Genomic DNA, 276,737 nt, shown 5'->3' with positions numbered 1-276,737 from the left:
TCCCAGGCTTGGCAACCCAGCCAGAGGTGCTGGAACCAGACCCCATACCAGACTCTATGACAGCGGTTGTAGATCCAGTTCCTAGGACCCAGCCAGAATGAGTCCAAGGATCGGAACGGGTGGAGCAGTCAGCACTAGAGCCCATGCTTGCAACCCTACCAGAGTCAGGGAAGCCAGCACCAAAGGGCGCCACAGAGCCCGCATCTGCAGCAGCAGATAAACTGGCACAAGAGGCTCAACCAGAGCCTTAAATACCACCTAGGGAACCAGCGGAGAGCGATTCACAGTCGATGGAGACACCCCCATCACCTGCATTGCTACCAGTGGGACCAAGCCCAAGTCTACAACCCAGCGAGGAACTAAGGTCTCCAGCATCAAGGGAGCAGTTCCAGGCAGAGCAGGAAGAGGATGAGAGCCTTAAGGGAGCTTGGATGGCAGCACAGAGCAACCCACCACCTCTCAGCTCTTCAAATAGGTCCAAGTTTGTTGTAGAAGGAGGACTCTTATACAAGGAGACACTTTCTGGTTGGCACAAGGACTGGCATCCTCAGAGACAGTTGGTAGTTCCAGCTAAGTATAGGGAAAAGCTCTTGAGCTTAGCCCACATTCACCGTAGTGGCCATGCTGGGGTGAACAGGACCAAAGACTGTTTGGGGAAGTCATTCCACTGGGAGGGAATGTGCAAGGACGTTTCTACCTATGTCCAGTCTTGTGAGGTGTGTCAGAGGGTGGGAAAGCCCCAAGACCATGTCAAGGCCCCTCTCCAGCCACTCCCCAAAATTGAGGTTCCATTTCAGCGTGTAGCTGTGGATATTCTGGGTCCTTTCCCTAAGAAGACAATCAGAGGAAAGCTGTACATACTGACCTTCATGGATTTTGCCACCTGATGACTGGAAGCAATAGCTCTAAGCAACACCAGGGCTAAAAGCGTGTCCCAAGCATTGGCAGACATTTTTGCCAGGGGAAGTTGGCCCTTTGACATCCTTTCAGATTCAGGAACTAAATTCCTGGCAGGGATCATGAAATGTCTTTGGGAAGCTCATTGGGTGAACCACTTTGTTGCCACCCCTTACCACCATCAAATGAATGGCCTAGTGGAAAAGTTTAATGGGACTTTGGGGGCCATGATACGTAAATTCGTGAATGAGCACTCCAATGATTGGGACTTAGTGTTGCAGCAGTTGCTCTTTGCCTACAGGGCTGTACCACATCCCAATTTGGGGTTTTCATCCTTTGAACTCATTAATGGCCACGAAGTTAAGGGGCCATTACAGTTGGTAAAACAGCAATGGGAGTGGGTTACATCTTCTCTAGGAACTAACATTTTGGACTTTGTAACCAACCTGCAAAACACCCTCAAAGACTCTCTAGCCCTTGCTCGAGAAAACCTACAGGATGCTCAACAAGAGCAAAAGACCTAGGATGATAAACATGCCAGAGAGTGTTCCTTCAGAGTAGGTGACCAAGTCATGGTCCTGAAAGTACTCTAGGTCAATAAGATGGAAGCATTGTGGGAGGGGCCATTTATGGTCCAAGAGTGCCTGGGAGCTGTTGATTACCTCATAGCATTCCCAGATCCTACCCTAAAACCTAAAGTATACCATGTTAATTCTCTAAATCCCTTTTATTCCCAAGAAATCAAGGTTCTCCAGTTTACAGCCCAGGAGAGAGATGACGCTGAGGGCCTGACGGAGTCTACTATGAAGGAAAAAGCAATGGTGGTGTAGAAGAGGTGAGCCTTCCCATCACCCTTGGGTGTAAGCAGCGACAGCAAATCCAGGAGCTGTGCACCAGCTTCACACCAATGTTTTCAGCCACCCCAAGACAGACAAAACGGGCATACCACTCCATTGACACAGGTGATGCTCGCCCAATTAGAGCAACCCTACCGGATGGCTCCTCAAGCCAAAACCACGATAGAAAGGGAGATCAAGGACATGTTACAGATGGGTGTAATCCACCCCTCTTGAGTGCATGGGCCTCTCCAGTGTTTCTGGTTCCCAAACCAGATGGAGAAATCCGCTTTTGCATGGACTACCATAAACTAAATGCTGTAACTCACCCAGAGAACTATCCAATGCCACACAGAGATGAGCTATTGGAGAAACTGGGATGTGCCAAGTTCATCTCCACCTTAGACTTAACTAAGGGGTACTGGCAAGTGCTGCTAGATGACCCAGCCAAGGAAAGGTCAGCCTTCATCACCCAGGTAGGGCTGTATGAATTTAACATGCTCCCTTTCAGACTGTGAAATTCATCCGCCACCTGCCAGAGACTGGCAGATAACCTTCTGGCTGGATTTGAGGAATTTGCAGTCACCTACCTTGACGATGTGGCCATATTCTCAGATTCATGGGCAGAACACCTCCAAGCTGTCTTCCAGCGCATAAGGGAGACAGGATTAACCGTTAAAGCCAAAAAGTGTCAAATAGGCCTAAACAGGGTAACGACCCTTGGACCCCAGGGTAATGTACCTTGGTCAAGGAATTATCAACCCCCTACAGGCTAAAGTAAATGCTATCCAAAATTGGCTTATCCCTAAGTCAAAGAAGCAGGTCCAATCCTTCTTGGGCTTGGCTGGGTATTACAGACGATTTGTACCACAAGATAGCCAAATTGCCACCCGACTGAGAGACCTGACCAGGAAAAAACACCCAAATGCAGTTCAGTTGGCTGAGAAGTGTCAGAAAGCCTTTAAACAGCTTAAGTACATCTGACCCTGTACTAAGGGCCCCGGACTTTGAACAATCTTTTGTCGTAACCACAGATGCATCCAAGCAAGGTGTAGGAGCAGTTTTAATGCAGAAAGGACCAGACCCACAATTCCATCCTGTCATGTTTCTCAGAAAAAAACTTTCTGAGAGGGAGAGCCACTGGTCAGTCAGTGAAAAAGAATGTTACGCCATGGTATATGCTCTGGAGAAGCTATGCCCATACATTTGGGAACGGTGTTTCCACTTGCATGCTGCACTGAAGTGGCTTCACACTGTCAAAAAGACTAACAAAAAACTTCTTCGGTGGAGTTTAGCTCTTCAAGACTTTGATTTTGAAATACAACACTCTAACAAAGTGGCTGATGCATTCTTCCAGGAAGGTTTCCCAGAATCAGCTGGGTGAAAATGTCTCTGTATTCTAAGTCATTGTAGTCCTTGAAATGTGGAAAATACAGTTTAGTTCTTTATTAATTAGTAGTCAAATTAGAGGTGCATGTATCTTATTAACTCTGTTTTCCTAAACCTCCAGGAAGAAATCCCAGCCAGTGTGGACCCAACCTGAACCAGGCTGGCTAGCACTGTCTGTGATTTGTGGGGCATGTAATAAATGAAGGGGGGGGTAGGTCCCCTTTATGGACACCCAGCCAGCCAGTAGCTATAAAATTCCTCTTAGTAGCTGTTCTCTACTTGCTTTAGTTGTAAAGGGTTAATAAGTTTCACTGCTATGCATAGGTAAAAGGAAGTGAGTGGGCACCTGACCAAAAGAGCCAGTGGAAAGGCCAGAACTTTTTAAAATTAAGAAAAAAAACTTCCTCTTTGTCTGTCTGTTGTTGCTCTCCCAGGGAGAGGGGGACAAGGCAGCAGCTCTGCTGTAAGAAGCTGGGCCAGGTATGAAAAATATCAGTATCATACCTAGAAACTGCTCATTTGAAACCCCAGATATGTAAGTAGATCAGGAAATGTCTAGGAAGATGCAATTAGGTTTATCCCTTTTATTTCTTTATGGCTTGTCGACTCCTCTGTGCTAACCCCACGTGCTTTTGTTTTGCTTGTAACCTTTAAGCTGGACCTCAAGAAAGCTATTTTTGGTGCTTAATCCTAGTAGTTGCTCTTTTACAATCTAGCAAGAGCCTGAGTTCCTAGCTGTATTTTCTTTAGTTCTTTCTTTCTTTTAATAAAATTTACCTTTTTTAAGAACAGGATTGGATTTCTGTGTCTTAAGAGTATGATACAGCATGGCCAGAGGGCAGCAGGAGAGTGTGAGAAGGGAACCTTATTCCCTGTAGAGGGAAGAAAGTTTGCTATAGATTAATTAAACCACCTGAAGCCTATTAAACCACCTGAAGCCAGTCACCTGATAAAACCCCCCTACTTCAATCAGACAAGGAAAGGAGTTGAAGTAGAGTGGATTGGTGTTGGAGCTGAGGAGAGTTTGGAGAAGTGCTGCTGTGGGCAAAGAAGACCAAGACCCTAGGTAAAGGGCCACCTGGTTGGTGCAGAGGAAGGGCAGGAAGCCCCACAAGCTGAAGGGCAGGAGAGAGAAGTAGTCCAGGGGAAGGAACTGCTAGTTCAAGCAGTTTACCGCTATCCCTAGGGCCCCTGGGCTGGAACCCAGAGTAGAGGGTGGGCCCGGGTCCCTCCCTCTCCACTCCCCTCCTCTAGGACACTGGGGGGGGGGCAGTTAATACCCCAGTTCAGGGGTGAGAAATGGTGTCCTGAACCCTTCCCGAGAAAAGAAAGTGCGAGACCCATCAAAGTAGTGCAGGCAATTTGCCACATGAGGTTTGTGCACATGTTTTTTAATTAGCTGGTGGCAACAGCTGATTTCTTTTCTTTTCTTTTTTTCTTTCTCAGCTCTTCCCTGGATAAGGGGGGGGTGAAAGGGCTTGAGGATACCCCACAGGAAAGTATTCCCAAGTGCGCCTTCCTGGGGTTTCAAAGGGGTTCTGCACTTTGGTGGTGGCAGCATCTACCAATCCAACGTCAGAGAGAAGCTGTAACCTTGGAAGTTTAATACAAGCCTGAGTGGCAAGTATTAATTTTTAGAATCCTTGCGGGCCCTCACCCTCTGCACTCCAAGTGCCAGAGTGGGGAATTAGGCTCCTTGACAGCATAGATGGATGTCTCTCCTCTGCTAGCCTGGAACAGAAGTTCACACTTTCACTCAGGCACCTCCAGAACAACAATGTCCTCCGAGTTTGCCTAAAAGCATTGTAAAACCCTGGTAACAACACCCATCATAGGAACTCCTCTCACACCTCCTGAGTAAAAAAATCATAGGGATTTATAAATGATGTTAATTGGTTTTGCGATGCGAATCTTACCATGATGTGTGTTGGCTTGTAATGCGGCTTGCAGGACCTTTGGAACTGGGCAGTGAGTTTTGTGTGAATAAAACAAAAACATTGATAAAGAGGATCATCCTTCTGATGGTGAAGTGACATGCCCCCTGGAAAATGGCTGATCTTTCTTTCTTTCTTGTGGTCAGCAGTCATGTGCTCTCTTCCATTTTCCTTGGCAGGCCCTTCCACTTCAGCTGGGCAGAGACAAAGAAACAGGAACCTGGGGGAGCAGACTCCCCACCATTATACAAGAAGGAAGACAGTGTGGGATAAAATGATGGTGGACGTTTTGGTCAAAGCCAATGAGCACGTTGGGTAACCAACAGGGAAGGCTGGAAAGAAAGTGGCTGCCCAGTGGAAGGAGAGATTGACAGCACACTTCCTGGAGCATGACCGAAACAGATTGGGGAAGGAAGACAGAGTGCAGCAGAAGATGCTTCTTGAGAGGTTGCTTGCTCTCACGGCCACCAGGCTGCAGGCTCCAGGTCCATGCACCACCATGTCCTGCAGCCTTTGGACATTCTAGGGTTGACTGGTCCATGGCCTAAGGAATGAACGCTACATGGAACAGTCAAATGTACCCTCTACATTCCCCCATGACTATTCAGTTGTGGCCAACATGTACAAAAAGGCACCAGAAGGGCCAAAGAGAACAGGAGGAGAAAGGACACACACAAACAGTGAAACTGCTATGCTGGCTGTGTACATGGTTTGACCCTTTTGCACTTTTGTTTGTTTGATTTTTTTTTTAATCGGTGCTGGTTTTGTTCACTGTTTTTTAAATCTTGATGGCAGCTGGTCTGCCTAATAGAGTTTTATAGAACCTGTTATTTAAAGGTTGTTTAAAATAAAATACTCAGTTAGCACATAAGATTACATAAGTGGGTTTTATGAAAATGGAACTTCATCACAGTAATCCAGAAAGTAGGTGAGGTACATGAAAAGTGTATTTAAAATGCATAATAAAATTTCACAAAATATAATCTTCCTGAGCTGTCCCAGCCCCAGAAATTGTGGGATGAATGTGACACAATTACAAATACTTTGTCACTTCCCTCTCATCTATGGCACCATGCAAACCCATTATGTGAATGCACAAAATATCCCTGATTTCCATGTGGATCCTGGTCCAGTAAGGATAGGTGCACTTTCTGGATGTGTGCACCATTCCAGCAGTGTTGTGGGTCCACTCCTGGCAAAATAGCCCACCTTTGGTCTTGCAAACCTCATGCAGTGCACAGCAGGCCCCACTTGTGGGGACATCATTGACAACTTTGGCATCCAGACAGTTGTAAAAGCGGCGCCAGTGGGATTTCAATCTGCCAAATGCACATCCTACCACCACCCTACAGCTACTGAGTATGTAGTTGAACCTTCTTTTGCCAAGCCCTCTGAAACCAGGGCATGGTTTCATAGGCCATGCCAAAAGGGGATATGTGGGGCCTCCTAAAATAACCGTGGGGACAGTGATTTCATTCATAACAATGCCAGTTGGTGGGAATAATATCCCAGCTTGACCATGAAGGTAAAGGCCTGATCTCAGGAAAACTGGCATCATGCACCTGGCCTGTAGATTCCATGTTTGTGTCCATGAACCTTCTTCTGTGGTGGACTAAGGCCTGCATAATGATGGAGTAGGACCCTTTTCAGTTTATGTACTCATGCTCCTTTTGGAGGACAACCTATGAGCACATCAGTGCTAGCCCCAGCGCAGGTGGGAAAGCCCAGTCTCTCAAAGCTGGCAGTTATTTCAGGAATGTTGTTTTTGCCTGCCATCTTTGGGTAAATTATAGTCCTTATCACTGCACAAAGTCCACTACCAAAGTCCACAACCCCTGTAGTTGACTTGCCAGCACTAAACTGGTTACCCAAGGACCTGTAGCAGTCTGGGGTAGCCAGCTTCCAGAAGGCTATAGCAGTTTGTATCTGGACCAGCATGGCCTCCCTTATGCATGTGCCCTGATGCTGGAGGGTTGGAGCAAGTTGATCACACAGTTCCAGGAATGTCTGCTTCTTCACGTAGAAGTTTTGGACCCACAGTTGGTCATCCTAGGTCCACAGGATGATCTGATCCCACCAGTCTGTGCTCATGGCCCTGCTTCAGAAGCAACAATCTACACAATGTTGAATCTGCAGCTATGGAAACAGGCATGAGCAGCATCAGTCACAGTTGCCGTGTCTGTATCCTATCCAAGAGGAATCTTCAATAGGACAAAAACTGCCACCACAATATGCATCTCACAGATGCGGTGCCTGATTCCCAGAACAGGAGGGAAAGCATGAGCAGGAGAAGTTTTTCCACCAGTGCTTAATCCATGTTGCTGACTCTAGGTGCAGGGAGCATGCAAACCCAAAAATGGCTTGGCCAGTTGTACTGGTGGGCTAAGAGCACTTCCAGGCAAGTGCTGTGGGCTGGACAGACAAGTGCTCCCACAATACACCATGAACCAAGACCTAAAGTAGCTACAGTTAGCAAGTGTGCTAAGAACCCTGGGATGTGCCCCCAGAACAAGCAAAGTCAGACTCATGTCTGCATAGTGCATTGTGGATGGACTGGCATGGGTATGAACCTTGCATAGCAATGTGGTGCGGGTGCTCAAGCATGAGCTTGGAAAGAACGGGTTTGCAGGTGCGGATCCCCTAAATCTGGGTTTACTATGTACTGGAGATGTACCCACTAGCTATACCCAGCCTCTAAGGGCAGTTCAGTAAGGGATTTACAGATAACCACATTATTGTAATGCCTTTGGACTGTCCCCTGGCCAGCAAATCTCAGCCCTATATTCTCCTGCTGGCCCCCTGCCAGCACAGGATGTTTCTCTGTCCACCATCCCCAGCCCCTAGGCTGCTGTCTCTGGCCTGTGGCTCCTGCACTAAACTACTAATGCAGTCTCTGAGTATCTCCAGAGCCTAATCACCTCTGACTTCATGTACTTCCCTTTCCTGTACCCTCAAAAAGAAAAGGAGTACCCGTGGCACCTTAGAGACTAACAAATTTATTAGAGCATAAGCTTTCGTGAGCTACAGCTCACTTCATCCGATGAAGTGAGCTGTAGCTCACGAAAGCTTATGCTCTAATAAATTTGTTAGTGAGCTGTAGCTCACGAAAGCTTATGCTCTAATAAATTTGTTAGTCTCTAAGGTGCCACGGGTACTCCTTTTCTTTTTGCGAATACAGACTAACACGGCTGCTACTCTGAAACCTTTCCTGTACCCTGAAGTTCATAGAGTTCTCTGCTGGCTGGATGTTGAGCTGGGACTAACACAATGCCCAGTAATAAGCCCACAGGTTTGTTACAGATGTTTTGACTGAGCACATCTGCTAGGCAGGCCTAAGGCAGGGCTACCTGGCTTGATTGTAAGGCTGCCTTCCTTAACAGAATGCCTGGGAGAGAGAGGCAGCTGTATTTCTCCTTGACCTTTTCTAAGATGAATCCTCCCTTTGTCACAGCTGCTCCTATGGACACAGTAGATGTGCAGTGTGTAGCCACTGCAGAGAATCTGGCCCACTGTATAGAGATAAAAGCTTCCATGTGTTAGATGCAGCATTGTTGTAGCTGTGTCAGCTCCAGGATATTAGAGAGAGAAGGTGGGTGAGGTAATCTCTTTTATTGAACCTACTTCTGTTGGTGAAAGAGACAAGCTTTTGAGCTTACACAGAGCTCTCCTGCAGGTCACCTGTGTAACCAGAGGACCGAGGCTGGGGAGGGCCGAATGTTGAAAGCAGCAGAGGATGATGCCTGCTGGCTCTCAAAGCCAGAGAAATAAAGTCAAAGGGCAAGAGAGAGCTGAAAGCTGGAGCACGGCGAGAGACACCAGGGGTCCTTTTGATGCATTGTTGGGGCTATGGTTGTGTAACCCACACATCTCCTGGGCGTAACGTCTTGTCCTCTCCAGTGGTACTGAGAGCACTTAGAGATTAATGAATCAGCTACAGCCTTAGCTAAGGGTCATGTGGCTTTTAGCTCATGCAGTAGAGGCTCATGCATTTAACAGCAAGTTAAGGAAGTATGGGCTGGATGAATGCACTATAAGGTGGGTAGAAAGCTGGCTAGATTGTCGGGCTCAACGGGTAGTGATCAATGGCTCCATGTCTAGTTGGCAGCCAGTGTCAAGTGGAGTGCCCCAGGGGTCGGTCCTGGGGCCCGTTTTGTTCAATATCTTCATAAATGATCTGGAGGATGGTGTGGATTGCACTCTCAGCAAATTTGCGGATGATACTAAACTGGGAGGAGTGGTAGATACGCTGGAGGGGAGGGATAGGATACAGAAGGACCTAGACAAATTGGAAGATTGGGCCAAAAGAAATCTAATGAGGTTCAATAAGGATAAGTGCAGGGTCCTGCACTTAGGATGGAAGAATCCAATGCACCGCTACAGACTAGGGACCGAATGGCTCGGCAGCAGTTCTGCGGAAAAGGACCTAGGGGTGACAGTGGACGAGAAGCTGGATATGAGTCAGCAGTGTGCCCTTGTTGCCAAGAAGGCCAATGGCATTTTGGGATGTATAAGTAGGGGCATAGCGAGCAGATCGAGGGACGTGATCGTTCCCCTCTATTCGACACTGGTGAGGCCTCATCTGGAGTACTGTGTCCAGTTTTGGGCCCCACACTACAAGAAGGATGTGGATAAATTGGAAAGAGTACAGCGAAGGGCAACAAAAATGATTAGGGGTCTAGAGCACATGACTTATGAGGAGAGGCTGAGAGAGCTGGGATTGTTTAGTCTGCAGAAGAGAAGAATGAGGGGGGATTTGATAGCTGCTTTCAACTACCTGAAAGGGGGTTTCAAAGAGGATGGCTCTAGACTGTTCTCAATGGTAGCAGATGACAGAACGAGGAGTAATGGTCTCAAGTTGCAATGGGGGAGGTTTAGATTGGATATTAGGAAAAACTTTTTCACTAAGAGGGTGGTGAAACACTGGAATGCGTTACCTAGGGAGGTGGTAGAATCTCCTTCCTTAGAGGTTTTTAAGGTCAGGCTTGACAAAGCCCTGGCTAGGATGATTTAACTGGGACTTGGTCCTGCTTTGAGCAGGGGGTTGGACTAGATGACCTTCTGGGGTCCCTTCCAACCCTGATATTCTATGATTCTATGATTCTATGATTTAGCTCCCAGGTTTGATCCCACCCACTGACACCTGGGGTCTGTCAGTCTTACAAGTGGGGGCTTGTCCAGGATCTCAACTGGGAAGTCTCTGAAGCTCAGGACATGTTTCCTGAGCTAGGGGAAGTCTGTAACCCACACACCTCCTGGGTGTGGTGTTCTGTTCCCTCTAGTGGAATGGAGACCACTTAGAGATTAATGAGTCTGCCACAGCCTTAGCTAAAGCACATGTGGCTTTTAGCTCATGCAGTAGATGGTCATGCATTTAGCTCCTGAAGTCCCAGGTTCTATCCCACCTGCCGGTGATGGGAGTCTGTTGGCGTTACAGTTATAGGACTTGGTGTTTGGACTTGTTCTCTTATGGTTTATGTGCATGGGAGTGTTGTAGTAAATTAACCCCCCAAGGACCATAGTACTCAGAAAGATTGTTTGAACTATTTCTGGGGACTCTGAAGGAAGCAAACTGAGGCAGGTCCACTTGATATGCGGCCTGCCACAGGAGGAGGCTCCAGTCAGGGCCTCCCTTTGACACCAACCCCCCCCCTCTTTTTCTATCTCCCTCATTTTCTGGCCTTTCCCCTTATTTTTCCATTTTGAAAAAGGAGGCAGGGGAGGGAGAAGAAGAGGAGGGGCAAGTAATGACTGAAAAATAAAAAAACAACTTTCCTTATTTTCAATCCAAGAAAGGAAAAGCTTGAAAAAAAAAAGAACATTTTCCACACGTTTGGATTAACAACAAAACATTTCTTTTTTCATGGGAGAACAAAGTTCTGGCTGTAAATTTGCAATCTGCTCTATGTACCATGCTAATGAGCAGCAATAAGGCGACTTCTGTACAGCAGCCCTCAGGAAGCAGCACTCTCCCTGAATTCACCACAGGACAGTGGGTGTGAATCAGATCACATGCCGAGGCTCCTGCACAGTTAAACTGCTGCTAACGGATGCCTTACAGTGTATGATTAAGGTTTGGAAAGCATCGCATGCAACCAAAGCCATGAGCCGGATACTATAATGAAGATGTACAGTAGAGATACAATGCTATGAGGCCTCTTGATCACTAAGGCCCGAATCCCGCAAACTGAACTCGGTGGAGTTTCTCATATGCATAAGTATTTGCAGCATCAGCGTTTTTTGTTCCACAGCCAAGCTAAATTCAAAAAGGCTTGGTTAAAATTACATGAAGATACTAGCATCATCAGTTCTTACTTTATCAGAAGTAGTTTATCCATCCCCAGTATACGGTATTGAATAACATGCCTAGCATGGTCAGTGATGCATAAACTTGATGGGGGTGAGGGGTGGGCGGGGGGGGGGGGGGAGATTCCCTTTGCATTCTATTCACAGACAAGTTTCAAAACAATTCAGGCTGCTGCTCAGAAACCAAATAGGCAATTTTCCAAACCTAAACGTCAGCAACAAACCAAAGTGTAAATGGAGATTTAAAAACAACAACAAAAAACTACCTATGGTTAGAACACTCCTTAGAATCCAAAAGTACAGATCTCTTTCCCTGACATTTCCTTGACCTGAAAAATAAAATTTGTGATACTGTATTTACAATGGATCAGAGCAGAAATAAGAAGAAAAACCTCATGACAATTCCAGGACCACCAGCAAGTAGTTTAGTTTACTTTAAATCTTTCAGGCAGAACCAATGCAAATTTGTAATGAAATAAAGAGATGCAAATGAGGGAACAGATGAAAACCCATGATGTGATATTGCCTGTTTTTTTCCATATACATGTAAATCTATGGCAGCATGCAAATATTTAATAATTATTACACAATACAGTTTGCAGGTGCGTTATTGAAAGGACATTCTGGGTATATTAATATATTATATGGTGGGATGTACCTAAGGCTTACATAAACTTGATGCAGAATTAAATACAATTCTTCACCAGTTCAAAGAAGCAACTCGCCCTCATACCTCAAAGACCATGCAAAAATTCTTTCATCAGTACAATGCCTTGTTCAATGACAAAGAAAAGCTTCAAAAAATAAAAACGTGGATAAGATTGCAGAATTCTCTCATCATGAGCAGGAGGCAGTGATGATATATATTGGTCAGTTCTCAGAAGTCCATGAGACATGACTATCCTTTCAGCACATTGATCATTGTGTGACAGGTGTACCAACCCTGCACTGGACCAATCATTGTGGGCCCAGGAGGCCACACCCTCTTTTCCCTCCTGTGCATGCTCCAGGTGGTAAAGCCAGATAAAATGGGCAGCCCAGCTTGTCGGGGCTGGCTGCAGAGGAGGAAGAATGTGGACTGCAGATTCCTGTAGCAGTGCAGGCGATGCTCCAGATGGCAGAGCCCGTGGACTCAGACTTCGCTGCAGATGAGTCGCTGACCGTGAAGACTGAAGGGGAAGCTAAGTCTCCATCAGCTGAGGAGGTGTCTGGGACACAATTTGTGGCAGGAATTGACTCAGGGAAGGTAGGAGAAGCTGATGTCTGAACCCCTAATGGGGAGTTCCCCGGCTTCATAGGCCCTGGATTGGAACCCGGTGGAGAGGGCGGGTCTGGATTTCCCTCCCATGGGCTACCAGGCATAGCTGCTGTCTGCTCTATGTCCCAGCCCAGAAGCTTATAGATAGGCCCAATGGCCTGTGATGGGATGTTAGATGGAGTGGGATCTGAGTTACTACAGAGACTGGGTGTCTGGCTGGTGAGTCTTGCCCACATGCTCAGGGTTTAGCTGATCACCATATTTGAGGTCGGGAAGGAATTTTCCTCCAGGACAGATTGGTAGAGGCCCTGGGAGTTTTTTGCCTTTCTCTGCAGCAATGGGCACGGGTCACTTGCTGGAGGATTCTCTGCACCTTGAAGTCTTTAAACCATGATTTGAGGACTTCAATAGCTCAGACATAAGTTAGGGGTTTGTCCCAGGTACAAACTATTTTACCTTTTGCCCTTGGACTTTATTGCTGCCACCACCAAACGTCTAACCGGTATATTACTGGGAAAGAGTCCATTTGGAAACGTCTTTCCCCCCCAAAAATCTTCCCAACCCTTACACCCCCTTTCCTGAGGAAGGCTTGATAAAAATCCTCACCAATTTGCATTGGCGAACACAGACCCAAACCTTTGGATCTTGAGATTCTGTGGCCTGTGTTGTGCCAGAGGTCAGACTAGATGATCATAATCGTCCCTTCTGACCTTAAAATCTATGATTCTATGACATGGACTGTTTGTTTGTTTTGCCCCACCCAAGGGCGATAGACTGATTACTGTATTGCTCTGCCCAGGTGGCCGATTCCCCAATTTTGCTACTGCCTGCCCCAGCCAAGAGGCTTAGGGGCCATAGACTACTTGTTTTTTTTGCCCTTCCCAGAGGCTACAGACTGATAGTTGTTCTGCCCCGTCCAGGGGGCCAGAACTCCATTTGTGGTTGTTGGTCCTAGCCCGGAGGCTGAGGGGCTACAGATTGTTTGTTTATGTGGCCCTGCCAGGGGACCAGAGCCCACATTGGTGCAACTCCCTAAACTAGCAAGAAATCCTGATGATTGGGTGACGGGGTGTTCCAACTCCAAACTGGGCCAACGGGGTGGCCCGGTTCGGCACTTGGAGCCCTCATCACAAGCTGAATAATAATATTTTTGCACATTGATCAGCTCAATGATATGTTTGCACATGTAGCACGTTTCCTCAGAAGATAACAGTACTTTATGAACAATAACTAACTCAGGGCTGGTCTAGACTGGGAACTTACATCAGCCTAGCTACGTTGCTCAGGAGTGTGAAAAATTCACACCCCGGAGCAATGTAGTTAAGCCAACCTAACCCACAGTATAGACAGTGCTAGCTACCCCTCTCGGGCAGGTGGATTGCCTGTGCCGATGGGAGAACCTCTCCCATTGGCGTAAGGTAGCGTTTACACAGAAGTGCTAAGAGGCACAGCTGCAGCTGTGCTATTGTAGCATTTCAAGCGTTGACCAGTCCTAAGCCACACAGCAACCTTGTGAGGTAAGTAAGAGATATGTCAGGATCACTCCTCCGGCCAGTGAAGTGCAACCACCTATGGGATGGAATGTTAAAAATGTTTCAAGAATACAGCAGTGGTGCAGGATAAAAAAAACGAACAAAGTTATCATAAGAAAGTTATTTAGAAAGAATGTTACTATCTGAGTTGGGATGTGATCAGGACACCAGAACTAACAATTTTACTTTTACAAAAAACATAGGAATGATGGAATTTCCAGATTGGCTCAGACTCATCGTCCATCTAGTCCAAAACCCCCGCTCTGACAGTTCAGAGAAAAGTGCAAAATATTTTCACTTTTGATAAGCATTTTCATGTTAAATGATAATATTCAAAACTAAAATATTTCAAATTCTATTGGCAAAAAGGGGAGGAGTAAAAAAGGTGGGTTTTTACCCATCAAAACTATTCTCTTTAATTTTTAAAAAAATCAAAGAATTTTGTGCACCTTTTTGAACAAAATGAAATTGTTTTCATTTATTTCTAGTTCTTTTGAGACATATGCTTTTCTTTTTTGACAGCCTTTATTTCTGTCCCATTCACTGCCTCGATTTCTGACCCACATTACAGCCATGCATCTTGGCTGCTTTTCCGACCACCGCTGTGTAATTATCTTGGGTTCATTAAACAACAAACCAGTGAATGCGAAAGGAATAAACTTTTATTTTAAAAAACCCCTAGAGAATGTCCATGGTAAACTGCTGTACACAACTACACTTTGTTTTCAGCCTCCTGCTTCTAGGGCATGTCTCAAAATTCCTATATTCAAATACTGTCCCTTATGAGAGAAGCTCTGTAAATTATAATCTTTTGCAAATCTAGCTCTACGTCTTCCTCCCTTGAAAAAGAGTCAGCTCTTATATAAACAACTATCTAATAACACATAAATTAAATTCTCTACCCAACAAGCACATTTCCGTAAACTACACTCCATATATCCAACATGTCAACTACCTAGATCTGAGATGTTGCCACCACATTACTCTGGAGCGAGCCTTTACCACTCACTTCTCCAGGCAGTTTAGCACGAGGCCATGTCTACACTAGTGAGCTTACAGCAGCACAGCTGTACTGATGCAGCTTTGCCACTGAAAGATTGCTCCTGTAGCTGCTCCATGCCGATGGGAAGGCTCTCCCATTGACATAATTAAACCACCTCCAATGAGCGGTGCTAGCTATGTAGGTGGGAGAGCATTTCCCACTGACATAAGTGCTGTCCACACTGGTGCTTCTCTCAGAGTAACTTATGTCACTCAGAGGGGGTTGTTTTTCCCCCCACACCCCTGAGAGACATAAGTTTTACTGACAAAAGTGCTAGTGTAGACATAGCCTGAGTCTTTCAGGACATTTGATCTTCCTCTTTGATTTTCACAGTATCAGCTTTTCATTAGAGTCTGTGTTATTGCTTGCCAGTTTCTCCTTTGTCTCTTGATGATAAATGATCCGTCCATTGGTAAATGCCAGAGTTCACATTTACTGTGTCAGCATTTTGGAACTTTCTGGAATTATTCTTAGATCCCTTCAATTACACTGAAATGTGTCCCCTTGTCCTATCTGGACTACATAAGATTTTGAATGCAACGGTTCTTTAATCGTACCCCTTTGTTCCCAAGCATCAGCAATGTGATTCCTCAGGCACACTCTGTCACCTGTTAAGAGAAGGGAGGTCATGGACACTTTTGGCAAAATAATTTCTGCTTCCACTTCTGATTTTCTTTCATCTTCTGTACGGTTTCATAGTCATGAGATTTCAGCAAGTTATCAGTGAGTGATAAATTAGATCTGATCCTTCTTCCCATCAATAGCTGAGCTGTAACACCATTCTCCAGAGGTGTTCTGCAGTAAACTAATAAAAATTTATGAAAATCACCCCCACTGTCAAAAGTCTTTTTCATAAGGTTCTTTACTGTCTGTATAGACCCATCCACCAGTCTATTCGAGGAGGTAATTTGGACTTGATGTTTTATATTAAAAATCCCAATCTTAATTGCCTAAAATCTGTGCTGGAAAATTGTGGCTCACTATCACTAAAGACTTCATCTGGAATTCCATGTCTGGAAAATATTCCCTTCATGATGGTTGTCACTGACTCACTACTAGCACTGTGCAATGTACAAATTTCTGAATACAGAGAATACTCATCTGTGTCTATTAAATAATCCTTTGATTGCCAGATAAATAACTCAGTACCTACCACATCATAAGGCCTTTGTGGAACTGGATGAGGTCTTAGCAGCTCTGCCTGTTGACATGGATTGTATTTCAAGCATGAAAAGTAGTTTCCTATAGTATAATTAATGTTGTGATTGATCCACGGCCAATACATCACCTCTCGTGCTTGTTGTTTGCACTTCTCAATTTCTAAATGACCATTGTGGATTTTCTATAGCATTTGTTTCTGAAGGCTGCTTGGAATTACAACACTTCTGCCCTTGAAAATCATCCCATCTATCACAGCAAGTTCAGGTCTTCAGTTCCAATAGTCTCTTATACTTGGATAGTAACTGCTTATTTCTTTATGACACCCTTTAACTATCACTTTTTTAAGGATCGCCAATGATTTGTCTTTCTCTATGTCTGCTCCTATTTGTTGCTGTTTTTTGTTCTCCACAGGAATTGACTTTACAATCAAAGCTACATAGGCTTGCATCTCTATCTCTGAGGCCTTCTCTGGTTTCATAGTGGGAGTCACCACTCTGGAACATGCATCTGCAGTAAACATGAATTTACTGGGCATGTAGGTCACAACCAAATAATATTTTTTCAGCTTTAATCATCATTCTTTGAATCCTTAAGATACAGTCATTCAGAGGTTGGCCAGATAATGCAATCAAACATTTGTGGTCTGTTTCAACATCTACTATCTGGCTGTAAATATTATTGATTGAATTGTTCACAGGCAAGCAATATTCCTAAAAGCTACTTCTCATTCTGTGTGTATCTGGTTTCCTCAAGAGTCAGTGATTTGGATGCGTACACCACTAGTTGCCAATGATTATTGTGTTTCTGTAAAATCACTGCACCTAACCCAGACTGTGAAGCATCTTCTGAAATTGTAATAGGCCTGGCTGGCGTGTAAAACTTCTGGCGCTTGCATTTGTTGTTTCAAACCCTGATTCCTCCTGTTCTGCACCCCAGTACTTTCCCTTTTTTATTTTCCAGGAGTTTCCTCAAAGCTGCTGCTTCTGTAGATAGCTCAGCCGTGAGGTCATCACAGAGTGCAAATGGCACCTTTCTACATGGTTGGTAACTTGTCTGACCTGCTTGTTTATCTGGATTGTATGTTCACCCCAATAGCAACCCAAGCCTTGAAACAGGTCATCATATTCCCAAAGAAATGCCTCATAGCCAGGTTCAGTATGATGTGGGAGTGAGAGCACCCATTTTACTAGACTGAGTTTTTCATGGGTGAGTAGGCCTAAAAGGGTGCCACCTGCTTTGGTACTATAATGAACTGGAGTCTGCACATGGTGTTTTTATATTTGATGCTAGCAATGCATCTCCCCTTCAATGGTATAGTTGTGCATCCGATGAAGTGAGCTGTAGCTCAAAAAAGCTTATGCTCAAATAAATTCGTTAATCTCTAAAGTGCCACAAGGTTAGTCTCTCAGGTGCCACTTTTCTTTTTCCAGAATAACCAGTTGCTTTTATTTTTGTTGGCCCCAGTTTTGGTCTTAGTTTCAGTCTCTCATAATCTTGTTCAGATGTTGTATCATATTAAAGAAGTTCTGTATTAAAATCACAAATGAGTTTGATTCCCAATAGTTTAAATTCCAGGGTATTACTAATTAAGAGGTCTCTTGGTTTTTGGTACTGTTTCTCTCCTTCTCTGTGTGAAACTTGCAAGCTGCTAATTGTGTTAGTACATCCTAAGACAGAGTTTGTTCTCAAAGCAATATTTTGTAACAACAGAAACAGCACATAGACTCCCCGCCCTTTTGTTGTATTTATCTCGCTTTGTTAACAATTGTGATTAAAATAGAGATAGAGGATGTATGTGGATGTATGCTTGGTGTGGATAATAACTGAATGATCAGGGAGATGCCAGCCTAAGAATCCAGTGTCCATCGGCTGAAGAAGGCATGAAGTGGAAACAACCAGAGGACCCCTGGAGGGCAGACTGGAATCCACCCAACAGTCTCAAGGATGGGAGAACCAAAGAACAAGATAACATCTGGCAGCATGGAGCCATCAGGAATGTGCCATCTGCTGATTGATTCAGCAACAGCATGATGAAGCAATTCCTACAGACTGGCATAGGAATAAATTCCTATAAAAATGGACTCTAGAAACTGAGAACTTTGGGGTCTGATTCTGCAAACCAACTTCCAGGAGCATTAGATGATCATCTGATAAGGCCCTGCTCCCTCCTCGTGTCCAGGCCACCTAGCCAGTGGCTTGGCACGAGCAACTCTAAGGCTGGTAACTGTGATAACAACCTTGCAGAACCTATGTGTGTGTGTGTGTGTTTGTGTGAATAAATATGAAATTGAATGGAATGTCATAGCTATAACTAACTGCTTACTATGATTCTTTCTGTATTCACAATAAATGTGGCATTTTGCCTTTTCCCCTTTAAGATCCTGCTGGTTTTTATTTTATTGGTATAACATTTTGGTGGAGAATGCAGGTAAGAGAGAATATTGTTAAAAAAATCTGCTTTTGTAAATATTCGTGTGCACACTGCCAGTTCTACTGAGCTCGGCATTTCTATTTGGTTAACCAGCCTTCTGGCCTCCAGGAGGCAGAGGTAAAATATACAGAGGTCATATTACTAAGCTATGATTACAGATTCCAAGTCCTATTGTCCACTGAGGTATCAGGGGCAACAAGAAGGCCTTAAAGCCAGGCAGTGCTGCTCGCGGGAAGAAGGAGTAGCAGGATCAGAGAATCTAGGCTGACCTGTGCCAGGTGTGACGAGGAAATTTCATAAGCTACGATTTCAGAATCTAGGCTGTGTCACTTGCTGAGTAATACCAGGAGTGACAAAGAGATTGAAATACCCATGTTAAGATGTTTAAAAGAAAACACGGTAAGCCAGTACCAGAGGGAGGAATGGAGTCAGAAGGAACTCCAACCTCACCTTTTGTTAAAGAAATTACACCTTTTAAACAAATCCTTTTCCCCTTTAATAAGATCCTGCTGGTTTTTATTTTATTGGTATAACACAGAGAGAATGCTGACCTGAACTCCTGTGTCCAGTTTGAACAGAATAATTGTTTCATTCACTTTCATGGGCCATATCCAGGCCCCGCTCATCAGTTTTGCTTGATTCCAGCTCATTTACCTAAAACTCCTCAAATGGGTTGTCATCAGCTAAATGCACTTGACTTTTCTGCCTTTGGGATCTGCAGCATCTTGCAAAACAATTATATTTTCTACCTTTACATTACCCAAAGGCAAACCACTGGTAGGGGCAATTCTGCAATCTACACTTTCACATAACCGTCTGTACCCAGTCTTCCGACTAGCAGTTGCTTTCATAGCAAGTGGTTCCACTTTTTGATTTGATCTTTTCTGGCTATGTTCTTTTGTACTTAGTACATGGATAACCCCTTCTGGTGAACTCAGCTCTCTGACTTGTGCGTTGATAGCTTTTTCCAAAATTAAGTCTCCTTCATGGAGAAGTCTCTCTCGTAACACATTGTCTTTAATGCAAATGATTCTATCTCTGACCAAAAAGAAAAAGGAGTACTTGTGGCACCTTAGAGACTAACAAATTTATTAGAGCATAAGCTTTCGTGAGCTACAGCTCACTTCATCGGATGCATTTGGTGGAAAAAAACAGAGGAGAGATTTATATACACACACAGAGAACATGAAACAATGGGTTTATCATATACACTGTAAGGAGAGTGATCACTTAAGATAAGCCATCACCAGCAGCGGAGGGGAAGGAGGAAAACCTTTCATGGTGACAAGCAAGGTAGGCTAATTCCAGCAGTTAACAAGAATATCAGAGGAACGGTGGGGGGTGGGGTGGGGGGGGAGAAATACCATGGGGAAATATTTCAGAGTAGCAGCCTGTTAGTCTGTATGCGCAAAAAGAAAAAGGAGTGCTTGTGGCACCTTAGAGACTAACAAATTTATTAGAGCATAAGCTTTCGTGAGCTACAGCTCACTTCATCGGATGCATTTTTACTTTGTGTAATGACTCATCCATTCCCAGTCTCGGAACCTATCCTTGCAACAAAGCCCGTTGCCAACTCTGTCCACATATCTATTCAGGGGACACCATCATAGGGCCTAATCACATCAGCCACACTATCAGAGGCTCGTTCACCTGCGCATCTACCAATGTGATATATGCCATCATGTGCCAGCAATGCCCCTCTGCCATGTACATTGGCCAAACTGGACAGTCTCTACGTAAAAGAATGAATGGACACAAATCAGACGTCAAGAATTATAACATTCAACGAGAGACTGCTGAATTGGAATTAATTTGCAAACTGGATACAATTAACTTAGGCTTGAATAGAGACTGGGAATGGATGAGTCATTACACAAAGTAAAACTATTTCCCCATGGTATTTCTCCCCCCCACCCCAGCCCCCACTGTTCCTCTGATATTCTTGTTAACTGCTGGAATTAGCCTACCTTGCTTGTCACCATGAAAGGTTTTCCTCCTTCCCCTCCGCTGCTGGTGATGGCTTATCTTAAGTGATCACTCTCCTTACAGTGTGTATGATAAACTCATTGTTTCATGTTCTCTGTGTGTGTGTATATAAATCTCCCCTCTGTTTTTTCCACCAAATGCATCCGATGAAGTGAGCTGTAGCTCACGAAAGCTTATGCTCTAATAAATTTGTTAGTCTCTAAGGTGCCACAAGTACTCCTTTTCTTTATGTAAAAATATTGTGTCTCTCACAGGTCTTATTTCTTTTTGGCATGCAATCTTCTTCTGATTTGGTCAGTATTTTACTTAACTTCATGTTTTCAGTCTTCAAACTTAAAGTTGTTATAAATATCCAATGCTTCCTCCCCAAGAATAGGCAAATAGATTGATGATTTCACTTGCTCCCCTTTCCTCTGTTTTCAGTTTCAAACACAGGAGTTACCCTCTCAATTACTGCAGCCTCTTTCTCATTTAGCACCTCTGACACCATGTAATGACCTGGGGGTTTATTAAACAACAAATCAGTGAATGAGGAAGGAATAAGTTTTTATTAAAAACAACAAAACCTAGAAAGCATCCATGATAAACTGCAATGCCCTTTGTTCTCCACACACAGCTGCTGCTTCCAGGAAATGTTTCAAACTTCTTATATTCATAATACTGTCCCATATGAGGGAGCCTCTCTAAATTGTAATCTTTCACAAACATATCTCTATACGCTGCACATTAAGCAAAGATTTCCATTAAGCTGTCCACAGTGATGCCTAGGTCTTTTTCCTGAGTGGTTTCAGGTGATTTAGAATCCAGCAATATATATGAGTAGTTCAGATTATGTCTTCCAATGTACATGACCTTGTGTTTGTCAATGGTGAATGTTATAGGAATACCAAGTGATCTTTAATGGCCACCTGTGGCCAGAACATCAGTTTGGCACCTTACCCAAACAACAAGACATCCAACATAACAGTGCCTTCTAACATCATGGTGGAACATTGGCTCAGTATTAACCCAAAGGACAGTTGTGATTACAAGATTCAAATAATCTGTTAACTTAAATAGGGTAAGTCTTTATATGAAGCCATTTTCTATGAACAAGAGCTTATGAAATGCACAATGGCAGAGTAAGGGCACCTTTGAATCTAGATATATGAATCTGAGGTCCAGAGAGGGCAGCGGATTCACTGGCAAAAACTCTCTTCTCTCATTACTACAGGTTACAGAAGGGGGCTGCCACATTTCAAAGGTGGAAGGCAAGGGCTCCCTTGAAATCAAAGGGGCTGTCCTTTACCTGACATTGGGCCAGGATCCAAGATGGTCCAATCCAGATCTGAACTTCCTTCAAGTCTGGGGTGGGAGTTGTTTGGATTGGATTCTGCTTTGATACTATCAGCTGGTGGAATAATTCAGTAGGAAAACAAAACAATTCTACATTTTCATTAATGATTTAAATAATGGCATAGAGGGTATGCCTATACAATTTGCAGAACACAATGAAATTTAATAAAGACAAGTATACTTACCTCTCTGAGTGGCTTGGTTACAGGCAGAGGATGATTGTATATTTACATATAAAGGTAAACAAAGCCATCAGGCTAAACAAGCAGGGGAGAAGACCATTCAACAACCAGTGACAAAACCTATACCCCAGGAAGCCCTCCTGGCTCTTGAGGCACAGACAATTTACTCTGAGAAATATAAGGGGAGCAAAAAGACCTTTTAGTTATCCATTAGTGATAGTGTTAGCACCCTTTGAACCTATGAAAGTTGGATCCGCTGGTCTGGAGGGGCTAGTGATGCTGGTAACTTCATGTAAATAAGAAAACAGCTTAGGCAAAGATTGTAACTTGCTAAAATTAAGTTTTAGTAACTAGAAAGCATGTTTCGTTTTGTTTGTAACCATACCTATCTCTTTTATTCTTGCTTGGGATCACTTACGTCTCTATTCTTTGTTAATAAACTTATTCTTATTTTATTACAAAACCATCTCAGTTTGCTGTATTAAAGTGAAGTGTAAGTCTTCAGCCAACCTAACAAGCTGATATGTGCTCTGTCTCTTTGGAGGCAGCTATCTTAATAATTTCTGTGGGTGCTCAGAGAGAAACACTGGACTGTGCAGGGAGATGTCTCTGGTGAACTTAGGAACATAGTTCACTGATTGTTACCTGCAAGGCCAGGGTTAGACTGGCAGAATCTTGAAGAGTTGCTGGCCAGGCAGGCAGGCTGGTGTGTCAATTTTCTGAGACACAGCTTAGCAGCTGCAGAGCTCTCACTCTTGCTAAGGCAGAGGGGTAACACAGTTCTGGGTGTTCTGAGCACAACATCACAGGCAGTTAACATCTTCTCCTCAATGTATAATACTTATAACTCTTGTTTGCTGGGGACCAAATACAGTCCCACCTCTAGAAGAACCCCCATGGTTGTCATGACAGCCTTAGCTGTAGCTTCTCACAGGTTGCTCTGCGTGAGCTGAGGACATAGAATACTGGGGCCCCAATTCCAAACTCCGAGGGAAGCAGAACTGGTCACAACTTTTTGACCAAAAAGTTTTCTTGAAAACTGAGGTTTCGTAGAAACCAATATCTTTTCATAGGGAAATATAATTTTTACTTCTATTTGAAACGAAAATGTTCATTTAGCTTTGTTATGAATTGAAATTTCTGTTTTGATTTGGTGTCCAAAACCCTGGGAGGGGGAATAAAAAAATTGGAATTTTTTCCTTTCCACCTTTCTCACTCCTCCCCACCCCCTTCCATTTTTCTTTTTTGCAACTGATAGAAATAGAATGAATGATGTCTAGGGTGTTTCCCTCTTATCTTATTTTTCCCCTTTTTCTACTATTCTTTAGGGGTCAGAGTCTGCAAACATTTATACACCTGTGTCAAGGTTCCTTCCCCACTCTGAACTCTAGGGTACAGATGTGGGGACCTGCATGAAAACCCCTGCAGCTTATTTTTACCAGCTTAGGTTAAAACTTCCCCAAGGTACAAACTATTTTACCTTTTGCCCTTGGACTTTATTGCTGCCACCACCAAGCATCTAACAAACATATAACTGGGAAAGAGCCCGCTTGGAAATGTCTTTTCCCCCAAAAATCCCCCCAAACCGTACACCCTCTTTCCTGGGGAAGGCTTGATAAAAATCCTCACCAATTTGCATAGGTGAACACAGAACCAAACCCTTGGATCTTAAGAACAATGAAAACGCAATCAGGTTCTTAAAGGAAGAATTTTAATTGAAGAAAAAAAGTAAAAGAATCACCTCTGTAAAATCAGGATGGTAAATACCTTACAGGGTAATTAGATTCAAAACATAGAGAATCCCTCTAGGAAAAACCTTAAGTTACAAAAAGACACAAAAACAGGAATATACATTCCATTCAGCACAGCTTATTTTCTCAGCCATTTTAACAAAACAGAATCTAACGCATATCTAGCTAGATTACTTACTAAGTTCTAAGACTCCATTCCTGTTCTGTCCCCAGCAAAAGCATCACTCACACTCACACTCACCCTTGTTTCTCCCTCCCTCCAGCTTTGAAAGTATCTTATCTCCTCATTGGTCATTGTGGTCAGGTGCCAGTGCTAGCTTCTTAACCCTTTACAGGTGAAAGGGTTTTTCCTCTGGCCAGGAGGGATTTAAAGGTGTTTACCCTTCCCTTTATATTTATGACAACCTGCTTAACTTTACTCTCATGAGCTGATTTCTCCCAGTAGTAAAGTTAAGCATGTGCCTACATGTTTGCAGGGTTGGGGCCTAACTTTCCAAATCATCTTCTATTTTGGAAGAAGAAATGGCAAAAGAAAAAAAATGCAGTGCTGCAATTTTTGAAAACTTCCCCAACGTTTGAAAAGTTGCCGAGGGACAAAGGTCCAGCCTTTCATTTTCCCCCCTTTTGCCACTTTTTCCAAAGCTAGAAGCACTTTGAACCATTATGGAGCAGGGAAAAAATAAACATTCATTTTGTTGCAATTCAGTTGCAAAAAGAGGGAAGGGGGATTAATGTACATATTGCAAATAAATAAAGAAGAGAGACGAGAAAAAATGGTTCCATTTCAAACCCTGCAAAACAGAAACAATTTCAAAATTTTCAACCAGCACTAAAGGCAACCCATATATGCCGGCTTAACCATCTGCACTGTATAGGACTGGAGTCAGGGGACGGTGGGGTGGGGGAGGAAGTGTGCTGAAGTGATTTTGTGCTCAGGCTATTCTGAGCTGCACAGTAGTTCCTGGATAGCCGAGTGCAGCCATTAGCTACTCTTGGGGGATGATCTGTTTTGTGTTGGAGGCTGCACCAACCCTTGGACCAGCCCAGCATCCCAGAAATGCAAAGGTGGCATAAAGCCATCTTTGCCCCCTCCTCCTATGCTGGGCCTCCTGTGAGATGCAACACAGAATCTGGCCCTGGAGCTCTGGTCTCCCTCTGTACCACACAAGTAACTGATTTCAAAAACAAGTTTACAGAAGTCTACATCACACATGCAGTTTGAATCTCATATGTAACATATCCATGCACTTCAGAGACCACGCTTTTCTTAGAGTCAGAAACTTAACATCAGCCTCATAACCAGTAGCTTTTCATAACAGCTGGAACAAGTTTTGATTTAAAACATTACATCTTAATATTTTATTTCAACAAAACCCAGCTTGCAAACCAGAAAGACTTTATAACAGCACCATGTTAGCTTGCTAAGGAAGATCCCTTATTACTAAATTAAACTGATTGAATCAGTTTCTTTTACAAAATATGTTATTGTTACTGAAACAGGGTGGATTACCAGAGGTATCATGTGACAAATCCAGCAGGGTCAGATAAAAGGAAATGAACTGAGCTAGCTGCAGCACTATAACGTAACCATTTTCTGAAAGGATCTGTTTAACACAACTTCACAGTCCACGGAGGACTATGAAGGCATTTGGAAATGATGGGGCAGATGCTCAGCTGGTGTAAATACCAGTTTACACCAGATGAAGCTCTGCCCCTGCAGGTTTACTTTATTAGACATTTACAGTGTGAAAAGCCCTGAGGTATCTATGCTTTATTGGGTTCCCACAAAAGACAATGAAACCAAAGTCGGTGCAGAAGAGATGCAAGAACAGGTAGCAACTGTTTATCAATGGCAGGCAATATGTATTTCAGTATAGATCTTAACCATGCATAGGAAGGTGGAGTGGCAGTAGCTGTGTTCTGTAGGGAATATGATTGAATACAAAGATACTTGCTCAGCAAGAAAACAAAGTTAACCTAATCAGTGTAAGTGGCTGCTAAACCCAAACAGAGACAAAAAACATCAACCAAGAAAGAGATGTCAACACAAATCTCCAGTTTAGAGAGCATTCAGTTATTGCTCTCCCCCAGATTAAGAGAAGACCAGTAACATTCTCTCCCCATCCCCCAAAAATATTTTTTTCCATAGAGAGAACTCAACACCTGCCAGCTTCATCAGCTGGGATTTTAAACCTTACCTAATGTGTAACGTCTCAGACTGCATAGGCAACCAAAATTGTGTTATGTATGGCTGGGTGGGCTTCCAGGTTGGACTGAGTCAAAAACGGATGCTGACGAATAGAGGATCCTTCTTCCTCCTGCTCTTGTCAGTCTGGCTGCAGTGCCAGGGAGAAACACACCCTGCTGCAAGTGTCACTGCCTGTTTGGATGGGCTCTCCCAGGCCTGTTACAGTCAGCAGGTGAAGCAGCCCGTCAACTGATTGTCAGGGAACTTCACCAACGAGGGAGCCGCAGGAGGAGAAACAGTAAGCCAAACAGCCAGCAGCAACAGGCAGATAGATCTTCTTGCCTTGCCCGTGAGAAAGCTCCAACGAGGGGCCAGAAGCGAGAGGCTGGATCCCAAGGCATCATGGGGAATAACCGCAGGAAACGCCCTCCTGGGACATTTGCTTCTTCTCAGGTTTCTGGAGAACCCAGCAAGGCTCATCTTAATGCGAATTGTCCGACGGGGCTGCAGCGTCCAGAGACCAGCTCATTGCATGCCCTTCCAAGCCCCAGTGCCTGTTTCGCCTGACTGAGACTCCAGATTGAAGTCACGAGTGGAAATGGCATTTCACTAGTCCCCGTCTGCTTGCATCACAAAACCATTACACATCCAGGAGTCCCTGCTCCAGCGAGATCCAGGGCGTGGGGGGGAATGGGGGGGAGGCGCTCAGGGCTGAAGTTTGTTGGCAGTACTCTGTGGACACCTGGCACTGTACCAGTGCTGGCTCAAGCGACTGCTTGAACGTTGGTTTTTACCGGTGCTAAAGACAGTCACATGCACTGAAGGGTCCTTCATCCCAATACCGAGATGGAGGTTACTTGTAAACCTACCTTACAAAGAGACCCAGATGGTTTCTACTTGGCAGATCTGATTAAATAGTGTTGGAGGGAAGGTTGGGGGAAAACCTCTAACAAATCCAAAATACAGGAAGGATCCGCCTTCCTTTTAAACTTCAGTGGGGATTTCAGAATCTCTGAGGGTCTGGGACTCATGGGAATACCATAATGCTGCTGTTACAAACACCATGGTTGGGAGTTAGGGTACAGGACTAACTGAAATACAGATCAGGAGGACTTGTGGCACTTTAGAGACTAACAAATTTATTTGAGTGTAAGCTTTCGTGGGCTGCTCAAATAAATTTGTTAGTCTCTAAGGTGCCATAAGTCCTCCTGTTCTTTTTGCGGATACAGACTAACACGGCTGCTACTCTCAAACCTGAAATATAGATGGGGGGGCAGGTGATATCCCACCAGAATAGCAAGACTGAACTAAAGACCTGGAGGGGCTGTGTGGTTAGAGTACTGGACAAGGACTTTGGTTACATGGGTACTAGTCTTGCTGCCATTTACCTGCTATGTGACTTCAGGAAAACCCCTTCACCCTGTTGCTACCCTCCCATCAGTGCTGGCCTCAGGGAAAATCACACCCTGGGCAAACTTGTATTTTGACACCCCTGGCCCCTGCTGTCACTCCATCCATCCTCCCATTGCCCCTGGCCCCTGCAGCTTCCCTGGGGTCCCCACCTCCCCCATCACCTCTGGGCCCCATTGCATCTCCTCCCATTGCCCTGAGCTCCCTTCCGTGGCCTCACACCCTAGGCCTGCCCCCTTCCTTGTTTCTTGACCATGGCAGCTGGAGAGCAGCAGCTGCTGGCTGGGTGCCCAGCTGTGAAGGCAGCACCAGCAGCAGCACAGAAGGAAGGGTGGCATGGTGTGGTATTGCCACTCTTACTATGGTATTGCCACTCTGAATACCCAGTCAGCAGCTGCAGCTCTCCAGCTGCCCAGGCCAGGCTGCACAGGGAGGAGTTTCTGAGCCCAAGGGCTCTCCTGGCCATACACCCCCTTATCACCAGGCCTGCAGGAAGTGGGGGCTCAGGGACTGGCCTGCTGGTTCTTCAGGGGTGAGCCCTGCTGCCTGTGCCAGGCTGGCAGCTCCAGGTGGCATCTCCCAACCCCTGCCTGGCTGGGCAGGGGCTCCAGCCCTGGGCTTGCCTGTACTCAACCCCACTCCGGCAGCCCTGGCCTGCCAGCTTGCAGCCCTGGTATGGTGCCTCCCTGACCATATTGCCCCGGTCAATTGTCCATGTTGCCCACCCCAAGTGCGGCCCTGCCTCCCATAGTTTGTCTGTATTAGATTATAAGATCTTCAGGGTACGTAGTTATTGTCTCTCACTATGTGTTTGTACAGTGCATGGCCCAAAGGGCCAGGTGTCAGTTGGAGCCTTTAGGCGCTGCCATAATACAGATGGGGGTTGGGTTGACACTCTTATTACATAGGGGAGGCGTCAGAACATCAGTAAGGGGACAGAGGTTGCATTTAGAATACTTGTGATTGAATGGTGTCCAATTCATGACCTTTCCTCACTTCATTCCTGAACACCTACCCCTGGTCTGACATCCAGTGTCCTCCATGCTTCTTTAAAATATGATCTTGAGGGCCAGCTACATCTCTACATTGAACTTGACTGCTTCATATCCTGGTCTCATGTAATCTGTCATGCTGTTCCAGAAGACATGACAATTCACTAGAGAAGCACCACCTTACCTTTCTGTAGGAAAGTTGTGGTGTACGGAAATGTGCAGTCAGAGAGGAAGCATCTGTTCCCTGCATTTGCAGATGATTTCCGGATGCTTACACATCCATGAAACATGTTTCTATTCTACCCACACCAAAATATGATGTTTTTCTGAAATAGTTAGTGCTCCACCTCGGAGCATTCATTGGCTCCAAGTTCTCTATAGCAATATACCTTGGTTCCAAGGATAGCACACATCTTACTTTGGCTTTGCCCCAACTCTATTCGTCATGGATTCATAGATTTTTAAAGCCAAAAGGAACCATTATGATCATCTAGTCTGACCTTCTGGATAACACAGTCTCATGGATCCACAGGATAGGAACTTTGCCCCCAGCTTTGGAGTAGTCTCTGGTGGAACCCCTTTCAATGTGCCAGCCCCCAAAGGGTCTCATTCTTCCTTCAGGATAGGCCAGGCAGCCTCACCACTGTCTGAGACTGAACCTTTGGGCTCCAGCACCTGCTTCACACTATGAGCTCTACTCAGCAAGTCCAACTGAGACGGACTCCTGGTAGAGAGTGGTACACTCTTCCGGGATTAATGCACCTCCCCAAGCATTTACAGTGATAGGCAGCGTTTTCAAAAGGGAATTTATTAGTCAACTGGATCACAACATAGCAAGTCCTTAGGTTAGTGTAGAGAAATGAAGGTTAAAGCATAATCCATTCTGGTCAATCCAGAGTTCTGCCAAGCTGTAGTGAACTCCATTTTCAGGCTCTGTTTCTGTCTGACCTCTTTATTCAGTTTCCAGGTGAGCAAGCACCCAGCTTCCTCCAGAAGCCAACACTTAATCTCAGACCTCTCCATCTTTTGTTCTTGAGCTGGAGTCTTTGCTCAGTTTACCTGCTCAGAGGTGAAGAAATCTATCAATCATTGGAGCCTACATTGTTTCCCTGGCCCCCTTGTTGATTTGGGTTGGTTTCAACTGGTTCCTTAACAACTCTGCATTCTATCCAGACAGGGAGGTGACACTCATCTAGGTATCTTAGTCTGCCCTGACAGAAAACTTAATCCCTTTTCCCCCACACTGGGTAGCAATGCAGTATATAGGGGAAACTGAGGCATGGGTAGGGGTCATAAAAATATTACAGAAAATTCCCATTTCATCACACACACACCCTATAGATTTTCCCCCAAGTGATTCTTGCCTCAAGCCCATAATTTCTGGGTGAGTTAAGGGATATCTTTTAGAAAGACATCCAACCTTGATGTAAAGATTTCCACTGATGAGGAATTCATCATATCCCTAAAAATAGTCAGACACACACACTTCTGTGCATCCACCCCCCCCATACCCTTTTTTAGTTTGCAAATTTGAAGATTATCTAAATGGACTTATTTGTGAATTGTACACTGGATTAGTATCCAAACAAAGAGGAGTATTTTAGCTTGGGGACAGAATTTGAAGGCAGGTTTTGTTGCCAGCTGATACATTTTTGAAAGCACATGTCATTCAATGCCCACTCCTGCTCCTATTCAGCTCAATAGTAAAACACCCACTGATTTCAACAGGAGCAGGACTGGGCCTAAAATCTGCTAGTGATTTAAATAGGTGGTTTGGTTTCTAGAGCTGGACAGGAATTTTTCAATGAAATGTTTTTCTTGGAAAACACCAATTAATTGAAACCTATTCTTTTTTCATGAAAATGTGTCAGCTGAGGAAGGTTGGGAAAGTTTCTCAAGTCCAGAAAGGAACCTCTAATCAAAGTGAGAAAGTGAGACCCCAGGACAGCCAACTGTTTAGGGTACTCATCTGGCCTGCAGGGCTGGAGAAACAGCGTCAAATCCCTCCCCCAAATGAGGCAAGAAGTAATTTGAAGCTGAGTCTCCCACAGCCAAGGTGAGTGACCTAATCACAGGCTGTAGACTCAATCTCTGCTTCTATCTATGGCCCAATTAATTTTAATTAGTTATACAAAGCAGAACAGCTCCTAAAGGAAAGATTGGCTCTATAGCCCAGTGGTTAGGGCACTCATCTAGGATATAGAGGATAGATGTGCAAGTCCCTCTTGAATCAGGCAAAGTAAGGATTTAAATCTAGGGCACTGACATTCCAGGTGGGGGCTCTAACCATGAAGTTACTGGTTATTCTAGGATGGGGTCTCATTTTTCACAAAAATCAGAAAAAAGTCTTGGCTGCATTCCAATACAGAAAGAAAACAAATTCTGAAATCTTGAAAAACAGAATTCTTGTTTTCCAGCCAATCTTAATCAGCAACACGCATGGCACCAACTCTCTCCTTTAGATTCTGATACAGTGCAATTGCTCCCTGTCAAGAAAAGTGAGGCATAAATCAGCAATACAGTTTAAATCACTTGCTCTTCCCTGTACAGTGGATGCCTAAAACAATTTTGAGAGCTGCAAGGGAAACTGGAGAGCTTTCATCTATCTAATCTACTAGGCCTAAGTGTTTCTACAGCACCAATCACAATGGTATCTAAGAGCTATGCATAGGAGTCAAAACTAATGTTTTACTCCAATTTGACTAAAGAAGAGGAAGTCGTATACATTTATGGATACTAAATGACAACTCAGAGATATGGGATGGGGCTATGTTCTGTTTTTGCAGTGATGCTTAGTATCAGGTATAAAGCCAGATCTACATTTTGTTTTCTTGTTTCAGGGTGCCAGTTGTTTCCTGAAGCAGAGATGATTAGGGAGACTAAAGATTCTTCTGAATGGATTTTAATAGTTCAACTTGTTTGTTCTAGGTTCTAAGAGAACTAAATTAAGGTATTTCTGTTTCTGATACTGTTGGCTACAGACTTTATAATGCCTATGGCCAAGTCTACATTAAAAACTTTTGCCAGCAAATGTTGTTTAGATATATGTGGGTTTTTTTGTTTGTTTGTTTTTACAACATTGCTATGCTGAGAAAAGCCCTGGTGTAGATACAGTTATACTGGCATAAAAGTACTTTTGCCAGTATCATCTATTTAGCTCACTTTTTTGCTGGTAAAAACTGCATCTATATTATGAGGATTTTGCCAGTATAAAATTTTAAGTGTAAGTTGAGTATTTAAATTACCAGTATTTTCCATTCTGACTTTTCCAAAATTCTTGTGGCTGTTTCATTAGATGTGGGATCTTTCCTCATCCCCATACAGTACATAAAATATAGGGTTAGTATGGTCTGATTTTTTGCTTACAGAGGAGTGGCTTCTTGGGCAAGTGTTGGCCATGCAATGTGGCCAATGACTGTTAATATTGTTACTGGATTCAGGTTAAATCCATGATCATGTTTATATGTGGATATGTTTATTTTGCAATGTTTTTCAGGACTGACACATAGCAGTGGGGACTTTGTATTAGAGTATTTGCTAAGTTCCTGCTGCCACCCTCACCTCATAATCATCTTCTGAAGGCAATTCCCATGGTGTGGCTCAGATGCCTGAAATTTGTTTTTGTGCCACTATTGTGTATTGTCAAGTGAAAACTGGCAATTATTTCCTCTGGTGTTCAAGGAGCTTTAACAAACACGTGGGTGTGCTACTCTTACTATGCTTGGTTCTGTAACTATTAACCCTCTCCATGGCTTATTAACTGAACACCAACAAACTGTAAATTAAAGCAAAAAGAATTTAAAATTAAGACAATGCATCATAATGCAATTCAGGAGTAGAGCTGGTTCTTTAATGTATTTCTCCGTAGAATATTTCAGAACAAAACAATTTTTTTAAACCAAAAATGAAAATTTGTGATTAAAGACATGCCTCAAAGGAGTTGTAGTTAAATTGCCTGACTCCCTAGCTCCTCTGTGGGCCACTCCCTAGTTGGAGTACATTTCCCATGGTGCACCATAGTAGCCCACTGTTGCTGAGCCACTACAGTACATCACTGCAGTTTTGTGGCTACAGTGTACCCCAGCAATGTCATATGACTGCATAGCCCTCCCCACAGAAAAGAATGAGAGCATGAGGCATCCCTACTACAACTCCTAGGAAGCAATTCAGCAGCATTTCCGAGTTGGCAAGCTTTCATTTTTTGGACAAAAAAACTTTTTTGGGTATTTGACTTTTTGACAAAAAGATGAACGTTTCCATGGCAAGCACACAGCTCATAAACAATTTAGATAATGCACAGAGAGTACACTTATAAAGTTTGTGGGTGTTACCAAGCTGGGAAGGGTTGCAAGTGCTTTGGAGGATAGGATTAAAATTCAAAATGATCTGGACAAACTGGAGAAATGGTCTGAAATAAATAGGATGAAATTCAAAAAGGACAAATGAAAAGTACTTCACTTAGGAAGGAACAAACGGTTGCACACATACAAAATGGAAAATGACTACCTAGGCAGGAGTACCGCAGAAAGGGATCTGGGAGTCATAGCGAATCACAAGCTAAATATAAGTCTACACACACACACACACCACCCCCAAACATCATTCTGGGATGTATTTGCAGAAGTGTTGTAAGCAAGACACAACAAGTAATTCTTCTGCTCTACTCCATGCTGTTAAGACCTCAGCCAGAGTATCGTGTCCAATTATGGAGGGCCACATTTCAGGAAAGATGTGGACAAATTGGAGAAAGTCCAGAGAAGAGTAACAAAAATGTTTAAATGTCTAGAAAATGTGACCTATGAGAAAAGATTGAAAAAATTGGATTTTTTTTTAGTCTGAAGAAGAGAAGACTGAGAGGGGACATAATAACAGTTTTCAAGTACGTAAAAGGTTGTTACAAGGATGAGGCTGAAAAATTGTTCTCCTTAACCTCTGAGAATAGGACAAGAAGCAAGGGGTTTAAATTGAAGCAAAGGAGGTTTAAGTTGGACATTAGGAAAAACTTCCTGTCAGGGTAGTTAAGCACTGGATCAAATTGCCTAGGGAGGTTGTGGAATCTCTGTCATTGGAGGTTTTTAAGAACAGGTTAGAAAAGCGCCTGTCAGGAATGATCTAGTTCATTGTTTCTCAACAACCAGTCCATGGACCAACGCCAGTCCCTGACATCTCCCTGACACAGTTTAAGAAGGCAACAAGCAAGTCTCTGGTATCAAAAAGGTTGAGAAACACTGGTCTATTTATTACTTAGTCCTGCCTTGAGCATAGGTGCTGGAACTAAGGTTGCTTCCGCACTCCTGGCTTGAAGTGTTTTCCATCATATACGGGGTTTACAGTTTGGTTCAATGGCTCTCAGCACCCCCATTATACAAATTGTTCCAGCACCCTGGTCTTGAGTGCAGGGGACTGGACTAGGTGACCTGTTAAGCTTGCTTCCAGACAGTCCTCCACTTCTATGAGTCTACGATTCTCATGAAAAGGAAAATGGTTGTATTAAGAACCCAGGTTTCTGTTTAAAAAAAAACAAAAACAAAAACCGGTTTGGATGGAAAATTTTCAGCCAGCCCTATTAGGCCACCCTACTTTTGAAAACAAAATCTCCTCTCAGCTCATGGCAACTGCAGCCTTCAGTTCTTACATGTAGAGTGAATTTCAATACAGGGGCCATATCAGACCCCAGTATCAAAGGCGCAGATGGCAGAAAATCTGCAGGTGGAAGAGGCTGTGGTGCTAGAATGCAGATGTAATGGCAACAAGGTGCCTTAGGCAGTTTGCGTAGCCCATAAATGGTATGTCACGGGGTGGGAAGGGGTTTGGCTAGGACAAGCATGGAATGCATTGATTCAGCACATTCCCTGAGCAGCCTCTGCTGGTGGGGCTACTGTAGCTTCCATTGCAAATGAAAGCTGTCATTCAATGCTGGCAGAAACCTATTCTAAACCCATGGTGGAAGACAGGCAATGGTAACCCAGCTTGCCCTTTCTTGGGGTGAATTGCCTCCAGAGAGCAGCCTATCTGATGCAGGAAGATGTGCTGCTAATGGTGAATCTGGCATGCATTTTGTTAATAGGCTAGATATGGCAATTGCTATGATCTTGTCTTCCATATACTTCACCACTAAATTTCCTCGGAGTCTGCTGTCTACAAAACAGCTGCCACTTTGTGAGGCAGAATGGACGCAACATCTCAAAGAGGAGACACTGTGCTCTCTCTTATTCATGACCTTGGGGAAGTTATTTTCCCTCGTTGTGCCTCTTTTCCCCCTCCTGCTCTGTCTGTCTTATTTGATTAGGTTTTAAACTCTTTGGAGCAAGATCTGTCTCTTACGATGAGTTTATACAGCTCCTAGCACAATGGGACCCCAATCTCAGCTGGATTGTTCAAGAGCTACTATAATGCAATAAATAAATAATAATAATGGAGAAGTTACTTTCGTTCTTTCTTGCTTTGCTGTTTCCCCTCAATATAGAGTAAAGCTGTGATCCTGCACAGTGAATCATAGAAATGTGAAGGGACCTTGAGGGTTTATCTCTAGTCCATCCCTCTGTGCTGAGGCAGGACCAAGTAAACCCAGACCACTCTGACAAGTGTTTGTCCAACCTGTTCTTAAAAACCTCCAATGATGGGGATTCCTACCTCCCTTGGTAGCCAATTCCAGTGCTTGACTTATTAAAAACTTTTTAACTCTGAGTATCCCACTGAATTGAAGTCAAGTCATCCCATGTCACTAAGGCCTTGATCCTGCAATCAGATCCATGAGGGCAGGTCCCCACACCTGTGTAGAGTCCGACTGAAGTCAGTGGGGCTCCACACAGGTGCAAGGGTCCAGCCTTGCAGATCCACCAGCTGGAAGCATGGTTGCTCTCTGTATATAGGAAACCATAAAGTCAGCACTATGGAGGATTTGTTTTCATGGACAATGAGATGCCAAAACCTCTTGATGGGATTACAGCCTTATTAGGCATATTTGAAGTTGCAGGGGTATCATTGTTTAAAGTGACAATTGCTTTTATTTTTACATTTAGCCTAATTGTAGGGACCATTACCAAGCACAGAGCACAAGAGCAGCAATGGCCCCATCCCTTTTAATTTTTGCATCTTAGTAATTTCCCTGCTCATTTCTGCTCTCATTCTGAGATATGACATTTATAACCCTCCATTTCCTCTTATGAAACAGGATAATTTTTTCTCACTTAAACATACAAGAAAAAGCTCACTTTGTCTCCCACAGGTGTAAAAAAAATCAAGCTAGTTTAATGATGTCAATGAATGTTTTAGCTGTCTCAAAGCTATTTAGTAGGACTTTCAAGATGCTTTACTATTTGAGGCTGAAAAGTATGCTTGTCTGGGTAAATTTTGTCTATGCTTTGTTCCTCTGTCTAACCAAATAAATAAACTGGTGTGTGACCCAAGGATAATGACTGTATTTCATATCGGTGAGATCTTCAAAGAAAACATGTAAATTGTAGACTAAAAACTATTCTAAAATATTCACAGGCATATTCTACTTCAGGAAACATATACATATTCATTGACAGTCTTTATTTGTCTTCAAAACACTGAAATAATTTGATTCTGAAAGAATAAATCACGTGGAATTCTAAAAATAAATCCATTTGTTTCCAGCCAAGACTCCAGTACAGTTTCTCATTAAGTGATTAATATTTCTGCAATCATATTGAGCAGGCAAGAGTACTAATTAAGATATATTGGTTTGCTATGGTGCTTTCTATCCTCAACAGGAGATTTTCAAATTATTGTAGTTTACATGGAAGTTTCCCATGAATACCAATTCTCCTATTTCTAAAATTAAAGGTTGCTTAAGATTTATAGCAATTCTTTTTACTCTGATACTTGGCTCTTGAAGTGAATGTGTCATACCTTTCACTGTATTTTGAATCTTTGTATCATTGAAATCAATTGCAAAATCCCCAATGACTAGAGTGTGAGCAGCATCAGGCCCAAAGTGTGTTTTCTATGGGGCTAAATGTAATTTATTGTGCTCTTTCAATGTGTAGCTGCATAATTTATGCATGGGGGTTTCCGGTCTGCGTACACTTATCTACAATACCAAGTTCCAGTGATTACAGGAAAAGGAGACCCATGTTCTAGTCCAGGCTGTGTTACAGACTTGCTGTTTAACTGTGGCCCTGCTATATAGCGCAAGGAAAGATGGGCAAGTGGTTAGGATGCTAGTCTGGGATTTGAGACATCTGTGTTCAATTCCATACAGACTTCCCATGGGACCTTGGGAAAGTCGCTAAATCTCTTTGTGCCTCGGTCTCCCATCTGTAAAATGGGGATAATAGTACTCCTGGGATGTTGTGGGGATAAATATAGTAAAGAGTGTGAGGTGCTCAGAAACTATGGTAATGAGGCCATAGTATTGTCGAGAGATTAAACCCCCCAAATGGTCTCTTTCATGCCCACATTAGAAAGCTAGGGCCTCATTTACAATGACATTGTGGGTGCTAAACACCCATTGAAGGCATCCAAAAATTGAGGCATGTAAAATTAGAAGCTACTTTTGATAAACTGGTCTTCTATCTCCCATGACTCAATTTCACTCTCTGTGATACAGAATAACACCTGCCCTTGTAAAGTGTTTTGAGATCTTTGGATGAAGAGAGTTTATTTTACTTCCCAAGCCAGAATGAGCTACACTGGTATGAGCATCTATATATTGGTATAACTGCCACACTAGTTTTTCCCCCACAAACACACTTTAACTATACAAGTATGGTTAAAGGAGCAAAACATTCTAATGCAGACAAGCCCTAAGCTACTCAAACCAGCTCTCACTCTGCCCTCTGTAAAACTGCACCAAAGGCTAGGGGGAAATTTGAACAATTTGAGCATGCTGGGAGGCCAACAGAGATTCCCTTACGCAACCACTTTAAAGGTTGATGCCTCTGGTCCATAAAAAAGGAGTGTAATGTAGGTTCTGTCAGCACTTAGCAAGTGTGCTGTTACTACATAATGCATATAGATCTTGGTAGCAAAATCTGGGAGCTGGGAGGTAAGTAGTGGAAGTAGTAAGAAAGAAGAAGTAAAGAAGAAGTAAAACCATTGCAAGGTGGGGAAAAATGCTGAGAAAAAGCCATGCAGGGCATCTCTGTGTCCCTACCATAGTGCAGAGCAGTGCCTCCTCTACAATAGCAGGCTGGGGGCATTGGATGGTGGGGAGGTGATAGGCTGAGGGAAAGTGGCTGCCACCCACTCATCTTGTGTGCAGGTAAGGAAAGATCTCAGTATGGGAATCCTGGGGCTACAATCTGCCCACACATGTGCACAGCATTATTTTAATTATTTATTATTAAAGTACAAGACTAAACCTTGTGCATAGACTGCACTTATGAACATGAACAGTGACCTTATGTAAATGGTATGAGATGGGACAAATAGCACCCAAGAGTGAGGTGACGGGGAAAGTTGGGTTTAGCAGGCTCCCCTTCAAGCTGCTCAGGATCTGCCCTTTAGGCTCATTTTTATTTTTTCAAAAGTACTCACTAATTCAGGGGAAAACCTCTGGCTTCTGCTTTGGAGCTAGCTGACAGTGAGGTTATGAGATTTCATCATTTAAATTACACAAAATCCTGAGGTTGGCAGGAAGAGGGATTGCTAGCCTTGATGATGATATTTTGGGAACACACTTAATTATGAAAGATCTCTTTGGTAAGATCAAAGTTTGTAAAGCAAACAAAACCACCCCAGTGCTATAAGCCATTAGCCCTGTGCTCTCCTAGCATATCACCTTGGCTGAAACAGAGGGATGAATATTCAGTTATAATTAAACAGCAAGAGCTCAGTGAAAGGCTGGCTTTGTTTTCCTTTTGAGAGAGGGGGCACGTTGGTTAGGATGCTGAGGTTGCTTTCCTACTCATTTGGAAGAGTCCCTTGGTAGCTTTAACTTCCACTTGGACAGTCAATAGACATGAGCAGAACTCCCTGCTCTCTCAGTGGCACTTCCCTTAGTAGGAGGCTATCCTTCCATTTCTGCCATGGTATATTGGAAAGGCAGAGCAATGGAACATTTTACTTACCAGCCAACTGCACTATAACCAGTGCAATCACCTACCATGCTGATGAATACAGTATAAATTACTTGATAGACAGGTTTTTCTATTTCCACATTGGAATGCACTGAAACAAGCTAAGTCTTTTTCTTTATGACTGAAGCAAATTTAATCCAGATTGCAAAGAGACAATAGCTATGAAACCCTTCCCTCCCCAGTACCAGTTTACTGAGTCACAGCTCAGAGCAGAACTACATTTCAAGCTGACTCATATTCTTCATCTAGTTCTCGTCCCAGTATGTGAAGCATGTAGCAATTGTTGTTGTTTAATAATCGTATTGCAGCAGCACCTAGTGGCCTTAATCAAAGATTGGGACCCATGGTGCTAGGCACTGTACAATGTTCGGCAAAAAAGACAGTCCTTGCCCCTCAATTGCTTACAATCTGAAACACAAGAGATAGATCCAACAGTCACTGGGAGCACATGGTTACAGTGAGTCAGTTAGCATAAGTGTAATAAGTAGTGGTCACACACCCCAGCTGTATGAAAACCAAGTCCATTTCTTTCCTAAAAAGGAGCCTAGCCATTTAAACATTATCACAAGATACTGTGTACGTTAACCTCAAGAGGTTGGATTCAGGGAGGGTGGTGTGAATTACACCCCCATCTTCCCAAAGGGGCAGCCTTACCTGAGGTGGGATGTATTCGGGGGAGGCCAGGTAACAGTTCCAATGTCCCCTTCCCCTAAGGGAGCAGCTTTAAGTTCTGGTCAGGTGCCACAGGAGCCCGAGAGAGGTGGCATGCCAAATTCTATCATCAGGTGTCACCACTAGAAGTGTAAGGTAGAACAACAACATGGAGGGGAGCTGGATCAAAATGTATTAAACAATAACAGGTGCTTCCATATTTTAAATCTTTGAAGGGGGAAGGCCAACAGTTGCCCTGCAGCCCGTCAGTCAGCTGTATCATTAACTCACCAACTGCACTTCACAAGCACTCGTGGCCAGCTTGTGACTTTTAAACCATGACCCGGAGAGGGTGCAGAGCAGCCACGCTGAAGGATGGAAGCCCCAGGAGAAACTGTCAGACTCAGAAAGACTCCCAAGGAGCACATGACAAAAATGGCATATCTTCCACCCTTACATGTGCACCTCTCCACATCCAGGCAGCGCTGTTGACCACAGAGTAGAGAAAAGAGGCCATGGTCTCACCTTTACTTTATTCCTTCCTGTTCTGGTTCCAGTACCTGTACGTGGGTTTTCCAGAAAACCATCAAAGAGTGGGACCTTCACTCCCCAACAGGTTTGTACTCTGTGGGGAATGCGGCGTGCTGCCACTCCTCCTCACTCCCTTGCACACATGCCCAGGACAGGGTACAATTGGTCCTAACCATTTGTACATGTCAGAGGGAGCCCTGTCCCTTTGTAATGTCATCAGCCGCTTGGGAGTTGTACCTTTTTTATAGGGATGTAAATGAAAAGTGAGGAGAGGAAGTGAACTGATTCAGAATTCATTGCCTACACAGATAAGCCATGCTTTGCACTTGGGAACTTTTTTTCCTTCCAAACGTCAAGTAAAACAACATAACATTTGATCTACTCATTTCCCTCTCTCCCCACAGCATAAACGTAGTGCCAGTCCAACAACACTGGAGATTACAATTCACTCTATCTAGAGCAAGTAATTTATAGCACAGCCTTTCCTGTACTGTGCCAGTCTCTACACCAGGCAACTGTCCATCCTTGGTCTCTCTGGAGAAACTGTGAACAAGGGCAACAGTTGTGATGTAGACACCTGTCTACCAGAAATGTGTCTGAGACTTTACACTAATTTCCTACAGGCCATCAAAAAACTGTCACTGGCAGCTTGGGCCAGAATTTAACCAGTGACTTAGAGGTAAAGGGTCCCTGGTCAATTCTTTTTATAGCTGTTTTGGTAACTCACAAGTGGAAGGAACCTCACACCACCAGAGGCAGAACAGGGGTGTCTCGAATTGCCATGGTTTGTTTCTTCAAGAAGTCTGAGAGCTGCTGTTTCACCCTCCGCGAGTCATCCCAAATAGAGTAGGATTGACAGTGTCCTTTAGATACTCCCTCATACTGGAAAGAACTTGATATTGGGATGAGAAGGGACTGGGGGAGGAAAGGGACAGCTGTAGCCTCCCCATTTGCAGCCTTAGCTATATATGAACTGCAGTGCCTCTTTGTCACATATATGCTCTCGCTCCCCTGACCTGCCATCCAGCCACAGTCCTGCCGGATTGTGGCACCAGAGGCAGGAATCCCTAACCACTCTCCTCTATTCTGAGGGTTGCTTTTCAGCTTCATTTCTGATCCATGTAGCAGGAGACTGAACCTCATACATGGTTGAGGAGGTTGCCAGAGACTGAGGTCTGGGGCAAGCAGGCAGGGATGGAGATAGGGGGAGAAGAGAGGGCTTTACTATAGGTGGTGGTGGGGAGCTGGATTGAGCCTCAGAAAATCAAGGCCCCGCTTTGAGAGGATGGTGCAGGGAAGTCCAGAGACAAGTTGCTTAATTACAGTGAGTATGAGTGGCTGCATTTGTGTGTTGTTTAAAGATCACAACATCCAAAACAAAGCAATGAGCCAGGCTTGTTCTTTGTTAACCTGACAGTTAACCTCTCCTAAAGTGGATCATTAGGAGACTGATCCTGCACCCACTGAATCACTGAATCCCCTTTGGCACCAGTCGATGCAGGTTTGAGCTCTAGAAAAAAAAAATGTCCTTATCATCCTAGGGCTCAGTCCTAGAAATGACTTGGCACCCACTTCTCACAAGTATCCCTTCTCATCAGGTGTGTCTGTGGTCGTTAAATAATCCCAGTCCTGGTATCAGACCATGCCCCCAAGGCTTTCTGCTTGGGTGCAATGGTTTCACCCTCTTGGTCTATTCTGGCCCCAGCTGGGCTACTGAGTAGTTCAGATCCCCTTCTGAGGGTTTATTATTGTCCAATTGTAGGCCAGTTCCTCACTGGCCTATGGGAAGACACAGGCCCACCCACTACTCCTGGTCCCACCCCAGGGACCCTAAGAATAGCAGCCACATGCCACTATGTCCCTTTAACTACACTGCTTTCAGTTCCCTGGGCCACTTCCCCACAGCCACAGCCTTTGCCAAAGCTTTACCCTTACCTCAGAGCCAATCTAAGCTCAGGCCCAGCAGCCAGCCAAAGCTCTTCCTCATTGCCCCAGTCCCTACCAGCACTGAGCTGTCCATGGTGCTACAGTTCCCTTTAGCCAGCCAGGAGCCCCATTTACACTCCTCTAGCTCCAGAAAGGAACTGACTATCTCTAGCTCTGCAGCTCCTTTTATACAACCCTCCTAGGCCCTGATTGGCTGCTTCCCCTGCAGTCGCTTTAGGCTGCTTGATGGACTCCTCTGCTGCTCCTTTCCTGGGACAGGTGTTGCAGGATACTGAGGCCTCCAGCAAGGGACCTCTGGGCCTAGTCCACCCCATCACAGTCCTACAAATACAAACAGGCACAGAGTGTACTGTTGTGAGTAGTCCCACTGGCTTCCACGGGGCTATGTTTAGTAATATGCTGTCTGGCAATACATATTTGCAGGAGCAGGCCCTAGAGCTTGTTAAAATGGAAAGAATTAAACAAAAAAATTAATGTCATAATCCCTATCGCTGCTCAACCAGTTAGTGGAATGACAACAGACTAGTCAATTCCACTTCTATTATTATTTATAGTATGTTGGCACCTAGAGGTCCCAACTGAGATCTGGACTTCATTGTACTAGGCACTGGCCAGAGGCAGAGTACAAGACAGTCTCTGCTCTGAAGAGTTTACAGTATAGATTGACAAAAGTGGGAAGAGAAACAGAGACACCAGAAGGTGTCAAGCCTAAGATCTCAGAACAGGTCAGTGGCAACCCACGTCTCCTGTCTCCCAAGCCAGTGCCAAGTGAACACACTGCCTTTCTTCTAACCACTCTCCCTTCTCTTGCACTCTGTTAATAATGCTGCAGTGCTCTGATTGCAGGGAGATGTTTAAATACAAACAATAGGCAGTTTTCATTATTTGGTATTTATTAAATTCCTAAAAAACCCTTTGCATTAATATTCAGTTTTGCAAAACATTCTTATTCCCAGAAAACTGAACCCAAATTTGGCAATAAAATATGCATATTTATGGTACTGTATTAATAATACCTGACAGTGTCCTTTGAAACTCTATTGCCTTTGATGAATGGCTTAATACATTGCACATTTGGATGCACAAAACTTTAAAAACTGCAATAACAAAATTTAACCACAGTGTAATAGAACATAATAGGATTGTTATTTCCTGCAAAATTATTACACTTGCAGCAGCTGTCTTCCTTGAATTTTTGCTTTAAAACTAAACAATTTATTCCTCATTATTTTCTCATATTATACAAAGTATTCTAACAGGGCCTGGAAGCTGAATACCATGTTAACAATACATACTTTAGTAAATGTATGTCCATATTGATGCTGAAGGCATACCTGAGATTGCATAACCATACTGTATATTTCTATTTATGCTGTAAGTACAGTCTCAGACATAATAGAATTTATTCATAGTATATTTACTCCACGGATGCAAGCATAAATATGTAAATGTCTGAAGCTTAGACTGGGAATTGCCTACTGCTGCTTTCAAGTCATGCAGCATTCTCTGCACTCTAAATGAAGGTTGACAGCAGAAAAGGCAGAGCCATACTTCCAAGGAAAAGTATTACAGAAGGATCAAGCTTGCATATAATTAGGTTGCCATTGAATTATAATACAGAATGACAGTGGACACACAGTTGGAGCTTCCACCACTACTTTCTTGAATTGAGCAACTGTGTAGTGTGAGAGTGAACATTTTAGATTTGGGAAGGTCTCGTCACAGAGTGGTTTGACCAAAGAAAGCCCACTTTTTATATCAAATTCATGTACCAAGTAACTCTGTGTTGAAACTAATCTAATTAAAGGGTTCTCATCTGGTTTACAAGTCATTAAGAATGAACAGATCAGCAGAATGCACTACAGAAGCAGTCAGACAATATGTTTTTCCTGGAATAAAAATTGGAACTCCAGACACCTGTTGGGTCAGATCGTCATCTATAGTAAATCGACATAGCTCGATTGACTTTTGTGGAACTGTGCCAGTTTTCACCAGCAGAGATCTGTCCCATTGTCTCCTCATCAGCAGGGATGTAATAAGAAAAGGTGAGTTACAGAATGGGATGTAATAAGAAAAGGTGAGTTTGTGATTAGAACTTCTTCTGAGGCAACAAACTCAAGTCACACAATCATTTTTCGAAGTGGCAAAAAAAATTAACAATAAAAATTGCTCACAAGGTGGTTGCTGAAGGGTAGCTGGACCAAAAGAGAATAATCCAAGCTCAGCTACGGCAGCTCCAGGTCTATACAAATATGTGAGTCGTCTTTAGCTGTATATACATTTTAATTCACACCTTTCCAGCCACTTATTGCATCTGTGTGCATATTTTTTTAAAAACGAATCAATTGCCCAGAAAAGGTGTCAACACTGGAAATGAAATCCTTTGGTTACTGAACAGACACCAAACAGCATGGGCAATCTTACCAGACAATTTGACCCTAGTGTCACCTGGAGGTGCATACCTCATGGAGAGAAGGTGTCAGGAACAATTCCTCCAGCGGCTTCCATTGCAGTGTGACCCCTCCATGCCCCGTGACTTCATCCACAAACTAGCCCTTAGCCTCTTTTCTTTGCTTATGGCTTTGTGCCATTTGTCATGCTGCCCCCTATGCTGTCTGGATCCTCATTTACCAAGTGTCCTCTCCTTCAGGTTCCTCCTTAAAACCTCACTCCTCCCTCAGCATTAATATGCCTACAACCTCCATCTGAAGTGTGATCTTGTGTTTTTCTCATTTAGACTGTAAGCCGTCAGGGCAGGGATAATGTCTTTGCATTTGTGAAGTGAAGGGTAAATTCAGGATAATACAGAAATGTTGTGTAATACTAACATTAATGGGCCAGATCCTCAGATAGCATAACTTGTCTTAGCTTCATTGACTTCAATGAAATTCAGCTCACACAAACTGAGAATCATACCCAATAATTTTACACAATTGCCTTCAAAGTAAAGGGCTCTGCTAGAACTATCTAACACTACTTCTCCTGAACTTCCTGACACAGTGGGACAAATTCATTCCAGGAATAACCACTACACCCCAAGATAAGCAATAAATTTGGCTCACTTAAGGGCCTACCCCAGGGGTGGGCAAACTATGGCCCTTGGGCTGGGTCCAGCTCATCAGGCCTTTTAATCTGGCCCTTGAGCTCCCGCTGGGGACTGGGATCAGGGGCTTGTCCCGCTCCAGCGAGGGAGCGGGCCGGGGGCTTGCTGCACGGCTACTGGAAGCAGCGGCATGTCCCCCCTCCAGCTCCTATGCTTAGGGGCAGCCAGGGGGCTCTCTGCACACTGACCCCACCCCAAGTGCCGCCCCCCACAGCTCCCATTGGCCAGAAACTGTGGCCAATGGGAGCAGCAGGGGTGGCAACTGCGGATGGGGCAGTGCACAGAGCCACATGGCTAGTGCTGCGCCTCTGCATAGGAGCTATAGCTTGGTATGCCGCTACTTCTGGGAGCTGCGGGGGTGGTGCCTGTGGACGGGGCAGTGTGCAGAGCCACCTGGCCACACCTCCGCGTAGGAGCCAGAGAGGGGACATGCCACTGCTTTCTGGAGCTGCTTGAGGTAAGCACTGCCCAGAGCCTGCACCCCTGAGCCACCCCCCATGCCCCAACTCCCTGACCCAGTTCCAATCCCCATCCTGCCCTCTGAACCCCTCGATCCCAGCCCGGAGCGCCCTCCTGTACCCTAAACCCCTTATCCCCAACTCCACCCCAGAGCCCACACCCCCAGCCAGAACCCTCACCCCCCCTGCACCCCAGCTCCCTGCCTCAGCCCAGAGCCCCCTCCCACACCCTGAACTCCTCATTTCTGAGCCCAGCCCAGAGCCCACACCTCCAGCCAGGAGCACCTTCCTGCACGCCAAGCTCCAATTTTGTGAGCATTCATGGCCCACTGTACAATTTTTATACCCAAATGTGGCCCTCATTCCAAAAAGTTTGCCCACCCCTGGCCTAACCCCTTGAAGATAATGGGAAGATTCTTTTTGAACTCAAACTTCAGACCAGGCCTTCAATCTTCACCTGAATGGATGTCTTGATACATTGGAAATAAAATCTACAGGCCCTGTCACTTTCACTTAATGAAGGACAATGGCAACATTCCTTCTCATTATAATCTTCCTATAAAAACCCATCACAATCTTTACTGAACACTAAACTATCAAGAGTTGAAAGAAAAGGCAACAACCTAGAACTTAAAAATATAAAGGTCCTTTTAATTAAAGGTTTAAAACAGCAAGGCACCAACGCCTTTGTCTTATCTCTCAGATAAAGACCTCTTGGGCTAAGCTTGGCAAATCCTTATCTGACAGATAAAGGACCACTATGATGGGCCTTATCGCTTAATTGAATCGTAATGCTATGAACAATGAAGTCAATAATTTGTTATACAAGAGAACACTTCAGATTGTGTCTGTATTGGACAAAGCATGTCCATTGGCTCTCTGTATTGTGGATGGTGTAATGGGTCATGTTTTGTAACCTGTTTCTGGGCAGGAGGGAACTGATTATAAACAAAGCTTAATGTGGATAGCCTGTGATAAATAAATCTGCTGGACTGACCAATAAATGAAAGACCCCCAGGAAGAAACTGATTTGACATGTTAAGAGCCTGATCCTGCCAGCCCTTCATGTGTAGATGAATGTCAAAGGGGGCTCTGCATATAGAACATTTGTAGGATCTGGCCCAGCCAAAATGCAGAGCCAGCTCACCAGCACAATGTAAAAGTGAATGTATCCCTATATAATTTTTAAAACATTGTGAAATCAATTAAACAAACACAGTCAATGAGAACAGACACCCAGGGGTGAGTCCTGATAGTAGGTAATAGGACTATAGTTCACATCAGTGTAACATTGATGTCTACGTACACCAGTGTGAGAGGAGAATTAAGCCAATAACATATATCAGTAGTGTTTACACAACAACAAATACCATACTACAGTGATTTTCAACCTGTGGTCCACAGATGCCGGGGAGTCCACAGACTATGTCTAAGTATTCCATAGGGGTCCACATCTCCATTTGATATTTTCTAGGGGTCAGCAAACAAAAAAGGGTTGAAAACTACTGCTGTAATATCAAGATTCCTTTTTTAAAATCAGCCTTCCATGAACATCAAAGCCAACCCAAAGTTATCTTGTTTGCTATACAGACAAGTATATTTTTAGAAAACTGTTTAATACTTGCATTTCTTTACAAATAAACCCATTATTAAAATAAAGCACTGACAAGATCTTTTCATTTATTTTTCATAGTATCAAATGCTTCTGTCAGCAGTGGTACCTCTAAGTGCACATGCAAAACATCAAATAACAATCATTGTAAGGGACCAGGGCTTACACAGTCTGGCCCAGTGGTCACAGGTGTGCTGGTGTCCAAATGCTGACAATGGCCATAAGACAGGAGTCAGAGAGCAAGGGTCAGAAGAATCACTAGAGCCGGGTTCAATAAGCAAGAGTAAGCCTTAGAGTCAGGCCTGGGACAGAAACTAGAAGCAGTACCAGGTTGGAATCAGAAGGCAAGAGTCAGAGATCAGAAGACAAGATGTGGTCAGGAGTCACAACAGGCCAGAAGGCTGTGTGGATGCCAATACAATCTCCTAGGGCACCCTCCAGGGTTAAATAGCATACTTGACCAATCAAAGGACCACAGGCTGTAGTACAAAGAAAGACCCTGAGACTTGAGGCCTGGCATAAGAGGCTCGGTATGAGCCTGAGGCCTGAACTAAAGTAGCAGTCAGGCCCTACTAATAAAAGCAAAGTTAGCAAAAATCAGGCTGAGAGTAGAAGTCAGGCCCTGCTATAAAATGTGCCTGCTTGCGAGTTCACAGAAATGGGCAAGAACAGGCCTGGTATTGCAAAAACACACACATTCCTAAGAAGTGCTAGGCACAGGACACTCATGCAAACACATTCCATAAGGGCATGGGCGGCAGGTATAATAGGCCAGGGGAGACTAAGCTTTCGCTAACCCAGGCCACCCATGCAGAAGAGTGGTATCAGAACACCCTGCTACAGGGTTATGGTGTAAACACATTCCTCAAAGATGATACAAGGACACACTGACCCCCTCATAAAGATTAGGTTAGGATGACAGGGTGATGAATAGAGATGTTTTGATCGAACCAACATGTACAAGGTAAAGGGTTGTAACTAGCTATGTTAGAGGGGCAATATGTAACTTGTTTGTATCAGTGTATAAAAGGGAGGCTCAGAGGGAGTGTCTTTGGCCTGCCGAGGGCGGAATGGAAAGTCCTGCCATTCACTGAGCTGAGTCCATTGTCATGGCAAACATCCCTTAATATACCTGGAGAGTCTGTCGGGTGCTATTAACATGCTTCGTTGACAATAAATCTGGCCAGATGCCTTTGCTACTAAACCATGTCTTGTGGTCTTATTGGGCAGTTCAATTGGAGCCTGCTGTATGGGCTCTCTGGCCAGAGCCAGTACAGCACACAGAGAAAACACAGGCTACTGTCTAAGTACACAAGCTACTGTCATTCTGGACCCTTTGGGTGGTACTTCCTGAAGCACCCAACTTCTACAGTGTTGCCTGAATATGGGTCTGCCTGCTGTCCTAGTAGGAATGTCAGCTGTCCCAGGCTCTACAGACCTGGGTTCTAGTTCCACAGAACCTTACATTACCCTTCTTCAGGGGTGCCACATTGATGGGCCTGGTTTGTCCAGGTGGTCTTGATGAAAACTTTTGACCAGGTCAGGGACATGGATATGGACAGCAGGTTCCCAGGTGTGCTCTTCAAGACCTTAGCCCTCCCAATCAACTAGGTAGTACAGTTTCCCGCTCTGCAGTTTAGAGTTGAGGCTAGCATGGACTATATATTGCTCATGCCTTTGGACCTCGATTGGTGTGGGTGGCTTTTGGGACCAGTCAGGAGAGGTTCTCTGTGTAAGGCTTCAGGAGAGATACATGGAAAACAGGGTGTATTTTAAGGGATCGAAGAACCTGCAATTTGAAGATGACGGGGTTGATTTGCTGACAAATCTGGAAAAGTCCAAGGTCTAGCTTGTGGGATGTCCTGTTTGTACGGAGATATTTTGCTGCAAGCCAGACTTCTGACCCATGGTGAGAGCTGGGCCTTTCTGGTGTTGATGGTCTGTATAATGCTTGTAGTCCCTTTTCACATCTTTGAAGTGGTCCTTGAGCTCCTCTTGGATTTGATGAATTCACTGAATCCAGCCGGCAGCTGCTGGATTCAGGAAGGCTGTTGGAAAGGCCGGGTGGAAGTGAGGATGGAACCCGTAATTTGCAAAAAAGGTGATCTACCCCATGGAGGCATAATTGGTAGCGTTGTGTGAGAACTCGGCATAAGGACGGAGGGAGAACCAGTTATCTTGATGGTAGTTGACAAAGCACCTTAGGTATTGCGCTAATATTTGGTTCACCCCCTCTGTCTGCCCATCTGGCTGGGGGTGTGATGCAGAAAAGGTAAAAGGCTGAATGTCCATTAACCAGAACATTTCATACCAAAAGCATGCGACAAACTGTGGGCCCCAGTCTGAGTTGATATGGTCTGGAAGCCAATGAAGACGGATCACATGCACCACTAGAAGTTGAGTCATTGTTTTAGCAGAGGCAGGCGGTCACGGGGATGAAGTGTGCCATTTTGGTCAGTTGGTCTATAACAGTCAAGACTACTGTGTATCTGAACAAAAGTGGGATGGGGCATAGGTGGTCTGGCCTAGTGGTCACAGCTGGCTGGTGTCCACACATCAAGGACAGCCATAAGACAGTACTCCATGAACAGTGGTCATAAGAATGGCTAGAGTCAGGTTCAGTAAACAAGAGTCAGGATCACAGTCAGGCAGAGATTGGAGACCACAGATCAGAGGTAGTACCAGGCTGGAATCAGAAGGCAAGAGTCAGGGTCAGAGTCAGGCTGGAATCAGAGACCAGAGATTGGAAAACAGGATGTGGTTGGGAGCTGCAGCAGGCCTGAAGTCTATGTGGATTGCCCAGGGTTAAATAGTGCGCTTAACCAAACAGAGGGCTTCTGGGTTCTGTGTCACAGTCTGGAGCAACACGCAACTATGAGTGCCTACTTCAGGGCAGACTGTCAAAAACAGAGCAGTCACCCCAAACTGATGGCATGTTCTATAATTAGATTTCACCAAGCCAGTAACAAATGTCAACTCTGGATCACTATACCAGTCTTATCATAGATGCACAGATTGTCAGTCCCCTTACAACAAACATGTACACAATAATGAGTTACCATCTAGGATTCCTAAAGATGATAGAGATGTGGTAATCTGTCATTTCAAAATGTCTTTCAAGGTGCACCCAGGAGGTGCCCGTGGTGAGCGCTGCCTTTGTTTAATGTCTCTGGCCCTGTGACAGTTAAACCAGCAACGAGATGATCAATTTTCTTGTGACTGTTTTATCTTTTACTTTTAGCCTTCCAGTCCATGAGACGAGCTCCCTTGCACATAGCATTTCTAAGATGTGACAGGGCCATTCACCAATACTTTGTATTGTGACAAAGTGGAAAAGAAAGGGCACAAACAAGAAAGGGCACAACAAGTCCAGCCAACAACTATGTCTCCTCCAAGATTACACCTGTCACTTCTGTAAGAAAATCTGCAGGGCAAAAAATGGGCTCACCAGCCACTTAAAAACGAGCCAATGAACCCCCTTACCAGACATCATCCTCGCACCGAGGGATAGCGGAAGAAGATTTTTAACAAGTCCGGTCTCCCCACTACCGTATACAAGCCCTGATTGGATCAGACCAATAGACACCTGTAAATTTATTTCAGTAGGCATTGGATCAGACCAATAGACACCTGTAAAAAGAACAACCTTGCACACCTTATCAGGTGTGTAATGAATCCAGAATTTCTCATCAGGTACACATCGGTACAGTGTGATGATTGTGGGCTTAACTGCAGCAGGTGCAACAGAATGATTACTTGGCCACGCGGCATTGTCATGACAGCCAAGGATGCACATACAGAATGCAACTGGAAGAGGCAGGCTGGGGCTGGAATTAACCTTGTTTAGAAGAAGGTTGCCAAGAGCTCAGACACCATTTTGAAAGGAAATGACATGTCCAGGCTCACGATTTAAGGGCTGACAAGCTGGGTCTAAGGATGGGGCATTCATCTATCTCAGCCTGGAGAGATAAGAGACCAAAGCCATATGTATTTGTTCTGGTAGACAAATGGGTACTTGAATACAAGTTCCTGAGGAGGGAAGCTGTGGTAAGAATATATCTTAGCATAATATATTAGTTAGGGAATTGGCATTCATTTGCTGTTGATAAGATTGAAATTAAACTAAGAAAAATAAAACAACAAAGTGTTGTTTTATGGTAATTATTTTTGAAAGCCTGATTCATTTGCACTTTTTTATGGATGTAGGTGCTTACTGCACAAACATTATCAGACTTGAAAACAAATATGTGTATATCTTCCCCTTCTTTCCCTCTTTACCTTGTGCTTATTGTTGTTAACCTCCACAAAGTAATTTGAACAAAAAGGGAAGGAAAAAATAATGTGACTGCTACAAAACAGTCTAGTAATCACCTTAGACAGATCTCTTGGAGAAAACCCTTAACCCCAAAACTATGCCACCAGAAAAACAATAAAGGTTATTGTTGGGGTAGTGACTTTATTACCTCCCTAGCTCTTATATAGCACTCTTCATCAGTAGGTCTAAACTGCTTTACAAAAAGAGGTCAGTATGATTATCCCCATTTTACAAAATGGAAACTGAGGCACAGAGAGGCAAAGTAACTTGCCAAAGGCTACCCAGCAGGCCAGTGGCAGAGCCAAGTAGAGTAGAACCCAGTAGAGTAGAACCCAGATTCCTAGTCCAGTGCTCTGTCCACTAGGCCACATAATTTTCCATAGCTATGATTAATCCACCTAAAGATGATCTACCATATTCCCAGGTCACGGTCAGCTAGACTCTGGAAGCCATGGCGACAACACATGATTTTCATTAAACTCTCAGTGATATTTAAGAATTAGCTCATCTATACTGGTTTTCATCTATAGATCTCAAACTGTGTTAAGAAGTATCTTTAACCCCATTTTACAAATGGGGAAACTGAAGCTCAGGGTCTTCATACAATGTAACTACTATACACAGTTAAGTATTACAACTACAATCCTAAATAACAGCAGAGGCAGAGAGAAACTCTGAGAGATGTACAGTAGGAAAGAGAAAAAAGATAGAGACGAAATGTGCTGGAGAGTCAGTGAGTTCTATAGATACAGGGAAGCTGTGTTGGATGACAGACATGGAGGAAAAAGCTCCTTCCACCAGCAGTGATAAAGAGGGATGGAGAGAGGAATGGATATTTTTCTTACAAAAATATGCTCTGATTCAAACAGGAATTAATTAATAGGATGAAATTTAATAGTGAGAAGTGTAAGGTTATGCATTTAGGGATTAATAACAAGAATTTTAGCTATAAGTTGGGGACGCATCAATTAGAAGTAACGGAAGAGGAGAAGGACCTTGGAGTATTGGTTGATCATAGGATGACTATGAGCTGCCAATGTGATATGGCTGTGAAAAAAGCTAATGCGGTTTTGGGATGCATCAGGAGAGGCATTTCCAGTAGGGATAGGGAGGTTTTAGTACCGTTATACAAGGCACTGGTGAGACCTCACCTAGAATACTGTGTGCAGTTCTGGTCTCCCATGTTTAAAAAGGATGAATTCAAATTGGAGCAGGTACAGAGAAGGGCTACTAGGATGATCCGAGGAATGGAAAACTTGTCTTATGAAAGGAGACTTAAGGAGCTTGGCTTGTTTAGCCTAACTAAAAGAAGGTTGAGGGGAGATATGATTGCTCTCTATAAATATATCAGAGGGACAAATATAGGAGAGGGAGAGGAATTATTTAAGCTCAGCACCAATGTGGACACAAGAACAAATGGGTATAAACTGGCCACCAGGAAGTTTAGACTTGAAATCAGACGAAGGTTTTTAACCATCAGAGGAGTGAAGTTTTGGAATAGCCTTCCAAGGGAAGCAGTGGGGGCAAAAGATCTATCTGGTTTTAAGATTCTACTCGATAAGTTTATGGAGGAGATGGTATGATGGGATAATGGGATTTTGGTAAGTAATTGATCTTTAAATATTCAGGGTAAATAGGCCAAATCCCCTGAGATGGGATATTAGATGGATGGGATCTGAGTTACTATAGAAAATTCTTTCCTGGGTATCTGACTGGTGAATCTTGCCCATATGCTCAGGGTTTAGCTGATTGCCATATTTGGGGTCGCGAAGGAATTTTCCTCCAGGGCAGATTGGAGAGGCCCTGGAGGTTTTTCGCCTTCCTCTGTAGCATGGGGCATGGTTGACTTGAGGGAGGCTTCTCTGCTCCTTGAAGTCTTTGAACCATGATTTAAGGACTTCAATAGCTCAGACATGGGTGAGGTTTTTCATAGGAGTGGGTGGGTGAGATTCTGTGGCCTGCGCTGTGCAGGAGGTCGGACTAGATGATCAGAATGGTCCCTTCTGACCTTAGTATCTATGAATCTATAATTCAGGGAAGTTCTGTGGCCTGTGTTATACAGGAGGTAAAACTAGATTATCACAGTGGTCCCTTTTGGCCTTTATAAGCTATGAGATCAGCACTAGATAAGCATAAGGCAAAGGAAACGGAGCAGAGGCAGTCAAGGTCCAGGAAATCCAGGAGATGCGTCTAAAAGAATCATGGTAATTCAGAAGAAAGACTTAAGGACTTTGAGCCTGGAGAGTCCTGATGAAAAACAAAGAGCATTTACAGTAGCTTGATATCAAAGATGAAGGACCAGAACCTCACTTAAGGGAAAGTCGCAAGGAAAAAGAATGGTACTAGTAGAGCAGTGCCTGTGGCCACAGTTTTATTAAATGCAAATTCTATGCTAGGGCACAGTAAAAATCATAAGTCAGGAGGAGATACAGGCACCTGTTTGAACAAGGCTCAAGACAAAGGTCTGAGATATCATCATGGCCTGAATCATCAAAAGCTTTAAAAATCAGCAGCGTAAACTTGAGGTCAATGTAAAGAGCACAGGGTGAATATCGTAGGATAATTGTTGTTCAAAACAATCAGCAAACATGTTGCTCCATTCTGACCAAGTTGTGAATGATACAAGTATGCAGCCAAAAGCCAGAGACAGTGGGAATGATGGTAATTAAACCTTGTAGTATGAGGGCATGCATTACTTTTGCAAAGTTGTCACAAGGTAAATAGGGGAGGAGCCTGTACAAAATGTGCAACTGGAAAACACCATTGTAGAATAGCTGACACATGGCTTTCCACGAAAAAGTCATGCTTAATAATGTTACCAGGATTCTTAATCTTCCTTTGCATATCATCAGCAAAAAGATGATGCTCTACCTTATGTTCTGAAATGATCTCAAGAACCAATGATACAAATCTCTCATTGATGAGCCATAGTGCCCCATTGCTACAGATTGACTTTTATCTTTTGTTTTTGTTGCCTATGCATTGTCCCACTTGTGGGATGCATGCACTAGTGCAACTGGGGTTCGGAAACTTTCAAGAAATGGCCTCTTTGTGCCATCAGAATAGTGTCAAGTGCTCAAAGCAGGATGAAAAACTTAGCCTCAAGTGTGATATCAGTTTAATATAAATGTTTGTTTAACCCTCTGTATGTCTGGTGTAGTATAACTCAATGAAAGCATTTAATATACAGTGCTGTTCATTAAAAGCAATCAAATGGGTAGAAAAAGACTGAAAACAATCATGAAAATACTATAAATGCCAATTTATACATTGATGCTATGTTCTCACTTTAAATATTGTTTTCACTGAACACAATCTTCCATCTCAGAAATAGAAGAGGTTCAGAGAAAGCCTGCAAAAATTATCAGAAGCATGAGCAGACTTGCACCTTGTAATGGCTTTTCATTAGGGGTCACTGATGCAATCATCAAACCTTTCCGTAAGAAGAGTAGGCAGGTTTAATTCACTTTCTTGTTTGGAGGGAAACCTCAGTGAGTTTCCTTTTGTGTTGCAAAGCATCTACACAAAAGGAAGGTTGACACCATGATGTACTGGCCCCATTGAAATCAATAGGAGTTTTGCCATTGATTTCAGTGGGGCCAGGATTTTACCTTCTGACTCCATACAATTCAATCTGAACGGTTGCGTTGAAGCAGCAGTTCCTGCAGAAGGACTGTGTGTTAAAATGCAGTGAATTTTTGGCTGTAAGTCTGGGTGTGTCCCTGGAAAGAGACAAAAAGTCAGTCTCTAATCATTATGATTGAGACGAAAACCTCAAAAAGGAGACTGAATTTACAAATTTACATTAGCATAACTACATTGCTCAGGGGTGTGAAAAATCCACACTCCTGATTCGTCCTGAACGAGAGTTGTACCGACCTAATCCCCAGTGTAGACAACACAGTCTATGTTGATGGGAGAGCTTCTCTCGTTGACATAGCTACTGCCTCTTGCGGAAGTGGATTAATTAAATTGCCAGGAGAAGCTTTCCCATTGGCACTGTAGTGTTTTCACTAAAGCGCTACAGCCTTTTAGTGTAGACTTGCCCTCAGTGTAACTGATGCAGAGATGAGACTGGCGCAGTAGCTCTCAGAGGTGTGAACTGTCCATTCATCTCAGTGGCAGTTTACTCAGATACCCTGCAGTGATCAACATAAGTGACCCCTCTTTGGTGTCACCAGTGGGTGACATTTGGGAAATACTATTTTTTCCCCCTCCAGTTAGGGAGCTGAACCCAGAAATTCTAGCTGGGCCCATGGCATATTCAAGCCGCACAGTGAAGGAGCTAAACTCCAGAAGCCCATCTGCACAATCTACTGTGTAAATAGCATCTCATTTTGGATTTATTTTGTGGGTGAAGCTTACAGGAGTACTGCCACCTTTTTTTCCACCCAATCTGAGCCCTAGGCAGGAGGGATGCATGATCTAGTTCAGGGGTTCTCAGACTTTTGTACTGGTGACCCCTTTCACATAGCAAGCCTCTGAGTGCAACCCCCCTTATACATTAAAAACACTTTTAAATATATTTAACGCCATTATAAATGCTGGAGGCAAAGTGGGGTTTGGGATGAAGGGAGACAGCTGGTGACACCCCATGTAATAACCTCATGACCCCCTGAGGGGTCCTGACCCCCATTTTGAGAACCCCCGACCTAGTTGGTCTTTTCCATTTCTAAGTACTAACACAGCTGCTAGAAAAGATTTGTGAAAGCATTATAAAATTATCAGCTCAGACACAAAATCTGTTTTCAAATCTCAGTGCAGGCACTTTACTTGGCACTGGTCAGGCCTCAGCTTGGAGTACTGTGTCCAATTCTGGGTTACAGACTTTAGGAAAGATGTGGACAAACTGGAGAAAGTCCAAAGAACAACAAAAATGATAAAAGGTTTAGAAAACCTGACTTACGAGGAAAGCGAAAAAGCTGAGCAAGTTTAGTCTTGAGAAAACAAGACTGAAGGGGAACTAATAATAGTCTTTAAATGACAAGGGCTGTTGTAAAGAGGATGGTGATCAATTGTTCTCCATGTCCACTGAAGGTAGGACAAGAAGTAATATGCAGCAAGGGACATTTAAGCAGGTTAGCTATTAGGAAAAACTTTCTAATTATAAGGATAGTTAAGCACTGGAACATGCTTCCAAGGGAGCTTGTGTAATCTCCACCACTGAAGACTTTTAAAACCAGGCTGGACAAACATCTGTCAGGGATGATCTTGATTTAGTCCTGCCTCAGCACAGTGGGTGGGAGCTGATCTCTCAGAAGTCCCTTGCAGCCACTGTTTCCTCTAAGCTGTGCACGTGTACACAGATCCTAAACCCCATGCACACAGTGAAACACCGCACGCACAAAAATTTGCACAGAAGCACAATTTGCACAGAAACAATTTTTTGAGCACACGGCCTGTCAAAAATCAGAGGGCACACTGCTTGCAGCCCTACATTGCTCTGATTCCCTGGTCGGATTGCTGCACAGGATCCCTGACGTGCCACCAGGGCCCATGGGTTGCCTGGTCAGGTGGGTGCAGCATCTTGCCAGCCCAGCTTGCAGCACGCCCTGCTCTCTGTCAGGCAGCGCAAGTGTGCGTGTCCTAGGCCCTGCACCCGCTAGGCCCCGGGTTTGCCGCCACTCCGAGCAGCGCCGCGCCGCGCCACTCCAGCGAAGCCAGTGCGCACGCCCCAAGGAAGGACGACTTCGGCCCACCGCGCTCCCTGGAGCAACTCTCCTACAGCCAGCAGCCCTTTGCGCATGCGCAGCGAAGCCCGCGGCTTTGTCTCCTGCATCCCCAGCTGCAGATACACGCCTGTCCAGTAGACTGCGGCGTACGTCACCAAGAGCGGCTCCGTCATTTTTGGCGCATGCGCTTTGCGTCTCAGTCCGTCTGTTTTTGTATTTCCGGCCGAGGCAAGTGCGGCGCATGCGCCCATCGTGGCAGCCTCGGCGCGGTCTTCCTCAGCCAGCCAACCAGCAGCCTTTCTTTGCCTTCTGCTCTCAGAGGGAAGGGTTGGCCCTCCACTATCCCATGATGCGGTGCGGCCGCGACCCCCAGCCGTCTGTGGCGGCCGCCATGTTGTGTTAGTTTGTTGTTCTCTTGCGGCTGGTGGTACAGAGCCGGCGGCGGGAGGGCGGAGTACCCTCGCCCGCTGCAGCCGGGCGCCGAGCGGGGCCTGTGTCCGAGGCCTTCCCCCCACTCCGAGCCCTCATTGCAGCTGCGGGAGGCACCGCCAGGAGCGGCCGCCGCCCGGGCAGGAGGAGGCGCCATGGCTGCTGCCTTGGGAGGAGCAGGTAGCTGAGACCTGTGGTGCAACCGACTGCCTGGGGAGGGGGCGTGGGCAGCAGGGGCGCTAGGAGTTATGGCGGGGGCCAGCGGCCTAGGGGGACTGCGGGGGAGCTGGCGAGAGCTCTGGCCGCGGGGGCTGGGGGGCTTATGGTGCTGAAGGGGGCCTGCAGGTGGCGTCGATGGGGGGTTTATCTACCCCGGCTTCCTGTGCTAGGGATCATCGTTTCCCACAATCAGAAGCGCTCCGGGGTGAAATTGACTCGGTTCTGGTCAGTTTCGCGGCTGCTCGACGGGCTTCGAATAACTGACCAGGCCCGTCAGTTGCTCTTCTGATGCCTGGGAAAATTGTGGGCAGCAGCCAAGGGGCTGGTGTGGGAAGCCTCCTGAAGGCCTCACTGCTTCACGTTTAGAAAGATCTTTTTCCATTCGTAAGAGCTGTACACTTTTACAAAATGAAAGTTTCTATAGTTTGTGTTTTTAGTGCTCTCTTGCCAGGAAAGGCTTCTTTCTCATTGGCACAGCAGATTTACCAGGCTCTGGACTAGGTGGGACCTAATAGGTCCATTTTCATCTCATATTTTTATTCAGAGGCTTTTATTCCAGTGGCATTCATATGTGATCACTTCCCCAGTATTAATAACTTATCCTAAAAACCACCTTGTGAGGTATCAGAGTAGCAGCCGTGTTAGTCTGTATTTGCAAAAAGAAAAGGAGTACTTGTGGCACCTTAGAGACTAACAAATTTATTAGAGCATAAGCTTTTGTGAGCTACAGCTCACTTCATCGATGAAGTGAGCTGTAGCTCACGAAAGCTTATGCTCTAATAAATTTGTTAGTCTCTAAGGTGCCACAAGTACTCCTTTTCACCTTGTGAGGTAGTTATCCCTATTATACAAATGGAGAACTGAAGCACAGGCAGATTAATTAACTTGCTTATAGTCACATAGAAAATGTGTGACACAGCCAAGATTTCAACACCAGAACTCTTAACCGCTTGGCCATTCTTCCTTGAGTTGTATGAATCTATAAAATGAAAATAGCGTATTGCTTTATCTTGTCCTATTCTAAATATCTCAAGCAATATTTTGCATATCTACAAAATGCAATTTTTTAAGAATTAAAGATGGAAAAGATATGCTGTGTCACATCTAATCAGTTCTTCAGAAAAGTATAATGTAAAAAACATATTCAACTTCTCCCTGCCCTGTAGCTCTTGGGAATCAGTTTCATTAGGAAATGTACTTGTATTTAAATACTTTTTTTACAGTTGGGTTAGCTGATAGGATGCTGCCTCTTTGGTAGAAACAATGGCAAGTTATGATTATCATTAGCATTAATTATGAGCAAACCCAGTTGGGAGCAAGATTTACTCACAAGTAACTGTCATAGTGCTGAACATGGCTTATCCTTGTTTACACAGATAAGTCAGGTAACATCATGTTGACCAATTGTTAAAAAGGATGTAAACATAATTAAAGTTCCTAGTGAAGATGAGCCCTTTAAAAGAAAATGATTGTCAATGTTTAATTTTTAAAAGTTGAAAAAATGGGGAGGATTTTGGGGTAGGATCAGAATGCGAGCAACACTGGTACAAATATACATGATTGTAAATACCTTTTGAGGGTGTAAAGTTTTGATGGTGTCAAATATTGTTTTGCATGGGTTTTTTTTTTTTTGAAAATCTACTTGAGGTGACTAGATGAAAGAAACTAGTGCATTTGTTATGTGAAAGGGAACTCTGAAAACTTGAGTTCTATTACTGAGGTTTTTAAAATTCACACTGTAAAAACACTCGATATTTTGTGGGAAGGAAAAATGTCATTTTTAGGTGTATTTAAAAACTCTCTCAAGCTTCATGGGCATCCTTTTGTGTGAAAAAATGTGCATGACAGTCAAGATCAGGGAGCTGGAGTTGATCGAAATGTTTGAAGCTACAATTATATTATTATTTGTCTTACTGTAGTGCTTAGGAGCCCTAGTCATGGACCAGGATCCCATTGTGCTAAGTGTGGTTCAAAAAAATGTTTGTTCGGCATCAGCATTGTGTTCAGCAATGAACAGAGGTTGGGAAGATGTGGTCCTTGTCCCAGTGAGCTTATAATGTAGGCTATGTATTACTTTAAAAAAAAAAAAAGTGTTGCACGTTGAAATAGTTCTCCTGATGTAATATTCTAGTGTAGACAAAAGTGCACATAAAGACTATCTCAATGTAGCTAGTATAGGTGAACCCCTGGTTAGGGGGGTTGTTAAATATATTATTCAATATTCCAAACTGTGCTAGATGCTTTAATGTACAAATAGAAAGATGTAGTCCCTTTCTGAAAAGTTTACAATGTAATTTTAAACATAAGTCACAGTAGTAAACTGTAGGCCAGAGATGTGGTGAGGAAAAACAAGGAACACAACAATGAGATCATATGTTTACTCAACTCTAGGTATGTGCACATCTTAGTTGGTCAGTTTTAAAAAAAATATGCATTAATGTTGTAGATTCAATTCTTGTTCCCATTGCAGAATTGAGTTTAAGGAATGAGGAGAGGTGACCTAGAATAGGGTGGCCACTTCCTCTGTAGGGGGTGATACAGTAACTAGATGACAGGTTTCAGAGTAGCAGCCGTGTTAGTCTGTATTCGCAAAAAGAAAAGGAGTACTTGTGGCACCTTGGAGACTAACAAATTTATTAGAGCATAAGCTTTCCAAGTGAGCTGTAGCTCACGAAAGCTTATGCTCTAATAAATTTGTTAGTCTCTAAGGTGCCACAAGTACTCCTTTTCTTTTTGCGAGTAACTAGATGGAGACGGTTGTGGTAGAAATGAACAGGTTGTGGCATCAAGGATAGTGATATTAGCTGGGTAGACAATAAAGGACAGTGTTGGTTGCTGTGACTTTGAAAGTAAAGATAAAAGTTGAAACTTGATATGGGGAGGAAGTGGGGAGCCAGTGAAGGGGTGCAAAGAGGGAGTATCAAATGGTCAGAGCTGGTGAGGCAGATAACTTTAGCCAAGTGTATTTTATGTGGACTGGAAGGGAGGTGATGTCTCAAGGAAACTCTGGAGGAAGAGGTTATAGTAGACAGGTTGGGTTTGGATGAGAGTCAGAGCTCTTTGGATAAAGAAGGGTTGGACCTATGAGAGAGAGAACATAATTTTTGCCACTAGCACTCTAGCATCCTTCCCTTCATCTTTGTATGTTGTTAGGCATTGCACAATTCAGAGGTGTAGTACAAATTATCCTGAACCCTGCACAGTTCCAGTTAAAATGGTTTGTCTCACTTCACTGTAACTTAATTTCTCTTGACAATAAAAAGGCAAAACCTAGAGAGAGATTTTGTGTAGTCAAATGGGCTGAGTCCTGGATATTGTTGTGTACATAAGATGCATGCTACTTTGACATGCTGTCTGACAGTTTACCACTACTGTGTGTGTTCCATTTTGGCTATATTGACAAGGGCCTACAGAATTTAGGGTTTTGAAAATTACACTGACCTGAGGCCAGGACTAATAAGGCATTATTACTTTGAGGGGCTAGTTTTCAAATTTTCATGGCTAAAACCAACTCTTTTCATACCTTTGGAAAGCTGTCCTTTAAAAGTCATGCCATTCTGATTAGTATTCATCAAGTGCCAATGACTTCAGAGGGAGTATCTCAATGAGTAAGTGCTCACACAAGCATAAGGATTGCACAATTTGGCCCTCAGTGAATGTACTTCAGATCTTGTTGTCTCTTTAGTTCATACAGACCATAATTTTATATAATTGTCATTTGACAAAATAAAGCTGTTAAATTATGCACAGTTCTGCATGTGATATTTATTGAAATTCTTTTGTTTTGTTTTTTAAAGTCTTAGAGATCTGTTATCAATCGACTTAATGATTTGCTACAGAAGTCGTCGTTTGTGGCAAATAACTAGCAAAGAATATTAATTAATAATGGTACATTGTCAGGGATTATGCACTGCTCTCTTGCTGATCATTGATCTAGGACCAGTGTTTGGAAAAACTACTAATTCACAACAATTTTTCTAAGCCCTGCCAGATAAAAGAGAATGGAACTTAAAGAAAAATATATTCATGTAATTCTGATAAGCTGAGATGGGAGAAGAAACGGCTAAACAGTTTTAACAGCTCTTGTCTCACAAACACTAGAGACTAAAGTTCTACGTGATCGGAAAACAGAGGTTCCAGATTTTGAAGAAGTAGAAGCACTGGTTAGACTCTAGCAGTTGTCAAAATAGCTGATGCAAGATCATATTGAATTCGCCTGGAAAGATGGTGCAATAATTGAGTTTTTCAGTTTTCTCTCCATGTTAACAAAAACTTCCTGCCAGAAACAGTGCCAGCTTGGTTAGTTTGTTAAAATACCCATTGAGGAAGCAGTTAACTAAACATAGAAGCAATTAAGAAAATGCTTCTTGCCTACTGAACATTGGATCATATTGTAGGATATAATTTTTCTCCTGACCTTTACATATGATTTTGGGATAAGGGGGAAATTTACAGGTTTTTTGATTTAATAAAATAGTGGGATATTATATGGTATCAAATTCTTGTACTTTGACCAGCAGTAATGAGAAGCATTGAAATGAAATGAAACATACTAGGTGGATTGATTTAAATGAAAATGATTTAAATCATGGTTTTAAATTTAGTTTAGCATTTGTATTTTTTAGTTATTTTCCTAAAGAAAGGTTGATTCTAATTGGTTGGTAAGTATTAAAACATGATGATTGCAATTGAATATAGCCTCTGCATTAAATTTGGTGCTTCTTTCTGCTAACCAGGAAGATCTGCTATAGCTACACACATTTATTTAAGCAGTTGTATAGCTTAACTTACATTTTATTCAGATGCTTAATTTTTACATTTTTATTATGTTAGAAAATGATGTTCCTTATTTACTAGGTGATTTTTTTTTTTTTACTTATTTGTCAAGGTCTGTTTGGATGGGAATTTAAAATTTAATTAAAATACACAAAAGCAGCATTTTAAAATTGTTTATTAAATAAAACTAGCTGAAATGTGCTGGATATGTAAGAAAAAAATTATCAAAAATTTATTAAAACATGTTTAAAACTAACTGATATATTAAACAAAGTATTATCTGTAGTTAGGGAATTGAACTGCTTGTTTCTAGGTCACCATTTTCTTCGAGATTTTAGAACTAGTAAAACTCATCCTTTCACACCTAATTTTTATTCATAGGTTGGAAAAGGAAAACAAGGTTTCCTGCTTTTTCACCTTCCAGTTGGTTTCTTAACTCTAATTGAACTGAACTAGTTGATTCAACTGAAATGAAATCATTGTGTCTGTGTCTGCATCTGCAGAAGAGCTACTGCTATCAAAAACTGGTTTAGCACTTCAACCAGTGTTGGTTCCAGGTGCTTAGTGACTTCCACCAGTTCAGTGGTTTGACTTTCTTTAAACTTGGTAGCAAACATGTACGCTTACTATTTTTGAAATTAATTTAAATGATTTTAAATGATTGTAGTAATTTTAGACCTTAATGTAGATTATCATAATTTCAAATTTAATTTTAATTAGGTTTATTTAAAACAATGTATTTCATTTAAATTTAAGAAGTCCAGTTGAAATAAAAAATGATTGATTTTTATCCCACACTGAAAACATACAACTTTCATACTGTTGGAGGCTTGCAGTCTTTTTCTGTCTGGTATTGTGTGTGAGAGTGAGGGAGAATGGTGTGGTCAAATATTTTGCTTGGATGAGAGGTTTTAGCCAAAGCTGATTCATCTACCATTCAATCCAAGCTGATTCATCTACCACCCTAATGGGGTCTTTAAAGAGCAATTTTTTATTTTAGCCTAGTACACAAGGCCTTATGTATTTTAGTGAAGGTTTTTTAAAAAGGAGCTAGTAGATATGGAAAGAAAAATGAGATCTCCTTGCTCTGTGGAAGCTTGTCCTCAGAAAATCCTTATGATTTTCTGTCCCTTTTAAGCAGGATAATACGTGTAAACATTACCTGCCATACAATACTCAGAATCAGAAAATAATCAATCTACCAAATTATGGAAATATGACTGTCAAACACATGCGACAGTGCTCCCATGTAATAGGAAAATATAATGCAAAAAAAAAATATTGCCAGCAAAGTGAGCCTACTATGTTAAGAAATCTTAATGCTTGTTAAGGAATTGATGTTGGCCAATTCCAGGGGGAGGCCAAACTTGTCTAACAAAATGGCTGACTTTCAGCCAGTGTGTGTGCAATTTTGCACTGACTTCTTTCTTTGATAGCAGGGTTTCTTTTGTTGTAGCAATACAGAGTCAAGCAATGGACCACTTTTTTCACTGATGTCCTTTTAAGTCTATCCTTCAATTGGGAAATCCTGGTATGTTTTAGCCCACAAATGTTCTTGTTTTCTTCCCGTGCCACCTGTGAAAATTAACGTACAGTGCCAATGTCCTCAGTGAGTATCTTTCAGCCTTTCATCAAGTACCTGATATTATCCAGGGTGGTGAGGTGGGAAGAAGGAGAGAGTCATCTTGTTGACTCACTACCTACTGTAGGAGAGCTTCAGGCATGCATGGGCTGGTAGGGGCCATTTTTGCAGCAAGTCTTGTGGTTTCCTGTCAGGCTGGGGTTTATTTTTTGTGCGTGATTTCTTCCTGCTGCTGTCTGAGGGTTGTGGAAAATGTTTGGCTGTCAGTCTTACACTACCTTGAATGATCCCTTACAGTATGTACTAATTAGTTATGCTAAACAATCAGTTTCACCTTGCATTTTGCTGTGACACTGGGAGTACTTTTCTCAGACCTGAAGAAGAGCTCTGTGTGGCTCGAAAGCTTGTCTCTCACCAACAGAAGTTGGTCCAGTAAGAGATATTATCTCACCCAGTTTGTCTTTTGTGCTACTGCTGCTTTCCTTCCCCCTTGCATGTTATATTTTATGGGCATGTAACCACGCTTGACATTAACGTGAACTGCTTCATAAGAATTTTCTGGGAGTGTCATCCACATCCATATGTAAAGTTTTATTCATTTACTTTTGGTTGTATTGTGAGTTCCTGATATAAAGTCCTAAAAAGGAAAAAGAAATACTAGAATATATGTAGCTTCAGAAATGAAAAATTTATACTTGATTGTGACTTGCTACTCTCCAAATAACACTGGTCATGCAATGAATCAAAAACCACTTTAATGTTTAATATCTTGCAAACCATAAGTGTTAAAAATGAATGCTGTCACTAGGGGTTCCTAAATTTCTTTCCATCTTGACTCCGTTCTTGAGTACACAAATACTTGTAACCCTCTTATTGGGCTCTTCTAACAATACATTTCAAAGTATTGAGTCAAATTTTGATAGTACCATGGTAATTTGTAACTCTCACTTTTGGTCTGTAGATTAATTTGTATTATGCTAGGCAAAGTACAAAAATTAAAGGATGGTCCTTTTTCCCCGAAGTGCTTACGGTCTAAATACATGAGACAATGAGAGACTACGACAGACAGACATGGGAGGCACAAGATAAAAGTGTGACAATCATGATTCTTGTAATAAGCAGTGTCTAGCCATTGTTGAGTCTTTGGTAAGAATCATAGCAGAGGCAACTTTAATGAGAGATTTGAAAGAGGATACTGTAGCTTTGTGGACCGTTACAAGGAGTTCCTCTCATGGATAAGGGATGGCATGGGAGAAAGTGCAAAGATATGTAGAGGACACTGATGAGTGATAAAGGGACTAATGGATAATAAAGGCTGGTAGTGTTGGTAGAGTGGAGGGAAAGGTCTACAGTAGAAACTCTTGCTGGAATAGTAATGTTAATTATGGTTGATTTTTTGGGACACACTTCTATGCCGGGAAAAGCCCTGGTATAGATTGTTATACCACAAAAGCACTTTTAAACTGGTATAATTTATTTTGCTCAGTATAAACTATACTGTCAAAAGCACTTTTTTTTGCTTATTAAAGCTGCATCTATAGTAGAGGATTTGTCAGTGTAGTTGCCCCTTTTCTAGTGTAGACCAGGCTGAAGTAAAGGTTGATGGCAGAATACATACCATTGTAAGAAATAAGTAGGATGAAGTTAAGCCCCAAAGAGCCATAGGGCTTATCTACACACACACAGGTTGGTTTTATTGCTTTAACTATACTGATATAGTTAAAGTGGTATAACTCCCCCATGATGGGCATGGTTATACCAGTATAACCTATTCCCCTTTTTGTACAGAATAAGCTGTGCTGGTATAAGGTACCTTTTTACTAGTATAATGTGCCCATGCTACGGGCTGTACCTGTAGAACTTTTGGTAAAAAATCACATCCCAACTGACATATTGGTATAAAAACTGTGTAGAGTAGACCATGCCTGTGAGTGGGAAAATGGAGAAAGTGGTGACATAATCGGAGCTATAATTCAGGAAAATGGTCTCTGTAGCAGCATTTGATTATATCGGGATCAAGATGGTAAGGCCGGAAAGGAGGAGGTTTTAATGATCAAGAAGCAAGATGATGTGAAGTCCTGGACAAGCAGAGGGCAGAGAAAAAGCTGGATCTTGGATGCCTTAGAGGAAAAAATATTAAAATGTAGATACTGCTTGGATTTGGAGTGCTGCACTAATATGCTAAGTAGTTGAGTTTGCTTGGTTAGGACCTTAAAAAGGGTGTGTTGTTTCTTTGCCAGAGGAAATCTAGAACAATTCCTTTTGCCTTTTTATACCTCATCATGACTTGATTTTCATTGGGTCACAAGCTACTGCAAACAATTTTAATGGCATGGGAATGTATAATGACCACCATTTTAGTTTGAAAACTGTCGTATTAGTGATGACTGCCCTAGCTGAGTTTTCATTATTGTTTATGCTCACCTTGGGTTTTCCATGAGTGCCATCAATGAAACCTGCATTTAAATTAGACAAAAGGAAGATAACTAGGGTTGACCATTGGGTGAGGAAATTGTCACAGCAGGATGCCCAGTTGAACTGAAGGACCTGAACACACAAAAATCCTAAATGGAAATTGAAAAGGTGTGGGTTTTTAAAGGCTTATTTCAAACCAAACTATCAAAAAATCATTCTGAGATTGGCCATAATTTGGTACCCGTTGGTCATAAGAGATAAATAATTGTACTTATTCTAGTCAGGAAAGTGATTATGTAAAAATGGCACCTGTCTTATAGAAGCCATTAAATAAAAAAAAATGTTAATCCAAAATTCTAGTGATAGCCTTTTTTCATACTATTGCCATATTCCAGTTGGGGGGTGAGGAATGGATTATTCTCTCCTCACAAGAGATGGTCCCTCTGGGTTACAGGTCAGACGTATTAGCTGGGCAATATGGGAAGATTGTTTGAACACTGCATGCTGCACCTGTTTTGTGGATAAATTTAGGACTTCAGTTTTTGAGGCTGCCAAATTGTCGCCACTTACAAACAAATTCACTTAAAAAGCAAAATATTTCCTGATAATCAGTCAGCACAAGTTGGCTTTTTTAGATAGCGTTTAAATACTTTTTACCATCTGAAATTTGGTTTCACTGCAGATGTAGTTTTTTTTCTGCTTGTGGGCTGACCCTTTGTAAACTTTTCAACAATATGCTGACATCCTTTCCTACGTTCGATTTCCCCCATTGCAGTGTCACCTCCGTTAGCAATAAGACCTCTACATCTTACTGTTACTACTTACTTACTAAATAAGACCAAACTACATCTTAACTTTTTTTGAATTAAACAAATACTAGAGGAAAAATTGTAAAACCAAAAAGGGTAGGACAGTAATTCCTAAAGAGAACAAGTCATTGCTTCAGGATTAGAAAACTTCTGTGTTTCCTTTATATTCCAGTAAGAACTATCTAATGTAGTCTTCTACTTTACAGATGATGACTTTGATCAGTTTGATAAGCCTGGTGCCGAAAGGTCTTGGAGAAGAAGAACTGGAGACGATGACTGGGACAGGTAGTTAACATTTTTTCATGTTCAGACATTGAATTACGTTGCTTTAGTTTCTTGGAGTGGCATTTTGTATTCTAATCCTTAAACCAGTGCAAATTCAGATACTAATGAAGCTGTTGGCAGCTGTGTGTCAGCGGATGCTAAATGTTGCCAAACATATACCTGCCTTGACAAGTCTGAAGGCATGAACAGTCTGAAGGCATGAACAGATACCATACAGCATAGAATAGATTTTTAAATGTTGGATGTATGTAACTGTTTTTACAGTCAGATTTCTGACTACACTTACCTTCTGAACCACTGAATATTTAAAGCTATTTTAGCCAGTCTTTGGAGGAACATGCCGTAAACAGCTGATAACTTCTGTTAAAACTTGTGATCTTTGGCTACAGCTTTTAAAAAAAAATTCATGTCTTTAGTCTGATTCATTCTTTTTTTTTTTTTGGCAATGGGGGTCAGGATAGGTGGATTTCTTTTAGATTTTCTGTTGAAAAATATAAAGCTATTGAAAAGATCTGAGTTTCTGCACAGTAAAGTAGCTTTTTGCACTTAAACTGCAGATGTATACACACTGCCAAGCCACTTTACTGCACAGAAACTCCTCAATTGCAGTGCTGCAAAAAAGCCACCTCGAGAGTCAGAGTCGTAAGGCTATTTGCACAGAGGCTCCAGCGTTCTATTGCCAGTGTAGATACTTGATTGCTTTCTGCGCTGTAATTGGCCTCCAGAGCTGTACCATAATGTCTCAAGTGACCGCTCTGCTCATTGTTTTGAACTCGACTGCCCTGGAGATGCGCTCCTCCCTTTTCAAAGCACTGTTTCTGACAGCAATTGTCAGCAGTTGTGTGCTGTGCTGATCTGCTCCAGGACACAAAGCAAACCGTTAATGTGGAATGCTGGTACTGTTGAACACAGAGGCAGTGTGTGTGAGAGAGAGAGAGATTGCTGTGCAGAGAGGGGGGCTGATGTCGGGGTTCCCCCTCCTCCTGCCTCAGGACTGCTTGCTTTCTGCCACTGTCTGAACTTCCAAGACAGCATGCTGACACACTCTGTCCCCCAAAACACAGCCTCTCTCACCTCCATATGCGCACACACTCCCTGTCTCACACTTCCGCTGCCCCCACTTCAGTTGAAAAGCAGCTGGCAATGTAGTAGGATCCCCATGGAACAATGGGATTGGGAAACCTGCATCATGTGACGCTGTTCCTGCCCCATGAAGCATTGCAAACCCTTCCCAAAGCACTCTGCAGCCAGTTACACAGGTGGATAGCTACCACAGTGCACTGCTGTCTTTGCCGTTGCAAGAGCTGCTAATGTGGATGCACTCCAGTGTCACAAAGCGCACAATGTGGACATGCAACAGAGGTTTAATTCCAGCCTTTTAATAAAAGTGGTGTAACTTGCAGCGCTAAAACTTGCCAGTGTAGACATACAAAGGTATGTCCCAACTAAGGGTATGTTCTTTTGTATTGAGTCCTACAATCCAACTACACTTGTCAAGCTATTTGCCAAAAAGGTTTACACTTCCTTTTCCATGCTTGTAGCATGGTGATTTGTTCAGACGTTTAGTATGGTGAAACCGATGTAGAGTCTAATCAAAGTCCCTAATTGATTTAATGCTTTTGTCTGATCTTTCACTCAGTTTACAGTACAATTTTTATCAACTCTAAGGGCAAGTCTAGGCTAGAAACTTTTGCTGCTGCAAGTTACGTCGACATAAAGCTGCCACAGTTAGTATATATTGCTAGCATGCATGCATTCTTGGCTCCTTGCATCAGCACTGTGCATAATCACCAGAACTGCTTGTTTTGACGCACCGTGCACTATGGGTAGGCATTGCAGTGTACAAAACTCTACTGTCCAGCGTAATATCTTTTGGGACGTTTTGGCAATGCATGGTGGGGCAGAAACAAGTTATGCAAGGTTGACTGGGACTGAAGGGTCAAGTTCCCATCATACAACTTTCTCCATCCCATAATTTTTGTGCCTATTTTGAAAATCCCATGAACCTGCTGTGACATTCCCCAGGGTACAATCTGGACTGTTGAACAGCTGTGTTCCCCCAGTTCTCCCACCTGGTGTTCCTTCACTGTGAGAGCAACTACTCCTGATCTGCCCATACACAGCCTCCAGCATGTAAATCACTCTCAGCAATACTGTATGAGTGTTACAGCCAGACACCCATGAATTATACTCCAGGCAACACCAGCAAACACCCAGTCCCAGACTCTCCCCCGGAAATGTGCATCTAGTACTGACCTGCACCCTCCTGGACAGTACAAGCTCATATAAAGTCCATCATTTTATTAATAGAAAATGATGTGCACAAACCATGTTCTCTCAAATGGAGTTTCCCAAACACTTCAATCCAAACACACACACACACGTTTAGATAAAACAATAAAACAAGTTTATTAACTACAAAAAGATAGATTTTTAAGTGATTACAAGTAATAAGGCATAAATCAGAATTGGTTACAATGAAATAAAAGGTAAAATGCAAATAAGTGAACTAAAAGCAAGTTTCTCTCACCATGCTCTAGTAACTCTTCCCCCATAGTTCAGTGTTAATTTCCTTTTCCTTCAGGTGGTGGTGGTGTCATGAGTAGAGATGAAGAGAGAGTTTGGGGTCTCTGCTCCCCTTTTTTATAGCTCTCTTTGAAAATTATCTCCAGCTGAGGTTCAGGAGACAGCCGGTCTGTGGAGATAGGATCCTGCAGCTGTTCCTTGCCCAGATGTAAATTTCTCACTCACACCCTTTTTCCTGCTAGAGAATGGCTGCTTAACTAAGTGATAGTACATTTGATTTTTTGGACACCAGGCTGAGGCATCAGTTTGCTTTTTGTCTCTGAGGAACTGGTTTGTGCCTGCTTTTCTAAACTTGGACCATGTCATATAATAGAATTTTATGACTTTGCATACAATTTTGCCACACACATTTTACCAGGACAGCAATGATCAGCAAATTATGAGTTTTCAAATGATACCTCACAAGGCGTATTTTGTACAGAATTTATCATAATCTTGTGAAAAGAGTGAACATAAGGGTACAGACTGTCACACCAGCACAGGACTTGATGCTCCCACCTCTGACACAAGCCTTGAACCTGCACAACTCTGCAATATTATAATGAGCATTGCAAACGAACCTCTGGTATTTGCAGAGCCTCAAGAAGAGCTGAAGGGAATGTGATGATTCCCTGAATCTGGAGGGCAGATTGCTGTGGGACATAATGAGAACCAATTCAACATTGGTGGTAGCGTTCATGGAGCAGCTTCAAACATTGGAGTGCTGCTTCTGGGCCTGAGAAACGAACACTTACTGGTGGGATTGCATCATAATGCAGGCGTGGGGTGACAAGCTGCAGCTGCAGAACTTTTGGATGTGCAAGGCCACATTCTTGGATTTGTGTGATAAGTCTTACCCCAGATCTCCAGCACAGGAACACAAAAATGAGAGCTGCTTTGTCAGTGGAGAAGTGAGTGGTGATCACACTGTGGAAACTTGTAATGATGGATTGGCTGTTAATTGCCTCCTCTATACAGAATTGTGACTCATAGCAATGTGCAGGACATAATTGATGGTTTTGCAGAAGTGGGGTTTCTGAACTCTCGTGAAGTGGCAGACAGCACACACATCCCTATTTCGGTACCAGATCACCCTGCCACAGAGTACATCAACAGAAAGGGCTATTTTTCTATGGTTATGCAAGTGCTGGTGGATCATCTGCAATACTTTATCACAGGGGCAGGCAAACTTTTTGTCAGGTTTCTGAAATTGTATGGAGGGCCGCTTAGGGGAGGCTGTGCCTCCCCAAACAGCCAGGCATGGCCCATCCCCTGCCCCCTATCCGACCCCCCCCCCCGCTTCTCGCCGCCTGACGGCTCCCCAGGACGACTGCCCCTGGAACCTCTGCCCATAACTGCTCTCGCCACCCCATCCAACCCCCCTTCCTTCCTGACTGCCCCCCCGGGACCCCTTCCCCATCCAACCACCCCTTCTCCCTGACCACCCTGGACTCCTTGCCACTAATTGCCCCTAACTGCCCCCCCACGCCCCATTCGTGCAGCAGAGGGCACTGAGCCACACCAGGCTCTGCAGCCCTGCCGTCCAGAGCATTGCACTGCGCGGCGGTGAGGCTGAGGGGGCGGGGGGACAGCCCTCCAGGCCAGGAACTCAGGGGCTGGGCAGGACAGTCCCGGGGGCTGGATGTGGCCCACCTCTGCTTTATCTAGATCAATGTTGCCTTGTCGGGGAAGGTGCTTGATGCTTGCATCTTTAAGAACCCAGGACAGTTCAGAAAACTACAAGCAGGGACCTTCTTTCCTGAACAGATGATTACCATTGGCAATGTTGACATGCCAATAGGTTTTTTGGGAGACCCAGCCTACACTTCACTCCCCTGGCTCATGAAGCTGTACACCAGCTACCTCAATAGCACCAATGAAAGATTAAGCTACTTCTCAGCAGATGGAGAAGAACAGTTGAATGTGCTTTTGGTAGGCTGAAAGGTGCTGGCGCTGTTTACTCACAAGATTGAATCTCAGACAGAAAATTATCCCAATTGTTATAGCTGCCTGCTGCGTCCTGCATAATGTCAGTGAAGCAAAGAGGAAGAGTTGCCACCAGGGCGGAGTGCAGAGGTGGAGTGGCTGTCTGAGTTTGAACAGCCAGACACAAGGGCCATCAGAAGAGCTCAATGTGGAGCTCTATGGCTCAGGGAGGCTTTGAAAGAGCACTTCAACAGAGAGCCACAATAATGGGTTGTAGTGTACTCTGCTCTATCTGGCCCTGCAGTTTGGGGGCCTGTTACAAATTATGTGGTGCTTGCTGCACATCTATCAATATAACATTGGCAATGCACCTATTAATTTTATGGTGCTTGCTGTACATTTATGATTTAGGCTGTTGTGACAACTCATAGGATCAGTGACAGTGTACAATACCAGCTGTGTGGGTGCTTTCACTACTTTAGGCATTCTGCAACATATGTTGGGAACTAATAAAGATGAATTATTTTCCAAACAATTCAGTTTTATATACTAATGAAAATACCTAAAAATAATTCTGTGCAAGTTAAAAACAGATACATTAAAACCTTACTACATTTATGGAACAGAGCTTAAAGAACAGAAAGAAACATTCATTTCCATTTTAGCTACACATGCATCAAGCATGGCACTCACAGGTCACTGTATGTATATTGTTCTTAATGTCCGCCAGTGTGGAGCGGTAGGGGAAGGGAGGTGGCCCTGGTGCCATGTGGAATGTTGTGGGAGGGGGTTGCAGAGAGGTGCTATATTGGAGTTCTCCATGGACTGCACAGGCAGGTGAACCTGGGATTGTTGAATCTGTAGGTCTGCAAGAGTCTGCAGTATCCGTGTTTTCACCTGGAGAAGTCCCATTACTTCCAGGTGCATCTCCCTCTAAAGTTTTAAACAGGATGTGTTTATTGACTGTTCTGCTTCAGAGTACTTGTGCTCAGCAGCTGTAGTGAGTATGGCCTTTCAGGGATGAGAGAAATGAGGGAGTTGCTCGATGGCATGAATTTGAGTACAGGGCAATTGCATTGAATAGTGGTGGTATTTTCCATAGGTGGTGGTAATTTTAGCTGATATCTCACCCATGAGGGTAACAAAGACATAGAGCACAGCTGCTGCACGCATCCCAAAGCCACCCAGGCTCGTATGCTGTTAATCTGTTTACTGCATTGGTGCAATCTATAGATATTGTTGATTGGCGTGGGAAAGTGTCATACTGCAGAGGAAGAAATAAGGCAGCCCTACCTAGAAACCTTTGGGAGAAGATTGCTGTGTACTTCCATGGAAGCTTCATCGAGATCTCTCAGAAGGATTCAAAGGACATTCTCCTGAGAGATAATCAGTGTTCCTCATGCCCTCCACCCCTGGCCTAACTTTACAGGGACATAAAAAGCAGATAAAAGCTCTAGTTCTTCATTGAACCACTACCTCTTCTCGTACAATTAGAGTAATGAAAAGTCGATAGCTATGTCTTTCTAAGTTGGGGGTGCCATCACTGTGATGGGAAACAAATTTACACATTTAACCAAGGTTTCTTCCTCTGCATCAGGCTTGCCTAATGCTTGACTGGACTGCAGTGGAGTCTCAAACAGGTCCTGGCCTCCGATCTCATGTCCCCCTCCTCTTCCTCCTCCACTTTCTCCCTATTCATGTCAGGGGCCTGTGACTTGGGCTCTTCAGAGGTATCCATGCTGGTGTGTGGCGTGGTGATGGGGTCTCCCCCCCAAGTATTGCATGATCTCTTTGTAAAAGTGGCAGTTCATGACTCAGCACTGAATCAACTCTTGGCCTCCCTGTCCTTCTCATGTGCCTGCCACAGTTCCTTCACTTCCGTATGGGACTGCTACTGCTCTCTGTCAGACCCTTTCTCCTGCACCTCCTGTGCAATCTGCTTATAGATGTCCATGTTTCTACTGCTAGTCCATAGCTGTGCTTTCACAGCCTCTTCTCCCCACAGACACAGGAGATCCAGTATCTCCTGTGTACTCCAATCTGGAACGTGGAGCCAGCTGGGCAGTTTCACACAACAATGGAAAGTTGCTCAGTGTGCTTGCCAAGATGGACAATCGGGAAAAGGCATTTCAAAATTTGCAGGGTTTTAAAGGGATGGGGTGTGTGGCTTCCGGTCACCGTAACCCGTGGGCAGTGGAATTAGCAATTGTGACCAATGTGGTTACTGTTGGGCATTGTGAGAGAGCTGCTGGAGAACTGTTAAGGTTGACATAGGTAATTCAGTATCTACACGTGTGCTACGTTGACCCCGATACATTGACCATGGCTCAGTGCTGCTCAGGGAGATGGTGTTACTATGTCAGTGTAATGGAGAGATTACATTGGTGGTAGACGTTTAAGTGTAGACACATGCACAGCTAGGTTGACGCAAGGCAGCTTATGTTGATCTAACTTTGTAGTGTAGACCAGGCTAAGCAGTTTTGTTTGAGCTATTGCCCTGAAAGTGCAGCAGTTACCACCTACTAACTTTTTACTTGCCTTCCAAAGTAATTGTCTCCCCTTCTGCTGTTGCTCAAGAGAGGAAGGAGGGGAGTTTTACTCCCTTGTGAGAGAAAAGGCAAGTAGGAATCCAAGGTTTCCCATTTTGCTGCCTTTGCTTTTAGTAGATAGTGAAAAGGAAAGGAGTACTTGTGGCACCTTAGAGACTAACAAATTTATTAGAGCATAAGCTTTTGTGAGCTACAGCTCACTTCATCAGATGTAGCTCACGAAAGCTTATGCTCTAATAAATTTATTAGTCTCTAAGGTGCCACAAGTCTCCTTTTCTTTTTACGGATACAGACTAACACGGCTGCTACTCTGAAACCAGTAGATAGTGAGAAGATCTGATTTTTCACTACAGTTTACTTCCACTGAGAGTGACTAGGTGACCTTCTCGAGGTTGGCCAGTACTTCTTCCTGTCCCACCCAGCTGCCACTGTAACTGCAGGGTTTTAAGAAGCATTGTGCTGCTATTGTGATGAAATGAGGGCATTGTTTGCCATGAGCTTCTTGTTACGGTAAAACTCCACTTATAATGAAGCTTTTTTTTTTTTGGTTAGAAATGGGGAAACACTAATTTTTTTAGTAAGGAGTTAAGGTATATGAAGGTTCAGGTTTTGAGGTGAGCTAATCCATTTCTTTAAATGTAAATAGCCTCTTCATTGTGCTTCATGAATTTATTTTACTTCACTTTATATTTTAATTATATGAAGCAGTAACTTTCCAGCATTAATTGAAAAATACAGTTGTGATCAGTTTTGTTCGTACAAATTGGACGTTTTTTTAATTGTAGTTACTTCCAGGTGCTTATAATTTTAAGATTAACTATACTATTTAGTCATGAAGGTCACAGCAGTCACAGATTCCTCCCTGACTTCTTTGGCTTCAGCTCTCAGAGGCTGAAGCTTGGGCTGGGGCCATATGCTCCTGCCATCCACACATCCCCCAGTGGTGGTGGGTCTTGTGCTGTCAGTCTCCACCGCCACCACTCCAGATCCTGCACCCCCAGCCGGAGCCCTCACTCCCCTTCTGTACCCCAACCGCCTGCTCCAGCCTGGTGAAAGTGAGGGATGGAGGGGAGATGGAGTGAGCGGGGGTGGGGCCTCAGAGAAGGGGCAGGGTGGGAGCAGGGCCTCGGGGTGGGGGTTTTCGGTTTTGTGCGATTAGAAAGTTGGCAACCCTAACCCCCCTATGCTTCATCTCTGGTAGTTTTGATCATCTCCCATGGCTTCCACCCTTTTGGGTCGCTACTTGGCTGAATCCCATCCTCCCCACCATGAAGCCCTTTTGAATTCTTAGATCACCTTACCCTTCCTTGGATATTGGAGCATGGTAACCAGGAGCTGGAGCACCTCTGTTACTTTGGAAGAGATATAGGGAGCAATCCAGAATGCAAAATAAGACAAGGTTCTGGAAAATTGTTTCCAATTAGAATTTTAACAACGCCCTTTTTTTTTTTTTTTTTTTTAAACACTTGCCTCCTTGATGCGGTTTGGCTTTAAATTCTACTGGATCCATTTCCTTTACAGAGGTCTGTGCCTCTGTACATAAAGGGGCCTAATTTCTGGTCACTTTACTGTGGGTGCACAAGACAGGTATCTCCTATACCCACTCTTGTTTGATATTGCTACTGAACCTTTAGCAATCGGTTTGTTAATATACGGGTATTCATGGGATGAAGTTTGAGAACAGCAAGCATAAATGAATGTTGTATTCTGATAATCCCTTATTTATTGCTGAACTGAAATCTCTTCCTCATCTTTTGACGTTTTAAGAATATTTTTTGAACATTGTCGGGTAGTAAAACTACCTTATCCTTTTCTAAGGGCTGCTTTTGGTACCAGCTTTAGTCCTGGAATTTTCATTGGGCTTCAGCTGAGTTGAAATACCTATTCTATATTCCCAATCAACTCTCAGATCTAGCAAGTGTAATTTGGATCTGCAGCTAGACTTACTGGCAAATAATTTGGAAAAATGTCTAGTGCTTAACCATTTCACTATGGGCTTGATTAAATATTAAGATGAATGTTCTACTTTGGTTGTTCCCTCCCTGTTTATATATCCCAAACTTACTTTACTGTAATTTATGGGCTGTTACTGATTTCCTTTGTGGGAGAAGGTAAAAAAGCCAAGTTTTCTTCTCAAGCTCTGCCTGCCAGACATCTAAGGGTAGATTCTTATTCCTTAACACTAAGGCATATTCTGAATCCTTTATGCAAACTTTCAGAATCAGGGCTTGGAGAGCCTAATGTTGACACTTACAGAATGGGAACTTCATTTCCCTCCTATTGTTGTGTTTTGGGATCTACATGTTACTGTCTCTTCCCCTTGTTCTCTATGCCACTGGAAAGATCTGGGCAGATTTAGGAAGGGCCCTAAAGTTTCTCACCACATGCAAAAGTGGTTCTTTGGGGGCAACCCGGAACTTAGTTATGGGAAAGAGGTTATGGGCAAGTCTACGCTACAAAATTAAGTCCACTTAAGTTACCTCAACTTACTGCCACTGCAGTATTTAAATCGGTTTTTCATGTCCACACTATGCTCCCTCTGTCAGCGGTGCACGTCCTCACCAGGAGTGTGTCCGCTGATTTAATGTCGGCATGGGGCATTGTGGGGTGCTGAAAGCCAGAGCCCTGCTGCCTGGGGTGCTGACAGCTGTCAGGCAGCAACAGGCAACATAAGCAACACAATGTCTACATGGACACTGTGTCAAGCTAACTACATCGACCTAAGCACTACTCCTCTCACAAAGGTGGAGTAAAGTCAGTGTAGTAGGCAACTTACATTGGTGTAAGCTACATTTTAGTATAGACGCTTAGAGAGAGGTTGATAAAAGCTGCCTTATGTCGACCTAACTCTGTAGCCTACACAAGGCTTATAATGTGAAAGGAGTGGCATGAACAAAAGCATTCAAACTCTCCCAGCTTTGAACAAATCTCTTCAAAGGGAAGGAGTCTTTTTTCCCCAAGATTTCTCTTACCCTCCAAATGCAAGTTCTTCTCACTCGTCAGCTGTTCATACTGGGTCTAATGGACTACCAGGAATGTTAGTTTCTTTGTGCCTCCTTAGTGGCTTAATCAAGAAGAATTACAGAGATGAAGGGCATGAAGATCTCCACATATAGGGAATTGGATTTGAGTATTTTGATTTGACTGTCTTTGGAAAATTGGCTTATAAAAGACTCCAACAACTTGAAAACATCCACCCTTCCTTAATTTAGAAGTTTAGTGCTTGTCCCTTACATAATGTAAACCTCTTTCCTGAGTAGTCATATTAATGTGCTATATATTTTATCAAATAAAAAGCATTGTGGATTCAGTAACAATGCTCCTCTGACCAATATTGAAATTACTGTATTCAGTAATTATTCCAGAAAAAAATATATTTTTCTTCATGTGTGTGATATGGGTACTCTTAATATTCACTTATATTTTCCAGTGAACTTGAAGATGATTTACTTGGAGAGGATTTGCTTGCTGGTAAAAAGGTAAGAAATAAGCATGTTTAATGTATGCCTAATAATTCATTACAATTTTAAATCTGAACCTATATTTTACTCGCAACTCATGCTGTCATATTATATGACCATTTATAAATCATCAAGGATCTCCTATTTATCTGGGTAAAGTCAACTTAAATACAGAAATCTGAAAGAATCTCAAAACAATTCTTGCAGTCCACTATGAAAGACAGCACAAACAATAGCAGACCTTTTAAATATCTACATATATCACTATCACCTAGATCATCTAAACAGTAAACGTGGCTGGAGAAATTCCAACAGCTACTTTCAGTGAAAAAAAAAAAACTGATTTGTCAAAATTGAAACATTTTGCAGAGATGGTTCAATTTCAGCTAAATTCCTCTGGACCGCAGGGCTTTCGGTGTCTGTGACTCTGGGGCACCCTGCCTTGCGGATTGCCCCAGTGCTTCATTCCCTTTTGCAGAGAATTTCTAAACGTTTTGGTTTTGTTCCACATCAGAACCAATCCTTTGTGGAATGGAATTACTGTTCACCCAGTTCTACTCGCCAGTCCAGAGAGAATGAGGAATACTTGTGGCACCTTAGAGACTAACACATTTATTTTGCCCACGAAAGCTTATCCTCGTTCTTTTTGCTGATACAGACTAACAGGGCTACCACTCTGAGTCCAAAGAGGTGGTTCTCAACACCAGTTTCTTCTTGGCTTATTCTATCACTTAAGCAGTGCAAAAACAACACTTTCCTGATGCTATCCAACATTCCTCTCTCCTCTTCCTGAGGGCTGGCCTACACTAAAGCTGTAAGTCGACCAAAGTTACGTCAACTTCAGTTGCATAAGTTACATAACTGAATTGGACATAACTCCCACACCGCGCTCTATCGACGGGAGACACTGTCCCTCTGACTTACCTTCTACCTCTCAGGGAGGTGGAGTACAGATGTCGACAGGAGAGCGCTCTGCTATTGCAGTAGTGCTGATTTAGCTGTAAGTATAGACAAGCCCTGAGACCGATTCCAACAGTCCTTTCCTTCTTGATTCCTTCCAATCTGAGATACCAGTGCAGCTTCTACAACCAGTGAACTGCAACTCTTCTCTATCAGGCATGCACAGGGTAGGGGAAAGGCAGGCAGCAGCCCGGGCTAATAGCCACTCCCACTTCTTTCTGTGCATCGGGCAACTACTAGGCAATGGCTTTGTCCTTCTCCCAGTAGGAAAATCCCTAATATCAGTTACTGGGGGGACAGATAGTGCTGAAAGGTCAGATCCAGATGGAGGGCTGCAAGGAGTACTGGACATCTAGGGGTCCCTGCATCATAGACTCCTGACTCCTGGAGAGAGAGACATCCATTCCCAACACCAAACTTCCTGTGATGGGCCAAAAACAGAATTTACTTGCTTAATCAGGCTTACTCTGTCTGCTGGAGAGAGTGGGGCTTCTCTTCATTAACGATCTGGAGGATGGAGTGGATTGCACCCTCAGCAAGTTTGCAGAGGACACTAAACTGGGAGGAGTGGTAGATAGCTGGAGGGTAGGCATAGGGTTCAGAGTGACCTAGACAAATTGGAGGATTGGGCCAAAAGAAATCTGATGAGGTTCAACAAGGACAAGAGCAGAGTCCTGCACTTAGGACGAAAGAATCCCATGCCCGGCTACAGACTAGGGACCAAGCTAGGCAGCAGTTCTGCAGAAAAGGACCTAGGGGTTACAGTGGACGAGAAGCTGGATCTGAGTCAACTGTGTGCCCTTGTTGCCAAGAAGGCTAATGGCATTTTGGGCTGTTGAAGTAGGAGCATTGCCAGCAGAACGAGAGACATGATCATTCCCCTCTATTTGAAATTGGTGAGGCCTCATCTGGAATACTGTGTCCAGTTTTGGGCCCCACACTACAAGAAGGATGTGGGAAAATTGGAAAGAGTCCAGCAGAGGGCAACAGAAATGATTAGGGGACTGGAGCACATGACTTATTAGGAGAGGCTGAGGGAAATGGGATAATTTAGTCTGCTGAAGAGAAGAATGAGGGGGGTTTGACAGCTGCTTTCAACTACCTGAAAGGGGGTTCCAAAGAGGATGGATCTAGACTGTTCTCAGTGGTAGCAAATGACAGAACAAGGAGTAATGGTCTCATGTTGCAGTGGGGGAGATTTAGGTTGGATATTAGGAAAAACTTTTTCACTGGGAGGGTGGGGAAGTACTGAAATGGGTTACCTAGGGAGGAGGTGGAATCGCTTTCCTTAGAGGTTTTTAAGGTCAGGCTTGACAAAGCCCTGGCTGGGATGATTTAGTTGGGGATTTTTGAGCAGGGGGTTGGACTAGATGAGCTCTTGAGGTCCCTTCCAACCCTGATATTCTATGATTCTATGACTAGGAAGAGAGACTAGAAAAAGAGGAGGCTACTCTGTTAAATACTAAGAAAACAAAATTAAAAAGAGAAATTGTTTTCTGAACATTTTATTCACAGCAGGAGAATAGATTTTATGATATAACTTCATGTTAAACAGACCTCAAGTACCACTGGAAAATCTGGCTCTCTTTGGGTGCATTTTTAGTGGTTTTTACCATAATTATTAGTTTAATTCCATTCACAATAGAATTTGTGATTAGTTCTTTTAAGATGATAGGAATAATACCTAGATAGGAAATCCTTGCTATAATAAATTGGTGAAAAAATGTCTCTCAGAATGGTCAGAGTTAGACAAATATGTTAATCCAAATGTGAATAAATTTTAATCCATCATACAGGCAATGCAGGATTTCTTTTCAAAGTTACCTACTTACTCCTGGGGGAATTCTGCACAATGCAGAATTTTGCAGAAATTAAGTGTGTGCAGAATTTCCTTTTCCCCACAGAAATGGGCTGCAGTGCTGTTAACTGCCACTAGGGGCTGCTGGACCCTGCAGACCCCAGCTCGCACATAGAAGAGACTGCCAAGGGGAGGGGGAGGGAGCTGGAGAGTTCCTGGCAGCTGCCGTTCTCAGCATGCCCTGAGGAAAGGAGAAGGCAGCGTGCAAGAAACTCCGTGCAAGCCTGGGACTGAGCATCAGGTTTCTCTCCCTCTGCATCGGATGCATCCGATGAAGTGAGCTGTAGCTCACGAAAGCTTATGCTCTAATAAATTTTAGTCTCTAAGGTGCCACAAGTACTCCTTTTCTTTTTGTGAATACAGACTAACATGGCTGCTACTCTGAAACCTGTATTGTTACAGACATACTTGCTGACAGGTATTTTGAAAAAAAAAATTACCAAAAAAATTGAAACTGGCATGATTGTCGTGTTATTTCGACAAATAACATTTGCAGAGTTTTAAAATATTGTGTGCAGAATTTTTTATTTTTTTGGCACAGAATGCCCCCAGGAGTACCTATTGTTGTGCTTTGTGCAGTCTTATTTTAAATTTTTCAAGTGGCAGGACTCCCACCACTCTGTGAGATACTGTTCAACAGCCTAATAACAAATCTTTTGGGAAGTTATTTCACTGATATTAAACCTAAATTGGTTTCTTCTTAATCTCAACCCATTACTTATAGCTAAACCCACCTTTGTTTAATTTTTAATGCTTTTACTACTTTGAGAGGATGGGAATACTGTCACTTAGCCAAGCTATGTGTAGTTAGTTCTTTTTAGTTAGTCACTCATTGTTACAGATAAATAGAACAGTTGATAGCACGGCTAGCAAACTGGAAGCAGTTCAGAGAAGGGCAGCAAAAATTACATACTTCTGAGTACTTTTTTTCTGTTCTTTGAACTCCTTCCTATTGCCCATATTTCTAACCTTTCTAGATCCTTTCCAATTTGTCTCTCCCAAGTTGGTATCCTTGAGAAATAGCAGTAACATGATGTTTACTCCCACCTTGTGGCATGCTACTAGATTATTTAAGTTGTTTATAAGAAGGCACTTAATACCAACTCTTCTGATACTCCACTAAACACCTCCCCCACCTCATTACATTGCTGGTTGAGGACAGGCCCAACAAAGAAAACAACAGAACGCCACTAGCCATCACCTTCAGCCCCCAACTAAAACCTCTCCAACGCATCATCAAGGATCTACAACCTATCCTGAAGGACGACCCATCACTCTCACAGATCTTGGGAGACAGACCAGTCCTTGCTTACAGACAGCCCCCCAATCTGAAGCAAATACTCACCAGCAACCACACACCACACAACAGAACCACTAACCCAGGAACCTATCCTTGCAACAAAGCCCGTTGCTAACTCTGTCCACATATCTATTCAGGGGATACCATCATAGGGCCTAATCACATCAGCCACACTATCAGAGGCTCGTTCACCTGCGCATCTACCAATGTGATATATGCCATCATGTGCCAGCAATGCCCCTCTGCCATGTACATTGGCCAAACTGGACAGTCTCTACGTAAAAGAATGAATGGACACAAATCAGACGTCAAGAATTATAACATTCAAAAACCAGTTGGAGAACACTTCAATCTCTCTGGTCACTCGATCACAGACCTAAGAGTGGCTATACTTCAACAAAAAAGCTTCAAAAACAGACTCCAACGAGAGACTGCTGAATTGGAATTAATTTGCAAACTGGATACAATTAACTTAGGCTTGAATAGAGACTGGGAATGGATGAGTCATTACACAAAGTAAAACTATTTCCCCATGGTATTTCTCCCCCCCACCCCCCCACTGTTCCTCTGATATTCTTGTTAACTGCTGGAATTAGCCTACCTTGCTTGTCACCATGAAAGGTTTTCCTCCTTCCTCCCCCCCCCCCCCCCCCCCCCCCCCGCTGCTGGTGATGGCTTATCTTAAGTGATCACTCTCCTTACAGTGTGTATGATAAACCCATTGTTTCATGTTCTCTGTGTGTGTGTGTATATAAATCTCTCCTGCATTTTCCACCAAATGCATCCGATGAAGTGAGCTGCAGCTCACGAAAGCTTATGCTCAAATAAATTTGTTAGTCTCTAAGGTGCCACGGGTACTCCTTTTCTTTTTGCGAATACAGACTAACACGGCTGCTACTCTGAAACCTACCTTTAGTTTGTCTTTCAGCCAGTTTTCAGTCCCTGTGGCAGTGTTGAAAACTAAGCCAATTGGAATGAATTTTGCAAGTTTTCATGAGACTATATCAAATGCTTCACTGAAATTTAGGTTTCAGAGTAGCATCCGTGTTAGTCTGTATTCGCAAAAAGAAAATGAGTACTTGTGGCACCTTAGAGACTAACAAATTTATTTGAGCATAAGCTTTTGTGAGCTACAGCTCACTTCATCCGATGCATCCGATGAAGTGAGCTGTAGCTCACAAAAGCTTATGCTCAAATAAATTTTAGTCTCTAAGGTGCCACAAGTACTCATTTTCTTTTTATTGAAATTTAGATATGTTGTCTTCTACATCATTCCTTTCATCAGCTGATTATAGAATTCTTTCAAAAAGCAATCAAATTCGACCAGACTTTTTCATTGTCAACATGTTGCTTATTGCCATATTCTTTTATTGGAGTTTTTATAGAACCTTTTACTTTGCTTTTGTTTCATAAATACTGTGTTTTAAAAAAAGTCATGAACATTTGTTCTTGTTTTATTACAATCTAGAATCAGTCAGACTTGTCAGATGAAGAACTGAATGATGATCTTCTACAGAGTGACAATGAAGATGAACAAAATTTCAGGTATGTGTTCTTTGTTTTCTAAATGTTATGGATTAATTAATGTTTAACTAAGTTGCTGCTAAATGACATAGGTAAGTTATTAGAGAGACAAGGTGGGTGAGGTAATATCTTTTGTTGGACCAACTTCTGTTGGTGAAAGAGACAAGCTTTTAAGCTTACACAGAGCTCTCCTTCAGGTCAAGGAAGTTACTTAGGCCATGTCTATGCTACAAAATTTTGGTGATGTAACTTATGTCAGCATGGAGCCATCATAATCATTAAATCGCTTGTGTGTGCGCACACTTGGCTCCTTATGTTTTTGGTGCACGTCCTTACCAGGAGCACTTGTATCGTTTGTATTGTCATTGTATTAGTGTGGAGCATTATGGGATGGCCAGTAACAGTCAACATAAGCAGTGTAGTGTCTACACTGACATTGCATCAATCTAATCACGTTGACCATGACTCTACGCTGCTCAAGGAGGTGGTGTTACTAAATGGGCATAAGAGACACTTGCATTGCCAGGAGCCAAATTTAAGTGAAGACGCTTCCGCAGCTAGGTTGACCCAACCCTGTAGTGTAGACCAGGCTCTGGAGTGTCACAGCTAAATACAAGATGAAACAGATTGTTAGACATAAAGAGTTAGCACATGCTGCAAGAGACAATTCAAGGTGAAGTGGGCAGTTAATACCTTTGAATTCCTAGGAGAAATAGGAATACATGATTTTAGAAAAGGTTATAGATTTAAGCTCCCAGGCTCATTTTTTGATGGTGTTGTGTAGGTTTCCTGGAACCCACTAGCCCTCCTTTGTCCCATGACTGCAAAAGTGTTAACTGTCCGCTTCACCTTGAATGGTCTCTTGCAACATGTGTTAACTCATATGCTAAGCAATCTATTCAACCTTGTATTTAGCTATTGACACTCTGAGTACCTTTCTTGAACTGGAAGAAGAGCTCTGCAAACTCAGGCTATCTCTACACAGCCACTTTCAGCGCTAAAACTTTAGTCATTCAGGGGTGTGAAAAAATGCCCCCTCCCCCACCCCCCCCGCGACAAAAGTTTGAGTGCTGAAAAGCGCCAGTATAGACAGTGCTTTATCGCTGGGAGCAGTGCTGCCAGCAATAAAGCTACCACCCCTCTTTCGGGGTGGTTATTTTTTATCGCTGGGAGAGTTCTCCCCCCCAGCGATAAAGCGTGACTACACTGCCCACATCACAGTGCTGCCGCAGCCGTGCTGTAACGTGGGCAGTGTAGACATACCCTCAGAAGCTTGTCTCTTTCCCCACAGAAGATAATATCTCACCCATCTTATCTCTCTAATATCCGGGGAGCAGCACAGCTACAACTACACTGCAACCAATAGGTATTCTCACTGACTTTTAATGGAGTGCTAGGCTTCAGGAATGCAAGATATTCAGGTAATCATTGTACTTGTAATTCTACATAGTAAAACCTGTTCATCAAAATCAATCCTTGCAAAAATTTCCATGTGCCAGGATAAGATTGTATCTGCATTATTTGCTTTGAAATGCTTTCCCTTGTATATGGATATATCTGACATTTTTTTTGTATAAACCAAACAGGTTTCTACTGTATTTATGGCTGAGAAAGCAATTATAATCTTATAATTGCAGTGGTTTGTAAACCTATCCCTAAAATTATTGCTTGACCTGAAATTGCTTATTTGTTTTCAGCCCATCATTTAAGCATATAGTTTATGAGCTATAAGACATTTCAGCTATTGAATCTTAACTTTCAGTTAACGGGTTTTTGTTTTTAAATCACTGATATTGGCACAAGTCCTGTTTCTCCATCATCTCTCCATCACCATTCTTAGCCATGTCTCCTGCAAAACCCCAGGAATGCCCCCTTAACTTCAAGAGGGTATCTGACGTCCTCTGAGTCTGTGGAGGGTGGCTCCAAATGCATGCAATTTGAATTGAGGACTGTGTTGTTGCATCCCTTCTTGCACCATGCAGTACTGAAACTTGTACAAAGGCTTTAGAGCTGAACAGTCACTCCCTGCCACATGAATGTTCTGTGGTGGTGTGTCCCTAACTCACTATAAGCTGTTTGAGGGTACAGGCTAAAGGGGTCATATAGTCCAATACAATACATCTGACAGCTTGGAAAGCTCACTCTAGAAGACAAAATGGTGTCTGTCCTAAGATTGAGTAAAATCAGATCCAACCGCTGGTGTAGGCAGTGTATGAGTACCTGCGCCGATGGGAGAATCCTTCCTGTCTGTATACATAGTGTCTTCCCTGAAGTGCGCCACAGTAGCATTTTAACGGTGCATAAGCCCTGATTTATATGAACTCTTACTTTTCCATCTCTGGCAGCTGTATTACTGTTACCCATGGGGTGAATGCTTTTGCTGTTTTTCCCTCCAACTTCCACTCAAAAGACCTCCAGTTTGGGGCCAATTTGGTGTGCAAAGAGCTTACAAATCTGTTTAGATCTTATGGCCCCAAATTTTGAGGAAGTAGGTCCCTTTTAAGATAACTTGTAGAATTGTAACATGATAAAGGAAAAAGTTTTTAAAAGTAAAACATCCTTCCAAAAACATTTTTCAATCAAAATGTTCAGCAAATCAATAATGGTGCATTTCAAGTAAATGCAATTTAAAACATCATGTCTGTGAATCAACTTGTTTTCCTACTTTCTCACCAAATCTCGAGTTGGAGATTGACGTTTTTTAGGTGGTTTTGTTATCAATTGTTGCAAATTAAACATCAAAACTTAAATTCTAACCTTAGCTCATAAGAAGGATCTGAGTTTTCAAATAATTTCTTTAATACTGTTTTTAGGTTCACACAAATTCTGTTACTGACATAAGAGAATTTTTTTAAACCTTCACAGGTCACCTTTAAAAGACAGTTCTTGACTGTATAAATTGTATTTTTTTCTCCGAATAGAAACTTAAATCTACCACAATAAATACAATAATCTAAATTCAAATTGATTGTTTCCTGTCTATATTAAAGTAGTATTAAAAATGATTTAGTAGCTTACTTGGAGGCGTTAGAAATCAGATGCAGTTGAAGTCATTTTATGTGTTTTTGTTAGATTGGGAATTAAAATTGAATCCAGTCTGCTTGGTTACCGTGCAGGACTTCTGCCAGCCTGACCTGTTAGACCATCTGGTTGGTTTGATTCCCCATGTCAAATAATCTGCAGCTGGTGATAAGCTGTGGTACAGTATGCATTATGAGTTTATGGCATGCAGTCAAGTTGATGTGTGAGCTATATTTTTGCTCAATAAGTTAAAGTACATGTATTTGTCTGCTCCATTGTACTAAATCCTCACAAATGTACTCAACTGGTATATTTTCAACTTTGGTCTGAATCTTTTTTCCCCCCTTCCACTGCAGTTCTCAAGGTGTCACAGTTAGTCTTAATGCTACATCTGGCATGGTTACATCATATGACTTCTCTGAGAACGCTAATGATCATTCGATAGAACATGAGTCGGAATATGACCAAGGGGAGGACGAAATAGCTTATGACAAATCGGATGAACCTGAAGTATACTCTCAAGAGTACACAGGGGAAGGACAGTATGAAGGCAATGATGCTGAGCTGACAGAAGACCAAATAGAATATGCGGAAGAACAGGGAGAGGAAGAAATTTACAATGATGAAGTGCTAGACCTTGAAATCAATGAACCTCTAGATGAATTTCCAGTGAGTTTCTTTCTAAAAATTTCTTTCTATTGTATCTCCAAAGATCACATTGCTTCACGTGCATCGTTTTTTAGACTGATTTGAAATCTGTTTACTTCCCTAGGGAGGGGGAGAAATTAGACCTATTATCACTGTCTGCCAGTTTCTTTATCTAGGCTGTGACAAAGTTTGTGTTGACAGCTTGTTTGGCGGTAGGTAATGCTCCTTTGTCATGCTGGAAGGCAGTTGAGAACCATGACCTTGAGGGTTGTATCCTTAAGGAAGAAAACAGCTTTGTGTGGTGGAGATACACTGCCAATTGTTAAAAGTACTTAATGCAAAAGCTTTTATCCAGGCTTTAGACAAGATCTGATAAAGTCCTTCCAAGGTGAAAAGATTATTGACCTGCTAAAGACATCTTTAAGGTGCTAATATTCCAAAGTGATTGATGTCCTGCTCATTCATCCTTTTTGTAACTGAGAACTGTCTAAATCTGAATAAAGAGATTGGAGGTTAGTTCAGAAAATGTCACATGCATAATTTGCTATCTTTTAAACAGCATACAGAAGAGCATGTACTGATTTTAATTACAAGTGAATATATTACATAATCACAGTTTAAACTTCATACATTTAGTAAGGAAAAAATCTTCTTAAAATATCAGCTGACATATTCTGAAAATCTTTTGCTCTTTTTTATTCATGTTTGTACAGCATCTAGCATAATAGGTGCTTGATCCTTGTTTGGGCCTTTTAGACAACACTTACATACAAATGAATAATAGCTGTATACAATTAGTAGAACAACTTTTTAAAGAATAATGGAATATTTTATTTTTCCCTTTTTAAAATAAAGATGGATATTGTCAATATAGTGCCATGGGGCAGATGGCACTTCAGACAAGCAAATATTCCAGATTTCCCTCCAAAGAATTTAAAATCTAAGGGCCTGATCCTCATCCCATTGAAATTAATGGGTTATTTGTTGTGGCAACAGCTGGATCACACAATATTAGTTATCTGTGTTGCTGTACAATGTTGTTAAAATAATATTGTCAGTAGCATTAAAGGCACTACAATTGTCCTAACAACGAGTCCTTGTGGCACCTTAGAGACTAACAAATTTATTTGGGCATAAGCTTTTGTGGGCTAGAGCCCACTCCATGCATCTGATGAAATGGGTTCTAGTCCACAAAAGCTTATGCCCAAATAAATTTGTTCGTCTCTAAGGTGCCACAAGGACTCCTTGTTGTTTTTGCTGATACAGACTAACACGGCTACCATTCTGAAACCTACAACTGTCCTAAAAACCCTGCTAGATTAACTATCAGATGTAATAGAAAATCAGAGTAATAGCCTAGATTTTGATGAAGCCTGTTTTCAATTGCTGTAATCAGTACATATATAGTTCTGAACTTTTACACATGTGGCTCTTCCTTGTAACTTCCTTTTATAATTGTTTTAGGATGAAGATTATATACAATCATATAATGAACAACAAGGGATGGAAGAACAGGAAGAATATGTAGCTGAAGAGGAATTGGAGGAGGTCGCTGATTCCCAAACACCTACAAATGAATCAGAAGAGGTATGTAGTGCATCTTACAGAAATCTTGAAACAGCTGCTTATTGCAGAATTTATAATAATTTAGAATTGTTCAAATTGCTGGCTAAGAATTAATGCCAATTGGCTGCAAGCTGGCTAAATGCCAACAATTAATTCGTGATATCATCACTTTGTTTTTAGGATGGATGGTATGTTGCAGAAATGTTTTACTGTCCTTTGCTAGTTTTGGTAGCATCTGTGTTTACTTTTTTCTAATGACACTATTGAATTTCTTTTTTCTTTTTTTTTTTTTCCTGAAAACCCGAAGGCAACAGATAAGTGTGAAGGCCATATTTTCTTTAATGTTTACACAATTGGAGTTTTTAGGTGGGAGAATGATGATAATTCTGCATGGTATCTGTGATCTTATATGTACAGTAGAACATCAGAGTTATGAACTGAGCAGTCAACCCCACGCCTCATTTGGAACCTGAAGTATATAATCAGGCAGCAGAGACTAAAAAAAGCCAGTACTGTTAGATGTAAACTAGTTTAAAAAAAAAAAAAAGTGAGGGGGTTTAAAAAAATGATTTGACAAGGTAAGGAAACTTTCTGTGCTCGTTTCGTTTAAATTAAGATGGTTAAAAGCAGCATTTTTCTTCTGCATAGTAAAGTTTCAAAGCTGTATTAAGTCAATGTTCAGTTGTAACCTTTTGAAAGAACAACCATAATGTTTTTTCAGAGTTACGAACAACCTCCATTCCTGAGGTGTTTGTAACGCTTAGGTTCTACTGTATATCCCTAGTAACTGTAATGTGACACCTCCCTGCCCACATAAATATATTGGGGTCAAGATGATAAAATTTTCAAAAGTCCCTAAGTCCCATATTCAAAGGAAATTTAAGCATTTAGAAGCCTAAGTGTCATTGAAAGTCAAAAAGACAAAGACCCATCTGGTGCCTTATGTGGGAGCATCTTGTGCACGGGTGTGAAAATTCTGTAAGCTTCTCCTTGCAGTTTTCTCTTAATTCTTCCATCAGGAAAGAAGGTGAGGTCCCTTGTTCCCTTCTTGCAGAATTTGACAGAGGCTTGATACCAAAAATCCACAGGTATTTGCTCACTGGCTAAAGTAGGAAGAGATTGAACAGACTCTGCAGCGTTAACTTGCAACAGATTCCTGGTGCGGGTAGTAAGGAGATTTGTCGTCTGCCGCCTCCCCAGGAATCTGCTGCAGTATTACTCTTATCCCAAAGTTTAATATATAGGATCTATTGGAATACTCATTGAGGTGGAATGTCTGAATTTTGGGTCTAATGTATGCTAAAATGCTTGGTTGACACAACTATGTTGCTCAGGAGTGTGGAAAATCCAGACCTCTGAGGGATGTAGTTAAGCCAACCTGACCTGGTGTAGATGGTGCTAATTTGGAAGAATTCTTTGGTCGATCTAGCCTCTTGGGAAAATGGAATACCTACACTGACAGGAGAACCTCTCTCGTTGGTGTAGGTAGTGTGTACATTGAAGTGCTACGACGGCGCAGCTGTGCCTCTGGAGCAATTCGTGTAGATAAGCCCTTGGTTCCCTCTTCAGAGTACTAATCCATCAGCTAGTTCAACCCCAAGAGGCTCAAAAAGTGGCATTTTTGTTTGTATCCTCATTCAATTTTAGAACTTTTCAGTCTCTAGTTGTATCAAATAAACTACACTAGAATAATCATCTTTGGTAGATTAATATTTAATAAACATTAAGTCTTAGTAATGTTTTATAGATCCATTTAGTAATACTTCATTTTGTGCATTTGTTGACCTATAAACACCCTCCTTCTGGTACTCTGCTGTACTTTGACTATCCAGAGCAAAGGTCAGTGTATTAACTGATGAAAGCACAGTCCATCATGTTATTACTTAAATCAGACCATTGTGTGTAATTAACAACCTTGACAAGTATTTAAAAAAAAAAATAGTTGTGGAGCAGAAACCCAAAATGTATTGGGTAATTTGACCTCAGCGGGACAATGAAAATGCCAGTCTCCAAACTCGCTTAACATCCAGTCGTCACACAGTTTGAAACAGGACCTTTCAGCACATTGAACTCTTGAATTCTTCAGCTTTCTTTCTTACTATTAAATATTCTGGAGGTCAGAACAGAAACTGTCCTTAGCATCCTGCTGAAGCATAACTTTTCTCTTTAGGACTACCAGGGTGTAGCTGTGTGGGTAAATACTTTGATGCTAACAGATTCTGTCTTATGTGCAATATGAGCCTACTTCAACATTTGTTGCAAAGTTATAAATTCATAGAGGGGAAATGATCTCAGTAGTAATTCTTTCAGAGATTCTTCTGGACAGCTAAAGAAGAATCAGAGGCTAAGCAAAAATCAGATCAGTCATCATGAGTGTACAGTTTGAGACCTTAGAGGAGCTGGTTTGCTGTTAGGCATAATATGTCCTAGACTCCTTTCCAGGAACAGCAGAAAAATTTAACCAGCTTGAATCCACTGGGAAAATGAGACAAATTGTATAACTAGAAAAGACATAATTAGTGAGCTTGCATATATGCACTCTGTATATACTTTATCTACTTTTTCCATCAGCTCAAATCCTTGGAGATTCTTTTTAGTCATTGATTTAAAGCAGATGTCAACCTATGTACGCCCAAATTTTGACCTACCTTAAAACTGACTAAAAATGTACTTGCTCTGTAGCCTATATTTTGAAAGAGAAACTTCGGACTGCTTCCAATTTATAATATGAGGACTTGCCTGCCTGCAGTTTTTCAGTAAAAGCAATTTACTAATGAGCTCTGTTCCTTTATTCAAAAGAGAATCAGTACATTCATGGTGTGTGGTGTTATATGGCTGTGATCTTAGCTGTTTATGTTCTTGCTATTGACAAAAATGTCAACAGTATTTGATCTTCATTATCATCTTGAAAATGCAATGTGACCAAAAGTGTTGGTAACTGAGATCCACCTCTTAGGTAAAGAAAACATTGTTTTGTTTGTCCTGCCCATTACTATCCTTCCTCTCCCTGGGAATGGAGATCCTCCCCATTCCTGAACAAAGCTGGAGTATTCATTTCTGCTACGTTTCCCCTGCCTTTCCTCTCCCACAATCATTGCCCCACTTTCTGGTTGTAATCTGCTGAGTAGAACTTGCTTGTGCTCATCAGTGTGGCTCCTATAGCATCTGGAGATTCTGCTGTTTAGCAGAATGCCAATATCCGAGTGACAAAGCAGAAGTTAAATTTGGCTCTCCAGCATGGCATGGAGTATTAATGCTAAGCCTTCCACATTTTTAGTGGTTTAATGTATGTGCTTGAATAATAGATGTATTGTGCTTTGACCTCTGTTGGTCTGATACCTGAACCCCCAACTTCAAGCTCTCATTCACTGAAGCAACTGAATGCTTCATGTTGATGGAGAATAAATTTTGGATTACAATTATTTATTTTTCTCTGCATAATCCTTCCACCCCCATTTGGGGATGCATATAATTCTGTCCATGGTAATTAGTTTGTGATTTGGGACAGAAATACTGTTGAGTCCTGAAGTGTAGCCCACGCCAGACAAAATGTCATTCTCATTTTGCTTGTGGCCAGTCCTCACAAAACCAGAGGTTTCTTTGCTTTTTGAATTGGAGTTTTATCATCTTTTGGAAACACTTAGGGGTCAGCAACCTTTCAGAAGTGCCAAGTCTTCATTTATTCACTCTAATTTAAGGTTTTGTGTGCCAGTAATACTTTTTAAAGTTTTTAGACTGTCTCTTTCTATAAGTCTATAATATATAACTAAACTATTGTTGTATGTAAAGTAAATAAGGTTTTTAAAATGTTTAAGAAGCTTCACTTTAAATTAAATTAAAATGCAGAGCCCCCCCGACCGGTGGCCAGGACCTGGGGACTGTGAGTGCCTCTGAAAATCAGCTCGCATGCCACCTTTGGCACCTATGCCATAGGTTGCCTACCCCTGACTTGGATTATCACTATATTGTAATATGCTTTTATTATTGTGTGCCTAAAGGCACTATTCATACACTAGGACCCCCACAGTGCTAGGTGCTGTACAAACACAGAACAAAAAGATGATCCCTGCTCCAAGGACAATATAAAATGCCCCTGCCAGTAAGATAGAATCCATTTACATGAAGTTCCTTATCCCAAAATAGATTTGAATGAAATCTAATGCTCTCTTGTAAGAATAAAATCAGAATATATATTAACTTTTATCTTGAAATACATATTACCCATAAACTCTGTATGTAAATACTCTATGAACATTCATTTTGTTTTAAAAAATAATTTCACTGCACGTGCCATTATATATTTGGTATAAAAGAGAAAAGGGATAACTGCTAAAAACAAACTGCAACTGTATTTCTCTGGAAGTAATCCCTACAGATTCCCACTCCTGGGTTTCTAGCCACAGATGTGAGATTCAACAACTGACTAGAATTCAAAAAGTTAGAACTTTTGGACGAGTCACTATCATAAGACCCTACTGTACACCCAGAATATCATGTCTCTTGTCAGTTACTTTTCAGACTTAAAAATGCTAATACAATTCCAGCTCTCACAGGGAGTTTTTTTTTTTTTTGTTTTTTGGTGTCTCTAAAAGTTCTGCATTTACTGAGTTTTAATTACAGGGAAGTAGATTTCCTTTTGCTAAAGTGGGATTTTCTTTTTATCCTAGCATTCTTTCCTAATTTAAAATGGGAGGAGGGTTGGCACAAGGAACTTAAATTGGGAATAAGAGGTCATATTCTGGAAATGTATTTTAAACATGCCTAGGGATATCCTGTTTATATTTGCTTGTGGGGTTATGTTTGCTGCTCTACGCAAATGCAGAATCACTGAATATATGACATCAAATATACAACACTGGACTCTGGCTTTTGCAAGTTGTCCATGAATAGTGAACCTCATTAATTTTCACTGGATAGATGCCACTCAGAGAGACTGCTCTGTGGTGAAGGATTTATAGATCCAACTCTTCTATATTACAAAGCTAGAAGTACATTCACATTTTTAATGGGTTAGCGAATCCCCCGCCCCAAACCTAGACCTTTCTTGGGCAAACTTTGTGCCCCTTGCTTACACGGAGTAAATATTGCTATAGTTTATTTGTATTGTAGTGTCCAGGGGCAAGCCAAGAACCATTTTATTAGGCAGTGTATAAATATAGAGTAATAAGTCCCTGCACCGAAGAGCTTACAACCTAAATAGACAAGATTGACTCAGGATAGAGGAAAGGTTGTAACATACACAGGGAACACAGTGATTGCTTGCAAATCTCATGCAATTTCCTTGATTAAAAAAAAAAAGTCTGAGTGATTTGTTAAGAGTTAGCTAAATGGAGAGCAAGGAAGGGAGAGGGGAAATAGAAGAAAGGGGAGTAAGCCAGATAAGATGAGAGAAGAGGGAAGGAAGGGAAGAGGGGAAGCATGGAGGACAGCTACAGAGAAGATAGTGAGAGTGTTGTGAGAGGGTTTGAAGCCAATAGCTAACTGACACGGGAGAGCGAGTACAGTAGAACCTCAGAGTTACAAACTGACCAATCAACCACACGCTTCATTTGGAACCGGAAGTATGCAATCAGCCAGCAGCAGAGAGAGACATGTACAAAAAAGCAAATACAGTACAGTACTGTGTTAATTGTAAACTACTTAAAAAAAAAAAAAGCAGCATTTTCCTTCTGCATAGTAAAGCTTCAAAGCTGTATTAAGTCAATGTTCAGTTGTAAACTTTTGGAAGAACCATAATGTTTTGTTCAGAGTTATGAACAACCTCCATTTCTGAGGTGTTCGTAACTCTGAAGTTCTACTTTATCCAGAGTGATATGCTGATATAATTTGGCTTGTAATTTTTAAACTTCCCTTACGGTCTAATAAAAACAATTTCTGCCTAGCGTTCCATTGAGACAAGCTACAAATATTGCTTCAGAGAATATTTGTTTTCTATTAAAGCAATCCTATTCAGACCTCAGTGATTCGGGAGCCAAATTAGCCATCAGCGTTACCCAAAAAAGCCAGTGTATTGTGAATTCAATGTTTTGTTTATTATAGTACTATATTTTTGAATTTAAACGGTATGACAGGAAATAGTTAGTTTCTCTCTCTCTCTCTAATAACTTAGACTGGCTGATAATTAAATCAGTATTTTAATATCACATGCTGCAAGGAGCCAGAAGAAGCACATTAAAGAGCCACTTGCGGCTCACAAGCCTTAGTCTGTGTATCACTGTCTTAAAGTATGCACAGTCCAATATCCAGATGTCGTGGCATCAAGCAGCCAAATAAGGTTGACAGTTACTTTGAGTGTAATCTCTTACATGTTACTGTATTTCTGTAAAAGTAATATTATCGATTACTTTTACCAGATTATTCAGAATAATGTGATCTTCCTTCCCAAATTAGAACTCATAAGTCACCTTTTAATTCATTATTCCAGTCATGTTGATGATTAGTATTTATATGTCTAAATTCTGCTTCAAATTGATGGGAGTTTCTTTTCTTGGTACTTCATGTATTCATGTAGTCTGAAAAACATTTTTGTGTGTGTTCATCTTCTCGTGAAACAGCTCAACCTGTTTTGAAAAGCTAAAGAAATTCCAGATATAGTTGGTTAAACATAAATTATTCCCTACTACAAAAATTGTAGCAAAATTGAAAAAAGTCTTTTGAGAATAACAAATGAGATGTAGATTCATTTATTAATTTCAGTAACCCTTCTTAGAGTTATACATGGGGAATGTGTGGCTGATTATCAACATATTTGTGTTTACTATCACAACTAATGCATCTCCTCCAACAATACCTATAATAAAGTTTGGATATGGATCAGCTGGTTAAATCTCAAACACTGGCTTCTCTTGTTTCTTTCCTTCTCCTCCAATAGCTTTTTGTATTCTTCTTGTGTTTGAGTCTTAACATTTGTGTGCATGGTTTTTCATATAGTGCTATAGGTGGGTTTGGTGTTGTACAAACAAAAAGCGAATTAGACCAAAAAACTGCAAAAAAGTACAGCGCATGGAGGGTAAGCAAAGATTAGATAATGCCTCTATAAAATACAATTGAGATGCATTCATTTTTCACAGAAAATATGTATAATTGTCTCATATGTTTCTCATGGTATGTTTTTTATTTGTTAATAATTTGTATTTTTTACTAAAGGACAATTTGGAAACTTGGAAGGTTTTCAACAGATATGTCCTTGTTTAGTTTATTAAAATTCTACAAACCTTCATATTTCATTGCAAAATATTTAAATATAGCTGTGGCAATCTGATTCATGAGCATGTCCATGTGGAGTCTCGGGGTATGGTTTCCTGTAAATGGATCAGATTGCATGATTGAGGCCTACTTCTGTAAAAACAGTGGCAGGTTGGAAAAGACATGAGGGAGGGAAAGTTGACGTCAATGAGACTTGTGCTGGCAAGTCACTTAGGCGCTTTTGAAAATCCCACCCGTAGGTGCCTAAGTATAGACTTTGGGAGCCTAACTTTAAGTTTCTATTGTTGAAAATTTTGGCCACAATCATTAGTAGAAATGCCTAAGTTTAATAGGTAACAGGAGTTTTACAGTACTTGAGTGAGCCTAGACATTGGGTTATATTACCTGTTACCAGAAAGTAGAGAGAGGAAATTCAAAGTGACTTACATCCCCATAAGAGAGCCAATAACAGTTGAGCAATCAGGTCATTGCTGTTAAACAGAGCAAAGATCCAGTTTCTTTTTGTTTTCTCTTTCTTTATAAGATTATCTTGACAGTTTTAGCATTCATTGTCACCTTTTGAGGTAAGAATCACCCTGTGAGCTTATCCGTCCAGATTCTAGGTACTCTATTTTTTTTAAAAACACAGGCATTTGGGCCTTGGCTACAGAGTTTTACAGAGTGCCTTCCCTACTTAAATCACAAGAAAATGACTCGTCAAGGCAATGTAAAAAGAAAGACAAGATGCAACACATGTGGTTTAATTTGGCTACAACTTTACTAAATTAACATACCTGGAAATACCCAACAATACATTCCGTAGTGCAGGTCATCATTAATTCTTCTCTTAATCATATCCATCTCTTTGGAAGGGCTGCCATCAGCCTAACAGCCCTCCCCATGTATGAAGACTAAGGGACCTGGAAAAATGAAGGGGTTGTTTCCCTACTCTACCAGATGTTATCAGCCCTGCAGCATCTTTTTCTGGCTTTCTTAGGGGATGCCTCCTCCTAAATCCACTTTCAACTCCTGTTTATTGGGGAATCATATCCCCTCTGTAATGAATGCTTGCACTGGACAGCTACCGCACTTGCTACCTACTTAGTTGCAATATCTTGACCTTGTCTTTGTATCTATCTCACTGTGTCCCTGACCTGTTTGAGGAAGGCAAAAAACTCACCTCACCTCAGCCAGTCTAGTGGTGAGAAAAAAATTCCTTCCCAGTCCTAAAAGAAAAAAGGGGAGTAGGGAAAGTCCAAAGCAGATCATAGAACGTGGTCCTACTCTGACCCCATGGGTCGGAGGAGGGTGCTGATGATTGGTGATTGATGGGTAAGAGTTTTGTTTAGAATGCATTGTGTGTAAATATATTCTCCTCCTCCTGGTGCACGTGATGGGCCAGAGACCATGGTCCCTCCTTGGCTCCACTCAGAGAAGTCTGTCCCCCCACCTTCTATTTCCTTGTAATCCAGATGTAGTAGGGACCCTTAAAGGAGCTCCATCCTGATCTTCCTGTTGCCTAGACAGTCACTGCATTCAGTTGCGCTGAGGACATTAGGCTTGATGTGTGTTGCCTGTGGAGCTAACTGGCTCTTATGCATTCCTGCCTTGCCTTCTTTCTATTAATTACTACTTTAAGTGCCCTAATTTAGAAGACAAAATCATGTTTTGCTTTAGTATGTTCTTTCTGTGTACACCAAACAGAAAAAAAAATGTCATAGTTCATGTGTTGGCTCTAAAAAGAACTAAAAACTGTATGTGTGAGACCCAATAAATCAGGAATCGGACTGCTAGTATGTTAAAAAAACAAAACAAAACAAAAAAAAAACCCCAAACCCAATCTTTCATGGCAAATAATGCTATATTACAATATTTTAAATTTCGAAATATAAATCAAATTTAAGCTGAATATAACATTCTTAACTTTCTGTCCACCATCCCAGGACAGGAAAACTTTTTTTGGTGTGGGGGATGGGGGAGTGGGTGGAGGTTAGACAGGCTGGAGAGAGACACTGACACTTGGGACATGGTTTTCTGTGAATAATAAAGGTTTGCTCCCAAAAGAAGATCTCAAATTTGACTTCAGAACAAGGGCATAACATTCCATTATGCAGATTTAGTATATTAAAATTGGGTACTGCATAACAGTACATTCTTTTGATAAGATGAGAAACTGCTCAATTTAAACTTCATTTCCACTAGAATATTTTCTCAAGACAAGCAAATCTGTACCTAATCAAAGGAATATAATTTAGAAATTGTGAAGTTACCTAGTCTTTATTCTTTCATGTTATTGACAATTGCTCTGAGTCATAAATACTAAGAATAATTAATTTATTCTTTTAATGTTTTTTGAATAATCCAAACAGATGGTATCCAAATCCTGAAACTATGGAATAGTCATTCTTCTACATGTCATCACAGGATATTTGATGCGGTTTTAAAGCTGTGAACTAATCAGATTTGGTTCTAGTAGAATATTCAAAATACCGTCCTAAGCATTGTAATAACCATACAAGATATGTTCCAAGAGTTTGGCTAGAAATGTTTTACAGAAATCAGTTATACCTGAGATATGTAGCTACTGTATATTGTAACCAAACAAACCTATAAGATATGGTGAATCACCTGCTGTCCCCAAACTGTGCACAAGAATTCTTTATAATACCAGAAAGGTACAGGCAATGGAGCCCTTATACAAGACATGGATTTGTTTTTGTTTTGTTTCCTATCTTGATAAAGATTCTTTCCAAAATGGTAATATTTTTAGCATGTTGACAATCTCTCTCAGACAACGTTAGTTTGTACATGTCTTTTTCTCTTGTGATGCAGGCAGCTATTGAAACTTTGGAACTTCAGGAGGAAACAAAAGAAGAATCTGATGAAGAGGAGGAGGAGGATGAAGAATCTGGACGACTACGTTTCAAAACTGAACGAAAAGAAGGAACAATCATTAGGCTCTCAGACATAACGAGAGAGAGAAGAAACATTCCAGAAACTTTGGGTAAGATTCTGTGGCAATGGATTAGAATAAAATACTATAATAAAAGAAAGGAAAAGATTGGATTACTTTAAACCCTATTAACCAATAAATGTCATTCTTAAGGTAAAAGAATGTAGTCTGCCATAGACTCTGCTTGTCTATATTCAAGCTGTCCAGTTTTCTGCAGCTTGTTTTCCTAGTAGCTTTAGTTCTCCATCTCCTTCAGAATATCAGAAAAAATATATGCTTTTTCAAAAGCCAATGCAATGTATATTAATGGAAGCTTTTCAGAATCCTTAAACCTGGCTGTCCTTTAAACAGGGATGCTGGAACAATTTTTATAGTGGGCGTGCTGTGAGCCATTGAACCAAACTGAAAATCCTGAATATAATGTAAACCACTTCAAATCAGGGGGTGCTGCAGCACCCCTAGTTCCAGCACCTATGCCTTTAAACAACAATTGGCTATATAGTGGGAAAATTCCATACTGTTTTAATATTTCCACCTTTTAAATGACCCCCGCAGATTTTCACACTTGGTGTAAGGCTCACAGTTATAGTAAACGTCACACTAGTTGAAAGCAACTTGCTATGGTACATTGGCACACAGCATATATCCAGCTGCACTGAATGTATATTTGGCACGTGTTTCAGCACTGAAGTGGGAAAGCCATTAGGTGTTTAATCCTAATAAGACTTTTTAATCAATTAGCTAATAAACTGTTGACGTTATGTGCGATTTCAGTGAAAAAATTATAAATTGATTTTCGGCTTCCCCTTATTTGTCCAGTTTTAGTCCATCTGTCCAAATAAAGTCACAATGAGGTATCTTGGAGAGGGGTTCATTTTCCAAATCTTTTTATGCTCCGGATGCTGAAATATTTGATACTGTGATATAAAAAAATCCCTTGCTCAGTTGGGGATCACTGAAGCTGCTGCTTATGTTGGATTTTGGATAATGGCAACACTTTTTTAATATATATTGATGCCACAATCAATACCAGCATCTGATGCCAGAAGTTCATAGTACTACTGGGGTTAAATGCTAATACACAATGATCTAGAATCAAGACTGCCCAGATTCAAAATATGGCAGTCCATGATGATGATGATACAGATGCTGGAACACCTCTGGAAGAAGTATTTGCCATTGCGCAGTGCTCAAAGTTCTACTGCAGAAACTAAGTATCAGTTCAAACTGTGGAAAAAGGTTTGGATGTCTTCCTGAAGAGAGTCAAGATATGAAGCAGCTAACCTGAGAGGGAATGGTAGATACCATTGGTCTTTGAGGCATTGAGAGCAGATAGTGCTGACACTGATGCTTGTAGATATGTATGGCTGCACTCATCAGATCTTCATAAAGACTTTCTATAGGATGGCTGGTCCCTTTTCAGACAAAGAAGGTGGCAAGGGAACAGCCTCAGCCTGGAAGTTAGCCTACATAACTAGGGCTGAATTCAATAATCAGGCTGCTTTTGCTTTCCTTCCAAAGAAAGCCAACGTGTCCTAAACCTCCAGGTTTTTTGAAAGGTCTCATAACAAGTAGCTAGATGGCCAGTGCTTTCTTCAGAGAGCCTTTTTTTTTTTAATGGAGGGAGATTAAGAGCCTTTTTACCTTCAGTAAAAACCAGTTACCCAAGATCCAGCAAGACAACAGATCTTGCTTCAGAGAGACTCCTTCAAATTGCCCTTCTTGAAATTCCTGTACAGTTCAACAGTAAGAGGAATAATGCTGCAAGAAATTTGATTCTTCTTGGCAAAAAGTAATTGAGTTCATGCTATTAAAGAAAGAAGGGAAGAGTTTTTATTCCAGAAATTTATTCACTACGACAAATCCTGTCAGCAAGGACTGGGCTACAGATGTTGGCCTGGTTGGCACAACAAAATTCATGGCATGTGATCCATGTCATACCTCAGTGGACCCTGAGATTTCGATAGTTTCAAGTAAGGGGAAGACTCTTATTGAAAATGGGCAATGAATTAACTAATTAGCCCTGCTTGTTTGGTATTTCAGGCAAAATCTTTAATTAGGAAAAGACTTCCAATCCACGTTATTATAGAATGATGAATGCATCCTGACTAGTATGGGAGGAGCTCTCCAGAGGGGCTTCACACCAAGGCACTCCAATAATAATGCATAAAGGGTATAGAGCTGAGTGAGATGTGATGCACGATACTGAATGCACGAAGTACCCTCAGATGTGTATGCCTTATCTACACACAAGTGTGTCACTGGCTTAACTAAAGTTAATTTTTTTTTAAATGAAATTTGTTAACCTGATGTAAATCCTGGCACAGAATTGGTATACAGCTGCCTAGTATTAAGGTAAATGGCAGCTGTAAACAGATTTAAGTGCATCCAGGTAGTTTTGTAACAACTGTGAATGCTTAAGGCAAAAGCTTAAGGGGAAACAGTGCTTTTATATTACAGTTTTTATCAAGTTGTTGGGTTACTTGATATATGGCTCAGATATAAGCAAAATAAGGTAAAATGATTATCCAAATATGAACTAAAATAAATGACATTTGGTTAGTCCTATTTTTGTATTTTTTGCCAGTTGCCTTTGTTAGAACAGTTTCTGTAAATGTGATTTGTTTAATTTTTGTTTTTGTTAATGAAAGGACATACAGTAACTGATACTCTAGCCGTTACACTAACAGCAATGCAAAATTTTGTCATTTGCATATAAATATCAGCCCTGTTTTTGGGATTACTGTTAATAGATATTACGGATTTAAAAATGAAACTTAGTTGCATAGCTACATCTCTTTACTTTAAAATCTGGACATAGTTGAGAAAACACTTTAAAGAGAAATTAACATTTCAGTTGAAGTTACAAACGTAATTTCCATCCTGTCACATTTTGGTGACCTTTTGTGACAGCTTGTCTCTATTGGAGGGAAGCATTCTTACTTGCTGATTAAAGATGTCATTTGAAACCATTTTATTACCAGGGGTAGTGAAATTAATCTTGACACTTAGAGCCACTTGAAAAATAATTGCTGATTCACTACATTAACTGTGTATGAGAGAGAGAACTATGTAATCAAGATTAGAATGTGTGCTGGGGAAATAAATATATAAAAGATAAAAATTATTCTCTCATGAATGGTGTTGAAACTTTTCCTGTGTGTGTATGTGTGTTTAACAAAGAAAATGTAAAAGGTGGTTTTGAAAAGATTTTAAGGAGACATGATGAGGAAAAGATATAAAATAAGTTTCTGAAAATACTGAATTCATCCTTTTAAATAAAGCTTTTTATGTATTCATTATTACCATGTAGAATTGACTGGCTATATAGAATTTGCATTATGGATGGATGTATACAACAGACTTATCTTCAAGGAAAGAGGGGGAGATAATTACCTTATTTGGCCTGGTACAATCAAAAACCAACAGCATACTTCAAAGCAGCTCTGCTCCGCTCTCCTGCTCTTCCCAGGAACTCCTCCCCTCTAGGCCTGATTTAAAAAAAAAACAAACAGTATGGCTTCCACACTTATGGAAAGCCATACACAAAGCAGGTGGAACTATTAGTGATGCTATATTGATGCTGATGTCAGCAATAATATGTACAATGTAGTCTATTTACTCTTGGTATAACATCTCACTTTGAATATACTGAGTTTTTGGTCTGAAATGTCAACGTTTAATTAAATTTGTTGCCCTTTCTCACACATTCATGCAGAAACATGTAATGTAATAAGGTTACACGTCTGAGTGCTCAAATCAGGAAATACGCAAAATGTCACAATTTAACCTTGTCCCATCACCAATGCATACATAGCACCCAGTTTCTCCCTCTGATACATCCATGGCACTCCTGTTGAAGACAGTTCATGTTGTGCATATGTATATTAAACAGAATTATTCCCATGGTAATTTACAGTATGTTTATCGGCATTTTTCCAAAATATTCTGTGTATGCATAGAGAATGAATGAAGGATACTGTGAGAACCTTAACTTTTGCATTATATGACGTTTGAGTGTTAAAGGCTCTGAACCGCCACATAAGTGTACAAATAGTGTACTCTTCCATTGTGTGGAGTCTTAGGCCAGGCCAACACTACAGACTTCTATCAGTATAATTGTCGCTCCAGGGTGTGAATAATCCACACCCCTGAGCAACGTAATTATACTGACCTAACCCTTCTGTAGATATCACTATGTCAGTGGAAGAGCTTCTCCCGCTGACTTAGCTACCACCTCTCGGGGAGATGGATTAACTATGATGACAGCAGAAGCACTCCCGTAAGAGTAGTAGCATCTTCACTAAAGTGCAACAGTGGCAAGCTGCAGCACTGTACGTGAAAACAGGCCCTTATTGACTGCAGTGGGATACCATGCAGATGCACGTTTGCGGGGCTGGGGTATAAAGTTGGAACCTCAAATTGATTTTTGTTCTTTTAGGAAAGAATTAAAACACTTAATATCTCTCCTGAGCTCATAAAGTGCTTCTATAGTCCCACAATCAAAAATTTGTTAAATGTTCCTAAACTGCAATGAAGTAAAAAAATCATATCCAAATAATCACCATCCTCATAGTACATGTGTAGCAGTGCCTGCTGCAGTTTGTTGCAGAACAGTATCCGTTATAACCCTGTTTTTACATTCATAAATCTATGGAACTGTATTTGTTGGCTGAAAAATTGAGCAAGTCGTCTGTGCTTATGTGACCTAAAATACATTTGTCAGCTATTATGGTTTTTTAGTTCATTGAGTGGAAATAATAGCTTCCATTACAGTTTAGACACCTCTCCTTTTCCTCAATTTAGCCACATTTTTGGAGACCAACATAACTGAAATTTGAACCTTGAAACATAGCATGGGCATTATCCTGGACACACAGGAAGAAAGATGAGAGACAAGGGTTGTGATTTTAACTCGATCAGAACTTCATTAACTCATCTGGAAACTACCTGGCAATAACATGTCCAATGCAGTTTGACCTTCCTTCCGTAATCTATTCCATCTGGTGAAAGGCTGCTGTCAGCTTCCCAAACCTTTTCAACTGCTCCCAGCAACCCTCTCTTTGTATGAGAGTTAAGTGGCTGGAGAGAGATTTCGAGAAGCACTTTTTTTAAAATCATTGGTGAGCATCTTTAGTAGCATATTAAGATTTTAGCAAGGTTGAAGTCCTGCCCCCTTTTTAAAACCACCTTGCACATTATCCCTGATTGTGACAGGGCTGCTATTCTCCCAAAGCCAGGTGCTGGGTAAGAAGAGGAACCGCTGCTGCTTAGGGTATTGCTGGAACATTTAACATGGTGTATGCGTCTTCTAGTCAGCTACAACCATCAAGTCATCCAACTTTTCCCTCACGTCCACCTGGCTCCATCTTCTCCTCAGCAACTGGCAACAACTCTGTGCAAATGTATAATGAATGTTAGGGTGTCTGCAGTTTTTGCCACTTTTTGTAATACTCAAGTTCTAAACCTTTTTTTAAGGGCCTCCTAAAATATTAGGCCACTAGTTATGTTTTCAGTTGCAAATATACAGCCTTCACAATCCAAACACACGCAAAGTATCTCCACCCAAATAAGAATAGCAGCAGGTTCCTGTTTCTGCTCCTCCCACACATACACACACACATGCCTCAATCAGCTGTGAACTTGAAAGCTTAATGAGATCACTCATAAGTAAGTTGATTTAAGTAGCTTTAGCTATTACATCACCTGCCATTTTTGTCACATTCTTACTTTTAGATTTTTCTCCCCATGGTTATGTGAAAGACCCATACAACATGGAAAAATGACTCAGTAGGAGCAGTGAAACTGACTTATACCCAGCATGCTTTGACATGCAAACTAAACATTTTTCTCTCTAAACTTTCAATTTTAGGTATTATTTGTAATATCAGTTGAGAAAAATGTTTCATACAGAAAAGTGACTATCTTGATGCTGTCCCTTTAAATTGTAACATTAAACATGGATTTTTTTTTATAAAAAAAAAAGGGGGATTCGTAAATTCATTTCAGCATACAGCAAATACATATTCTAATGGTATTAAGTTTGCACAGTTAACAAGATAAAGGGAACAGTCCGTTTCAAAAGCAGCACCATATTATTTGTGATTTTTTAGTTAAGCATTTAGCTAATTATATTGCTTGTCACTAACTGGACCCCATTAAAATGTACAACATATAAAGTATCTCCTGGTGCATGCTGCTGGTGAAACCTTCGCTCTATGTCCTAATATTTAGTACAGACTTTGTATGTTAGTCAACACTTCTACGGTAATTTAGTCCCCTGACTCATAGTTAGCCCAGTTAAGGGCATTGCCTTGGGTTTTAACATAGTTCCAGGTCCTAGCAGAGTATCATCTACTCTGCAACATTTAGCCATGTTATAAATGAACTGTGGGCAACTGTTGTAACCAGGTTCTCAGTTGTAGATGGGCCCAAAATCTATAGTATATGTTTAGTCTTTGTTTGTCCCCTGTAAGTTCATCCCTTTTTTTTTTTGAGCGACATATGCAGGAAAATAAATGGCATAAGAATGTGTGTATTATTTAGTTTTCATATTTCTCAAATATGTCATTAGCTGAATATGTTCAAAAAAGCTCTTGGACATAAGACAAATGTACAGAACAGAAGGTAAAGCATTTGAAAACTATGCTTATGCATAACCTTTACTATAGTGTTTCCTGATGCTTCCTTTTCTGTATGTCTTTTCTGTGGATAAACAGAGAAATAAGTTACTAGTGCTGGCAGTTTAGTTCCTTTCACATAACAGACTTCTTCAACAACAAGCAACAAATGTAAGGCAGACTTCAATAGTAAAATAACATTTTCCTTGGTGTTAGTTTCATTAACCTGCCACTACATGTTTTGCAGCTAGATACAAATACACAAAAAGAAAAACATTGATTTTGCTTTAATGAAATGTTAACATGCCATTGCCACCTTAAGATGATCAAAGAGCCTGCAAATTTTATCTTGGTTGTAGTGACACTTTTCTCTAGTTTATAATGGTGTCCTTTCTAATCCTTACTGCAAATACCTAGCATATGCATTTTCCCCATATAACAGAACTCTCAGCAGAAGCCAAAGCAGCATTATTTGAATTTGAAGAAAGGGAAAGACAGCTTAAACAGGGACGCTACGGCTCAAGGAGAGGAGGGAGGAGAGGAGGTTCCATAATGTGTCATGGAATGGGAGAACAAAGAAGAGACAACAATGAAAGGGGAAGAATGAAGGATCACAGGCCTGCGCTGCTGCCCATGCAGCCACCGACAGCGGTAACTCTCCTGCGCAGTATTTTCTTTATGAAATTGGTATTTTTAAGAAAGTAATTCTGGCAGTTGTTACTCTGATTTGTAGATCTTTGTCACTCCTTGTCTTTCAAAAGTGGGGTGAATTTTAGAAAAATCTGGACTCTTCTTAATCATTCACAAAGATTTAAAAAACCCCAACCTTAATTTACTGCTGCCCCAGTGGACCTTCAATGTAACATGGGCTTCTCACAGACTTGTGATTAGAACTTGATGCACATTTTTGACCAAAACATTTTTATGTGAAAAATACAGATTTGGCAATGCTGAAATAGTCTCCAGATTCGTAAATTTCCATGTATTGTATTGTATTGTTTTGGTCAGTGAAAAATTAAAAAAAAAAAATTTAATTGACATTTCTTGCAATTGAATTGTTTTGAATTTTTTCGTTCAAAATGACTTCTTGTTTTGAAATTTCCTTTAATTTAATTTTTAAAAAAGTAAAAATGTTAAATGCTCAAAATCAAAATGAAACATTTTGTTTGACGCAAAACAGTTTTTTTTCAACTTCTCGATTTGCTGAAAATATTTAATTTAAAAAAAATTATTTGACCCAAAACTCATCTTTTCTTCCCCAATGGTTTGGTCTTGCCAGCAAACCCCAAAATAATCCATTATTCTCCCAACTATAGTTGTGATTGTGGAAGTATGAGAAGGGTCACGTTTCCACTTCAGAGTTTGAGACCTTGGTATATCAAAGTATCAAAATGTCAAGCATTTTTCAAATGATGCTAACAGATAATCAGGCTCTCTGTTTTTTGCATCAACAGGAACAGGTTAACTCCAGTTGTATAGGGAAGCCATCTCTGCATCTGAGATTGTTCAGTCCAACGTTACTGATTTGCTACTTACCTTGGCATGGAAAATATGTGACCAGATAGTTCCTTTTCTGTTGAATTCATTCTGGTGACTTTCAAGACTCTGTTAAAATAGTGATGTGACTTTATTTTTTAAAACTGAGTCTTTTTTTATTTCTAATATTGTACATTATGCTGAAGGGAAAATAAAAACCTAGAGCTTGTCTATACTACCATTTTTGTTGGTATAACTTGCGTTGTTTAGGGGTGTGGAAAAAACACATCTCTGAGCAACATAAGTTACACTGACAGAAGCGCTGCTGTGGACAGCACTATGTCGGCGGGAGACCTGCTGCTGCTGACATAGCTACCGCTGCTCGTGGAGGTGGTTTTATTATGTCAGTGGGAGAGTCGTCTCCCATCAGCATATATGAGCGATCTTAGAGCCATGCCGTTGCATCAGGACAGCTGTGCCGCTGTAAGCTCGTTAGTGTAGACAAGCTCTTAGAGAGGAGTCTTCACTCACCATGGAAATGTAGTCACCTGTGGGTTAGCACACAGCAGTTTTCTACTTCAGCAATGCTACACGACCGTTTTCTAAGATTGCAGGTGAAGTATAACTCCTGCAATTGAAATTACAGGGGAATTTCGGTAGGCAAATTAGTAATCCACATTGGAATTTGGCCAGGTTATTGGGGTTAATGCCTCTGTTATGAAAAATGCCATGGGAACAACAATGACCACAAATGATAAAATCTTAATTTAATGTCTTACCCAAAAGAGAACACTTGAATGGTCAAAAAATATCATTAATTTTTGGGGGTTTTTTTGTGAAGTACTGTTATCTGGGATCCCTGTTCCTAGATTAGTCTGTGTGTGGGTATGATAGAGGTGATGCATTAAAGTGAGGGAGCAAGGTTTTACATGGAAAGATTAATTACACCATAACAGATTGTTAGTAGATATTGCTGTAATACTTGATGGTTCAAAACATACATGTCAATATTTGCTTGTAGAACAGATTGTGTGTGTGTGTGGTGGGGGGAAATAAATCACCTTCGTTTTTTCACCTACTATATTGCTGCAGTCTTCAATTAATTTAATGTATTTTAAATTAAAATCTAGTAATTTTATTATAAGACTTTCTGTGCTCTATCATCAAGGTATCGAGACACGTTTGTTTATGTACATCTGTGACTCTTCATGTGGAGAAGCCCTATCCTACGCTCCCCACCCCTCCCACCCAATACTTTGAAGCTACTTGTTCAAGTCTGAAGGTTATGTTTAGTTAAATGTGACTCGTCCATGCAGCTACATCCTTTAGTGAATCCAAGTATTTGCACTGGAACAAAGTACAACAAAAAGATTCCAGTTTTCTTAGCGAGGCTCTACTGCTGTACAATGATCAGATGCTAGTGGGTTTATTATGGTATCTAAACTGTGCTTCCCAGTGACACATACAAACAGAGCTAATTGTTTGGTACTACACTGCAGTTGATCCTCACTAGTAACACAAGCCATTCTTCACCATATTTTTTTTTCCTACCTCTGTTCATTTTCTGACACCTACACCCGTACTTGACGGTGACATTTTATTCTCATCTGTCTTTTAAATTTTGTTTGGATACTGGTAACATTCCATGTGCTAGGCTCTGGCCCCTTTACTACTTGTTTCCTGCCTATTTTCCTTTCATGTTGACATTTTTTTGCTTTCAAATGATTCCTTCCATGCTTGTAGTTCTAGTAGTTTCACCTGGTTTAATGATAGGAATAGGAGGTGTCTTTCTGTGAAAATTTGGCCTCGAACATTCTCAAAGAATCCAAGTTGTGGTTATTTTTGTTGTTAATTTTTCTTTTTTACATCCGTGTACTTGGATTTTAACCGAACGGATTTTGTTCTTTTTGGTTATTTGCAGAGTCATTCACAGAGGTTAATTCCTCCTCACCAGCAGCAGCAGCCTATTAGGAGTCTGTTCCAGCAGCAACAGCTACAAACACTGCATCCTATGCAGCATCAGCACCATTCATCTCCTCCTCCAGGACTACATATGCCACCCCAGATGGAAACACCTGGAATAATGATGACTCCACCCCCAGTAACACCCCAGCAACCGAAGAACATACATATAAACCCACATTTCAAAGGGACAGTAGTGACACCTGTGCAAGGTGAGTGTTCTGAATATTGTAAGTTTTTTGTGTTTAGTGTCTCCCTCTTCCCTAAATTGGCAGTGCTATCTACAGGATTGGTTTTCTGTGGTCATTCAGTCCTAACTTGCACAAAAACTTATTTCAGGCTAAAATTTTCCTTGCTTAATCACAGAGCAAATATTTGCCAAAGTTAGTAGTTTGATGAAAAAACAAAGCCTCTTCCATTTCTAGCTCTTCTTTAAAATGACACTTAAGTAAAATTTGCATTATCCTATAATAAGGAGCAATTGAATTGCCAACTGTAAAGATGATGTATTTAAATAGTGGACATCAGTTTTGAAGAACTGGCCAAGCACTGCAGTTTAAAATTTCACAAGTGATATACTGGCTTCAGCCTGGCACTCTCAGAACATCCATCCAACTATTTGTGTGTGAATATACTGTGACACCCCTCAAACTGCAATTATCGTGTGAAAGGTACAAGCTGCATCCATTTTATTTATGATGAATTTGAAAAGATATGCTCTGCTTGTTCTTTTCTCAGCTCCGCTGCTTTTAATGGATTATTTGATTGAAAGCCTGAGAATCAAACACTTTTTCCATAACTTATTTAATTCCAGCACTCATTGCTGGGCAACTTTCAGTTGCAACTTCTTTGGCTGTGTTGAATCTGAGGCCATGTCTACACTTAATGGAGATTGATGCTGCTGCAATCGATGCACCAGGGGTTGATTAGCGGGTCTAGTGAAGACCCACTAAATTGACAGCAGAGCGCTCTCTGATCGACTCGGTACTCCACCAGAATGAGAGGAGTAAAGTAAGTTGACGGGGGAGTGTCTCCCCTCGACACACCGCAGTATACACACCGCAGTAAGTTAACCTAAGCTACGTCAGCTCCAGTTACATTATTCATGTAGCTGGAGTAGCATAATTTAGGTCTGCTTACCCCGGTAGTGTAGACAAGGCCTGAGACTAAAGAAAAGAAATAGTTGTATAATTTGAAGTCTTTGTCCTGGCCTGAAGCTAACTTTCTGCTTATCATTCTGTCAAATAAAGGAAAGATGACAGGACTAGGTTTTGCCAATTGGGAGAAATCTCAAGTATGTTAGTCCTGTACCAATCTGCTTCTCACAGATAGATTTCAGAATGGCTGTTCCCTGGAGATTATTTTAGTTCTCCATATCTAATAAAAGCCATACTTCCCACCTGTTCAGTCAGTATGTTGGAATAACTGCAATAGTTCAGAAGCTCCTTAGCTTTGGATGAATCCCTTTTGTTCATTCTTTTAAGATTTCCAAAGCAACTGTTGAAGGTATTCGTTTTTTGAAAAGCAAAGAATCACATTCTGCCTATCCCACACCTCTTCAACTAGTCAATGAAAGTCTTCCATCCAGATAGACAGCCTCCCTCTTCTAATTCTAGCAAACAGCATTTGGGGATTTTTGCTCTCTGACCTCAAAATGCATACCAGCACATCCTCCATCCACCCTTTTATGGCTTTCTTCTTTATATCAGTGGTTACAGCTACTGTCAGTATGTTGCTCACATTGGGCCTTGCCACAGCACCCATAGTATTTTCTAAAATCTTGCTCATGCCAGTGGTACGTCTTTATCTCAAATATGGCTTTTGTTGTCTTGATTTGTTGATCAAAATATCTCCTTTCAACAACTTCTTGTATGCTCTGTATATTCAAAGTTCAAAATTGATTTGTAATTGCTTTTCAAAAATTCATCTCTGCTCAAGATCTCTTGTGTGGGAGCTTTTTTTTTTTTTTTTTTTAAACCCAGTGAAGGTCTAGCTCTATTCCCAAGAGGTAGGCACCTGAAGAATGAGTCTTGTAACCTTTATATATTAGAATTTCAACATGAGAAAGTCTTTGCCTTCTCGGTCTCATAATGATTTGTATTGACACAGTTCCTTGATCTCTTCTTCATCTGAAACTCCAGCAAATCTTCCTTTTTTTTCTGAACTGACCACCAATAAGACAATTTAGCACTTGTGTTAGTGGACATGCAGAAAACTGCTAAATACAGTCCTCTATGTAGACCTAAATAGTAGATTCTAGCCTGTTTGGTTGGAAATCTTGGTCTGTTGAGATGGCTCTAACTCAAATCCAGCTATCCATCATTCTCTCAGATTTTAGCAGTAGATTACTGTCACTTGCATGCCTACAAAGTGTATACTTATGGAAGATGATGACAGGACATCAGTAATGTAAATCTTGAAGGGAGGTGCGGGTCAAAGAATGATACTCTTCAATGAAGAAAAATATAGTTTTAGTAACACACATCCAGCACAATTAGTTGTTCAAGCAAACTGACTGAGTCACCATTCCTTTAGCTCAGGTAAATGGGAGACAGAGACCCAAATGATAAAGGAAATTTTAGGCCTATTTTCTGAAAATAGGTGTTTGTATTGGGCATCAACAAAACAAAATATTCCTTATGATTGGTTCCTGACATCTCTGTATGGTAGCAAAAAAGTGGTCAGTTGACAACTTCAGCATGCGGTGAATGGGTATTTGACTGTATGACTCACAACTTAATTTATTGTTAGAGTGACATGCAAGGAAGAGCGGGACCAAGCCAGATTGATAATGAATAGTTTGGCTCCCTTGTAGTTCAGTATACTTTTGTTTTCTTGGTGAATCAAGATGGTACCCTGCCCTCCGTAGTTCATTCTGGTATTCCCAGGCATGCAAAAGGTGCTTATGTACTGCAGTGATGTGGGGTATCATACAAATTTAGGTAGATGTTTCACTAAGTTCATTTGAATCCATTCAGTCTGAAATGTGCTTCCTGGAAGCTGAAGTACCAAGATTTAAAGCTTTGGGTACTCAGACGAGCATATTCTGTAAAATTTATTGATATCAAGTCACTAAAATTTTCTTGCAGGACTGTCTGGAATTTCTGCTAAATCATTTTATAGCAGGGCTGAGCCCAAGTATGATTAGGTCTCTTTACTAAGGACAAAAAGAAAAGGAGTACTTGTGGCACCTTAGAGACTAACAAATTTATTTGAGCATAAGCTTTCGTGAGCTACAGCTTACCGAACTATTCAGTATCAATCTGGCTTGGTCCTGCTCTTCCTTGCAGATCACTCTGACATGCATCCGATGAAGTGAGCTGTAGCTCACGAAAGCTTATGCTCACATAAATTTGTTAGTCTCTAAGGTGCCACAAGTACTCCTTTTCTTTTTGCGAATACAGACTCTTAGTAATGGCTGCTACTCTGAAACCTTACTAAGGACATTTGTTCTAAACAGAAATAAAGGAAACTTGCTTTCTTACATTCCTATTTTCTGTTTCTGTTTCATGCGTGAAATCTTGGGAGGAAATTGGCAGAGAGAAGCCAGCCAGAGATACCAGCTGGTAGGACCAGAAACAGCCAAAGGGGAGAGAGCTGCACTTTGGGGGAGGGGGTAAAATGGGACCAAGGCAGGGCCATCCTTCGCCCCCAGAGTCCTCTGGACCTGGAACTGTGAGGGAAGACCCCCTTCTCTGAAGGCACTAAGCTCCAGGCAGTACCTACTGTGATGGGTTTCCCTCGGGATGCCACTTGTAACGGGGGTACCACTGAGCCCCCCTGACCCACCAGCCTTGGCTCCCTCTCACACTGCTGCTGTGAAAAGTTGCCAAGCTCTCCAAGTTTGCTCTGTCACCAGTGTACACACAGGTAGGGATCCACCCAGCTGCAGTATTTACAGGCTGCTGTGATCTGCTCAGCATGGGGAGGCTACAGCTAAGGAACTGCCTAGCTGCTCAAAGCACCCCTCCCTCTCCCTGGAGTGTAAACCCAAAATTATACAGTCTTGCGCTGCACACAGATCTGTACAGCATAAGATCATCCTTCACTGTGGAGAGGGAATATACAACATAAATTTTCCCCAAGATACAACTCCCACACACTGGTTTGTGATAAAGCAAAACAAATTTATTAACTACAATAGATTTTTTTTAAGTGATTAGAAGGGGTAGCAAACAGATCAAAAAGCAATTTACCTAGCAAATAAACAAAAACACAATCTAATCTTAATTTACAAAAGATATTGGATATAAGTAGCAAATTCTCTTCCTAAATGACGATTTAAGCCAGCTGCAGAGATTCTTAAGGGGCCAGCTGTCCTTGCTTGCAGCTTGAAAACCCCAGTTCCTTTCACAGGCTAGAAATCCCTCTCGCCTGATCCAACACTTCCACCCAGTTCAATGCTTGTTCCTTCAAGTGTTTCCAAGAGTCTTCTTTGGGCAGGGAGTCAGTGAAGAGCCACAATGATATCACTCCCCTGACTTAGCTTTTGCATATGGCAGAAATCCTTTGTCTCCAAGCTTGGGTCCCATGCCTTTCAGCGGAAAAACACAGGTATTCCAAGATGGAGTCCAGTACCAGGTGATCTGGTCACATGCCCCTGTAATGTCATAGCAGCCATGACTCAGAGGCTGTTTGTAGCATCCTCAGGAAGGCTCCCGGGTGGGACAATAGCTTTTTCTAAGACCTATTGTTCTTCCTTATGGTCCACTGACTTGAATGGGCCCTTCCCAGCCAGCCACCTAGATTGATAGTCTTGTGCCTAGTTGGCGTTTCCCAGGTATAAACATATTTTTAATAGATAATAATCCTAACTTCAGTCACCAAAATGATATATGTATGTAAGTAGGATTATCATATTCAAATCATAGCCTTAAACATGATTAATAATAGTTTTAAACATCTTTTGAAACAGTCTCCACAGCTATAGTGTCGATTTGTCATGAAGCTGCCATTTGAACTTTTCCATCAGGACGTGGAAGTAGTCTCCCTAATGGCCATCACTTTGGCCTGAAGAGTGAGTTTGAAACTTGCCCATTGAAGAGCCCTATCTGTAGGTAACATCTGTTTTCATTCCCAAGATAAACTTTTCTTTTTATATCAGAGAAGAACTTTCCATTACCAGTCCTGTTCTCTAAGCCAAAGTATTCCCACAAAACGGTTTCATACCCCTTGTATCTTGGCTATAAAATTTTCTTGTCTGAGCTGCTTTTTTCTGAAAATAAGATCTTTTTTTTTCTGCTTTCGAAGATAGATGTTCAAATCAAGATTGTACCTGAGGAGTACAACCATGCTTTCTTCAGCCTCAGGAAGAATGAAAGAGAAACTCGTACATGAAAATCTGCAAGCTGCCGTTCACACCTTCGGCAGACATGAGGTTGAAATATAGCTAGGATGACCAGATGTCCCGTTTTTTAAGGGGCAGTCCCGTTTTTTGGGACTTTCTTATATAGGCGCCTGTTATCCCCCACTCCCTGTCCCGTTTTTTCTCAGTTGCTATCTGGTAACCTAAATACAGATATCAGTCACTTGCAGCATTTGGCTACTAGGTCCTTCACATTGCTGTATCTTAAACTTTTCTTTCCTTCCTACCCTGCTGCAAATGTACTGCCTCTTCCACCCCAGGATTGTGAGCAGTAGATAGGTCAATACACTCCAATAAGAATAATTAACAAATACGATAGTACAGCATGATCCCAATCTGAACAGTAATCGCAAATCAATTAATCTTTTTTTTTTAGTTTGGGGATTCAGGTTTTTTCCCTTAATATTGGTATCACAAATAACTATCCCACCAAGGATTTTGGGGAGCCACCAAAGTTCAGAAGTGAGCTACCAAACTGTCCCTTAGTAACACTAAATTGCTATGCAGTGACTCAATTTTATCCTTTAAAACTAACTTTAAATTAAAGCAGTTTTCTGGTTTGTATGGAAAAAATACTATTAAAAAATCCCTTAAAACATGAGACGGGGATAGTTTCTGCTGTCTCTTTTAACTATTTCTTGGTCATTTACCATCAGATGATATCTACTTCCATTCTTATTTAAAATCCTGTCCAACACTATGCTGTTTTAAAATGTATATGTTTTAAAATTTATACCACTGGTTCTTCCACTTCTATCATTAAAAATTTGTGGATTAATTTGATGTTCCGAAAAGATTGCTGGTTTGAGCCGTCTTTGCTGCCTCAGCAGAGAGGCCAAGGATTGAAAGGATTTGAACTATCATCTTTCACAAGTATTAAATTAATTTGTGTTTAAAAAAAAAAGGGGGGGGGCACTGCCAGAGGCACTATACCAAAACAGATAATGACAGTTGAACAGAATGCTGGCCTATTTCTTGTGTGTGTTCCTTCCTATACAGCTTTTTTTACTGCATATAGGATCTGACCTGTAACACTTAAGCTATTTTAGTCATAGTTCTGTCAAACTCCCCATCTTTCGAAATTGGGTGATGATTGTATGATACTGACAGATGTTCAGTAAGAACTAAGACAAGACCATCAAACTGATTTTAACTTGTAACCTAATATAGAGTTTGAACACAATATTCCAAAGGTGAAAAGTTAGTGTTTTTAGCCCAGTATGTCAATATATAAAATAGTAAAAACTGAAATATTCAACAGAAGTGTTTGGAAGTTAGGCATGGTAACTAAGTGAGCTGTAGCTCACGAAAGCTTATGCTCTAATAAATTTGTTAGTCTCTAAGGTGCCACAAGTACTTCTTTTCTTTTTGCGAATACAGACTAACACGGCTGCTACTCTGAAACCTATTCTTAGGTCATACCTAATACATTATTTCTTGAATCTTACTCACTTTTTAAGAAGCGAAGTTTGAGAAATCTTTGATAGGATTTGGATTCCCCAGTATGGAATTTGCTAATTCAGTGGTGAAGTGTCAAGTGCTAATAGTTGCTGTGAATACCACTAAGAATTTGTGTGTGAAGTGGTAGTTGTAGCCCAGTTGGTCCCAGGGTATTGGATACAAGGCGGGTGAGGTAATACGTTTTATTGGATGTCTTTTCTTCTAATGTTAATTTCTCCTGCTCAGAAACGTAGTACAGTGGCCTCCATCTAAAGTCATATTTGATAACTGACCATTAGAGATGTATGGGAAATGATTTTTCCATCCTGGGAAAATTATGGAAAGGTCATCCTAAATTAGGATGAAATTTCTCATTTCACAGACTTTCAATCTGAAAGAAAAAATTGGTTTGGGTCAGTCAAAATGTTTTTTGTTTTGACATTTTCAAAATGCTTCATTTTAATTTCAACCTATATTTTATTTTTTTTTACTAAAATTAGCTCAAATTTTGATGTGGAAAAATGTAATTTTTCATGTAGAAAACATCCAAATGGAATGTTCCAACAATTTCAAAACATTTTCCAAAACTTTTTTGAAGCAGCAAATTTGTTCAAACCAACCCTGTTCCAGAAACGGTATGTTGAAATAAATTTTCATTTTCCAATGGAAAAAAAATATTTTCTGGAAAGTTTTCCAACCAGCTCTAGTTACGACATCAGTTGAGATATGACAGTGTTCTCCTGTGTACCATAAAGGGGAAGAACTTTGGTAAGTGTGTGTATTGTGGTTTTGTTAATAACAACCTCAAGAAGCTCAGTAATATAGAGGAGTGCTGATCCACTGCTGAAGTTTTGAAATTCATTTTAATAGCTTTGTTTTTGAGGCGGGGGATCCTTTGCCTGCTGTAGTCTTTTATAGAAAGGTTATTTTTCATTTGAGATATTACACTGATTCTGTGAATATCACAAATTGAGTGTGACCCTTCTCAACCTGCCAGGTGTTTAAGGAAGGAGCCTTGTGTGTGAAATGTCCCATTCAGTAATGTTAATAGGAGACATCTGTGCATAATTCTGAACTTCTTACCCTCTCCCTCCCATTTTAGGTTCTCTGTAGTCATTCCAGTTCTTGATCCGCTATGATGCCTTAGCATGTATAGTGTTAGGGTACTATAAAGACCCACTGAAGCATGGAGTCTGTTGGGAGTCACAATGACTATCTAAAAGGGTCTGAGAGAGAAGAATTTAGGATGAATACGTTGGATTCCTTCTTTTGCATTTGAAGCATTGTTTAAATGTTGTGTGGTTATGTCATTTAGATCCACCTTTACACGTCTAAAAGAGTGTACTGCTTTCAGTTTGGCCATATGTAGTTTTTCCCCCCTCTGTCAACAGGCTGTTTAATTCTGGAAAATTCAGGATTGCATTATCTAAATTATGCCATGAGAATACTAATTGTCTGTTGCATGTTGGAAACAAAAGTTGTCTCCTCTTAGCTAATTTTGGGACTGTGGAGCACATGCTTAGTTCTTAAAGGTAAACATAACCAGCAGTGATTCAGATCTGCTACGTGACTGCTTTTGGAGATAAACTCAACAACCGTTAGGTAAAATAAATTGTATTAAAAGATGTTTCTTGTTTCAGTGCCCTTGTTGCCAGTCCCAACCCAGCCAAGACCAGCTGTAGGACCCCAGAGATTTCCTGTGAGTAGCAGCTGCTTCTTCTTTTGTGATATGGATAAGCATACATTTTCAAAGAAATATTAATATAGCAAATAAAAGCTGTTCCAATGAAATATAATTTTAAGGGTTTGTAAATATTGACAGTAATCTCTGCAGTTGAAAATGTTTGTTAAAAGCTTAAGGTCAATGGATTTTTTGAGAGCAGAATTAATTCTATTTAACTGTAAAATTGTTGAACTAGTCTCTCCAAAGGGAGAAGTACAAATGCATCTTGTCTTAGAGAACTTTTTTTCATTTTACTATTGGCTTCCTTTAAAAAGGCTGTTGGGGGAAAAAAAACATATCTCGGGCTAAAAAGCTCCATATTTTTATTTTTATTATAAAAGCAGTGCCTTATTTTTTGCTTGCTTTAAGAATTTAAAAGGTTTCATTATTTTTATATCAAAAATGGATTTGGCATTGAATGATCCTTCGCTTCTTGCTTATCTTTGGCTTCCAAAACATACTAGCCATCTTTTAGCTCTTTCTCTAAACTAATCTGACCACCTGATTTATTCTGAGTGGACGAAGTGTGCAAAATCACTTGTTCGTAGTTTTCCAATTTGTGGTATTTTTCATCGTAATTTATTGTTTTGTATCATTTTAGTTACTTACAGCTGTTCACATAGAGTATCAAATCATGTAAATGAGCAATTTTTGTGTAACGTTGCCTTTGTTTGCCAAAATTTGGAGGCCCACACGTGCTTTTCTTGTACATGGGAAAGCTAAACATTGGTAATATATGGAATGTGGAAGGGGGAAAAGTAAATGTGTATCGAAATATACTAATATACAGAGTTCATCTGTATAGAAATCAGTTGTAGCTAGAAAAGGCAGATTCCAAAAATGTGCTGTTTTTGTGATTTCCATATGCATATAGTATAAGGATTATTTCTGTGCGGAATATTTCCTCTCAAAGATCCTTATCCAATCAGTTAGTTATGGTTGTTCATTTTGTAAAGAGTAACTGATGGATTCTATAGTAATGACTGACTATTTTATGAAGTATAAAAAATGTTACATAATCTAAAACAAACTGTAGCTTAACAAAGCCTGGTTATCATTTTACCCAATTTTGTCATACTTCTGTGAAATTTCTATACTCCAGGTTACCACAATTTGACTGTGGTGTAACTAGAGGAAATACTTTTATCTGAGCAAATCTGAGTGCAAAACAGAGAAATCTTCCTAGCATTTAAAAATGTTAATTTAAATTGTTTGTGAAAATTGGAATTATGTTGTATCGCAGAATCTTACACTTTGTTTTCATGTGATATATTTTAGTTGATCTGCTAGTGAGCAAATTTTGAAATGAAAAGAAATCAGAGGAAGAAAGAATAGATTCATAGATACTAAGGTCAGAAGGGACCATTCTGATCATCTAGTCCAACCTCCTGCACAACGCAGGCCACAGAATCTCACCCACCCTCTCCTACAAAAAACCTCACCTATGTCTGAGCTATTGAAGTCCTCAAATGATGGTTTAAAGACTTCAAGGAGCAGAGAAGCCTCCCTCAAGTGACCCGTGCCTCATGCTACAGAGGAAGGCGAAAAACCTCCAGGGCCTCTCCAATCTGCCCTGGAGGAAAATTCCTTCCCGACCCCAAATATGGCGATCAGCTAAACCCTGAGCATATGGGCAAGATTCACCAGCCAGGTACTACAGAAAATTCTTTCCTGGGTAACTCAGATCCCATCCATCTAATATCCCATCTCAGGGGATTAGGCCTATTTACCCTGAATATTTAAAGATCAATTACTTACCAAAATCCCATTATCCCATCATACCATCTCCTCCATAAACTTATCAAGTAGAATCTTAAAACCAGATAGATCTTTTGCCCCCACTGCTTCCCTTGGAAGGCTATTCCAAAACTTCACTCCTCTAATGGTTAGAAACCTTCGTCTAATTTCAAGTCTAAACTTCCTGGTGGCCAGTTTATACCCATTTGTTCTTGTGTCCACACTGGTGCTGAGCTGAAATAATTCCTCTCCCTCTCCTGTATTTATCCCTCTGATATATTTATAGAGAGCAATCATATCTCCCCTCAACCTTCTTTTAGTTAGGCTAAACAAGCCAAGCTCCTTAAGTCTCCTTTCATAAGACAAGTTTTCCATTCCTCGGATCATCCTAGCAGCCCTTCTCTGTACCTGCTCCAGTTTGAATTCATCCTTTTTAAACATGGGAGACCAGAACTGCACACAGTATTCTAGGTGAGGTCTCACCAGTGCCTTGTATAACGGTACTAAAACCTCCTTGTCCCTACTGGAAATGCCTCTCCTGATGCATCCCAAAACTGCATTAGCTTTTTTCACAGCCATATCACATTGGCAGCTCATAGTCATCCTATGATCAACCAATACGCCAAGGTCCTTCTCCTCTTCCGTTACTTCTAATTGATGCGTCCCCAGCTTATAACTAAAATTCTTGTTATTAATCCCTAAATGCATAACCTTACACTTCTCACTATTAAATTTCATCCTATTACTATTACTCCAGTTTACAAGGTCATCCAGATCCTCCTGTATAAAATCCCGATCCTTCTCTGTATTGGCAATACTTCCCAGCTTTGTATCATCTGCAAACTTTATTAGCACACTCCCACTTTTTGTGCCAAGGTCAGTAATAAAAAGATTAAATAAGATTGGTCCCAAAACTGATCCCTGAGGAACTCCACTAGTAACCTCCCTCCAGCCTGACAGTTTGCCTTTCAGTAGGGCCCGTCTCCCCTTTAACCAATTCCTTATCCACCTTTTGATGTTCATATTGATCCCCATCTTCTCCAATTTAACTAATTTAAGAATGTATAAATCTGTTGTAATTGACATCCTTGAAAATGTGAAAACATATTAAAATTAGAACTTGATTCTTTAAATAGATTGTACAATTAGAATTTTTAAAATATTTTTTCCTATTTGCAGTAGACAAATACTAACATACATACATATAGCAAAATAATTCATATACAGCACAACTTTTAAATGGAATAAAATAACAAAGATTCAGCTTACTTTTGATATAGAATTGTATTCCTCTTCTGGATAGGAATATTTTTCTCTTCTCCCCTAAAAGTTTCCCTAGAGAAAATGGGGCATCTTTCTTATGTAAGAGTGTCACTGGTACTTTCTGCTTATTAAGTAGCTGATATTCAGAGCTAAGAAAATTCTTTTGGTTAGCATCTGTTCCTATTAAGTGGAAAGGCAGTGCATCCTAGTAGACGGAGCACTGGACTGAGATTCAAAGAGACCTGGATTCTATTCCTGGCTCTGCCACTAGCCTGCTGGGTAAGACCTTGGGTAAGTGACTTCCATTCTCAAATCTGTAAAATAGTTACCCAAATCTGTAAAATAGGCTAATGATACTAACCTCCTTTGTAAAGTGCTTTACAACTGTTTATTACATAGAGTACCAAAGCTGCTAGGTATGAGTAGCATTGTACATATTTCACTTTTTTGTTTTTATCAAATGTAGTATATAGCTATTGAACTCAAGTCAAATTTACCTTCAGATTTGAAAGTTCTATGTTCCATTTATTTGTTCATCCTGTTTTCCATGAAAATAAAATATGGTGTGAAATTTGCATCATTATCAGAGGTATTACATATTTTAACTATCTCTGTGTGTGGAAGAAATGCTATTGTTATAGAACAGGTTTTTTGCTCTGATGTATGTTAAAATCAGTGTTGCAAATATTACTATTTTAGTATTTCTAGTCTAGTCCACGGACATGCACAATCGACTGTATAAAATCGCTTTCTAAAGATCAACTTCTATAAAATCGACCTAATTTCGTAGTGTAGACATACCCTTAGTTGATATATATTATAACGGGTAGACCAGCAGTTCGAAAATGTTGCAAATATGATTTAAAAAACCTGTATGGTTGAATAAAATATTGTTAGAATTCCTGTAAGTCTTTCTGAGTGGGAGAAAGAAGTCTTTGAACTTGATTTTACTGCTACTTTTTAAGGACCACCTAAACAAAGCACATGTGTAGTCCACAAAACAAATCTGAATTTTTTTTGTGTTTTCATTTTCAAGCTGCTTAAGTGTTTGTAAAAAAAAAAAAAAAAAAAAAAAAAAAAAAAAAAAAATTTGGGACAGTATTTTAATTTTTTTTAGTATATGAGAACAGATAATTGTTCATTTTTAAAACGTTTAGTGTTAAATTCCGCCCTTCTGTAAGAGGACACAATTGTATTGACTTCAGCAAAGTTGTACCATGACTGTGTTTGGCACATAGAGCTTCATGTTATAAGAAATTGGTAGAAAGCATAATGCAGTGTTACAATATTTGGAGTTGAGCAGTGATTGAATTGAGACAATTGTTAAACAAATCAATTGCCACTAAATACAGGTTATGATGCTGCATTTTCATATTCAGTTGATAATACTAATAAGTAAAACTTTAATATTTTCATCCCTACTTATTTATTTAAAGCTTTGTCCATTGAGTGTTTTGTGAGTAAGTGGGGAGAAGACATAAATGGAATTACTTTTTTGGCCTTCTACACGTTTCTTCTGGTTATTTCCTAACATCTGGGGTAATACAGAATCAGAGTAAAATCTTGGAATACTCAAGGAATATATCAAATACCTCGTTGTCTAGCATTTTTCTTTTCAGTAAACAATGACTACTTTGTTTAGTGTGCAAACAAGTCTTTATCAATAACCATATTAAACTCATTGGAAATTGAGTAGCTAATGGTTCTGAGATGGGGCTGTCAGCCAACGGTGGAAATTTGTTGTCTCCTCTGATATCAGTGGTCTAGGACTCTTGGCATGGCATTTAGCTGTACTTTAGCTGTACACTGCATGGATATAATTAGTAATGTCAAAATGGCTGAGAACTTAAAAATTGGATGGTAATAGACTGCGAATCCCAATGATGATTGAACATAGTGATATTCTATACAAAAAGCTCTCAGGCTCATGCTTGTACCTATTCCCATCGCTTCATGCTGACTTGGCCGACATTTTAGTGATAATCCTGGGATTTTATTATGCAGATAGCCCAGCCAAAGATCTGCTCGGATGACTGTGTCATTTTTGGTAAAACTGATTGATTGAAGGCTTTAACCATGGACCAATTAACTAGGCCTTCTGTATTTTTATTACTGTTTCCTGGCCATATTATTTTATATTACAGTAGTGCAGATATCCCAATCAAGGATCGGGACCCTATTGTACTAAATGCTGTTCAAATTAATAAAACAATACCAAAGTATAACAAGCAGATGAGACACACTGTGGGGGTGAGGTAGAAGAAAGGGAGGAAAAGTTAAAAGTAAAAGGGGAAGATCTTTCATAAATCAATGGTTTTATTATCCCTAGGTTGCCAGCAGTCCAACCTGCATAGCTTAAGATACTCCTCAGCGGGTATAAGTTGGCATAACTTCATTGAAATAGTGAGGTCAATGGAGCTCTGCCAACTTACCCCAGCTGAGGAGGCTGGCCCCAGCGTCTTCATAGGTGATGACTTGGATTGTGTGCATTTGAAAACTGTGTCAAGAACCATTCTTGAACACTGTTTTTTTGCTATTAAAGGTTCTAATTTTTCCATGACCTGGTCACTAGGACCCAACTTAACAAGAAGCCATTTTACAAATGGAGTTATAAACTGGGTAGTGCATAGAAAGACTATCTTATAGTACTAATGGGCAAAAGTACCACATTTCTGACAGGAAAACGTGTTTAAATATGGTTCTCTAGAAAGCTACTAGGCTCTGTCTTTGCTAGAATGGTTCCCAGCTCTGTAAAGTCTTTATATGCTATTTGGCTAGGAAGTATAAGCAGATAAACAAGAGCAGGGGAGGTGCGAAAGCCTAGTTAGACAGTCTATCTCTATAGTCTTTATTCCACAACTCCACCCAGGATAGAACAGTCATTCCTAACTACATTTTTGATTGGATTTGGACCATTCCTAGTGGTGGTAATAAATGAGTTTAAAAGTAAAAAGGGGTACTAATTAATATCAAAAAGCCTGTCACCATAATTTCCTTCTTGTATGCCAAATCACCATCCTGTCTTCTTTCAAAACTCTCCGTAAAGTGCACTCAGTCCTTCAAGCCTGAAGATTAATCCATTAAGCATTGTAGATGAAAAGAAGTAGTAAATATTCTGAGATTGGCCCCTCATATGGTCAGTTGAGATACTATGCTTAAATTGTGTTTTTGAAGGTTCTAATACCATTAATACAAGGACTATGTTTCCCATGTGTAGTATGACATCAAATATAACAATGCTTAGCACTTGCATGTTCTTATCCCCATTTTAGCATAAAATGGGAGAGATAAGATCTCTTGGCAGAACCCTCCTATCTTTCTCACTGCCAAATAAGAAAGCCCAAACAGCCAAATCAGAAGGAGATTTTTAATAATTAATAAAACAATTTATCTGAGAAGAAGATCCAGCAGAGCCTGCCTTTTAACGGCTGGAGGCGGAACAGAGTGTGTGGCATCTACACATGGGAGGGCACACCCATCCTGCCATTACTGGCAAGCCTGGTTCTGTCTCTGAGCAAGCTGCAAACAGGATGCAGACCTTTCCACTGGAAAAATGGAAATTTTCAGGGAAGTCAAGATAAATTTTCCTACAGTTCAATTTTGCAGCTGGGAAAACAGGCACAAAGAGGCCAAGATTTTCCAAAATAGTTGCTTAGTTAGGCCCCTAAACATATATTTAGGCACCTAAATAAGAGGCCTGATTTTGAAAAGTGTAGTGTAGCCAGGAGTACCCATAGGCATTTTTGTTAGGTACCTAACTTAGATGTTTTTGAAAATCCTACCCAATGACATCAAGTTGCAAAATCAATAGTAGGTTCTGGCTGCTCAGAACTTTTGAAGATCAGACCTATGAATTGTAGTATAAATTTATTACCTTAACAGTAGGGAATGAATTTGAAAAATTTCATGTTTAAGTAACTGCCTTTATCACAGTTATGCAACAAGCGAGTCACAGTAACACTATATAAATACAGTACTAAAGATGTGTTCTGAATTTAAGCAAATGTGTTTGACACAATTGGCTAAAAAGTATTTGTTCTTTAGCAAGAACTTTAGCTTTGTGCTGAAGCAACAGCCTATGGAGCAGACTGTTTCCTCCCTCGCGCTGCTTGGTCGCATCAAGCTGCTAATGGCAGTTGGTATGCTCCATCTGAGAATAGGGGACAATGGCCAGTGGTACCTATAGGTACAGATGCACTGCCTGACCCCTTCTCTTTTGCTGAACTGGTCAAAATTATTTAACTCTGAAGCACAAGGTGTGTGGGGACCTCCTTGGTTGGATCTTGGAGTCATGCCCTCTCTCCACAGGCAGACCTGCACTAATTTCTTTATATGTAGGGCCTTTTGTTCGCATGGGGTTTTAAAGTAAGGAGGCAGAGTTTGGTCCTTGGACACTTGGTGGAGAGGGTCCTCTAGAATGGAGAGGAAATGATTGTGGGTAAGAGAAGTAGTAACTGAGGCATCTCTTTACACCACCCCTTTGGTGAATCTTTGCTTTTTTTGATCCCTTTAGATATACCCTTTGGGGGGAGGGGTGCAACCATGGGCCACTGTCCTTTTATTTTGAGATCCAGAAACTTTATTCTTTGATAAAACACTTGTGTACAGAGCAGAATTCAAATCTACTAAATTAAATCATTCTTATAAATTCTCTGTTTTATTCAGTATAAAAATAAGATTTTTAATAGAAGAAAAAGCCCTCAGGCGTTCATGAACAACTTTCCACGTTTCATAGTTATTTCTTGTTTCTGGTATCTATCCATTTGTATCCCTTTCTATTTAAATATCCTTGCTTTCTACTTCTCTGATTGTATTTTTCTTACAAAAATCACCACCATCATTACTAAATATTCTTTCTATTTTCTGATTGCAGTATGCTTCCACATATCTCCACTATATCAGCTCTTTTAAAAAAAAAATCAGTATATAAGGTTACATTTCAGATTAGTTTTGGTTCTGGCATTGAACCCTTCATTGTAAATTTCTTGCTAAAAAGAAGTCTTAAGTTTCTTAAACACTACTATGTTACAAACAAAATATGTTGCTACTAATGTTAATTCTAAGTAGCATTATAAAGTGGAGTACAGGCTGAATTTGTGGTCCAAAACTGAAACCAAAGCTTTAGCAAACTTAGTAGCTGAACTGATATTGTGATATTGTACTAAAGCATTTTTTATTATGTAAAAATCTCTTTGCTTTAGTGGATCCTAAACACTAACATTTTAGGGGAATGAGGCAAAATGAAATTGTTTTCATTGTACTGGAAAGTGCAAATTGAATTACATGTCATTTTCAAAATTATTTCAGATTTAATAATGAGGTGGTATAAAAGAAAGGAAATCAGGGGTTTTAAAAACCTAGTATCTAAAGTTTTTGGCTCACATTAACAAGTGTGTTACTCTTAATTCATGTCTTGCAATTTACATCTCCAGAACAGTCTGTCATTTCTGAATGATATTCAGTGATGGGTGGTGATTAACTATTACATGTTTTATAATAGCATTTGTTTAGGAGGTAAATTACTAATGGAAATGAAAGAACACTTGTGAAAACAAGTCTAGTGTACTACTTCCTTAAAATTATTCTGCTTTAGTTATGGTTTTACTATAATAACAGTAACAGTAAATGAAATTTTCACTGGATTACTGTGTGGCAACAGCAGATCACAGGTAGTGTAGAAAGCATTTTGTCTCCATTTAACAGGATACATGGTATCAGGTGGTGTTGATTGACATTTCTTGGATAGTGCTTTATATGGCATTTCATGCAAATCATGTTTGAATGAGACTGCTGCATCAAATTACATTTCTTTCAGATTATGGCCCTTGCAGATGTGAGACTGAGCTTTGTTCAACATCTAGCAAAAAGCTTTCGTTTTGAACATTTACTGTTTTCACAACTTGTCTGCAAAGCCCTGTAATTACAGCACTTAAGATAGTGAAGGAATGATGGGCATTTTCTCTTATCAGATCTATAAGTAGTAGCAAGCAGATGCAGCATGAGATCCCTCCAGCTGTCAAATATTGTCAGGCTGGCATAGAGGGAATGCAGTTTAAAATGCAGGTGACATAATACCCAACATCCTCCATTTGCTAGTAGGCTTCTGATTAATCACGATTACCATACATTATCATACCATCAAATTTAATCATATCAGTGAATTCCCATCTGCAAGAGGAGCAGCAGCAGCTAAACATGATGGTAACAGCTATTAAATAAGAGAGGAATACATGGTTTCTAAAATGCAGTAACCCTTTAACTTGTCATACTATCTCCATGGTGCACATGCTCCATAGTTTTAAAATCAAACAGAGAACTCATACATTGATATTTCATGGTACTTACCATGTTTGGTTTGTTTGCTAACTGCTATTTCAGACTTCCGAGCATCCTGAATTGTGGAATTAAAGATACGTAGAATATTTTTTTTAAAAAATTTCCTGCATTAATGAAATCTTAGATTTTTCAATAGTTTCATTTTTTATTATCTAACTACTTAAAAGTTGCTAAAAAAGTAATTTGAATGAATGCAAATTTAACTTTTCTCCCCTAAATCTTGTGAGTAAGACGCACATTCTCTAAAGGGGCAACCAGCACAAATTATTAAACATAACTATATAGCAATTAATTAGAGGCCAATAAGGAGAGACTGATGGCAAAAAAGTCAAGATCCCCCCTCCCCCCCCAAAATAAGGAAATCCAGTGAACATGTTTCACGCCGTTGTATGAATGAATTTATCTGTCCTACAACAAACTGGATCTGCATCTGAGAGATAACGCACTGGATTAATAGAGTCTGAGTGCAGAAAGGCAGATGGGTCCCAAACCTGGAAAGGCATGCGTGCATAACATTATGCACGCAAATAGTACCAGTGAGTTCAGTGGGAGGGCTCTCACATATAAAATTATTCAGATTACTCCTGGGGGGATTCTGTGTGACTGCATGCGCAGAGAAAATGTGCCTCCCCCCTCCCCCCTGCAGAATTCCTGTGCTTCCCAACATAAACCGGCAGGGAAGCTGCGGGGGGAGGAGAGACATGACTATGGGTGCAGTTTTTTTGGGGGGGGGAAGCACACGGGGTTACATGTCACTAACCTCCTCCCCCCATTTCTGCAAGTGTGGAGCTGGCCAGTTGAAGGAGGCTGTATCTTTGCTCTGCTGACTCTGCAGCTGAATGCTGACTCTTGGGTCCCAGTGCCAGTCGAGCTTCCCATCTGTGTGCTGGGAGCTTTCCTGTTTTCTGTGCAACAGTGAGTGCTGGCAGTGGGGCTGGGTAAGGGGATGTGGAGGAAATGAGGGAAGGGGGTGGATACCTGGTGCAGAGGGGCAGGGCCCAGGCATTTTTCTGGGGTAGGCCCAGCCCTTGCACTGTGTCAGGGTCAGGTGCAGCCTCACTGCCAAGTCCCTGTACTGGGGGAGGTGGGAGCTTCTGGGTGATCTCCATTGCCATGCTGGAACTACATTTATTTATTGACAAATAAAAATTTGCAGAACTCTGCAGAATTTTAAAAATATTCTGTGCAAAATTTTTGATTTTTTTTGTCAGAGAAGTCCCTCATGGGTATCAGATGTAAGTATTGATAGGGTCAGGGCTATGTAAATCACTTTCAACATCGAGTTTCTCTGCAGAAACATAAACCAGGAATCATGTAATTTAACAACTGTATAGCAAAGTCTTAAATGTTATTTACTGACATATCACCTAGTCTAAGGGTACGTCTTCACTACCCGCCGACTCGGCGGAAGTGATCGATTGATCCCCGAATCGACGCCTGTACTCCACCTCGGCAGGAGGAGTAAGTGGAGTTGAGACTTGCTGCCGTGAGGACGGCCAGGTAACTCGAACTAAGATACTTTGCCTTCAGCTACGCGAATAGCGTAGCGGAAGGTGCGTATCTTAGTTCGAAACCCCCTCACCCTCCCCCAGTATAGTTCAGGCCTCAGTCAGCTGCATCAGAAATATTAGTAGTTTGTAAAGCTGCTTTTTGTTTGGGTTTTGTTTCTTGGTGGAAATAAAACATTTGTTTTCATTTTTTAAAAAACATGATCACTCCAATGTTTGTTTTGCTTTGAGGTTTCCAAATTGCTTTTATATTAGTTACAAGAATATCCCTTTGTACCACCCAGCTGGATTAAAATGTAGAGATCCTGAATTTCTTGTATTCATGATCTGATTTAGTTCTAGTCTTTTTCAGAATTCTCACTGGTAACTTGCGGGATCACCAAGACATACCAGGTCATAAACATTGTTAATAGTCTTCCCAATTAATAGCCTCTAATCTAAGGAAGAAGAAATGCTCTTAATGAAGCTTAATCTCAATAGTCCTGAAACTGAGGAATTTCTAAAATGTGCTTTTCTTATTCACGTGTTTGGGGACGCTGATCAGTCTGAGATTTCTAATACATTGTAAATTTCCCAGCACATCAATCTTCAAAAAGATTTGTATTGTCTTTAAGCAAAGTGGTTGCTGGAGTCTCTATTGCCAATGGGAAATTTTCTAGTCTGTCACCCTAAATTTAACTGCTGTTTTGCACCACTCCAGATTCTGTTCTGTGCGCTATTCCTATGTTATATTGAATCTTCAATTAAACATTTCAGTGTTAGTGGTAATGGCCATTTTTAACTTTCTCATGCAAGACCCTAGAGGAGAGACTTGTAAAACAAAGATGAAACTGAAGCTGAAGCTGCAGCAGACTCACTAGTTTAAAAACTAAACAGCTATACTTTTAAAAAACATTTTGTTACGTTAAGGTTTCTAATCTCAGCTGAGACATTTAGGGTTGCACCTCTCTTCCTGCAGATACTAGAGGCTGCTCAGGTTTGTCCATGAGGTTTCATTACTTTGCTATGCCCTTTCCCTGCTCACAGTAAATACTTTTTTTTTTCAGCCAGGCATACAGAACAGTGAGAGCTCAGCTTTCAAGAATCATTGTTACCATCATGGCTTTAAAGCTGGAGTTTGGCACAAGAGTGAGCAGTATTTCTTGCCTTATTTACCTAAATATCCTAACATGAAATTTCTCTGTCACTCTCCTTGCCTTGCACAGATCTTCCACCCCTCAGCCTACATAAGAGCATGGATGGAATTTTTACTTGTGTAAAGATAAAGAAACCAGGTGTATAGCTCTTCCGGATTTTCCAACAGGATGGCTCAGACTTGGGCCTATATCTCCCAATGTGACCTCTCATGTCTTAGCATTATAAAGTGTCAAACATATATTCCACATCCACACCTAATATTATTCAAAGTTCCTTTAGTTTTGACTTAATTTGGACAGACATTCGTAACCTATTTTCCCATCCTGGATCTGCCTATAGTCCTACAGCTCCCACAGCCCTTCTGTTTGAACCAGTTTTCCATTTCCTGAGACAGTTTGAATCAAGCTAATTAGTGTTATGATTTTTTTTAACTGACTCCTGAGTGATCTGATTCTATTGAAAGTAGCTGCATATTTCATGTAAGGTACACATGCAATATCACGTGAATCTGTTTATTACTATAAACTATTATTATTGTCCTGCTCTTGATAAAGGCATATAAGGGCTTAAATGAAAGACATAGTTTAAGTCTTAATTTAATTAGAGAAAATAATTATGCCAGTCAGCCGGTTCTATTTTTTTTCAGTGCAAATGCTTCACTGCAATAAGCATTAAATGGAAGTTATTGAGCAGATTAGGTCCCAAATTTAGGTGTTTAAAATAGTATTAGAATGCGTATATTTATTTTTCAATTTCAGTGAATGAATCATCATTCCTCATCCTAAAAACATTGTGCCTAGTAATGAGAACCAAGTGAAATTGATTAGAAGTGTACCTCTTAAAAGAATACAGTGGTGTGTATAAATTCCACATTAAAATTTTGTATAATTCACTCAAGGTATATAAAACATGTCCAGTTATCCACGACAATAAGTGCTTTCTCCTAAAAGGTAGGCATTTTAGGAAAGCTTTTTGAAAAGTCTGATGACTGCTGAGATAAGAGGATTAACGTCTTGTGACAGATGGCTATAGTTTTAATTGTGTCATAGGTTATAGCAGTCATTATTCTTTGCATTAAACCATATAATAAGAATTAACTGAGTGGCCCTGCTTAACTGTCAATGAGGTTCTCATAGCTCTTTGCATTTTAAGTGAGATTAATAAATGAAAACATGTTATAGAGGCAGAGTATAATTTATTGAAAGATTCATGAAGTTTCAGTGACATTAAGGTATTTAATTAGTCTCTTGAAAAAAGTATAGAGTGACCCTTTTTGGGAAGCTGATAAGTCATATAATAGCTGTTAGATCCTCTTATTCCTTGCTTTATAAGATTAACTTTGTGCTAAGCAATTTATGCTAAATTTTCTCTTTTATTGGTAACCAAAGTTATTGGTGCTTCTTGAATAGATTATTCCAGATAACATCATGTAATTAACAAGAGATGCAGAAAAGTAAAAGTACAATTTGTGTAAGAATTGTATGAGAGAATGTTAATTTCTTAACTAGGAAGGATATTTAAGGGGATAAAAAGGAAAGCAAAATAATGCAATTCTTTGAAAGGATTAAAGTAACCTTATCTCATATTCTTTCATAAGGAGGATTGCCTGAGTGTGTGAAAGTCATGTTCAATGAGCTATTCACAACTCTAATGAATTGTAGACACAACTTAGCATTGCAATTTTTGCAAAAGTGATTGATAGCATGCAAGTTGTGCCTTAGATGTGTTGAATAATGGAAGTCAGTATAAAGGGAAATTGCATAACCAGCATAGCATGTAAGATTGTAGAAAGAAATATTTGTCTGTGGAGCCATAATTTGTGGTATGAGGGGAAGAGTGATGGAGTGGATGGGGACTTCCTTTTTGTGGGGAGGAGGGTGTCAGGTAAACTTAACTCAAAATATTTTTGAGATTTCTAAAATTCAGATATGAATAGTTAAATACAAAGTTAATTTTAAACAAAGTTTATTTAAGGTATTTGCCTGTCATCATGGAAGCAGAGCAAATTTTACATGTTATTCTTCAGGTATTTATCCACTGCAACTTTCCTTACTTTTCAGAGTAGAATTGCACTTTCAGGTGCTTTGGGATAAATGGCATGCAAGAGTTCAACATTTATTGTTTTTCAACGATTTCCAGAACAAGTTAATTCAGTTTAAAATTTGTAAAGATTTTTTTAAATTAAGAGTCTGCATTCCTAGCATGGAGTCTGCAAGTTGTCATGTTTCCATTTTCTGAGAGAATGGACAGCGGGGACACCCAAATAAGGAAATGTGACAACCATTGTTGTCTGTTCCCTTCCAGACCTGCAAATCCCTTTGGAAAGCTCATGATAAGACCTGAGCAGTGGGAATGAGTCTCTAACATCATACCTTCAAAGAAGGAAATTAGTTAGCCCCTCAGTTCTCTTGACATATTCTCATTACTGTTGGGGGCGTGCTAGTCTAGCGTGTTAGCAGGAACTTTGCTGGTACAATGTTGAGCTGGTCATAAGAGATCGATTCACTACATATAGAGGACAAATATGCAGACCGTCTGTTGGTGACTTCAGACCAATCTCTTATGTGACCTGTAATGACTGTTGATGCAAAGGGATGGAACTTTGCATTTTTCCTAATCCTTACCAACCTTAAGGGAAAAATACACTCTTAAACGCAGACCTTACATGGTAGTACTGGGCTTGCCTACAGTGATCCCTTATCACACAAGCTGCATGTTTGATCACATTTGTCTGTCATCTTTCTATTTATAAATGGAATATTTTGAGCAGTAAAGATAGCAATAGGACATGAATTGTTCCGTTCATCTCAGTACTGTCTTTGTAAGTAGGTTTAAATACAGCAAAACATTCATTTTGAAGTACTCTATTGGGATTATAAACGTCTCTGTTAATAAGTAAGAGAAATTAATCTTTTTAAAAATATTAGTGTGAATTTAGATTGCAAGAGCTTTGAGGCAGAGATACCCTCTTTGTATTTCTGAAACGCACTGTGTAATTTACCGTTCTTTATAAATGAATAGTCAGTTGTGTACTCTGTGGTTTGCCTCCTTTGACCTTTGCCTTCCATGATGTATTAGGTAATTTATTATTAGGTAATCAAACTTATTTCAAAGGGCCAAATTCTATCCTAAGTTATCTTAGTACAACACATGAACTTCAGTGAAGTTCACACCCAGGTAACTGAGCAATATTTAACCCACTATAAACAGTGATATTTACAACCTGAATGATAAATAGCTTTTCGCTAATATAGTATCACCCTTTCTTTAGTTCTAACCTTGGAGTCTCGAAAAAAACAAGCGAATCAGTTCTCTAAATCTAGCTACGTAACATTTTAGTAAAAAACAGCTAATCCAACATTTTTTCTGGAACTCAGTCCCACTGTACATTCATAATTTAGTCAGTCCTGCTCTCTTCTAATAAGCCTGCATTTGCTTTGGCTCTGTCCTGTGGAGTTACAGGTTTCAAATCCCAAATGATAGGGTTTGTCTGCTTATGGGTAATAAGAAGTTTGGTGCCTCCAGTCCCTTCTCGTTGAAGTGCTACTTAGTTTAAAATCTGACAATAGGAAAAGTACAAGCACATATAACTATAAAATGGTTTTCATGGCTTTTGTGCTATCAAACCCTAAAGCCAGTAGAGCTTAAAAACGATGTAGCATTTAAATCAAACCGCTGCAGAAATAGAGAAGCCTCTCTCTCAGATTTTCCACCCTGCTACCTTCCCTCCCACTTCAAGTGAGTGGTGCTGGTGACTAGATGGTGTTAGTCCTGGATTTTGGACTAGTTCAGGAAACTTTACTAACTAGCTTAGTTTATCATCTTCCATCTAGTGGAATATTTCTTGTGTAAAGTTTCATTGAAATCTATAGTACAGATGGATGCAGTGTGGTTGTAGTAAAAATGACCAATCCCATGGCAAATCATTGCCAAAACTGCTTGTGCCTATTAAGACATGACATGCACCATAAACATGTTGCAATGAAGTTTCATTCAAAGGTGCAGTTGTGATTTTGGTGCTTTGCAGTTTGATGTTTATGTGAATGAAAAAATATAATAATCTCACAGGTAAATAAATCCGTATCTCAACTGATTGAGGCACTGATGAGTTCAGTCAAAACGCAGTGCAAAAACAAACCAAAAAAATCTCGTACTGTGCGCTGATTAGGCCGCAACTGGAGTATTATGTCCAGTTCTGGGTGCCACATTTCAGGAAAGATGTGGACAAATTGGAGAAAGTCCAGAGAAGAGCAACAAAAATGATTAAAGATCCAGAAAACATGACCTATAAGGGAAGATTAAAAAAAACCTGGGTTTGTTTAGTATGGAAAAAGAGAAGACTGAGAGGGGATACAACAGTTTTCAAGTACATAAAAGGTTGTTAACAGGAGGAGCGAGAAAAATTGTTCTCTTTAACCTCTGAGAATAGGACAAGAAGTAATGGGCTTAAATTGCAGCAAGGGCGATTTAGGTTTGACATCAGGAAAAACTTTGTCAGGGTGGTTAAGCACTGGAATAAATTGCCTTGGGAGGTTGTGGAATCTCCATCATTGGAGATTTTTAAGAGCAGGTTAGGTGAACATCTGTCAGGGATGATCTAGATAATACATTGTCCTGCCATGAGTGCAGGAGACTGGACTAATTGACCTCTCAAGGTCCCTTCCAGTCCTGTGATTCTAAGCCTGCCTCATTTATTGTAGAAGTGGAAAGGTGTCTGGTGAATGAGACAGGGCATTGCTGTAAGAAAAAAGACCATCTCATAACAAAGGCAGTTGACTGATGCATTGAGGAGTTGGATGCTATCCCTGCTTCTACGACAGAGCTTCTGTGTGGTACTGAACAGATCTGTTAAGCTTTTTTTGGCAGTGGGGGTGGGTGGTGTCACTAATTGTGTTTGTTTTTCTGGTATCTGGTTTGAGACCTGGGGACTGATTTGCAGAAATGCTGAGCACGCTCAGTTGCAACTGAAGTCTATGGAAGCAGTACTTTGAACATATTAAGTAGCAATGTGAGGTTGAATGCTCTGAAAAATCAGGGCCTCGGTGTTTAGAATTGGGCGTCCAAAATTAGGTGGATGCTTTTCATCTTAGGCTTTTTGTGCATCAGTTCTCCATCTGTAAAATGGGGATCATAATGCTCCCTCACCTTATAGGGGAATTGTGAAAATAAATTAATATTTGTGAAGCTCTGATATGCTAGAAAACTCCATGAGGAAATTAATAATTCTGCCTTCAGAACAGAGCTTGAACAGTATGCAATAAATACAGACTTGGGCTATACATTGAACAATGAGAAGACAAAATAGTTAATCCTGAGCACTGAATGAGGCTTGGGTCCTGTGGAATAAATAGTATGTTATGTTCTTAAAGACAAGCATAGTTCATGCATACATGTGGGTAGAATTAAGGTTGCCTTGACAACTGTAAACCTGGAATTTTCTACCTTTGAAGTACTTGCCTTTGCAACCTAAATAACTTTCTTTTAACAGTGGTGTTTTTTTATATGCAATTTGCTAGGTTTTCAAAAAGGAGAAAAAGGTAAAACAGTTTCTCTTATGTGCAGCTGTAATAATCTCCCCATCATGCATTATCATTGGGGTTTGAACCCTGAATCTTTGGCTCTGCAACACACACTGCTACCACTTGAACGACCGGCATTAATTAGGTTGGCTGATCAGCAGCAGAAGTGTTTTTTTGTGGAAGTGAGGTGGGCTACTGGCACCATGTGCTGGGTAAAGTAGGTGGTCGGGGGAGCCCTGCCTGGGTCTGTGTTCCCATCTCCTTTCCAGGAAGTGTGGGGCTCCTGTCCTATGTGGAGGAGGAGGAGATGAGAAACTGAAGGCTAACGGCATTTTGGGCTGTATAAGTAGGAGCATTGGCAGCAGATCGAAGGATGTGATCATTCCCCTCTATTCGGCATTGGTGAGGCCTCATCTGGAATATTGTGTCCAGTTTTGGGCCCCACACTACAAGAAGGATGTGGAAAAATTGGAGAGTCCAGCAGAGGGCAACAAAAATGATTAGGGGACTGGAACACATGACTTATGAGGAGAGGCTGAGGGAACTGGGATTGTTTAGTCTTCAGAAGAGAAGAATGAGGGAGGATTTGACAGTTGCTTTCAACTACCTGAAAGAGGGTTCCAAAGAGGATGGCTCTAGACTGTTCTCAGTGGTAGCAGATGACAGAACGAGGAGTAATGGTCTCAAGTTGCATTGGGGGAGGTTTATGTTGGATAGTAGGAAAAACTTTTTCACTAGGAGAGTGGTGAAACACTGGAATGCATTACCTAGGGAGGAGGTGGAATCCCCTTCCTTGGAGGATTTTAAGGTCAGGCTTGACAAAGCCCTGGCTGGGATGATTTAGTTGTGAATTGGCCCTGCTTTTGAGCAGGGGGTTGAACTAGATGAGCTCTTGAGGTCCCTTTCAACCCTGATATTCTATGATTCTAACTGGTGCCATGTGCCAGGTCTAGAAAAGGGGTTTGATCAGATGAGGTGGCCTGGTTTGGCGTGCTCTCCTCCTCCCCGACTCTACTACAGGTGCTTTGGCAGCTTCTGGGTGTTCCCAGAACAGTGTGTGGTGATGGTGCTATTGCTTAGGTGGTGGCGCAGGCCTAGCTCTTCAGAATGTTTGTATTCAGTTGTCATATTGGCAGGCTGCCAGAATTTTCCTGCACAACACAAGTGAGAGGAGGGCAATATTTAATAGTAAAATTCAGCTTAACCCGAATGGGATTTCCTGGGACAAGAAAAGTCACTTCTCTAGCCCGAGGCTTTTTCCTTACTGAATTTCAAAGGCTGGCTGCTTACAATGGAGGTGTTGGGACTTTTTTTTAAAAACATCTTAAGAATATTTTATAATGGAAGACGTTAGGCAGTCTACATAGAGAAGCCACTACCAGCTCTCCCTCTAAATTTTACATGCATTAAGAAGACTGTCATGCTTGAGTTTAAAATAATGCTTCTCCTCTAAATGAAGTAGCCACTGGAGACTGGATGGTTCAGGAGACTGATAATCGGATATAGAACCTTTAATCTGTAGATTTGCTAGGTCCAGTCTAGTCCAGGGTAGGAGTGACCAAAAGTAGTTGTGTCTAACAGCTGTTTAGTGATGTCAAATGAGTGATTGCAGCCCTGCTCTTAGTGGAAAGGTGTTACTTGCTCAAAAACCTCAATTTTAGCACACTCAGCAGAGAGGCCAGAAGTTTTATGGGCATGGAGACTCAACGGTTCTTAAAATTGATGACTAACATAGTAAAAATTGGCCAACTTGCTTAAGTGATATTCTTGAATTATGGTTAGCCCTGTGACATCTACCTTTTCTCATGCACGTGCGCACATTAGGATGAGTGGTAGGGTGGAGGCTGTGGCACTTTTCCTCTGGAAGTACAGCAGATTTGAGTTTGTTAAACTTCCAAGTGCCGTTTTAAGATCTATGTTGTGTTCTTTCAGACTTATAACATTCTCTTACTTAACTTTAAAAGGGAGTGTCTCTTCGTGAATCTGTTTATTTTGAAGGACTTTGTTTTTGGTTAATGTGGTTCTAATTGTTGGTGAATACCAGGTGCACATGTAATACACATCACTAATTTCTAAATGCATATTAGTTTGAAAACAGGTGTACTGAGACGACATTGATTACCTTTCTGACTTTTTCATGCATAATAGGATGGTGCATGCTTATCATGAATATGGTATCTGTTTCCTTGTGAATGTACTGATAGATGGGAGACTGCCTCGCATTTTCAGTGAATGGTATCAATTTTTAAAATTGTCAAACCTTTCCATATAAAATCAAAAAATGATGGTTGTAGTATTAATTACTGAATTAAATTCTGCGTGCTCCTGATTGTGAAATAACAGTACATTAAGCCAGTGTTTAAAGGCTTATTTAAAACTTTTTTAAAAAAAAATCAAGAAAAGACACATTTGGTGTAAATTTTTCATATGCCTTTCAAAATGCTTCAGATGCTTAATTATTTAAGTTTTATGTGAATTGGTAGAAATGTTAATTCCTGTTATTTATTACAAGATTGCTCTAATTTTCTGGATACCACAAATTGATTTTTTTTTTTCCCCTTTTTGAAGTAAAGCTGCTTCATTTCTGTAACTTAGGTTGTACTAAATAGATGGCAAAGAATAGCATGGTTTAAGAAGATAAATGTCAGGAACGTTTTCTAAAGTAGACATTCAGACTTTTGGATTAATGGGAAAGAAGGTCAATAATTGCATGAATTTCAATAAGCTTGAAAAGAAATGGCATTCCTGTGGTGCTACAATGACTATTAAAACGCTGTGAAATCATTTCAAGATCCTGTTCTCAGCTTTAGAGTCTGATCCATTGTGCAAGAATGACTCAATAGGGCTGCCAACCTTGTACATATTACAGGAGATAATTGATAATCAACTGATTTTTTTAAGAGTATTTTTAATAGACAATGGATGAATTTCTCAAAGATGGACTTAGTTTTGCTGATTTTTGTCTTATTAAACAGGGCCCTCCAGATTTTCAACAGCACGCTCCTGGACCTGTTCCTACCAACTTCACCCAACCCCCAAGAATCCCTCTCCAGGACCAGTGGAGAGGCCCACCTCCACCACCTATGCCTCCACCTCCTCCACCACCTCCTCCTCCCCAGGAAAGAGATCCTTTCTTCATGGGAGGTAGATCATTTTAATTTTATATTTGTATGCGGGGTGACCTTTTTTCATTGCAAATATACCATTTGAATATTCTTCCTTTTCACATAGTATCCCCTTTTCATATGTGTGGATAGATTCATTCATAGATCTGAATGTCAGAAGGGACCATTATGATTTAGTGTGATCCTGTATTTTGTCATCTCAAAAAGCAGCCAAATTGCATCATCTTCAGTTTATTACAATTCAAATATTAAATATCAGTACCATTCCTCCATTCATCTGTAGTCGTTCTCCCATTAACAGTTGTATCTATCTGGAATATTGGTGCCCTACAAATTTAACTTTCTATGAATTCTGTCCAATCTTTCAATTAATGTTAAAGTTAGGACACAACAAACATGGTGTTAAGTAAAATATAAAAATTGAATAAAGTGGCGTGACTAGGTCTTTGCATGAATTGAAAGGGTATTAGTTTTCTTTAGATTGTCAGGGCTTGCATTTCTCTAGTCCCAATTCCTGCTTGGAGTTGTTAGGTGCTTCGGCAGTAGAAATAATAAAAATAACTATTAATGCTAGCCAGTTATCAAATTGTCCTCTTTCTCCCAAGGGTCTGCACCTTCCATGCTAAGGTGGTTCTTGACACAAGCAAGAGGAGTATCTCTCATATAACCTTGTGGAGCTGCTCTTCCAACTAAAATATTTTGTAGTTATCCCTCCCTCAGATTATCAAGTTACTCTACTGAAACTGAAAATATGGCAAGACTATATTTAAAACACATTTGTATTCATGAGGAGGTTGTCACTTAAATGTTTTGATTTCAACAGATCCAAGATTCCCAAGTCATCATTTGTTCGAGCAACGGAGTCCCCCACCTCCACCCCATCCTCCACTCCTTAATAGTACCCATCCTGTCCCTACCCAGAATCCTCTGCCTTTCAATCAACCTGGACCAGGATATAATCAACAAGGGCAGCAACCAGTATTTCCCAGAGACCGACCAGTAAGGCCAAACATCCAGCCTCAGAATCCTGCTGGAATTCTTCACTTCAGCCAACCAGGTTCAGCAAATCCACGGCCTTTCATGCAGCCCAGACAACAGTTCTTACAAAGCCCAGGACAGCCATTTCTAGGAACACATACGCAGCCCAATATGCAGGTATGAATCAATGGTAAAAGGGGGCTGATAAGCACTATTTAGAACTTTTGCATTTAGAAAGCTATATTGGGATCATTGCGTTCAGCTCATAGCAATGATCTAACCAAAATTGCTAAGTCTTGTTTGATATTACAAATATTAAGTAGATTTAAGTGTAGTGCCTATTATCGTGTTACAGTGTTAGACAATGAAGCTGATTTTCATCGCCATATAAACAACTTGGTTATGAAACATACACCAACATAGTGAAATTATTAAAATTGCTGTGATTTCTGCTCAACTGCTTACAGCTAATGAGATTAGAAAAGTTCTTAATGACATATTTTGTTCAACAGTTCCTTACATTAATTTACTCCAGCAGAAATAAGAAAGTATCGTATTGTTCAAAAACGTCAGTTTACAGAGGGAAGTGTATGTATACAAAATATAGACATTGCTGGGTTATTTCTCCTCTTCACAGGTCTTGGGTGCCCTCTGCTGATAAAAATGAGTTGTGTATTTTAGGGGACTAGCAGTGAGAGAAATCAGTATGGCTTCTTAAAAATTAGTTTTCCTTTTAAACTGTTTGTTGAAGTAGGCAAATGGTTTGTATGACGATGAAAAATACTATGCAGAGGCCCTTGAATTTTAGGGGTTTTTTGTTATAGATTCACGATGCATACACTGAATTTCTTAAGAGTAAATATTGTATTGTAGTAATTCTTAGAAGCAAGTAGGATAATTAGATTTATTTATTGTAGTCTCATTAGTAACATTATTTTAGATTTTTTTCACGTTAAGAAGTTGAGCCAAAATCTAAGTACAAATGTTCAGTGATCAAGTGATCTCATTATCTGCACAGCAATCAACAATCTGCAAATACTGTTGCCCCAGGAAAGCCTAGAGCTCCTTACTTAACAGCCAAAATAATGTTGCCATAAGAGAAGAAATCTGATGGCTTAAGGAGCTTATTTTCCTTAGGATTGGAAAACAAATGTGTAGAATGTCTTTTTTTTTTTCTTTTTAAAATGTAAAGGGTCCCTTGCACCCTCCTCTACCGCCTCAGCCTCACCAGCAGCAACAACACCACCAGCATCACCAGCAGCAGATCCAGCAGCAGCAGCAGCACCAGCATCAACAGCAGCATCATCAGCATCAACATCACCATCATCTTGCCGGTCCACCACAGCCTTTGATTCCCATTACCCAGCCACAGTTCAGACCTCATTTGCAGACTTCACAGCAACAATCAAATAACAATAGAATGCAGTGTCAACAGCGGCAGGGTCCAATGAATCCAAGGCATGTAAGTATCAGGAAATACTGGCATACATCAGTGTTCCCTCGTGTTGTGTGTGTAAAGATTGTGTATCTGAGCTCAAGTTTAAAACCTTTGAGCATAGTCTCTCACTCCTATTCCTTCTCCTCTTACTCAGTCCCTTCATTCACTCATTCTCTCCTCTTTCCTTCCTCATTTATTCAGTATCCTATATTTATAAACACTTCCCCTTGACTTATTGTGTTTCCCTCTTCTCCTCCTCTTCTCATTCACTGTGTGAAAGAAAGAGACAGACAGACACACTGCCCTCTCATGCTAAGAAGCTAGAGATCAAGGGTGGAGTAGAGGGGAGAGTTGTATGGTCAAATGTAAAGCTGTGATTGGGGTTGGGGAGCTCAGTGCTTCAGCAATGAGGCATCTGTGCTTGAAAGCCTCTCCATAGCACTGCTGACTAGGCTTCCTGGTGCCCCATGAAGCAGTGCTATGCGGGATCCCTTGTTACTCTGACTGCTCCAGTTCAGAGAAGCTTTGCCCCATTTCCTTCTGTCCCTCCTCCCCTCCACCCATTCACTTTGTTGGTGGGAGATCCAAGGCATCGTACCTTGACTAATCTGGACATAGCTCAGAGCAGTTATTCTGATCAGACAGTAACTCTCTGGGTTTATTTTAGAAGTGGTGTATATGCGAGAGAAATCTAAGTTTTGCTGTTTAAAGAAACCTAAAGATATGTGATAGAATTGAGAACATTTGAGAAGGAGGGCACTTTTAAACACTTACTCCACAAAAGTTAGTAGCCATCTACTAAAAAGCTATATTGAAAATGCAATTGTCCTCTGACGAGTCAGTGCCAATTTTTGAGACTAAATGTTAGTCCTGCTTGAAGTGGAAATCTAAACATAACCTGAACTCTGAAATGGCTACCAAGACCTCCATATTATATATATGTTGTCTTTTTGCCTCTGTCAGAGTACACCAACACAGAACATTGTCAAGCGTCCGAATCAGCAGCTACAGTCAACTGCTTCAAGAAATAGCAACTTGCGCGAATTACCAATAGCACCTTCGCATGCTATTGAGATTAGTAACAACCGGCGAACCGCTGCACCTGCTGCGCAGGTGAAACCCATTACCAGCACAACACCTGCTACAAGATCTGTAGTTGGTGTTGGGAACCCCCATGGAAGGACTGAAATGAAAGCTAGAGCAGTCGTGCCAGTGGTCCAAACTAAAGCAGAAGTAAAATCTGAACCAGAGGTAAGGGAGATTTTCCATTAATGTTAAATAGCTGTTTGTAGTACATGCATTTCTATTTCTTAATGTAACCAATTGCCATATAGGTACAGATGAGAAATACCTGCAAAACATACCAGTATGGCGCTGCTTAGTAGTAAAAGTTAAAGCATTGGATAATCTATTTCTTTTTTTAAAGAATAACTTTATATATTTGTTTCAGAGTAGCAGCCGTGTTAGTCTGTATTCGCAAAAAGAAAAGGAGTACTTGTGGCACCTTAGAGACTAACAAATTTATTAGAGCATAAGCTTTCGTGAGCTACAGCTCCGATGAAGTGAGCTGTAGCTCACGAAAGCTTATGCTCTAATAAATTTGTTAGTCTCTAAGGTGCCACAAGTGCTCCTTTTCTTTTTATATATTTGCTAGTCTGATTTGTGGAGTATAAACTCACCTATAGGCACCCCTGTGCCACACTTCGTTACCACTAGGCGTCCCACTTCCAGATTGCAGACTCTCCTCATAGTGTTTTCAGAAGGGGAGAAAGGGATTAGCTGCAAGTTCCTCCCAGGAGAGGGGTCCAGATCTTGAAGGTTGGAAGGGATGGGTGAGTCAATTTTGGAAGGTAAGGGAGCTACTCCTACAAAAGAGGCGAACAGGCAACGTACTTGATTAGGGGCACCCTTCTCTGGTATATGATGTTGTGAAAGTAGGAACAGCTACTGAATAGGAAAGGAAGAGAAGAGTGGGGAAGACACTGAGCAAGAATGAATTGGACTAAGAGTTGCTTCAGAGAGGGTATGGGCAGGACATTGCTGACCTGAAATCCGTTGGTGGAGTTGAAAGTGTCTTAGAACCACAGCAAGTGACATGGAGCTAAATGAGGCTGGAGAAGGACTAGCAGCAGCAGTGCTTCTTTTCTCTTGCCTCCGGTCCTGCAGCTTCTCATATCAGACTAAGAGGCTTCTGGGTCCAACCAGCTCCCTGCTTAGTATGGGTTTTCTCATAAGAACTGCTATTCTAGGTCAGACTGGTAGTCCACCTAGCCCAGTATCCTGTCGCTGACAGTGGCCAGTACCAAAGCTTCAGGGGAGTGAACAGAACAGAGCATTACTGGAGAACTCCATTCCTGTCTTCCCCTCCTGGCTTCTGGCATTTAGAGGTTTAGGGTCACCCAGAGCATGGGGTTGCATCCCTGGCCATCTTAGCTAATAGTCCTTGATGGACCTGTCCTCAATGAACTTGTCTAGTTCTTTTTGGCTATTACAATATCTCATAGCACCACATGTTAATACCACCAGATACCACTCTCTCAGCAATACCTATCCCAATCTAATACATCCTCTTCCAACCTGGTTCCCTACTGCTCAGCGCTTCCTCCCCATTCTTGTGAATAAGACAGCCACCAGATCCCTTCCTTTCTCTTCTTTTCCACTTTCTGCTCCCTGAAATGAGACCCAAATGACTTCCAAACACAGCTTCCTGAGCCCAGCCAATCTCCTCCAGGTCCTGGAGTCCTCATGATAAGCTGCAGCTGAATCATCCCCTCAGGCACCCCTTCCGCTGATGGAGCGGATACTTGCCCTGCATCTCATCTGGAGGAAATATAAAATATTTTGTTTTTATTCTTCTCCATTTTGAAAAAAGTTGCTGTTTAATTTGCCAGGACCCCCCAAGAGTGTGAGGTATAGCTGTGCTCTGAACCTCACTCAGGTCTTGATCCTGAATGCTGCTGTGTGTGGATCCTTACCCCTGTATGGAACCCCATTGAAACCTGTGGGGCTCCCCATGGCCACAGGGAGTCCTCTTGTGTGGAGCAATTTGCAGGATTGGGCCCTTATTGTTGAACGCTATGAGACGCTGTATCTACATGATGGTTAAATGACTATTGCGGTTTTCGAATGTCAAGTAATCCCAAGCAGAATCCTTCATGTTAAGTTAACTATGAACCCCTCTGTCTCAAATACCAGGTTTCTTTCAAGAACTTCTTCTTTTAAGTTGCTGGTGATTAGCTCCTCTTCTTTTTCTTGAATTAGCTATGACCATCTCTCATTTCCACAAATGAAACGTGAAAGAAACATGCAGTTATCAGTATTTAACTTCCTGTGCACTCATTCATCATCAGGAATAAAAAAACCCTGGTTCAGCTTTTCAAGAGGACACTTATTTAACTTTGCTCTTTAGTTTCAGCAGATGCTAAAGGATTCCCCATCAGTTCCTCATAGAAGAGTCTAAAAGTAACAGAAAATAAACAGAAATTGAAAAATTTTGAAAAATGTTTGTTTTAAGCTATTTAGGGCAATTGGAATGTTAGAACTCAGACCTGGGGAGATGAATTAATAATCAGAGGATAGGTAAAGCCATCAAAACTGCATTTTAAATGTATCCAATTATTCTAAAACTTATAATTGGGATATTACTGCCAACTGTATATATAAACATCTTGCAAAATTCCATTCTTCTGGGCCAAGTAATTACTTCTAAAGAACTCTAAACTCTATTATAATCAGTCATCACTATAAAGAGCAGAGAAATGAATTTTGTGGATGGGCTGGTAAATTTTCACATCAGTTTTGCAAGGCTGGTAGTATATGAAATAAAGGAGCCTCATTAATTTGTGAAGTGCCCAAAGAAAAGTTTTCTTTGCCTCTGTGAAAATAAAGCATTAACTTCTCTCCATAAATCTCTCCCACGATGTGGGAAAATGAACTGATAACCTTCCAGTTCCATGTGGTCATTTTTGGTCTCTCTCCAACTTGTATAGGCTTTGGCTTCCAGATTTAGGAGTGTTTTCCTCCTATTTTGTTTGAAGGTTATTTGATTAGAGGACTTTTGTCATCATTTCTTTTTCCCAATTCATCCTGTTAATTTCCTGTTAAAGAGAGAAGATTGGAGGAGGACAGTGCACTTCTTCAAAAGCAACATCATATCTCATTCTTTTTCATTCTCTGTTTTTTGGTACAAGTAAGGTGTTTCAGGACCTGCATCCTGTGGGATGCACCCACCTCTTCAGAGGCTAAGAACCTGTCATCAGGAACCTGAAGTGCATTTCAGATCTTTGGGTTATATCTCATCAAGCGTCAGACAGTCAGCATTTTGATTTGGGGTAAATTTGAATTTAAAACATAGGCATGAAAGTCAAGTCATCTGGGTTCTGTTCCCATCTCTGACACATACTTGCCTTTTTTCTTTGGACAAATTACTTAACCTCTCTGTGCTTCATCCTCCATCGGTATAAAGGGAATAATAGTACTTTGAGTGATTGTACACATGATTCCACTCATTGTGTTCATTCACATGAAATTGGATTTTTCTGGCTATCAGTGTCCATTGGGGCCGCTCCTGTGCCCTCTTCAACCCACCCAGGGTCATAAAAGGCAGAGCAGACCCCACCATCATTCAGTTCCTTCTTATTGCTGGTGTGCAGTGTTCTCCTGCTTCTCTGAGATGCTGTTACGGTTAGTGTTAATGACTAGTTAGTATAGTTGTTAGGTAGTTAATTACTTTTTGTTTGCCCATTAGTATTAAAAAAAAAAAATCATTTTTACTAATTCTTTATAGAGAGTGGGCTCTGAGTGCCCTCCTCGGTACTGTGACTTGAGGTGGTATAGCAGAAATTGAATCTCTGGTTTGATGTGCCCTTCTTGTGTTGAGCATTCTTAAGTGCCTTCTTTATTTAGACAGGGGGCATATCCCTAACTGTTGATACTTCTGCCACTCTCTTTCCAAGTGGACTCAGAAGGAAAGGGATGCCTACCTAAAGTTATCCTAGAGCGCTCCATGAAAGCCTATTCACAGAAGGAGGATGTAGTGAAAGCTTGCCCCTCTCTCCGTTCCTGCTCAGCAAGTGCCCCAACAAACTGCTGTTCCTTCCCAAACTCCACGGCTAAGATGTCTAAGAGACTGCAGTTGTTGACTTCAAAAAGGGATAGAAAGGAACCATGCTCCAGAGACAAGACATCGGTCTCCCTCTGTAGGACCCTTGGAACAGAGATGCAAGAATCAGCATATTACACTGTCTCAAGGTCTGCATTCAAAGGGCAGCAAATGGCCTAAGATGGGTGCCTCTGGAGCCTCATTACCACGTATGAAAAAAGTGCCTGCAGTACTAGCTAAATTTGCTGCCCGTCTTCAGCACCAGTTCTTGTAATCTTGGTATGCAGCTCCCACATTACTAACCTTTTTGGTGCCGTGGCCTATTCATCACCAAGTGACACATCTGTGAGCCAGTACCAGTCTTCCTTGTTGGAGTGTACAATCTCAAAATTCTAACTAAACCTTCAGTCACTGAAATCATGGTACCGCACATAGAGTTGCTGAGCATTGGGTGTCACTTACTTTTCCTGCTCAGAGTGGATCCTTCTGTCTCACAGGATCGCAGAGCTTGAGAGCCAGCCTGAGCCCTAACTTGGACACTGCAGTTAAACAGCCCTTTAGCCCGAGCCCCGCAAACCCAAATCAGCTGGCATGAGCTAGCCACAGGTTTTTAATTGCAGTGCAGGCATAACCCAGGAGACTTGATCTGTTCAGCAGAAAAGTCTGCTCCTCTGCCAGTCTCCAGATCTACATAGTCATTTTGCTGGAAGAATCTAGTAATTGGCAATCTACACTGGGACACATTGTCTTAGTTTATGGAAAGACTCATACAGCGCCATGGAAGAATTAAAGTCCATTGTGCTAGAGGGGAATCTGATAGCTGGCATTTCCCAGCTGGCTGCTTTTGAATGTATCTGGTGTACCTTCATACAGCATGATCACATTTGTGGTGATGCAAAGAGCCTTCTGTCATCAGGAATACCCAGGTAGGTCCAAACTACGGTAGAGGATCTTCCATTTGAGGACTGCAACCTCTTAAATTCCAAGACAGCCGACTCCTGTGCTGGTACACTCCAGCCCCAACGAGAAGGCAAGCCAGAGTTCAAACCTCATCCAGATAGTGTCCTCCTGCTAAATACGATTATAACCGATGAGGGCATTGGAGCCACTAGGAGAGAAACAGAGGTCCAATGTAGACATCCCACCACTTCTTCAGCTACAGTGCACTTGACATCTTCCTCTTGACAGGAGGCTTCATGCCACAGTTGAAAATCTGGCAGAACTGTTGGAGAAACTCTGCCCTCAGCCTTCTTCTGGCAACTGCCTTTTTTCAAGAAGCTTGGAGTAGGATCACGACAGCTGAGAAATTGTCAGCACTGGGTATTATGTACAATTCCAGTTCCTTCCTACCTTCTCTCCCATCTTCCCCATTCACACCTCTCATGAGATACTGTTGTAGAAAGAGATGGACCCTGTCCTGCATCTTTGAGGAGCAGAAAAGGTACCCTTAGAGTTCGGGGCAGGGGGCTTTGTTCCTGTTATTTTCTCGTCCGAAAGCAGGGGGCTTGAGGGCCTATTCTGAACCTTTGATATCTCAAGAGCATACATCCAGCTCACAGAAAATGCATCACGTTCTTAGTAGGAACATCTCACTATAGGATCCTGCCCATTGGACTTCCCTCAGTACCAAGGTGTTGACCAAATACTTGACAGTTGTAGCAGCTCTTTTAAGGAGGCAAGGGATACAGGTTTATGCATATCTTATTAATGTGTTGATCTGAGGAAGATCATTACATCAGGTCATCAACTGAGTTCAAGTAACCTTAAATCTCTGAACTATTTGTTAGTCATCAGGAGTGGCATCCATGTGGACAATCACTTGAAGAAAGAACAGTTACTTATCTTTTGGTAACAGTGGTTCTTTTTGAATGTGTTGTCCACATGGAGTCCATGCTTCCCCACTGCTCCAGAGTCTTACTCCTCTGTATTGGTGAAGGAACTGTGGGGTATTTGGACCCATTCTGCCTCTTATGCCCTTGACCTGAGTGTGGGCAGGGGTGCTCAAAGACATGTAGGTGCAGGCACGGCCCTAATGAACACTGCTTGCTACAATAATCCAATCTCACGTGCATACCCATATTTGAATCTGCATGGACAGTACATCTCAAAGAACCAGTCTGGTAAGTAACCGTTCTTTACTGGTTTCAGAGTAGCAGCCGTGTTAGTCTGTATTCGCAAAAAGAAAAGGAGTACTTGTGGCACCTTAGAGACTAACAAATTTATTAGAGCATAAGCTTTCGTGAGCTACAGCTCACTTCATCAGATGCATCCGATGAAGTGAGCTGTAGCTCACGAAAGCTTATGCTCTAATAAATTTGTTAGTCTCTAAGGTGCCACAAGTACTCCTTTTCTTTTTGCGTTCTTTACTGGACACACAGGTTGTTTGTGAAATACTTTAGTACCCTTTTATGAAAGACTTTACTAAAATGCAATGTATTATTATTTGATGAAAGCCTAATCTTATTATATTTGACAAATATATCTGGTAACTATAGCCTAAAATCAGAATGATCTGTTCATTAAAATTATAAATGCATTATATAGTGTGTTTTATAGGCAGATTGCTTTAAAAACAATCTTAAAGCCATTTAAAATGGAATCTAATTTCATCCGGTATATTTTGTAATAAAATATGTACATCCTGTTGAAGCAGCTATCTCAAAAGCAAGGTGGATCTTTTCTCATGAAGATGGGCATCTGCATTTCCTTAACTGTTCTCTATTTCTTATAGCTTCCTATAAGGACACTTTCTACCAAAGTTGCAGGACCTTTAGAAAGGTTATTTGACAGAGTATAATACTTTCAGAAAGGCTTAGGGATGGAATATTAAAGGCATTCTCTATATACCATTAATATTCCAACACTGCATTTGGCAACATTTTGATTCTGAAGAGAGTGCATGAGTTCAAGGTCAGAGAGATTGACTTGTGCTGTTCATTATAACCAATTATTGTGTGACAAATGAGTTTGAGATCAGGCTGAAAATTCTGTAAGAAAAATCAATAGTTCTAATCAGGGCCTTTCAGGTCATTTACCACCCTACCTTTTGTTAGTTTGTCAGAAAAGAGAAAGATAAAACCTGTGTGACAGTGGATTGCCTCTGTATTGTTACTTTCCATTTGAAACATATTTTGATATCTTTAATTATTATATTAGTTTTGTAGAAGTTTCTGAAACCAATTAGAGTTCCAATTTATAAGACTTCATTTTTAGTATTTTGATAAGATTTCCAAACTAGCAATATAGTTTGGGGGGGAGGGTGTCAGGATGTAACATATCTAATTCCTAAAACAGATTTGAGCTGCCTGTCTCTAGTGAATAGCAAATCTTCCTGGAAGATATATCACTAATAGTTTTAGCACAATGTCAGAGTAATTTCAAAATCTCTTTTCAGAGTTGTTCCATTATGACATCTTTATAAAATAATAACTTAATGTTAGCTTTGACTAAACTGGACATACTTCCCTATTTCAGTAAATGCCTTTCCTTTCCTTTTTATAGTTTCCCGATGAAGATGAAGAAACCAGATTGTACCGTTTGAAGATAGAAGAACAGAAACGCCTAAGAGAAGAAATTCTGAAACAAAAGGAGCTGAGACGGCAACAGCAGGCAGGTGCTAGAAAGAGAGAGTTACTTGAAAGACTTGCACAACAGCAGCAACAGCCTCCTATACAACAATCTTTCACACAGCAGGAAGAGGAATCATCAGAGTTTCCCACCAATGGAAACCCATTTATACTCCATCCTGGTGCACAGGCTAGGCAAAATGTGAAAAATAGACTTCTTGTTAAAAAGCAAGACATGGGAGTTCCAAATATTCAGCCCAAACCCACTGATTTCATGCAGGATGGGGCTAATATGCATTTTCAAGGACAGCAAGTGAAAACAGTGAAGCCTTTGAGACAGACTAGAACAGTACCTCAAAGTCAGCTTCAGCCATCGCCGAAAGTATTACAAACAAAACCTGCTGCAACTACAGCATCGCTCACCCCAGGACAGACTGCTAGGGTGGCATCAATACAAGGAAGGCCTCAGGAACTGAAACCTGGTGTGAAAAGGACTGTCATGCAACGGGCAAACAGTGGTAGTGGAGATGGGCCCCATGTCGGCACCAAAGTGAGGGTGATTAAGTTGTCAGGAGGGGTAAGTTTCCAAGGCTCATCTATTTTTATGTTTTGTCATGGTCTGTTTTTGGGTGTTCTACTCAGTGCAATCCTAAAATAGGAAAAGAACCTATTTTGAAAAGAAAATAGCAAATTCAACAGAACTAACAATCTGTATTTCAGAAGATGATTTTCAGAGCTATAAATGAGTTACTTTTAAAAAAAAAACTTGTAGGAACAGAGGTTTGCTGTAATATATTCCAATGGAGTGGGGTTACCATTAAGTTTACATCACTGTTTCCTGAATAATATCTACTCATTTTGGGTGCTTGTAACTTGAGCCTAAAAATTCTTCACCTGTGAATCTTTGCTCTCAGGGACAGGGAGGAGTTGATCGGTGGAGCTGGTAGCCCCAGACATGACTTGCAGACCCCCTCGAGTACCCTAGTGGACCCCAATTTAAGAAACCCTGGCATAGAGCATTTTGGTCCAGAAATGTTTTGGTGTATGGGAGAAAAGAATTTGTGTGGCTATTTTTAAGTTTGAGGGGTTTAAAAAAAAATATGCCCTGTCCATATTGCAGTTGAAACCATACTAGCAGCCAGTCGTGTTTAAGCATGGTGAAGCATATTTTCCTGAACTGTGTGGGCAGCCTTTTTTTTGTTTGAGAACCACATTGTAGAACTGTGATATAAACAGAATTTGGGAGAGTGGGAGAGTAAATTTTCTTCTAGGGACTAGATTGATAATGCCACCATTTCACTTTTGTGTCTAAATCAGATTTGCTTATCTTCTGACAAGGGGTCCATTGTCTACATTGGCTCCTGAGCACTGGTGGTAGTCCTGGTAGCATATATTTGCAATGTTTTTCTATATTCATCCAGCAAATAACTATATCGGTGGTTTTCAACCTTTTTTCATTTGCGGACACCTAAAAAATTTTGAACGGAGGTACGGTGGACCCCTTTGGCAATATTAGACATAGTCTGCAGACCCCCAGGTGTCCACGGATCACAGATTGAAAACCACTGATCTATATTAAATTTGTTTTTCCATTATTGGAAAAAAATTGGAGTGCCGAATAAGCTGAGAATTCAGAGGGTCTAACTACAAGATTTTCCCAGAGAGATCTGGTCCCTGCTTTGCCTTGGGCAAAAATATTTAAATATAAAAATCTTTCGATACCTTTTAGGAGAGGAGCAATCTGAAAGAAATCTATACGCTAATTGAGGAAACCACTAGAACTGCACTGAGCAACAAGCAGGTGGACATTTTGAGTTTTGTTAGCAGAGGATGAACAGGACCTCAGTTACAGAAGTTGCTTCACACTCTTCTCTCAGAATCTGATTTTTTTAAGTAATAGAGTTTAGCAAATAAGTAGTCCAAAATGTAGTCTTAGGTGCTCAGATACCTTGGTAAGGAGCACAGTATACATATGCAAAGGGCGACAGATATCACTGTTGGTGTTTTTTAAAAGGAAAGAGGCAATTAAAATGCTAGAGAGACTTAAGTATTAAAGGTGACTACTTTTCATAAGGATTTTATTGAATTACAGATAATTCCAACGTGTTTCAAATTGTATAATTACACAGTGACTGTAAAGGTCCTCTTAACATTTTTTAAATAAATATATTTGCATAATAGAAAGAATATGACTAATGAGGATCTGGTTAGAGTGGAGGATGACTTTTTCTTCAGACATTGGTAGTAACTTTAGTCCAGTAGAAGGAGGAAATACCAGAAGTTGTAGGTAATCCATTCTGTTAGACTAAATAAAAATATAATCATGCTTTCAGGAATCCCATTGGCCTGCAATTAGTGTGACTGGCTTATTTTATTCTTTGTAATTCAACAAAAGCAGTCGGCCCCAACTTTTCTTCTGATCTGGTAAAACAAAACAATATCAAGCTACAACCCCAGCCACCAATGCATTAGAGGTGGTCTCTAAGGTAAATGATTCAGTGCCCAATGTAGCAAGTGTCATGAAACAGTTTGTTTTCTTAATGTTCTCTTTTTCCAGCAAACCATAAGTGACTTATTTTTTTTTTACCGATTATACACTAATGTTGCTTGCCATCAGATTTAGCCACATTAAGTACATGTGTCATTCCTGCTGCATTGTGTGCTATGTAGACTTGCTCTTGTCCCCTGAAAATTGACTTAATATCTTCAGGATCATCAGCATAGAACAGGCTGTCTGTGCATGCAATGTAGTTGCTTTTCCTTGCCACCATGGAATATTTTTTTTTTCAAACTATAGAAAAATGAAAGCGAGTGTTACAGTTAGCTTTTTAACTCTGATCAAGATGGTTAATGAATTTTTTAATAGTTTGTCAGAAAGCTAAATCTATATTACTTTGTTCCATGTGCCACACAGTGAAAAAGAAAAGGAGTACTTGTGGCACCTTAGAGACTAACAAATTTATTAGAGCATAAGCTTTCGTGAGCTACAGCTCACTTCATCGGATGCATTTGGTGGAAAAAACAGAGGAGAGATTTATATACACACACACACAGAGAACATGAAACAATGGGTTTATCATACACACTGTAAGGAGAGTGATCACTTAAGATAAGCCATCACCAACAGCAGGGGGGGGAAGGAGGAAAACCTTTCATGGTGACAAGCAGGTAGGCTAATTCCAGCAGTTAACAAGAATATCAGAGGAACAGTGGGGGGTGGGGGGGGAGGGAGAAATACCATGGGGAAAGAGTTTTACTTTGTGTATGGACTCATCCATTCCCAGTCTCTATTCAAGCCTAAGTTAATTGTATCCAGTTTGCAAATTAATTCCAATTCAGCAGTCTCTCGTTGGAGTCTGTTTTTGAAGCTTTTTTGTTGAAGTATAGCCACTCTTAGGTCTGTGATCGAGTGACCAGAGAGATTGAAGTGTTCTCCAACTGGTTTTTGATGTTATAATTCTTGACGTCTGATTTGTGTCCATTCATTCTTTTACGTAGAGACTGTCCAGTTTGGCCAATGTACATGGCAGAGGGGCATTGCTGGCACATGATGGCATATATCACATTGGTAGATGCGCAGGTGAACGAGCCTCTGATAGTGTGGCTGATGTGATTAGGCCCTATGATGGTATCCCCTGAATAGATATGTGGACAGAGTTGGCAACGGGCTTTGTTGCAAGGATAGGTTCCTGGGTTAGTGGTTCTGTTGTGTGGTGTGTGGTTGCTGGTGAGTATTTGCTTCAGATTGGGGGGCTGTCTGTAAGCAAGGATTGGTCTGTCTCCCAAGATCTGAGAGAGCGATGGCTCGTCCTTCAGGATAGGTTGTAGATCCTTGATGATGCGTTGGAGGGGTTTTAGTTGGGGGCTGAAGGTGATGGCTAGTGGCGTTCTGTTGTTTTCTTTGTTGGGCCTGTCCTGTAGTAGGTGACTTCTGGGTACTCTTCTGGCTCTGTCAATCTGTTTCTTCACTTCAGCAGGTGGGTACTGTAGTTGTAGGAATGCATGATAGAGATCTTGTAGGTGTTTGTCTCTGTCTGAGGGGTTGGAGCAAATGCGGTTATATCGTAGCGCTTGGCTGTAGACAATGGATCGAGTGGTATGATCTGGATGAAAGCTAGAGGCATGTAGGTAGGAATAGCGGTCAGTAGGTTTCCGATATAGGGTGGTGTTTATGTGACCATCGCTTATTAGCACCGTAGTGTCCAGGAAGTGGATCTCTTGTGTGGACTGGTACAAGAATATCAGAGGAACAGTGGGGGGTGGGGTGGGAGGGAGAAATACCATGGGGAAATAGTTTTACTTTGTGTAATGACTCATCCATTCCCAGTCTCTATTCAAGCCTAAGTTAATTGTATCCAGTTTGCAAATTAATTCCAATTCAGCAGTCTCTCGTTGGAGTCTGTTTTTGAAGCTTTTTTGTTGAAGTATAGCCACTCTTAGGTCTGTGATCGAGTGACCAGAGAGATTGAAGTGTTCTCCAGTCCACACAAGAGATCCACTTCCTGGACACTACGGTGCTAATAAGCGATGGTCACATAAACACCACCCTATATCGGAAACCTACTGACCGCTATTCCTACCTACATGCCTCTAGCTTTCATCCAGATCATACCACTCGATCCATTGTCTACAGCCAAGCGCTACGATATAACCGCATTTGCTCCAACCCCTCAGACAGAGACAAACACCTACAAGATCTCTATCATGCATTCCTACAACTACAGTACCCACCTGCTGAAGTGAAGAAACAGATTGACAGAGCCAGAAGAGTACCCAGAAGTCACCTACTACAGGACAGGCCCAACAAAGAAAACAACAGAACGCCACTAGCCATCACCTTCAGCCCCCAACTAAAACCCCTCCAACGCATCATCAAGGATCTACAACCTATCCTGAAGGACGAGCCATCGCTCTCTCAGATCTTGGGAGACAGACCAGTCCTTGCTTACAGACAGCCCCCCAATCTGAAGCAAATACTCACCAGCAACCACACACCACACAACAGAACCACTAACCCAGGAACCTATCCTTGCAACAAAGCCCGTTGCCAACTCTGTCCACATATCTATCAGGGGATACCATCATAGGGCCTAATCACATCAGCCACACTATCAGAGGCTCGTTCACCTGCGCATCTACCAATGTGATATATGCCATCATGTGCCAGCAATGCCCCTCTGCCATGTACATTGGCCAAACTGGACAGTCTCTACGTAAAAGAATGAATGGACACAAATCAGACGTCAAGAATTATAACATTCAAAAACCAGTTGGAGAACACTTCAATCTCTCTGGTCACTCGATCACAGACCTAAGAGTGGCTATACTTCAACAAAAAAGCTTCAAAAACAGACTCCAACGAGAGACTGCTGAATTGGAATTAATTTGCAAACTGGATACAATTAACTTAGGCTTGAATAGGACTGGGAATGGATGAGTCATTACACAAAGTAAAACTATTTCCCCATGGTATTTCTCCCTCCCACCCCACCCCCCCACTGTTCATCTGATATTCTTGTTAACTGCTGGAATTAGCCTACCTGCTTGTCACCATGAAAGGTTTTCCTCCTTCCCCCCCCTGCTGTTGGTGATGGCTTATCTTAAGTGATCACTCTCCTTACAGTGTGTATGATAAACCCATTGTTTCATGTTCTCTGTGTGTGTGTGTATATAAATCTCTCCTCTGTTTTTTCCACCAAATGCATCCGATGAAGTGAGCTGTAGCTCACGAAAGCTTATGCTCTAATAAATTTGTTAGTCTCTAAGGTGCCACAAGTACTCCTTTTCTTTTTGCGAATACAGACTAACACGGCTGCTACTCTGAAAACAGTGAAAAAGGAAAATCTCAGTAGCAGGGGGGCAATCTGGTCTATTTTGTATATTGTATTTTGCTCAGTATATTAAAGATTAACAAGTTTATCAGAGCCCTGTAAGGATTATAATGTTTTATAATTCTGTTTTTTTAGTACTGCAGCATACACCACTTATTACCAGACTTTTGAGATGCCCAGGTACTATTTTTTTAAAAGAACACTTACTCCTTAATCTTCCTTCCTCAGTCTAAATTAGGTTTGCCTCACTTCCCTGCTGTCAGCCACTAGAATATGCTTTGGCTTCTTTTATCTGTAAGCAGTGACTTGATTCTGCAGTATAGTAGCCTCTCTGCTGCTGTCAAAACTACAGATTGTTTATACCCATTTCCCTTTCTCTTTAATTTTTTGTGCAGATGAAGTCTTTAATGGCCATGGAATGGTGAGATGGATACTGGTTAGGCACTGTGTAGGCTACTCTACACCGCTGTGCCAATGTATGTCAGTACACACTTGAAAAGTCCTCTCTTTCAGCAGACTAGCAATAGTACTGAATAATGTAAAGTAAACAGTTATCTAACAGGGAATGGACTGAGATCATGCTCATACCACCTTTGATCTAAACCGGTTTCACTTTGCACCAGAGCTGTTGGCAAAAATTGTCTGCTCATTAGACTGCTCACTGATACCATGGTGGGTAGAACAGTTATTAGAGTGACATTATATGCTAATGATGGGTTTTATTTACTCTCAAAGCAGCTGTGTCAAATTTAATTTCCCTTGTTAAGAAGTTGTCAGTTTTCTTGATTCAAAATTGCTTTCAGAGAACAGTATCTCCTGCTGTTGAGCAAGAACATACCCCAGTGTGAGTCTTTATTTTGTGTGCAGCAAGCCCTTTACTTTACTAGGTGTTAGGGTATCTGATTCCAGGTATGCAATATCCCTTCATCTCTGAATAAAATAAGATGGGCTGTCAAAGTGGCTATGACTACGGTTCACACTCATAGGATGAATCTTTTTCAAGAAGATTTCATGAAATTGCAATATTTTCCAATTAAGTATCTTTAAAAAAAAAAAAAAAGAAAAAAGAAAAAAGATACTTGCTGTCCAGTGTCTCTGACACAGTAGATATGGGGTGGGCAAACTTTTTGGCCCAACGGCCACATCTGGGTGGGGAAATTGTATGCAGGGCCATGAATGTAGGGCTGGGGCAAGGGATTGGTGTGCAGGAGGGAGTGTGGGTTGTGGGAGGGGGTGTGGTGTGCAGGAAGGGGCTCAGGGCAAGGGGTTGGGGTGCAGGAGAGGTGTGGGGTGCAGCAGGGGGCTCAGCATGGGGTTGGGGGCTCAGGGCAGAAGGTTGCTGTGTAGGAGGGGGTGCGGAGTGCGGGAGGGGGTTCAGGGTAGGGAGTTGGGATTCAGGAGGGGTGCAGCAGGGGGCTCAGGGCAGGGGGTTGGGATGCAGGAGAGGTAAGGGATGTGGCGGGAGCTCAGGGCAGGGGTTGGGGTGCAAGAGGGGTGCGGCAGGGGACTAGGGAGCTCAGGACAGGGGTTGGGGTGCGGGAGGGGTTTGGTGTGCGGGCTCCGGCCTGGTGCCGCTTACCTTGAGCTGTTCTGGGGTGGCAGTGGGGCTAAGTCAGGCTCCCTGCCTGCCCTGGCCCCGCACTGCTCCCGGAAGTGGCCAGCATGTCCAGCAGTGGCTCCTCTCGCCTGTGGGTACCACCCCCGAAGCTCCCATTGGCCACAATTCCCCGTTTCCAGCCAGTGGAAGCTGTGGAGGGCAGTGCCTGCAGGTGAGGGCAGCGCACAGAGCCCTCTCCCAGGGATGTGGTGCTGGCTGCTTCCGGGAGCGGTGCGGGGCCAGGGCAGGCAGGGAGCCTGACTTAGCTCCACTGCGCCACAGGGCTGGCAATCCCGCTGGCCAGCTCGAAAGCCCTGAGGGGCCGGATCTGGCCCTCAGGCCGCAGTTTGCCCTCTCCTGCAGTAGATGCTCCAATATGTGCCTGGCAAGCCTCAAAAAAAAAAAAAAAAAAAAGCCGAAGATGATTAACACTTCCTGTATGTCAGATACTGGAATGTATTGCATGCCATATCAGGGACTAGTGGTGTGATGCAAGGGGTTAATGGTAGGATTTATCCTTATTGATTCCATGTCACAGCTGTCATTTTTACCAGAATCCTAGATCCTCAAACACTTTAAGGCCAACCCTTCCTTTTGTGCCTCTAGATGAGCAAGGAGGAATGCCTATGTGAGTGGTTTTCTATTTTAATTATTCCCTTTCAGTCTTGGTAGTCCAAATATGCTTGCCAAATTTAGTCAGTCTGATCTTTAGGACTTGAAGAGACAGTGGGATTAAGTGTTCAGCGGATATATTTGATATCAGGGCTTTGCTTTTTTGCAGAGCTGCAACACCTCTGTTGGCATAGCTTATGTAGCTTCAGTCTTACTTTGCTGCATATCTTCAGGACATCACTTCAATGGGTCTTGGATACACAAGATCAGCATATTATTATCGTGCTGTCCATGAGAAAAAGTCTTAGATTTGTCTGGTTCAATCAGAGGCCTGATCTCAATACTAGATAAAGAACACGAGAGGATTCAGACAGGATAAGATCTTGAATTGGTACTTGTTGGGAGGAAATACAGTAATAAATGGATATTTGTAGGCAGGCATAATAGATACTTCAAAAAAAATATCTAGTGCAGTTGAAATCTGTAAAACCAATGTCATAGAGCAGGAATGATCCTGGCCATAAGGGAGCAGGTTTGTACCCTGCTAGCTCTATATGTCGTAAGTGTTAAAAGGTTATACAAACTGTGCATGTTAGACATGTCCATTGATTGGTCTGAAGTTCTGTTGGCATTGCATGATGTTTTAAAATCATTATTGTACCACTCAGTCATCTTTTATTATTATTGGGTGATCTCTCCCTAACCAGAGACTGGTCTTCCTTGCTCAAAGTGATACGTCTCAGCCTCTGTGGCCTAAAAATGCTGACTCTTACGCTGGACCAAGAATACACCACTCTTTGTCTGTGTGGAGATCTGCACTAGTGGGCCTTTTGTATAAGTAACTATGTTCTGTTTGGATTAAAAGTTAAGTCTTAGATTTTCATGAGTTACGGCCAGCATTTTATATTGGATTTTAATGTCTCTTTTTTCACACTTACAACTTAAAGACAGTGCAAAAAGACTGACACCTGAAAAGGTGCACTAATCTAAACATCAAGGAGATTAAAACTCAGTCAGATTAAACTCGGATTAAAATCTACTTCCAGTATTTGTAAAATTTCAGTCTAGCAATATTTGTCAAATTAGAATGTTCCCTACTAAAAAACCCACTGGAATTCTTGCTCTATAAAGGTAAAGTCTAAAGGCACAGGTCGCTGCAAAACTTTAAAAACTATATAGGTGCCATTGGGGCATAGATTGATATGGTTAACTGAGGTGGAATACGTCATGATTTTCAGAAATTTTTAGAGATGAGGGTAAGGATATTAATTGGAAGATGCACCTCTTATTGGGGTTGTATGAAAGGAGACATGAAGTCACACACGGGCAAAGGAGGACTTGATGGAAGGCAATGCAGGAGGAGACCAGGGCATAAAGGTAGGTGAGGGCAAGAACAAGAGGAGAACTAGATAGCACTTTAAGAAAGTCTAGCCATCAAATCCTGACTAAAAGGAATCCATGTTTAACAGGTTAAATTTGAAACTAATTTCACTTCATATAACTTAAAGTATATGCAAAATAAAATGTTTCCTCTTATCAAACTGAGTACAGTCTGAGGCTTCCTGTAGTTTTCACCTTTTCCTCTCCAGACCTTTAAAATTTAGTCAAAATGTCAACATACAATTGTAAGACTAGGCTTTTCATTGAGTACCGTAAACGCAGATTCCATCATTCCCTTAAAATTATAATAGAAAGTCTTCTGCAGTTTAATTTTGGAATTTTATACTGTAAAACAATCTCTTGTGATGGGCCTGATGTACATTATTGCAACATCAAGTAGTAGTTGGATTTCATAAGAGGAAATGATAGAGAAACGACCTCACAGTGAAAGTAAAAATACGTTTCTAATAGGAGGGATCTTACTTTAAAGTGAAAATTGGTCAACATGGGATTATTGGAGTGGGAAAGGATACAGATTTGTCCCATTTAAATTTAGTGACTCCAAAAGCAGTGAAATGCTTTAATATAAAATGCTCAAAGTTTAAGAAATTAGAGGCGTTAGTCACTAATACAGGTATGCCTTGAGTCTAGAAGACACTCAAACACAAATGGAGAACTAATTAACTGAATACCATCAGTGCCATGGAAAGATAATGTTAGAAGCTTGGGGCAGAACATTGCAAGAGTTGAGTGAAGAGATTTGTGTAGCCACAGCAGAGTGGTACGCACTGGGTTCCTGTTTTGGATTGGTTAAGAAATTGTCAGTCTGCATGGATTTGTTCATCTAAGCAACTCTAAAGCTGCAAGACCCATTTGACTGAAGAGGACTACATTAATGCAAACTAGGAAACTTTTAGTTCAAGCCCACAGCATCCCTGTGGGGGAATTAAAGTGCAGCACTTTAGTGCACACTGCTATTCATACTGTTCATTGTCCAAACTATGGAGCAGTGTAGACAAAGCTCAGAATGACTTTACCTTGAAGTGAGACATTATCTGAGTCTCCTTCGGAGAGACTACTCTTAAATTTACAAGCATTGACTTTTCTTCCAAGGTTCTAGGTAGTCCTACTTATGGATCAATACCACAATCTATTGAAGAGCCTACCAGGGTTATTGCTTGTGGGTATAAAGTGGGGGGCACTTTCCTCCAGGAAAGTGGGGGCACAGTCAATAGTTTCTAGAAATGAGCATCCTGTAAGTTTTACTATTCTTTATTTAAAAGGAAAAAGTACCAGGTGAGAATCCAACTTCAATTTCATGGCATAAGTACATCAACAGTCAGAGGTACTTGCTGTTGACATGTAATATATCAGTGGCTCACCAACTTTAATGGGGGGAAAAAAACCTTTAGCTGAACTAGGAATTTTAAATTACAGGATTGAATTACAAATTGAACTAGAAAAACTAAGAATGAACTTGCTGACCTGGAAGCTCCAGTCAGTTTAGAACATAGCAGCTTATTTCCTCAGCAGCACAGTCCAACAAAAAAAGCACATCATCTCAGTAATCTCTCTTCACTGGCTTTCTGTTGAATGCTGGTTCACATTTAAGATTTTGGTTTTCATGTTGAAAGTCCTATGTTACGACAGCCTCAATTATCAGTGGGACTATTTCATTCTGTAAAGTAATGACCACAGTGACATTTCCACTAGTGTAGTGTCAAGATTGCAAGGAGGAGGCAGCGTTGTTTTTCCTAACAGAAGAGATCAGAATGATACATCTGGGCATGTTCAGAACCTATTATGACCTATCCACTCATGATAAGCACACCAAAATCATGTTTTGAAACAAAACAAGCATCTTACAGAATGAGGGAAAGTGAAAGGTTAATCTTGTTGTGCTCACTTCAATGGCCTAAGAACATAACAGCCATACTGGGCCAGACCAGTGGTCCGTCTAGCCCAGTATTCTGTCTTCTGACAGTGGCCGGCACCTGGTACTTCAGAGGGAATGAACAGAACCAGACAATTACGATTGATTCCTCCCCTGTTGTCTAGTCCTAGCTTCTGGCAGTTGGAGGTTTAGGGATATTCAGAGCATAGGATTGTGTCCTTGACTATCTTGCATTCATACAGTTGTGTCCTTGATCTATTCTCCATGAATGTATCTAATTTTTTTTTTTAACTGTTATAATTTTGGCCTTCACAGCAGCCGTTGGCAATGAGTTCCACAGGTTGACTGTTCACTGTGGGAAGAAGTACTTCCTTCTGTTTTGTTTTAAATGTGCTGAATATTAATTTGGGTGCTCAGATATCTCAATGATGTGTGCTTTAAGAATCAAGATAAAAAAGCTGACTGACTTAGAGGGAGGGAGAACTACTTATAGAAGTTTTCCAATAGAAATGCCTAACATGGAGATTTTCTTGGAAAGACGTACTGCACAACTATAGAAACAAAATAGTGACCAACTTCTGTGGTCTGGTAGCCCCTAGCATTTTGAATGGATGTTCTACCCCCAAAACAAGAATTTTTCTTGACAAACCCCTTGTCTCCAACCAAAAACATGTCCCAATAGCAGATATGCGTACTACACACCATGTATTCTATGAAATATGTATTATGGGGCTTTCTTTACCTCTGCTAAAATAATCATAGAATCATAGAATATCAGGGTTGGAAGGGACCTCAGGAGGTCATCTACTCCAACTCCCTGCTCAAAGCAGGACCAATCCCCAACTAAATCATCCCAGCCAGGGCTTTGTCAAGCCTGGCCTTAAAAACTGGTAAGAAAGAAGATTCCACCACCTCCCTAGGTAACGCATTCCAGTGTTTCACCACCCTCCTAGTGAAAAAGTGTTTCCTAATATCCAACCTAAACCTCCCCCACTGCAACTTGAGACCATTACCCCTTGTTCTGTCATTTGCTACCACTGAGAACAATCTAGATCCATCCTCTTTGGAACCCCCTGTCAGGTAGTAGAAAGCAGCTGTCAAATCCCCCCTCCTTCTCTTCCGCAGACTAAACAATCCCAGTTCCCTCAGCCTCTCCTCATAAGTCATGTGTTCCAGTCCCCTAATCATTTTTGTTGCCCTCCGTTGGACGTTTTCCAATTTTTCCACATCCTTCTTGTAGTGTGGGGCCTGAACTGGATACAGTACTCCAGATGAGGCCTCACCAATGTCGAATAGAGGGGAACGATCGCATCCCTCAATCTGTTAGCAATGCCCCTACTTATACAGCCCAAAATGCCATTGGCCGTCTTAGCAACAAGGGCACACTGTTGACTCATATCCAGCTTCTCGTCCACTGTAACCCCTAGGTCCTTTTCTGCAGAACTGCTGCCGAGCCATTCGGTCCCTAGTCGGTAGCAGTGCTTAGGATTCTTCTGTCCTAAGTGCAGGACTCTGCACTTGTCCTTGTTGAACAGATTTCAGATCTCATCAGATTTCTTTTGGCCCAGTCCTCTAATTTGTCTAGGTCCCTCTGTATCCTATCCCTACGCTCCAGCATATCCACCTCTCCTCCCAGTTTAGTGTCATCTGCAAACTTGCTGAGGGTGCAATCCACACCATCCTCCAGATCATTTATGAAGATATTGAACAAAACCGGCCCCAGGACCCTTGGGGCACTCCACTTGATACCGGCTGCCAAATAGACATGGAGCCATTGATCACTACCCGTTGAGCCCGACAATCTAGCCAGCTTTCTATCCACCTTATAGTCCATTCATTCAGCCCATACTACTTTAACTTGCTGGCAAGAATACTGTGGGAGACAGTGTCAAAAGCTTTGCTAAAGTCAAGGAACAACATGTCCACCGCTTTCCCCTCATCCACAGAGCCAGTTATCTCGTCATAGAAGGCAATTAGATTAGTCAGGCATGACTTGCCCTTGATGAATCCATGCTGACTGTTCCTGATCACTTTCCTCTCCTCTAAGTGCTTCAGAATTGATTCCTTGAGGACCTGCTCCATGATTTTTCCAGGGACTGAGGTGAGGCTGACTGGCCTGTAGTTCCCAGAATCCTCCTCCTTTCCTTTTTTAAAGATGGGCACTACATTAGCCTTTTTCCAGTTGTCCGGGACTTCCCCCGATCACCATGAGTTTTCAAAGATTATTCGGCAATGGCTCTGCAATCATATCCGCCAACTCCTTTAGCACTCTCGGATGCAGCGCATCTGACCCCATGGACTTGTGCTCGTTCAGCTTTTCTAAATAGTCCCGAACCACTTCTTTCTCCACAGAGGGCTGGTCACCTCCTCCCCATGCTGTGCTGCCCAGTGCAGTAGTCTGGGAGCTGACCTTGTTTGTGAAGACAGAGGCAAAAAAAGCATTAGCTTTCTCCACATCCTCTGTCACTAGGTTGCCTCCCTCATTCAGTAAGGGGCCCACACTTTCCTTGACTTTCTTCTTGTTGCTAACATACCTGAAGAAACCCTTTTTGTTACTCAACATCTCTTGCTAGCTGCAACTCCAGGTGTGATTTGACCTTCCCGATTTCACTCCTGCATGCCAAGCAATATTTTTATACTCTTCCCTGGTCATTTGTCCAATCTTCCACTTCTTGTAAGCTTCTTTTTGTGTTTAAGATCAGCAAGGATTTCATTGTTAAGCCAAGCTGGTTGCCTGCCATATTTGCTATTCTTTCTACACATCAGGATGGTTTGTCCCTGTAACCTCAATAAGGATTCTTTAAAATACAGCCAGCTCTCCTGGACTCCTTTCCCCCTCATAAAGAAAAGGAGTATTTCGGATGCATTTCGGAAGTGAGCTGTAGCTCACGAAAGCTTATGCTCAAATAAATTTGTTAGTCTCTTAGGTGCCACAAATACTTCTTTTCTTTTTGCGAATACAGACTAACTACTCTGCTGCTAGTAGTAGAATACAGACTAACTACTCGACTGCTACTCTGAAACCTTTCCCCCTCCATGTTATTCTCCCAGGAGATCCTGCCCATCAGTTCCCTGAGGAAGTCAAAGTCTGCTTTTCTGAAGTCCAGGGTAGTAGTAATAATAATAATAAATGCCCAGTGTACTTGTTCTGAAGTGATCTTTTTCTATTGCTTAAAACAGTGCATTGTTTTTGGTGGAAGGAGGTAGGTTTTAAAATGAGGCACTGTAACTCGGTTAAGGTTATGTACATAGCAAGTTTCAAACTTAGTTGATTTTACTGTATCTTTGCAGTTATATTTACATTTTATTGGAGAATTTCCCATATAACACTCAATAACTCAGAGGTTGATTCTACCCTAGTAAAGTAAGTAGCAATAATTCAGCATTTGTGCAGTTACTGCAGTCATAGTAATGGCTAATGCTGTAGCGTAGATAAGGCTCGTGCCCTTTTACCGCTGTTGTCTAACCCTGTCTATGCTACAGCCTCTGCAGTTATGAACAACAACATACACTTTCAGGCAGAGGCCAAGCAAGGAAATTTTCAGCCCACTTTTGAAGGAGGCATCCAGGGTATTCAGTACATCATTGCTCACTGAGTGCCCTTCTGCAGTTTGGCTGAAACATGCCTCCTTTTGTACTGAGCTGGAAAGGGAATACAGTTATACTGGGAATAGAAATAGTCAGTTTTTTTCTGGTATTATCTCTGTGTGTATATTTGTTCTGAGTAAGCTTGCTTCATGATCAAAATTTTAGGAATCATAAAGGAGAAAATATACATTTCCTCAAACATCCACTTTAATGCTCTGATAAGAGTAGAAAAGGTCAGTTCCTTCAATATAAATGGAGACTGCTTGACTGGTCACCCAGTTATTTGATTTGAGTCATACTTAATCTAATCTTGTGTCCGCCAGGCATATACTTTTCTTTTTGTGTGTGAGTAAATAGTTGGAACTTAGATAATTAATTTCTGTCTTAGATTGCTCATCAGAACTGAATTTCTCTTTTAAATAGAGATGGCTATGATCCAATATGGATGGAGAGAGCAAAGTGGGAATTGTGTTCAATAAATGTATTGTTGCTGTTCTTTCATTTAAAAAGTAATGACCAGCATCAGGGAGAACACTGAATTTAAGTCTGAAGACCTGTGATTTTCTGCCACTGACTTGTGTGATATTTGGTAATTATGCCTTATGCCTTAGTTTAGCAATCTTTAAAATGGGAAAAATATTTACCATCTTTGTAAAGTATTTTCAGTATCTATAGATAAAAAGTGGTACATAAGAGTTTCTTTTTGTCTAACACCTATTGTTCTGCTAATACTGTTGATAAATGTCCTGGACTATTGATTAGCTGACTATTGATAGCTGATTACATTTTAGAGTAGATATCAGTGGTTTTGCTTTGTTTTTACAGTGTCCATTTTTGTGTATCACACTGCTGTGTTAGTATCACAGTCTGCTGTTTGGACTTTAGTCTTTTTGACGATAACCAATAGTAGTATCGGTTTAAAATCTATTTACACACAGAGACCAATATACTGTAGATATATGATAAAATATAGTGACTATCTTCTGTCATTGAAGGAGGATGACTTGAGTGATCTGATAGGTATTTTCTCTCTCAACTGCTGTGATCTATAAAGTGACTTTTTTCTGGAAATACTGACTTAAACTGCATATGGAGTACTTTTTTTTCTCCCAAGAAAAATCAATTACAAAGGCCATTTTGGGCTCTGAGGTTTTTGGGGTAAGATTTAAAATTTCATCTTTTGCCACATGCTCTGTTTGAATTATCATGTATGCTAAACAAATAGGCCCACAGAATGAGGTAAGCATATTAGAACCTCTTTTTGTTGTTGTTGCCTCTGTTTTGATGCATGTGATACTTAAAGTAAATAAACTTACATTGATTTGTGAAGTGCGTTTGCAGCATGCACATCCATTTACTGTTGGGTGATTTTTGAATTAGCTTTTTAAAGATTACATGGATAGACACAGCATTGTAGTAGTTAATAGAAACCTGTGCAGTGAGGTCTATGGGCTGCAAGATCAGTGACAGTGAAGTATGGCCTTATTGAAAGGAGAATGCATAAGAGGCTGCCCTGGGACACTACACCACTGTCCTTCTGTGTATCCTGACAATGTTATCTGTCCTCTCAGTACGGAGTATCAAATGTCTGTCATGAGTATAGAAATTAATTTAATGTCACCTGAAGACATGCAATTAATCTTTTAGAGGTTTTCATAATACCTTTACGGAAAGAGTTGCCAGTTTGGCGGATTTGGATTTTGGGGTTTAGCAGAAGATAAGGAAAATTAATTTTTCATCAGGGTTAATACAAGCTAGCAGGGCCACAAAGGCTGAGAAAAATGGTTGGGGAATTTGTCAAGTGTTGTCACTCTAGAATAATGCTGCTTAACGTCTGATAGGTGTAATCAAGAGTTGAGATTTATATAGAGAGGGATTAATCAATTTGCTCACTACAGAATGCAAGTTGGTGATATCGCTTCTTCATGGGGTTTAAGAATGAAAATAAGATTTGATCTGTCAAATTGCAAGAAGCGCTGACAGTATCAATGGGCATTTTTATCAGTACATTTTTAAAGCATTTGTTATAAATAAATTTGTCCTGCTAATGTTGGTGGCAAACAAACTTCATCTGTATTGTAAAACTGTCATAACATCCCTGATAGAGTACAATGCCGTAGCTTACTAAATTCAGGCACCCCGCTTTAAAAAAACCCACAAACTCCCTTTATAGAACTCATATTTTTATATTCAATTAAGACAGGATGACTTCTAAATTTCTGAAGATGCAAAGAATTGATAAAATAAACAACTGAAATATCATATAGTGACCATTTTGAAATATGGTCACTATCTATATCTGACACATCTATTTTAAAATCACTGTCATGCATGACTGAAACAATTTCTATTCATTGCACTGTTTTAGAATACTTTGCAAATATGTTCTTTAGCATTAGAAGTTTGAAAAAATATTCATAATATAGACCAAATCCACTAGCTTGTTCCTTTTGAGTTTTCATTTTTAAATTATATTCAGCATTTAGAACTATTAAGTTTTTTTTATGTCAGGTGACTTAAGAGCAGATTTTATTTGGCAAATAACCAGTTTCACTTATGTTCCAAAGACTTTCAGGTGAACAGATAGAACTCTTGCTACACATAGCAGCTTTTGTCATGATTGCCGTTTAAACCCAGTTTTTCAGGGCTTCGACCTGAAATCTTCACACCTGATTGTAAGTTAGCAATTGGGGAACAAGCCTTGGATAAAACTTGATGATTCAAATTGTGAAGGGGAAAAATGGTTTGTGCTTTAGAGTTTACGGGGCAGCCAGTATCTCAAGAAAATATTTTTTCATTATTGGTATTTAGACGAAGGGTGAAATTCTCCCCTGGGCAGAAGCCGTTCACCACTTAAATCATCCCAATTAAATCCTCAGTAAAGGTTTTAAGAGGAGTTGTAGTATAGGATTTAAGTGGATTTGTGGTCCACTGCAATGTGCTAATTACTGTGTAAATAGGTGTAAATTTCACTGAAATGTCAAAACTTTGTGCATCAAATTGTCTGTGATAGAGTAAATGAATGATAGACATCTCTTTGCAAGATCTGGTATTAAAATACATATCCCAAAAGTCAAGTGTTTTTCTGAACTTTTTAAAATCAAAATAGATTTTGAGGACAAAAGTTAAAATGATGGGTGGGCCTGCTAGCCCCTTTCTTTTACCCTGGGTGTTATAAGCTTTTAATAAAAGAAAAAATAGGCTGGTGAAAAGAGTTTAAAAAAAATGGAAAATTTGTAAGAAGTTGTCAAATTTTTATGTTTGTTTACAAGAAAAATCAGCAAGAATTAAGAAACTTAACAGTTAAATTAGGACACACTAGAGACGCTACCATCTCAGCCTTATCCTTCTACAAGCTGTGGGCCTGATTCTTCAATAGCTCAACTACCTGCTCTGGCCCAGACATTACAGAATCCAGCATCAAGTAGGATTCAACACCACCACCATCTTCTACCTACCGTGAACCAGAGAACCTTTCCCAATGTTAATATGCTGATTAGAAGCTCCACTTCTGTACCTTCATGTTTCCCCTGGAAGGAGAATTGGGAGCCAGCACATGTATTATGTTTTACATTTTCCTTTGTAGGTGGTATGCAAACATTTTTGAAGTTGATGCCGTATCCCCATCAGGGATAAGTGATCTGTTATTTTTGTAGCATGAAGTCCAAATGTTCTTACTCTGAAGTAAGTGTAGTTGATGTATCAGCATTACTGGCTTAGTTTTTCAGATTTAGAACTTCTAGAAGCTGACATTGATTGTGTCCAATGTAAGAATTAGACTTAGAGCATGATGTGAATAACGATTCTAATATTTGAACTGTGAAATAAACATATTAACACATACACTTTGTTCATTTTCACCTTGAGCTACCTTTTTTTGGCTTGGATATTGTCTCTTTGATCAGCTATTACCATAACAAACTGAAATGAATAGTACTAAGACACATTCATTTTACAAGCCTTTCCTTGCTTACTCCTGAGCAAGTACTAACCTGAGAGCAATATTTGCTCTTGAACTCCCCAAAGAAAGACATTGATACCATGTTTCAGAGTAGCAGCCGTGTTAGTCTGTATTCGCAAAAAAGAAAAGGAGTACTTGTGGCACCTTAGAGACTAACAAATTTATTAGAGCATAAGCTTTCGTGAGCTACAGCTCACTTCGTTGGATACATTTGGTGGAAAAAACAGAGGAGAGATTTATATACACACACAGAGAACATGAAACAATGGGTTTATCATACACACTGTAAGGAGAGTGATCACTTAAGATAAGCCATCACCAGCAGCGGGCGGGGGGGGAAAGGAGGAAAACCTTTCATGGTGACAAGCAAGGTAGGCTAATTCCAGCAGTTAACAAGAATATCAGAGGAACAGTGGGGGGTGGGGTGGGGGGGAGAAATACCATGGGGAAATAGTTTTACTTTGTGTAATGACTCATCCATTCCCAGTCTCTATTTAAGCCTAAATTAATTGTATCCAGTTTGCAAATTAATTCCAATTCAGCAGTCTCTCGTTGGAGTCTGTTTTTGAAGGTTTTTTGTTGAAGGATGGCCACTCTTAGGTCTGTAATCGAGTGACCAGAGAGATTGAAGTGTTCTCCAACTGGTTTTTGAATGTTATAATTCTTGACGTCTGATTTGTGTCCATTCATTCTTTTACGTAGAGACTGTCCAGTTTGGCCAATGTACATGGCAGAGGGGCATTGCTGGCGTATGATGGCATATATCACATTGGTAGATGTGCAGGTGAAGGAGCCTCTGATAGTGTGGCTGATGTAATTAGGCCCTATGATGGTATCCCCTGAATAGATATGTGGACAGAGTTGGCAACGGGCTTTGTTGCAAGGATAGATTCCTGGGTTAGTGGTTCTGTTGTGTGGTGTGTGGTTGCAGGTGAGTATTTGCTTCAGATTGGGGGGCTGTCTGTAAGCAAGGACTGGCCTGTCTCCCAAGATCTGTGAGAGTGATGGGTCGTCCTTCAGGATAGGTTGTAGATCCTTGATGATGCGTTGGAGAGGTTTTAGTTGGGGGCTGAAGGTGATGGCTAGTGGCGTTCTGTTATTTTCTTTGTTGGGTCTGTCCTGTAGTAGGTGACTTCTGGGTACTCTTCTGGCTCTGTCAGTCTGTTTCTTCACTTCAGCAGGTGGGTTTTGTAGTTGTAGGAATGCATGATAGAGATCTTGTAGGTGTTTGTCTCTGTCTGAGGGGTTGGAGCAAATGCGGTTATATCGTAGAGCTTGGCTGTAGACAATGGATCGAGTGGTAGGATCTGGATGAAAGCTAGAGGCATGTAGGTAGGAATAGCGGTCAGTAGGTTTCCGATATAGGGTGGTGTTTATGTGACCATCGCTTATTAGCACCATAGTGTCCAGGAAGTGGATCTCTTGTGTGGACTGGTCCAGGCTGAGGTTGATGGTGGGATGGAAATTGTTGAAATCATGGTGGAATTCCTCAAGGGCTTCTTTTCCATGGGTCCAGATGATGAAGATGTCATCGATGTAGCGCAAGTAGAGTAGGGGCATTAGAGGACGAGAGCTGAGGAAGCGTTGTTCTAAGTCAGCCATAAAAATGTTGGCATACTGTGGGGCCATGCGGGTACCCATCGCAGTGCCGCTGATTTGAAGGTATACATTGTCCCCAAATGTGAAATAGTTATGGGTGAAGATCATTGGTGATCTTCCTAAAAACACCATCCTAGCCACTATGGATGTAGAAGCCCTCTACACCAACATTCCGCACAAAGATGGACTACAAGCCGTCAGGAACAGTATCCCCGATACTGTCACGGCTAACCTGGTGGCTGAACTTTGTGACTTTGTCCTAACCCATAACTATTTCACATTTGGGGACAATGTATACCTTCAAATCAGCGGCACTGCGATGGGTACCCTCCAACCAGTTGGAGAACACTTCAATCTCTCTGGTCACTCGATTACAGACCTAAGAGTGGCTATCCTTCAACAAAAAAGCTTCAAAAACAGACTCCAACGAGAGACTGCTGAATTGGAATTAATTTGCAAACTGGATACAATTAACTTAGGCTTGAATAGAGACTGGGAATGGATGAGTCATTACACAAAGTAAAACTATTTCCCCATGGTATTTCTCCCCCCCACCCCACCCCCCACTGTTCCTCTGATATTCTTGTTAACTGCTGGAATTAGCCTACCTTGCTTGTCACCATGAAAGGTTTCCCCCCCCCCCCCCCCCCCCCCGCTGCTGGTGATGGCTCATCTTAAGTGATCACTCTCCTTACAGTGTGTATGATAAACCCGTTGTTTCATGTTCTCTGTGTGTGTATATAAATCTCTCCTCTGTTTTTTCCACCAAATGCATCCAATGAAGTGAGCTGTAGCTCACGAAAGCTTATGCTCTAATAAATTTGTTAGTCTCTAAGGTGCCGCAAGTACTGCTTTTTTATTGATACCATGTTAAGTTAAAATCTTGAATAGTTATGCAAAGAAAAAAGAACTTGTTGCTTGCTTGCAATGAACTAGGGGTGGCACTGTTGGCCCTCTAGCTTTCAAATAATTTTAGTGCACACACAAATTTCTTTCAAAAGCTGCTGCTGTAGATCTCCCTCATCACATGCATGGTACTCCTGCACTGTGAGTTCCAAGCCATCTAGAAAAGCAATAAGCATTTGGCTGCATAAGGGACCTGTGGAAATCCTAAATGTTTAGAACAAGGCTATAAAAATAAATTTTGGATCCAGCTGCCCTTCTTTCTCCTTTGCCAGGGTCAGTTCTGAGTATCACTTCTCTTCCTTTTGCTTTCACGTGTATTTGAGTTAGTGCACCTTCTTCATTTCTTTTTATAACTTTTCATTTTTCTCTAAATAGTTTTAAGCTTAGTAAAATTTTTAGATAATTCCCCATTGTTTGGGCTTTAGCGATAGAATTCTGCAAGATTGTGAAGCTGTGTTGCTGCATTAGGTTGACTCCATGCCATTAAAGATTTTGTATTGCTTGGATTCATCTTTCAGTCTGGTGGTCACTCTCCTTACAGTGTGTATGAATAAATCCATTGTTCCATGTTCTCTGTGTGTGTATATAAATCTCCCCACTGTAAATGCATCCGATGAAGTGAGCTGTAGCTCACGAAAGCTCATGCTCAAATAAATTTGTCAGTCTCTAAGGTGCCACAAGTACTCCTTTTCTTTTTGCGAATACGGACTAACATGGCTGCTGCTCTGAAACCAGTCTGGTCAGTTTCATTGTGTGAAATGTGGACCCAGTAGTTAAGCATTGGTCTTTCCTGGGTCGTTTAAACAGGCCTAGTTGAAGAGGTGTATGTTGTCTGATTCTAAAATATCCATGATGCATCAGCATGCCAGATCAGGCTTCATCAGTCCTGATTGTGGCATCTGAAGCCATCTTAGGATCCTAGTTCCTCACTCCTGTGTTGATGCAGACATCATAATTTTCTAGCTGCCATCATGTTTAATTCAAGATCTTCAGGATACCCAAAATATTTTGTTTTTTGCTGCTTAAAAAAATTCACCTTTGATAATCTGAAGTATTGGCTTCAATTTTTTGCCCATATCAGAGTGTATTCGTCAGGCATTTCAGCAAACATACAAGAGGAGTTTGAAAAGAGAACCTGCCTCATCTTGAATGTTTCCTTCTGGTATAAAACCAGTAAGAAGAGTGAGCAAGTTATCGGTTTCAGTTAATTATTTTCCTTTTAGAGTATCCCTTGAGATGAAATCCTCAATCATGATGTTATCAAAAAGTTACTGACTTTCAGTCTATATAGATCTGTTGTTCTTCCCAGAACCTTGTATGTTGTCTGTCCTGATCAGTAAGAAGCTGGCACGTTAGGATGAAACTCTTCTGTTAATTCCCCAAGTTATTCATAGATTTTGGTGACAAGTCAAAAGGAGGAAAGGGAACTGTGAGAACAAATGCTTTCAAAATGGATTAGATTTTGTATTTACTCGCATTCTAGTTTAAAGACTCAGTTCATTCTACTAAATTGGACAATTTAGGGCAATTAACATGATTTTTTTTTCATAGAAATTTGTGAAGCCAGTTTGTGTATATGTATACATTTGTGCATCATGATATCCTGCTTGGTACTTCATTGCAGTGATTGTTTTGGGTGAATTAGGCTGTTCTCCTTTAATCATCTGACTTCCTCCAGGGGTTGGGCACCAATCTCCCAGATTGGGAATCTACAAGGGTAATTCCGAACAGAGAGAGACTGTTTTCCAGTAACTGCTGTTCAAGTCTTAATACCTCTGCTCATCCACCCTCTCCATCCTCTTTCCCCTTTTCTTTGAGACCTTCTGTAGATTCTTCGAATCAGTGAAAGAAACTAAGTAGTTGATGCTGCGAGGCCCTTGGTTTTCTGGAATATTCAGATCAGTGGAGGGGTGCTTATGCAGCCATGACAGGCACTGCATTTCTCAGTGGTTCTGAGTTAACAGTTCTGTGGAAATGAGTATTCTAAGTGTGGGTCTGCAGAGGCAATATATACTCAAGCATAGTTACTGGTGAGCAGCCTTTTCTCTACTATTCTGTAACAGTAACAGATACTGAGTGTTTTGACGGGAGTCCCTTTAAGCTGTTAATGTGCTGCATAGCATTGCAAGCTAGATCCTCCATTTGAAACACTTTATAATTGCGAGGCTGCCTAGTGCATTCTGAGTTGCCGTAGTAGACCAATTATGTTGCCTCTTGCTGTATGTAATCTTCAGAAAACTCGTGTATGGTGACTGTAAACTTGGCCCTATCTGATCTGAGAAAGGTGGACATGTATCCATGTGAGAGAACCACCCGTTCCTTGGGTGGAAGTAGCTGAGCTGCTGCACACTTCTACTCTTTTCTTCAAGGCTCCTCTCTTCTACCCTCCTCTCATCCCAAGATTGAATTACAGAGACAGCTTGTTTTGGGAAGACTGTAGCTTCCACATATGACTTCAGAGGTTGGGACAGGGACATGGTTTGTCACCTCTGGTTTTTATCCTTTTTTAAGGAGAAAAAATAAAAACACTTAGAGGAGAAAACTACTCTAATATTGGTCATTGTTAGAGGGGAGGAGACTACTTAGGAGCTTATTTTAGCTATAAATAGGCAGCATAAAAATGCACTTAATAAAAATCACCAATCTTTAGTCTTGGAAGGTTTGCTTGGTTTGAAAGATGCGTAAAGGTTCAGACTGGTTCCTGCTTTGTTCAGGCTGCTTTGCCCTTCTCTAGTCTAGAATATATGTCTCTTAAAAAAAAAAATGTAGTTTAGCAGAACATAAATATATAGCCTGAAAAGTTGGAATTGTGAAGAATGAATAGGTGGGTTCTTGTATAAATAATAAGACATTTTCACGGTCTACTGAAAGGAAACAATTAAAAACACAGTGAATTTAATGTAGTATTTTGTACTACTTTGCTTTATGGATTTTTTTAACTAAGTATAGTTCCTAGCTGAAGTGTGTACCGTACACCCTTCTCTTGCAGACATTAGTTTGATTTTAATATGCAAGTCTGTGTTCTTCTAATCCTCTGTGCGCTAACAAAGTTCTTCTCCACAGCAGGTCTCGGAAGACGTGAATGTTTGCATTGAGTAGACAGATACTGAACAGCATGTTCTGGTTTTGGTTTCAGCAGGAGGGGGAGAATGCTGGCTTTTTGCACCCAGAAGGCCAGCCCCAACGCCTCCAACAACCTCCAGAAATGAGACAGCAGCCAGTGCGGAAGGTCACATTGACAAAGGGACCACTCCAGCAGCAACAGCAGCAGGCTCAGATACATTCAGCAGTTCCACAAGGAGTCAAAAATATCCAGGGGATTTATCCAGCTAAAAAGGTGATTTTTAGATGCATTGTTGCTGCTAGGAGCTGTATTAGCTGCTGAATGTGTTGCCATATTAATGTTAGCATTGTTTAAAAAATAACCAGAATTCTTACCGGCATTAAAGAAATTTAAACTGTAACTGCCCAGGTAAAATTATTAATGGAGGGCTGGATGACTTAGGAAATTGATAAGGGGATATAAAGCTTTTAACCTACAGGATACTTGTTTGAATCCAGCCCAGGTTGGTAATGCCTGAAAGTTGTTCCCATCTCATTGTGGTTCTGTGGCCTGCATAAATTCTGTTAGGTGATGTCAGTCCAGTATTACAGTGGAAGAATGTCCACTACTCAAAAATCATTATCACAGCTGACTGTCTAGCATGCTTTTTGGCATTGAGTAGAGATGTCAAAGATTGAATGAATATGGAGACTGAACTACTCTCTACTACCAGAAGTGGTCCCAAGTTAGGCTACGTATTCTGTGTATATGTCTGGTAGACAAAGGATTAGCACTGTCAGGGTGGTATTTTCCACTAGGATTATAGATATAAATTAAGTTTTTATAACTGTTTTCTCTTTTAAGCATGTCATGTTGCTTACTGTCTGGGTAAAACTAAGTAGAGTAAACCTTTACTTGTAAAAGTCCTACTCAAAACTTCTCTGTGGTAAATCCTGGAACACTAGTAAAGTATGAGATAGTGGCTGTAATTTTTCCAAAGTACCTCTGGCATCTTATTGCTTTCTGGTTCATGTGTTAGGTTATATTAAATGGTACTGATGTACCGTATAACCCTTTGTCACAACATTCTCCCTTCAATACAGAATAAGTATTTGGACCTTCACTTATGTAAACATTTTGTAAGTGAAGAATATTGGGACAAGGAACCTTTTATGGGGAGGTCAGTAAAATAGTACTTTCGTGAGGTATAGATTTCTTGGTGGACCCTGCAGCCTCCTTATTTTTCTTCCATGCTATGACTTTTCTGTTTGGGAGTCAAAGAAGTAACATCCCTCTAGTACTGAATATTCTATAGTTGGTTCGGGTTTGTGTAAGTTTTAAGCAAAAAAACAAAAAAAAAGTCAGCTATTGGTACACTTTTGAAAGGAGCTCAGCACCTCTTGTATAACAATGGCAGTATGGAGTAGGCCATTAAAACTGACCTCCAAAGCAAACACACAGATTCAGTTCAGAACTCATTTGCTTAATTCCCCACTAACAGTGCTCTCAGAGGCACTCAGCACATAATTTAAAAACTATTACAACTTATTTAACCCCTATTTGTGTGATCTCCTTGGTTCTGTCATCTTCACTGAAGAAATCCCATAATTCAACAGTTCTCAACCTGAGTTGGGACCCCAAAGAGGGTCACGATCCTGTTTTAATGGGGTCGCCAGGGCTGGCATTAGACTTGCTGAGGCCTGGGCCTGAAGCCAAAGCCCAAGGGCTTCAGCCGTGGGCGGTGGGGCTCAGGCTTCGGCTTCAGCTCTGAGCAGCTGGGCTCAGGACACAGCTCCCCACTGGGGCTGAAGCCCTCAAGCTTTAGCTTTGCCCCCTCCCTCCCCCCACAATGGTGGGGCGGTGAGGCTCAGGCTTCGGTCCCCCTTCCTGAGGTCATGTATTAATTTTTATTGTGGGGAGGGATCACAGTGCAATGAAGTTTGAGAAACCCTGTCATAATACATGAGTCTATGATATCGCAGGTACCAGAAATTTCCTTGCAGTCTATGGCATTTGTAAGATCACTGACTGATGCATTCTGTTGTGAATCTGAAAGTGCAAAGAGAATTTTAGAGGGAATATATATTTAATTTTTTTAATTAGTTGAATAATGTCTGTGCTTGTCGCCCTACCTTCTGAGGAATGATGGCATTCACCACATGAAACTAAGTTAAAGCAAAACAAATGTGTACTTGCAGTTCACCTAAATGGAGCCAAACATTGCATTGCCTACTGTTCTGGAGCCTTCTGCCTTTGCTGCAGGGCATTTCCTGTTCTTTAGGATGAATTATATTGAATATCCTTGAGTTCCTGTAAATTTCAGAAGGAGCAGCACTTGGAAAACATTTCTCCTGAGAATAGGAGTTATTTCATAGAATCATAGAACTGGAAGGGGCCTCGAGAGGTCATCTAGTCCAGTCCCCTGCACTCAAGGCAGGACTAAGTATTATCTAGACCAGTGGTTCTTAACCTGGGGTGCACGCAGCCCCTTGGGGGTGTGAGATGCTCTTTCTTGGGGTGCGAGACATGTCAGATTTTTTTAGAAGGTAAATCATCGAAAACCCAAATTAAGCACAGGCACATAAGTACAACTACTTTGTTTCATCAAACCTATGTATTTATTAACATTATACGTTTTTTAATGATTACTGTAGTATACAAACAAAAAATATATCTAGGTTTAAAGAACTGACCTACTTCAACGATTTTTGATAGGGGATGCGAGAACATATTTTGAGAACCAAAGGGGTGGGGCTGCAGTAAAGGTTAAGAACCACTGATCTAGACCATCCCTGACAGGTGTTTGTCCAACCTGTTCTTAAAAATCCCCAGTGCTGGAGATTCCACAACCTCCCTAGGCAATTTATTCCAGTGTTTAACCACTCTGACAGGAATTTTTTCCTAATGTCCAACCTAAACCACCCTTGCTACAATTTAAACTCATTGCTTCTTGTCCTATCTTCAGAGATTAAGAACAATTTTTCTCCCTCCTCCTTGTAACAACCTTTTATGTACTTGAAAATGTTACCATGTCTCTCTAAGTCTTGTCTTCTCCAGACTAAACAAACCCAATTTTTTCAATCTTCCCTCTTAGGTCATGTTTTCTACACCTGTACTCATTTTTGTGGCTCTTCTTTGGACTTCCTCCAATTTGTCCACATCTTTTCTGAAATGTGGCGCCCAGAACTGGACATAATATTCCAGTTGAGGCCTATTCAGCATGGAGTAGAACAGAAGAATTACTTCTCGTGTCTTACAGTACTCTTGCTAATACATCCCAGAATGATGTTTGCTTTTTTTGAAACAGCATTACACTGTTGACTCATAGTTAGCTTCCTCAAAAGCTTTTAGTCTTCAGATGTTAATTATATTTCGCAGAGACAACTGAAGAATCAAGCTCAAGAACTGGTGTAATGCTGCTAGACGGTACCTTCTTAGCTGTTTCATCTTGTCCTGCCAGCCAGGATTAATATTAGGATATTTTAATTTTAGTAGTTATAAGTATGTTTCTGACGGTGACTCAAGACCACATGCACTGTGCATCAAATTAGACATGAATTCTACAGCAAGAACCCCAGAATAATGCATCCTTCCCTGTTCCCTGTACCTTTCACCCCTTCGTCTGGTCCAGTGCAATCAGTAGTGTTTTTATTCCTTTGATATTCAGTTTTTGTTTTGTCTCCAAATTAAACTGTGATTGACAGTATCTACCCCAATCTGACAATAACACCACTGGATCCCCTCACAACATCCGCACTACATCCAACGATAATGCAAAGAACATTGTCTTGAAGTTTCTCCTAAAATAATCAGCAGTCAAATAGTTAACATGTTTACATTTACGGAGGTTCCTCATTAATTTTTTACGTTATCTCCCCAATGAGATGACCTGAACCAGTTCACATGTCTCATAGCTAATATTTCAAATTGTCTGCAGAATCAGGGAGATGTTAAGGCTTTGATTACATCTGGGTTACATTTTGAAAATTGTCTTTGCAATGATAAGGGTCTAGAGACCTATTTTTTATTTTATTTTGTTTATTATAATGGAAGCTTAGATTCTGAAACAAATATTAAGCAAATATTAAGAAGACATCTATGCAGCTGCAAAAGTGCATTATGCATGAGGTACTGCATTAAAACTTAGTCAATATTGCTGTCAATACTATAAGATACCTGTGAGAGCCAGCTTTCAGGGCCAGGGGCTCTCCAATAATGTGTTGGTTTTATAAATGTGTGAAAGCTAGTCTCCTCTTTTCTCTAAAAATTGCTTGCTGTTTTCATTATGGAGATATTGATAAACCAGTTACTAGGGTTAAAAGCTTGATGGTGACTTTCCCTAAGAATCATAGGTTGTCTTCCCACCTCATTTGCTTCCAAAAAAAGCTGCTCAGGGCTAGCCTATGAGGCCAGTGAATTCTGGGTCCCTGGAAACTCTTGTTTGGGAAGGGGAATTAATCAATTTGTGGCTGAGATTGGCAGCAGCTTGAGTGACTCAAGCCCTACAAATCAGGGGTTTTTCCTCTAGTTCTTTCCAGTTCCTGGCTATAGATTAGCCATACTGATCAGCCAGTGTGGACTTGCCTCAAAAAAAAAAAAAAAAAAAGAGGGGCAGTTCAAGGTAATAGGTAGCATGGTCTATTGAGCAACATTCTGTAGCAGTGGAGACTGGGGAGGACCTGTATCCCCTTCCCATATGTATACGTATATAGTGAATCTAGTTTGAGATCTGGGAAGAGGAGGGGGCAAAAAGTTGTTTGCTGACCCATCCCAAAATGTTAGACCTGATCACATGCATGTGATGCAATCACTGTGAAGAGGAGTAGACTATATAGTTTTTGGAATTAAGGTGCTCAGTTGCTTTGTAAACCCACCTCAAAATGCAAAGGGCAGGCTTTGTACCCATTATAACTTCTTGTAATTTGGGGAGCTATTTGGATAAGAAGCAGATAAATATGTTAACGTGTGGCCTTTTAAATTAGCAAACAGTGACATGCTGCTTTTTATCAACATGTACTTTAATCAAGTCTTTAAATAAATTGCTAACTTCATATTATCTGTCAAAAATCTTAACAGAAGCACTAACTAAGGAAATCAAAATACTGTTACTTTTGCTGTTGGCAGGTTGTTATGCATGGGAGAGGCAGAGGAGTAGGAGGCCAGATGGGCCGAGGACGCTTGATGCCAAATAAACAGAACCTGCGAGTGGTGGAGTGCAAACCTCAGCCCTGTGTTGTGTCAGTTGAAGGGCTTTCTTCATCAACTACTGATGTCCAACTGAAAAACCTGCTGATGTCAGTAGGACCCATTCAGGTAGGTCAGGCTTGGTTTATAATTTTTGTGCCAGAAGTCTTTCATTCTAGAAAGCTCAATTAATTCTCTGACACTAAATACATTATTTTTATTGGCAATTACTTATATTTGAAGGCACCTTTTCCCACTCTTTGAATAAAATGCCACAAACATCAGTATATAATGAAGTGTTGTCACTATGTCCAAGAAAGCGTGTTTAGTTATTCATTATCCTTGTTTTTTATTGTTGGTTTACTCATTCACAACATTCAATAATTATTGTTAGTATACATTAATGAGGCTCTTCTGTGACGTTTAGCTCTGATTCTTTAGAATCACTAATTAAAAGGATACTGTCAAGTGATTTTTTTTTTAAACTGGATGATTTTTAAACCATCAATTTTCAGTAGTATATTCTGATATCATAGCCAGACTTTTAAAAAAAATCTTTTTTTGAAGGATCTATTGAGATTTTTTACTGTGTTATTTAGAAGTCCTTTTCAGTAGCTGTTTGTGAACAAGCCCAAGAACCATATCAAATATGACCTAGCCTAACTCTTGTGCCTATTTCTGTGCATGCACTGACTGCTAGTGCATGCGACTTACCAGCAAAATAGTGGAGATGACTTTAAACAAAAGGGGAGATTTTTCAAAATGCCTAATGAATTTAGAAGCAGAAGTCCAATTGACTTTCACTGAGGAATAACTTTGAAAATATCCACCAAAGTGCTGTGAAATACACAAAGCAAACAAAAAAAAATTATTCTTTTCCCCCTTCTAATCTTTCAGTTTTAGTAATTTCATGTGTTCCTTTTAACTCTAGGAACAGAATTTTCAGACAGAAATACAGTTGTCATATTGATGCTATTTCTTGGCTTTGAAACCTTTTGAGTTAGGTTATACTATATCGTTATGTATCCTGGAAGACAGATGTCATAAGGAGGTATGCCTCCATCTCAATTTCCTTCTTTATTAAATGGGACCTCACTGATTTACCTATGTAGTTCTGAGAGACTTAACTTTTGTTTGTAAAAAGCTTTGATAAGTGCTATTGTATACGATTTATTATACTGTTTAAAGAAAACATTGTTAGGTTTTTTATATTTGCACACTCAGAACATTCACACACAATACTTTGTCTCTTCAACTCCTACAGTACTTTGTACAGAAATTATTTTCTAGAGTTTTTTTTTAAGCCATTTGTTGTGCCTAAAATCCTGCACTACAAGGAAGTAAAAGCAAGGTGGCATTTGCACTATTAAATTGATCTGCTTCATTCAATTACTAAATGTAGGTGTGAGTCCAGCAATCTGTGTTCTAGGGTGTGATGAAAAATCAGAAAACTTTGTGCTGCATTATCTGATTCTTTGTGCAAGCAGAGTTTCCCTGTAAAGGGTCAGTTTTGAAACACATTTACTCAGTTTTTACTTGCTAACTCCTGTTTGAGAATATTAGTAGGAAATATTAGCACAAACCTTGCTGTGGAAGTATTCAGGGTAAAGAAAACTTACTGTGAACGTGCTGGAAAACTTGTTCACCACTTCCTATTTCATATCAAATACCACAATCGCTTGATTCCTAATGCAGTGTCACAGCACAGTCTTGCCAAGAAGGGCTCATCTACAGTATGGAATTTCTTACCATTTTTCAGAGAATCAGATGACGTGGTACAAGTTTGTATGCCCAGGCTAATCAAGAGCTTGCACCATTGGTAGAATGGATGCAGCTGCACCATTGCTGAAAAAAGAATATTTTTTAGTATAAATACACCTTCTAGTAAAGATTGACCACTGGTATTACATCTGGAATCTAAAAGTTGTAGTAGTTAATAAGAAACAGCCAGGTTAGCAATTAGTAGCAAAAGACACCTACATTTGAGTTTACACCAGGAGTCCCCAAAATGGTGCCCGGGGATGCCATGGTGCCCGCTGGGACATTTTTGTGCACCCGCAGGACATCCCGCCGCTGAAATGCCGCCAAGAATCCTTGCCATTTCTTGGTGGCATTTCGGCGGCAACACTTATTGCCGCTGCTGCTTCTGAGCAGCAGCATTTTGACGGCGGGGTGTCTGCGCCCGCCACAGTCTTCTGGAAATAGCAATATGCTATTCTCACAAGAAAGGTTGGGAACCACTGGTTTACACCATTGCTGGAAAAAAGAGGTCAGAAATTTTCAGGTGTAGATATGGTTGAGAGTGGTTAAAAGGCGGGGTGGGGGAAAGGGAGTGGGAGGATTGAAAGGATGGGTATTGTACAGAAGCCTGTTGTACAGAACACCTGTCTTTTCATCTTTAAAGTACTTTTGTGATATTAACTAATCCCCACAACAACCAAATGAAGTAAACAAGCAAGTATCATCTGTGTTTACTGATGGGGAAACTGAGGCCGCCAGTAAGTTCCTAGGCTGCAAAGAAGGTTTGTGAGAGAGCTGGAATTGAAAAATGTGAGAGTTTAAATTGACCTTTTTCATAGTAATGACCCATATTCATAGGTATGCGCCCTTGATTTTGAAAGTGAGGCTAGAAACCCCAGAGAGAATGAGTCTTCGCTAAGTTTTCTTGTGATCTTGACTTAATATTTTTATTAGCATCTGTGCTCAGCGCTGTGCAAGACAGAGTTCTTGCACAGAGGAATTTGGAATTTAAATAACATAGAAGGCGAGATGAGCTTGGGAGCACCAGAAGAGGGGATGTGTTTAAATATTTTCTCTCTTCTGTTTCCTTGCTTTCTTACTTCTACTCTCCCTTCCTTAAAAATGTGATAGAAAAGACATTTGACACATGTTAATGGCTGTGGGTAACACAGACCTGGGCCATTAGGAGGGATCTGAATGAACAGAGGAAGGGGGCTCATCACACAGAGATTGGAGGTTTAAAAGACCTGAAGGACAGTGATGCTGGAGAGGAGCAAAAGGAAGGTGATGCAGTACAAAACAAGGTCCTGGTGGATCAGGATTGTACAAAGCTCTGAAGGCCAAGTTGAGAGGTTTAAACCTGATACGCTGTGCAAGAGAGATTCAGACAGGGGACTGACATGATCTGAATTAGCAGTTGTGTTTTGGACAGACTTTGAAAAGGTGGTTTGGGTTTCAGGGAGGAGGACGTTCCCGTAATCCAGGCAGGGGATGGCCAGGTCATGGACAAGTATTTTAGTTAAAAGAAAAGGAGTACTTGTGGCACCTTAGAGACTAACAAATTTATTAGAGCATAAGCTTTCGTGAGCTACAGCTCACTTCATCGGATGCATTTGGTGGAAAAAACAGAGGGGAGATTGATATACACACACAGAGAACATGAAACAATGGGTTTATCATACAGACTGTAAGGAGAGTGATCACTTAAGACGAGCCATCACCAGCAGCGGGGGGGGGATGCATCCGATGAAGTGAGCTGTAGCTCACGAAAGCTTATGCTCTAATAAATTTGTTAGTCTCTAAGGTGCCACAAGTACTCCTTTTCTTTTTGCGAATACAGACTAACATGGCTGCTACTCTGAAACCTGTCAAGTATTTTAGTTGTCAGAGGTAGGAAATATCTGATGATTATTTTTTTTTTTAACATTGTGGAGGCTTGGTAACTGCATGGATCTATCAAAGGGGAATGTAGTGCCAGGGTAACCCTGAGGGGTGAGATCCATAGTGACAGGGAGGCTGGAGTTGTCCTCAGCAACAGAGAAAGATGGAAGTGGAGAGGTTTGGGGTGGAAAAGAAACTCAGCTCATTTTGGCCATGCCAAGATTTTACTGGCAACAGATGTACCACAATAGGCCAGAAAAACATTCGGCTACCTGGGAGACTGGTCAAGTGTGGTAAGCTATATTTATGAGCCCTCATCATAGGGATGATAGCTGGAACCATGTGAACAGATGAGATCACCCAGGGATAAAGTGAAGAGGAAAAAGAGCGGGAACCGAAGACAGAGCCCTGAGGGACTCCAATAGAAAGAGGGAAAAGGAGAAGAAACTCCTAAAAGAACTGTTAGGTAGGCAGCAGACCAAGAGGGAGGGAGGGTGAAGAAGGTCAAGAGAGCACAGGTGCTGAAGAGAAGAAAATCACCTGTACTGAAGGCTGCAGGAAAATCAGGGATGAGATTAACGGAGTACTGGTCCCACAGCTCAGCCAAGTAAAGGTTGTTAGAAACCTTGGTAAGGGTATTTTCAGTGTAGTGAAGAGGGCTGAAGCTGGAGGACATGCAGGAGAGACTGAGGGGAAGGAAAAGTCAAGGCAGAGGCTGTAACAACAACTTATTTAGATTGCTTAGTTGTGGAGAATAGAGAGAATAGTTAGGGTTTAGGTATTTCTGAAGGCAGTGGGATATTCAAAAGCTTTGACATAGACTTGCCTGTCTCAAAGTAGACACTTTCCCTAGTGAGTGAGGGATTTTACCCTTCAGTTTCTATAGAGCCTGTGGTGTAAGTTTGTTGGGGGGAAAAAATAAAATCTTTGGCCCTTATAGGGAGGCAACAAAACCTACCAAATGTATGTCCGATGTAAGCCAGTGATTCCTTCCTCTGTCAGCAGGCAGCCCTGATAAGGGGTGTGGACTGCCTGAAGTCCAGATCCTTTGCCCTAGAGCAGGGGTGGGCAAACTACAGCCCAGGGGCCGCATGCAGCCCTTCAAACATTTTAATCCGGCCCTCAAGCAGGAGAGCAGAATCTGGGGCTCTCCACGTGGCTCGTCCCGCTCCATGCGGCTCCTGGAAGCAGCATCATGTCCCCTCTCCGACTCCTACATGTAAGGGTAGCCAAGGGGCTCTGCACACTGCCCTTGCCCCAATCACTGCCCCCACAGCTCCCATTGGCCAGGAACCATGGCTAATGGGAGCTGCAGGGGCGGCACCTGCAGACGGGGCAGCTGCAGAGCTGCCTGGCCGCACCTCCATGTAGGCGTCAGAGGAGGGACATGACGCTACTTCTGGGAGCTGCTTGAGGTAAGAGCCGCCCGGAGCCTGACAACCTCCCACGCCCCAACCCCCTATCACAGCTCTGATCTCCCGCCTGCCCTCTAAACCCCTTGGTCCCAGCCCAGAGCATTCTCCTGCACCCCAAACCCTCATCCTCAACCCCACCCCAGAGCCCGCACCCCCAGCCCGGAGCCCCTGCCCACACACTGAACTCCTCATTTCTGGACCCACCACAGAGCCCGCACCCACTACCACTCCCCAACCCCCAATTTCGTGAGCATTCATGGCCCACCATACAATTTCCATACCCAGATGTGGCCCTCGGGCCAAAAAGTTTGCCCACCCCTGTCCTAGAGCAGAGCTTGAACAGTCTTTCCTCTGGTATGAGGGAAGGAAATTCTTTGGACATCCCATTGACTCTACAGGAGCAAAGCCACTCCATGACCACTAAGTCCATCCTCAGTTCAGTGCTGGAATAGTCTCATGCTACTTGCACTTCCCACTACTTGTGGGAATTGACTCATGTATCCACATAAGAGTTGATCCATCTCCCCTCATTCCCAGCTGCGTTATTGCCCTGCAGCTGGGCTCCTGGCTTCACAGGGTCACCCATGCCTTGCCTAAACTCACAAAATCTTGCCTAACCCCCATATGACAAAACTACACTGGATCCACTACAGGAAAACCCTCTGCATCTATGGAGGGAGGGGGCAGGATTTGCCACTGAGAGACGTATGCAGTTAGAACACTGGAGGCAAACAGAATCAGTCTGGCTGGTACCTACTGGATAATTTGTTGCAGTCTGAATACTGTAGTGTGCTTTTACATTCAAGCAAAGTATTGTCAGATTTGGTTGTTCTCAGACTTTGGAGGAAGCAGAGCAAGTCCACTGCCTTGTCTCAGAGACCTGCTAGGTGTAAAAAGTTTGACTTTCTTTTACCCTGGGACTGCACATGAATTTTTGTATCGGGATACATCAACAGGCAGCTGGAAAATGAAATTGAAAAATGAATCTAGTTTCTGCTCCCTCTCAACATTGGTATCTTAGATTTTACATCAGGATGGTGATACTGTGAATAAGGGCAAAAGGTTAGATCTGTTAAGCTGGGAATAGTTGAACTCTGAGGTAGGAGGAGGTCAGGAAGGTGTATGAGTTAATGGAAAGGGAGATGCACCATCATTTTTCATCCAGACATGGGAAGCAGGGGGGAATTGTTTTCTTCCTTCACATGAATGTTTGAAATGCTTCCTCCATCCTGTCTCATCACTTGACTCCTCACTTTCCCTGTTCCTCTATAAAGCTGCTCTGTTCTTGGTCAGGGGTTTTCCACCTGTTCTATGATTCCAAGGATACTGAAAAATACAATAAAATGCTTTAGGCTCCAGCATAATTATTGAATCAAATGCCCTGTTTTAAAAACAAAAAAAATCACAATTAAAATACAAAAAAATGCTTTCTTTTGAATATTGTCCACTGTCGTCTTCATAAACGCCATCAAGAGTGGAAAGAATCAATAAATCAGCTATTTGGCTGTTTTTAAATAACGTGACATTAAACTAGGTCCTAATCTGAGTGAGGGACTACAAGATGTGCGTTGTTTTACATAATCACACTTTTTAAGTATTTGAAGGTACAAAAGGCTCTCAGGAACTATTGTGTGTTTAAAGTACAGCCTCAGAGCCTGGTGCCAAAGTATGTAATGACATTCAACACTGTTATCTCTATGTAGTATTGCTTATTAAAGTAGATTGTTAACATGTTGAATTTAAGCAGACGTCTGAATTGGATTTATTTTTGGATTGCCAAGAGCATGAGTGAGTCCCATTTTTCCAGCGCTACCCTCAAGGTTCTATGTACTGCTCCTTAACCTCTCTAAGGAGACTTGATTGCTGCTAGTCATTCTTACTCTTTTGTATCTGTTAGGACTGTATGGGAGACAGGGAATCAGGTGAGAGTGAGCAGGTTGTTCCAGTCACCAAATAACTTGAGTAATGATGGGCCATTTTAGGCAGCAATTCTGTAATGACCTTTAATCAAATATTTCCTTGCACCAAGTGTTTCCCAAAATAGACCATTAGTGTAGACTCTTAGCACTGCTTAAGATTAGAAAATCTTTCTCCTGCCATAAAAATAGCTTTTCATGATTGTATGTAAATACAGCTCAGGCTGGTATAACTCTAGCCATACACTGGATAAGTTTAAGAATTGTATCCTGATCTCTCTTTTACTATTTCTTTTCCAGTTTTAGAAGGGGAAATGATTGTGCTTTGTTAATGCATCCTACTTAGCTTTTTTAGAGTGATGGCACTACCTAGTGCTCAGTCACAGTAATAGCAAGTTTCTCAGTAATTTTATTCAAAAGTGCTGATTCTATTTTCTGAGCTGAGGCTTATAAGTGAAAATGACACATGGAGTAATGATAGATGAATAATCCCAGCCCATGGGGTTTTTCTAGTATCAACAAGCTTCATTTTAGCATGTGACATTGCATACAAGTCTGGTGACCCATTTGTTCCTCCTGGCTGTGACAGCCTTGTATGCTGTCACAACTGAGAATCTTTACTGTCTCCATTAGCTCTCTCTGGGAGCAGAGATGGTCACCCCTGCCATTGCCTCCCCAGCCTCTTCTCTGGAGCTGGAGGAGAAGGCTGATCCACCAGGGGCATCCTCTGGGTTCTGAAGTTTTGAACCAAGCTTTCCTGAGTCAGGAATTCCCTGTGTGTGTGCCTGAGAGGGAGACACTAGTTCAGTGGCTCTCAACCTTTTTTACTAGTGACCCCTTTCACATAGCAAGTCTCCCCTTATAAATTAAAAACACTTTTTTGTATATTTAACACCATTATAAATGCTGGAGGCAAAGCGGGGTTTGGGATGGAGATTGACAGCTCGCGACCCCCCCGTAATAACCTCGTGACCCCCTGAGGGGTCCCGACCCCCAGTTTGAGAACCCCTGCACTAGTTGGTTAGTGGGAGTCATGCTTTTTTTCCATTCCAACTTTTTTTTAAGCAGTTGCAGTTTTTCTTCTAGAGTCTGTTGCTAGCGATAGACTGGAAAGCCTATGTAATACACAGAGATATTGAAGCAGTGAGAGTGTCGAGGGGGTAGCAGGAAAGGAAAGAGAGCGGCAAAGGGGAGGGTATCAGAAAGGAAAGAGGTCAGACACAATAGGAGAAGAAAAGGCAAATATATCCTGGACCAGAATTTGTGCCGCTTGTCATTCTCAGACATGAAGTGCAGGTGTCAGGAAGTGGTAGAACAATAAAAGGAGGCTGAATGATGTGACCTAAGATGAGGGAGAAACAAAAATAGAATCTGATCCTTTTAAAATGTTCCTGCTGTGCTATTGCATCACTTATTGGAGAACAGCTTAAATCAACACCAGTGTGGAAGCTCATGCTTTATTCTAGTGTGAACCACTTCCTGCAAGCTTTTATCTCTTGGGCTGCCACCTCTCCTAATCTGCCCCATTCACAAATCCACACCAACTCAACAAGATCTTCAGTCACTGGTGAACTGGTCCATGTACAGTTAATATTAAAATCCATTTACTTTTTACCAAAATCTCTCCTTTTCATTTCACTTTCATGGTCTCCCATCAGTGAATTAGCTGAACGCCTTCTATCTGTGCTTCCGTCTCCTTCACTATCTGACTAGTCTCCTGTTCCCACTCTCCACTGTCTCTTCTCTTCTCCCTCCTTGTTCAAGTACCTCATATAGGAAGCTCTGGTCTGACAAGTGACTCTTAGTTGTCTCCCCATTGACAGATCTTTTGCATCTAGTCACCAGGCTTTCCTGTTCTGATTGCAATAGCTCCCAGTGGGGACTGCTAGTTTTGCAGCTCCCTCTTTATTAGCTGCCTTTTAGAGGTGCCTTGGATCTCCTTTGAGCCTGGACACTTGTAAATGTAATTTTAAGGCAGGAGAAGCCACTGTAACCAGCAATCACTCTGTAGACCAATAGTGCAACGGCCACTGTTAGAGAAATGTTGATGTAGAGAATAGTCCCTTTAAAATGCCAGGGATCAGATTGGATGGCCCATGTTGTCTTTTCCAGCCCTACTGTCTGAGCTGACACTAAACATGAGCATTCCTTAAGCCCTGGCTGTATTTCTTGGTGATTTTCTTGGAAAATGATGTTTTCTCTACAATTTGCTCACTAAAATAATATATTGTAAAATAAAGGTGATGATAAATGAGCTATCTATACTAAAAGCACCAGTGATTTTAAAGTACTGGTTATTTGTACTTTTCTTTTGCATGAGAATTCCGTACACCCAGCTCTGCCCATCAGTACATGAGATATGTTTACTATGTTTGCTAACAAAAAAACACCACCACCCGCCTATGGCAGCAAGTCTGAGAGCCTGGATTATCTCACTCTTGCTCATGCTAGGGGGCTAAAAATATCAGTGTACATGTTTGGACTTGGGCTGGAGCCTGGGCTCTTTGACCCAACTCCTACAATGCTATTTTTAGCCCTGTAGTGTGTGCCCCTTGAGTCTGAGTCAGTTGATCCAGGCTCAGAGACTCGTTGTCATGGGGTTTTTTTGCAGTGTAGACAAGGAAGCAAAAGAATGGACAGTCAAGATTGGTATTAACCTCTGTCTTATAGCCACCTAAGTCCCTTTGCTTCTTCCACATAGCAAACACGGAGTCCATGCCTGAGCTTTTTGTTTGGTGGTTAGCTACAAAATGGAAAAGTCTGAGAGGAAAAGAAGCAAAAGTGGGAAGGTTTGTGGGAGCAGAGGCTGGAAGGGAAAGATGGGTGGAAGAGTATCATTCTTTGGTGCCAGCTGGCCACTGAGCTGCTTTCAGAACAGGGCAGTCATGCTGCCTCCTCCCCAGTCATACTCTAGTACAAGTGGCTCACTAAATTGTTTTTGTTAACCTGTGAGCGCTTCTGCAGATCTCGCATAGTATGCTGGCAATCTCATCTGTACAGGACTTCCAGCTTCTATTCACCCTCCAGCCACTTTTGTTCCTGGAGAGGTTACAGACAGAAGACTTCTGTTGCATTTTCTACAGTGGTAAAACACCTTCTGAAGTGTATGTCCTCTCTTCCCTGGGATTAATGGAACTGTTTTTGTTTTTTTCCCCCAAAGCGTGCATGTTCTCCACTTTTCGTTTCACCCTGGTTTATTGACAGGTTTCAAGTGGAGCCATTCCTGTCACCTCTGACTCCCTCCTCATCCCCCAGCTTCCAAACCAGTTCAATTGGAAACAGGTTTTTTACTGCTGAGTGTTCCCAGGGTCTCTCTTATCCCATGGTGACTCTGGGGCAGGGAAAAGAACAATCTGCTGAAAAATGTCAACATACGTAGTTCATTTTTTCAGGTGAATAACTTTGAGTCCCTGTTGGCCTGAATTCACTTTTCTTCAACAGAGTATTGGTCACATAGGCTTAACTGTTGAAGCAATTCAGATTGTCAAGTGCTAATCTATAGCAAACAATGGTGATCTCTTAACTTGATACATATTTCAGTCTTGACTATAACAGTGCTACCACCCCATTATAATACTCGGGTGTTTCCTCTGGTACATCTCTGACTGTCATCTTCCACCTCCAGCTGTTTTTGTAATACAGCTTTGGAAAAAGGACAGCCTCTTCTGAATTTTCCCAGGGCTCAGAGCTTTTGTTTTTTGCACCCGTCAGGAGAAAGGGTGGATAAAGGTTTATAGAGCTGCAAAGCCTCTGTCAATTGAACTGAATTGGCTGGCCAGCTCTCCTCAGTCAGATGTATCAAGCTTAATCTCCTCCTCCTCCATCTCTCTAGATCTAGTTTTAAAGGCCATCCCTGTATGCCAGGGATGTGACTTCACTTTCAGGAGAGGAAGTGGGTGGGAGGTAAACGATCAGGGTTTGAAAGTGCTTCTGAATCCCAGTGGGGGGGGATTTTGTGTGTGTTTGCAGGAGTAGTTCCATTGTAGATCCTTCTTAACTTTTTCTGAATGATCCTGCTCCATTTCCTCTGGATCTGTTGTAGTGGAAAATCCTTTGTGCCTGAGATGGATCCAAGAGGAGGGCCTTCATCCTGTGCTGCTCCATCCAGTTAGTCCAAGTCATCCAAATGAAGAGTATGTTTCTTGAAATTTGAATTGGTTTCTTTTGAACTCCTAAAGTCAGAAGAAATCTACTGCTTGAGACTAGAGGTTGCTGAAGAGTGACTGGACTTCTTGTGTAGCTCAGTGCAGTAGTACCTAAGCCACACAGGAGGCGGAGCTGCAGAACCAAGCTGCCATGGGGGGAATCCAGCTAGCTGTCTTGAATTAAAGGAGCTGAGAAATGTGAAGAGACTTTGGCATCAAGCACGAGGTTTAGCAGCTTTAACGTACTGTATCTCCATCTACCTTTGTTTTATTTTGGAAACATGCATGTAATACGTTTGCTGTCCTTACATTTGTTCTTTTCATGCAGGCAGGCGCTACTAAAGCAAAAGCCTCATGAATTATCTTCTCTGTGAATACCCAACAGAATTTTTGTTAATTTCAGTTACTTCTTGGGGCAAACAGGCAGAGTGGAGAAAATGTTTCATATGTGTAAAAATACTAGAGCATGAGGTTAGGTAAATAGCTCATTTTTATAGGATCATACAGGCATGCTCTTGTTTTGTGAAACTATTATAGTACTTATTATGAAAAATTTCTTTCTAGGATTGGTAGGCTAGTGTGAAAAGAAACCAAGTTTTTAAATTGAACTTAATAGCTGTATGGTATTGGTTGTGCAGAGATGGTAGGTTATAAATAGATGTATTATAGTGAAACATAAATAGGCGTTGAGACTTCATATTATGGGTAACTACTGTCTTTATATTTGCAAGATATATCACTATATATGGATAGTACTGGGTAGCACTGATACACAAAAGAAGAAGCAAAGTGAGCACTTGAAAATGTAAGGGATTTTTTTTTTACATCAAAGAAAGTACACGGGTGAGGGAATGGGACTAACAATTCTGAAATGCTTCTTAGGGAATTTTGTACAAGTCAGCTAGATAATTGTTAAAAGGAGGAAGTTTTTTTTAAATAGTGATCTGGACAGAAGTCTAGATAAATTTCTACAGAGAATGCTGAAAATAACTTTCATGTGAGGTTATTAGAATGAGTGTGTTTATATACACACGAACTGTTATGGGAAGGAGTTATATATACTAGTAATGATTTGTTTTGGTGTAAAGCTGTCTTTAACAGGGAGACGAAACTAAGGCTATTACACTGAATATTATAGCAACGTAACTATGATATACAGATTAATTAATTATATGTGTATTTTCCTAGCACCTGCATTTGGAATCCAAAAAGCAGAAGCTGGTAAAGTAAGTTTTAGGATAACAGTCTTTTACAAAATTATGGGATTCTAAACTTCATAGTATAATTGTTTTTTTAATACCATAAGGCCTGAGCCTGCATTTTTCTTGTGCAAAAGTTCCATTTTATTCAGAGTATCACTGTTAGCTTCAGTAGGAGCATGACCAACATTATCACCCAACATTAAATATATGGAAGATAATGTAGTAGATTAATATGGTAACATGTCATCTATGAAGGCTTCAACTGAAATGCAGTTCAAGTCACAACTGTAACAGTTCAGTGGAACCTTTTCCTTAGTTGACATTCATTTGTTTCATACAACTCATCAGTGATTGAGAAGATTTTCTAACTCAGGGCTAGAATAATAAGTCAACACTAAAGTGCACTGTCAAAATTGCATGCAGACAACATGTACCTGCACTGTGTGTGGCTATAGCCCAGTGGTCCCCAAACTGTCGGGCGTGCCCCCCGGTGGGCACAGAGGAACATTCGGGAGGGAGTGGCTAGGCCCCGGCCAGCCTTAACAGGGGGCAGGGAGAGAGCACCACCCAGCCCTGCTCTGCCCCCAACTTCATTCCAGCCCCACCCCTACCCCCAGCCAGAGCTGTCGCCCTGGCTCCCGGCCACAGCCTCTGCTGCAGCTCCAGGTCCCAGCCATATCCCCCACTGCAGCTCTGGGTCCTGGCCGTAGCTCCCAACTGCTGCTCTGGCCCTGGCTCCCGACCAGAGCTCTGGCTCTGCTCCTGGCCCCACTCCCAACCATGGCTCCCAGGGAGATGCAACAGAAAAAGTTTTTGGGAACCACTGCTGTAGCCAGTGCCGTCAGTCCTTAATTTCCTAAGCAGAAAGTTCATAGTTTAGGAAGAAATAAACTGAAAAAAATATTACCCCAGAACATAACTGATTTTTTAACAAGTTTTCATTGGTGAATTGAACAATCCCTACAAATCTGTTGGGCTGTGACATAAGTACACATGAATTTTTTTTTTTAAATACAAGGCAAAAACCAAAATACACTTGAAGCTAAGATGCTACACACTTTCTATCTGTAAGGAGGTTTGGGGTAGCTATTTAAAACTATGGTCTTGTGTATGCCAAGTAGTTTACTAGTTTATTTTTATCCTTTCTAGAAAAAATATTTTTGATCCAAAGCAAGCCTAAACTGTATTGTATGAACCAGATATTGAGTGTAAGATTGAAAGTGTCAGCACTTAATATCATGCTAAACTATGTTAGCATGTTAAGTGATATTCAGCTAATGTTGAAAAAAAGCCTGAATAATGCCACTTTGAAACAATCATGAATCGTTTTCACTACAATGTTAGTTTAAGTGCAGCAAATGTTAGTTTTTAGTCAGGCTGTTAGGCTTGAATTAAGATCCCTTTACTAACATGTTTTATTTAAGATCAAACACTCTTTAGTAAAATAAATTAGATCTTTCACTTTTGTTTTGCAGTCTTGAATTTTATGTTGCCAGTACATCTTCAGTATGCCCCATTAGCTTTTACACAAGCTAGTGGTCCTGTACAATATTGTGTATATAATGTAACAGAAAATAATTTTAGCTTGAGAGGTTTTTGTTTAGCCTTGTTAATGTACTCTTGACCATAACCCTTCAAAAAGTACTCAAAGGGACAAATTGAGACCTGGTTGTAAATGAGCACAAATCAATCTTGATATAATGAAGTTAATTAGCCAATAAAAACTATATTCTATCTAATGGAATTGCATTTGTAAAGTCCTTATTTGTTTTCAGTTACAATATTTAGTTGCCCTGAGAACAAATAATATTTTGTAGCTAGAACTAACATGAAAAAAGTTCTAATTGCAATAATTGAAACTGTAATTGTGTGTGGAAATACAAATCAAAATATTTCCTAAGGAAACTGAACAAATCAAGCACTTGGAGGCAAATTTAGACCTGAGGTAAATAGATGAAATTTCCACTGAAATTCATTGGAAATATTTTCATTTTCATTCCACGGTATTGCATATTTACAGCTGAAATGAGTGTCACTTTTCCATACTAGTCCTATCTGGAAAATGGCACTTTGACCTCCAGGCAACACCAATAAGTAGTATAATCGAAAGTCATTTAGAAGTACTTTTTTTAAATGGTTTTGTTTCTCAGTGCAAATGCACGCCACAACAGAAGAATCGTGGGCAAGCTATGATACAATAGCCAAACCCTTTTGTCAACAAACTTTACAATCTCACATTAAGTACAGGTAAATCACATGCCGTAAGATTATTTTTTAATGCTTTCTAATTCTATTTGCTAATACTGTATATAGATTTCCCTGGTGAATTAATGTACCCGCTATCAAGATGGCTCTCTTTAGTCAGTCTCCTTTTATTACCCTATTGTTTTAATTATGGAGGCAACTAGCTCAGAATAATTTCACTGTTAAGGGGAGATGGGCTGTAAACTCACTGCTTACCCAGTTTTTGGCTTTGTGCATCTCAAATAGGTTTGTGGAATGATACATCAGTAGTTATTGTGAAAAATTGTTCAGTAGCTAAATACAGCTTCTTCTTTTTTCCTCCCTTCAATTGACTGTGACAGGAGGCTGGAGCCTAAAGCAATGGGAGAATGTCCTGAAGTAGTTGAAAGAGAAACACCTAACATTGTTGTGAGGATCAGTTATTAGCAAAAGGGCTGAAGATTGTTCAGGCAAGGGGAGAGAGCAGCAAATGACAGAGGAGGACTTGCGGAGTGCAGCTGATGGGACATTCCTGTGTTTCTTTTTCACTTACATTGGCTGATTGTACTCTTAAGTATTTCATCTCTTCAGTGAGCTAAGCGGATTTTTCTCTTGTTAAACTGCCATATTCTGTGGCAAGTGACGCAGGAACGGGGTTTGTGTCTCTTGATTTGACTATACTAATTACTTCATCAACCTCTGTTTTTCAAATGTTTGCTGCAGCTTGCTTTAGTACACCTAAGCACCCTCTGTTATTGAGTATGCAAGAACAAGTGACAAGTTCAATAAGTATTTCGAAAGTGTTTCTCTTGTCTGGATAATAAGATGGTGTTGAGAAAGTAAATTTTTATTAGATACTGTAAATCATAATAGTACAAACTCGACTAAGGATGAAGTCAGAAGCAGAAGCTTTTGCAGCTCCTCACCTAGTCCAGTTGATACAGTATAGGAGAACTGAGCTCATTTGCAAACTCCTCAACAGATGTTGTGTGGCACTTGATTTCTATGATTGTTTCCTCATCTGTAAAATGGGGTGACGGTACTTACCAATCTTGTAAAGAGTTCTACTGATGAAAAATGGTAACTATATAAGTACTAAGTGTTTAGGTTTTGAAAAGGTGCCCTCTGTACTGAAGAGCTTGCAAACTATTAAATTGAAATGACTTAGCAATGTATTTTTATTGTTGTGATAGACTTTAGCAAAACAATACAATACAAACTCACCAAGCTGGTGCTGAGTAGTTTTGCTAAATCATATTTTTGGGAAAGGAACATGGGGGAGCTATTTGGGATATTGTTTTCAAATACACGCATGGGACTGCTCCAATTAAAATATTCTACTCCTAAATGTTTGAAACTGTTAGTGTTCCATTTGTTCTGTACTCCTTACAAAAGTCTCTTATCTTTCCTATTTGGGATATGAGCCAAATTACAGCACCCCAGTTTTTACTTACTTTGCAAATATGAAGGTGCTAATTTCCTGTAATCTGTATTCTCTCCTCCCACCCTCCCCCCGTGGATTTCTGGAACAGGAAACTTAAATAAAAGGAAATTTATATAAGATTTTTCTGGCAGGCACAGAATTGCTGTAGCATAAATATTTAGGTACTTTTATTATCATTTTAAGGTTCAGCTTTCCTTTACATCTTTAAAATTATTTAAAGAATTACTTGGAAATATACACAAGTACATTTTTTAAATTATTTTTTTTCAGTAAGGTAAACAGCTCCTTGCAAGCACATAGACTAGAATAAGTGTCAATGTGCATATGATTACTTTCAACAGCAAGTTAAAGATCAGAATTATATTATATAGTTAAGCTGCTCAACTTTTGACTTGGAGCAATGGAATAAATTATGTTAATTAATTAAACAGGACAAGAGAATGAAATTTTTGTTGCCTTATGTAAAAATTTTGCTTATGTAATTCAAATTTTCAAAGAAAATAGAAAGTCAGCATGAAATGTTGCATGTAATGTGATCTGTTTGTAAAGAACACTAGCTTTAACAGTAAAACATTAAGACTTGCTGTTTACCGTGGAAATATATTATTAAACTTACCCTGCCAATGTTTCTAAGCTTTAACACTGACCAGCCTCCATAATTTGGACATATTGAAGATTCTGTTAGGTTGCTGAAAATCCTTAAAGTAATGACTTCCCAACCTTTCTTAGTTGTAGCCCTCATATGGCATAGAGTATCTGCACCTGACCCCCTGGATTGCCCATGTCTTACCCTGAGACAGTTGCTACCTGTTCTTTGCCTATCTTCTCACTCTCATGGGTTTTTGTTGTTTGTCCCCTGTCTCATTTTCCTTCATATGTATTTTTCTGCCAGTTGCTTTCCATTTTTTCCCCATTTTCTCTCCAGTTTTTTCCATCCCTTCTGCCCATTTTCGTCAACTCTTGCTGTTGTCTCCTTCTTTCCTTTCTCTCTCCTTAGTACCCAACTCCTTATCTTTATCACTGTTATCTCCTCTTTTCTTTTTTTCTCATCAGGACACACACAGACACCCCCTCACTCCCCGTAGTGCTGTCCTCCTTACTGTTTCCCATTCTCCCACTCAGGCTTCCCGTGCTTGGAAATCCATTCCTACAGTATGTTTCCTCTCAGCCTTATCGTCTCTGTTTCTGCTACTACCTAGTGCTGCTCCCTACCACAGAGTGCAAGAAACAGTGCACCGCTTAGTGTAGAGGAAGAGAAGAAACTTAAGGTCAGGGACAGTTGGAACAGCAGTTCCCTTCCCTTCTCCTCCCCCCGCTCCCCAGAGGGAACAGAAATTGGCGCCCTAAGGGGTCAGGAACATTAGGCTGGGATTCCCTACATGGAAGTACAGTATCTCTTTTTAAAATCCTTGGAGTGCACATCAACATGATGAATCTGTCGTTCTTCCCCATTCTAGACTAGTGCAGCATGCCTCTGTCAGCTCACAAAGGGATATGTAGCATATCAGACTTACCTATTCATGTATATTATGGGCTGCAGCAATGGGGTGTATGAACTATATCTGTAGAAATTAAACAGATTAGTGTGTGGGGTTGGACTCTCTCAACCTGGACGTGTGAAGTGCTCATCCTGCATAATGCAGACATCAGGCTGACAGGAAAGGGGTGGGGAAGTAATGTGGAAATGCATTCTTTTCTTGTTTCCTTTTCCCGCTTATGATTCCTTCATTCTCTGTTTCCCTTGCCTTGCAATTCTGATTGGTGCTTTGCTCCCCATGATACCTTGGTACAAGCAACACTGGCAATGAAGTGCCAGTCAGGAGGAGAATGCTCTGAAGGAATCAGAGGGTACCAAAGTACTGGCTGATAGGTCCAGTTAGGAGACTTTTCTTTGCCCTTCACACTCAGTGCTGGTCACTTGGGAGTTATGTTTAAATAAAATGTTTGATAAGGTCATGTCAGTTTTCAGCTCTATCAGTGTTGATAGTGTCGTTGTGTAAGTAAAAAGGGTTTAGTTTGAAATAGTTGCAGCAGGTGTATTTCTCCATAAACCACAACTAATGTGGATATTTATCTGCCACTTAACAGACTCTGAATTCTGGTAATAAAATGGCAAATATTTGCCTTTCTTTTCTATAATAGTAACTTCCTTATGCTTGGTAGATGTAGTATGAGGTTACTACAGAAGCCTCATGGAACTGTGGATTTGTATTATTTTTTTCGTTCCTGTACTAGAATGTAGATAGTGAATTTTGGCTGAATACTGACTGGATAATGTATTCCAAATACTCTAGACTACTGACTAACATAATTATTCATGTGTTACTCAAATGCTGTGATTGAAATCAGCAGGAGACAATTATGGAGGCAAAACACACTACAGAAAGTCTTTTGTCAGTGATAGTGTACCACATGGCTAAGCAAATAAGTTTGTGCCAAATAGTTATAACACATTTTCTCAGCATTTCTTTGAAGGGAATAAATAAAGGTTTTTTGCCCCACCCCCCACATCCAGGGTGAAATTTTAGGGGTTTTGTCAATGAACCCTTTGTATATATGGCAGTATGTCCTTCACATTTAAATTTTAATATTTAAAGCCATGCAGTAAATTTCAGTAAAGCTCTAAGACATGTAGCTTGTCTCCCTCATAAGGCTATACAAATAAGGACTATTGACCCACATCTTGTATCCAGGAGGGCAGGCTTTAATATTTGACTCCTCATTTCCAATAGATGGGTCCCTCCCCGTAGTAATACCTGTGCTTGTACCATACCATGCTCTTCCTCATTCCAGGAGGCACCAGCAGCAGTGAGAAACTATAAGAAATAGTGTCAGTTTTATAATATTGGTACCATTGTGAAATAGCTATTGTTCAGGAATGTGGTTCTGACTGAATGGCCCCATTCTGTTGGAGAGGACTGAAAGGAAGAGAAAATGAGGGGAGACCACAGAGAAAATTGAGCAGGGAAACTACAATAAGGGACAAGGCTTGGTCTATTTTTTGGTATAAAACTTTTTCATGCTTTCCTATAATCAAAGTGTCATTGTGACGTTAATGTCATGTTTGCGATTTAATTTTAATATGTAACAATTGAAAAACTGAGGATTTTAACAAACTGGTGTTTTTAGTTAAAGATTGTGTATAATATACGATGTGAATAGAAAATGCTGTAGTGTATGATGGGAACATCATATCCTTGTGAAGAAAGTTTCATGTTTGAAGTATATACATACGTTGTATGTAGAAACGTGAATACTTTCCTGTTAAACTGAATGTTTTTCTGTATTCATGGAAATGTCTCGCTGAAAGAAGATTACTATTATTTTCCTATTAATGTTTCATAAGTAGGTTACCTAAATCGTAAAAGAAAAAATTAAAGTAACAGCCTTACCTCACTGGTGCCAGTGTAGTTTTCTGTTGAAATCGAAATGCGTCTTTAAACATGCCCTAAACACTCAATGAACTTCAGACATTTATGCTTCATGCATATCCTATGAAGGAAAATGCCCCAAACCCTCAGTGGAAACATTCATGCAAGTTTACACTCAGATTCTGGGACACAGGTGGAATAAAAGGCATACTAGAAGCAGTATCATGGTCCCTCCTCTGGTTTAGGGCTGTTGCCACAATTATGCTCATGGTTGGCAACATAAGGATTACCTTTAGCTGGCTGATTTTTTGTTGTTTTTTTTTCTTCTTTCCTTGGGATTGCCACCTAGTCATGGAATTTTTGGATTAGGTGTCTTCAGTTATTATTTTTTCTTCCCTTATTCTTAATGGGACATCACAAATGGTGATGGATATGATATACTTGCTATTCTGAGGAAGTTGTGTGTTAAGCAGACCTACCTGGATTCTCCTGGTATATAACATGTGGTCCATTACACACCTGCCTTATTCCTGCCTTACAGTGAAATTAAGTTATTCATGAAAATAGAAATTTTTACCCTACAGTCAGGGAGAGTCAGTATGCAATGATTACAGGTTTCAGAGTAGTCACAGTCACCCCGCACTTTTGACCATTTCCCTTTGTGTGTGCTCCAGGAGTCATGTTAACATATATGCCTATGCTCATCATTGTTTTGACTTTTAGCACAAACGCACTTGACCACATTCCAAGGTACACTTCTTTCATGCTTAAGTTGCTCATTTTTTGTCCTTCCTTGTTTGCACACCTTACCTCTACAATTGGGCCATTGATGCTTTAATGCCATCTTCTTTGCCTTAGATGGTAAAATAGTAGTCTAGGATCCATTTTGCAAGGGGAGTTTCAGTATTTTGATAGAAAACAAAAAAGCTTAATGTATTTGGCAACCAGTTAAAGTGAGGAGACATCATTATACTGCCTTGAAGTTCTTCACTGAGAGAAATAGTGAAGACCACACTACACTACCTAGCATAAAACTGATATCCCCTGCTAAGTTAAGAAATATGAAGAATTTAAAGAATGAATTTATTCAAGGCAGAATACACTGTCCCCACTTGCTGTAAAGTTTATAGCTCTTTTTAGCTGGTAATGAACAGTGACAAGAAAAAGCAATAATTTTGTGTAGAAACTCGCAAGAATGATGCTGCTCGCTCCCTGCTTTGAAATATTCTGGAAAAATCGGGGTGTTGAAGGCTATTTAAATTTTTTTTAACTTCTATTTTGTAAAAGAGCAAAGAGTTGCATCTTGCATCCTCCAAATTGTCTGAAGCAACAAATCTGGATATTTTCCCTGAAACTTTGATAATGCTCCTTCAATTTAAAGCAAAGGAAAAAAGTTAATGTGCAAGTACCCATTCCATGGCACTGGCCACAGAAGTCCTTGAGCAGCAGAGATAAATGGAGAGCCTCTTGCAGCTACCACACGGGTACAGGCAGCATTTACTTGAGATCAAGTGAGGAAACAGCCGTTCAGAGCCATGCTGGCTACACGTTTGGTTTTGTCACTGCATTCTAAGGAGAGTAGTGGGTTGCCCTGTGTCTAGCTGTAGAAGAGATCTAGACCCATTTTTAGAGATGCTCCAGTCAGCAATGGGGATTGGAATTTACCGTCAGGTAGTAAATCACAGAATTGCGAAGCACAACAGACTGAATAAAATGCACAAAATAGGAGCCTAAAGTCTTTTCCTTATGTCTTTGTAATACAAAAAAAGGTGATAAGTGCTTTACAGAAACCCAAAAAGGTAAAATCCCTGCTCCAGACAGCTTGCAATACAATCTAAGGGTATGTCTACACTGCCTACACCCCAGAAAAAGTGTATTCTTAACTCAGGTTACTAATCTGCATCAGCAAACTCAGCTTGAAATAGAAGTGAAGACATGGCAACTCAAGTGAGCAGCTCGAGTTAAAACCTATAGGTGAGTCTGGGGGAGAACTCGACCAGCTAACTGGAGTTAAAAGCCATGTTTCCATGTCTTCACTCCTGTTTTAACCATTCTAACTGCTGGTAGCTGGACACCCAGGGCCCTGCCCCACACTGTCTCTTCTCCTCCCCTCCCCCCCTGCAGGCCCCAACCCCATCATTTGCTCCTCTTCCCCCGTCCCCCTGTTGCTTGCTGGATCGTCTCAAGGAGTCTGCCTGCAGGTAGGAGGCAGCTCTGGCTGAGCAGGCACTGGTACAGGGTAATGACCCGGCACCTCCCTCTGGTAACCAGATTTTTGGTTTGGGTGCCATTTAGGGTTGCCAGTTCCCCTTTTCGACTGGACTTTCCGGTCAAAAAACGGGCACCTGGCAACCCTAAATGGCACCCGGACACAGAAGCCAAAAACCCAACTGTCGAGGTAAAGGCCGGACAGGTGGCAAACATAGTTTGAACCCGAGTTCACTAATGTGTGTTACTTAACCTGAGTTAAGAATACACTTTTTTTTTTTTTTTTTTTTTGTGCAGAGTAGACCTGCCCTTAGACATGATGTAGTGATACGGTGACAATCACAGGAACAGAGTGAAGAAGAACAATTGTTACAGTAGTAAGATAACTTGTTGATTCTGTTTTAGATTGTGCATGTCTTGAAGTTTTGTTGTGTAACATGATATTCTAGCCTTTATGGTTGGAATACTTAAGAGTTGGGATATGTCTACGCTGCAATGTAAGGCCAAGGTTAGTAGAATTGAGTTAGCAAACCCTGGGTTTATTAACCTAGGGCATGAGCATCTACATTTATTTGTAACCCCAGCATAGGAATTGTTAAACTCTGGCTCCCAGCCTGGCGTTCTTGTGTCTGCACTGTATTATGTAGGCCTGAGTCCAGCTATGGATATCTGAGACTTTCTAGTGCCCTCCCCAAATGTGACTGCTTTAGCACTTTGTTCATGATGGATTATGGGAAGACTTGACTGTCCATTAAACTTGACTGTCCAGAGGACAAAGAAAGTCTGTCTGTGGGGTTGTGGGATTTTTTTGGTGGACTTCCAGCGCCGAAGTCCAGTGAGGCAGCGTCTACACTGCAAAGCGATAAGACTTAAACCCTGGCTCCCGGCTTGACTCGGGCTCGGACCCTCCACCCCCATGGAATCTTGGACTCTGGGTTCGAGCCCTGGGTTAGTGCAGAGTTTGAGCCTTGGGTTTATATTGCAGTGTAGACTTACTCTTAGTTTGAAAAAAATAATTCCCAGAAACATCTTGGTGTGCTGCAAATTGGGATTAATATTTTTAAGTATAGTTTTTTCAATCCCCATGAAAGTTGAAGGGTGCCTTATATACAGTCTCTTCAATTAAATCTTCCCTCTCCCAACTTGAACATAACTCTGGACTTCATAGGTTGTATATAGGTCTTTGGAGAAAGGGAAATGGAGCAGATCTTCTTTTAGGTGAGTCTCCGGTCATGCTGAACATTTGTCGCATTCATATTTATGAATCAGTAACTGCTTATTATGCACATCATGTGTAAATATATTTTTTACATTTCTCAGGTTTCTTCCAATTGCGTTCTACGTGAAAAGTTTGCCATTATAATAATTAAAATGCTAGTTTGCAACTTTTGTTTCTCATCTGAACGGCAATCAGGAGTTACCAAAGCACTGTAACTATTGTATTTCAGTTCATTCTATAAATTTCCCCTAATGTCTGTCAAAAGCCAGTCCTATACATTTTTATGAAAATAGTGGCCAAGTGATTACAGCACATGGCTTGACGTCAGGAGATCTGGATTTTGTATCTGGTTCTGTCACTCTTTCTTTTGTATACCCCTGATCCTTCAATCTGATCCCCAAGGCTAGATCCCCTCACCTGGGCGCGTGTGGATACTCCCAATGAAGTCAGTGGGGCTCTTTACAGATGCTATGGTCCATCCACCTGGATCAGATTGAAGGGTTAGGCTCTAAACTTCAACAAGATACTTAAGCATCTCTGCCTCAGTTTTCCCATCTATACAATTGTAAGTTTGGATTCTAATCTCTTCTCTTGAAAAGCTCCAGTGCGTTTCCAACTTGATTTCTGACTGAAAGCTCTGCATATAGAACAGCAGGGAACTCCAGTTTCACATCTCAGCTATGTAAATAATACTAACTGTCTAATTCCCTTTTACAGGCCAATAAGCATTTCTGGTAACAGAAAAATTACCAGTTTTGCAATGTCTCTGAAGCAAAGATAATGAGATTTTTTTGTAGAAAGTGATCATATCTGAGAAAATAACTGTGCTTTTTGTCTTCCATAGAGTTTACAGATGCTTCCTCAGCAACGGAAAGCCATAGCGAAATTTAAGGAACCAGCACATGCATTAGCATTTCAACAGAAATTCCACAGGTAAATATTTAGCCATTGCTTCATTCTTTAGTTTATCTGCCCTCTTTAAAAGCTGAAATCCTGGTCCCCTATGAAAGCTTCATATTCAAGTCCGTATTCAAATGTATATTTTACTACTGACCTTCATAAAACCTTGTTTTCTACTCTCCATACATATAGTAGTAGAAGTTTGTATGCCGAATGCAGAATATGCTAACTATTTCTTTAACATTTTACAGGCATATGATAGATCTGTCCCACATTAACGTGGCATTGATAGTTGAGTGAGCATAGCTGATAACGCTAATAGAAGTATACTGTGGAGCTACACAGGGAGAAGATACAAAGGCAAAACCATCAGGATCTGAAGTCCTTTTCAGTTTACAGTCTTTCTTTAACTGCTCTGTAGAACTACAGAAAGTAACAAGATTTCCTCAAGATAAGCTGAACTTAAGAGGATCTAGCAAAGTGGAGTTTGTGTTCGATTTCTTCACATTCGGTTGTAACCCCATGGAACTACAGATTTTTTTTTTCAAAGTGCTTACAATGCATGTAGACACTGTTCTTCAAGATTGTACTGTGTGATCACAGTGACTTGAGTTGAGAAAAAGAACACTTGCATTGAAAAATTTAAAAAGTTTCTTCATAGCAAAGAATATTTGATAATGGTTGCTCTTATCTTCAGTGTAGGGTATTTAAATGAAAACTCACTTCTCGAAACAAAACACACACATGTTGTTCCTCTGAAAAGATAAAAGATGCATTCTTATATAGATTAAGACGTGGTCTACTTGATTGATGATGATATTTTGAAAGGCTTTGAAGGTGACACTGGAAGGCTGTAGTTTCTGTGTTTGTAAATACGTTAGATCGGTTTTTGCATCTTCTAGTCTGACACACATTCCCTCTTTACTCCCTTCCCGAAATGAAAACACTTTGTAGAAATAACATTGCTACATTTCCCCCCATAGTTTAAAATGAAGGATCTTGGTCTTCACCTTTCAATAGCATAATGGGGTAGTTTACTCCAAGTAGTAATTTATTACAGTTTAGATTGTTTTTTAAATGGGATTGCAAGATACAAAGAAAAAGTGAAACGCTTAAGCTCATTTTAAAAATAGGATGACACAGAGAAAGTGGTACATTCCCAATAGTGTTTCTTTGTGTCACTGTTGCAGAGTACGCTTCCTCTTAATCTTTGTCGATTAGTATTTTTCCTTGAGATTTATTTTGTGACTAATGCTAAACCATTAAAAAAAAATGTATAGCAAAGGCATAAGAATTGTGACATGGTGTTCCCCACAAAGATGGGATTATGAGGAGGATGTTACGCTGCTTGTGAAATTGGCAGTTCTAAAAATTATGTGCAAAGATTAAAGGAGATTGCATTTTATAGTTGGTAAAATCCATTATACTTCCTTTGGGTTAGAACCATCTGGATGGTATTTCCAAAGGAACAAGTTTTCAGTTATTTTTGGACAAATTTAGCAAAATGCCATTGTTTATATCCGATTGCAGGTTTTATTAAACATTTTCTTAGTTTTTATTTGGTGGGGCTTTCCTTCATTCTTTATTTTTAGGATATACAGTACTTTTGAGTGCTGACCTACTTTTTGAAGTGGGCACCTATGGAAACTTCATAATCCTTAAGGATACTCAAGTAACAGAAACAGAAAAAACACTAACATGATGTAGTGAATCTGCAGGAGCTTGTGAATGGGGTCTAAACAAGTGCCAGAATGTGGAAGAATGACAGTTTGAAACAAATTAGTTGCAGCAAACCGTAGCTTATATGTAAGATTTAATGGTGACGCAGTTCACATAGGCTTTCTAATTGGCTTTCTCACAGCAGAAGTTTTTTATACTGATTTCCAATTAAGTAGAAGTTACTAAAAATTAATGATTGAGCAATAAATAGTGTCTAAAGTCTCCTCGGTAAAACTGCTTTCTTTTTCCACTGAAATAATATGAGAATAATGTAGTGAATTAACATTATTACAATGGGAAAATGAAAATGTTTAAGGAATAATGGTTTTTAAAACCATTTGCATCTTAGCACCGTGTTTCTTAGCAGATCACAGTAAGATCATTAGAATACTCACGTATGAAAGTGGATTTTCTCACATTTGTGTATCTCTAAATCATAACATTTGGCGCAGTGCAGCAGAATTGATGTTCTCTGCTCAGGACAGATCCAAGACTGGGAGTAGCAGATGTGTCACAGGTAGAAATGAGTTGGTGGGGCTGTATGTGAAGGCATGATACCTGACTTCCATGGTGCTTGGCTCTCACTAGTGCTCTTCCCTCCTCACATCCACCATTACTAAACCCCACAAATATTGCATTTTTTTTATTGTTTAAAAAGGAATGCTTACATCTCAGATAGGCCATTAAAGGTGGTGACATACCCCACTATTAAGGAACAGCTTCTCTGTAAGGGAAGGTTGGAAAAACATCCAGAAAATAAATGGATCCAAGTGTCTGTCTATGGAAGTATGGGCCGGATGTGACTACAAATAGCTCTGTAGGCAAAGTCCAGCAGTGCGCAAGTCTGCAGCTGATCAGCTGTTCTTTTATAAGCAGATGTTGTCAGAATAGGAGCTTTTTTGAGGCCTAAAGAATAGGGGCCCTATCCAAAGCCTAAACAAGTCAATGGAAAGTCTCATACTGACTTCAGTGGGTTTTGAATCAGTTCCTAGGAGAACAACATTTTGCAACTAGAGGATTAAGAATTTTTAGTCAGAGTCTTTTAAACTTTTTCCCACATAACCATCCTGGGGCATTGAAAACAAAGACATGAATAATGTCTCCTTAAACTTACCAAATAGATTGGAGCGATGTAAGCATTGTTTAATAATTGTATATATCCCTCTTTATAGACAGTTACTTTAGATGACTGCTTGTGCATAGATAAAGTGCAGACATATTTGATAGTGACTGTAGCTGCTTATCACAGTAGCTGGGTATAATATGGGGACTGTGAGTATGTTCTGTATGTATGTATGTTTATATGGATACAATTATGTACATACATACATCCTGTATATTACAAATCTTATTAACAGGATGATCGTAAAAAAGTACAGTAGTAACAACAACCATTAGGTTTAGGCATGCATTAAAAATGTTTCAATAAAACATATCTTCAGTAATAAACTCAACTTAAAACTGGATTTGCTGGCAATGACCAATTTGAACAATAGCATCACAGTTTGGTTCCATTTGTTGTGACTCCTCCCACAAAAGCAAAGGAAGTAGAGGTAAAATTAGAAGACCATGTTATTTCCATGTTCTCTTACAGCATTTCGTTAAATCTGGCCACCTTAAGTTAATTTTCTTGGAAGATCTGTTGCAACCATTATCTTGTTCTTTCTTTATCATGCATTTAAAATAAGATGCAGAATGCAAAAATTGCATTTAATATAAAATGTAAATATGGAACTTTTAAAATTAAAAGATGTTACTCAAAGTGCTTACAGTTCAACCACATCTTAGCTACTTGTTAGTTTTTTTGTGTTGTCTTATCTAAGTTTAATGGACATGGTTCCATAAATGTTGATGTGTTTTTGTGTATCTCTTCAAATTTTTATAAAGATGCTAGTAAGTCAATACATATATCCTGATCTGTGTATTATTTGTTCACAAGTTTCAGAGAAACTTCAATTTAGTAATGCTATTTTAATAGGTAAATATACAGTAGGTGATTATGTGGAGCCAAATATATCTATTTTTTCTTTTTCAGTTATCTTGTTTTGATCTTGTGGCACTTTCTAAGTTCATTTTACTCTATCATATCACATCTTGGCTACTAGATTGGTCTGGCCATATTATGTGTGAAATTATAGAAGAATGTTCTTAATTTCTTTAAGAATCCTCTGTCCTTAAAGGTTAAACGGATTATACATTACACTAGGTCTTCACATTCTCATGTCAGACCAAGATTTGGGGTAGGGGGGTGAGGGAGGTTCTTTTTTTGTTGTATAAGTACAAAGAGATTTGTCTAAAGATACTGTTCTCAAAGATTGGGAGCTTGGGGTTATTTTAGTTTTTGTTCAACACATAGTTCAAGTTGGTCATGTTAACATTTTATTCTTTTCACAATCTCAGAGAGCAGGATGGCACACTTTGTATGATGAAAAGAAAGCATTAAACATAATTGAGGAGCTTGGTAAAATCCTATGGGTGGGGAGAGGCAGAAGTGCAGACCTATAGAATGTTCATAAATATAGGAATTGCTACAAAATGTTTTATAAACTGTAGTGACAGATTTTTTTAATTTAGCATGCTGATATGGGCCAAGAATGACTGACTGATTCATCTCCAATGTAATTGGACAAAAGATTATGATATTTATAAATATTGAAGTCAAATCTACAGAAGATAGGACAAAAATAAATCTTCAAATGAATAGGTTTAATTCCCATTTTGGGGTTGGTTCTGAAAACTCACTTTTAATTTTCACAGCTCTGCTTTAAAGCCCTTTTAGTAACTAAATTACCAGATCTTCACTGGGCATCTTAATTCTTTTCATAGTTGGATTCCATTGCAAAGATTTAGTCTGAAGAACTTTTACAAAACTGTAGGTATTTTCAGCATGCCTGTGTATTACTACATTATTACCTTAGGTACATTATAGCAACTAATTCTGACTACTTTGGGGAATAAATAAGAGCATTTTATTTGGTCCTGAATTGTTTTGAATGTTTACACAATATAGTATCTTCAGTCTGGTCAGTTTTAAAAGTTTTGCCCCTTCTAAGAAGATGCTGTGGCCACTTCCTAGAATTAGCAGAAGTAGCTGTGGGTGTTGCCTTTATCCATAGTTTGACTTTTCTGGATATGTCCTAGATTTACGCTCCACCATACTCCTTTAGATGTTGTATTGTCCTCCCTGTTAGCACTGCAATATTGTATGTATGTTTCTACCCCAAGGATATGCTTCTGGCTTCACGTACTCACTGTTAGACAGGATTTTTAGTATTGGTCCTCTAGGCGTAACTTTTTTCTTTTTAGCTATTTTTGGTACTTCGATTTTTCTAGCAGCAGTGTTGGATGAAAAATAAATGTAGGGAAAAGAGGCACTAGACAGATTGAAGAAAGTCCACTAGATTTTGAGAGGAATAAATCATTAGGGTAATTTAAGGCTCTTGTTTCAATGTTACCTTTAAACCGGCTTTGATTCTGAAATGTTACTTAGCACCATTCTTTAAATATGAATCAATTCAACAGTTTTAATACAAGAAGTATTTTATCTTAAGTTAGTATTAAATCCTAAGGATTTTATGTAAGGTTTTTTGTAACCTAGTTAATTTTATCATAAAAATGGCCTACATTTTAACTTATTCTCCACATGAGCGCAAGGTCTTATGTACAAAAACACTGATTCATATTGGATCCTCACGTATACCATCTTCTGGTATAATATGGTTGGGAAGGATCATTTGTTTTATTCTTTAGCACGACCTTTTGCAGGTTATTTTTTTTAATTTTTTTTTTTTTACTCTTCAGTTTCCATTTCTGTGCTTATTTTGGAGAGAACTACATTGTCTTTTTCACTGTGTAAAACTTAATGGGAAGGCTAATTTCACTGGGTCTTTAAGCACTTGCATTACTTTCTCACTTCTCAAGTTGGACACTTTATTTTTCTAACTCTAAATGGAAAGGGGTCATTGTACATATTTCATAATTTCTCAACAGGTTTACATCAAGGATTTTTAATTTAACAGCATCCCAGTTAATTGAGCTTACACTATTTTAAATTTTATTACAGATTAAATGTAGTTTAAAAAAAAAAACAGTCCTGTGTACAGTTGCATAAAATATATTATGGCTGAAATAGTATCTGATGGTATGGAAAATTACTGTTAAAAGAAGCATTTTACTGGTATTTTTACCTTTTTTTAAAAAATGCATTTCATAGTTCAGGTTTTTTATTGTGCATAGTAATTTTTCTAGTGTCTGACAGGTTTACTTTGCATAAATAGAAATAAAACTACTTATTTTCAATAATGAAACAATTTTTTGCAGGACCACTTTGCAGGAGATGGGGTTTTCAGTAATTTAACTTTCAAGTTAATACACATTTTCATTTACAGATACTGCAAAGACAAGACTAATGAATTTATTTACAGTTGATCATCTGTCTTTAATGGACCATATAATTCATACTCTTAAGAAGATACACCATTAAAACAAGTCATAACATTTTATTTTTTTACCAAGTTATCCCTAAGCACCTTGGTTCCCCTCACTCTTTCTCTGTCCCCTTCCTATTTCCCCTCACTCCTAATTCACATGCAAGAATGTTAATTCTTTACTGCTGTCTTCTCCTTGATGTTCTTCTCATCTGTCTACAACTTTCTCTTTCCGCCTGTGTGACAGTTGTAGTACCCATCTCTCAGAATCATTCTCTATTCTAGTTCCCTAATACAATGTTTGGGTCGCCTGTATTGAAAGTAAATTGTACTGCTGCATCTTTCCTACAGATGTTAGTTGTAAATGTTTGAGCATAAACGGCTGCCACCCAAAGGAGGAGTCATTTTTAGAGGTTTCACACTTTAGGATGAATTGCACATTCCAAAGATATAGAGAAAATATTACTTAACCATTTTGTTTCACAGCTCTTTTCCACTTAGGGGAGTGACGACAGTTTCCAGATATGCTCTAGCTTCTGTGACATACCAGGAGATATGAGACTAATTACTAACTTTTTCCTATCCTTTACTTTTGCAGGAGTTCTGTTCTTGAATTCAGTGATAGTAATAGTACTTTATCATTGCCACTTAGAAGTAATGAGCACCTGTCAACACAATTCTACCTCTATTACTATTACTGAATGTGATCCTTCCTAACCTATAAACTCTTAAGTGCTGGATATATTTGGGTATATTGAAACTATAATTTAAAATGTACTGCTCTAATCTGGATTATGAAGCTTGTGTTTATTAGGAGTTCAGAATATAAATTCAAGAGGCGACTGTATCATAATACTGACTCCACTGTGGGTTCATCTGCTTCATGTTTTCTACTGCATCATCTACACACATTATTTTACTTATTTCTTAAGTGTTATATGCCTGATTATACCAAGTCCTTCCATTTGCATTAGATATCCATCTGTGGTATATGTTAGGTGTGAATGTAAAAATGAAAACACAGAAATAATGTACAAGTTCCTTATGTGATTCCATACTTCAAATGTCAGTATGTATTTAAGTGTATTTATTGTAACTAAATTGTGTTAATAAAATATTTTTTCCTTTTCTTTGTAGCATATTGCCTTTGTATCTTGTTCTTATGCACAACATGAACTTCACATTTGTCACAAATTACAAATACCACGTATCATTATTATTTCTTGGTAGCACCCACAGATGCCCAATCACACGGCAGGGTCTCATTTTCTAGGCACTGCAAATGAGTAGAACAAAAAGACAATCCATGACCCAGAGAGGCTGCAATTTAGTTTATTTTTTTTAAGACACCACAGGTGAATAAGCAGACAAAAGGGGATGGGGACAGGTGACAGTAAAAATATGGCTTTTTGCATAAATTAGTAATCTAAATGTCAAACAGTTATGAATGGCCACTTGCCTAACCAGTGCCAGACAATATGTGCATAATTCAGGACCTGATACAAAGGTGTAAATGACCCCAGTATGATCACCATGGATCAGATTCTAAACATAGTTATATCAATGTAGAGAGTAATTCCACTCACTTAAATATTTCAGTATAACAGCAATCAGAACCAGATCCTATATTTACAGTGTATTTCTTGCATTTGTAGTGTGATTTTTCAAGGTACCATTATTTACATAAAAATGTGTGTATAAGTATTGTGAAGAATGTATGTACTATAACTCACATAAGAAGGGCCCCAGTATTTTCATAATAGAAAATCAGTTTTGAGATTCAAACTGCTGCATGTGAAATAGCTTGTAAGCTTTCAATGTCATGTAGCAGCCTATAACTATTACTGAGCCTAGAACAAGAGAAAATATCCTCCAACTTCAGAAGAGACTGTCATGACATTCCCAAAGTCCTTAAATCACCGATACCCACAGTAGGCATTTAGTGAACGCTGATTCATCGAGATCTCAGAAAGTTTAAGTAAGAAGTTCATGTAAATTAAATATCTCAGATGTACTGGATCTTATGCTTAAATCTACAGGAATAACCTATTGTTGGTACAAAATATTGTTTAATTTTATCCAAAATAAAATCAGTTTTAAGAAGCTTGAAGACAAATGTTTATGGAGACTAATTTTGAAATCATTTGTGTAGGATGCCTGCAGTAAGGATTTGTGAAATTAAAACCCTTTTGAGTTTCTTAGTCTCATACATTTCTGTACATTCCTTTCAAGCTAAAAGCTAGTTTAGAATATTTTAATGAATTGTTACCTTCACCTTTTCACAAAGATTGTACAAAGCATTAATATAATAAGTTTAGCAAGAATATTGTTTCCATTTGTATTGGTCTGCCCACAGTGTAGCTTTAAAAGACTGAAATAAAGGCCCACCCATATCCCTGGGCTAGACAGTTAATTCTGCCATTCTTCTTCATGATCTATTCACTTGCATCATGTTGTTTGCATTTTGATTACCTGATTTTTAGAACAGTTTCCCAATTTGTAGCACGATCAAAACTGGGAGTTGTCTGAGGAAGGGATAGGGGAGGATGGAAAAATGTTAATACATTGTTTCATTAACCTTTATCACCACTTCTTCAAGACTTTTATTCTGTTCTACAGGTTTGAAAGATTTTGGGTCCCCAATTCACTCTGAAGCAACCTTTCTATTTGAAACCATTTGCTTTAAACCAAGGGCCCAGGCAAGTATTCCTCATTAACCTGAATATAGTTCTATTGATTTCAGTAGGGCTATTCATGAGAATGAGGACGTACTCATACGAAGGTTGCACGATTGGGCCCTATTGCATCAAGGCCACCTGCCCAAAGTTAAGTGCTGGCCCTTTTAAGAAAGCTCACATCTAAATTTGTTCTTAGATCTTTTGAACTGTGTTGCTGCTAAGGGAATTCTGCATCTGTGTGGCTGAATATCTACCCTTCAAATTAAACAAGTGTCTTCAGACTGGTCACATGGTGCTGATGCTCCTTATCTTCAAATGTTACATTACATTAAAAGACAGCTAAACATACATTTACATATCTTCTCTGTCTTTCCATGTAAGCTCTTGTTGCAGTTACCACAGGAAAATTATAGCTGCAAGTGGGAAGGGAGGTTGCCAGTGATGGAGAATGGGAGAAAGGAGGATCCTTGAGAATCTTTCTGGTAGGATGTGATCCACACTATGAAAATTTTTGACACGCCTTAGGAGAGTGAATATTTCAGGTCTTCCTGTTTCTTGTCCTACATTCCACCAACTGAGTACTGTTCGAGTGACTGCTTTTCATGCAGTTCCCTGGCCAGAACATACTACTTCCATGAATGTATGTGGTGGGGGTACACAGGTTTTATCAGCATGTGTTTGGGGTGTTCGTATAACTCATAATCCTCTAAATCCCAAGTGTGCTATGCAGTTGTTCCCAAATGAGTGTTGATGAAACGTTTACACCATTCCACACTGTCACATATTCTGCGTGGTACAGAAACTGTTTTAACAAATAGTTTTAGGGAATTTTACAAATGTTCTTGGGACTATTTCATGAACCTGTAAAACCAGGCATCTTAGTTACCATGAATCCAAATATGCAGGGCTTGGAGGGCATGAAATTAAAATTGTAAGAGCTAGAGAACCTGTTACTTCCCTGACTCTGAACCTTGCCTGTCCTCAGCCTCTGGCATATTGAAGTTTGAAAGGGTTTGCAATGTTAGAATAAGTCCCAGAGAGATGGCTTAAGCTCATCTACACTTAAAACCATTTCCTGTATAGCTACACTAGCAAAACCGTCCTAGTATAGACAGTTTATGCCAGCAAAAAAGTATTTCTGCCAGCATAGCTTATACTGGGTTGGCGTGTGAAATAAGCTGTACTGGCAAAAAGTACTTTTTAATACCCTACTCCCCCATATACAACTGCAACTACATTAGGGCTTTTGCAGGCATAGCCACATGTCTGTCATGCTAACCAAAACCTCACACCCATAACTGTCATAGCTATGCCAGCAAAATTTGTAAGTGTAGACTTGGCCTAGAGGGCAGGTGATGCAATCACAGGCCAGTGCTAAGTTTACAACATAAATAAGATGCATTTTCCTTCTACTATTAAGGAGTGCTACATAGGAATTACCATACTACATAAGAATATAAGAACGGCCAGACTAGGTCAGACCAATGATCCATTTAGCCCAATATTCTGTCTCCCAACAGTGGCCAATGCCAGGTGCTTCAGAGGGAATGAACAGAACTGGCAATCATTAAATGATCCAACCTCTGTCAACCACTCTCTGCTTCTGGCAGTTAGAGGCTAGGGACACCTAGAGCATAGGGTTGTGTCCCTGCCCATCTTGGCTAATAGCCATTTGATGGACCTATCCTCCATTCACTTATCTAATTCTTTTTTGAACATATAATTTTGGCCTTCACAACATCCTCTGGCAAAGAGTTCCACAGCTTGACTATGCATTGTGTGAAGAAATACTTTACGTACTTGTGTTTGTTTTAAACCTTCTGCCTGTTAATTTCATTGGGTGACCCCTGATTCTTTTTTTATGTGAAGGAGTAAATAACACTTCCTTACTCACTTTCTCCACACTAGTCACAATTTTATAGCCCTCTATCATAACCCCTCTTAGTTGCCTCTTTTCTAAGATGAAAAATCAGTCTTTTTAACTTCTCCTCATACAGAAGCTGTTCCATACCCCCAATCAATTCGGTTGCCCTTTTCCAATTCTAATTATCTTTTTGAGATGGCATGACTGGAACTGCACACAGTATTCAAGGTGTGGACATACCTTAGATCAGATCCAAGGCCCATGTAGTCTCGTCTCCTTCTTTCTCTGAAACTGGGCACTGTTGGAAGCATGCCACACTATGCAGGTTTATGGTAACCTGCCTCTCACATTGGGTCTCATCCTGGTCTCTAATAGATATAATAGCCCTTGCAAAATGTATTGTCATTAATTATGATTATTCTCTATATTCTTGCTATCCACATAAATGTCCAATTCCCTTGATTTGCTAAGTTCTTGGCTTCAACTTATGGTGGCAATGGGTTTCACAGTCTAGTCACACATTGTTTAAAAATATTTCATTATCGGTTTTGAGCCTATATTTTGAAACACCAGAGCTTTGCATGACACTTTACAGGTAGATAAAAAAGATATGGTCGCTATGACAAATATATTCCATTTGCTTGTGCAACTTTATGGATATCCCCTCCATTTAAGATGTGCATCTATGTACACACACTTTATTGTAGCCCATCTGGTAGGCAGTGGCATATGTTGGGTCCTTGTAGGTCAGTTTCCCACTGGAGGAGAAATCACTGATGTGGTATCTGGGTATTTTCTAAGTGTAACATTCATTTCAGATCATCTACACTAGTCCTGAAACAGAGATGGTAATCCCCTCTTTCAGGAATCTGAGCCAGTGCCAGTGCCCAATTCCCAGGAAGCAACTCTGCCCCCAGAATTCACTGTAAAAAATCCCTTGTTGTTTGCCACAGCTCCTCCAGAAGGAAACCACATCACAACTAAAAATATGAGCATTTCTTCAATGTAGCTGCTTCAGTGCTAAGAAAATGGTAAAACTATGTGCACCAGCTGGTCTCTCCTGCCATCACATTGTAGAAAGTGCACTGGTGGCACTAACCAGAAACACGAGTTCAGCACGAGTGGATTCGTGATACTTGTTTGGTGACATCCATGCCAACACAGAGGGCCTACATGCAATCTGCACTAAAGACTAGACTTGGTCAAAAGGCTGTTGCCATTTTTAAATTCTGAAGTGTTGCGTTTTGATAAAACAAAACATTGACAAACTCTATTTTTCTGTTTGCCTTTTGTTAAAAGCTGATGGAAAATTAAAGCAAAAAAATCAAAATGCAAAAAACACCACACATCTCTGCTTAGTGCCACTTCAATCCTTTCCACACTACGCTGTAGTAGGTCTTCCATGGTACAGGGGGCCTGGTGGACCACCTCTGTTCTGGAATGAATTTCAGCCCCTTTGTCCCAAATTCATTATCTCCCTGGCCTAATCTGTTGTTTACTCTATGCCACTTCCCATCATGGGCTGTTGTCACTTAGGCTGGTCTCTACTCTAGAATAGTTGATCTCTAGAGAAGGGATCATATGTGAAATCTTGACTCCATAGAAGTCAATGAGAATTTTGCTATTGACTTCAATGAAGCCAGGATTTCATCCTATGTCTTAAAAAGAAAAGGAGTACTTGTGGCACCTTAGAGACTAACAAATTTATTAGAGCATAAGCTTTCGTGAGCTACAGCTCACTTCATCGGATGCATTTGGTGGAAAAAGCAGAGGAGAGATTTATATACACACACACAGAGAACATGATCTACCTAAAAAGTGTCATGCACAATTACGGTGCTGTGCAAATTTATTTATATTTGCCTTTAGGTGCTGGACATCTCAGCAGAATTCCGTAAAGGGCACCCTAGCACTTTCCTTAGACCTAGTGACAGATTAGAATTTTGAGCCTAAAAAAAAGGCAATGAAAACCAAATCATAGCTCAGTTAAATGAGGATAAGTCCTTTATATGAACTCTGATGCAGAGATTGCAAAGTGATACTTGACTGCTGGTTCCTAACATTGAACCTTCCTGGTTGCAAGAGGTTTGTTTTCATTCACTGAGGCCAGAAAAATGCAACTATCAAATTAGAATATGGGGATTTTTCTTGGGCCTTCCACACATGACCCTTAATCAGTGATATCCAGAATGAGCACACGCTTCCCCTTTTATGAGTGGGGGTGGGGAGGTAATCATTGCTCATCAACTAGACCCTCAATCACTGAGCTTCAAACAGCTGGTGGTACATAACCCTCATCTTCATTTAAAATGTGTAGTACCCTTTCTCTTAGCTGTCTCCACTTCCATGGTTTTTTCTCATACATTTTTATGAATTTTAAAAAAAAAAGAATTTATGGGGGGAAATGGTAGCGTGAGTATGTGAAAATTATAACAGCTAAAAGGCTATCACAGTTGTAAATGAGGCTGAATGGTTATATGCCAGCAGCTGTTTATAGTTCAGTGATTGAGTCTAATTGACAAGAAGTAATTACCTCCTCTCTAAAAGGTGAAATGAGTTCTTAGACTGTGAATACTACTGATGAAGGGGGTTGTGCCGGGAGAGGGTTAGAATGTAGGAAGGATCCATTCTAATATTTTATGCGTACAATTTTAGTGGCCTAAACAGACTAAAATAAATTCTAGTTTTGCTTTCATGTGGTGTTACTCTTCAAGGACTCAGCACAACTCACTGGGCTTTGAGTTTCCAGGGAGTTTCAAAACCCAGGACAAATGATTTACTAAGCAATTCTTCCTCTTTTGGGTATGGGCTTAGAGCCAAAACACTTCTCCTGTTGTTGATTGAAAATGGGGATAGGTCTCTTAGTTAGTTCTTCTTGTTTCAGTGAGTGGAAATTTACATAATTTATTACAAGGAATTCTATGTGCTTTTAGGGACGAAGAGCACCTTTTCTGTTCCATAGTAATAGACAAATGTACTCACTGTGTGAGTGTGCACAAATTGGATATTGTGGCTACCCAGGGATAAGCCTGTGCATGCACAGAGTCTCCAAACTCTCCACACGTGCAATAGCTGTATGTGCAACGACGTGGCACAAGCCACGAATCTTCTTTTTAAAAACTTCTGGGGATTCTAAAATGCAGTTTGCAAGAAATCTGAACCAGGGCATGTCTTTCTAGCTCAGTATGAAAATGCTCAGATGCCCCAAGTACTCACATGGATTTCCAGCAAGACCCACCACTGAAAACAGCTTTCGTTTCTGAGCAGTTACTTTGATAGGGCCTGAGTAGAACAGCTGTCTCTAAAATAACTGGTGCCCAAACCTAGAACTGGGGGTCATCACCATCAAGGCTCTTTGTATCCTAATCCCTGCCTACGTTCCTCCTCATCTCTTTCCATTACCCTATCCCATTTTGTTCTGCCCCACCACAGGACTAAGTGCACACCAGTGTGTCCCTGTCTTGCTTCTGGGGCTTCATGCTGTCCCTCTCTGCAGCATACATGAACTGCACCTTCTTCCCTTCCTCACTCCCTGACGTGTTTTCTTCATGTAATATTGAAGAGACAAGCATTTTGGAGCTAACAGAACATGCTTAACTTCATTATTATTTGCATTATGGTATTATTCAAGACTAGGTCCCCAGTATGCTACACACTGTGCAGAGAAAAACAAAACTTACAATCTAATTCAAGATAAGACATTATAAGTTGGAGGGTGGGAGAGGGTTATCAAACAGGGCAACAGAACATAAGAATGGCCCTACTGGGTCAGACCAAAGGTCCATCTAGCCCAGTATCCTGTCTTCTGACTGGCCAGTGCCAGGTGCCCCAGAGGGAATGAACAAAACAGGTAATCATCAAGTGATCCATCCCCAGTGGCCCATTCCCAGCTTCTGGCAAACACAGGAACATGTGGTTACTCAGTTCTGTCCCTGGCTCGGTTGTTCTAGCAATTCTTTTTCTTTAATTATAGGATTTAACTAAACTAATGAATAAATTACAAAGCAGCACTTTTCACTGGTCATTGTGCTAGCCACTGTGATGGGGCAGTTTCCCATAAGCTTCATGGCAGCAGCGGCACCATTCAATCAGGCTGTTCTTCATTGCTCCTCTTCTCCCACATATATATTTAGCTTGTAAGCTGTTTGAAACAGACCCTGTCTGTAAATCATCCAGCACAATGCTCATGCTATGCAAATTGTAATAGACTATTTAGGGCTTTATAGAGAGTAGCCAGCACTTTGAAGTTCAGTCAAATGTAACTTGGTAGTCAGATACATGTAATAAGTGGTTTGTCTGACCTGGGCTGATAAATTTTTAAACATTTATTATTTATACACTTGTCAAACTCTGCTTAGCTTTCAGGTGGCCTCTCATTAGTACATATCAAAGTCCGTCTAATATCAAATTGACAAAGGCATGGATAACTGTACTGAGATCTGTATCTGAGAGGAACAGAATATCTTGGCAAGCAAAGGTGGCATTTCTGAACATTACAGCTATAGAGTCCATGAACGATGCAGGGCTTAGTAAGAGTCCATATCATTTTGCCCATACATGGACAAATGCCCTCCATAAAAGAAGGAATTTTAGGCTTTGCCCGTGCTTTCGGCTGCTTCTCCCTGCCAAGTAACAGCATCTCCATCTTACATGTATTGTGCCTAAGATTATTTTTATCGAAGGCCCCATCTTCATGAAGCATTGAGAAAGCAGCAAAGCTGGCTGAAAAGAAATATATATTGTTAAAAATAGAATGGAAATCATTTATCCAATTCAAAATTTTCCATTTTTTTCAAACGTTCATTTTGTTTTGTATTTGTCCCACTCGTATTTTTCCAGTGGGAAACACAATGGGAGGAAAAAAGCGAGTATGTGTGCGGAGGTTTTCCCCAGCCTGTAGGAATTTTTTTCAAAATATTTTGAAAATTGTCAAAAAATCAGCCCAAATGATTTTTTTTTAAACAAAACTATTGTGCTCAACAGCGTTTTGCATCAAAAACAAACTCGACAATTTTTTTTACTAGCTCTAGAAATAAGGGCTTCTGCTTTTCCCTTCACCTCTAATATGGCAGAGAACAGAGTACTATATTTATGACAAAAAGAAAAGGAGTACTTGTGGCACCTTAGAGACTAACAAATTTATTTGAGCATAAACTTTCGTGAGCTACAGCTCACTTCATCGGATGCATTCGGTGGAAAATACAGTGGGGAGATTTATATACAACACAGAGAACATGAAACAATGGGTTTTATCATACACACTGTAAGGAGAGGTTTCAGAGTAGCAGCCGTGTTAGTCTGTATTCGCAAAAAGAAAAGGAGTACTTGTGGCACCTTGGAGACTAACAAATTTATTAGAGCATAAGCTTTCGTGAGCTACGCGATGAAGTGAGCTGTAGCTCACGAAAGCTTATGCTCTAATAAATTTGTTAGTCTCTAAGGTGCCACAAGTACTCCTTTTCTTTTTACTGTAAGGAGAGCGATCACTTAAGATGAGCCATCACCAGCAGGATCAAATCAGACGTCAAGAATTATAACATTCAAAAACCAGTCGGAGAACACTTCAATCTCTCTGGTCACTCGATTACAGACTTGAGAGTGGCTATCCTTCAGCAAAAAAACTTCAAAAACAGACTCCAACGAGAGACTGCTGAATTGGAATTAATTTGCAAACTGGATACAATTAACTTAGAGACTGGGAGTGGATGAGTCATTACACAAAGTAAAACTATTTCCCCATGTTATTTCTCCCCCCCACCCCCCACTGTTCCTCAGACGTTCTTGTTAACTGCTGGAAATGGCCCACCTTGCTTGTCACCATGAAAGGTTTTCCTCCCTCCCCCCCACCCCCCCCTCGGTGATGGCTCATCTTAAGTGATCACTCTCCTTATAGTGTGTATGATAAAACCCATTGTTTCATGTTCTCTGTGTGTGTATATAAATCTCCCCACTGTATTTTCCACCGAATGCATCCGATGAAGTGAGCTGTAGCTCACGAAAGCTTATGCTCAAATAAATTTGTTAGTCTCTAAGGTGCCTCAAGTACTCCTTTTCTTTTTGCGAATACAGACTAACACGGCTGCTACTCTATATTTATGACATTGAAACCTATATTTATGACATTGTTCCCAGCAGCTCCTCCCAGTCTTCCCCAGTGGCTTCACATGTGGGTTAAACAGAAGGGTGACCAGGCTAAACCGAACTAGGATCTTCAGGTGAGCATGCTCAGAAGGGAAGACGAGATTACTGCAATGATCTCTGAGAAAAATGAATAGAGCCAATTTAAGGTGACTCCATCCCCAGCTGATCAATAACACTTCTGGAGAATGAGGAGGAGCAACCCGTCAGACCTCTGAAGAAGCTCCTGGCCTCCCCAGAAAGAGCCATGGAGATGCCTATTAAAGACTGTTCTAGAAAAAGGGCACAGTCAGAGGTGTGATGGGTTGTCACCCCTGGGTGCAGTTTGGGAGCCCTGGGAGCTGCTGCGCCCCTTTAACCTCCCAGATGGCCTGGCCTTTCCTACACAGCTCCGTTGGTGACTCACAGCCTCTCCAGGCCCTGTGATCACCCAACACAACAGCAGGTGGCACCACACACCCAAACTGAGCTACCTGAGTGCCATACTCAAAGACAGGCAGGAGACAACAGCCAATTTCCCAGCTCCTCCACCCTGCACCCTTGCTGGAATATAAACGCAAGATTGTACTGTCTAGGCAGGGACAGCCTAGACTGCCACCAGTACAATTAACTGAGGCCTCAAATCTGCCCCCACACAACAATCACTTCAGGCTGCCCCCTCCAGCACACACACATTTCAGTACCAATACAATTAGCTTAGACCTCTCATCGTACAATTAATTTAGGCCTGGTCCTACCTCTCTGCAGGGCTCCATAGTTGCTCCCTCCTGGGAGACTGCTGCTGCGGCATTGGAGCTGTGCTTCTCTCCGGGGCATAGAAAGGAGGCCAATTCCCCCAGATTTCCATGAATGGAGCAGGGGAGGGAGGAGGCTGGGCCAGCATTTTTTCACAGGCTGGGATGCTTTCTTCCCTCCTGTGAGCAGCCGAGCAGCTCAGGGACAATTCCACTTCCTGCTCCTTCTGCTCTGCTGCACCCAGCCTCCTCAATCCCCTCCAAAAACCTCTCAGCTCCAGTCTTTCCTGGGAACAGAAGGGCAGGGCTAGGTGACCCAGTGCTGTAGGAGGAAGGTCGTTTCCACTCTCTCCCACCCCTGTCAGATGGTTAGAGCACCCTTGCTTCATGGCATGCAGCCTTCATTTGCAGTGCAGAGAGCCAGAGCCAGCTGGCGTGTGGGATGTATGGCCCAATGTGGTACATTTCAGAGATCTCTGCTAGACGGTGGGATGTGCTGTTGCCAACTCATAGAATCATAGAAAATTAGGTTGGAAGAGACCTCCGGAGGTCATCTAGTCCAACCCCCTGCTCTAAGCAGGACCAACCCCATCTAAAACATCCCAGCCAGGGCTTTGTCAAGCCAGGCCTTACAAATCTGTAAGGATGGAGATTCCACCACCTCCCTAGGTAACCCCTTCCAGTGCTTCACCACCCTCCTAGTGAAATAATTTTTCCTAATATCCAACCTAGACCTCCCCCACTGCAACTAGAGACCATTGTTCCTTGTTCTGTCATCTGCCATCACTGAGAACAGTCAAGCTTCATCCTCTTTGGAACCTCCCTTCAGGTAGTTGAAGGCTGCTATCAAATCCCCCCTCACTCTTCTCTTCTGCAGAAGCTGGGTTGGTGCCAGAAGCCAGGAGAGTTGTACAAACATGAATTGGGGCTTGCTGAAAAGTAGAGGGGGAAGAAGTCTTACTCGGGACTTTACTTGCTAGGGACTTTACATCTCTACTAGCTGGGTGGGCCCGCAGAGATGATAAAGGCCTACTACGGCTTGCTGCTAGGAGAGAACTCCTTTAGCTCAAGTCCTAGAGGCCTATGTGTTTCAGTGGACTATTCACTTGCTTACTGTCCTGAATAAGTCTTTGAAGGACTGGTTATGCTTAGATCTTTGCAGGTCTTATAGTCCAGTAGTAAATGCTGCACAACACCAGCTACCTTTGGGTGCCCAAGGAAAGCCTGGTCAGACTAGTTTAGGATTTCCCCAATTATCATATATTTGTCTTGTCCCTTTTCTTTCACTTCAGGAACTACTCATTCAGATAGGTCTATTCTCCAGATGGTTGCTCATGTGGTCCTTATTCACATGAGGTAGTGACTTCGGAGCAACTATTAATCTGAGGAAAGATTTGAAGTATTGGACCTTTAAATCTTTCTGAACTTCTTGCATACTGCATCCATTTTTCTATGATAACTGGTGCCTACATTACATGGTTGTTACATTTGTTGCCTTTGCATCACAAAGATTAATGAAGTGTTCCCTGTTGTTATTGAAGACTGCTACTAGTGTAGTTTTTAAATAGTCTGGCTCAAACTTTTACTGGATTTAACACAAAACTTCAGATCTAAATTTCAGCAGTGGTCAAGGAACTACATTGCTGATCAATTTTAAGCATGAGTGCTGCTAAACTGAGATGTTTTTATAAAATATTCCAGCAGATGGTGCTCAGAATTTAGGAAGGCTTTGCAGACCTTAGCTTTGAGAGCGCATTACTTGGATAGCATATTACAAAAATGTATAGCATACCAGTAAGGCAAAACTCTTCCTAAGCTACATTTTTAAATATAGCTTGCTGGGAACAGCTATTTGGGTTTCAATGGGTAAAATACATGAAGTCTGTAATGTGGCCTCCATACTTATCTCTAATTTCTAAATTAATTTCAAGAAAACAAAGATAATATATTCATGTACACATGTTAAATGTGAATGCAAGACTCAGGCACTGTTTGGTAGCATGATAATATCTGATTAAGTAAGATTACGTGGGACACGGAATGTCATTCAGCTCAATACTGAATTGTAGTCTTTTTCTTTACAGACAGTGGTATGAACTTTGATTGTATATATTAGGAGAAGATAATGGTATAAAGCTACGGAGGGAAAGTTTAGGCTAGATTAACAATAACTGTAATACATTAGATAAAACTGTATTATTAGCAAGCTTTGATAGCCTTATAAACATTAGCCTTCAACTCCAGCTGGTCCTTGCATCAAGTCAAAAAATCACATACATTATTGCCAGTTCCAAAAATTCAAAAAACATGAGTCAGACCACACACAAAAAAAAGGGGTGGGCGGGAAGGGAGGAATTGACCAAAACACCCCAAGCCTAATAATGTTATTTGGCTTGTGTTCTGATCTTTGTACACCCCCTGCATGCCTCAATGAGTATGCAACATTCTTATGAATTACTTAGATGTCATCTCTTGATTCTAAAATAGAATAGATTTTTTTAGGTCCCCCCCGTTAATTGGGTGCTTATGTGGTACCTAATCATGTGACTACACCCACGGATCAAAAGAAAAATGTTCTCTCTCTCTCAGGTTTGAGTCCTCACATTTTTTGGCTTTGGGTAAATGTGTAAAAAAAACCCCCAAAACAACAACAAAACAAAAAACCCTCCAGCTCTTTATTTCAGGGATGCACTTTCCTTCCAAGTTCTCAAGGGCCAACAGACCCTTTCCAGAGTTCCAAGAAACTTGAACAGTTTCCCCTGCTCCCAAAGATACTATTCCCCAGGTGCTCTGAGAGCACAGATTCTCCTCAGAGATCTGGGTCTCTATCCCAAGCAAACAGAAAAGGAAATTCACTTTCTCAGGGTCTGTCTACATTTACAGTGCTACAGCAGTGCAGTTGCAACACTGCAGCTGCACCTCTGTAGCTCTTCAGTGTAGACACTCACTAGAGTTGTAGTTAATGCATCTCTCCAAGAGGCAGTAGCTAGGTTGATGGACGTTTTCAGTGTAGACGAGCCATAAAGCTGGTTTTGACCACTTTGACCACTCCACACAGGATCACAAATTCTCCCCAGAATCTGTATCAAGTTCACCAGATTTTCACCATTTCCCTGGTGAGACTGATTCTTTACTCTCCAAGAGTGTCTCTTTTATGAAGAAAAATGTTTTTCATAGTCTGCCCACTTTCCAGCATGCTTTGCTGCAGAGGCCTACAATTTCCAGCAGCCCTGGGACTAAGGATCACAGCACTGAGGGCAGAGGGGAGCTTTGACCCACCCTACCCTTTGCAGTTCCAGTTGCAGGCCCTCAACAGATGCAACAGTTGAGGTTTTCTTCCCAAACTTCTAGGTACCTTCCCAAGACTTTTTTACTCCTTAGTTCCTTGTTCCAAAAGGCTGTCTTTATTATAAATCCCTGGAATGGGGTGGTGCTGGCCCCAGAACCTTCCCCAAGCCGGTACACCCTGTTACCATGGTGAAATTTGAAACAGAGCTTGCTTTCTTTTCATGGTATGTGGTGTCGGGCAGGCAAGAACATTTCTTTTGTGTTTGTGTTGGAAAGTTGTTGAGGGTTAAAGTGTATTAAGATTGAAGAGGGTGCAAAAAAGAACCACAAAATTATTCGAGATCTGGAAAAAATACCTTACAGTGAAAGATTAAAGGAGCTCACTCTGTTTAGTTTGTCAAAAAGATTGAGAAGTGACTTGATTACAGAGAGACAATCCCAGGTATTAAAAGGCTCTTTAATATAGTGGAGAATGATGGCATAAGAACCAATGGCTTGAAGTTAAAGCCAGACACATTCAAATTAGAAATGAGGCACAAATTTTCAACAATGGGAGTGATTAACCAATGGACCAAACTACCAAAGTGTTGGATTGGATGAAGTGGTGGATTGTCCATCTCTTGAAGTTTTCAGATCAACACTGGTTGCCTTTGTGGAAGACATGCTCTGAGGAAATAATTATTGTGCTCAATACAAAGGTAACTCAGACAGACCACTGCAGCGGCACAGGAGCTAGCAAACAGAGCTCTAAACAGGGGAGTTTGAGTGGGAGTTCTGTTGGAGGAGAAGGTAGTTGTACTTGGTTTTGTATTTGTATTTGTATTTGTGTGTGTGTAGGGGTTTTGTGCTGGGAGAGCAGCTGAGCCTGATTAGGGGGTGGGGCTTTGTGCTGAGAGAGCAGCTGAGCCCTGCCTAGGGGGCGGGGCTTCTGACTAGGGGCCCTATAAAGGTAGCCAGCCAGTCGTGCAGCGGCACAGGAGTTAGCAAACAGAGCTCTAAACAGGGGAGCTTGAGCGGGAGTTTGGCTTGTGGTGCTTGTTTGGGGTTTGCTTTTGCTGGGGGGTGTGTGGTCTTTTTGGTGTGGCTCCTGTTTCCCAGATTAACAGGATTTAGGTGGGAAGGAGATGACAGATACAGAGGCAGCTGTGGGAGTGACTCCTGCAGTGAAAGACACATTGAGGATGACTGGATGTGGAAGCTGTGGTATGTACATGATCCTGGAGGGGGGAACCAGTAAGAGTTTTGTCTGCATGAAATGCCGTCTGATGGAGGAAAAGATCTGAGGTTTGGAGATGCAGGTGGAAAATCTGGTTGAGTTTAGGAAGGGGTTTGAGCAGATGATGGAGCAAAGATATGAGGTATCTGAAGGGAAAAGCTCAGACTCACAGATGGAACCAGGGCTGGGGAATTTTGAGGAGAGACTGGATGAGGAAAGTGGTCAGTGGAAACGTGTGACTCAAAGAACCAGGCAGAGAAAAAGATGGGCTAGTGAAGGAGAAATAGAGCTTAGGAACAGGTTTGCAGAGTTGGAAAATGAAGAAGGGGCTCAGCAGGTACTTGTTGAAGCTGGAAGGGTAAGGGAGAAGAGAGGCTAGCCCTATAGAAAAAGGGGAAGAGTCAAGGGAGACTACACCAAATATGAGCCCCAGGAGGATACAGGATGGGTTGAAGAAGATTGTAAGGGAAAATAGGAATGGAAAGAACTTGCAGCCAGAGGGAACAGGGGAGACACTGGAGAATAGCACCGTCACCAGGAAAAGGCAGGTCTATGTGATCGGGGACTCTTTATTGAGAAGAATAGACAGGCCTGTAAGTAGAGCTGATCCTGAGAATAGAAGGGTGTGCTGTCTTCCGGGTGCTAAGATACGGGATGTAGACCTGAGGTTGAAAAGGATCCTAAAGGGAGCGGGAAAGAATCCCCTAATTATCCTTCATGTGGGAACAAATGATACGGCTAGATTCTCGCTGGAAAGTATTAAGGGAGACTATGCTAGGCTGGGGAAGACGCTTAAGGAAATTGAGGCTCAGGTGATCTTTAGCGGGATCCTTCCTGTTCCTAGAGAAGGGCAACAGAGGTCTGACAAGATTATGACTGTCAACAGATGGCTTAGGCAGTGGTGCTATAAGGAGGGCTTTGGGATGTATGACCACTGGGAGGCATTCACGGACAGAGGTCAGTTCTCTCGGGATGGACTTCATCTCAGTAGGGAAGGAAATAGACTTCTAGGATCGAGGCTGGCACAACTGATAAAGAGAGCTTTAAACTAGGAATTGGGGGGAGATGGATGGGAGATGTCCAGAAAATCTCCACGCCAGATTTTAGCATTGAGAGGGAAGCAGATGAAGTAAGAATGGATACAGCCGTGGGTAGGAGAATGTATATAAGGAGTGAGGGCGGTGTGGATACTAGTCTAATAGGTTATACTGGATGTAAAATGACTGTGCCTAATAGGGTACAAAATGTGAGCGAGGCCAAACAGCAAAAATTAAGATGTTTGTACACCAATGCGAGGAGTCTAGGTAACAAAATGGAGGAACTAGAGCTACTGGTGCAGGAAGTGAAACCAGATATCATAGGGATAACAGAAACATGGTGGAATAGTAGTCATGACTGGACTACAGGTATTGAAGGGTATGTGCTCTTTAGGAAAGACAGAAACAAAGGTAAAGGGGGTGGAGTAGCATTGTATATCAATGATGAGGTAGAATGTAAAGAAATAAGAAGCGATGCAATGGATAAGACAGAGTCCGTCTGGGCAAAAATTACATTGGGGAAGAAAACTAGTAAAGCCTCTCCTACGATAGTGCTTGGGGTGTGCTATAGACCTCCGGGATCTAATTTGGATATGGATAGAGCCCTTTTTAATGTCTTTAATAAAGTAAATACTAATGGAAACTGCGTGATCATGGGAGACTTTAACTTCCCAGATATAGACTGGAGGACCAATGCTATTAATAATAATAGGGATCAGATTTTCCTAGATGCGATAGCTGATGGATTCCTTCATCAAGTAGTTGCTGAACCGACTAGAGGGGATGCCATTTTAGATTTAATTTTGGTGAGTAGCGAGGACCTCATAGAAGAAATGGTTGTAGGGGACAATCTTGGCTCAAGTGATCATGAGCTAATTCAGTTCAAACTAAATGGAAGGATTAACAAAAATAAATCTGCAACTAGGGTTTTTGATTTCAAAAGGGCTGACTTTCAAAAATTAAGGAAATTAGTTAGGGAAGTGGATTGGACTGAAGAACTTATGGATCTAAAGGTAGAGGAGGCCTGGGATTACTTTAAATCAAAACTGCAGAAGCTATCGGAAGCCTGTATCCCAAGAAAGGGGAAAAAAATTCATAGGAAGGAGTTGTAGACCAAGCTGGATGAGCAAGCATCTTAGAGAGGTGATTAAGAAGAAGCAGAAAGCATACAGGGAGTGGAAGATGGGAGGGATCAGCAAGGAAAGCTACCTAATTGAGGTCAGAACATGTAGGGATCAAGTGAGACAGGCTAAAAGTCGAATAGAGTTGGACCTTGCAAAGGGAATTAAAACCAATAGTAAAAGGTTCTATAGCCATATAAATAAGAAGAAAACTAAGAAGGAAGAAGTGGGGCCGCTTAACACTGAGGATGGAGTGGAGGTTAAAGATAATCTAGGCATGGCCCAATATCTAAACAAATACTTTGCCTCAGTCTTTAATAAGGCTAAAGAGGATCTTGGGGATAATGGTAGCATGACAAATGGGAAGGAGGATATAGAGGTAGATATTACCATATCAGAGGTAGAAGCGAAACTGAAACAGCTTAATGGGACTAAATCGGGGGGCCCAGATAATCTTCATCCAAGAATATTAAAGGAATTGGCACCTGAAATTGCAAGCCCATTAGCAAGAATTTTTAATGCATCTGTAAACTCAGGAATAGTACCGAATGATTGGAGAATTGCTAATATAGTTCCTATTTTTAAGAAAGGAAAAAAAAGTGATCCGGGTAACTACAGGCCAGTTAGTTTGACATCTGTAGTATGCAAGGTCTTGGAAAAAATTTTGAAGGAGAAATTAGTTAAGGACATTGAAGTCAATGGTAAATGGGACAAAATACAACATGGTTTTACAAAAGGTAGATCGTGCCAAACCAACCTAATCTCCTTTTTTGAAAAAGTAACAGATCTTTTAGATAAAGGAAATGCAGTGGATCTAATTTACCTAGATTTCAGTAAGGCATTTGATACCGTGCCACATGGGGAATTATTAGTTAAATTGGAGAAGATGGGGATCAATATGAACATCAAAAGGTGGATAAGGAATTGGTTAAAGGGGAGACTGCAACGGGTCCTACTGAAAGGCGAACTGTCAGGTTGGAGGGAGGTTACCAGTGGAGTTCCTCAGGCATCGGTTTTGGGACCAATCTTATTTAATCTTTTTATTACTGACCTTGGCACAAGAAGTGGGAGTGTGCTAATAAAGTTTGCAGATGATACAAAGCTGGGAGGTATTGCCAATTCGGAGAAGGATCGGGATATTATACAGGAGGATCTGGATGACCTTGTAAACTGGAGTAATAGTAATAGGATGAAATTTAATAGTGAGAAGTGTAAGGTTATGCATTTAGGGATTAATAACAAGAATTTTAGCTATAAGTTGGGGACGCATCAATTAGAAGTAACGGAAGAGGAGAAGGACCTTGGAGTATTGGTTGATCATAGGATGACTATGAGCTGCCAATGTGATATGGCTGTGAAAAAAGCTAATGCGGTTTTGGGATGCATCAGGAGAGGCATTTCCAGTAGGGATAAGGAGGTTTTAGTACCGTTATACAAGGCACAGGTGAGACCTCACCTAGAATACTGTGTGCAGTTCTGGTCTCCCATGTTTTAAAAAGGATGAATTCAAACTGGAGCAGGTACAGAGAAGGGCCACTAGGATGATCCGAGGAATGGAAAACTTGTCTTATGAAAGGAGACTTAAGGAGCTTGGCTTGTTTAGCCTAACTAAAAGAAGGTTGAGGGGAGATATGATTGCTCTCTATAAATACAGGAGAGGGAGAGGAATTATTTCAGCTCAGCACCAATGTGGACACAAGAACAAATGGGTATAAACTGGCCACCAGGAAGTTTAGACTTGAAATCAGACGAAGGTTTTTAACCATCAGAGGAGTGAAGTTTTGGAATAGCCTTCCAAGGGAAGCAGTGGGGGCAAAAGATCTATCTGGCTTTAAGATTCTACTCGATAAGTTTATGGAGGAGATGGTATGATGGGATAATGGGATTTTGGTAAGTAATTGATCTTTAAATATTCAGGGTAAATAGGCCAAATCCCCTGAGATGGGATATTAGATGGATGGGATCTGAGTTACTATAGAAAATTCTTTCCTGGGTATCTGGCTGGTGAATCTTGCCCATATGCTCAGGGTTTAGCTGATTGCCATATTTGGGGTCGGGAAGGAATTTTCCTCCAGGGCAGATTGGAGAGGCCCTGGAGGTTTTTCGCCTTCCTCTGTAGCATGGGGCATGGTTGACTTGAGGGAGGCTTCTCTGCTCCTTGAAGTCTTTGAACCATGATTTAAGGACTTCAATAGCTCAGACATGGGTGAGGTTTTTCATAGGAGTGGGTGGGTGAGATTCTGTGGCCTGCGCTGTGCAGGAGGTCGGACTAGATGATCAGAATGGTCCCTTCTGACCTTAGTATCTATGAATCTATGAAACTCTATGAAATTCTATGGCCAGCATTATATGGGAGGCCAGACTAGATGACTTAATGGTGCCTTCTGGCCTTAAACTCTATGTTTATAGGGAGAGGATGGTTGGTCTGAGGGCTGTTATGATAACAGTAGACATAGTGGTGGGTAAATGACATTATCTCTGGGGCAGCAGAGGCTTTTATGGATATAGAGTAAAATTCACCCCTTCACAGAGGACCATACATGCCTCTACACACCACTTAAATCTTAAGGAAGCATTATTGTGATAATTTAAGTGGGACTTGAATAGTGCATAGCCCTTATATTCAGGAGTGATTTTCACCCATTATAATGTCAATGTCTGTTTCTACTTTTTGTAAAAGCACCCAATGTATATAGAAGTGCCTTAGGAAAACCTGTACATAAATTGTCAATACTTTACTGATGTCACAAGTTTGACTAAAAGAGAAGAAGCAAACCCCTGAAAGGAGGTAAAGGAAAGATACAGGAAGATACAGTTTCCATGAGATCTAGAGATAAATTTGAAAATGATATTGGCATATTTTGGTTTATGACAGTGCACCTCATGCCATTTGCATATAACCAACTTTGTTTTCTGATAATCACAAGAACATCCATGAAAAATTAGTCAAGTCACATATTGGAATTACCCAACAGCTATTCCTGGCATCTGTTGTCACAACTGTTGACGACTGATTTATTTTAAGAAATCAAAATAAATAAATAAAAAATAACTATGAAATAGCATGTTGAGGTGACTTTTTCTATCTGCCCAGAAAAGGGAAACCACTGAGTGTGAAGGAATGTAAGGTATCTGATGTTCCACCAAAAAATGTGATCTACATATTTGATCGCCTTGTAAAATCTTTAGAGCCCAATCCTGCAATCACTTACTGCATAGCAGAGTATTTGCTCCTGTGAGTAGTTCTGCTGAAGTCAGGGGTCAATGTAAAGGGTAAGACAGGTTCTGATATAAAGACCCTTTGCAGTCAGTGGGAATACTTACAACAGTATTAAGCACTATGTTTGGGGCAAGAGTTTGCAGTTTTAAGGTCTGTGTCAAGGAAATGGCAGTGGAGCTTAAACAGAGAAAACATGAGACCTGAGACATCTGATCTCCCCATACTTTCACAGTTTCAGTGTAAACCATCCATCATCTGATCTAAAATTTCTTGGATAGAGAAGGTCATTCTTCATAGTCAGGCCAAGTTTTTTAATATACAATTTTTGCAAAGGGAGGTTAACTGGATCAGTTTGTCTCAGGTGGAAGTATCCTGTGGCCCTACTGAATCTTTTTTTTTCCCCCCTCCCAGAATTTCAATTGGATTGTACTGTTTCTTTAAATAAAACATTTTGAATGAGTTGCTATCAGCGTGCACTGTCATTCTACATCCTGGTACTCTGGTGGCCATTTTAAATGGCAGGCAATCAGGTGTTTTGGTCTTTAATGCACTACAAACAATATACTTCCATGAGGATGAGTGCAGAAGATACACCTGCTCAAGTTTAAGGTAAATAGTTTTTATTATTAGTTTGTTTGTAGCAAGCATGTACATTTTTAATCATGGATGAGAATGAACACTTGACAATGGTTGTGAATCAAGTAGTAATTTTAACCCTGTGGATTGACTAGCAAGACTATGGATTTATGACTTTGAACGTGTTTAAGTTTATTGGTGCATTTTTCCTATGAATGACATTCAGAGAAACCCTCAAGGCTGATGCCCTATCTAGATCCTACTTAAACCCTAATATGAGATCTTAAAAGGCGTTAAAGTGGCAAATACACCTTGTGCTGGCCCTCTGTGGAAAAGTTAATTATATCGTATATCAGTATATTACTATTTAGATTGGTGTTGTGCTAAGCCATGATTTATAGCAAGGAACATAAATACTGTATATTGAAAAAAACTGCTCTTGTTATGTTGGTATTTGACATTTAAGGGGTTATGGATTAACTTTCTTCTGCTTTGGTTTCAAAAGCACTTTCTGGCATAATACACAAAGCAGCCTTAGCAAGGGAGCTATACCTGTTTATCCTTTTGTTACCCTTTGCTTCCATTATTTGAGTTGGTCAGGTTTGCCCCTTATGGAAAAGTCCTATAAAAATTTATAAAAAAGAGAGAATTCCTATAGACTTTGAAAATCAACTATATTCAATCTTCAAGTCAGTAGGCTTTTTGAGAAATTTCTGTAAAAAACTGATTTCAGTATTCTGTATTCAAATCTGTAGGTTATTTGAATAGTTTATATAGAAGTCTATTAAATTCCTGTAGAACCCTATTGGTTTCATTCCTACTAAATTTGATAGAGCCTTTTCTTAAGGAACATGTTGTCGTATCTACTTTCCTTACAAAAAATTATTGTTTAGACAACTCTGAAATTTTGATTAAATATATAAGGCCAGAATATCTACTTTCCTTCTAAGAAGTGTTAAGTTAAAGGGCATTAAGTTCTCTTGGACTGTGCTAGCCTGTTTTCCATCTGTCTGGTTTAGACATTTCTATAGCACCCAACATCATAAAATCTAAATGCTTCAAAGTGTTGGTTTTGACTTGTACTGTATCGGCAACCCCAAGGATTCAGAAGTAATGAGTCAAGTCCTCCAAAATCATAAAGTTGTCTTTAAAATGATGGGTTTTTTTTAAATGTTGGGTTCTTTTTATTTGCTTGTGGGGTTCACGTTTTCAAGCTTTTCTCTGCAACAATGAGGAGCTGGAGCCTTAAGAAAACCCCCCAAATATTGGGAGACTCACAATAAAACATTGTCTATAAAGCCCTAAATGTGGTGGATTCTGGGTACCTTAGATCTCTTTCCTATGTCATAGTGCTGTAGCTGTAGGAGCATGAGAAGTCTAGAGGGGGTTAATTGGGTTATTTTGAATTTATGCTAATGGTTCTTTCTACTTTGGGGGCAAATCTATGTATTGATCTAAGCACAGATTGGTTGGCAACAACAACTTGCTTTGCTATATTTTTATGTCTTTAAACCTTTAAAATGGACATAATAAACAAAAATCAGTTTGCTCCATAGTAGGGTCTGAACCCTAAAGTCAAGACGAAAACCCTGGTCTCATGACTTCTGATCCTTCATATTACTACACTGACCTCAAAAGTGAAACTGACCCAGTGTACCCTCTTGCCTTAGCTGAAAAAAGCATGTATATGTAAAGAAAACTAGACTTTTTTAAAGCTTTCAGGTATTTGACTCCAAGGTACTATAAATAATGCAGATTGGTACACATTTGTTTTTAAAAAACTATATGATTTTAACTTTAAAGTATCCCTTTCAAAACAGATTGATTTTCCAGCCATTTGTCCTTCATTAAAACTGTATAATTTTAGACAAGTGATCAGGGAATACTTGCAAGTCTGTTGCATTTTTGAATGATTCTGAATAAAAAAAACACTGCTTTGGTCTAATTTAACATTGCAGGAAAATGTACCTATTTAATAAATAGTGAAAGTCAGTCAGCTCCAGCTAGTTCTGGTAGTGGGCCCTGCTTCTTCTTACCTACCTGTTTTTATTTGGTTTGCTTTTAGTGGCATAATTGTCTGTCTTTTAGCCTGTAAACCTTAAGAGCAAACATAGGTCAAGTGATATCTTATTTAACAGTGAAACGTGAACGTGACTTGTTGCCACTTCTCTCTCTACTCCTGCACAAATCTTTCATGGTTGTAGGAGGAGAGAAGTTTAGCAGAGCGTAGGAAAGAACATAATTATGCTGCAGATTTATTTTGTATTTATGCTAATGGTTCTTTCGATCATCTTTTCTGCAGGCCAAGTGCATGTGATCTGGCTAAATACTAAGCTCATTTAAGGAAATGAGGAAAAATAGCTGTAGCATATAGGTTTTTTAAATCTGGAAGTTGGGGATTTTTGAGGCGGGGAGGAGGTTGAGGGATGGGAGAAGCTCGGTTTGGGAGTTTTATTATTTATTGAATGCTGTCACTGTTGTTCAACTGTAGACAAACTTAGGCCTACAAATATACATGCTTAACTTTACTCATGTGAGTAGTCTCATTATGTCCCAAGATGAATAAGGTTATACTCAGTAAATGCTCACATTTCTAAATGTCTTAATATCTCAGTATTCTAAGATAAAACACAGTAATATGGGGGATAATCCTATAAACCTCAATTCACATGAGTATCCCTTATATAAGCAGTCCCATTCCTCACAAGGGAAGTTATTCTAAAATTTGCCATTGTGTATTATTTAAAAAATGACTATCTCAAGGGTAGGAGGTGCAGAGTGCTGAGAAAAGCAACTAGGGGGAAAAGTACCAGACTGAAAAACTTGATGAAAGTACTACTGACTACAACAAGGGGGCAAGTTGCTTCCAAGTCTGGGCCACTGCAGTGCATAGACATTCTGACAACCTTAACAATTACAGAGAATGTTAAGGAGCTCTGGAAAAGGTCCAAATAGCCATTTGAATTGTCTATGAAAGTCAGAGGGGCCAGTAAAAGGAAAGATGGAAAAAGACATTGCTCTTTTTTTTTTTTTTTTTTTTTTTTTGGTGTTTGTTTGGATGGGAGATGCAGAACCTCTGGTTTCATAGTGAGGATGATGAAGGGGGAGAAAAAGGTGAAAGACGGTTAGAAGGGCAGGTGCTCAAAAATTTTCTAAATTTGTAATTTTGATTACATTTATCTTCAAAATTCAACCCCCTCCCCCCCAAAAGAATGACATTTTCATGGATTTTCCCCTTCCTCCCTCCCAAAATGACATCCTGGTTTTCATCCAGTTCTAGTTTGAGGATCATTGTGTCCCCAAGACAAATATTCCCTATAAAGGATTAATTTTTAATCTGTATTCTGTAAGTATCAGCACAGCTCAGCATCTTCTCATATTCATCCCTAACTCCTGTTCCAAAGTGATCAACATCTTATTTATTGCCCACTCAAATGCTAAAATCTGCCATGGGGATGTTAGGCTAGAACTCGTAATCATCTAACTGCTGGCCTTGATCCCTTCATATTGTTGTCTGGATGATTATATACTGAGTGATATCCCGTTTGGGCCTCCGTATTCTACTGATTGGCATGGTAAACTGACATAATTTGGCTGATGTATTTTTAGTTTTCCACATTACTGATTAATTGTATCATTCTTTCTCTACACTCTTATTTTTCTTGATCGTTAGTTTGAAAAAGATCACTTTGTAATGGTAAAAATCGCTTTCCTTTCATCCAGACTAACTAAATGTTGTACGGCTGGAACCTTGCAAGTTATGTTGTATAAGAAGTAGTAAAAGCTTTGTCATCAGGCTGTGACCATTCCACTGGATAACAAGAAATCAGCAGGGTCATATTTCTAATGCACATTCTGCCACCCATATTCACAGTGAACAGCGCCTTATATTGCAAGTAGCCCCAGAGGACACGTCAATGGTTAAGTTACTGGTGCAGTTGTGAAGCTAGATTGTTTTGTTGCTTATTTTTAATTATCTAATAAGAACAATCAACCTCTTTTGGCCATATTAGTTATGTACAATATATTGGGCCAAACGAGCAGTACACTGAACTAAGAAAATAGTAAATTATGTTAAAATGTTTTTACATTTGAATTTTAATAATGATCCTCAGAGCTGCTAATCCCTACGATGAAGGTTTAATCAAGTATTGACCGCATTTACAATAGCTGAAGGTACAATACTATGCTATCATTGCCCAAATAGTGACTCTATTTATGACTCTTAAGCTGCACAATTAACAGAGAACCACTAGAGGTCACTTTGATTCCACTTAGAGAAGAGAATCTTTAAGATTGTTTTTGCTTTTTTTTTTTTTTTAAGGAATCTTTTTGAATGCAAACTTTTTTTGCACATGGTTATGATGCTTGTTTATGTAAACTTCTTGGGCCAAATTCTTTGCTGGTGTAAACAGGTGAAACTCCACTGAAGTCAATGGAGCTGTGTCCATATAACCCAGCAGAGAATTTGGCCCTGAATTTCTCTTTTAATATGAAAGGTTTTCCACTTAATTTGATGTTCGTCATAACATATGCAGTTATTTAACTCATGAAATAGCAGTCTTGACAGGATTGCACTATCAATAGGAAGGAAATTACACTGAGACTATAACACTGCAAGAAAACTTTCTAATTTTAATACCCACTGGGTCACACTCAATTCAGGCACACAATTTGAATGTGTGTGTGTGTGTATACACACACACACTTGCATGTTTTATTTGTCTTTGTCTCAGCTTCAGATGATGCATGATATACACAAATATCTTTACAAAAAAAATAAAAATTGAACACATCCTGACCATGTGAAAAGTTTCTTATGCTGTACATGAATGTTGGGGAAGCAACTCCAATACCAAGGCCCAAATTGAGTCCCTTTATGAATGTCCAAAATGCACAATCCTTTGGCATAAAATCTTGCTTTCCTTTAGCAAACCTGGTTCTGTAACCATTTTGGGCTCCATCCTGCTAAGTTCTCCTTCAGGTCCTGTTGATTTCAGTGTGTGTTGAAGTTATTTGAGCCCTTAATTAGTATCATGGACCAGAAATCACTCTTAGGCAGCACTGGGGGGTTCTAATCTGCTACCAGTATCCTGAGCCCCTCTGACGGGCCTCAGGCCTGGGCGTGGTAATGAGGTGGCACCTGTTGCTTTGGTGAATGACCTCCTCTTGCCCATTGACAAAGGAAGTATATCCATACTTCTTATGCACCTGGATAAAGAACAGCTGGCGGATGCTGAAGTTAGGCAAATCTGAGGTGATAGGCAGAAGAAAGCACTTTGAAGAACTTGCCTGATGGGTAACATCAGCCCCCACTACTGAGGACATTTCCCCTCAGATTGCTAAGTCAGTCATGAGGTCCTTTGGAAACTCCCGCCCACAAGAGATAATAATGACCCCAGACATCGCAGTGTGGAAATTCAACTTTGTGACTTTACTTTCCTCAGTAGGTGTTCTCTTGTGCACATTTGCCCCTGGATAACGAAGAACCAACCACCCTGATAGCTAAGGCTATGTCTACACTGCACACCACTGGCAGCAGCATGTGGGGTATGTATAACTACAAGCTGCGGGGAAAAGCAAGCTACATCCACGCTGCGGTGTGTCGCTACATGCGTCAGTGAAAGGCTCTGGTAGGAGGAGGCAGCGGGGAAAGGCTCTGGCAAAGGACATTTTCCCTGATGGCCACAGGCACCGACTTTCTGAAGTGCTGGGGGGCGCTTGACTCCCGGCTCTGACCCAGGCCCTGCCCCAACTCCAACCCTTCCCTGAGGCCCCACCCTCACCCTGCCTCTTCCCACCCTCACCCCACCTCTTCTCATCCAGTTCCGCCCCCTCCCACAAGCGCACTGCGTCCTCGCTCCTCCCCGCTCCCTCCCAGCCTCTTGCACGCTGCAAAACAGCTGTTCATGGTGGGCGGGAGACACGAGGAGGGAGAGGGAGGCACTGATCTACGGGGCCTGCCAGTGGACAGGACACGCAGGGGGAGCGGATGGGAGGCTGCCGGTGGGTGCTCAGTACCCACCATTTTTCCCCTGTGGGTGCTCCAGCCTCAGAGCACCCATGGAGTCAGCACCTATGCCACTGCCTCCCTCTGCCAGAGGCTCCAGCAGCAGGGAGGCAGAGGGAATCTACACTGCTAAAAATAGCTGTGTCGATGCAGGAGGGGGGACACTGCTTGGGTGTGTAGAGAGCTGTGTAGATGACGTAGCCTGAGCATTCAAGTGTTTCTTTACTCGACTTGCCTAAACAGTGCCTTGCCTGCTATTCATACCTGTGAAATCTTACTTTTGACACTGCTATTTATACCCCTGCGGGGGGGCAGGTGGAGTGCATGTACTCTACTCACTGCCATAAGGAGTGTGCAGTGTAGACATACCCTATATTAGTAATTCACTGCTACCTGCTCAGAAGGGAGAGAGAGAGCGCAAGTCTGTTCTTGTTTTCGTTGTGAAGACTTGGAAGGCTCTTGGACACTAGGCTGTTTCAGAGCCATGAAGCTGGAACCATTTGTGGTTGAGCCATTGGCCATGTCACTCTTGTGTCCATCAGAGCAGAATGAGAATACCCAGCCATTTACTCAGCCTTACCATCAAAATAACTGGCTGCTGTGGCCTCTCCTGGTCATGTCTCTGGCTTAGTGCCCCACATCTGATCCCCTGATAGATGGATTTCCCAGATCCTGACAACATAAAGGAGGACCAATACCTATCCCAAGCAGGGAGCAAATATCACTTGTGGCCAACCAGGCCAACCTATTATGCCCCTCTCACATGTATAAGGGAAGGACTGTCATTCCGTAGTGAGATTGCCACTCTTCTGGCTGCCACCCCTTCTCCTCCTTTAGAACATGAGATTTTTTTCTGAAACCTCTCCAGATGTGTGTTCTACTCTTCTAGTCAAGTTCTGACACAGCTCTTCCCACCATAGACCTGAGTGCCTTCCAGGAGTGCATTAAGCAAAGTGACTAGCATCTCCCACATGTAGTTCTCTTTCCTTTTCTTCTACCCAGGGGACCTTTGTGTGGGAATTTCTTAAATTAACCAGTTATGTGTACGCTGTGTTTGTACTAATGAAGGCAAGGTTGATGAAGTGTGCCTCGCACTTGGAGTGAAAAGTGGGGAGGTTTGTGGTGGGTCTAAGTTCTGCAAGAGTTTGTTCCACCATCTAGGACTGACCCCTGAGAAAACTCTGTCTAGATATTCATATGGCCCCATTATAGGAGTGCCCCAGCACCTCACCTTAATGAATTTATCCTCCTAACACCACGTGAATTAAGTGATTTGCACAGGGTCATATAGAAAGTCTGTGGAAGAGGTAAGAACTGAAACTAGATCTCCTGAGTCAAGTCTAGTCCCATGTACACAAGACTTTTCTTCTTGTGTAGTTGTCATCGCTCTGAGCAGAATTCTTTTCGCGTCATTCTACTTTGACTGGCATCCTCATAGGCTTTTTTTATAAACAAGAGTTGATATTTTCAGAGTAGTTTAGGAGATCTGAACATGCAAACAGAAGATGTACATCTAAATCCCCTTAAGATTGCTTTGAAAATTTCAGCCAAGGTCTCCAATATCCATTTGCAAACAGCTCTGGCTTAAGAAATGTGCATGCTCTGCTGGCTTTTGAAGATTCTGTGGCTGAAGGCAAATGCCCTACAAAGTTGTGAATAAGAACCTTGTTTTGCTTTTTGAATGCAGTAGTACATGAAAGTTTCACAAGATTCTATATCAGGTGGAATTTTTAACAGCATCCACATGCATTTAGGCTCTTCTGAAAATACCCCCGTATGTGTTTCTATGCAATAGCTTTTTCTGGCAGAATTAAGAGTCCATTTTTAAAAATGAGTTTCATATTACTAAATGTGTAAATAAATTTTATACTGTATTATACTCTATTGCAAAGAGTAAATATTCAGTGCCCTGTTCTGCACTTATTGAAGGTAATGGCAAAGCTCCCAATGGCTTAAGTGAGAAAGAGACCGGGACCTTGGGGGTATACTTAATACCAGATGGCACATAAAGTGGGCTGACAAATTCTGACCTCACTTGTCCATGTAACCCTACCGATGTTGATGGGGTTGCACACATGCAAATGAGGGCACAATTTGGCCCACTATGTTAGCTGGTATAAGAAATTCCTGTTTGCATTATAGATTGTATTACTTGATCATATGATATGAAAACAAACCATACCATGAGTACAGCTGGCCAAACAGAGCCTAACACAAAGCCCATTTGAAATCAGTAGAAAGGCTCCGGTTGACATTAGTAGTTGTTGGATAACGCACACAGCGATTTACAAATATTTTCATCATTAACAGCAGCAAGTTTGGTTTTCTGTTATTTATGGGATCACATTATTCATTATTTGCAAATATTTGCTTGGCTGCCAAGCGTTTCTGAAGATAACTGTGAATCCTGAAACTTTCCACAATGTTAGCACATATGATTATTCCTACAAATATTTGTGCCAGAAGTGACCTGTTTGATATTTACTGATTGTTATTTTCTTGTTTTTTAAATAGCTCCCCATCCAATCAGGTGGGTAGTAGAAACAATCCCGTGTAACTGAGTTGACCAACCACACACCATAAATAATGATTGTTCAAAGAGAACAGTTCATGAGCAACCCACAGGCTGAAATTTGTACGCATTAGCTGTTTGGCAAATAGTTACGAATTCCAAATTCATTAGCAGAAAACAGATTGGGTTTCATCAGTTATTTGCAGACAGGAAAAAAGGCTAAACTTGCAGCTAACATCCACAGCAAAATGATTCTACTATCTCTAATTTTAAGGTGTGTGCAGAAAGGGGTGGAATTAAGGCTAAGCATTCCACCTTAGTTTTAGAATATCCTGATGTTTGAGTGCTTGATTTCTTTAACTTAATATTACATTATTATTGCTTCCATCCAAAAACTAGTGTTAAAGTGAATCTGAAAGGGGAATTTAGAGAGGCAGAATGTAATAGTGGAGTAGATATTGGGCCAGTGTTACTGGAGGTAACACTGCTATCCTTTGCAAAAAAAAAAAAAAAAAAAAAAAAAAGTCTTGGAATCCTTTAATGGTCAAAACTGGCCAGGACCTTGACTTTACATCTGCTTCATAAAGAGGAAGCCCATTGTGAATTCTGTGTGTGTATAACATACAAAAGGTGTCTGTAATTCTATACATACTTGCAATTTATTACAATGAATTTCATGCCAGGATAAAAAAATAAGTTTAGAATACCTTCCAGTGAATGTCAACTGAGAGCAAGGTCACTTTTTAAGAAGACAAATCCTGATCCCAGTGCATATCCCAAGTACATGGGCAAGTGTTGGGGAAATGTGCAGCAGACATTTCCCAACCCAGAGGGAGTAGAGGGAGATGGAAAGAGCCAGGTAGCAATTCAGGGGGCTTTTGTGCTGCTTAAGCTGTGCGCCTCTCCTCTGTGATCTACCCCCATCCTGGCTCCACCCTCCCTTGAGTAGCAGAAACTTACCATTTTGCAGCCAAGAGCCCCTCTGTAGGAGATGGGGCTGGACTTGCCATTAAAAGTGACTGAGTGAAGAACAGCTGGCATTGTACAGACAGCTATATTTACCTTCTGATCTCCTTGTTGATATGAATGGATATTTGTTTACAACACACTGTGTGAACCTAATGTGGCTTTTTCCCCAAGTTTAGGACACAACACATCAAAACAAATGTTTTTCCCAAAAAAATCCATTTCCTGAGCTCATGGTTTTATTTCTGAATTGCACACGTCTTGTCTGTGAGTCTTCTTACACTGCCTTTTTTAAATAAATGCAGTTACATAAGGATCCTTTACAGGACTGGATTGAAATAAGGCAGCAGTACAGCTACTACGTCAATTGTTACTGGACTGGCTCTAATTAAAGTCGGGAGGAGTTTTGCCATTGATTTTACTAGGAGCAGGTTTAGGGACATGCGTTTGAAAATTTGGGCCTAGCCTTAGTTTTGGACACTTCTCTTTGAGCATCCAATTTGTGTTCTGTGCTCCTGAGAGTCAAGCCTAATGTAGCTAAAGTTTAACACCCAAAAATTGAGACACCAAAAATTAGAGACACTTCTATGAATTTCAGCCTACTGGTATTTATTGGGCCTGCTCCTGCTCCCATCAAAATCTGGCAAAATTCAACTGCTTTTAATGATGCAGAACCAATTGGTTTGCACTCTATCCATTTTTTTTTTTTTGTTACGTTTGCACCAGATTAAGGCTGAAACTGTTAGAGAGAATTTCAACATTTTAGGAACATCTACTGGTCCCCTATAGCTTGCAATAATGAGTAAAATAAAATGTTCATTTGTATTTCTTTTCCATTGTAATTGAAATGGATGTCATGCTGGAGCTGCAAACTTGCTATCCAATTATCACCAAACTCTATTGATTCAAATCTCTCATTCAAATTTAGTATGATGTGAAATGCTCAGGAAGACTGATGCAAACAGATATAGCCATATATATATATATATATATATATATATATATATATATATATATATATATATATATATATATAAATAATATGAGATGAGGGAGAGAGACAGAACTTTTGGATTTGGGACTGGATTGCAACCAGGAAATGAAATACTTGCTTTTACTATGATGCTTGGCTTGACTTATCTAATTAGTATGCACCGGGGTTGTGATCCTGCATTCCTTGTGCACCCCAAATTTCCTTTGGTTTCATTTGCTGTTTCTGGCACACAAGGATTTCAGATTTGGATGTTGTGTGAATTATCAGTTAAGGTTAATGAAAATAAACATCCTCACACTTAGAATGATATCTCATTTTGAGTCGGAGGGGCAGGTTAGTAAGTGCATGAAGTTCTTCATGCACTAGTGTTCTATTCTTCTCTTTCTTCCCAAAACACTTGACGAATTGGGGATTTTTGCATAGCCATACAGTATTTCACATGTAAATATTACGCCATTTACATGGGTATTAAACAGGGGGAAAAGAAGGTTCCCATAGTTGCACCAAATGGCACACCTAGAATTCCTTTCTTGTTTGAAATGAGTCATAAGCGCCACTGCACCTCCAGTGAAAAATCACACAGATGCATAATATTCATGCACTTAAAGGAGAGATTTGTAAAATGTGGTCTCTCCAAATTCTGTTTTAAATGTCATAGGAAGAAAACATCCAGCTAGTTGAAAGTATGTGATAGGAATGCTGTCACATAACAGACATTTCAGGAAGTCTCTGTAATTTCTTTAATTATTCAAACAACAGAGCACAAGGATAATAGTTTCAAGTACATTCTTATACATTATTTTAACAATAATATATATGTATTTAGTCAAACTATTCTGTAGCCACCACTATTTGTACATTTTATACAAACTATTGCCATACTCAGACCCTGAAAATGGACTGTGACATTTCCTAAACTTTTTGCACAATGTTAAGACAGTAGATCCTTCATACGAGAGCTTTAGTTATAGATTCTCTATTGATCCAACAAAGCACTTCTAATGCAGAGGATGGAGGGGTGTTCAAGACATAAAGCTCTGAAGGTATCAATAGGAGATGCAATAAATGGATCGTGAAAGGGGAGCATCTAGTTATTAGAAATATGTGCAATGAAAACACAGCACAGTGTTTCTTTACATAACACCGCATTTTAGCTGCTCTCACACGGCCGTGCTCTGAGCTCTTCTTGGCCTTTTGGCTAAGATCAAATACAGCAACATCTGGGGACTACGTCCTACCCTTTCAGGGGAATGGGCTCTGATCTAATAGGTCTTTTTCAACTCTAACATTTCAGATTTCTAGTACAGCCCCAGACACAGTCGTGCCTTAAGTTCAATAGCCTGCATCCCTGAACACTGTAACAGTGTGAACTCTGAGAAAGTACGGTCTTTGACATGGTCACAGTCTAACTGTAGAGGCCCAGCTGCTGGTCAGAGATACTGGTAAGAGAGCTTAGTTGCCCAGACACTGCCACATTAAGGACAAAACTCCTAAAAATTCAGAGATTTGTTTGTTTTGAGATCGTATTTTACATACCCAGAAATATCCATTTTCTGAGCTCAGGGCATTTATAACCCCAGATGTATTAGCATACACTAATGGCAGAGAGTTTACAACCCTAATGACATTGACACAGCACAGCCTGAACTGAGAATGACTTTACGAACCCAAGGCCATCACTTTGTAAGGCCAGGCAGTTTACAATCTCAAGGAATATCCCACTCTGGGGTGGCAGACAATTTACAACCCTGACCGACCAAACTCTGTGGGCAGAGTGCACAACTCCATGCACTGCCAGTGAGCTTAAAGAGATTACAGCCGCAGCCACACTCATTGTCTGGTCGTGAAGTGATTATGTGTCCAGACACTTCCACAAACTGAGTCTGGAGTCATTGCAATCCAAATACTGCTACATTTTGAGCTGAGATTGATTATAGCCCCAGACTTTGCCAAAGAAGGAAGACAGAGTCTGCAGCCCCAGACACTGCTTAGTCTGAGCTCAGAGGGAGTAGGCATTGCCATTTTCTGAGGTAAGATAGTTTACAAACTGCAGATGTTGTCCTACTTTGAGCTCAAGGGGATTGTTGTCTAAGGGCCTGATCCAACGCCCATTAAATTCAGTGAAGAGGCTCCCATTGACTTCAGTGGGAGCTGTATTGGGCCTCAAAACAGCACCACAAATGGCGGGCTAAGAGATTTAATTTCCTCCCAAAGAGACTACTATATTCTGACATGGGTAGTTCACAACTCCAAGACACTGCATCACTCTGAGCATAAAGAGCTCACACCCCCAGGTTCTGCTATCGATGTACACACAATCCCAGACACTTCTGAGGGAAAAGAGGTCACAAAACCAGAAACTTTCAGAGGACAGAGAGCACATCCAATTGTCAATTAATTGTACATGATGTACACATGATCAGAATTTGGCCATGACAGCCTACTACTGCTCCAGAAACGGACACACTTTGAGGATAAAAAATTATGAACCTCCTCCTCCCAAAACTGCCACCTTACAAGAGCCTCAAAGCCCAAGCAGACCTCTTGGAAGACTGTCTGAGTGCAAGGTAGTTGCTTTCCAGCTCAGGGGAGGATTTTGCTAAGCTTCTGGAGCAAAATGATAACTGAAGTGTAATCCTCCTAACTGTAATCAAAACTGAAAAAAAAATGAAAAGGCAAGGAAAGTCTCCCTTATGTAGTGTTCTTATCTGAAATGCGCACACTGTTTTGCAAAATTTTTAAAAATAGAAAAATTTCCTTTGGGGTGTAGGGAGGTATCACAAAATACACCAGAACCTTGCTAACTGGCACCTTGCTAATCAGCACATGTGACAATTCTCACCAAAAGCCTGGTAATTGTACCCGATCCTCACCAAAGATTTCATCTCTTGAGTACAGTAGTGAGATCCCATATTACTCAGATTGCATCACTAATTTGATAGAATACACTCCAGTACATTTACTAATATATCGTGAAGTATCATAAATAGTTATAACTACATAATGCATCAGAATAAACGAAAAAGTATATTTGGTGATGTAATATCCTTGATATTTATTTTTATATTGTGGGTTTTTTTCCCCCTCTTCCTTGTTGATTTTAAAAAAAGCTCCAATCCCTGCATCTTTACTCAGGCAAGACAGCCACTGAAATCTACTGGCCAGATTCTTCTTTCAGCTACAGCAGTGTGAATCCAGAGTAACTGTGGCTGCACCAGATTTACATCAGTTTAGAACCCCATTTCTGCAGATTAATAGAAATCACTGGGGCTCTTCCTGGGTACCATAGTTCACTTGCAGATTAGCTTGCCTTAACAGTCCAATGTACTCCTCTGAGAAGCCAATGGAAAGATTCCCATTGCCTTCAGTGGTCTTTGGATGAGTTCTTAAGTGACACAGAATCTGGAACAGTGGAGCTTTGCCTGAGAAAGGGTGGCAAGATTTGGTTCAGACTGCAGTAATCCAAAATGTGCCCGCCAGTCATTAGTGAGAATAAGTGAGGTTCTACTGTTAGTACACCAAATATGAGGTTTCCCAAGAGCTGATGTGATGTATTTGGTTACTTCCTCAAGTTTAGCAGAATTCAAAGTGTAAGCAACACATCTAAAGAAAACAATGGGCATTTCTGTAGGTATCCCGTTTGCTAAACCAATAAGCAAAAAAGAAAAAAAAGGGGATGCACCAGGAACTCTTAGTTATTATACACTAACCAGACTGTGCACGGCACACTTTTATTTCTATAAAACTATTACAAAATATTCAAAAATACATTTTAGTAAATTTACAGCAGTTATTTCTCCATTTATTAATGCAAAACATCCGTTTTCCCCCTCTGTACAAACTACCCTCTCCATCGTCACAGAATCACCGCCATGTGCGCTTTTTAAAAAATATTATTTTCTCATACATTTCTTCTTTCTTTCTCTTTCTTTTTTTTTTGACGTTCAAAATAACAAAGTTTCTTACTGTTTTGTAAATAAAAAGTTTGTGTAACAGTCTTGACTTCCAAGAGCGTGGCCCAAATAGTGTTTTTACAAAGCAAAATATTTACGAAACATGAAAAATACAGGAAATGATGTTACAGTTGAAACTATTTAAATTAAAATAATATATTCTCATATTTTACACTATTTCAAAAACGAAATGTGATTCAAGTTAAGTATTGATCTCTCAAAAAAATCTAATTTACAATTCTGTGTACAAAAATATAATTTATGGACCCCATGAAGTTTGTCTTTTTTGTTTGTGTTTAAGACTTGCTGAACAGAAGGAGCATTGCAATGGAGGGATGGGAAAGTACAGAATTTTGCTTTCTGAAAGTCAGGAGACGTGTGACATGTAGAAAAATAGACTCTGCGCAGTTTTGCTTGGCCTCACAAAATAACGTTTTCCCCTGTGAGTGCAGTTCAGGCGATAATAAATTATCAAAGAAACTTCTTAAGGCTCTTGAAGGTCCGGTTCATATCCATTTTAAAACCTCTATTTAAAATACAAAACCAATAAATATCCAGGAGAGGAGAAAAAACAGAGCAAGCAAGAGAACAGAACAAAATAACCAACCAAATAAAAAAATATATATATATATATATATATATATATATATATTTATAACCTAAACAGAACTCAACGTCCCGGGGCTTTGTTTTCCTTGAAGTCTACTTTGGACGGTCCTACTTTGATTATTTTTATTGTTATTATTATTATTATTATTTTGTCTCAAGCCGTGCTCTCCTTTAAAACATTTTTCCCCCTTTTCTTTTTCCTCCGCGTCCCCCCCTCCCCCCCCGCTCGCTCGCTCTCGGGGCTGCGGGGGCTCTCAGCTGGACGGCACGGCCATGCCCAGCGGGTGCAGGGAGTCACTGTCCAGCACCCAGCTGCCGATGCGGTAGAGGAGGCGAGAGTACCAGTGGAGGCCCGGCGGGGCGGGCTCCGCCTCGGGCGGGGCGGCGCCGGGGGAGAGCACGGCCAGCAGGGCGTGGGCCAGGCGGAAGGGGGCGAAGGCCCAGTGCGCCCAGCTGTGCTCCTCGATGACGGCGTAGCAGGAGGCCAGCACCCGGTTGATGAGGATGGTGCCCTGGGCCGTGAGCGGCGCGTAGGCCCCCGACGCCTCCTCCCGCAGGGACACGCTGTGCACCGCGGCGGGCAGCAGCCGCCGGCCGCCCTCGCCCAGCACGTAGACCCGCTGGCCCGGCCGCACGCGGCTGGCGAAGAGCGCGCGGCTGCGGGCCGCCCCGGGCGGGGCCGGGGCCGGGGCCGGGGGCTGGGGCTGGGAGAGGTTGTGCGGGGGGGCCACGAAGAGCAGGTGGGCGGCGGTGAGCAGCAGGCGGGCCCGCGGCTGCCGCGTCTCGATCACGTAGAAGAGCCTGGGGGCGCCGTGCTCGCGGTCCAGGAAGGCCAGGAAGTCGCTGTAGAGCAGCCGGCCCTGCGCGTCCGCCGCCAGCACGCGGTCCCCGGGGCTCAGGTCCCGCACCCGCTTGGTGCCGCCCTGCTCCAGGTGCACCGTGGCCGAGCCCGGGAAGCAGCCGCCCGACTTGGCTGCCACCGAGTTCTCTGTGCGGGGCGAGAGAGGCGCGCGGGTTAGAGCCGGGGGCGGACGGAGGGGGCCCCGGGCCGGCCTCTCCGCCCCCCTCCCCTCCGCTGAGCTCTCTGCCCCCCCCACGGCTCCCATTCTGCCCCTCCCCTCCGCTGAGCTCTGCCCCCCACGGCTCCCATTCTGCCCCCCCCTCTCCCCCTCCGCTGAGCTCTCTGCCCCCCCCACGGCCCATCTCTGCCCCCCTCCCCCTCCCTCCGCTGAGCTCTCTGCCCCCCCCCCCCCGGCTCCCATTCTGCCCCCTCCCCTCCGCTGAGTCTCTGCCCCCCCCCCACGGTCCCATTCTGCCCCCCTCCCTCCCCTGAGCTCTCTGCCCCCCCCCCCACCCCCCCTGCCCCCCCCCCCCTCCCTCCCCCCTCCCTACGCTCATTCTGCCCCCCCGGCCCACTCCTGCCCCCCCTCCCTCTGGTAGCTCTCTGGCCCCCCCTACGGCTCCCATTCTGCCCCCCCCCGGCTCTCTGCCCCCCTCCCCTCCCCTGAGCTCTCTGGCCCCCCCCCCACGGCTCCCATTCTGCCCCCCACCCTCCCACCCCCCCCCCCCCTCCCCCCCCCAGCTCCTCTGCCCCCCTCCCCTCCTGAGCTCTCTGGCCCCCCTACGGCTCCCATTCTGCCCCCCCGGCTCTCTGCCCCCCTCCCCTGAGCTCTCTGGCCCCCCTACGGCTCCCATTCTGCCCCCCAGCTCTCTGCCCCCTCCCTCCCTGAGCTCTCTGCCCCCCCACGGCTCCCATTCTGCCCCCCCCGGCTCTCTGCCCCCTCCCCTCCGCTGAGTCTCTGCCCCCCCACAGCTCCCTCTCTGCCCCCCCCGGCTCTCTGCACCTCTCCCCTCCACTCCCATTCTGCACCCCCTCTCCGGGCTCTCTGCACCTCTCTGAGCTCTCTGCCCCCCCGCACTGCTCCCATTCTGCCCCCCTGGCTCTCTGCACACCTCCCCTCCCCTCCCCTCGACTCTCTGCACCTACCTGAGCTCTCTGCCTCCCCCCCTGCTCCCATTCTGCAGGCTCTCTGCACCCCTCCCCTCCCCTGGACTCTCTCTGCACCTCCCTGAGCTCTCTGCCTCCTTCCCCCCACTGCTCCCATTCTGCCCCTCCCGGCTCTCTGTGCACACACACCCCTGGGCTCTCTACACCCCCCCCCACTCCCATTCTGCACCCCACTCCGGGCACTCTGCACCCCGCTCCCATTCTGCAACCCCCCCTCCGGGCTCTCTGCACATGCGCACGCGCACACACCCACAGGCTCTCTGCACCCTGCTCGCATTCTTCTGCACTTCTGCCCTCCCCCTGGACTCTCTGCACCCCGCTCTCATTCTTTTGCACCCCCCCTCGCCTCCCTGGACTCTCTGCACCCTCTTCCCCCACCCCGCTCTCTGCATCCTATACACAGGCATCAGGTCAGCTGCTCTGCATCCCACCCTTTCAGCCTAGGGGTTGGCTTCATTTCTTGTCCCAACACACAATCTAGCCAGGGGGTCTCTGCATTCCCCCCCCTTGCCCCCATAGAGCCAAGGGCAGGGACTCTCTTTGCATCCCCCCCGACCCCATAGAGCCAAGGGAGGGGCTTTCTGCATCCCACAGTCCCCCCACCTCCTATCCCATAAGACATACAATTCCCTAGCCAGGTCTGCTCAGCATCCTCCTCCCCACATCCCCAGGATAGGAGTTGTCTGCATCCCACACCTCAGGTTATGAGTTTCAATGCATACATTTATAACGGGCCTTTGCATGCTGCCTTTCCGGTTCAGGTTAGTAGCTGTGAACCCCTTCCTCTCCTAGGAGTTTGTGCAGGCTTCCCCCCTGCACCACTTCCTCCATTAATAGTAATACAGTAGTGCCTAGAAGCTCCAGGGGCTGCTTGAGCTAGGCACCAGATACACACATCACCAGAGACAATCCCTGCCCCAAGGAGTTCACAGTCTAACTAGACAAGACAGTTAAAGCCTTGTCTAGAAAAGTGCTCTGCTTTCACTAAAGTAATAAAATTGATCTTGTGAAAGTGCTGCAGCCCCTCTTTGTAGGTGCACTTACATTACAAAGAACATAAGAACGCCCATACTGGGTCAGACCAATGGTCCATTAGCCCAATATCCTGTCTTCTGACAGTGGCCAATCCCATTGCTTCAGAGGAATGAACAAAACAGGCAATCATCCAGTTGAAGCTGAAGCTAACTCAACATAAGCTAACACTTAAACCGGTAGTTGGAGGTTGGGCCAGTTTAACTGGATCAGTTTCAAATGAATGTTGCCTTGTCTACATGGGGGGAAATTGACCAGAACAGCTATTGCAACATAACCTTTTCTGCAGTAAGTATTCCAGAATAGCTCCCCATGTGGACACTACTCTGGGGGGGGGGGGGGAAGATACTTTATTGCTGAATAATTAGTGAACTTCTGAAGTGAAGTTGTTGTTCTGGAATAAATCACTTTTATTCTGCAATATTATGTCCATGTGGAATAGTTTATTCCAGTCAATTTCGACAGTAGAAAAGTCCATAGTTAAATTGTGCACTTTTACAATTTAGGTACAATCTAGCTACACTGCTCAGGGCTGTGGGGAAAAAATCACACCCCTGAGAGACGTAGTTAAACTGACCTAACCCCCTGGGATAGATGCCGTTAGGTTGGGTATGTCTACAGTACGGTGCTACGTTGGCGCAGCTGGTGAAGACACGCTATGCTGACAGGAGAGCGCTCTCCCATCGGCATAATTACTCCATTTCAGCGAGAGGCAGAAGCTATATCTCCTGCCGACATAGCACCTGTGTGGGTAGTGCAAAACTTGTCACTCTGGGTGGATGAGGGGCTTTTCCACACCCAAATGACATAAGTTGTATCGACTCCAGCTATAGTGTAGACCTGCCTGTTGACGGAAGAATTCAGTGGAGCAAGTTACTGCCTCTCGGAGTGGTGGATTAACTACAGCGATGGGAGATGTTCTTCCGTCGCTTAGGAAGTGTCTATGCTTGCCATAGCTTTGCTGCTGTAGCATAGACAGTGTAAGGGCAAGTTTACATTTAAAACTCTGCATTGGTGCAGCCGCACTTCAGTGAAGATGCTACGCTGATAGGAGACAGTTTTCCCGTTGGTGTAGTTAATTCACCTCCCTGAGAGGCATTGGCTGCGTCAAGCTCTCCCACCAAGAGCACTGTCTACACAGGGGGTTAGGTCCATATATGTCACTCAGGGGTGTGGATTTTTCACATCCCTGAGTGATGTAGTTCTACCGATATAGGTCTGTTGTGTAGACCAGACCTAAAACAGCCAAGACCAAAGGGTGGAAGGGGAATCGGAGGCACAGAGAAGTGAAGTGACTGGCTTAATGTCATATAGCAAGTCAATGGTAGAGCTAGACTTAGCTCCCTGGGCTCCTGACTCTTAGGCAATGTCTACACTGTGCACCTTAGGTGGCATGGCTGCACCACTGTAAGATATTCAGTGTAGCTGCTCTTTGCTGGCAGGAGAGAGCTCTCCTCCTGGCAAAATAAAACCACCCCCAAAGAGGAGCAGTAGCTTTGTCAGCTGGAGAGCATCTTCTGCCAAAAATCGCTGTCCACACCAGCACTTTTCGTCAGTAAAACTCTTATTAGTCAGGGGATACTTTTTTCACACCCCTGGCCGACAAAAATTTTACCAACAAAAGTGCAGTGTAGACATAGTCTTAGGGCTGGTCTACATTGGGAATTTACTTAGACATAGATATGTCTCTGAGGGATGTAAAAAATCCACACCTGAGTGATGTAGTTTTACCAGCCTAAAGCCTGGGGTAGATAGTGCTAGGGGGAGGGAAGAATTCTTCTGTTGCCATAGCTACCGCCTCTTAAGGAGATGTAGTACCTACCCTGATAGGAGAACCCCTCCCATGGGCATAGGTAGTATTTACACTGAGGTGCCACAACGGTGCCACTGTTGCATTTTAGGTGTAGACAAGTCCTTAGTCCACTGCCCTATCCACTAGATCCTCCTGCCTCAGGAGCCCGGGAGCACTCCCCCACAGCAGTCGCTGTGCCCACACATTAGGTGAGGATTCTCTGCAGCTCCTTCCCTTCTCAGGTAAGAGTCTCTTTCCTCCCTCCCCCATACAAGAATCACCACCCAACACTTCACCAATTCTCCCAAAGCAGGAGTATTTGCCTCCCTCTCTAGATCAAAAGTCTCTGCTCAGTTCAGGTCAGGAGTGTATGTTCCCCCTGCCTAACCTTAAAACATCCTCTACTTTATGCACAAGGCCAGGCTAGTCATTGGGGTTACTTCGGGGGGATTAACCTGATCCTAAATTTTAGGGCCCTTGGTTATTCTTGTCACCACTGCCTCATTATTAGTCCTTCAGAGAAATCCTAGCCATTTTAAAAACAAGATCAACCTGCATTTATGGAGTTGAAGTCTCTGTCCTTGAAAATATTACTATAATATGTAGAAATTTAAAATATTTTCAGGCCAGAAAGGACTGGTATGACTGTCTATTCTGCCCGCTTCCATAGCACAGGGTCTGGAACTTCACCTAGTGATTCCTGGGTGTTCTTAAACACTCTAGTTACATTTTTTTTTATTTTGGCTCCCATAGTATTTTGTGCACCCAAAGTATTCCACTGTAGCAAGGTCATTTGATAAAATTATTTCCATTCCTTAGGGTGGAATGGAAATATTTCCTCCATTCCTTGACTTCACTGCAGTTTTCTCCCAGTTACTGAATGTGCCAATTTCTAGTCCAAGTAATTTTCCTCCTAAAAGTAGTAAGACCACAGATACAGATTTTATTTTTGTGCCTCTGTAGCTAGTGCATAAGCTATTATGATTGAAATAAACACTTGGGGAGTCTCCTAATGACTTTCTCAGGAAGGACAGGAAGAGCGAAAATTAGAATGTTATTGATTTGCTAACGACTTTATCACTTGTGCTTCAGAAATGAAACAGCAAGATCTCCAAGGCCTCTTCACTGAGAACATGGCAACAAACGAGCTATGTGCTTTATGTAGAGTCCTTTCCTAGCAAACTACACCTTAGTACAAGCCCCAAGTAAAGCTCTTGCTTGAGCTTTGTTTGCATATTCAGGGGCTTGATGAATAGATCTAGTAGTGTAGCAACTCTACAAACATGCCAGTGAATTGGCAGAGGTGTGAAAATCTGCTGCTTTGAGCAGTGCTGTTTGGGTTCTCTAATTAAAATCCAATAAAGGATCAGCATTGTCATTCTGATTCATGTAATAAATGCAGACACTCTTGGAAGAGAGGACACTTCCATTTTTTTCCCAGCTTCTTCCCTCTCACCCCCCTACCCCTATTTGTTCAGGTGCAGAAACCCTATGTGCCAATTCACACACATACTCTCCAAAAAACCAGGACCTTCCAAGCACTATTTGCACAGCAGAGCCACTTTTCCAAGACACTCAAGATGTGTATTTGAATTTTAAATGTAGGAGCTTGCTCTAAATACTTGCAGTAGCTCATTATCAATGTCCCTTTTACCACCCCAGCCTCTCTTCTCTGTCCTGATGACAATAATTCAGACCTTGGGGGAACTCTTCTTTGCATTCCAATCTCCGGGATCATACTTTTTGCAAATAGAGATCTAGATAAAGAATCTTCCTGCCTGGAATTATAGGGTTTAATCTTCTCATAAGATTCTCTGTCATGAAACGAGGTTTTGACAATTTGAAATCAGACTTAGCTGGCGGAATTCAAGCCTGCTCTCTTGAAGCCCGTGTTGTACAGTCACACGACCCTGCCTGACATGCACTAAATATTACCCCAAACCTCCAAGTGTGTGTGGAATTTTAATGAGTAGATTTGTTCTCTTGGAATTATTCGTCTCCTATGAAATATACATGGAGTTGGATTATGTTCATTTGGAATAAGGTTACTGTGCATCACAAACAGACACCTTGAGCTGAACATATCTTTACTCTAGAAAAGGACATTTGGAGATTTCTTTGGGGAAATAAGACCCGAAGATTAACCAAAGCAATATCACGGACTCAATGTAAAGCCTGCATTGGCCAGGAGAAGTGTTACTTTTCATCAGCCCCAGAATGTAAAGCTGGTTAAGGGGTCTGATCTGCTCCCAGTGGAGTCAATGGAAGTCTTGCCATTGCTGTGAATGGGAGCAGGATCAGACCCCTAGTTACCTTATTTCTAAGCAAACAGATATATTTAGAGAGAGTAATTATTTTCTTTCACAACTAAGTATTTCTTGACACTTTAAAAGTGTTTCTTGGCTAAAAGAGGCTATTAAAATACAGTTTAGATGCTATGCAACAAACACTGAGAGGTGAAAAACCCAGCTCGTCGGCGATGCACTGTTAACAGTTTTGCTAAACGCGTCAATTTATGCGCAGAAATGAAGTTTCAAATTTCGCGATTTATTGTTACAAGTTATTCCTTTGCTGAAACAGCATGTGGCGTTGTAAGCACAGGGGAAAAAATCCTGGAGTTTCCTAGCGGCTGCAGATTAAGCCATGAATGGCATTAATTTTCTTTTCCCTGCGCACGCTAGCGGGTTGGCAATAGTAATCATACTAGACTTCGGGGCGTGCAGCCAGCTAGATGTTTTTAAATGGTCACGGTATTTGTAATATACGGTGTGGATTTAGGAAAAAAAAATAAATGCCGGGGGAGGGGGCGGGGGACACCACACTTATTTTGCAGAGCTGTGTGCTCAGTCGGGGCAGGGGGAATCAATACTTTAACAGAGGGGTTGAGTTGGCTGCAGGTTTTTGCATCCTTATGATTAACAGAGGGCCAGAGAGAGGCCTGGCCCGTAAGATGCGTGGCTTGCGTTCCTCCCACCCGCACGCAGAGTGAGAAAGCTAGAGAACCGTGTTAATGTCCAAATCAGTTCTCTGCCCAGATTGTGATCGGAAGGGGGGCTTTCCCCTGCCTTTGTAAGCTCCACTCTAAATCTGCATTGTCCTCCTCATAGCCCCCTCCTACGTAGGCAGGACGAGGCCGGCTCATCAGTGTGACCGAGCCTTATACTTAGGCATGGATCGAAATCAGTTCAATGGCAAGAGAAGAGCGAGAGCCTGCCGCAGCAGCGCCCCCCCCCCCCCGCTCCCACTGCAGCCCAGCCGCGATGCAAAGCAATGGCCGGATACCCGCATCCTCCCCCAGGTCGGGTGCCCGGTTCTGATGCAACCTGCTCTGGGCACAAACAGCAGCAGGCCCCGGGGAGTGCCCCTCTTCCCCCCAGTGATGCTGTAGTCCCTTCAGTGGCTGCCTTAGCGGGGGTTCACACGCCCTGTGGGGTCGGGGCTTGCTGGGATACTTTTATTCTCCCCAATGGGTCCCACGGCCCTTAAGGGGGTGCTTTGGCTAGATGCCCCCGGGCAGGCCTGAGGTGCCAGCCGCCGTGAGCCAGGGGGCTCAGGTGTCCTCCTTACCAGCTTTGACGGAGCAGTGGATGTGGGCCTTGGACTCGTAGTAGACCCAGTCGAAGCCAGCCTCTACCGCCAGCCGAGCCAGCATGCCGTACTTGCTGCGGTCCCTGTCCGAGGTAGTGATGTCTACGGCCCGGCCCTCGTAGTGCAGCGACTCCTCGGAGTGGTGCCCATCTTCATCCCATCCCTCGGTCACCCTCAGCTTCACTCCGGGCCACTGGTTCATCACCGAGATCGCCAGGGCGTTCAGCTTGTCTTTGCATCTCTGCAGGGACAGGGGCACACAAGGGGCATTGCACGGGCACTGCGGCATCGACACAGCTACTGACACCCCCCCCCCCTTAAAAATAACACACACCGGGCATTTCAAGAGTTAAAGACTATGGACAAGGCCTGAGCGATGCTCAGTCCGTAAACTGTGATCCTAGGCCCACTATCATTGACGTCAATGGCAAAGCTCCTGGTGACTTCGCCCTATATATCCGTGCAAGGGGGCAGCCTAGGGGAATTGAAAAGCTTCTCAGATACCTAATGGGCAAGCCTGTTAGTCTGCTGTAGGAAGTCAAGTGAGGCTGGGTGAGGAGAAGGTTGAAGCTCGGATAGTACGGCGTGAGTGGGGTCGAAATATAACCCACTTTCTTACAGCCTGCAACCTGTTTGAGTGTCAGAAGGAAACCTTTAGCCTGACTTGATCTCTCTTCAGTCTTCCAACTAATATGTGCATTTTCCCATTTGTTGGGAGCTGAGTAAAGTTTTCCAAAAGACAAACACTTGCCATACATCTGGGAGTCAAATAGTTTTCCCTGGAATGTCTCTCCGGGTCTTTTCAATTTAAGGTTCTCAATTCGCGTTAACAGCCTTTCTGTGCTAGAAGGAGTTTTTCCTTCGCAGATCACTCACTTAGACCAGCCTGGGCTAGAAGCATTCATCCCGCTTGAAATACGTGTGTATATATAAGAGCAAGCCCACACGATATCTCTTAGGGGAAAGAATGAAAAGCAGAGAGGGATCAAGTTGATAGCAATGTTAAAAACCAACAAACCCAGAGGTGAACTAGCGTAGAATATGAAACCGGGAGAGACAACAAGCATTTTTTATATGGAGTGCCACATTCTTTTAACTCTACAGACCAATGCCACATGATTAGCTTTCTGTTTTCTTTAACCAGCTCCTTTCCTTTATGCTTTCTTGGTTTTATGAAATGTACCCTGCAGGACCTGGCAGTTCGGCGAGAAATTGTAAGAGGTTATGGACAAACGTGTGTGTGGGAAGAAGGGGCAGAGAGGGAGGCCTGAGCAAGGCTAGGGGAGATCATTCTAAATAAAGTAAGAAAAGTTTGGGTAGATTTTTGTCACATCCTAGAGTCTAAATAGAATACTGCTCTACATGAATTGATCAGCTCTGGAAAAAGGTAATCTACCATCCAGACCCCTTGAGGATTGGAAGAGCAATATACATTTCAGGCACATTTGCAAATGTGAGACAACAGCATGTTGCCAGCAGTTGAGTAAAGCTAAAGGCAAATGCATCAAGTGGGTAGGGATGTTTGGCTTTCTCCACGAGGACTCACCCCAACACGTTATCAATATGTAAAATAACACACCACAAAGGTTCTTTTCACAGCTCCCAGAAAAGGGGGGGGGAACTTGCATGATTGCCGCTACCCTACTTTCAGGTACGTGACCGGATTGCTCAACAAGAAAGTTCCAGCGCGTATGTTACAGCCATAAAGCGATACCCTAGCAATACTTCTGTGGTAGTTAAATATAAAATGCCATGGTGAGTCCACTTTGGACTCCCTGGCCGATTGTTCCATGTGATATAACATTTTTATGGAAAGAGCGGATTGTTTGGTCTCTAATGTGATGTTAGTCTAGGAAAAGCAGAAAACCATAAGGAAGTTTAGCTTGTGAATGTCTCTCTCACAGATACACTGTGAGGAAAAAGGCGAAACATTCAACGTTTTAGGCCACTGACAAGGAGAAAGCTCTTAGCTGCACAGCAGTCTAAAGCCATGTTATCTTATAACTAAGAAAACAAATAGGGTGGAGAACAGAAGGGGCAGGTTTGCTATTCCAGTTCCTTCCCCTATAAATATGAGCTAAAGTCTCTCTGGCAAAATAAAAGGGAAAGGAACGACCTACTAAAGGACTTTCCTTCCTTTTATATTGGCTGAGCTGGGCTGTCAGAGTCAAAAGCCGTGAAGGCCAAACTATTTATTAATTCACTGGGTCGTGTGCCACAAATCAAGCCCAATTCTGTTCAGCCACCGTGAAACTCAGCAGGGCTGCCTCGACTAACGCTTTGTGTGGAGGCAAAGTTGTTCAACAAGCCCTCTCCTGCCAGCCCCTAATCTCTTCACAAATGAATTGCTTGAAGGAAACACTTAACAGGTACCTGTCAGTGTAAACAACCTGGTGGGCTTCCTAAATGCCAAGTTGATCTCCAAATCCCTCACATCGTGCACCGGTGGTGTTCCTGTATGGCACTAGATTTCTATTTTATTTCATCCAAATTCCAGCTTTATCATATTGACCTGGCCCCCTTATCTCTTTCACAGATCCAGCCAATGGTTGCTCTGTGTGTGTGCGTGTGTGTATGGGGCGGAGAGGGGGGGCATTCAGCAAACTGCTGTTGTCACCTGCAAAGTTAAGAACCTGACTTACCTAGCTCTGTTTGCGTTTTTTCCCTTCTTAAGTTAATATTAACTAGCAGCTAATGCATTCAGCAACGATTCTGAAAGTTTAACAATTCCATTCAGGGAAGAGCTTTCCATGGTTGAAGGGCTTGTGAAGCAGGCATTTAAAGGCTTGAATTTAACAGAACAAGAGGTTGCTGATTGAGAGAGAAAAGAAAGAGATTGGCCCAGCTCGTTGTAGGATTGCAATACGAGGAAATTCTGATGTCAGCGGCAGCTTCCCACCACCTCGCTACAATATTGTTATTGGAAGACCACCGAGCAGTTCCCCCTCCAACCCACCCTCGAACATTGTTATAGAATCACTACTGTTCAATCACCCCATTACCTCTCGCCAGCTCCAACCAGGGTTATGAGATCACTCCTGTCCCTTCCTCTCCCCTCCCCCAATATCATTATGCAATCACCGATGTCCCTTTCTCCCCTCTCTTGCTCCCCAAAGGGGGTTCAATAATGAAGCTGCAGCCAGACGTTGATCTCTTATTTTGGTGTGGTACCTAAGCTGTGCTATGAGGCAGAGCGGTGTTATCTACCCCCCCCACCCTTTTTGTGTGTAAGGAACGAGAATAGTCACTGAAGGAAAAAGTATTTGTTTTCGTTTCGTTCGTCTGAGGGAAGTTGACAGAAGGTCAGAAGTTCAAATGCTGCCAGCTATTGCAGCGAGAGTGGCAAGCCATGTAGAAGGCTCTGTATTCCCAGGGAAGGGCAGCTAGAGAGACAGGGCACATCGAAGGCTGCAGCAGAGGAGAAAGGAGACACTACCACACAGGCTGGGGTCTCCCCCTCGTCAGCCCACCCCCTCCTTTTTTAAAAAAACACCATCACACATTTTCCCTTCCTCTGTGGGTCCCCATCTCTTTCCCTCTGTATTTCAATCTATGTCTGGCTCTCCCTCTCGCTTCCTTTCTACGCCTAAGCTTCATTTTCTCTTTCATGAGTATGGGGGTGTGTGTGTGTGTGTGTGTGTGTGTGTAACACACACAGGCACGTCTTTTTTTCCTGGGGCTTCCTAGCAGCAGCAGCATTTGCCGTATTAAAAAGGATACAAACTGAAATCCTAGCCGTTGCGATCGATAAAAGAGGAGTAAGTGGAGCTGAAAATGCGAGATGTGTCTGACTTGGCGCACAGCTACACTGTCTTGCATCTTTTCAGCAAGGGAGGATGACCGAGGGCTATAAGAGGGATTGGACTGGATCTTACAATGCATGCCACAATAGTCATCAGCCGACCCTCTCCCACTTGCCTTTCTTTTGCATTAGGAGGCGAGATTAAAGCTATCGAATTGGACTGGGAACTCTCTACACATCATGCTTTGCACCGTGGCCTGTGCATATTTAATTGAGGCTCGCGCTTCTATCTGGCAGAGGCGCGCGCGCCAACACTCATAGGTACAGTAAGATTTAAGGTGGTCGGGAGGAGATTGCAGGAGACACGTCCCTCGTCCAAATAAATCTAGTAAACGTGGGGAAAATCAAGCCGAGGCGAAGGGGAGAGTTTAGGAAATTCTTCCCATCCCCAACGTAATTCTTGCAGCCGAGTTATATTATATCACCGAAGACGGGACTTAAAATACATAATAGTGGGAAGGGGGGGAAAGGCTGTTGACCTATATTTTGATGAAACCCATTTCCAGTGTCTAGATGGCATCTAGATTCCATGTAGTTTCAAAAACTCCACTAATTGCGTTCACCTATCTCTCAGTGAGCAATAACAACAATTATTATAATAATGTGGCTGTTTGGGAGAGTTTATTTTTTGCATAGGATGGTTCCGCATTCTGATTCCACTCCCGATTCAATATTTATCCAGCTGTAAACCTTGTGCCATCTGATTTTTAAAACAGAAGTGATGCAATGCTGATAAGTTGCAAGTCCCTCCCATTTGGAAGTACCAGAGCATTGGTGGCGAGCATCCTTAAAGAAATATCAATATATTTACGCTCTGATGGGCACAATTGCAAAGGATGGTTTTGCAATACAAGCTATATAATACAGAAACAGGAGAGTAATGGTCGATTAGGCTTCAGATGTCTTTATGATTGCAAGACTCCATAGGTACTAAATTTAGAATCCCCTTGCAAACAACAATAATGAAGGGTAATACAATAAAATAAAAATAAAAAAGTCAGCAGCTGTACCAACCGATGAAAGAGTGGCCTGACGGTCACTAGACACTTGGAGTCCTCTTAGCTGTATACAATTCGTTTGATCAAAGTGCAGCCTTGGGGACAAATGCAAACAGAAATCTCTAACCAAGTTACAGGGAACGTCATGGCAAGGTTATATTTGTAAGTATTACACAACCCCCCCAGAATATATATCTACGGCTATATGCCCCTGCAAACTTAACTGGATATTTAAATATTAATCTAACCGATGAGGGGGTTTGGGGGTGAGGGGTGTCTTTAAAAAATGCTAAGCCAGATGTTTTAATTTATGATTGCTCAGATATGCTAACAAATAAAAATATATGTATCTATGAAGCTCTACCTGAGTCATCAGTCTGTCAGCTCCAGTGTTCTCTTCATCCTTAAAAATAATGTCAGGGTTGTAATTTGGGGTTAGTTCTTTAAATCTCTCCGAGTTTCTTGAGATCTTCCCTTCATATCTTCCACTGGCCCCTAGGGTCTTCTCTGCCACATTGGGAATAAACTGCTTATAGGCTAAAGGGGTCAGTTTTTTGGGGTGTCTCCTTTTTCCAATACCCCTGCCTGGTCCACAAGTCAGCCCAGAGGAGACCAAGAGAACGCAGAGGAAGCCCACCAACAGAATTCTTGTCAACAGCAGCATTTCGTCCATTGAATCCAATTACTTCAAAGCTCTCTGTGTCTATCCCTGGCTGTCTCTCTAGATCTCTCTCTTCCTACGTCCTTGTCTGCGTTCTGAATCGTATACTATCCACCGATCCCTAGCAAGGCAGGTGTTGGAATGGCAGGCTTTAGGTCGCTGATAACGGAACACATCGGAGTTTGGTCGTGAGACAGCAATCGAGAGACAAAAAGGGTCTGATTTTAATGGTAGCAAGGCTAGAGACGCTTGTGAGAGGAGTCTGCCTTTAGTTCTATATTATAGCTGCCAGAGCCGAGTTCTGATTGGCCAAGGCGAGACAAGCTTCTCTTCTGATGTATTAACCCTCAAAAAGGCAACAAATTCTTGAAAGATATTTTTTTTTCTTTTACCTGAAGGGCTTGGAGCTGAAAGGGGTGGAGATAGCGCTTTCTTGGGATAACATCAATTACATGCTGGTTTTTTTTTTTAAACTTTCTTGGCAGAGTGGTACATTTGTCAGCAGGAGTAACAGATGTCTCTGTGAAATAAAAATATTAGCAAGCTGCCTCACTGCATTTCAAGTTTTTTGAGGGCGGGTTTAAATAAAAATAAAATTAAAATAAAACGTTGGCTATCAAACAACTTTGAAAAATAGCCTTTCAGGGGCAAAATGACTAGCCCTTTGAAAATTAACCCGTCTAAGGGTATCTTTCTTTTTCATTAAAAAGAAACATTGCATGAAAGCAATACAACTTTTCAAACACATTTACTTTTTCAGCAGGTAAGTGGCTGAGTTAGGGGAGGAAAAAAGTATTTTTTTTAAAATATAAAATGGTAGTTTTATAAAGTTTGTTTGTGTAACTTTTTTACATGATGCAATTACAGTGTATATAGATGGTAAATGGTACTTTATTACAAAACAGCTTAAAATAACAAAATATTGTACCTTAAGAAGGAAACAAGCAGCGAACTGATTTTTTTTTTATTTTTTTTTTTAAAAGACCAGACTCTGATGTCCCGAGCATGTTGGGACTATATGCTTTGTTTCTTTGGTCTAACTCTAAGAAGTGCATTTAAAACCCTTATACCTTCTTGTGGGGTGTCATTAAGTTTTTAGAAAAGCATCGTATTGAAAGCATCCGCAAACACAATTACCAGAGATCGATCCAAGTAAAGTGAATGGAAAGGGGATAAGTTTAATGTTAAATTAATTGTTATCTTATGCAGCGTGGCAAGTGATGTCTTTATCCCGATCTCCAAAAGCTACTAATCAGACAAAGGTGTTGAGAGACGAGCAAAATCGCAGAGAGATGGTGCTGATAAAGCAGGTTAGACAGAAAAGCAGCGTTCCACTATGAACAAACACTTCTGTTTCTGTAAAGAGCTCATTTGCTTTTGCTCCAAAGAAAATACAATTTGTCCAAGAATTTAGAAACTTTAAGGACTTTTTAAAAAAGAGTTCTTTAAAATCCTAAGCGACATGTTGAAGTAATACAAAAGTTTCCCTATTCAGGAAAAAAAATCCATTTTATTTAAAAAGACAAACTTTTTGGGACAAGGAGCACATGGGAGTTTTCCAATCTGCGACATATGTTCAATCAACTTAAACCGTGTAAAAATGGACTTTACAAAAACCAACGTAGTTTTAAGTGCAAAAAAGTTTTCTGTCCTAAGCTGTAACAAACAGAACACCAGAGTTTCAGAGAACTGTATGTGATTTTCCTTTAGACAATTTTTTTTAAAGTCGAATGAACTTCTTTCAAAATTGACAGACCGATTTCAACTTGTGATCCTCCCCTCACCAAAAAAACCCCAAGTCCTTTTCTTTTTATTATTTTTACTACTACATAGATTTCCCCTTTCCATTATTAACTTGGAATCTGGAAAGATTTACCTTTTAACTTCTCATAGAGAAGTAACTTAGTTTAAGAAACAAGTTGTACAACAGCTAAATACCTGCTTGACACTATTTTTTTTTAAACTAACTTCTCCCTCTCTCTGTTTGTGTGTGTGCGTGTGCCAAGACAAGATACAGGGAATATATAATTTATACAAAAAAGCGTATATTCTTTTGATGTGGTTACCTCAAACACCATGACTTGATGTAACAATTGATTAGATAGTGCCAGGGTGTAAATACTACTCCTAACGGTGGGGGATATTACAAATCCTTTATCCCCCTGCCTATTTCTTCCCCCCCGCCTCCCATGAAAGATGATCGATATACCAGTTAGTAAATGCGTGGACATTGCAATGATGAAGTATAGAATAAGGATAAACACCCTCATTATCAGATTGCCATATGTACAAAGCAGTCACCCAAAGATTAACAGGAAAGGAAACGCAAAGAAGGAATTAATTAAATGCAAGCAATAAATGCATGGGGGGAGAAAAGGGAGAAATCAAGAAAAGTTGTAACGATGGGAAGCTTAAAATCAGCCTGCTATCAAATTAGATGTGAAAGAAAGCAGAGCTATGGTTTCTGGGTGGATCTGGTCAGTTTCACCTAAAGTCTATGGCTACCAGCTGTACTTTCTGATGACCTAGTAGAGAAATGAACGTGAATGCAAACGGAAGGTTATTTCTATGGGGTAGGGGTAGGAGGAGAGCAGACTCTTCACTTCAGCCTTTGTGCCTTGATGATACATTTTGCATGCCTCAATAACACTAGTTTGTGCTGTTACTAAAATTACATCTTTTTAACCACAATTTCTAAAGAAATACTGGGGATAAAGAGACCAGAGCACATTTTTACCCTATGTGCCTGGATTTTTGAGATTGTAAATTCTGTGTATAATAGATGTGTATCTGTGTGCACTAAACAAAACCAACCACCACCATTCGGGCACTGATGCCTTCTTTAGGAGGATTAATCGTTCAGTCTTCGATTTAAAAAATCAATGTTGAGTCCAGTTGTCTCAAAATTCGGAAGCTCCCTTGGCTTTTTCTTTTGCTCTTTTGTGAAAGAATCTTCCCTTCTTCAACCAAATGGAGCTAGAAAAGCTGCCAAGCCTCAAAAGGGAAAGATGTAGAGCCCTGATCCCTCTGCCTGCAGGTCCCTAGCCATCAGCCTGCTCCTGGCTTCGCCTCCTACATGCCTAAAAGGCCACAGAGGCTGCTCCCTCCGCTGCCTGCAGGTCCCCAGACACAAGTCGGCTCCCTCCTTTTGCGTGAGACCGTCCCACCGGAAAAAAAAAGATTGCTCCCTCTCCTCCTCTAGGTCCCCAGATGCAAGACAGCTCCCTTCCTCTGCTTCCGGTCCTGGACACAGGATTCCTTCCTTCCGCCTTGAGGCTCAACAGACATAAAAGTGCCTCATCTTGAGGTCCCATCCATTTCAAAGGCTCCCCCCCGCCGCCTTCAGGTGCCTAGTGTCTCTGTTTTCCATTCACAAGCCTGCTCCCACCTTCTCTTTGCCTCCAGATCCCAGTGCCTCCAGGTCCCAGAGACAACAGCCCGCTCCTGCACCCTCGCCCTCACCAGGCAGCCCCAAACTCTTTGAGGGAAACAACAAAGCAGGGATCCCTGCTGCCCTGTATCCAGGCTCTGTCTGCATCAGACTGCGGGGAGGGTTCTAACACCTCTTCCCCCCCCCGGCCACCCGCTCTTTTTCCTGGCACGTTGTCTCCAACACCCATTGCCTCATCGCTCGGTCTTTAAAATGCGGAGCATCAATGCATGTCTGGCGCCCCCCCTCCCTCCCCCGGGCCTGTAACCCTACTGCTGAGCTCTCCGGGTCTCCCTCCATTAGCAGCATCTCTGCGTCTACCCCCGCCAGTATCACTCTCTCTCTAGCCATCACTCCGGCCCTCTCCCTGGCAGTGTCCCTCTATCTCAGCTGCCCGTCACTGCTTCCCTCCCCCGCCTATCCATACAGCGTACCTAGGCTCTCTCTGTCCCCATTCCTTCAGCCTTCCCCCTCCAACTTCTCCTCCTTCCTATGCCCAGAGCAGGAGGCCAACCGTGCCCCGGCACATCTGGATAACCTCTGTGCTCAGTGCAAGCCTCTCCCCAATTCTCCTGTCCCCTCCCCACCCACGTGAGATGCCCCCTGCCCTCTGTGCCTTTCTCTCCCCATCACTTCCCGGGCCCGCTGCTGCCCACTGCTGGATGCCAGGGCCCTGCCCTGGCACAATCGGAGAATCCTTGTCATCGGCGCATTTCTTCCCCCGGCCCCCGCCCGTCTCCTCTGGCGCATCGGTGCTGCCTTCCGCCCCCCGATTCCCTCTCGGTCACATCACGGGCTGCTCCTTTCCGCCTCGGCCCAGCGGCGCACCCCGATCCTACCCGCGGCGCGCAGCAGGGGCCCCGATCTCTCCCCGGCGCGCGGCAGAGGCCCCCCCCCACCCCATCGACTCACGGCAGGGCGCCCCCGCTCCGCCCCCCAGCCGCTAGCCGCCCCCCCCCCCGTGCTTTTCTCCCGGTGTCCGAAAGTTGCCGGGGAAGCAGCGGCGAAGGGCGGCCGCTGCCTGCCGCAGCTGCGCCCAGTGGGCCCGAGTCTCAGTCGGGCCTGTTCCCGCACCGAGGGCAGGGCTGCCTGGGGCCCGCCCGAGCCCGGTACTCACAGCGCCCGCTGGCCCCCTGGATCCCGCCGCCCCGAGGGGCACGGCCGGACCCTCTCTGCCAAGCACCCGGTTGCAGCGCTTCTCCCGGAGGCGCCCACCCCGGCAGCGCCTCCGCGGGGCTCGGGCTGCGGCAGGGAGCAGGGTCCGGCTCCCCTCCCCGCTCCCCCACCCTCGCAGTGTTTCCAGCGCCCCCTTCCCCAGGGCTCCGGCGCCTGTCAGCGCGGCTGCGGCGTGAGCGCCCTCCCCGCACTGCAGCCAGCTTCCAGCGGCTCCCCCCCGCCTCGCTGCCGGGCTCTGCCAGCGCTGCTTCGCGCCCGGCGGGCAACCCTCTCGGTCCGGCTCCAGCGCACCCAGCGCCTCTCGTTTCCGCTGCACCGGCTTGGGGGTGGGGCCACAAGGCCTCCCACCTGCGCTGCAGGGTCCAGCGCCTCTCGCCTCTCCTGCAAGGGCTCTGCCTCCAGCCCCCCTCACCCTGCCCGCTCTGTAGCCAGGGGCTCCGGCTCTTTCCTCTAATCGTAGTTCCAGGGAGGCCTGCTGCTCTCTCGGGCATTTCTCCCTACACCGGCAGCTCGCTCCAGCCTACTGACTGGCCCACCTCCATTTTGGGGGCCTCTCACCTCCACTGCACGCTGTCGCTTAAGCCTGCTGTGACAAGGGGTCTAGCTCCCCGCTGCAGGGCCTGCTCCAGGCCTAGCACACTGCTCCAGTGTGTCAGCCCCTTTCATTTCCATGGAGCATCTCCTGCTCCAGGGAAGTGGCTAGTTCCTCTCCCCGCCAAGCCCACTGGAGCTGCTCTGTTATCAGGGGTGGGCTCCAGAACTGTCTGCCCTCATCTCCCCTGGAGAAGTCCCAACTTCTGTACCTTCCACTCCTAGTGACATTCAGGCCCCACTGAAGTCCATGGCAATTCTCCCATGGACTTCCGTGGGGTCAGGATTTCTCCCCTGTTGCAGCCACTTCAGCTGTCAATCTCAGCCTCTGCAGCAGCTTCATCCTCTCTTAAAACTACGGCTGCTGAGATCAAGGGTTGCAGAAGGCCCAGCATCTTCCATTGCCCTTTGCAGAGGCTCTGGTTGTAGTGTCATTGTCTCTCAGTGGCACCTATTGTAGATGACAGGTTTGTAGCAGAGTAGCAGCCGTGTTAGTCTGTATTCACGAAAAGGAGGATTTGTGGCACCTTAGAGACTAACAAATTTATTTGAGCGTAAGCTTTCATGAGCTACAGCTCACTTCATCGGATTGCTCATTGCATCCAATGAAGTGAGCTGTAGCTCACGAAAGCTTACGCTCAAATAAATTTGTTCGTCCCTAAGGTGCCACAAGTCCTCTTTTTTTTTTTTTTGTAGATGAATAGTGCCAAGACAGACACATAGAGAATCACCTTTTAGATTGCCCTGACATTCAGTGGTGTTGGGTAACCATACTGTTGTTGAAAGCATTGGCAGCTGCAAGTACCATTGTATTGCTGAAAATCAGGCTCTGCATTAACTCCAGTGATTTGGATCAGGCACAGCATGTGAATGTGTATATATATGTTATGCACATATAAATATATGAACCACATACCCCTCTATAAACACACACATTGGGTTTGTATGTTTATATAGGTATCATAAATATCTATAAATTGCCTTCATTATTCCACATTGCAGTTCAGGAATATAAACTACTTGAGATCTTGATTATTTTTTTTTAAAAAAGACTGGTAGTCTATTATTTTGCATTATGTAAGAACATTGAGGCATTTAAACATCACAACAAGTTTATTAGTGGCTTATTTTAAACATTGTGAGGTTCATTGCTTTTATGTAATTATGAATGCAGCAGCAAATACTCAAGTTTCCTTCACAAAACAGCAGATGCAATGTTTGTGTAGATAACTGGGTCTTAATTACTCTTCTAACAGTCACCCTTTATACTCACCTCTAATACATGACTTTTGAAATCAGTTTATCACTTTGCAGAGTGTTAAAGCTTCACGTCTTGTAATCTCTTTGCATGTGTGATATTTATCAAGAAATATTGGGCCTGAATCTTCATTTACAGAGAAGTAAATCATGAGTAACTCCAGCGAAGTCAAGTGAGTTATACTGCTCTAAAACTGGGATAAGTAAAAGGAGAATCAGGCAGGCCCATTGTCTTAAACCTTGGAGGTTGACCACCCGCCCCCCCCCACATTTATTAAGATGTTAAACTATTTTCTCTTGCAGAAGAAAATGTTTAACCAATGGTAGCAAACTTTGCCTCTCTGGATAATATTGGAAATGACATCTTCATGGTCAATTTAGAATTTTGAATAAATAGCAGATAATATCATTTATGTCACAATTATAGGGCCAAATTTCAGAAAGTAATGGGCACAGGCCTTTTCAGAAAACCCGTATTCAGCAAGGCAAACTAGAGTCAGAATTTATCCACCCCAGTTCTGCTCTGCAGCAACACCTAGGGAAGAGCCACTCCATGGACACTGCCTGGCTTTGCACTGCCATGGCAGGATACTCTGCAGTATGGATGACATATTTATGGCTGTATGCCACTTGTCCCGGCAAAGGTCCATAGACACACTCTTCCCACATATTATTCATGCTTCAGGAAGAAATAATCTGCATGTTGGGGTGGGTAGGACCATGGACTTCCAGGATATGGACACCTATTAATGTGGCTTTTGTAGTTTTCATGTGCACCTGTGTGGGTAACAGATACCTCTTGCTTTTCACTTGTTCAAATGTGGCCCATAGTGTCTTCCATCACCATTACACACAGGTTATATACTTTTTGTTGTTGCTAGTTGTACTTTAAAACAGAGTTTTCCACAGGATTCTTGATACCCATAGTATCTCAAAAATCAGAGCAAACAGGCAAATACAAAACAAAATACAATGCTTGGGTCTAATTATACTTCTAATTATGGATAAATTGTCAGATTTATTGTTCTAGTCTTTCCCCTTCTCTATGACATCCCCACCTCTATATTCCTCTCCCCGCCCCCTGCCCAGAATTATTCCCATTTTAGATTTCTCAAGTAGAGATTACTTTTATCCTCATGTTTTCCCTGCTCTGTGATCTGCATTCACATCTCTTTTCAGCTACTTTTCTCTGGGATTGCAAGGGGAAAAAGCAAGAAGCTATCTTTGCAGATGAAACAAGTGCAACTCCATGAAACAGCCACTAGGGGTGCTAGATATTAAAAAGATCAGAACTCTCTTAAAGAATCTCAAGTCTCAAAGCATCACCCCCACAGTTTACATGGTCTCCTGGCATTCCCATGAGTGGAAGCTTGAGAGTAGATTTGAGATCAGATCTTCAGCTAAAAGCCAGATGGCAAAGTTTTGGGGCCACAGACATAACTTTGTAACAAAGCATTTTCTCTCTTTCTCTATATATTTGCAAAAATAAATTATTTGTATGAATATATCAATACAGTGAGGTAAAATAGCCTGGTGGAACATATTCTTTAAGCTTCTAATTTTTGGAGTCAACCTGTGTAACTTGTTGCCAGAGGATGTTTTGAAGGCCAAAACTATAACGTGGTTCAAAAAAGAATTAGCTAAGTTCATGGCTGATAGGTCCATCAATGGCTATTAGCCAAGATGGTCAAGGATGCAATCACATGCTTTGGATGGCCTTAGCCTCTGATTGCCAGAATGGGAATGGGTGATGGGGATGAATCACTCAATGATTGTCTGTTCTATTCATTCCCTCTGAAGCACCTGGCATCGGCCACTGTCAGAAGACAGCATACTGGGCTAGATGGACCATTGGTCTGACCCAATATGGCCATTCTTCTGTTCTTATGCATGATTCAGAAGGCTGAAGAGGCAGTGAATTCTAGCTGGTCAAGCACAGGACTCCTGAGCCCTAGTCCTGATTCTGATGCTCACCTGCTCTGGGGGTAAGTCACTTAACGTTAATGTTTGCATTTTCTAAACATTATTATGATGTGACCTTTAAAAGAAATTCTATCATTAGTACTAGATTGTGGCTAGATATAGATGTTGCATTAGATCTCCCCCCCATACCTCGAATATTAGAATAAGAAAATTCTTACCTTGAAAATCTTGGGGCTCCCCTTTTGCAGAAGGCACTCCAGAATTTGTGGGAAGGCCTCTTCCTCTAATTGCCTTTATCAAGAGCTAGGATCAAGTCCAATGTACGTGTTTAACAGCTCAACTTTGAAAAAACTGTTGCCCATGTGTTAAATAGTAATACTTCCCAGATCAGTGACAGCTAGTTTACTAGTAGGATCTACATTTTAAGTTACTATTTTTCTCTTTGAAAAAAAAGAGGATCCATAAATAGCCTTTGGCAATGAAAGTAACGTTATCACTGTGACTTGTACAGTTCCTTACTGCACCTTTTCAGGAAAAAAATGCAGAGTCATATTTTGGAATTTCAAATGAAATTCATCTCCATATTTGTATGATATGACAGCCAGGCAGGGGAATGCTAAAAGAAACCCTGAAGGCATGAGATAAATTCTAACTGAAGTGATCTCCTTGGCTCTTGCAATGTGAAATTTGCTTGCCCAAAGTACACAAACCAACAGACTGGATCAAGACTCTCTGTTTGGGTAATGACCAGAAACAAAGCGTTCCCTCTAAAGTCCACCTCATAGCCACATCCAGCCATGGTAACCACTGTATTCATTGGTCCATGGCAGCAGGAGAGGTATGCACATGATTGTCTCAGTTTTTCTTGTTTCCTTACACTTGCAGACTATTTTTGAACATAGTATACATGTTTTCTTTCTCTTCTGGCATATTTACACTCTAGCTTTTCCAGATACTTTGTTTAATCCAGTCAGAGTGTGCCAATGTGCTTGTTAAAATAGACCCTAATATATTGTATGTGCCTGAAAATGATTTAACTGTGCTATTGATCTGTGACCTTGACAAAAAAAGTGTCTAATATTGCTTGACATATATGTATCACAGCAGTAGATTCTGAAGCAATTCTTAGATGCATCAAACTTGATCACTTTTATTTATTCATTTTGATTTCCAATAACAACAGTAAGTGCCCATCTGAATCACTCTGGGCACTTTACAATCATTAATACTGCAGCATCACTATAAAATAACACAAGAATCATGTACTAAACTATCTGTCTGCATCATCCATTGCTCACCCAAAGTAACAGCGCCCTGATGCCTCACAGATTCCCTTCTTGACCTTCAATCTCTCAGCCCACCAAAAATGCCTAAGAAAAAAAGGGGGTGGCTTTGAAGAGTTTCGGGAGGTTTAACAAAAACTACATTCTTGCAGACCAAATGGGGAGGCAAATTCCAAAGCTTAGGGGCTTTCATGTAGAATGCTGTGTTCAGCCCTTCCTCTTTAAATTGAAGCAGGCCCATTCTTCAGCAGGCATTGTCAATGGAGTTACACCCATTTACATCAGCTGAGGAATTGTCCCAGATATCTCCACAATGGGCTCCCCCAGGGATCATAACTGCTGCAGTGTCACATGGGAACAGAGAATCTCTCTGGTGTTCTGATCCCAAGCCATGTATAGCTTTACAGGTTAAAACCAATACCTCAGACTCCATTTGGAAGCTAATGATAGCCAGTGTAGGAAATGGACCTTTGGACTTTTTTGCTCCCAGTGTGACACCACACCCAGAAAGTGGGCAGCTACATTCTGTTTCAGTTTCCAGGTAGTCTTAAATGCAGCCCCGTGTAATGCACATTACAGTAGCCTAGTCTCAAGGTGGTGTATAATTGTGGCAAGGTTTACATCCAAAAACAACAGTCATTTGTTAGGTGAAGATATAATAAATAAATAAATTTAAGTGAAATGTTTAGTGCAGCTCCTACATGGGCATTTAGTAGCAGGCCTGACCATCTCCAGCCCTGACTGCTTTAAAAATGGAAGCAAGAGAAAACTCATATACTTCACAAAATACTGTGCAGCTCCCTATTCCTGCATGAGATCTATTTGGCTAACCCAAACAAGAAACTCTAGAGTATAACAAATTATATTAACTGCCTAATATTAGGCAGTTATGTCTCTTTAACAATTATGGCATAATTGCCCAAATCTGTTGTAATGTGTCTGCTAAGCCATTGGTCAAATTTGTTTGTAGAATGAATCCATTTTAGTCAGTAATTGCCTTTGGGCAATAGTTCAATTATGCCCTCACCTTTTGGCTCTCAGTATCATAATAACGTCTGAGTAACTTGTGGGCAACAATATACTGCACTATCGTTATGTTAAAAATTGGACAATATTTATATTGATGCCTATTAAATTCATATATCTGTTGTTAGTACTGACAAATGTATGTATTGGTGGTCTGTAGCTATCTAGCTGATATTACATGGCATGATATGCACATATATCTATATATGAAGGAATATTAATTATCACAGAAGGCCAGCTTTTGAGGATGCTGAGCAGCTGTAGCTCCTGTAGACTCCAATGAGAGTTACAAGTGCTGAGCACCTCTTAATATAGGGCCCAAGGCTATTTTTTTCAGTTAATTTCAATGTTGTATGTTGTGTAGTTTTTTATGTAGAAAGAACATTTAAATTTAGCTGATGTGCAGTAGTTTTTTTAGAAGAAAAAATCCTTTTAAAATATTCATAACGAAAAACACCCCCCCCATACAAATACTCCTCTCAACCTTCCATTTGGAGAGCAAAATAAATGATAATTTATGCATGGATGCTTGAAAATCTCAACAGTTGCGAAGTAATATAAGGGCAGCCTTACAAAGTAAGGCTCAGTGTGTGGTGCAGAGAATGGTCCTGGCACGTAAACAACGTAAGACACACAGACAACAGGGCACTGGGTGCCCTGTGCTTTCTGAGCCACTGGAGAATGGTTCTTGAATATAACCTAAGGAAATTTTGAAATAAATCCAAAATGCACTAACCAGAAGACAGAGGCAATTGTTAGAATGCATTTATTATATCTAAATATGCTGAGCAAAGAGCAGGCTAACATTTCCCCAGAACAACTATAAAGTGAAAATTCATTCAATTTAATGCAGAATGATTCAGTTTTAATTAGTATTTTTGCCAGTATATTGGCAGTGAGGAAGGGCCAAGCCAAGGTTGTTTCAAAAGCTGTTTTGTCTTCATATATGGTCATATTTATTATATTATTATTATTATGGTAGTGCCAAGGGGCCAACTGAGAATGGGACCCTGTTGCACCTGGCATTGTACTAACAAAGAATAAGAGTCAGTCCCTGTCGCAGTGTGCTTACACCCTTATTCACACTGAGCAGACTCTTTCTGCTGAGAAATCCTTTTGAGGACAATGGGTCTATTCACAGAGTAAGACACTATCAAACGTGACTCAGGGTGTTGCAATCTAGCCCACAGAAAGGAACCACCCTGGAGGATCAGACGCTGAATCACAGAAAGGTAGGACTGGAAGGGACCTTGAGAGGTCATCTAGTGCAGTCCCTGGCACTGAGGCAGGACTAAGTATTATCTTCTAGACCATCCCTGACAGGAGTTTGTCTGAATAGGTTGTAGCTCCAGCAAAGCTGAGTGTTTTTAAAGCTGTCAGGCCAAACTCATCCTTGGTGTATTTCTAACAAAGTCCATGCTGTTACACCCGGGATGAATGTGACCCATTAGGCTTACATCAAAATTTGCATCATTCTTTACTTTTCTTCCTGTACATTGCACACTCCTGGCCAGGTCTGAACCCTTGCAGTCCTGCTTCGCACAGGAAATGATCCCCGGGCAGAGATTGTGCCTAGGAGGTAGGTAATTCACCTGTAGAAATCACTGCTACTGGATGTTACTGCCGCAAAGAGCTCTGGAGGGTTTCAAAAAAGACATAATTAATTAGAATCTCTGCACTAGCTAGGATATATGTTTATGAGAGGTGTTAGCTTCCAGGCATCTGGACATAAAGCTACCACTACTGCCTACAGTTAGGAAGAAACTTCTAAGGTACATCTTCACTGTAGTTAGACACCTGTGGCTGGTCCCTGCCAGCTGTCTCAGGCCGTGGGGCTTGGGCTAAGGGGCAGTTTAATTGTGGTGTAGACATTTAGGCTTGGGCGGGAGCCCAGGCTCTAGGACCCTGCAAGATGGCAAAATTCCCCTGTGCCAACCAATGCCCTTTCTCATCTGTGGGGATTCACCCCAAGACAGAGAAGGTCATGTTGTGGTGTGTAGTTGAAGGAGCAGCTCTAAGTGGTGACCAGGGCTCCTACAGAGCAGCTACTCAGAGGATGGAATGAATTAACCCCATGTCCACGTCTTGTTTGGCCAACATTATCCTTGTTGGTGGCTGTGTTTGCCTTTGCATGTCCCCAGCAGAAAGTAGGTTGTCGATGCTGTCCATCAAAGCAGCCTCTTTCTTGGTGACCTTTCTGTTGCTGAGGCACTCCTCCAGGATCTCTGGTGGTCATAGTCAGTCTGTACCCTGGAATTATTTAGCCCTTATTTCCAGTGCCTTCATTCCTAATAAGGGTGAGTAAATTCCCATTGGTGGTAATGATTCTTTGTCTATGTTCATAAAAAGTATGGTGTATGCTAGTCTTAGTTTGCATTAACAGCATGCACAATATTGATTCTAAAGGAGTCATTTTTAGCATATCACATCAATAATTATTAAGAGTAATATCTCAAATATGGTACATTCACCTTATATATAATTTCAGAGATCTGATTATGACAGCATTGGTCCAATGCATTGACAGGAAGTCACAAGGCAAAGCTCAGCCTGATAAGGTCTCCATGCTGTATATTTTCATGATCTATCATCATGATGGCTTTGAACAGCAGGCTCCTTAGAACAATGTATCCTGTCAAAGACCTGTGCCACACTGCTTATGCCTAGTCTTGATGCACTGTGATAAGACTTGAAGCATATTAAAAGCAACCTAGAAATGGAGGTTGAACAGGAGGTGGTTGTAAGCAAAACAAACAGGACACTAATGGGATAATTGACCAATTTATTAGGTCAGATTTGATCTGATCTGAAACAGTTTGTACATGCTTGTATCTCAGGATAGTTTGTCATGATAGAGAAAAGAAGCTGGAAATACATTTCTCACTGCTCTCAGGTTACTGGTCTGAGATTTAGGAAGAAAAGCAGCATCTTCCAATCAGGTAAGCACTCATTTCTTTTGACCAGAAGTCTAGGGCATAATGACTTGAGTCAAAGAGCAGAACCATATGGAGAACAGGAAATGTAATGTTTCTTCTGCATGTCCCTTACTCCACATGGAACTCATGTACTTGACTGAGAAAAGGACTGTACAAAGAAGTATATCTTGCACTGTGAGCTCTGAAGGAAGCATGAACTATTTCCCTTCATCCCCAACAATGCAAAAGGGATGAAAGAAATGGAGAGCCTGCTACACTAGCCCTAAAACCCTGGTGGGAGAGGAGCCAACACAGTATCATGTCCCCTCCTCTGAGATTTTGGAAACCTCCCTACACAAACACTATTTGATCCAGGATCTATGGGTTTAGAGAGAGGGGCATGGCCAAACATTCTATATGTCTACAAGCTACCACACTATCCACCTTCAAATAGCTCTTCAAAACTCCTCTTTTGTCATGATACCGACATAAAACTTGACAACAGTTAGGCTGCTACTGTGCAGAGATCCTGTGCCTATCATGGTGCCCAGGATTGCATCACTGTTTCCTTGCACTCCCCCACCTGTCTGTTCCCATCTGTTGTCTTTTGTTTTATACTTAGTTTGTAAGTTCTTTGGGGTATGGACTGTTCTTTTTGTTCTGAGTTTGTACAGTGCCCAGTTGGGTCTTGGTCCATGACTAGTGGTTCTAGATGCTCTACTAATACAAATAATAAAGAATTAATCATAATAATTACAACAACATGTGGAAGTTAATGTTAAGCCTGTCAATATTAAGTAGTGGTGGTTGGAAAATTGTTTTTATCCCCTGTGGAAAATTTCATGTAAAATAAACTTTGGGTTGTTGACATTTTCTGTGAGAAAACCCCCCCCCACCTGAAAACTTTTGGCCCCAAACTGAAAAATGTTGACTGAAAATTGCAGAAAAACTTTTTTTGTGTGTGGCTGGGAAGAGGAGAGGTTTCCAATGAAATATCAAACTTTTTTGAAGACCCATCCTGAGAAAACATTAGTGTAACAGAAAAGCCAATTTTCTGTCAAAAAGTATTTTTATAGAACATTTCCAACCCCTCTATTCTTAACACTTGCAGAGTCCTGTTCTGGGCCAGTAACTCCCTTGGCAGGTGCATGGCCTAGACATAGGTCATGAGGCCATGGCAGCTCCTGAGTCCCCATGCTGCCAAGAAGGAGGGTGGCTTAGGAGCTGTTTGCAGGAACAGCTTGTTCTTTGCAGACACCATTACCCAGCTCCTCAAATGGTATTTAGGCTCCTAACTTCCACTGAAATCAATGGAAGTTAGGAGCCAAACTACCTTTGAGAATCTGGGACTGTGGTCTTAGCAGAGATCTGTAGGATTTAACTGGAGATCTTGGTACATCAGCATAGCTAGAGGTCCAACATTCTTGCCCCCCTCCCAATCCCTCAGTGGGTAAAGCACAACTGGTCCATTTCATCTTCTACACCAGACAGAATCCCCATGCCAACCTGTGAATGCAGGCACAGTAGAGGGGTGGGAAGAGTTGCTCTTTTATTTTTAGGCATATGTTCTACTGCACATGCTCAGTCAAGTGTTTTTACATGTTGTTGTATCACTCTGAGCACTCTCTGATAAATGAAGATGATACAAGCTCGTTGGGCGGCAGAATTAGTCAGGACATTTATTAACTAAACCAAAGCATCTTACAGCACTCCAAAAACCCCCTGGGCACAGGCCACCTCCCCGGATCCCACCAGAAGCGGGTTGTTGCCAAGCTCAAGCCTTAAATAGACATCCCATGATCTTTGCTTCATAATAACTACTGATTGTCCACCTGTGAACTGTTCCGTTAACCTCCTCTGAGTTTGCCTCTGCCTAATGGCCATGATTAGCACCAGGTGGCTGTTTGCTTTACCCCCCCCCCCCGACCCCCTCTGAAATGAAAGTTGCTGATGGCTTTACTTCAGACAAGCTAGATCTGGGCTGACAGTGGGAACGCCAAGCAAGCTAAATCAGGTGGGCTCTTCATTAGGAGATATTAGGAACTCTTTCCAGAGGGAGCGCTGAGTTGCTGATTAAGCTAATCTGCATCCTTTGTTATCTCTGGAGCTCTTCTGCTAGGGGAAAGGATAGTATAAGTGGGAGAACAAACACAAGGACATTGCACAAAGGGATGCTTTCCTCCTTATTCTGTGTAGACAACAGAATCCTATAGGGGCCTGAAGATAAGAAAAAACAAACAAACAAGGGGTAGATCTGATCCACACTTCATCTGTAACACATTCCTACCAGAAAAACTCCCCGAGAAGCATATATTACAATTAGAAGAGACATCCTCAGGGTGATTGAGAAGGTGGAAGAATAGCATTCTCCCTTCAGGAACTCAAGGAGGGTCCCTAAATACATTCAGATAGGGAGATGGGAGGAACTTCTGTTCTAATCATCACCTATGAGCCCTCTTCCCCCACACTCCCAATGTGCCAGAGGTCTAGAAAATAAAAACAAGTAATACCCCCTCATCCACAAGTAATTCCTGCTGAGGATGGCTTACTTCCTCACACATTTTTCCCTCTTAACAAACCGCTCCTCACTGAGAACCCTGCTGAGTTTCAAAGTGCATCCTTTTTTAAAGAACATAAGAGTGGCCATATTGGGTCAGACCAGTGGTCCATCTACCCCAGTATCCTGTCTTCTGACAATGGCCAGTGCCAGATGCTGCAGAGGGAATGCACAGAATAGGGCAATCATTAAGTGATCTGTTTCCTCTCGTCCACTCCAGCTTCTGGCAGTCAGAGGTTCAGTGAAACCCAGAGAAGGGGGTTGTGTCCCTGACCTTCTTGGCTAATAGCCATTGATGGACCCATTCTCCATGAACTTATCTAATTCTTTTATTAATCTGGTTATACCTTTGGCCTACACAACATCCCTTGGCTGTGAGTTCCACAGGTTGACTGTGCATTATGTTTTTTTTTTAAACCTCCTGCCTATTAACTAGAGGACACTCAATTAAATTATGTGAAGGGGTAAATAATACTTCCCTATTTACTTTCTCCACACTATTCATGACTTTATAGACCTCTATCATATCTTCCTTTAGTCATCTCTTTTCCAAACTGTCCAGTTCCAGTCTTCTTAATCTCTCCTCATATGGAAACTGTTCTATACTCTTAATCATTTTTATTGCTCTCTCTGAACTTTTCCAGTTCTAATATGTCTTTTTTTTTAAATGGAGCAACCAGAACTATACACAGTATTCAAACAGTGCGCATAGTATGGATTTATATAGTGGCATTATTATATTTTCTGTTTTACAATCTATTCTGCTCCTAATTGTTCCAAACATTCTGTTAGCTTTTTTGACTGTCATTGAACATTGAGCAGATGTTTTCAGAGAACTATTCACAGTGACTCCAAGATCTTTCTTGAGTGGTAACACCTAATTTAGGCCCCATCATTTTGTATGTATAGTTGGGATTATATTTTTCCGTGTGCATTACTTTGCATTTATCCATATTGAATTTCATCTGCCATTTTGTTACCCAGTTTTGGGGGATCCCTTTGTAACTTTTTGTAGTCAGCTTTGGACTTAACTATCTTAAGTAATTTTGTATCCTCTGCAAACTGTCACCTCACTGTTTACCCCCTT

General features: G+C 41.5%; 2 protein-coding genes across 6 annotated transcripts; one reads left to right on the top strand and one right to left on the bottom strand.

Annotated features, from left to right (window-relative positions):
• Positions 1-57,209: 57,209 nt before the first annotated feature.
• Positions 57,210-209,831, top strand: RBM33 (RNA binding motif protein 33). Of its 5 annotated transcripts, none has more exons than XM_038388525.2 (19): positions 57,210-57,574; positions 67,402-67,480; positions 77,951-77,999; positions 83,568-83,644; positions 87,001-87,313; positions 88,757-88,879; positions 98,876-99,047; positions 106,059-106,267; positions 109,014-109,266; positions 117,500-117,558; positions 138,058-138,226; positions 139,031-139,362; positions 140,378-140,647; positions 141,587-141,874; positions 149,226-149,867; positions 173,798-173,995; positions 178,826-179,014; positions 202,494-202,582; positions 202,801-209,831. In XM_038388525.2, exons 1-19 carry the CDS (start codon positions 57,550-57,552, stop codon positions 202,847-202,849), a joined length of 3,585 nt encoding a protein of 1,194 aa, XP_038244453.1. In that variant the 5' UTR covers positions 57,210-57,549; the 3' UTR covers positions 202,850-209,831. The 5 variants fall into 5 exon arrangements, with proteins under 5 accessions (XP_038244453.1, XP_038244452.1, XP_038244454.1 ...); XM_038388524.2 differs by having other exon boundaries at positions 173,795-173,995; XM_038388526.2 differs by lacking the exons at positions 202,494-202,582; positions 202,801-209,831 and adding exons at positions 191,171-191,208; positions 193,770-198,244 and having other exon boundaries at positions 173,795-173,995.
• Positions 209,832-244,152: 34,321 nt separating this feature from the next.
• On the bottom strand, positions 244,153-260,220 carry SHH (sonic hedgehog signaling molecule). Its single transcript, XM_038393463.2, has 3 exons — positions 259,196-260,220; positions 254,011-254,272; positions 244,153-246,599 (listed from the first exon to the last, which is right to left on the bottom strand). The coding sequence occupies exons 1-3, from the start codon at positions 259,502-259,504 to the stop codon at positions 245,866-245,868; spliced, it is 1,305 nt and encodes a 434-aa protein (XP_038249391.1). The 5' UTR covers positions 259,505-260,220; the 3' UTR covers positions 244,153-245,865.
• Between the last annotated feature and the right edge of the window lie 16,517 nt (positions 260,221-276,737).

Source organism: Dermochelys coriacea, chromosome 2 (assembly GCF_009764565.3).
Source record: "Dermochelys coriacea isolate rDerCor1 chromosome 2, rDerCor1.pri.v4, whole genome shotgun sequence".
Classification (NCBI taxonomy): domain Eukaryota; kingdom Metazoa; phylum Chordata; order Testudines; family Dermochelyidae; genus Dermochelys; species Dermochelys coriacea.
This window is presented reverse-complemented; position numbering and strand designations above follow the sequence as displayed.

Excerpts from the sequence above, each read along its gene's own strand:
- RBM33 (XM_038388524.2), top strand. The coding sequence starts at position 57,550 with ATGGCTGCTGCCTTGGGAGGAGCAG. Across the intron at positions 138,227-139,030 it reads AGATCCTTTCTTCATGGGAG|ATCCAAGATTCCCAAGTCAT; the intron begins GTAGATCATTTT and ends TGATTTCAACAG. Across the intron at positions 149,868-173,794 it reads TGATTAAGTTGTCAGGAGGG|CAGGAGGGGGAGAATGCTGG; the intron begins GTAAGTTTCCAA and ends TTTTGGTTTCAG.
- SHH (XM_038393463.2), bottom strand. The coding sequence starts at position 259,504 with ATGGACGAAATGCTGCTGTTGACAAGAATTCTGTTGGTGGGCTTCCTC. Across the intron at positions 254,273-259,195 it reads CTGACAGACTGATGACTCAG|AGATGCAAAGACAAGCTGAA; the intron begins GTAGAGCTTCAT and ends CTGTCCCTGCAG. Across the intron at positions 246,600-254,010 it reads CCACTGCTCCGTCAAAGCTG|AGAACTCGGTGGCAGCCAAG; the intron begins GTAAGGAGGACA and ends CGCCCCGCACAG.